This window comes from Cavia porcellus, unplaced genomic scaffold, assembly GCF_034190915.1.
Source record: "Cavia porcellus strain 051 isolate PalLab524CR breed Dunkin Hartley unplaced genomic scaffold, mCavPor4.1 scaffold_3, whole genome shotgun sequence".
In the NCBI taxonomy this organism is placed as follows: Eukaryota; Metazoa; Chordata; class Mammalia; order Rodentia; family Caviidae; genus Cavia; species Cavia porcellus.
In genome coordinates, this window is record NW_026947486.1 from 21422468 (window position 1) to 21710825 (window position 288358).

The window sequence follows — 288358 nt, forward strand, 5'->3', positions numbered from 1 at the left end:
CGAGTGGATCTCAGGAGACATTGCTAGTTCTCCCCCTGGAAGGACCTCAGTGGGTTAAATTACCGGCGCTTACCAGGGAGGGGACGTGCTGACTTGGCTTCCCAGAGTCCTAAGTTCTAACATGGCGGGGATCTCCGGAGACACTCCTGTTCTCCCCTGGAAGGGCTGCAGTCTGCCACCCGGCCTCTGCTTACAGGGAGGGGAAATGCTGGCTTTGTTTCCCAGAGTACGAAGTACCAGCATGGCATGGATCTCAGGAGACACTGCTAGATCTCTCCCTGGAAGGGGTGCAGGTGGCCACACTACAGCTGCTGACCAGGGAGGGGTGGTCCTGGCTCGGTTTCCCTGAGGCCTAAGCTCCAACATGGCATGGATCACAGGAGAAACTGCTAGTTCTCCTCCTGGAAGGGATACAGTGGTCTGAAGTACTGCCGCTTACCATGGACGGGAGGTGCTAGATTGCCTTCCCAGAGTCCTAAGTTCAAACATGGCTTTAATCTCAGGAGACACTGTTGTCTTCCCCCTGCCAGGGCTGCAGTCTGCCAACCTGCCTCCACTTACGGGGAGGAGAGCTGCTGGCTTGGCTTCCCAGAATCTGAAGTTCCAACATGGGGTGGATCTCAGGAGACATTGCTTGTTGTCCCCCTGGAAGGACTGCAGTGGGCTACATTACCTCCACTTGCTAGGTAGGGGAGGTGCTGGCTTGGTTTCCCTGAGGCCTAAGCTCCAACATGGCATGGATCTCAGGAGACACTGCTAGATCTCTCTCTGGAAGGGCTGCTTGGGCCACACTATGGCTGCTTACCAGGGAGGGGAGCTGCTGGCTTGGTTTCCCTGAGGCCTAAGCTCCAACATGGCGTGGATCCCAGGAGACACTGTTGTCCTTCCCCCGGAAGTGCTGTGTTCTGCCAACCTGCCTCTGCTTACAAGGAGAAAAGGTTTTGTCTTGGCTTCCCAGAGTCCTAAATTCCAGCATGGCGTGTATCTCAGGAGACAGTGCAAGATCTCTCCCTGAAAGGGCTGTAGTGGGCCACACTACCTCCACTTACTAGGGAGGGGAGGTGCTGGCTTGGTTTCCCTGAGGCCTATGCTCCAACATGGCATGGATCTCAGGAGACACTGGTAGATCTCTCCCTGGAAGGGCTGCAGTTGGCCACACTATGGCTGCTTACCAGGGAGGGGAGGTGCTGGCTTTGTTTCCCAGAGGCCTAAGCTCCAACATGGTATGGATCACAGGAGAGACTTCTAGTTCTGCCCCTGGAAGGGATACTACTGCCGCTTACCATGGATTGGAGGTGCTAGCTTGGCTTCTCAGAGTCCTAAGTTCAAACGTGGCTTTAATCTCAGGAGACACTGTTGTCCTCCACCTGGCAGTGCTTCAGTCTGCCAACCTGCCTCTGCTTACAGGGAGGAGAGATGCTGGGTTGGCTTCCCAGAATCTGAAGTTCCAACATGTAATGGATCTCAGGAGACATTGATAGTTGCCCCCCTGGAAGGACTGCATTGGGCTAAACTACCTGCGCTAACCAGGGAGGGGAGGTGCTGCCTTGGCTTCCCAGAGTCCTAAGTTCCAACATGGCGTGTATCTCAGGAGACAGTGCTAGATCTCTCCCTGAAAGGGCTGTAGTTGGCCACACTACGACTGCTTACCATGGAGAGGAGGTGCTGCCTTGGCTTCCCAAAGGCCTAAGCTCCAACATGGCGTGGATCATAGGAGACACTGCTAGTTCTCCCCGTGGAAGGGATACAGCGGTCTAAACTACTGCTGCTTACCATGGAGGGGAGGTGCTAGCTTGGCTTCCCAGTGTCCTAAGTTCAAACATGGCTTTAATCTCAGGAGACACTGTTGTCCTCCCCATGCCAGGGTGCAGTCTGCGAACCTGCCTCCCCTTATAGGGAGGAGAGTAGCTGGCTTGGCTTTCCAGTATCTGAAGTTCCAACATGGAGTGGATCTCAGGAGACATTGCTCGTTCTCCCCCTGGAAGGACTGAGGTGGGCTAAACTACCTGTTCTTACCAGGGATGTGAGGTGCTGGCTTGGCTTCCCAGAGACCTAACTTCCAGCATGGCGTGTATCTCAGGAGACAGTGCTAGATCTCTCTCTGAAAGGGCTGTAGTGGGCCACACTACCTCCACTTACCAGGAATGGGAGGTGCTGGCTTGGCTTCCCAGAATCCTAATCTCCAACACGACATGGATCTCAGGAGACACTGCTAGTTTTGCACCTGGAAGGGATTCAGTGGCTACACGACTGCCCTTAAAATGGAGGGTAGGTGCTGGTTTTTCTTGCCAGAGCCCTAATTTCGCACATGTCGTGGAACTCAGGAGACAGTGCTGTTCTCCCCCTGGAAGGGCTGCAGTCTGCCAACCTGCCTCCGCTTACAGGGAGGAGAGATGCTTGCTTGGCTTCCCAGAATCTGAAGTTCCAACATGGAGTGGATCTCAGGAGACATTGCTAGTTCTCCCCCTGGAAGGACCTCAGTGGGTTAAATTACCGGCGCTTACCAGGGAGGGGACGTGCTGACTTGGCTTCCCAGAGTCCTAAGTTCTAACATGGCGGGGATCTCAGGAGACACTCCTGTTCTCCCCTGGAAGGGCTGCAGTCTGCCACCCGGCCTCTGCTTACAGGGAGGGGAAATGCTGGCTTTGTTTTCCAGAGTATGAAGTACCAGCATGGCATGGATCTCAGGAGACACTGCTAGATCTCTCCCTGGAAGGGGTGCAGGTGGCCACACTACAGCTGCTTACCAGGGAGGGGTGGTGCTGGCTCGGTTTCCCTGAGGCCTAAGCTCCAACATGGCATGGATCACAGGAGAAACTGCTAGTTCTCCCCCTGGAAGGGATACAGTGGTCTGAAGTACTGCCGCTTACCATGGACGGGAGGTGCTAGATTGCCTTCCCAGAGTCCTAAGTTCAAACATGGCTTTAATCTCAGGAGACACTGTTGTCCTCCCCCTGCCAGGGCTGCAGTCTGCGAACCTGCCTCCCCTTACAGGGAGGAGAGTAGCTGGCTTGGCTTTCCAGTATCTGAAGTTCCAACATCGAGTGGATCTCAGGAGACATTGCTCGTTCTCCCCCTGGAAGGACTGAGGTGGGCTAAACTACCTGTTCTTACCAGGGATGTGAGGTCCTGGCTTGGCTTCCCAGAGACCTAACTTCCAGCATGGCGTGTATCTCAGGAGACAGTGCTAGATCTCTCTCTGAAAGGGCTGTAGTGGGCCACACTACCTCCACTTACCAGGAATGGGAGGTGCTGGCTTGGCTTCCCAGAGTCCTAATCTCCAACATGACATGGAACTCAGGAGACACTGCTAGTTTTGCACCTGCAAGGGATTCAGTGGCTACACTACTGCCCTTAAAATGGAGGGTAGGTGCTGGTTTTTCTTGCCAGAGCCCTAATTTCGCACATGTCGTGGAACTCAGGAGACAGTGCTGTTCTCCCCCTGGAAGGGCTGCAGTCTGCCAACCTGCCTCCGCTTACAGGGAGGAGAGATGCTTGCTTGGCTTTCCAGAATCTGAAGTTCCAACATCGAGTGGATCTCAGGAGACATTGCTAGTTCTCCCCCTGGAAGGACCTCAGTGGGTTAAATTACCGGCGCTTACCAGGGAGGGGACGTGCTGACTTGGCTTCCCAGAGTCCTAAGTTCAAACGTGGCTTTAATCTCAGGAGACACTGTTGTCCTCCACCTGGCAGTGCTTCAGTCTGCCAACCTGCCTCTGCTTACAGGGAGGAGAGATGCTGGGTTGGCTTCCCAGAATCTGAAGTTCCAACATGTAATGGATCTCAGGAGACATTGATAGTTGTCCCCCTGGAAGGACTGCATTGGGCTAAACTACCTGCGCTTACCAGGGAGGGGAGGTGTTGCCTTGGCTTCTCAGAGTCCTAAGTTCCAACATGGCGTGTATCTCAGGAGACAGTGCTAGATCTCTCCCTGAAAGGGCTGTAGTTGGCCACACTACGACTGCTTACCATGGAGAGGAGGTGCTGCCTTGGCTTCCCAGAGGCCTAAGCTCCAACATGGCGTGGATCACAGGAGACACTGCTAGTTCTCCCCGTGGAAGGGATACAGCGGTCTAAACTACTGCTGCTTACCATGGAGGGGAGGTGCTAGCTTGGCTTCCCAGTGTCCTAAGTTCAAACATGGCTTTAATCTCAGGAGACACTGTTGTCCTCCCCATGCCAGGGTGCAGTCTGCGAACCTGCCTCCCCTTATAGGGAGGAGAGTAGCTGGCTTGGCTTTCCAGTATCTGAAGTTCCCACATGGAGTGGATCTCAGGAGACATTGCTCGTTCTCCCCCTGGAAGGACTGAGGTGGGCTAAACTACCTGTTCTTACCAGGGATGTGAGGTGCTGGCTTGGCTTCCCAGAGACCTAACTTCCAGCATGGCGTGTATCTCAGGAGACAGTGGTAGATCTCTCTCTGAAAGGGCTGTAGTGGGCCACACTACCTCCACTTTCCAGGAATGGGAGGTGCTGGCTTGGCTTCCCAGAGTCCTAATCTCCAACACGACATGGATCTCAGGAGACACTGCTAGTTTTGCACCTGGAAGGGATTCAGTGGCTACACTACTGCCCTTAAAATGGAGGGTAGGTGCTGGTTTTTCTTGCCAGAGCCCTAATTTCGCACATGTCGTGGAACTCAGGAGACAGTGCTGTTCTCCCCCTGGAAGGGCTGCAGTCTGCCAACCTGCCTCCGCTTACAGGGAGGAGAGATGCTTGCTTGGCTTCCCAGAATCTGAAGTTCCAACATGGAGTGGATCTCAGGAGACATTGCTAGTTCTCCCCCTGCAAGGACCTCAGTGGGTTAAATTACAGGCGCTTACCAGGGAGGGGACGTGCTGACTTGGCTTCCCAGAGTCCTAAGTTCTAACATGGCGGGGATCTCAGGAGACACTCCTGTTCTCCCCTGGAAGGGCTGCAGTCTGCCACCCGGCCTCTGCTTACAGGGAGGGGAAATGCTGGCTTTGTTTCCCAGAGTACGAAGTACCAGCATGGCATGGATCTCAGGAGACACTGCTAGATCTCTCCCTGGAAGGGGTGCAGGTGGCCACACCACAGCTGCTTACCAGGGAGGGGTGGTGCTGGCTCGCTTTCCCTGAGGCCTAAGCTCCAACATGGCATGGATCACAGGAGAAACTGCTAGTTCTCCCCCTGGAAGGGATACAGTGGTCTGAAGTACTGCCGCTTACCATGGACGGGAGGTGCTAGATTGCCTTCCCAGAGTCCTAAGTTCAAACATGGCTTTAATCTCAGGAGACACTGTTGTCTTCCCCCTGCCAGGGCTGCAGTCTGCCAACCTGCCTCCACTTACGGGGAGGAGAGCTGCTGGCTTGGCTTCCCAGAATCTGAAGTTCCAACATGGAGTGGATCTCAGGAGACATTGCTTGTTGTCCCCCTGGAAGGACTGCAGTGGGCTACATTACCTCCACTTGCTAGGTAGGGGAGGTACTGGCTTGGTTTCCCTGAGGCCTAAGCTCCAAAATGGCATGGATCTCAGGAGACACTGCTAGATCTCTTTCTGGAAGGGCTGCAGTGGTCCACACTACTGCTGCTTAACATTGAGGGGAGGTGCTGCCTTGGCTTCCCAGAGTCCTAAATTCCAACATGGTGTGGATCTCAGGAGACACTGTTGTGCTCCCCCTGGAAGTGCTGAATTCTGCCAACCTGCCTCTGCTTACAGGGTGAAGAGATTTTGTCTTGGCTTCCCAGAGTCCTAACTTCCAGCATGGCGTGTATCTCAGGAGACAGTGCAAGATCTCTCCCTGAAAGGGCTGTAGTGGGCCACACTACCTCCACTTATTAGGGAGGGGAGGTGCTGGCTTGGCTTCCCTGAGGCCTAAGCTCCAACATGGCATGGATCACAGGAGACACTGCTAGTTCTCCCCCTGGAAGGGATACAGTGGTCTGAACTACTGCTGCTTACCATGGAGGGGAGGTGCTAGCTTGGCTTTCCAGAGTCCTAAGTTCAAACATGGCTTTAATCTCAGGAGATAGTGTTGTCCTCCCCCTGCCAGGGCTGCAATCTGCCAACCTGCCTCCGCTTACAGGGAGGAGAGATGCTGGCTTGGCTTCCCAGAATCTGAAGTTCCAACATGGAGTGGATCTCAGGAGACATTGCTAGTTGTCTCCCTGGAAGGACTGCAGTGGGCTAAACTACCTGCGCTTACCAGGGAGGGGAGGTGCTGCCTTGGCTTACCAGAGTCCTAAGTTCCAACATGGTGTGGATCTCTGGAGACTCTACTAGGTCTCGTGCTAGAAGGGCTGCAGTGGGCCACACTACCGCTGCTTACCAGGGAGGGGAGGTGCTGGCTTGGTTTCCCAGAGACTTAAGTTTCAACATGGCATGGATCGCAGGAGACACTGCTAGTTCTCCCCCGGGAAGGGGTACAGTGGGGTGAACTACTGCCACTTACCATGGAGGGGAGGTGCTATCTTGGCTTCCCAGAGTCCTAACTTCCAACATGGCGTGGATCTCAGAAGACACTGTTGTCCGCCCCCTGGAAGCGATGAATTCTGCCAACTTGCCTCTGCTTACAGGGAGAAGAGATTTTGTCTTGGCTTCCCAGAGTCCTAACTTCCAGCATGGCGTGTATCTCAGGATACACTGCTAGATCTCTCCCCGTAATGGGCTGTAGTTGGCCACACTCCCTCCACTTACCAGGGATGGGAGGTGCTGGCTTGGCTTCCCAGAGTCCTAATCTCCAACATGACATGGATCTCAGGAGACACTGCTAGTTTTGCACCTGGAAGGGATGCAGTGGGCTAAACTACTGCCCTTAAAAGGGAGGGGAGGTGCTGACTTGGCTTCCCAGAGTCCTAAGGTCCAACATTGTGGGGTTCTTAGGAGACACTCCTGTTCTCCCCTGGAAGAGCTGCAGTCTTCCACCCGTCCTCTGGTTACAGGGAGGGGAGATGCTGGCTTTGTTTCCCAGTATACTAAGCAACAACATGGCATGGATCTCAGGAGACACTGGTAGATCTCTCCCTGGAAGGGCTGCAGTTGGCCACACTATGGCTTCTTACCAGGGAGGGGAGGTGCTGGCTTTGTTTCCCAGAGGCCTAAGCTCCAACATGGTATGGATCACAGGAGAGACTTCTAGTTCTGCCCCTGGAAGGGATACTACTGCCGCTTACCATGGATTGGAGGTGCTAGCTTGGCTTCTCAGAGTCCTAAGTTCAAACGTGGCTTTAATCTCAGGAGACACTGTTGTCCTCCACCTGGCAGTGCTTCAGTCTGCCAACCTGCCTCTGCTTACAGGGAGGAGAGATGCTGGGTTGGCTTCCCAGAATCTGAAGTTCCAACATGTAATGGATCTCAGGAGACATTGATAGTTGTCCCCCTGGAAGGACTGCATTGGGCTAAACTACCTGCGCTTACCAGGGAGGGGAGGTGCTGCCTTGGCTTCTCAGAGTCCTAAGTTCCAACATGGCGTGTATCTCAGGAGACAGTGCTAGATCTCTCCCTGAAAGGGCTGTAGTTGGCCACACTACGACTGCTTACCATGGAGAGGAGGTGCTGCCTTGGCTTCCCAGAGGCCTAAGCTCCAACATGGCGTGGATCACAGGAGACACTGCTAGTTCTCCCCGTGGAAGGGATACAGCGGTCTAAACTACTGCTGCTTACCATGGAGGGGAGGTGCTAGCTTGGCTTCCCAGTGTCCTAAGTTCAAACATGGCTTTAATCTCAGGAGACACTGCTGTCCTCCCCATGCCAGGGTGCAGTCTGCGAACCTGCCTCCCCTTATAGGGAGGAGAGTAGCTGGCTTGGCTTTCCAGTATCTGAAGTTCCAACATGGAGTGGATCTCAGGAGACATTGCTCGTTCTCCCCCTGGAAGGACTGAGGTGGGCTAAACTACCTGTTCTTACCAGGGATGTGAGGTGCTGGCTTGGCTTCCCAGAGACCTAACTTCCAGCATGGCATGTATCTCAGGAGACAGTGCTAGATCTCTCTCTGAAAGGGCTGTAGTGGGCTACACTACCTCCACTTACCAGGAATGGGAGGTGCTGACTTGGCTTCCCAGAGTCCTAATCTCCAACACGACATGGATTTCAGGAGACACTGCTAGTTTTGCACCTGGAAGGGATTCAGTGGCTACACTACTGCCCTTAAAATGGAGGGTAGGTGCTGGTTTTTCTTGCCAGAGCCCTAATTTCGCACATGTCGTGGAACTCAGGAGACAGTGCTGTTCTCCCCCTGGAAGGGCTGCAGTCTGCCAACCTGCCTCCGCTTACAGGGAGGAGAGATGCTTGCTTGGCTTCCCAGAATCTGAAGTTCCAACATGGAGTGGATCTCAGGAGACATTGCTAGTTCTCCCCCTGGAAGGACCTCAGTGGGTTAAATTACCGGCGCTTACCAGGGAGGGGACGTGCTGACTTGGCTTCCCAGAGTCCTAAGTTCTAACATGGCGGGGATCTCAGGAGACACTCCTGTTCTCCCCTGGAAGGGCTGCAGTCTGCCACCCGGCCTCTGCTTACAGGGAGGGGAAACGCTGGCTTTGTTTCCCAGAGTACGAAGTACCAGCATGGCATGGATCTCAGGAGACACTGCTAGATCTCTCCCTGGAAGGGGTGCAGGTGGCCACACTACAGCTGCTTACCAGGGAGGGGTGGTGCTGGCTCGGTTTCCCTGAGGCCTAAGCTCCAACATGGCATGGATCACAGGAGAAACTGCTAGTTCTCCCCCTGGAAGGGATACAGTGGTCTGAAGTACTGCCGCTTACCATGGACGGGAGGTGCTAGATTGCCTTCCCAGAGTCCTAAGTTCAAACATGGCTTTAATCTCAGGAGACACTGTTGTCTTCCCCCTGCCAGGGCTGCAGTCTGCCAACCTGCCTCCACTTACGGGGAGGAGAGCTGCTGGCTTGGCTTCCCAGAATCTGAAGTTCCAACATGGAGTGGATCTCAGGAGACATTGCTTGTTGTCCCCCTGGAAGGACTGCAGTGGGCTACATTACCTCCACTTGCTAGGTAGGGGAGGTACTGGCTTGGTTTCCCTGAGGCCTAAGCTCCAAAATGGCATGGATCTCAGGAGACACTGCTAGATCTCTCTCTGGAAGGGCTGCAGTGGTCCACACTACTGCTGCTTAACATTGAGGGGAGGTGCTGCCTTGGCTTCCCAGAGTCCTAAATTCCAACATGGCGTGGATCTCAGGAGACACTGTTGTGCTCCCCCTGGAAGTGCTGAATTCTGCCAACCTGCCTCTGCTTACAGGGTGAAGAGATTTTGTCTTGGCTTCCCAGAGTCCTAACTTCCAGCATGGCGTGAATCTCAGGAGACAGTGCAAGATCTCTCCCTGAAAGGGCTGTAGTGGGCCACACTACCTCCACTTACTAGGGAGGGGAGGTGCTGGCTTGGCTTCCCTGAGGCCTAAGCTCCAACATGGCATGGATCACAGGAGACACTGCTAGTTCTCCCCCTGGAAGGGATACAGTGGTCTGAACTACTGCTGCTTACCATGGAGGGGAGGTGCTAGCTTGGCTTTCCAGAGTCCTAAGTTCAAACATGGCTTTAATCTCAGGAGATAGTGTTGTCCTCCCCCTGCCAGGGCTGCAATCTGCCAACCTGCCTCCGCTTACAGGGAGGAGAGATGCTGGCTTGGCTTCCCAGAATCTGAAGTTCCAACATGGAGTGGATCTCAGGAGACATTGCTAGTTGTCTCCCTGGAAGGACTGCAGTGGGCTAAACTACCTGCGCTTACCTGGGAGGGGAGGTGCTGCCTTGGCTTACCAGAGTCCTAAGTTCCAACATGGTGTGGATCTCTGGAGACTCTACTAGGTCTCGTGCTAGAAGGGCTGCAGTGGGCCACACTACCGCTGCTTACCAGGGAGGGGAGGTGCTGGCTTGGTTTCCCAGAGACTTAAGTTCCAACATGGCATGGATCGCAGGAGACACTGCTAGTTCTCCCCCTGGAAGGGGTACAGTGGGCTGAACTACTGCCACTTACCATGGAGGGGAGGTGCTATCTTGGCTTCCCAGAGTCCTAACTTCCAACATGGCGTGGATCTCAGAAGACACTGTTGTCCGCCCCCTGGAAGCGATGATTTCTGCCAACTTGCCTCTGCTTACAGGGAGAAGAGATTTTGTCTTGGCTTCCCAGAGTCCTAACTTCCAGCATGGCGTGTATCTCAGGATACACTGCTAGATCTCTCCCCCTAATGGGCTGTAGTTGGCCACACTCCCTCCACTTACCAGGGATGGGAGGTGCTGGCTTGGCTTCCCAGAGTCCTAATCTCCAACATGACATGGATCTCAGGAGACACTGCTAGTTTTGCACCTGGAAGGGATGCAGTGGGCTAAACTACTGCCCTTAAAAGGGAGGGGAGGTGCTGACTTGGCTTCCCAGAGTCCTAAGGTCCAACATTGTGGGGATCTTAGGAGACACTCCTGTTCTCCCCTGGAAGAGCTGCAGTCTTCCACCCGTCCTCTGGTTACAGGGAGGGGAGATGCTGGCTTTGTTTCCCAGTATACTAAGCAACAACATGGCATGGATCTCAGGAGACACTGGTAGATCTCTCCCTGGAAGGGCTGCAGTTGGCCACACTATGGCTTCTTACCAGGGAGGGGAGGTGCTGGCTTTGTTTCCCAGAGGCCTAAGCTCCAACATGGTATGGATCACAGGAGAGACTTCTAGTTCTGCCCCTGGAAGGGATACTACTGCCGCTTACCATGGAGGGGAGGTGCTAGCTTGGCTTCTCAGAGTCCTAAGTTCAAACGTGGCTTTAATCTCAGGAGACACTGTTGTCCTCCACCTGGCAGTGCTTCAGTCTGCCAACCTGCCTCTGCTTACAGGGAGGAGAGATGCTGGGTTGGCTTCCCAGAATCTGAAGTTCCAACATGTAATGGATCTCAGGAGACATTGATAGTTGTCCCCCTGGAAGGACTGCATTGGGCTAAACTACCTGCGCTTACCAGGGAGGGGAGGTGCTGCCTTGGCTTCTCAGAGTCCTAAGTTCCAACATGGCGTGTATCTCAGGAGACAGTGCTAGATCTCTCCCTGAAAGGGCTGTAGTTGGCCACACTACGACTGCTTACCATGGAGAGGAGGTGCTGCCTTGGCTTCCCAGAGGCCTAAGCTCCAACATGGCGTGGATCACAGGAGACACTGCTAGTTCTCCCCGTGGAAGGGATACAGCGGTCTAAACTACTGCTGCTTACCATGGAGGGGAGGTGCTAGCTTGGCTTCCCAGTGTCCTAAGTTCAAACATGGCTTTAATCTCAGGAGACACTGTTGTCCTCCCCATGCCAGGGTGCAGTCTGCAAACCTGCCTCCCCTTATAGGGAGGAGAGTAGCTGGCTTGGCTTTCCAGTATCTGAAGTTCCCACATGGAGTGGATCTCAGGAGACATTGCTCGTTCTCCCCCTGGAAGGACTGAGGTGGGCTAAACTACCTGTTCTTACCAGGGATGTGAGGTGCTGGCTTGGCTTCCCAGAGACCTAACTTCCAGCATGGCGTGTATCTCAGGAGACAGTGGTAGATCTCTCTCTGAAAGGGCTGTAGTGGGCCACACTACCTCCACTTTCCAGGAATGGGAGGTGCTGGCTTGGCTTCCCAGAGTCCTAATCTCCAACACGACATGGATCTCAGGAGACACTGCTAGTTTTGCACCTGGAAGGGATTCAGTGGCTACACTACTGCCCTTAAAATGGAGGGCAGGTGCTGGTTTTTCTTGCCAGAGCCCTAATTTCGCACATGTCGTGGAACTCAGGAGACAGTGCTGTTCTCCCCCTGGAAGGGCTGCAGTCTGCCAACCTGCCTCCGCTTACAGGGAGGAGAGATGCTTGCTTGGCTTCCCAGAATCTGAAGTTCCAACATGGAGTGGATCTCAGGAGACATTGCTAGTTCTCCCCCTGCAAGGACCTCAGTGGGTTAAATTACAGGCGCTTACCAGGGAGGGGACGTGCTGACTTGGCTTCCCAGAGTCCTAAGTTCTAACATGGCGGGGATCTCAGGAGACACTCCTGTTCTCCCCTGGAAGGGCTGCAGTCTGCCACCCGGCCTCTGCTTACAGGGAGGGGAAATGCTGGCTTTGTTTCCCAGAGTACGAAGTACCAGCATGGCATGGATCTCAGGAGACACTGCTAGATCTCTCCCTGGAAGGGGTGCAGGTGGCCACACCACAGCTGCTTACCAGGGAGGGGTGGTGCTGGCTCGCTTTCCCTGAGGCCTAAGCTCCAACATGGCATGGATCACAGGAGAAACTGCTAGTTCTCCCCCTGGAAGGGATACAGTGGTCTGAAGTACTGCCGCTTACCATGGACGGGAGGTGCTAGATTGCCTTCCCAGAGTCCTAAGTTCAAACATGGCTTTAATCTCAGGAGACACTGTTGTCTTCCCCCTGCCAGGGCTGCAGTCTGCCAACCTGCCTCCACTTACGGGGAGGAGAGCTGCTGGCTTGGCTTCCCAGAATCTGAAGTTCCAACATGGAGTGGATCTCAGGAGACATTGCTTGTTGTCCCCCTGGAAGGACTGCAGTGGGCTACATTACCTCCACTTGCTAGGTAGGGGAGGTACTGGCTTGGTTTCCCTGAGGCCTAAGCTCCAAAATGGCATGGATCTCAGGAGACACTGCTAGATCTCTTTCTGGAAGGGCTGCAGTGGTCCACACTACTGCTGCTTAACATTGAGGGGAGGTGCTGCCTTGGCTTCCCAGAGTCCTAAATTCCAACATGGTGTGGATCTCAGGAGACACTGTTGTGCTCCCCCTGGAAGTGCTGAATTCTGCCAACCTGCCTCTGCTTACAGGGTGAAGAGATTTTGTCTTGGCTTCCCAGAGTCCTAACTTCCAGCATGGCGTGTATCTCAGGAGACAGTGCAAGATCTCTCCCTGAAAGGGCTGTAGTGGGCCACACTACCTCCACTTATTAGGGAGGGGAGGTGCTGGCTTGGCTTCCCTGAGGCCTAAGCTCCAACATGGCATGGATCACAGGAGACACTGCTAGTTCTCCCCCTGGAAGGGATACAGTGGTCTGAACTACTGCTGCTTACCATGGAGGGGAGGTGCTAGCTTGGCTTTCCAGAGTCCTAAGTTCAAACATGGCTTTAATCTCAGGAGATAGTGTTGTCCTCCCCCTGCCAGGGCTGCAATCTGCCAACCTGCCTCCGCTTACAGGGAGGAGAGATGCTGGCTTGGCTTCCCAGAATCTGAAGTTCCAACATGGAGTGGATCTCAGGAGACATTGCTAGTTGTCTCCCTGGAAGGACTGCAGTGGGCTAAACTACCTGCGCTTACCAGGGAGGGGAGGTGCTGCCTTGGCTTACCAGAGTCCTAAGTTCCAACATGGTGTGGATCTCTGGAGACTCTACTAGGTCTCGTGCTAGAAGGGCTGCAGTGGGCCACACTACCGCTGCTTACCAGGGAGGGGAGGTGCTGGCTTGGTTTCCCAGAGTTAAGTTCCAACATGGCATGGATCGCAGGAGACACTGCTAGTTCTCCCCCTGGAAGGGGTACAGTGGGCTGAACTACTGCCACTTACCATGGAGGGGAGGTGCTATCTTGGCTTCCCAGAGTCCTAACTTCCAACATGGCGTGGATCTCAGAAGACACTGTTGTCCGCCCCCTGGAAGCGATGATTTCTGCCAACTTGCCTCTGCTTACAGGGAGAAGAGATTTTGTCTTGGCTTCCCAGAGTCCTAACTTCCAGCATGGCGTGTATCTCAGGATACACTGCTAGATCTCTCCCCCTAATGGGCTGTAGTTGGCCACACTCCCTCCACTTACCAGGGATGGGAGGTGCTGGCTTGGCTTCCCAGAGTCCTAATCTCCAACATGACATGGATCTCAGGAGACACTGCTAGTTTTGCACCTGGAAGGGATGCAGTGGGCTAAACTACTGCCCTTAAAAGGGAGGGGAGGTGCTGACTTGGCTTCCCAGAGTCCTAAGGTCCAACATTGTGGGGATCTTAGGAGACACTCCTGTTCTCCCCTGGAAGAGCTGCAGTCTTCCACCCGTCCTCTGGTTACAGGGAGGGGAGATGCTGGCTTTGTTTCCCAGTATACTAAGCAACAACATGGCATGGATCTCAGGAGACACTGGTAGATCTCTCCCTGGAAGGGCTGCAGTTGGCCACACTATGGCTTCTTACCAGGGAGGGGAGGTGCTGGCTTTGTTTCCCAGAGGCCTAAGCTCCAACATGGTATGGATCACAGGAGAGACTTCTAGTTCTGCCCCTGGAAGGGATGCTACTGCCGGTTACCATGGATTGGAGGTGCTAGCTTGGCTTCTCAGAGTCCTAAGTTCAAACGTGGCTTTAATCTCAGGAGACACTGTTGTCCTCCACCTGGCAGTGCTTCAGTCTGCCAACCTGCCTCTGCTTACAGGGAGGAGAGATGCTGGGTTGGCTTCCCAGAATCTGAAGTTCCAACATGTAATGGATCTCAGGAGACATTGATAGTTGTCCCCCTGGAAGGACTGCATTGGGCTAAACTACCTGCGCTTACCAGGGAGGGGAGGTGCTGCCTTGGCTTCTCAGAGTCCTAAGTTCCAACATGGCGTGTATCTCAGGAGACAGTGCTAGATCTCTCCCTGAAAGGGCTGTAGTTGGCCACACTACGACTGCTTACCATGGAGAGGAGGTGCTGCCTTGGCTTCCCAGAGGCCTAAGCTCCAACATGGCGTGGATCACAGGAGACACTGCTAGTTCTCCCCGTGGAAGGGATACAGCGGTCTAAACTAATGCTGCTTACCATGGAGGGGAGGTGCTAGCTTGGCTTCCCAGTGTCCTAAGTTCAAACATGGCTTTAATCTCAGGAGACACTGTTGTCCTCCCCATGCCAGGGTGCAGTCTGCGAACCTGCCTCCCCTTATAGGGAGGAGAGTAGCTGGCTTGGCTTTCCAGTATCTGAAGTTCCAACATCGAGTGGATCTCAGGAGACATTGCTCGTTCTCCTCCTGGAAGGACTGAGGTGGGCTAAACTACCTGTTCTTACCAGGGATGTGAGGTGCTGGCTTGGCTTCCCAGAGACCTAACTTCCAGCATGGCGTGTATCTCAGGAGACAGTGCTAGATCTCTCTCTGAAAGGGCTGTAGTGGGCCACACTACCTCCACTTACCAGGAATGGGAGGTGCTGGCTTGGCTTCCCAGAGTCCTAATCTCCAACACGACATGGATCTCAGGAGACACTGCTAGTTTTGCACCTGGAAGGGATTCAGTGGCTACACTACTGCCCTTAAAATGGAGGGTAGGTGCTGGTTTTTCTTGCCAGAGCCCTAATTTCGCACATGTCGTGGAACTCAGGAGACAGTGCTGTTCTCCCCCTGGAAGGGCTGCAGTCTGCCAACCTGCCTCCGCTTACAGGGAGGAGAGATGCTTGCTTGGCTTCCCAGAATCTGAAGTTCCAACATGGAGTGGATCTCAGGAGACATTGCTAGTTCTTCCCCTGGAAGGACCTCAGTGGGTTAAATTACCGGCGCTTACCAGGGAGGGGACGTGCTGACTTGGCTTCCCAGAGTCCTAAGTTCTAACATGGCGGGGATCTCAGGAGACACTCCTGTTCTCCCCTGGAAGGGCTGCAGTCTGCCACCCGGCCTCTGCTTACAGGGAGGGGAAATGCTGGCTTTGTTTCCCAGAGTACGAAGTACCAGCATGGCATGGATCTCAGGAGACACTGCTAGATCTCTCCCTGGAAGGGGTGCAGGTGGCCACACCACAGCTGCTTACCAGGGAGGGGTGGTGCTGGCTCGGTTTCCCTGAGGCCTAAGCTCCAACATGGCATGGATCACAGGAGAAACTGCTAGTTCTCCCCCTGGAAGGGATACAGTGGTCTGAAGTACTGCCGCTTACCATGGACGGGAGGTGCTAGATTGCCTTCCCAGAGTCCTAAGTTCAAACATGGCTTTAATCTCAGGAGACACTGTTGTCTTCCCCCTGCCAGGGCTGCAGTCTGCCAACCTGCCTCCACTTACGGGGAGGAGAGCTTCTGGCTTGGCTTCCCAGAATCTGAAGTTCCAACATGGAGTGGATCTCAGGAGACATTGCTTGTTGTCTCCCTGGAAAGGACTGCAGTGGGCTACATTACCTCCACTTGCTAGGTAGGGGAGGTGCTGGCTTGGTTTCCCTGAGGCCTAAGCTCCAACATGGCATGGATCTCAGGAGACACTGCTAGATCTCTCTCTGGAAGGGCTGCTTGGGCCACACTATGGCTGCTTACCAGGGAGGGGAGCTGCTGGCTTGGTTTCCCTGAGGCCTAAGCTCCAACATGGCGTGGATCCCAGGAGACACTGTTGTCCTTCCCCTGGAAGTGCTGTGTTCTGCCAACCTGCCTCTGCTTACAAGGAGAAAAGATTTTGTCTTGGCTTCCCAGAGTCCAAAATTCCAGCATGGCATGTATCTCAGGAGACAGTGCAAGATCTCTCCCTGAAAGGGCTGTAGTGGGCCACACTACCTCCACTTACTAGGGAGGGGAGGTGCTGGCTTGGCCTCCCTGAGGCCTAAGCTCCAGCATGGCATGGATCACAGGAGACACTGCTAGTTCTCCTCCTGGAAGGGATACAGTGGTCTGAACTACTGCTGCTTACCATGGAGGGGAGGTGCTAGCTTGGCTTTCCAGAGTCCTAAGTTCAAACATGGCTTTAATCTCAGGAGATTGTGTTTTCCTCCCCCTGCCAGGGCTGCAATCTGCCAACCTGCCTCCGCTTACAGGGAGGAGAGATGCTGGCTTGGCTTCCCAGAATCTGAAGTTCCAACGTGGAGTGGATCTCAGGAGACATTGCTAGTTGTCTCCCTGGAAGGACTGCAGTGGGCTAAACTACCTGCGCTTACCAGGGAGGGGAGGTGCTGCCTTGGCTTACCAGAGTCCTAAGTTCCAACATGGCATGGATCGCAGGAGACACTGCTAGTTCTCCCCCTGGAAGGGAAACAATGGGCTGAACTACTGCCACTTATCATGGAGGGGAGGTGCTATCTTGGCTTCCCAGAGTCCTAAGTTCCAACATGGCGTGGATCTCAGAAGACACTGTTGTCCTCCCCCTGGAAGTGCTGAATTCTGCCAACTTGCCTCTGCTTACAGGGAGAAGAGATTTTGTCTTGGCTTCCCAGAGTCCTAACTTCCAGCATGGCGTGTATCTCAGGATACACTGCTAGATCTCTCCCCCTAATGGGCTGTAGTTGGCCACACTCCCTCCACTTACCAGGGATGGGAGGTGCTGGCTTGGCTTCCCAGTGTCCTAATCTCCAACATGACATGGATCTCAGGAGACACTGCTAGTTTTGCACCTGGAAGGGATGCAGTGGGCTAAACTACTGCCCTTAAAAGGGAGGGGAGGTGCTGACTTGGCTTCCCAGAGTCCTAAGGTCCAACATTGTGGGGATCTTAGGAGACACTCCTGTTCTCCCCTGGAAGAGCTGCAGTCTTCCACCCGTCCTCTGGTTACAGGGAGGGGAGATGCTGGCTTTGTTTCCCAGTATACTAAGCAACAACATGGCATGGATCTCAGGAGACACTGGTAGATCTCTCCCTGGAAGGGCTGCAGTTGGCCACACTATGGCTTCTTACCAGGGAGGGGAGGTGCTGGCTTTGTTTCCCAGAGGCCTAAGCTCCAACATGGTATGGATCACAGGAGAGACTTCTAGTTCTGCCCCTGGAAGGGATGCTACTGCCGCTTACCATGGATTGGAGGTGCTAGCTTGGCTTCTCAGAGTCCTAAGTTCAAACGTGGCTTTAATCTCAGGAGACACTGTTGTCCTCCACCTGGCAGTGCTTCAGTCTGCCAACCTGCCTCTGCTTACAGGGAGGAGAGATGCTGGGTTGGCTTCCCAGAATCTGAAGTTCCAACATGTAATGGATCTCAGGAGACATTGATAGTTGTCCCCCTGGAAGGACTGCATTGGGCTAAACTACCTGCGCTTACCAGGGAGGGGAGGTGCTGCCTTGGCTTCTCAGAGTCCTAAGTTCCAACATGGCGTGTATCTCAGGAGACAGTGCTAGATCTCTCCCTGAAAGGGCTGTAGTTGGCCACACTACGACTGCTTACCATGGAGAGGAGGTGCTGCCTTGGCTTCCCAGAGGCCTAAGCTCCAACATGGCGTGGATCACAGGAGACACTGCTAGTTCTCCCCGTGGAAGGGATACAGCGGTCTAAACTACTGCTGCTTACCATGGAGGGGAGGTGCTAGCTTGGCTTCCCAGTGTCCTAAGTTCAAACATGGCTTTAATCTCAGGAGACACTGTTGTCCTCCCCATGCCAGGGTGCAGTCTGCGAACCTGCCTCCCCTTATAGGGAGGAGAGTAGCTGGCTTGGCTTTCCAGTATCTGAAGTTCCAACATCGAGTGGATCTCAGGAGACATTGCTCGTTCTCCCCCTGGAAGGACTGAGGTGGGCTAAACTACCTGTTCTTACCAGGGATGTGAGGTGCTGGCTTGGCTTCCCAGAGACCTAACTTCCAGCATGGCGTGTATCTCAGGAGACAGTGCTAGATCTCTCTCTGAAAGGGCTGTAGTGGGCCACACTACCTCCACTTACCAGGAATGGGAGGTGCTGGCTTGGCTTCCCAGAGTCCTAATCTCCAACACGACATGGATCTCAGGAGACACTGCTAGTTTTGCACCTGGAAGGGATTCAGTGGCTACACTACTGCCCTTAAAATGGAGGGTAGGTGCTGGTTTTTCTTGCCAGAGCCCTAATTTCGCACATGTCGTGGAACTCAGGAGACAGTGCTGTTCTCCCCCTGGAAGGGCTGCAGTCTGCCAACCTGCCTCCGCTTACAGGGAGGAGAGATGCTTGCTTGGCTTCCCAGAATCTGAAGTTCCAACATGGAGTGGATCTCAGGAGACATTGCTAGTTCTCCCCCTGGAAGGACCTCAGTGGGTTAAATTACCGGCGCTTACCAGGGAGGGGACGTGCTGACTTGGTTTCCCAGAGTCCTAAGTTCTAACATGGCGGGGATCTCAGGAGACACTCCTGTTCTCCCCTGGAAGGGCTGCAGTCTGCCACCCGGCCTCTGCTTACAGGGAGGGGAAATGCGGGCTTTGTTTCCCAGAGTACAAAGTACCAGCATGGCATGGATCTCAGGAGACACTGCTAGATCTCTCCCTGGAAGGGGTGCAGGTGGCCACACCACAGCTGCTTACCAGGGAGGGGTGGTGCTGGCTCGGTTTCCCTGAGGCCTAAGCTCCAACATGGCATGGATCACAGGAGAAACTGCTAGTTCTCCCCCTGGAAGGGATACAGTGGTCTGAAGTACTGCCGCTTACCATGGACGGGAGGTGCTAGATTGCCTTCCCAGAGTCCTAAGTTCAAACATGGCTTTAATCTCAGGAGACACTGTTGTCTTCCCCCTGCCAGGGCTGCAGTCTGCCAACCTGCCTCCACTTACGGGGAGGAGAGCTTCTGGCTTGGCTTCCCAGAATCTGAAGTTCCAACATGGAGTGGATCTCAGGAGACATTGCTTGTTGTCTCCCTGGAAAGGACTGCAGTGGGCTACATTACCTCCACTTGCTAGGTAGGGGAGGTGCTGGCTTGGTTTCCCTGAGGCCTAAGCTCCAACATGGCATGGATCTCAGGAGACACTGCTAGATCTCTCTCTGGAAGGGCTGCTTGGGCCACACTATGGCTGCTTACCAGGGAGGGGAGCTGCTGGCTTGGTTTCCCTGAGGCCTAAGCTCCAACATGGCGTGGATCCCAGGAGACACTGTTGTCCTTCCCCTGGAAGTGCTGTGTTCTGCCAACCTGCCTCTGCTTACAAGGAGAAAAGATTTTGTCTTGGCTTCCCAGAGTCCAAAATTCCAGCATGGCATGTATCTCAGGAGACAGTGCAAGATCTCTCCCTGAAAGGGCTGTAGTGGGCCACACTACCTCCACTTACTAGGGAGGGGAGGTGCTGGCTTGGCCTCCCTGAGGCCTAAGCTCCAGCATGGCATGGATCACAGGAGACACTGCTAGTTCTCCTCCTGGAAGGGATACAGTGGTCTGAACTACTGCTGCTTACCATGGAGGGGAGGTGCTAGCTTGGCTTTCCAGAGTCCTAAGTTCAAACATGGCTTTAATCTCAGGAGATTGTGTTTTCCTCCCCCTGCCAGGGCTGCAATCTGCCAACCTGCCTCCGCTTACAGGGAGGAGAGATGCTGGCTTGGCTTCCCAGAATCTGAAGTTCCAACGTGGAGTGGATCTCAGGAGACATTGCTAGTTGTCTCCCTGGAAGGACTGCAGTGGGCTAAACTACCTGCGCTTACCAGGGAGGGGAGGTGCTGCCTTGGCTTACCAGAGTCCTAAGTTCCAACATGGCATGGATCGCAGGAGACACTGCTAGTTCTCCCCCTGGAAGGGAAACAATGGGCTGAACTACTGCCACTTATCATGGAGGGGAGGTGCTATCTTGGCTTCCCAGAGTCCTAAGTTCCAACATGGCGTGGATCTCAGAAGACACTGTTGTCCTCCCCCTGGAAGTGCTGAATTCTGCCAACTTGCCTCTGCTTACAGGGAGAAGAGATTTTGTCTTGGCTTCCCAGAGTCCTAACTTCCAGCATGGCGTGTATCTCAGGATACACTGCTAGATCTCTCCCCCTAATGGGCTGTAGTTGGCCACACTCCCTCCACTTACCAGGGATGGGAGGTGCTGGCTTGGCTTCCCAGTGTCCTAATCTCCAACATGACATGGATCTCAGGAGACACTGCTAGTTTTGCACCTGGAAGGGATGCAGTGGGCTAAACTACTGCCCTTAAAAGGGAGGGGAGGTGCTGACTTGGCTTCCCAGAGTCCTAAGGTCCAACATTGTGGGGATCTTAGGAGACACTCCTGTTCTCCCCTGGAAGAGCTGCAGTCTTCCACCCGTCCTCTGGTTACAGGGAGGGGAGATGCTGGCTTTGTTTCCCAGTATACTAAGCAACAACATGGCATGGATCTCAGGAGACACTGGTAGATCTCTCCCTGGAAGGGCTGCAGTTGGCCACACTATGGCTTCTTACCAGGGAGGGGAGGTGCTGGCTTTGTTTCCCAGAGGCCTAAGCTCCAACATGGTATGGATCACAGGAGAGACTTCTAGTTCTGCCCCTGGAAGGGATGCTACTGCCGCTTACCATGGATTGGAGGTGCTAGCTTGGCTTCTCAGAGTCCTAAGTTCAAACGTGGCTTTAATCTCAGGAGACACTGTTGTCCTCCACCTGGCAGTGCTTCAGTCTGCCAACCTGCCTCTGCTTACAGGGAGGAGAGATGCTGGGTTGGCTTCCCAGAATCTGAAGTTCCAACATGTAATGGATCTCAGGAGACATTGATAGTTGTCCCCCTGGAAGGACTGCATTGGGCTAAACTACCTGCGCTTACCAGGGAGGGGAGGTGCTGCCTTGGCTTCTCAGAGTCCTAAGTTCCAACATGGCGTGTATCTCAGGAGACAGTGCTAGATCTCTCCCTGAAAGGGCTGTAGTTGGCCACACTACGACTGCTTACCATGGAGAGGAGGTGCTGCCTTGGCTTCCCAGAGGCCTAAGCTCCAACATGGCGTGGATCACAGGAGACACTGCTAGTTCTCCCCGTGGAAGGGATACAGCGGTCTAAACTACTGCTGCTTACCATGGAGGGGAGGTGCTAGCTTGGCTTCCCAGTGTCCTAAGTTCAAACATGGCTTTAATCTCAGGAGACACTGTTGTCCTCCCCATGCCAGGGTGCAGTCTGCGAACCTGCCTCCCCTTATAGGGAGGAGAGTAGCTGGCTTGGCTTTCCAGTATCTGAAGTTCCAACATGGAGTGGATCTCAGGAGACATTGCTCGTTCTCCCCCTGGAAGGACTGAGGTGGGCTAAACTACCTGTTCTTACCAGGGATGTGAGGTGCTGGCTTGGCTTCCCAGAGACCTAACTTCCAGCATGGCGTGTATCTCAGGAGACAGTGCTAGATCTCTCTCTGAAAGGGCTGTAGTGGGCCACACTACCTCCACTTACCAGGAATGGGAGGTGCTGGCTTGGCTTCCCAGAGTCCTAATCTCCAACACGACATGGATCTCAGGAGACACTGCTAGTTTTGCACCTGGAAGGGATTCAGTGGCTACACTACTGCCCTTAAAATGGAGGGTAGGTGCTGGTTTTTCTTGCCAGAGCCCTAATTTCGCACATGTCGTGGAACTCAGGAGACAGTGCTGTTCTCCCCCTGGAAGGGCTGCAGTCTGCCAACCTGCCTCCGCTTACAGGGAGGAGAGATGCTTGCTTGGCTTCCCAGAATCTGAAGTTCCAACATGGAGTGGATCTCAGGAGACATTGCTAGTTCTCCCCCTGGAAGGACCTCAGTGGGTTAAATTACCGGCGCTTACCAGGGAGGGGACGTGCTGACTTGGTTTCCCAGAGTCCTAAGTTCTAACATGGCGGGGATCTCCGGAGACACTCCTGTTCTCCCCTGGAAGGGCTGCAGTCTGCCACCCGGCCTCTGCTTACAGGGAGGGGAAATGCTGGCTTTGTTTCCCAGAGTACAAAGTACCAGCATGGCATGGATCTCAGGAGACACTGCTAGATCTCTCCCTGGAAGGGGTGCAGGTGGCCACACCACAGCTGCTTACCAGGGAGGGGTGGTGCTGGCTCGGTTTCCCTGAGGCCTAAGCTCCAACATGGCATGGATCACAGGAGAAACTGCTAGTTCTCCCCCTGGAAGGGATACAGTGGTCTGAAGTACTGCCGCTTACCATGGACGGGAGGTGCTAGATTGCCTTCCCAGAGTCCTAAGTTCAAACATGGCTTTAATCTCAGGAGACACTGTTGTCTTCCCCCTGCCAGGGCTGCAGTCTGCCAACCTGCCTCCACTTACGGGGAGGAGAGCTTCTGGCTTGGCTTCCCAGAATCTGAAGTTCCAACATGGAGTGGATCTCAGGAGACATTGCTTGTTGTCTCCCTGGAAAGGACTGCAGTGGGCTACATTACCTCCACTTGCTAGGTAGGGGAGGTGCTGGCTTGGTTTCCCTGAGGCCTAAGCTCCAACATGGCATGGATCTCAGGAGACACTGCTAGATCTCTCTCTGGAAGGGCTGCTTGGGCCACACTATGGCTGCTTACCAGGGAGGGGAGCTGCTGGCTTGGTTTCCCTGAGGCCTAAGCTCCAACATGGCGTGGATCCCAGGAGACACTGTTGTCCTTCCCCTGGAAGTGCTGTGTTCTGCCAACCTGCCTCTGCTTACAAGGAGAAAAGATTTTGTCTTGGCTTCCCAGAGTCCTAAATTCCAGCATGGCATGTATCTCAGGAGACAGTGCAAGATCTCTCCCTGAAAGGGCTGTAGTGGGCCACACTACCTCCACTTACTAGGGAGGGGAGGTGCTGGCTTGGCCTCCCTGAGGCCTAAGCTCCAGCATGGCATGGATCACAGGAGACACTGCTAGTTCTCCTCCTGGAAGGGATACAGTGGTCTGAACTACTGCTGCTTACCATGGAGGGGAGGTGCTAGCTTGGCTTTCCAGAGTCCTAAGTTCAAACATGGCTTTAATCTCAGGAGATTGTGTTTTCCTCCCCCTGCCAGGGCTGCAATCTGCCAACCTGCCTCCGCTTACAGGGAGGAGAGATGCTGGCTTGGCTTCCCAGAATCTGAAGTTCCAACGTGGAGTGGATCTCAGGAGACATTGCTAGTTGTCTCCCTGGAAGGACTGCAGTGGGCTAAACTACCTGCGCTTACCAGGGAGGGGAGGTGCTGCCTTGGCTTACCAGAGTCCTAAGTTCCAACATGGCATGGATCGCAGGAGACACTGCTAGTTCTCCCCCTGGAAGGGAAACAATGGGCTGAACTACTGCCACTTATCATGGAGGGGAGGTGCTATCTTGGCTTCCCAGAGTCCTAAGTTCCAACATGGCGTGGATCTCAGAAGACACTGTTGTCCTCCCCCTGGAAGTGCTGAATTCTGCCAACTTGCCTCTGCTTACAGGGAGAAGAGATTTTGTCTTGGCTTCCCAGAGTCCTAACTTCCAGCATGGCGTGTTGCGCCGCGCGGCCTCTGAACCCCCGACTGGCAGGGGAACTGACTCACATGACACACCAGAATGCAGAGACAGAGGTCGCGTTTATTGACTCTCCACACAGGTCGTCCCCGGAACGTTCCTCCCTGATCGGACTCTCCAGTGGGGCTCTCTCTGTTGAGTAACCCCGCGTAGTCCTCCACTCTCTATGGTCTGTGTGTCTTCTCTTCCTCTCTACCTCCTGCTCTGTCCTTATATCTATAGTCCTGTCCTATAGGGTAACAAGGCGTGGCAAAGTCTGATTGGGGGACATCAGCTGTAGCTAGGCAGAAGCTGAGGGTAAGAATACGGAAGTAGGAAACGGGCGCCATCTTGGCATCATTCGATGGGAGGGGTAATCTACTGAAGGCTTCGCTCTTTCCTACAGGCCTCATCTGCTTAGGCAGGTCCTCTGGCTCGGCTCCCGACATCTCCCCCTTTTTTCTTTATTAAAGGCGGTGGATCTAAGGGTCCCTCCAAGGTATGATGTTGTTAGATACCTGGGAGTGGGCCTACTTTGTAGGCCACGGCATGAGAGAATGTAGAGGTCTATACCCCGCTGTGCATCACCTCATTTCGATGCATATCCTCGCGCTAGGACCATGCTTGAGGTGAGTGGTTCATTTTTTCGCAGGGCCAGGCTTTTGTGAACCGAACCTGGATGCATATAGACATTCATTCCTGCCTTCCCCCCAGCTTTGGGGCGGGTGGCACTGCAGTACCCTTGGTCTCGCATCTCAATGCCAACAACTTAGCTCCATGAGAGGACTAATAGAGTGGGGTCTGTCTTAGGTTGGTCGGGAGAGCCCCTCCCGCCTTACCCGTCATTGACTCCATCACTCATCTCCTTGGGGAAGAAGGATGCCATCCAGAGGCACCTGTCTTTCTCGGTCCCCAACTGATGCTTTCCTCAGTAAACATGATCCAGTTGGGCAGCGAGGAAGCATTTGGGGGCTTAAAGGTGGAGAAAACCACCATATCATTAGAGAGGGGCACAGTGATATTGAACTCATGGGAAGTAATCGGGGCATCAGGAAGGCATGGCAATCTAGCTGTACAGTTGTGGGCATAGGTTCGCGGGAGGGTTGGAGATGTAACTGAAACAATGGACAGGGCTGGGGGATGTAGCCCCCCATACTATTTCAGCATAAGCACCGTTAATCAGCAGTAGTACCGCCAGGCATATTTTATGCCAGTTGACAGGGCGCGGTGCATGAGCAAACAAGAAGGCGCTCCGTCCCAGGCAGACCCCAAAGAGGAATACCAGAGTATACATTACCACACCCAGCAGTAGGTGGTTCGGTGCCTTGGCTAGGGTGTCATTGTTCTCCTTCTGCGTTGTCAAGTTGGTCCTTAGCATTATGGTCCCCTTCTCCTTTTTCTTCCTTTGTGGGGCTTGGAGTCTTTCTTATCAATCGCTCCGGTACCCACAGTGGTTCCTTTTCCTGTGGGGACACACAAACCGCGCCTCGGTTCCAGCTGACCACTGGATCCGGGCCCATCCACTGTCCCGTTAGGACATCCTTCCACTTTACCCATCCTTTGTTGGCGGGAGAAGGGCTACAATGCTCCATCGCCGGGGAGCGATCATTGCAGTTTTGATTCAAAAAATTATATGTAAACAGTGCCATGGATAGTCTTGCTTTTGGGGTCAGGCTGTGGCCTATTCCCCCTTTTTGTTTTGTTAAGATGTTTTTGAGGGTTTTATGGGCTCTCTCAATGATGCCCTGTCCTTGTGGGTTATAGGGGATTCCATGTTTTAACTGGACTTGCATGGTTTCACAAAATTTTGCAAAAGATTTCCCAGTGTATGCTGGGCCATTGTCTGTTTTGAGATGTCTGGGTTTTCCCCAGGCTGCCCATGCTGCCAGGCAGTGGTTAATCACATTAGACACCTTTTCCCCTGTTTCCGCTGACGCAAAGATTATATGAGAGCAGGTGTCTATGGAGACATGAACATACTTTAGAGAACCAAACTCTGCCACATGAGTGACATCCATCTGCCAAATGTCGCCGGGGGTCAACCCCCTAGGGTTAACTCCGACTGACACTACAGGCGAATGGGTGTCACATGAGCCACAGAGTCGCACAATGTCGCGTGCATCTGCTCTGGGGATATGGAATGTATTGGCAAGAGTCCTGGCATTAACATGAAATTTGTCATGAAATTGACGGGCTTGTTCCAGTGGGGACAGTATATTGAGAATCCATAGCGGGCGAGTAGCCGCATCCGCGGCCGCATTGCTCTGCACCATGGGCCCCGGTAGGTGCGTATGTGCTCTTATATGAGTGATAAACACTTTATGGTGTCTACTCGTGAGCAATGCCTGGATAGATAAGAACAAGTTTGTTACTTTAGAGGTTGGCTTGATTGGGCCCGCAGTTTCCAGGACCTGTAGGGCATTAACAACGTATTTCGAATCAGAAACAATATTGAGGGCCTCTGAAAATTTTTGGAGAACTGTTTGTACAATCAACAACTCTACCACCTGTGGTTGATCTGGTTCAAACTGTATGGTAACCGGAGACTTACCTGAGACTACATAGGCCCCTATCCCGGTTTTCGACCCATCAGTATAGATAGTTGTTGCATGAGCAAGAGGTGCGGAGGCGGTGATCTTTGGGAATATCACCGGATGTTGAGTAACAAACTGTAGTATGGGGTCCTTAGGAAATTGATTATCTATATCCCCGGGGAACACGCATCTCAAGATGGTCCAAGTATCCAGGCAGGCGGTCAGGGTCTTTATCTGAGAAGCAGTATAGGGCACCCGAATGGCATAAGGCGGGGAACCAAGATGTTGGATCGCTCTACTGTGCGCCTCCAATGCCAGAGAAGCAACTGATTCCGGGTAGTGTTCAATGACCTTGGCAGGTGAGACCTTAGGGTGCACCCACAGGAGTGGTCCCTTTTGCCAAATCACCGCCGTGGGCTGACATCTGGTCTGCAGCAAGCAGATTTCGAAAGGCTGTCCTGGGTCAATCCTCTGTAAAGTAGCTCTACTTATGGCCTTTTCAACCCTCTCTAAGGCAACCCTGGCCTCTGGGGTGAACTCTCTGGGGGAGGCAATGTCCGGGTCCCCCTTCAAGAGATCAAACAGAGGCTTTAAGTCAGAATTGGAGACATGTAAGTAAGGTCTGACCCAGTTTATATCTCCTAATAACTTCTGCATGTCATTTAAAGTGGTGAGATTATCCGTTCTGATGGTTACCTTCTGCGGAGAAACCAGAGTAGAGGAGAGTTTGGCACCCAAGTAGGTCACCACTTCTCCCCCTTGAATCTTGTCAGGGGCAATGTTCAAGTTAGCCTTTCTCAGGGCCTTGACCAGTTGGCCTAACATATCTTCTAACATTTTTGTTTCCTTTGCACTGATAAGCAGGTCATCCATATAATGAACGCATCTAATCTTGGGGAAGGCTTTTCGTATAGGGGTCAGCAAGGAATCCAAATAGATTTGACACATAGAGGGACTGTTGGCCATACCCTGAGGTAGGACCACCCATTAGTATCTGAGATCAGGGCTCTCCTGGTTAACCGTGGGCAGGGTGAAGGCAAATCGATGGGTGTCTTCCGGATGCAGGGGAATAGAGAAAAAACAATCCTTAAGGTCTATGACATAGACTGGCCAATGTCTTGGGATCGCTGAGAGTGCCGGAAGCCCCCTTTGAACTGCCCCTAAGGGTTGCATCTGCGCATTGATCGCTCTCAAATCATGGAGCAGCCTCCATCTGCCTGATTTCTTCCTGATGACAAAAATGGGGGTATTCCATGGGGAAGTCGACGGCTTTAAGTGTCCAGCTTGAAGCTGGGTTTTTATTATTTCCGTTAGTGCTGAGAGCTTCTCCTTGGGCAGGGGCCACTGAGGTACCCAAACTGGACTTGGGGACTTCCAAGTGATTTTAATCGGGGTGGGTAGGAGAACTTCTTCAGTGGCCCCTAGAAAAAACCCAGGCCATGTCTGCCTTCCTTCTTCTCCATAGGTACAGGGGAAGTCTGGCCCTGTAGGGCAGAGCCCAAGCCCTTGCCGGGGATATACCCTTGATTCTTAAGCATGCCCTTGGCCTGAGGAGAACAATTGGATGTAAGGGTGACGTCCATCTGGGTAAGGATGTCTCTCCCCCACAGAGACACTGGCAGTTGTAGGACAAAAGGCTGGAAATGACCCTGGTGGCCTTCCTCATCACACCAAGGCAGGGTTATGGCGCTAACCTGAGGAGCTGTCACCATCCCTAACCCTTGAAGTGTGTTGTCTGCTGTATTTGTGGGCCAACTAGAGGGCCAGTCCTTCTTAGAGATGATAGACCGATCGGCCCCAGTGTCCAAAAGCCCTGTAATTTTTCTCCCATTTATTCTCAATGATAACATGGGTCTTTTGTCAAGTGTCAAATGCAGCCCTTCGAAAATCCCCGACCCCGCGCCTGGTCCCCTACCGCCCCTGATCCTCTGCTGAGAGGGGAATTTTCCGTGAAGGCTGGGGAGCAACAAAAGCTGCGCTATCTTATCTCCCTCGTTAATGACCAGAGTTCCGTTAGGGGATCGGACCAGAATTTTTATGCGGCCTGTGTAGTCAGAATCAATGACTCCGGGGACAACAATGAGACCTTGCAGGGCAGCTGAAGCTCTACCCAACACCAGTCCAACTGTCCCCTCAGGCAGCGGTCCACAACATGGGGTTTCTACGATTTGGGTACCCAATTCAGGCGTTAGTATGAGTCTGGTGGTGGCACAGAGGTCCAGTCCTCCCGAGCCGAGCGTGGCTCTTGTGAGGTTTGGCTGTCTCGAGGGGACATTCTCAGGGTCCGGGGGCCCACTCCTTGGAGGGGCCCCCTCTGGCCGTTTTTTGTCTCTGATAGCTGTCTGCCACTCAAGCGGTTTCCGTCACTATCAAAGATGGAACGACAGTCCTCAGCACGGTGAGCTCCTTTCCGGCAGCGCCTGCAAATCTCCCCTCCCCCTTGGACGGATCCGCCGGAGCGATTCCTTTGGGGGCACTCATGCTTCAGATGCCCTAGCTTCCCGCAAGTGAAGCAGGCGCCTCCTTGGGGCCTCTCTCTGGCCTTTATTTTGTTATTGGTAGCCGCTGCGAGCAGGGCGGCCACACCTGCGTTGGAAAGGGGGCCCCCTATCTCCCTGCAAATTCTTATCCAGGTGTTTAAGTCCTTGTTCTTATGTGGTGCGATTGCTGCCCTGCATTCTTTAGTACATTGTTCGAAAATCAGTTGCTTGACCAGTGGTAGAGCTGTCTCCTTACTAGGGAAAATCTTTTCTGCTGCATCTTGCATTCTAGCCACAAAATCTACAAATGGTTCTGCGGTGCCTTGAACTACCTTAGAGAGGCATGCGGATGCGGTCCCAGAGCCGCTTACCTGTTTCCAGGCTCGCATTCCAATAGTATTGATCTGCTCGTAGACTGCACTGGGGTACTGCGTTTGATCTTCAGCATATTGCCCCTCCCCCGTTAACATGTCTCTGCTCCATCCCCTATGACCCCCGGCAGCATTCCTCTCTGCCTGTTCTGCTGCGTACTCAGCATACCAAGCCCTCCAATCCAGATAGCTGCCAGCTGGAAGGCAGGCCTTAGCCAATTGGGCCCAATCCCCAGGCGTAAGGGGAATAGAGCAGAGATTTTCTAGTATTGCCACCGTGTATGGAGCTTCAGGGCCAAAAGTCGTGACCGCGCTTTTCAACTCTTTTATCTGCTTAAGGTCAAAAGGCTCCCACACATTCCTACCCTGGCCTGGGGCAACTTGTATGGGGTACACTCCATAGGGGCCCACGTCTATCCCTGGTTCCGGCATCCTTGGTCCCGCCCACCATTTAGAACACCAGAGCGAGCCATGGAAGTATCTTGAACCCCGAGGCGGCTCAGCATAGGACGGTGGCGATGGGCGGGGACCGATAGTAGCCGCCAGTCTCCTAACCTCACTCTGCGCCCCCTGGTGGCACAGTTCCTCACGGCGCACCGCCTCCGGAAATAGGTCCCAAGGTGGGGCCGAAGGTAATTTCTCCTGTCGCCAGCAGGGGTCAGCAGAGGGTTTCTCTTTTTCTCCCTCCGCGTCCCCCATTGAGATGGCACGGAGCTCGCGTCAGAGACCCCCGTAGATGCTTTTCCTGGACTGTGCTTCTTCATAATAGGAATCAGACGAGTCCGATTCCTCCCCCCTGGGGTCTTCCTCCCGAAGGGAACCTTCCCTAGAGTTTTCAGCTTTCGCCCGTTCGAAGGCTTCTCTCACCTCTTCGATACCTGCACCATGGACAGCGGGCGGGAAACCCTCGTTTTCCTTCTCTAAGCAGGTATGTATCATCTCCCACAAGGGGCGAACGGAAGGGGATAAGTCCCCGCCGAGCTCGGCAGAGGCCAGATCCCCCCCCAACCTCTCCCATGAAGGCAAAGTCAAACGTCCCGTGGGTAGGAACCACGGGGCTATCCGGTCAATCTCGGCAATAAACAGCTCGAGAGTGGCACGACTTACCCCAAGATCTTTTGTTTTTAACAGTCTCTTAAGGGCCTTGGCTAAATCCCCAGCCTCTTTGCTCGGTAATTGGCCCATATTCTATCAAAAGATACCCTCGGGTGGCTAAGATCTGCTCACCTCGATACCTGGCGTATGTACACCAGGGGAGTTAAGAAACTTGCCCTGTAGGTGCGCGCCACCCAGGGCCCAGGCGTACTCCCAACTTACCTGGCCGACGACCTCTGCCGTGTGGTAAGCCAAAAGCGGTCTGTCTCTGCAGTACGGGGGTGATCAGCTCCCCGTACGGGCCACCAAAATGCGCCGCGCGGCCTCTGAACCCCCGACCGGCAGGGGAACTGACTCACACGACACACCAGAATGCAGAGACAGAAGTCGCGTTTATTGACTCTCCACACAGGTCGTCCCCGGAACGTTCCTCCCTGATCGGACTCTCCAGTGGGGCTCTCTCTGTTGAGTAACCCCGCGTAGTCCTCCACTCTCTATGGTCTGCGTGTCTTCTCTTCCTCTCTACCTCCTGCTCTGTCCTTATATCTATAGTCCTGTCCTATAGGGTAACAAGGCGTGGCAAAGTCTGATTGGGGGACATCAGCTGTAGCTAGGCAGAAGCTGAGGGTAAGAATACGGAAGTAGGAAACGGGCGCCATCTTGGCATCATTCGATGGGAGGGGTAATCTACTGAAGGCTTCGCTCTTTCCTACAGGCCTCATCTGCTTAGGCAGGTCCTCTGGCTCGGCTCCCGACAGCGTGTATCTCAGGATACACTGCTAGATCTCTCCCCGTAATGGGCTGTAGTTGGCCACACTCCCTCCACTTACCAGGGATGGGAGGTGCTGGCTTGGCTTCCCAGTGTCCTAATCTCCAACATGACATGGATCTCAGGAGACACTGCTAGTTTTGCACCTGGAAGGGATGCAGTGGGCTAAACTACTGCCCTTAAAAGGATGGGATGTGCTGACTTGGCTTCCCAGAGTCCTAAGTTCCAACATTGTGGGGATCTTAGGAGACACTCCTGTTCTCCCCTGGAAGAGCCGCAGTCTTCCACCGGTCCTCTGGTTACAGGGAGGGGAGATGCTGGCTTTGTTTCCCAGTGTACTAAGCAACAACATGGCATGGATCTCAGGAGACACTGGTAGATCTCTCCCTGGAAAGGCTGCAGTTGGCCACACTACGGCTGCTTACCAGGGAGGGGAGGTGCTGGCTTTGTTTCCCAGAGGCCTAAGCTCCAACATGTTATGGATCACAGGAGAGACTTCTAGTTCTGCCCCTGGAAGGGATACTACTGCCGCTTACCATGGAGGGGAGGTGCTAGCTTGGCTTCTCAGAGTCCTAAGTTCAAACGTGGCTTTAATCTCAGGAGACACTGTTGTCCTCCACCTGGCAGTGCTTCAGTCTGCCAACCTGCCTCTGCTTACAGGGAGGAGAGATGCTGTGTTGGCTTCCCAGAATCTGAAGTTCCAACATGTAATGGATCTCAGGAGACATTGATAGTTGTCCCCCTGGAAGGAATGCAGTGGGCTAAACTACCTGAGCTCACCAGGGAGGGGAGGTGCTGCCTTGGCTTCCCAGAGTCCTAAGTTCCAACATGGCGTGTATCTCAGGAGACAGTGCTAGATCTCTCCCTGAAAAGGCTGTAGTTGACCACAATACGACTGCTTACCATGGAGAGGAGGTGCTGCCTTGGCTTCCCAGAGGCCTAAGCTCCAACATGGCATGGATCACAGGAGACACTGCTAGTTCTCCCCGTGGAAGGGATACAGCGGTCTAAACTACTGCTGCTTACCATGGAGGGGAGGTGCTAGCTTGGCTTCCCAGTGTCCTAAGTTCAAACATGGCTTTAATCTCAGGAGACACTGTTGTCCTCCCCATGCCAGGGTGCAGTCTGCGAACCTGCCTCCCCTTATAGGGAGGAGAGTAGCTGGCTTGGCTTTCCAGTATCTGAAGTTCCAACATGGAGTGGATCTCAGGAGACATTGCTCGTTCTCGCCCTGGAAGGACTGAGGTGGGCTAAACTACCTGTTCTTACCAGGGATGTGAGGTGCTGGCTTGGCTTCCCAGAGACCTAACTTCCAGCATGGCGTGTATCTCAGGAGACAGTGCTAGATCTCTCTCTGAAAGGGCTGTAGTGGGCCACACTACCTCCACTTACCAGGAATGGGAGGTGCTGGCTTGGCTTCCCAGAGTCCTAATCTCCAACACGACATGGATCTCAGGAGACACTGCTAGTTTTGCACCTGGAAGGGATTCAGTGGCTACACTACTGCCCTTAAAATGGAGGGTAGGTGCTGGTTTTTCTTGCCAGAGCCCTAATTTCGCACATGTTGTGGAACTCAGGAGACAGTGCGGTTCTCCCCCTGGAAGGGCTGCAGTCTGCCAACCTGCCTCCGCTTACAGGGAGGAGAGATGCTTGCTTGGCTTCCCAGAATCTGAAGTTCCAACATGGAGTGGATCTCAGGAGACATTGCTAGTTCTCCCCCTGGAAGGACCTCAGTGGGTTAAATTACCAGCGCTTACCAGGGAGGGGACGTGCTGACTTGGCTTCCCAGAGTCCTAAGTTCTAACATGGCAGGGATCTCAGGAGACACTCCTGTTCTCCCCTGGAAGGGCTGCAGTCTGCCACCCGGCCTCTGCTTACAGGGAGGGGAAATGCTGGCTTTGTTTCCCAGAGTACGAAGTACCAGCATGTCATGGATCTCAGGAGACACTGCTAGATCTCTCCCTGGAAGGGGTGCAGGTGGCCACACTACAGCTGCTTACCAGGGAGGGGTGGTGCTGGCTCGGTTTCCCTGAGGGCTAAGCTCCAACATGGCATGGATCACAGGAGAAACTGCTAGTTCTCCCCCTGGAAGGGATACAGTGGTCTGAAGTACTGCCGCTTACCATGGACGGGAGGTGCTAGATTGCCTTCCCAGAGTCCTAAGTTCAAACATGGCTTTAATCTCAGGAGACACTGTTGTCCTCGCCCTGCCAGGGCTGCAGTCTGCGAACCTGCCTCCCCTTACAGGGAGGAGAGTAGCTGGCTTGGCTTTCCAGTATCTGATGTTCCAACATGGAGTGGATCTCAGGAGACATTGCTCGTTCTCCCCCTGGAAGGACTGAGGTGGGCTAAACTACCTGTTCTTACCAGGGATGTGAGGTGCTGGCTTGGCTTCCCAGAGACCTAACTTCCAGCATGGCGTGTATCTCAGGAGACAGTGCTAGATCTCTCTCTGAAAGGGCTGTAGTGGGCCACACTACCTCCATTTACCAGGAATGGGAGGTGCTGGCTTGGCTTCCCAGAGTCCTAATCTCCAACATGACATGGATCTCAGGAGACACTGCTAGTTTTGCACCTGGAAGGGATTCAGTGGCTACACTACTGCCCTTAAAATGGAGGGTAGGTGCTGGTTTTTCTTGCCAGAGCCCTAATTTCGCACATGTCGTGGAACTCAGGAGACAGTGCTGTTCTCCCCCTGGAAGGGCTGCAGTCTGCCAACCTGCCTCCGCTTACAGGGAGGAGAGATGCTTGCTTGGCTTTCCAGAATCTGAAGTTCCAACATCGAGTGGATCTCAGGAGACATTGCTAGTTCTCCCCCTGGAAGGACCTCAGTGGGTTAAATTACCGGCGCTTACCAGGGAGGGGACGTGCTGACTTGGCTTCCCAGAGTCCTAAGTTCTAACATGGCGGGGATCTCAGGAGACACTCCTGTTCTCCCCTGGAAGGGCTGCAGTCTGCCACCCGGCCTCTGCTTACAGGGAGGGGAAACGCTGGCTTTGTTTCCCAGAGTACGAAGTACCAGCATGGCATGGATCTCAGGAGACACTGCTAGATCTCTCCCTGGAAGGGGTGCAGGTGGCCACACTACAGCTGCTTAACAGGGAGGGGTGGTGCTGGCTCGGTTTCCCTGAGGCCTAAGCTCCAACATGGCATGGATCACAGGAGAAACTGCTAGTTCTCCCCCTGGAAGGGATACAGTGGTCTGAAGTACTGCCGCTTACCATGGACGGGAGGTGCTAGATTGCCTTCCCAGAGTCCTAAGTTCAAACATGGCTTTAATCTCAGGAGACACTGTTGTCTTCCCCCTGCCAGGGCTGCAGTCTGCCAACCTGCCTCCGCTTACGGGGAGGAGAGCTGCTGGCTTTGCTTCCCAGAATCTGAAGTTCCAACATGGAGTGGATCTCAGGAGACATTGCTTGTTGTCCCCCTGGAAGGACTGCAGTGGGCTACATTACCTCCACTTGCTAGGTAGGGGAGGTGCTGGCTTGGTTTCCCTGAGGCCTAAGCTCCAACATGGCATGGATCTCAGGAGACACTGCTAGATCTCTCTCTGGAAGGGCTGCTTGGGCCACACTATGGCTGCTTACCAGGGAGGGGAGCTGCTGGCTTGGTTTCCCTGAGGCCTAAGCTCCAACATGGCGTGGATCCCAGGAGACACTGTTGTCCTTCCCCCGGAAGTGCTGTGTTCTGCCAACCTGCCTCTGCTTACAAGGAGAAAAGATTTTGTCTTGGCTTCCCAGAGTCCTAAATTCCAGCATGGCGTGTATCTCAGGAGACAGTGCAAGATCTCTCCCTGAAAGGGCTGTAGTGGGCCACACTACCTCCACTTACTAGGGAGGGGAGGTGCTGGCTTGGTTTCCCTGAGGCCTATGCTCCAACATGGCATGGATCTCAGGAGACACTGCTAGATCTCTCTCTGGAAGGGCTGCAGTGGTCCACACTACTGCCGCTTAACATTGAGGGGAGGTGCTGCCTTGGCTTCCCAGAGTCCTAAGTTCCAACATGGCGTGGATCTCAGGAGACACTGTTGTGCTCCCCCTGGAAGTGCTGAATTCTGCCAACCTGCCTCTGCTTACAGGGTGAAGAGATTTTGTCTTGGCTTCCCAGACTAACTTCCAGCATGGCATGTATCTCAGGAGACAGTGCAAGATCTCTCCCTGAAAGGGCTGTAGTGGGCCACACTACCTCCACTTACTAGGGAGGGGAGGTGCTGCCTTGGCTTCCCATAGTCCTAAGTTCTAACATGGCGGGGATCTCAGGAGACACTCCTGTTCTCCTCTGGAAGGGCTGCAGTCTGCCACCCGGCCTCTGCTTACAGGGAGGGGAAATGCTGGCTTTGTTTCCCAGAGTACGAAGTACCAGCATGGCATGGATCTCAGGAGACACTGCTAGATCTCTCCCTGGAAGGGGTGCAGGTGGCCACACTACAGCTGCTTACCAGGGAGGGGTGATGCTGGCTCGGTTTCCCTGAGGCCTAAGCTCCAACATGGCATGGATCACAGGAGAAACTGCTAGTTCTCCCCCTGGAAGGGATACAGTGGTCTGAAGTACTGCCGCTTACCATGGACGGGAGGTGCTAGATTGCCTTCCCAGAGTCCTAAGTTCAAACATGGCTTTAATCTCAGGAGACACTGTTGTCTTCCCCCTGCCAGGGCTGCAGTCTGCCAACCTGCCTCCACTTACGGGGAGGAGAGCTGCTGGCTTGGCTTCCCAGAATCTGAAGTTCCAACATGGAGTGGATCTCAGGAGACATTGCTTGTTGTCCCCCTGGAAGGACTGCAGTGGGCTAAACTACCTGCGCTTACCAGGGAGGGTAGGTGCTGCCTTGGCTTACCAGAGTCCTAAGTTCCAACATGGTGTGGATCTCTGGAGACTCTACTAGGTCTCGTGCTAGAAGGGCTGCAGTGGGCCACACTACCGCTGCTTACAAGGGAGGGGAGGTGCTGGCTTGGTTTCCCAGAGACTTAAGTTCCAACATGGCATGGATCGCAGGAGACACTGCTAGTTCTCCCCCTGGAAGGGGTACAGTGGGCTGAACTACTGCCACTTACCATGGAGGGGAGGTGCTATCTTGGCTTCCCAGAGTCCTAACTTCCAACATGGCGTGGATCTCAGAAGACACTGTTGTCCGCCCCCTGGAAGCGATGAATTCTGCCAACTTGCCTCTGCTTACAGGGAGAAGAGATTTTGTCTTGGCTTCCCAGAGTCCTAACTTCCAGCATGGCGTGTATCTCAGGATACACTGTTAGATCTCTCCCCCTAATGGGCTGTAGTTGGCCACACTCCCTCCACTTACCAGGGATGGGAGGTGCTGGCTTGGCTTCCCGGAGTCCTAATCTCCAACATGACATGGATCTCAGGAGACACTGCTAGTTTTGCACCTGGAAGGGATGCAGTGGGCTAAACTACTGCCCTTAAAAGGGAGGGGAGGTGCTGACTTGGCTTCCCAGAGTCCTAAGGTCCAACATTGTGGGGATCTTAGGAGACACTCCTGTTCTCCCCTGGAAGAGCTGCAGTCTTCCACCCGTCCTCTGGTTACAGGGAGGGGAGATGCTGGCTTTGTTTCCCAGTATACTAAGCAACAACATGGCATGGATCTCAGGAGACACTGGTAGATCTCTCCCTGGAAGGGCTGCAGTTGGCCACACTATGGCTGCTTACCAGGGAGGGGAGGTGCTGGCTTTGTTTCCCAGAGGCCTAAGCTCCAACATGGTATGGATCACAGGAGAGACTTCTAGTTCTGCCCCTGGAAGGGATACTACTGCCGCTTACCATGGATTGGAGGTGCTAGCTTGGCTTCTCAGAGTCCTAAGTTCAAACGTGGCTTTAATCTCAGGAGACACTGTTGTCCTCCACCTGGCAGTGCTTCAGTCTGCCAACCTGCCTCTGCTTACAGGGAGGAGAGATGCTGGGTTGGCTTCCCAGAATCTGAAGTTCCAACATGTAATGGATCTCAGGAGACATTGATAGTTGTCCCCCTGGAAGGACTGCATTGGGCTAAACTACCTGCGCTTACCAGGGAGGGGAGGTGCTGCCTTGGCTTCCCAGAGTCCTAAGTTCCAACATGGCGTGTATCTCAGGAGATAGTGCTAGATCTCTCCCTGAAAGGGCTGTAGTTGGCCACACTACGACTGCTTACCATGGAGAGGAGGTGCTGCCTTGGCTTCCCAGAGGCCTAAGCTCCAACATGGCATGGATCACAGGAGACACTGCTAGTTCTCCCCGTGGAAGGGATACAGCGGTCTAAACTACTGCTGCTTACCATGGAGGGGAGGTGCTAGCTTGGCTTCCCAGTGTCCTAAGTTCAAACATGGCTTTAATCTCAGGAGACACTGTTGTCCTCCCCATGCCAGGGTGCAGTCTGCGAACCTGCCTCCCCTTATAGGGAGGAGAGTAGCTGGCTTGGCTTTCAGTATCTGAAGTTCCAACATGGAGTGGATCTCAGGAGACATTGCTCGTTCTCCCCCTGGAAGGACTGAGGTGGGCTAAACTACCTGTTCTTACCAGGGATGTGAGGTGCTGGCTTGGCTTCCCAGAGACCTAACTTCCAGCATGGCGTGTATCTCAGGAGACAGTGCTAGATCTCTCTCTGAAAGGGCTGTAGTGGGCCACACTACCTCCACTTACCAGGAATGGGAGGTGCTGGCTTGGCTTCCCAGAGTCCTAATCTCCAACACGACATGGATCTCAGGAGACACTGCTAGTTTTGCACCTGGAAGGGATTCAGTGGCTACACTACTGCCCTTAAAATGGAGGGTAGGTGCTGGTTTTTCTTGCCAGAGCCCTAATTTCGCACATGTCGTGGAACTCAGGAGACAGTGCTGTTCTCCCCCTGGAAGGGCTGCAGTCTGCCAACCTGCCTCCGCTTACAGGGAGGAGAGATGCTTGCTTGGCTTCCCAGAATCTGAAGTTCCAACATCCAGTGGATCTCAGGAGACATTGCTAGTTCTCCCCCTGGAAGGACCTCAGTGGGTTAAATTACTGGCACTTACCAGGGAGGGGACGTGCTGACTTGGCTTCCCAGAGTCCTAAGTTCTAACATGGCGGGGATCTCAGGAGACACTCCTGTTCTCCTCTGGAAGGGCTGCAGTCTGCCACCCGGCCTCTGCTTACAGGGAGGGGAAATGCTGGCTTTGTTTCCCAGAGTACGAAGTACCAGCATGGCATGGATCTCAGGAGACACTGCTAGATCTCTCCCTGGAAGGGGTGCAGGTGGCCACACTACAGCTGCTTACCAGGGAGGGGTGGTGCTGGCTCGGTTTCCCTGAGGCCTAAGCTCCAACATGGCATGGATCACAGGAGAAACTGCTAGTTCTCCCCCTGGAAGGGATACAGTGGTCTGAAGTACTGCCGCTTACCATGGACGGGAGGTGCTAGATTGCCTTCCCAGAGTCCTAAGTTCAAACATGGCTTTAATCTCAGGAGACACTGTTGTCTTCCCCCTGCCAGGGCTGCAGTCTGCCAACCTGCCTCCACTTACGGGGAGGAGAGCTGCTGGCTTGGCTTCCCAGAATCTGAAGTTCCAACATGGAGTGGATCTCAGGAGACATTGCTTGTTGTCCCCCTGGAAGGACTGCAGTGGGCTACATTACCTCCACTTGCTAGGTAGGGGAGGTGCTGGCTTGGTTTCCCTGAGGCCTAAGCTCCAACATGGCATGGATCTCAGGAGACACTGCTAGATCTCTCTCTGGAAGGGCTGCTTGGGCCACACTATGGCTGCTTACCAGGGAGGGGAGCTGCTGGCTTGGTGTCCCTGAGGCCTAAGCTCCAACATGGCGTGGATCCCAGGAGACACTGTTGTCCTTCCCCCGGAAGTGCTGTGTTCTGCCAACCTGCCTCTGCTTACAAGGAGAAAAGATTTTGTCTTGGCTTCCCAGAGTCCTAAATTCCAGCATGGCGTGTATCTCAGGAGACAGTGCAAGATCTCTCCCTGAAAGGGCTGTAGTGGGCCACACTACCTCCACTTACTAGGGAGGGGAGGTGCTGGCTTGGTTTCCCTGAGGCCTATGCTCCAACATGGCATGGATCTCAGGAGACACTGCTAGATCTCTCTCTGGAAGGGCTGCAGTGGTCCACACTACTGCTGCTTAATATTGAGGGGAGGTGCTGCCATGGCTTCCCAGAGTCCTAAGTTCCAACATGGCGTGGATCTCAGGAGACACTGTTGTGCTCCCCCTGGAAGTGCTGAATTCTGCCAACCTGCCTCTGCTTACAGGGTGAAGAGATTTTGTCTTGGCTTCCCAGAGTCCTAACTTCCAGCATGGCGTGTATCTCAGGAGACAGTGCAAGATCTCTCCCTGAAAGGGCTGTAGTGGGCCACACTACCTCCACTTACTAGGGATGGGAGGTGCTGGCTTGGCTTCCCTGAGGCCTAAGCTCCAACATGGCATGGATCACAGGAGACACTGCTAGTTCTCCCCCTGGAAGGGATACAGTGGTCTGAACTACTGCTGCTTACCATGGAGGGGAGGTGCTAGCTTGGCTTTCCAGAGTCCTAAGTTCAAACATGGCTTTAATCTCAGGAGATAGTGTTGTCCTCCCCCTGCCAGGGCTGCAATCTGCCAACCTGCCTCCGCTTACAGGGAGGAGAGATGCTGGCTTGGCTTCCCAGAATCTGAAGTTCCAACATGGAGTGGATCTCAGGAGACATTGCTAGTTGTCTCCCTGGAAGGACTGCAGTGGGCTAAACTACCTGCGCTTACCAGGGAGGGGAGGTGCTGCCTTGGCTTACCAGAGTCCTAAGTTCCAACATGGTGTGGATCTCTGGAGACTCTACTAGGTCTCGTGCTAGAAGGGCTGCAGTGGGCCACACTACCGCTGCTTACCAGGGAGGGGAGGTGCTACCTTGGTTTCCCAGAGACTTAAGTTCCAACATGGCATGGATCGCAGGAGACACTGCTAGTTCTCCCCCTGGAAGGGATACAGTGGTCTGAAGTACTGCCTCTTACCATGGACGGGAGGTGCTAGATTGCCTTCCCAGAGTCCTAAGTTCAAACATGGCTTTAATCTCAGGAGACACTGTTGTCCTCGCCCTGCCAGGGCTGCAGTCTGCGAACCTGCCTCCCCTTACAGGGAGGAGAGTAGCTGGCTTGGCTTTCCAGTATCTGAAGTTCCAACATGGAGTGGATCTCAGGAGACATTGCTCGTTCTCCCCCTGGAAGGACTGAGGTGGGCTAAACTACCTGTTCTTACCAGGGATGTGAGGTGCTGGCTTGGCTTCTCAGAGACCTAACTTCCAGCATGGCGTGATCTCAGGAGACAGTGCTAGATCTCTCTCTGAAAGGGCTGTAGTGGGCCACACTACCTCCACTTACCAGGAATGGGAGGTGCTGGCTTGGCTTCCCAGAATCCTAATCTCCAACATGATATGGATCTCCGGAGACACTGCTAGTTTTGCACCTGGAAGGGATTCAGTGGCTACACTACTGCCCTTAAAATGGAGGGTAGGTGCTGGTTTTTCTTGCCAGAGCCCTAATTTCGCACATGTCGTGGAACTCAGGAGACAGTGCTGTTCTCCCCCTGGAAGGGCTGCAGTCTGCCACCCGGCCTCTGCTTACAGGGAGGGGAAATGCTGGCTTTGTTTCCCAGAGTACGAAGTACCAGCATGGCATGGATCTCAGGAGACACTGCTAGATCTCTCCCTGGAAGGGGTGCAGGTGGCCACACCACAGCTGCTTACCAGGGAGGGGTGGTGCTGGCTCGGTTTCCCTGAGGCCTAAGCTCCAACATGGCATGGATCACAGGAGAAACTGCTAGTTCTCCCCCTGGAAGGGATACAGTGGTCTGAAGTACTGCCGCTTACCATGGACGGGAGGTGATAGATTGCCTTCCCAGAGTCCTAAGTTCAAACATGGCTTTAATCTCAGGAGACACTGTTGTCTTCCCCCTGCCAGGGCTGCAGTCTGCCAACCTGCCTCCGCTTACGGGGAGGAGAGCTTCTGGCTTGGCTTCCCAGAATCTGAAGTTCCAACATGAAGTGGATCTCAGGAGACATTGCTTGTTGTCTCCCTGCAAGGACTGCAGTGGGCTACATTACCTCCACTTACTAGGGAGGGGAGGTGCTGGCTTGGTTTCCCTGAGGCCTATGCTCCAACATGGCATGGATCTCAGGAGACACTGCTAGATCTCTCTCTGGAAGGGCTGCAGTGGTCCACACTACTGCCGCTTAACATTGAGGGGAGGTGCTGCCTTGGCTTCCCAGAGTCCTAAGTTCCAACATGGCGTGGATCTCAGGAGACACTGTTGTGCTCCCCCTGGAAGTGCTGAATTCTGCCAACCTGCCTCTGCTTACAGGGTGAAGAGATTTTGTCTTGGCTTCCCAGAGTCCTAACTTCCAGCATGGCGTGTATCTCAGGAGACAGTGCAAGATCTCTCCCTGAAAGGGCTGTAGTGGGCCACACTACCTCCACTTACTAGGGAGGGGAGGTGCTGCCTTGGCTTACCAGAGTCCTAAGTTCCAACATGGTGTGGTTCTCTGGCGACTCTACTAGGTCTCGTGCTAGAAGGGCTGCAGTGGGCCACACTACCGCTGCTTACCAGGGAGGGGAGGTGCTGGCTTGGTTTCCCAGAGACTTAAGTTCCAACATGGCATGGATCGCAGGAGACACTGCTAGTTCTCCCCCTGGAAGGGGTACAGTGGACTGAACTACTGCCACTTACCATGGAGGGGAGGTGCTATCTTGGCTTCCCAGAGTCCTAACTTCCAACATGGCGTGGATCTCAGAAGACACTGTTGTCCGCCCCCTGGAAGCGATGAATTCTGCCAACTTGCCTCTGCTTACAGGGAGAAGAGATTTTGTCTTGGCTTCCCAGAGTGCTAACTTCCAGCATGGCGTGTATCTCAGGATACACTGCTAGATCTCTCCCCCTAATGGGCTGTAGTTGGCCACACTCCCTCCACTTACCAGGGATGGGAGGTGCTGGCTTGGCTTCCCGGAGTCCTAATCTCCAACATGACATGGATCTCAGGAGACACTGCTAGTTTTGCACCTGGAAGGGATGCAGTGGGCTAAACTACTGCCCTTAAAAGGGAGGGGAGGTGCTGACTTGGCTTCCCAGAGTCCTAAGGTCCAACATTGTGGGGATCTTAGGAGACACTCCTGTTCTCCCCTGGAAGAGCTGCAGTCTTCCACCCGTCCTCTGGTTACAGGGAGGGGAGATGCTGGCTTTGTTTCCCAGTGTACTAAGCAACAACATGGCATGGATCTCAGGAGACACTGGTAGATCTCTCCCTGGAAGGGCTGCAGTTGGCCACACTATGGCTGCTTACCAGGGAGGGGAGGTGCTGGCTTTGTTTCCCAGAGGCCTAAGCTCCAACATGGTATGGATCACAGGAGACACTTCTAGTTCTGCCCCTGGAAGGGATACTACTGCCGCTTACCATGGAGGGGAGGTGCTAGCTTGGCTTCTCAGAGTCCTGAGTTCAAACCTGGCTTTAATCTCAGGAGACACTGTTGTCCTCCACCTGGCAGAGCTGCAGTCTGCCAACCTGCCTCTGCTTACAGGGAGGAGAGATGCTGGGTTGGCTTCCCAGAATCTGAAGTTCCAACATGTAATGGATCTCAGGAGACACTGATAGTTGTCCCCCTGGAAGGACTGCAGTGGGCTAAACTACCTGCGCTCACCAGGGAGGGGAGGTGCTGCCTTGGCTTCCCAGAGTCCTAAGTTCCAACATGGCGTGTATCTCAGGAGACAGTGCTAGATCTCTCCCTGAAAGGGCTGTGGTTGGCCACACTACGACTGCTTACCAGGGAGGGGAGGTGCTGCCTTGGCTTCCCAGAGTCCTAATCTCCAACATGACATGGATCTCAGGAGACACTGCTAGTTTTGCACCTGGAAGGGATGCAGTGGGCTAAACTACTGCCCTTAAAAGGGAGGGGAGGTGCTGACTTGGCTTCCCAGAGTCCTAAGGTCCAACATTGAGGGGATCTTAGGAGACACTCCTGTTCTCCCCTGGAAGAGCTGCAGTCTTCCACCCGTCCTCTGGTTACAGGGAGGGGAGATGCTGGCTTTGTTTCCCAGTATACTAAGCAACAACATGGCATGGATCTCAGGAGACACTGGTAGATCTCTCCCTGGAAGGGCTGCAGTTGGCCACACTATGGCTGCTTACCAGGGAGGGGAGGTGCTGGCTTTGTTTCCCAGAGGCCTAAGCTCCAACATGGTATGGATCACAGGAGAGACTTCTAGTTCTGCCCCTGGAAGGGATACTACTGCCGCTTACCATGGAGGGGAGGTGCTAGCTTGGCTTCTCAGAGTCCTAAGTTCAAACGTGGCTTTAATCTCAGGAGACACTGTTGTCCTCCACCTGGCAGTGCTTCAGTCTGCCAACCTGCCTCTGCTTACAGGGAGGAGAGATGCTGGGTTGGCTTCCCAGAATCTGAAGTTCCAACATGTAATGGATCTCAGGAGACATTGATAGTTGTCCCCCTGGAAGGACTGCATTGGGCTAAACTACCTGCGCTTACCAGGGAGGGGAGGTGCTGCCTTGGCTTCTCAGAGTCCTAAGTTCCAACATGGCGTGTATCTCAGGAGACAGTGCTAGATCTCTCCCTGAAAGGGCTGTAGTTGGCCACACTACGACTGCTTACCATGGAGAGGAGGTGCTGCCTTGGCTTCCCAGAGGCCTAAGCTCCAACATGGCGTGGATCACAGGAGACACTGCTAGTTCTCCCCGTGGAAGGGATACAGCGGTCTAAACTCCTGCTGCTTCCCATGGAGGGGAGGTGCTAGCTTGGCTTCCCAGTGTCCTAAGTTCAAACATGGCTTTAATCTCAGGAGACACTGTTGTCCTCCCCCTGCCAGGGCTGCAGTCTGTGAACCTGCCTCCCCTTACAGGGAGGAGAGTAGCTGGCTTGGCTTTCCAGTACCTGAAGTTCCAACATGGAGTGGACCTCAGGAGACATTGCTCGTTCTCCCCCTGGAAGGACTGAGGTGGGCTAAACTACCTGTTCTTACCAGGGATGTGAGGTGCTGGCTTGGCTTCCCAGAGACCTAACTTCCAGCATGGCGTGTATCTCAGGAGACAGTGCTAGATCTCTCTCTGAAAGGGCTGTAGTGGGCCACACTACCTCCACTTACCAGGAATTGGAGGTGCTGGCTTGGCTTCCCAGAGTCCTAATCTCCAACATGACATGGATCTCAGGAGACACTTCTAGTTTTGCACCTGGAAGGGATTCAGTGGCTACACTACTGCCCTTAAAATGGAGGGTAGGTGCTGGTTTTTCTTGCCAGAGCCCTAATTTCGCACATGTCGTGGAACTCAGGAGACAGTGCTGTTCTCCCCCTGGAAGGGCTGCAGTCTGCCAACCTGCCTCCGCTTACAGGGAGGAGAGATGCTTGCTTGGCTTCCCAGAATCTGAAGTTCAAACATGGAGTGGATCTCAGGAGACACTGCTAGTTCTCCCTCTGCAAGGACCTCAGTGGGTTAAATTACCGGCGCTTACCAGGGAGGAGACCTGCTGACTTGGCTTCCCAGAGTCCTAAGTTCTAACATGGCGGAGATCTCAGGAGACACTCCTGTTCTCCCCTGGAAGGGCTGCAGTCTGCCACCCGGCCTCTGCTTAGAGGGAGGGGAAATGCTGGCTTTGTTTCCCAGAGTACGAAGTACCAGCATGGCATGGATCTCAGGAGACACTGCTAGATCTCTCCCTGGAAGGGGTGCAGGTGGCCACACTACAGCTGCTTACCAGGGAGGGGTGGTCCTGGCTCGGTTTCCCTGAGGCCTAAGCTCCAACATGGCATGGATCACAGGAGAAACTGCTAGTTCTCCCCCTGGAAGGGATACAGTGGTCTGAAGTACTGCCGCTTACCATGGACGGGAGGTGCTAGATTGCCTTCCCAGAGTCCTAAGTTCAAACATGGCTTTAATCTCAGGAGACACTGTTGTCTTCCCCCTGCCAGGGCTTCAGTCTGCCAACCTGCCTCCGCTTACGGGGAGGAGAGCTGCTGGCTTGGCTTCCCAGAATCTGAAGTTCCAACATGGAGTGGATCTCAGGAGACATTGCTTGTTGTCCCCCTGGAAGGACTGCAGTGGGCTACATTACCTCCACTTGCTAGGTAGGGGAGGTGCTGGCTTGGTTTCCCTGAGGCCTAAGCTCCAACATGGCATGGATCTCAGGAGACACTGCTAGATCTCTCTCTGGAAGGGCTGCTTGGGCCACACTATGGCTGCTTACCAGGGAGGGGAGCTGCTGGCTTGGTTTCCCTGAGGCCTAAGCTCCAACATGGCGTGGATCCCAGGAGACACTGTTGTCCTTCCCCTGGAAGTGCTGTGTTCTGCCAACCTGCCTCTGCTTACAAGGAGAAAAGATTTTGTCTTGGCTTCCCAGAGTCCTAAATTCCAGCATGGCGTGTATCTCAGGAGACAGTGCAAGATCTCTCCCTGAAAGGGCTGTAGTGGGCCACACTACCTCCACTTACTAGGGAGGGGAGGTGCTGGCTTAGTTTCCCTGAGGCCTATGCTCCAACATGGCATGGATCTCAGGAGACACTGCTAGATCTCTCTCTGGAAGGGCTGCAGTGGTCCACACTACTGCCGCTTAACATTGAGGGGAGGTGCTGCCATGGCTTCCCAGAGTCCTAAGTTCCAACATGGCGTGGATCTCAGGAGACACTGTTGTGCTCCCCCTGGAAGTGCTGAATTCTGCCAACCTGCCTCTGCTTATAGGGTGAAGAGATTTTGTCTTGGCTTCCCAGAGTCCTAACTTCCAGCATGGCATGTATCTCAGGAGACAGTGCAAGATCTCTCCCTGAAAGGGCTGTAGTGGGCCACACTACCTCCACTTACTAGGGAGGGGAGGTGCTGCCTTGGCTTACCAGAGTCCTAAGTTCCAACATGGTGTGGTTCTCTGGCGACTCTACTAGGTCTCGTGCTAGAAGGGCTGCAGTGGGCCACACTACCGCTGCTTACCAGGGAGGGGAGGTGCTGGCTTGGTTTCCCAGAGACTTAAGTTCCAACATGGCATGGATCGCAGGAGACACTGCTAGTTCTCCCCCTGGAAGGGGTACAGTGGACTGAACTACTGCCACTTACCATGGAGGGGAGGTGCTATCTTGGCTTCCCAGAGTCCTAACTTCCAACATGGCGTGGATCTCAGAAGACACTGTTGTCCGCCCCCTGGAAGCGATGAATTCTGCCAACTTGCCTCTGCTTACAGGGAGAAGAGATTTTGTCTTGGCTTCCCAGAGTGCTAACTTCCAGCATGGCGTGTATCTCAGGATACACTGCTAGATCTCTCCCCCTAATGGGCTGTAGTTGGCCACACTCCCTCCACTTACCAGGGATGGGAGGTGCTGGCTTGGCTTCCCGGAGTCCTAATCTCCAACATGACATGGATCTCAGGAGACACTGCTAGTTTTGCACCTGGAAGGGATGCAGTGGGCTAAACTACTGCCCTTAAAAGGGAGGGGAGGTGCTGACTTGGCTTCCCAGAGTCCTAAGGTCCAACATTGTGGGGATCTTAGGAGACACTCCTGTTCTCCCCTGGAAGAGCTGCAGTCTTCCACCCGTCCTCTGGTTACAGGGAGGGGAGATGCTGGCTTTGTTTCCCAGTGTACTAAGCAACAACATGGCATGGATCTCAGGAGACACTGGTAGATCTCTCCCTGGAAGGGCTGCAGTTGGCCACACTATGGCTGCTTACCAGGGAGGGGAGGTGCTGGCTTTGTTTCCCAGAGGCCTAAGCTCCAACATGGTATGGATCACAGGAGACACTTCTAGTTCTGCCCCTGGAAGGGATACTACTGCCGCTTACCATGGAGGGGAGGTGCTAGCTTGGCTTCTCAGAGTCCTGAGTTCAAACCTGGCTTTAATCTCAGGAGACACTGTTGTCCTCCACCTGGCAGAGCTGCAGTCTGCCAACCTGCCTCTGCTTACAGGGAGGAGAGATGCTGGGTTGGCTTCCCAGAATCTGAAGTTCCAACATGTAATGGATCTCAGGAGACACTGATAGTTGTCCCCCTGGAAGGACTGCAGTGGGCTAAACTACCTGCGCTCACCAGGGAGGGGAGGTGCTGCCTTGGCTTCCCAGAGTCCTAAGTTCCAACATGGCGTGTATCTCAGGAGACAGTGCTAGATCTCTCCCTGAAAGGGCTGTGGTTGGCCACACTACGACTGCTTACCAGGGAGGGGAGGTGCTGCCTTGGCTTCCCAGAGTCCTAATCTCCAACATGACATGGATCTCAGGAGACACTGCTAGTTTTGCACCTGGAAGGGATGCAGTGGGCTAAACTACTGCCCTTAAAAGGGAGGGGAGGTGCTGACTTGGCTTCCCAGAGTCCTAAGGTCCAACATTGAGGGGATCTTAGGAGACACTCCTGTTCTCCCCTGGAAGAGCTGCAGTCTTCCACCCGTCCTCTGGTTACAGGGAGGGGAGATGCTGGCTTTGTTTCCCAGTATACTAAGCAACAACATGGCATGGATCTCAGGAGACACTGGTAGATCTCTCCCTGGAAGGGCTGCAGTTGGCCACACTATGGCTGCTTACCAGGGAGGGGAGGTGCTGGCTTTGTTTCCCAGAGGCCTAAGCTCCAACATGGTATGGATCACAGGAGAGACTTCTAGTTCTGCCCCTGGAAGGGATACTACTGCCGCTTACCATGGAGGGGAGGTGCTAGCTTGGCTTCTCAGAGTCCTAAGTTCAAACGTGGCTTTAATCTCAGGAGACACTGTTGTCCTCCACCTGGCAGTGCTTCAGTCTGCCAACCTGCCTCTGCTTACAGGGAGGAGAGATGCTGGGTTGGCTTCCCAGAATCTGAAGTTCCAACATGTAATGGATCTCAGGAGACATTGATAGTTGTCCCCCTGGAAGGACTGCATTGGGCTAAACTACCTGCGCTTACCAGGGAGGGGAGGTGCTGCCTTGGCTTCTCAGAGTCCTAAGTTCCAACATGGCGTGTATCTCAGGAGACAGTGCTAGATCTCTCCCTGAAAGGGCTGTAGTTGGCCACACTACGACTGCTTACCATGGAGAGGAGGTGCTGCCTTGGCTTCCCAGAGGCCTAAGCTCCAACATGGCGTGGATCACAGGAGACACTGCTAGTTCTCCCCGTGGAAGGGATACAGCGGTCTAAACTCCTGCTGCTTCCCATGGAGGGGAGGTGCTAGCTTGGCTTCCCAGTGTCCTAAGTTCAAACATGGCTTTAATCTCAGGAGACACTGTTGTCCTCCCCCTGCCAGGGCTGCAGTCTGTGAACCTGCCTCCCCTTACAGGGAGGAGAGTAGCTGGCTTGGCTTTCCAGTACCTGAAGTTCCAACATGGAGTGGACCTCAGGAGACATTGCTCGTTCTCCCCCTGGAAGGACTGAGGTGGGCTAAACTACCTGTTCTTACCAGGGATGTGAGGTGCTGGCTTGGCTTGCCAGAGACCTAACTTCCAGCATGGCGTGTATCTCAGGAGACAGTGCTAGATCTCTCTCTGAAAGGGCTGTAGTGGGCCACACTACCTCCACTTACCAGGAATTGGAGGTGCTGGCTTGGCTTCCCAGAGTCCTAATCTCCAACATGACATGGATCTCAGGAGACACTTCTAGTTTTGCACCTGGAAGGGATTCAGTGGCTACACTACTGCCCTTAAAATGGAGGGTAGGTGCTGGTTTTTCTTGCCAGAGCCCTAATTTCGCACATGTCGTGGAACTCAGGAGACAGTGCTGTTCTCCCCCTGGAAGGGCTGCAGTCTGCCAACCTGCCTCCGCTTACAGGGAGGAGAGATGCTTGCTTGGCTTCCCAGAATCTGAAGTTCAAACATGGAGTGGATCTCAGGAGACACTGCTAGTTCTCCCTCTGCAAGGACCTCAGTGGGTTAAATTACCGGCGCTTACCAGGGAGGAGACCTGCTGACTTGGCTTCCCAGAGTCCTAAGTTCTAACATGGCGGAGATCTCAGGAGACACTCCTGTTCTCCCCTGGAAGGGCTGCAGTCTGCCACCCGGCCTCTGCTTAGAGGGAGGGGAAATGCTGGCTTTGTTTCCCAGAGTACGAAGTACCAGCATGGCATGGATCTCAGGAGACACTGCTAGATCTCTCCCTGGAAGGGGTGCAGGTGGCCACACTACAGCTGCTTACCAGGGAGGGGTGGTCCTGGCTCGGTTTCCCTGAGGCCTAAGCTCCAACATGGCATGGATCACAGGAGAAACTGCTAGTTCTCCCCCTGGAAGGGATACAGTGGTCTGAAGTACTGCCGCTTACCATGGACGGGAGGTGCTAGATTGCCTTCCCAGAGTCCTAAGTTCAAACATGGCTTTAATCTCAGGAGACACTGTTGTCTTCCCCCTGCCAGGGCTTCAGTCTGCCAACCTGCCTCCGCTTACGGGGAGGAGAGCTGCTGGCTTGGCTTCCCAGAATCTGAAGTTCCAACATGGAGTGGATCTCAGGAGACATTGCTTGTTGTCCCCCTGGAAGGACTGCAGTGGGCTACATTACCTCCACTTGCTAGGTAGGGGAGGTGCTGGCTTGGTTTCCCTGAGGCCTAAGCTCCAACATGGCATGGATCTCAGGAGACACTGCTAGATCTCTCTCTGGAAGGGCTGCTTGGGCCACACTATGGCTGCTTACCAGGGAGGGGAGCTGCTGGCTTGGTTTCCCTGAGGCCTAAGCTCCAACATGGCGTGGATCCCAGGAGACACTGTTGTCCTTCCCCTGGAAGTGCTGTGTTCTGCCAACCTGCCTCTGCTTACAAGGAGAAAAGATTTTGTCTTGGCTTCCCAGAGTCCTAAATTCCAGCATGGCGTGTATCTCAGGAGACAGTGCAAGATCTCTCCCTGAAAGGGATGTAGTGGGCCATACTACCTCCACTTACTAGCGAGGGGAGGTGCTGGCTTGGTTTCCCTGAGGCCTATGCTCCAACATGGCATGGATCTCAGGAGACACTGCTAAAACTCTCTCTGGAAGGGCTGCAGTGGTCCACACTACTGCCGCTTAACATTGAGGGGAGGTGCTGCCTTAGCTTCCCAGAGTCCTAAGTTCCAACATGGCGTGGATCTCAGGAGACACTGATGTGCTCCCACTGGAAGTGCTGAATTCTGCCAACCTGCCTCTGCTTATAGGGTGAAGAGATTTTGTCTTGGCTTTCCAGAGTCCTAACTTCCAGCATGGCGTGTATCTCAGGAGACAGTGCAAGATCTCTCCCTGAAAGGGCTGTAGTGGGCCACACTACCTCCACTTACTAGGGAGGGGAGGTGCTGGCTTGGCCTCCCTGAGGCCTAAGCTCCAACATGGCATGGATCACAGGAGACACTGCTAGTTCTCCTCCTGGAAGGGATACAGTGGTCTGAACTACTGCTGCTTACCATGGAGGGGAGGTGCTAGCTTGGCTTTCCAGAGTCCTAAGTTCAAACATGGCTTTAATCTCAGGAGATAGTGTTGTCCTCCCACTGTCAGGGCTGCAATCTGCCAACCTGCCTCCGCTTACAGGGAGGAGAGATGCTGGCTTTGCTTCCCAGAATCTGAAGTTCCAACATGGAGTGGATCTCAGGAGACATTGCTAGTTGTCTCCCTGGAAGGACTGCAGTGGGCTAAACTACCTGCGCTTACCAGGGAGGGGAGGTGCTGCCTTGGCTTACCAGAGTCCTAAGTTCCAACATGGTGTGGATCTCTGGAGACTCTACTAGGTCTCGTGCTGGAAGGGCTGCAGTGGGCTAAACTACCGCTGCTTACCAGGGAGGGGAGGTGCTGGCTTGGTTTCCCAGAGACTTAAGTTCCAATATGGCATGGATAGCAGGAGACACTGCTAGTTCTCCCCCTGGAAGGGATACAGTGGGCTGAACTACTGCCACTTACCATGGAGGGGAGGTGCTATCTTGGCTTCCCAGAGTCCTAAGTTCCAACATGGCGTGGATCTCAGAAGACACTGTTGTCCTCCCCCTGGAAGTGCTGAATTCTGCCAACTTGCCTCTGCTTACAGGGAGAAGAGATTTTGTCCTTGCTTCCCAGAGTCCTAACTTCCAGCATGGCGTGTATCTCAGGATACACTGCTAGATCTCTCCCCCTAATGGGCTGTAGTTGGCCACACTCCCTCCACTTACCAGGGATGGGAGGTGCTGGCTTGGCTTCCCAGAGTCCTAAGTTCCAACATGAAATGGATCTCAGGAGACACTGCTAGTTTTGCACCTGGAAGGGATGCAGTGGGCTAAACTACTGCCCTTAAAAGGGAGGGGAGGTGCTGACTTGGCTTCCCAGAGTCCTAAGGTCCAACATTGTGGGGATCTTACGAGACACTCCTGTTCTCCCCTGGAAGAGCTGCAGTCTTCCACCGGTCCTCTGGTTACAGGGAGGGGAGATGCTGGATTGGCTTCCCAGAATCTGAAGTTCCAACATCGAGTGGATCTCAGGAGACATTGCTACTTCTCCCCCTGGAAGGACCTCAGTGGGTTAAATTACCGGCGCTTACCAGGGAGGGGACGTGCTGACTTGGCTTCCCAGATTCCTAAGTTGTAACATGGCGGGGATCTCAGGAGACACTCCTGTTCTCCCCTGGAAAGGCTGCAGTCTTCCATCGGTCCTCTGGTTACAGGGAGGGGAGATGCTGGCTTTGTTTCCCAGTGTACTAAGCAACAACATGGCATGGATCTCAGGAAACACTGGTAGATCTCTCCCTGGAAGGGCTGCAGTTGGCTACACTAGGGCTGCTTACCAGGGAGGGGAGGTGCTGGCTTTGTTTCCCAGAGGCCTAAGCTCCAACATGGTATGGATCACAGGAGAGACTTCTAGTTCTGCCCCTGGAAGGGATACTACTGCCACTTACCATGGAGGGGAAGTGCTATCTTGGCTTCCCAGAGTCCTAAGTTACAACATGGCGTGTATCTCAGGAGACAGTGCTAGATCTCTCCCTAAAAGGGCTGTAGTTGGCCACACTATGGCTGCTTACCAGGGAGGGGAGCTGCTGGCTTGGTTTCCCTGAGGCCTAAGCTCCAACATGGCGTGGATCCCAGGAGACACTGTTGTCCTTCCCCTGGAAGTGCTGTGTTCTGCCAACCTGCCTCTGCTTACAAGGAGAAAAGATTTTTTCTTGGCTTCCCAGAGTCCTAAATTCCAGCATGGCGTGTATCTCAGGAGACAGTGCAAGATCTCTCCCTGAAAGGGCTGTAGTGGGCCACACTCCCTCCCCTTTCTAGGGAGGGGAGGTGCTGGCTTGGTTTCCCTGAGGCCTATGCTCCAACATGGCATGGATCTCAGGAGACACTGCTAGATCTCTCTCTGGAAGGGCTGCAGTGGTCCACACTACTGCCGCTTAACATTGAGGGGAGGTGCTGCCTTGGCTTCCCAGAGTCCTAAGTTCCAACATGGCGGGGATCTCTGGAGACACTGTTGTGCTCCCCCTGGAAGTGCTGAATTCTGCCAACCTGCCTCTGCTTACAGGGTGAAGAGATTTTGTCTTGGTATCCCAGAGTCCTAACTTCCAGCATGGCGTGTATCTCAGGCGACAGTGCAAGATCTCTCCCTGAAAGGGCTGTAGTGGGCCACACTACCTCCACTTACTAGGGAGGGGAGGTGCTGGCTTGGCTTCCCTGAGGCCTAAGCTCCAACATGGCATGGATCACAGGAGACACTGCTAGTTCTCCCCGTGGAAGGGATACAGCGGTCTAAACTACTGCCACTTACCATGGAGGGGCGGTGCTAGCTTGGCTTCTCAGAGTCCTAAGTTCAAAGGTGGCTTTAATCTCAGGAGACACTGTTGTCCTCCACCTGGCAGTGCTGCAGTCTGCCAACCTGCCTCTGCTTACAGGGAGGAGAGATGCTGGGTTGGCTTCCCAGAATCTGAAGTTCCAACATGTAATGGATCTCAGGAGACATTGATAGTTGTCCCCCTGGAAGGACTGCAGTGGGCTAAACTACCTGCGCTCACCAGGGAGGGGAGGTGCTGCCTTGGCTTCCCAGAGTCCTAAGTTCCAACATGGCGTGTATCTCAGGAGACAGTGCTAGATCTCTCCCTGAAAGGGCTGTAGTTGGCCACACTACGACTGCTTACCAGGGAGAGGAGGTGCTGCCTTGGCTTCCCAGAGGCCTAAGCTCCAACATGGCGTGGATCACCGGAGACACTGCTAGTTCTCCCCGTGGAAGGGATACAGTGGTCTAAACTACTGCTGCTTACCATGGAGGGGAGGTGCTAGCTTGGCTTCCCAGTGTCCTAAGTTCAAACATGGCTTTAATCTCAGGAGACACTGTTGTCCTCCCCCTGCCAGGGCTGCAGTCTGCGAACCTGCCTCCCCTTACAGGGAGGAGAGTAGCTGGCTTGGCTTTCCAGTATCTGAAGTTCCAACATGGAGTGGATCTCAGGAGACATTGCTCGTTCTCCCCCTGGAAGGACTGAGGTGGGCTAAACTACCTGTTCTTACCAGGGATGTGAGGTGCTGGCTTGGCTTCCCAGAGACCTAACTTCCAGCATGGCGTGTATCTCAGGAGACAGTGCTAGATCTCTCTCTGAAAGGGCTGTAGTGGGCCACACTACCTCCACTTACTAGGGAGGGGAGGTGCTGGCTTGGCTTCCCTGAGGCCTAAGCTCCAACATGGCACGGATCACAGGAGACACTGCTAGTTCTCCCCCTGGAAGGGATACAGTGGTCTGAACTACTGCTGCTTACCATGGAGGGGAGGTGCTAGCTTGGCTTTCCAGAGTCCTAAGTTCAAACATGGCTTTAATCTCAGGAGATTGTGTTGTCCTCCCCCTGCCAGGGCTGCAATCTGCCAACCTGCCTCCGCTTACAGGGAGGAGAGATGCTGGCTTGGCTTCCCAGAATCTGAAGTTCCAACATGGAGTGGATCTCAGGAGACATTGCTAGTTGTTTCCCTGGAAGGACTGCAGTGGGCTAAACTACCTGAGCTTACCAGGGAGGGGAGGTGCTGCCTTGGCTTACCAGAGTCCTAAGTTCCAACATGGTGTGGATCTCTGGAGACTCTACTAGGTCTCGTGCTAGAAGGGCTGCAGTGGGCCACACTACCGCTGCTTACCAGGGAGGGGAGGTGCTGGCTTGGTTTCTCAGAGACTTAAGTTCCAACATGGCATGGATCGCAGGAGACACTGCTAGTTCTCCCCCTGGAAGGGGTACTGTGGGCTGAACTACTGCCACTTACCATGGAGGGGAGGTGCTATCTTGGCTTCCCAGAGTCCTAACTTCCAACATGGCGTGGATCTCAGAAGACACTGTTGTCCGCCCCCTGGAAGCGATGAATTCTGCCAACTTGCCTCTGCTTACAGGGAGAAGAGATTTTGTCTTGGCTTCCCAGAGTCCTAACTTCCAGCATGGCGTGTATCTCAGGATACACTGCTAGATCTCTCCCCCTAATGGGCTGTAGTTGGCCACACTCCCTCCACTTACCAGGGATGGGAGGTGCTGGCTTGGCTTCCCAGAGACCTAATCTCCAACATGACATGGATCTCAGGAGACACTGCTAGTTTTGCACCTGGAAGGGATGCAGTGGGCTAAACTACTGCCCTTAAAAGGGAGGGGATGTGCTGACTTGGCTTCCCAGAGTCCTAAGTTCCAACATTGTGGGGATCTTAGGAGACACTCCTGTTCTCCCCTGGAAGAGCTGCAATCTTCCATCGGTCCTCTGGTTACAGGGAGGGGAGATGCTGGCTTTGTTTCCCAGTATACTAAGCAACAACATGGCATGGATCTCAGGAGACACTGGTAGATCTCTCCCTGGAAGGGCTGCAGTTGGCCACACTATGGCTGCTTACCAGGGAGGGGAGGTGCTGGCTTTGTTTCCCAGAGGCCTAAGCTCCAACATGGTATGGATCACAGGAGAGACTTCTAGTTCTGCCCCTGGAAGGGATACTACTGCCGCTTACCATGGATTGGAGGTGCTAGCTTGGCTTCTCAGAGTCCTAAGTTCAAACGTGGCTTTAATCTCAGGAGACACTGTTGTCCTCCACCTGGCATTGCTTCAGTCTGCCAACCTGCCTCTGCTTACAGGGAGGAGAGATGCTGGGTTGGCTTCCAAGAATCTGAAGTTCCAACATGTAATGTATCTCAGGAGACATTGATAGTTGTCCCCCTGGAAGGACTGCATTGGGCTAAACTACCTGAGCTTACCAGGGAGGGGAGGTGCTGCCTTGGCTTCCCAGAGTCCTAAGTTCCAACATGGCGTGTATCTCAGGAGACAGTGCTAGATCTCTCCCTAAAAGGGCTGTAGTTGGCCACACTATGGCTGCTTACCAGGGAGGGGAGCTGCTGGCTTGGTTTCCCTGAGGCCTAAGCTCCAACATGGCGTGGATCCCAGGAGACACTGTTGTCCTTCCCCCGGAAGTGCTGTGTTCTGCCAACCTGCCTCTGCTTACAAGGAGAAAAGATTTTGTCTTGGCTTCCCAGAGTCCTAAATTCCAGCATGGCGTGTATCTCAGGAGACAGTGCAAGATCTCTCCCTGAAAGGGCTGTAGTGGGCCACACTCCCTCCCCTTTCTAGGGAGGGGAGGTGCTGGCTTGGTTTCCCTGAGGCCTATGCTCCAACATGGCATGGATCTCAGGAGACACTGCTAGATCTCTCTCTGGAAGGGCTGCAGTGGTCCACACTACTGCCGCTTAACATTGAGGGGAGGTGCTGCCTTGGCTTCCCAGAGTCCTAAGTTCCAACATGGCGGGGATCTCTGGAGACACTGTTGTGCTCCCCCTGGAAGTGCTGAATTCTGCCAACCTGCCTCTGCTTACAGGGTGAAGAGATTTTGTCTTGGCTTCCCAGAGTCCTAACTTCCAGCATGGCGTGTATCTCAGGAGACAGTGCAAGATCTCTCCCTGAAAGGGCTGTAGTGGGCCACACTACCTCCACTTACTAGGGAGGGGAGGTGCTGGCTTGGCTTCCCTGAGGCCTAAGCTCCAACATGGCATGGATCACAGGAGACACTGCTAGTTCTCCCCGTGGAAGGGATACAGCGGTCTAAACTACTGCTGCTTACCAGGGAGGGGAGGTGCTAGCTTGGCTTCCCAGTGTCCTAAGTTCAAACATGGCTTTTATCTCAGGAGACACTGTTGTCCTCCCCCTGACAGGGCTGCAGTCTGCGAACCTGCCTCCCCTTACAGGGAGGAGAGTAGCTGGCTTGGCTTTCCAGTATCTGAAGTTCCAACATGGAGTGGATCTCAGGAGACATTGCTCGTTCTCCCCCTGGAAGGACTGCAGTGGGCTATACTACCTGTTCTTACCAGGGATGTGAGGTGCTGGCTTGGCTTCCCAGAGACCTAACTTCCAGCATGGCGTGTATCTCAGGAGACAGTGCTAGATCTCTCTCTGAAAGGGCTGTAGTGGGCCACACTACCTCCACTTACCAGGAATGGGAGGTGCTGGCTTGGCTTCCCAGAGTCCTAATCTCCAACATGACATGGATCTCAGGAGACACTGCTAGTTTTGCACCTGGAAGGGATTCAGTGGCTACACTACTGCCCTTAAAATGGAGGGTAGGTGCTGGTTTTTCTTGCCAGGGCCATAATTTCGCACATGTCGTGGAACTCAGGAGACAGTGCTGTTCTCCCCCTGGAAGGGCTGCAGTCTGCCAACCTGCCTCCGCTTACAGGGAGGAGAGATGCTTGCTTGGCTACCCAGAATCTGAAGTTCCAACATGGAGTGGATCTCAGGAGACATTGCTAGTTGTCCCCTTGGAAGGACTGCAGTGGGCTAAACTACCAGCGCTTACCAGGGAGGGGAGGTGCTGCCTTGGTTTCCCAGTGTCCTAAGTTCCAGCATGGCGTGTATCTCAGGAGACAGTGCTAGATCTCTCCCTGAAAGGGCTGTAGTTGGCCACACTCCCTCCACTTACCAGGGATGGGAGGTGCTGGCTTGGCTTCCCAGAGTCCTAATCTCCAACATCACATGGATCTCAGGAGACACTGCTAGTTTTGTACCTGTAAGGCATGCAGTGGGCTAAACTACTGCCCATAAAATGTAGGGGATGTTCTGACTTCGCTTCCCAGAGTCCTAAGTTCCAACATCCCGGGGATCTCAGGAGACACTCCTGTTCTCCCCTGGAAGGGCTGCAGTCTGCCGCCTGGCCTCTCCTTACAGGGAGGAGAGATGCTGGCTTTGTTTCCCTGTGTACTAAGTAACAGCATGGCATGGATCTCAGGAGACACTGCTAGATCTCTCACTGGAAGGGCTGCAGTTGGCCACACTTCGGCTGCTTACCAGTGAGAGGAGGTGCTGGCTTGGTTTCCCAGAGGCCTAAGCTCCAACATGGCGTTCATCACAGGAGACACTGCTAGTTTTCCCCCTGGAAGGGATATAGTCGTCTGAACTACTGCCGCTTACCGTGGAGTGGAAGTGCTAGGTTGGCTTCCCAGAGTCCTAAGTTCCAACATGGCTTTAATCTCAGGCGATGCTGTTAACCTCCCCCTGGAAGGGCTGCAGTCTTGCAGCCTGCCTCTGCTTACATGGAGGGGAGATGCTGGCTTGGCTTCCCAGAGTCCTATGTTCCAGCTTGGCGCGGATCTCAGGAGACACTGCTAGATCTGTCCCTGGAATGGCTGCAGTGGGCCACACTACCACCGCTTACCAGTGAGGGGAGGTGCTGGCTTGGCTTCCCAGAGTCCTAAGCTCCAACATGGCATGGATCTCAGGAGACACTCCTAGTTGTTCCCCTGGAAGCGCTGTAGGCTGCCACCCTACCTTCACTTACCAGGGAGGGGTGGTGTGTGTGTGTGTGTGTGTGTGTGTGTGTGTGTGTGTGTGTTTGTGTTTGTGTAAGATTGACATGCAGGCCAGCCAACTAAGTGGTGAAGACTCATCCCACTTATGAGTGGTGCCAACCAGCAGGCTGAATGAAGCCTGAATGGGATAAAAAGTGATGAGAAGAATTGTGCCTATTTCGAAGTTTCCAGTCTTCCTATGCCTTTTGCTGTGATTGCCTTTGGAACATTGGTTTCCAGGTTTCCAATTTCTTTGCCTTCCAATTCAGACTCACAGTGGTGACCCTCCAATGAGCTTCCAGGCCTATGACCTTGGACTGGTGCTGCAACCTTGTGACCCTATCTTGTTCAGTGGCTTCCATCTTCTTTCCTGGGCAGCTGCCGGATCCTCCAGGTCTCCAATGCACAGATGGGCATTGTGGATTCTTCCATCTCTGATCCTGCAAACAACCATTATAGACCCTCTCATCTGATCCTGTATACCTTCAAATCCCTTTGCATAATTATACATATATTTTCTTTTGATCTTACTTTTCTAGAGAACCCTAATACAGAAAACAAGGTGGTGATGAAAGGCTTTTCTGAGGATGTGACTTTCATGACAAGTTGAGATAAATGCATTCTCATCTTGTATATGTAGCTGACTGAGATCTGCAGGGAGTGGGGTTGGAAGTTCTCATGAAGAAACACTCAAGGTGCTACAAAGGGATCTCCTTTCAAGTGGAAGAAGCAAGATGGAAAGATGGAAAGTGCTATGGTTTGCGTCTAGATGGCCCCACAAAGCCTCACACAGTCATAGGGGGAGGACTTTTCAGAGATGGCTGAATATAGAGTTTGTGTTTGATTCATGTCCAGTGCAGGATTAAGGGTGTGCTACACCGTATAATATAAGGGACAGAGAAAGTCTTGCCTCTTCCCCTTGCTGATTCTGCTATCTTTTACTGCCATGAACTATTGCCCCTTTGCCATGTTCTACTCTGCCTTGGAGCCAGCTGATTATGGACTAAAACTTCTACAAACTGCATATAAACTTTTTCTCCTTTTACTTTGAGTGTTGGGTATTTTGTCTTAGCAACTAAGACAGAATTCAGTACCACAGTCAGTCATTGTTGTGACTGTATTTGGCTGTGTGGTTCAGGAGCCTTTGGAAATGCCTTGTGGGAATAATTTGGAAAGATTTGGAAATGGTGATTGAAAATTAGAGCTAAAATGCCTTAAGCTGTGCTGCATGGGAAATCCTGGACAGAGCTCAGAAGATCAGAAGGCTAACAGAAGTCTTATCAGTAAAGACCAGCCTCAGGTGAATTCTGTTGGGAAAGACTGCATTAGTTATTAGACTCCAGATAATGAGTGTTATGCCTTGGCAGAAAGTTTGTCTGCATTGTGCTCATGTCAAGAGACTTTGGCTGTGATTAAGATTAAGGGCAGAAGACTAATCTTGCAGAAGAAATTTCAAGGTCCCTTGAAGTGGTGGCATAGTTACTGTTGGGGACTTTTAACCAAATCTGTGTTGAGAATCAAGAGCAAAAGGCCCAACAGAATTATTTTATTTTATTTGTGTGTGTGATTACATAATGATATTTTTATTTTAAAGAGAAAAAAGAAATAGAAGAAAAATCAAGAAACAAAAAAATCACAAAAACAACAAAACCAAAGGACAACAACAACAAAGAACAACATTAGCTATATAGGTTTTCAAAACAAGATGATAGGAATTTAACAATTGTTATTATATCACATATTGTTATCTTCAAAATAGTTAGATTATCAGATACAGGAATAAAACAAAACAGTAAAATGGAACAAAATATTGGACTTCTAAAACAAGACAGAAGAAAATCCCCCACTTGCTATAATGCATATTTTTATCCTCCATCTAGATGCTCAGACTACCAGCTTTAGGTCTACAAAGTCAATCAAACAATAGAAAGTATGAAGTTATTATTTTAACTTCAGTTACTATCATCTCAGTCTGACTTCCTCTGAGTTAGCCCATTGCTTACTGGATGGAGAAAGGAGACTCATTCTTCTTGTCTCCCAGCCTGCACACTGGTTGGCTCAAAGGAAGACATGGTTTGGCTTCTTGATTCTCTTCTAATTTCACATGGCCAACAGAATGATTTAAACGTAAGTTTGGCCAGAAAGAAAGCTCTAGTAAAGCCATGGACTGCAAAGATACTGCACAGGAGATCTTGATTGCTGAGAAGGAATAGGAGAATAGAAATTATGGTCTGAGGGCGTCACAAGAAGCTACAGGATTCTAGCCTTTTCAGCTTCAGAGTTGCAAAAGTGTAAGCCTGCTTTAAGAAGAGAGCCTCAGAGGATCATGTTCCAGAATGGTGGTAGCCTAAAGAATTTGTTCCTTGGAATTGGTGGGGATTTTTCAGAGGTGGCTGGATCTAGAGTATGTGATGCTGAGATCAAGGATGTGTGATTATTAAATTAGTTTACTGACTGCTTTGACATAGTAATGGAAGTGGATAATGGGAAGGGCCTCCCTGGGTGTCAGTGCTACCCATCTAAGGTAGTATAGTACAGTAAAAAAGTAGTGTAACTAACAATCAGCACTGACCAGAATGAAAAAAACATTAAGTGGAGCTTAAATCCTTTCATAGCTTGAGGAATTTGTAAGTAGGTGACCTAACCCAAACAAGAACAGGTTTTCTCTGGACTACCTAAGTATCATGGGTGAAAGAATTTACTAGACCATTTAGAACACCTACAATTTTAAGACTAAAGTCCTAAATTGTGCTGCCATTTTTTTTAAATTTTAAAGAGAACAAAAGAAAACAGAATGAAACAAAGCAAATCAGAACAGTAAAATGTAAGCAACACAGCAGTTCACAACAAAAGAACTAGACATCAACAGTAGCTAACATAATGTCTCTGTTCTTTGAAATAGTTGAATATACCTTCAAACACAATAATATCAAACATAACAATATAGTAAAAAAACATTAAAAGAAGGAAAGCATTACAGGACTTCAAAACCAAATAACAGGAAATGAACAATGGCTGCTATAATACCTCATTTTCCTCAAAAAATTTGTCTATAACATCACACATAATAAAATCAAATAAAACACAACAGGATGGAACCAATCAAAACAGAAGAATAAAAGCATGGTAGGACTTCAAAACAAGATGATAGTAAATCAGCAATAGCTACCATAATGTCTTGTGTTCTTCAAAATAGCGTTCATACCATCTCACATAATAAAATCAAACCAAACAAAATAAAATCAGACCAATGAATGAAAGCATTATAAGACTTCAAAACAATATAATAGGAAACCATGATTACTATGATACTTCCCATTATATTCAAAATAGCTGCCTTTACCATCTAAAAGCATAAAACCTAACAAAAGACAGAACAAAGCCAAACCTAATAAAATTGTGTAAACAATGCAAGAGTTCAAGATAAGACATTAAGAAACTGACAGTAGTTTCCACCTTTCCCTCCCTTTGCTTTTTTAAAAATTTTATTTAAAGAAAGACTAAACAAAACAGAAAATGGGTAAAAACGATACATACTTTCAAAGAAAGAATAAACAATAAGAAATCACTAGTTGATATTTACATATTGTCCTCTTACAAATGTTATTCAAGATACAAAAGTGGAACATATAAAGTGGGATTTCAAACAATGAGACTGCAACAAGTTCTGTTCAACAACAACAAAAAAAGTCACTCTGAGCAAAGAATAATAGTATTGCTAGGTTTCACATTATGATACTCCTGGATCAGCACTGGGTACTATAGTGTCTCTTTTTCTTCAAAGTATCTGTTAATTTCATCATGTGTCATAAGATCAGTTCTCATAAACTGTTTATTGGTTCTATGCATGCATGAGTCTTAACACGTATTTCTATCCTTTATGTATTAGAAGGAGGAACAAAACAAAGCAAGACAAAACAAAACATATTCCTATAAGCATATGAAATGAAAAAGACATATAAGACCACTGTAGAAGGGGTTCTACCATGGTTACTGTGTTGTCTCTTGTTATCTCCAATAGAATTGGCTATGTCATCAGACATAGTATAACTGAATATATCAGTAAATAACAGTATTAATAAAAACACAATTTTGTATGTAGTATAAAACTTCAAAAACAGGTAGTAATCAAACCAGAATGGGTATCATAGTGAGTCTTGTCATCTTCAGTGTAATTGCCTAAACTCTCAGGCCTGATACTATCCATCATACAAGTTTTGAATAAAATCTGTCAATACCAAACAGCAATCAAACAAACCAGATTTTACTAAGATCAGTCATGATAAACCAGTATAAGTCATACAGAGCTCCAAATTAAGTTAATAGGAAATTAAAGATGATTATTGTGCTATATCCTGGTATTTTTGGGATAGCTGTCTGTGCCCTCAAATCTAATGCAACTAGAAAAACTGGGACAGAACAAAATCTATCTAAGCAGAGAGGTGTGAGTAATATGGGTTTTAAATCCTGATACACTATTAACAATATCTTCTGCCATCTTTTTAAAGACTATTCCTCCCCTTTCACTTCCCCAGGGTGCACTGTGTATTTTTGGGTCTCACCTAGACCTTCAGTTTTAAATTGGGGGTGGGCAACCTGCTATTTACCTAAGTGGTTCCAAACTTTCTCCCTCCTGTACTTGATCTCTAATTATATTCTTTTACTTATTAAAGCCTGTCTTTCTAACCTATTCACAAATACTGGTCTAGTTGCCCCTATTATTCTCTGGCTCCCTGTCCCATACAGAATTATTTCCCTATATTTGACTTTCAGTCCATATACCCTTTTTCAGGTTAATTATATTTTTTATAAAGCACATCTCAGTGGACCCTAACCTCCTGATCTCAAGGCCGTCTATATTAGAGTTTATAACCAACCTTCTCTGCCTCATTTCTGTTATGCTTTGTTTTCCATTTTGTTGTCTGCTTTTTTTCTTCATTCTGTTTTCTGCTCCATTCCTTGAGGCCTCTCTGCCACTGTTCCTGGAATCCTGGCACTTTTCTCTCACTCTAGAAAGCCCTGTAGTATTCTCTGTAGATTTGGATTGGTGGATGCGAATTTCCCCAGTTCCTCTTTGTCTTGGAAGGTTCTTGTTTCTCCATTAATTTCTAGAGACAGTTTTTCAGGGTATATCAATCTGGGATGGAGGTTATTTTCTTTCAGGGCTTGGAATATTTTGCTCCAGGCTCTTCTTGACTTGATGGTTGTGTCGAGAAGTCTGCCATAATTCTGATGGGCCTTCCTTTATAGGTGGTCTGTTTCTTGTCTCTGACAGCTTTTAATATTCTGTTCTTATATTGGATCTCTGGAATATTGATTATTATATGCCTGGGTGTAGTTCTGTTTTGACTGTAGGTGGCTGGAGTATTGTAGGCCTCATACATCTGAGTATCTTTTCCTTTTCCTATGTTTGGGAGGTTTTCCTTAATTATTTCTGTGAATAACCTTTGTAGTTCCTTTGTTTGTACCCCACCTTCTTCATTCACATTCTTTATTCTCAAGTTATAGATCGTCTTGTCATCTTCTAGCCTTTGTATTATTACTGCTTATTTCTTTGTTATTTTAAAAAAGTTTTTCCTTAGTTCCACATTACAAACCTGTCCTCCAGTTTGGATAATCTATCCTTAGTTTCTTTCAAGCAGTTTTGCCAGCTTTCAATGGAATTCTTAATTTCCTGGTGATCTCTTCTGCTTTATGTATTCTATATTTTCTTTATGTTCTTCATCAAATGGTTCTCTCCTTTGTGTTCCTCCCTTCTTCCATCTGTGTCTTCTTCAGAGGTGTTCAGCATCTCTTTCATTAATCTTCTTATATCTTGCTTTACTTGGTTAAATATTTCAGTTTTGGACTCATCTATGAGGTCCTGAATATATTTCTTTATGTCCACTGATGCTGTGTCTGATATTGCATGTTTGCTGTCCTCAATCTCTTTTGTATTTACCTATCCTGGGTCAATGTTTTCAGGGTTGGGGGTTGGGGGATTTTTCTTATTGTTTCGTCTTTTCATATTTTTTGTTTCTTCCATACAGGCATATAAAGAAGGCTCCAGCCCCCTTTTTTGTTGTTGATTCTGGTTCTTCTGAAGTGCACTGCTAGGTGACCCTGCCTACTCCAGTGTGCCACTGAAGCACAAATAGGGATGGTGTATGTTGGCCCCTACCCTCCGGGTCAGCCAGCCCACCAAGGCCTTCACTGCACCTTAGTGTGTGCAGTTGGGAATTGGTCTGGGACACCCTACTGGTTCCCAGCCAGGGACGTGACCCAGGCCAAGCACATCTGACCGATCCCGTCTGGGAAGGGAACAACTGACTGAAGTCTTTGCAGTACCTTGTTTCTGCCAGTCCTGCCGGTTCCAGGATGTCATTCCCTTTGCCGTGGAAAGGTTTTATTCCCGACACTCACCACAGGTCAATGCAGGTCTCCTCCCAGCTCTGCTTTCTGTTGGTCTCGCTGATCCCTGACCTCAGTGCTCTGCACCCCAGTGCGACTGTGGCTATAGCGAGTCAAAACAGCGGGAACCCAGGCAGTTAGCTGAGTCACAGCAGTGCGAGTTTGGACACCCCAGCCAGTGCAGTTCTCTGGTTCACTGCAACCTTCTGCCCTTACATCCCCTCACCAAGGCCTTCAGGCTTGCCCGCCACCAGCTTTGCTGTGCCTGTGCATCTCTGGGTTCCAACAGTGCCTCTGGCACAGTGGGACCAGCTCTGGTGAGAGCGCCACCAGCTGCTGCCTTCTTCTGTTCAAGTTCTTCTTTTTAAAAATTCTTTCTGTGGGCTTCAATTCTCACTTTAGTTTCTTCCTTGGTCGAGGAGACCTACGTCTTTCCTGCTTTTCCTCCTCCAGAATGCTATATTCCAGCATCTGGGCTGTTTCTCTCAGAGAGGCTTTTTACTTTGCTGCTTACTGTTCCACCATCTTCCCAGATCCTGCCATTTTTGTCTATAGAAACAGCAAGACCATGAAAGTGAGTTTCTAGTACCAGCTGCCAGTTAAGGCTTTAGGAGAGTATGAAATGTTGAGGAAAGACATAACATCTTAAGGAAGACTGGGAGAGCCATTACAGTATCAACACTGACAAGAAAAAGTCACCCAAAAGACCTACGAAAGAGCTTACTGTAATTCCACAAAGGTAGAGACAACTTGTTTCTTTTTGCCTAGATAAGAAGGCATCTTAATGGCAAAGTGATAACCATAGAAGCTGTTAAGTCACCCTCCAACTTTCTATATTCATAACTTTATTTAAAAAGTCCATAAAAGTCTTTATTAACATTTCTGTTCAACGTAATCCAAAGATCTCTTGTTACATAGCTCTTGGGGCTCCAGTAGGAAACTCAAAGAAAGATAAGCTAAAATGTGAAAATAACTTTGCTCTTAAGGACTAGTAGCAATCCTATATATGAAGACTATAGTCCTTTACCAAACTGGTAACTAATATGATTAGGTTATTATGGAGATCTAGCAAGGAAAAGAAATATGGGTGATCTTGAGGGATTGTGAACTGTGTGAGATGTTATGAAATATGAACACATTATTAGACATAAAAGTTGGCCTTATAGTGAACAGCCTGATGGTCTTTTAATGTAAAATGCTTACTGAGCTTCCCAGCATGCCTTGCATTAGCTTAGGTTGCTATAACATCAGGCATTGTGACCTAACAACCCTGCTGTTACACCTGAGTCAAAGCCAGTGGAAAGCCTCCTGGTCCTTCAGTCTGGCCTAACAGCTGACAGGGGTGGCAGCCAGCTGCAGGTGCCCAAGAACTTGGCACTGCCCAGTTCCATCTGAAGGGGCACACCTCCTTTCAGGGTGACACATTTTTGGCCAAAAATCCAGAAGAACTTCATATCAAGGTAATAAGATTATAAATTTTCTCTTTTTGTTTCTTTTTTTAGATTTATCCTGAGACTGTGTCCAAATCATATGACAGAAGACTCTGCTTCCTTCCTTATCTTTCTAAGTCAGTTTTCACTAGCTCTTGATAAAAAAAGAAAGAAAAATTTCTTTTCTGAGTGCATTATAAGCCTCAGAAGACTTTTTCTGTAAATTTTCCCAAATTTTGTAGAAATTCTTGAAAGAAGAGCACTAAATGATCTTGGGGACTGGCTGGGATGGTAAGGGTAAGAATAGAGTGTTAGTATGTGAAAAAATAGCCATTAGAGGGTAACTAAGCCATTAGAGGAAAAAATAAGAGAGGGGAAGGAAGGGAGAGAAGGAAAGAAGGGAAGGAGGGAGAAGGGGAGGGATGAAAGAAGAGAAGAGGAAAGGAGGGTAATAAAGGGAGGGAGAAAGGGAGGGGACAAAAGAAAGGAGGGAGGGAGGCAGAGAGAAAGAAGAAAGCTGAAAATTTGAGACTGTTTTGAAGTGCTAGAGGAAAAAGCAGGTCCAAATTATGAAGGGAATTGTTTCCTGGATTTGACCTTAGACTTTCCATAAAAGACTTTCCTATGCTTCAACTCCAGTTCGTTCATTTTTCTTCCCCATTGTTCACCTCTACTCCAGGCAGCTCCTAGACTTAAGATATATGAAATAAAGATAGGTTTCAGGAGCCTTTCCAGAGATTTTGGTCCAAACTGATCCCATTTCTAAAAAACACTTTTAAGCATTTCACATTTCTTTTCATTATCTTTATAGATGTCTGATATCGACTGGTTAAACAGCTGCAGGGGTGTGTGCAAAGTAGATCTCTACAGCCCTGTAAGACAGCAAGATCAAGAACGAAAAGTGGTAAGACACAAAATGACTACTGACAAGTAGGATAACTGCCATATGGGTATAGCTAGAGTAGGGCCCCAAATAAGCTTTTGGAGGCTGATACTGTGACTTCTCCAACCAAAAAAACTCAGTAAGGTCTTTCAGTATACATCAGAATATACATCACACAAGGATTGAGGGTGGGGGAGCCAAGAGAAGAGAGATGTGGGAGGGGGAGGACTCTGAGGAGAGGGGAGGGGCAGGGAGTAAGGGGGAGGGTGAGGAGGGGAAGGGAGGGGGGCAGGCTGTAGAGGGAGTAAGATACCAGTATACATCACAATATATATGACACAAGGGTTGAGGGTGGGGGAGCCAAGTGAGGAGAGATGTGGGAGGGGGAGGAGTGTGAGGGGAGGGGGGAGGAGGACTCTGAGGGGAGGGGAGGGGCAGGGAGTAAGGGGGAGGGAGAGGGAGTAAGGGGGAGGGTGAGGAGGGGAAGGGAGGGGGGCAGGCTGTAGAGGGAGTAAGATACCAGTACACATCACAATATATATGACACAAGGGTTGAGGGCGGGGGAGCCAAGTGAGGAGAGATGTGGGAGGGGGAGGAGTGTGAGGGGAGGGGGGAGGAGGAGGACTCTGAGGAGAGGGGAGGGGCAGGGAGTAAGGGGGAGGGGGAGGGAGTAAGGGGGAGGGTGAAAAGGGGAGGGGAGAGGGGCAGGCTGTAGAGGGAGTAAGATACCAGTATACATCACAATATATATGACACAAGGGTTGAGGGCGGGGTAGCCAAGTGAGGAGAGATGTGGGAGGGGGAGGAGTGGGAGGGGAGGGGGGAGGAGGACTCTGAGGAGAGGGGAGGGGCAGGGAGTAAGGGGGAGGGGGAGGGGAGTAGAGGGGAGGGTGAGGAGGGGAGGGGAGGGGGGCAGGCTGTAGAGGCAGTAAGATATCAGTATACATCACAATATATATGACACAAGGGTTGAGGGTGGGGGAGCCAAGTGAGGAGAGATGTGGGAGGGGGAGGAGTGTGAGGGGAGGGGGGAGGAGGAGGACTCTGAGGGGAGGGGAGGGGCAGGGAGTAAGGGGGAAGGGAGGGGAGTAGAGGGGAGGGTGAAGAGGGGAGGGGAGGGGGGCAGGCTGTAGAGGCAGTAAGATATCAGTATACATCACAATATATATCACAGAAGGGTTGAGGGCAGGGGAGCCAAGTGAGGAGAGATGTGGGGGTGGAGGACTGTGAGGGGAGGGGGGAGGAGGAAGACTTTGAGGGGAGGGGAGATGAGGGACAGTGAAGGGAGGGGTGGAAAGAGGAGGGCCAAAGGAATGGAAGGGAGGGATGGGGAGGGGAGGGAAAAGGAGAGAAGGGGAGGGGGAGTTGGGGAGGAAGGGAACAGGAGGGGAGTCCTCCTCCTCCCCCTTCCTCTCCTCTTCCCTCCCCTCCACTCTCCCCCCCTCCTTTCCCATCTCCTCCCCTCTTCTTCTCTCCCTTCCCTGCCCCTCCTCTCCCCACCTCTCTCCTCCAGTCTCCTCCCCTCCCCAGAATAACTGCCATATGGGTATAGATGTAGTAGGGCCCCAGATAAACTCTTGGAGGCTGATACTGTGACTTCTCCAACCAAGCAAGCTTAGTATACACAGATTTTTCAGTATACATCACAATATACATCACACATCACACAAGGATTGAGGGTGGGGGAGCCAAGTGAGAGATGTGGGAGGGGGAGGAGTGTGAGGAGAGAGGAGAGCAGGAGTACTCTGAGGGGGTGGAGGATCAGGGAAGGGAGGGGCGGGTAGGGGAGGGGCAGGGAGTAAAGTTACCAGTATACATCACAATATATATTGCATAAGGTTGAGGGTGGGGGAGCCAAGTGAGGAGATATGTGGGAGGAGGAGGACTCTGAGGAGAGGGGAGGGGCAGGGAGTAAGGGGGAAGGGGAGGGGAATAGAGGGGAGGGTCGAGGAGGGGAGGGGAGGGGGGCAGGCTGTAGAGGGAGTAAGATACCAGTATACATCACAATATATATCACACAAGGGTTGAGGGCAGGGTAGCCAAGTGAGGTGATATGTGGGAGGGAGAGGACTGTGAGGGGAGGGGGGAGGAGGACTCTGTGGGGAGGGGAGGGGCAGGTATAAAGAGGCAGGGAGGGGAGGGGATGGGCAGGCAGGAGAGGGAGTAAAGATATCAGTATACATCACAATATATATCACACAAAGATGGAGGGTGGGGGAGCAATTGAGGAGAGATGTGGGAGGGGGAGGACTGAGGGCAGGGAGGAGGAGGAGGACTCTGAGGAGAGGGGAGGGGCAGGAAAAGGAGGGGCGGGAAGGGGAGGGGCAGGGGAGAGGAGAGAAGAGGAGGGAGGGAAATGGAGAGGAGGGGAGGGGTGGGTTGGGGAGAGAGAGAAGGGAACAGGAGGGGAGTCTTCGTCCTCTCCCTCCCTTTTACTTCCCTCCCCTCAGCTCTCCACCCCTCCTTTCCCATCTCCTCCCCTCCTCTTCTCTCCCCTCCCTTCCCCTCCTCTTCCCACCTGTCTCCTCCCCTCCCCTCCCCAGAATAACTGTTGTATGGGTATAGATACCCATACAACAGTTGGAGGCTGATACTGTGACTTCTCCAACCAAGCAAACACAGTAAGGTCTTTCAATACACATCAGAATATACATCACACAAGGATTGAGGATGGGGGAGCCAAGAGAAGAGAGATGTGGGAAGGGGAGGACTCTGAGGAGAGGGGAGGGGCAGGGAGGAAAGGGGAGGGGGAGGAAATGGAGGGGAGGGGGAGGGTGGAAGGGGGCAGGGTGTAGAGGGAGTAAGATACCAGTATACAACACCATATACATCACATAAGGATTGAGGGTGGGGGAGCCAAGTAAGGAGAGATGTAGCAGGGGCAGGACTGTGAGGGGAGGGAGGACGGGGAGGACTCCGAGGGGAGGGGAAGAGCAGGGAGGAAGGGGGAGGGGAAGGGAAGAGAGGGACAGGGAGAAGAGGGGAGGGGAGAGAGACAAGGAGGAGAGACAGTAAACATATCAGTATACATCAAATTCACATCACATAAGGATTGAGGGTGGGGGAGCCAAGTGAAGAGAGATGTGGGAGGAGGAGTACTGTGGGGAGGAGGAGGACTCTGAGGGGAGGGGAGGGGCAGGGATAAAGAGGCGGGGAGGGGAGTGATGGGCAGGCAAGAGAGGGAGTAAGATACCAGTATACATCACAATATATATCACACAAGGATTAAGGGTGGGGGAGCCAAGTGAGGAGAGATGTGGGAGGGGGAGGAGTGTGAGGGGAGGGGGGAGGAGGACTCTGAGGGGAGGGGAGGGGCAGGGAGTAAGGGGGAGGGGGAGGGGAGTAGAGGGGAGGGTGAGGAGGGGAAGGGAGGGGGGCAGGCTGTAGAGGGAGTAAGATACCGGTATACATCACAATATATATCACACAAGGATTGAGGGTGGGGGAGCCAAGTGAGGAGAGATGTGGGAGGGGGAGGAGTGTGAGGGGAGGGGGGAGGAGGAGGACTCTGAGGGGAGGGGAGGGGCAGGGAGTAAGGGGGAAGGGAGGGGAGTAGAGGGGAGGGTGAAGAGGGGAGGGGAGGGGGGCAGGCTGTAGAGGGAGTAAGATACCAGTATACATCACAATATATATGACACAAGGGTTGAGGGCGGGGGAGCCAAGTGAGGAGAGATGTGGGAGGGGGAGGAGTGTGAGGGGAGGGGGGAGGAGGAGGACTCTGAGGAGAGGGGAGGGGCAGGGAGTAAGGGGGAGGGGGAGGGAGTAAGGGGGAGGGTAAAAAGGGGAGGGGAGAGGGGCAGGCTGTAGAGGGAGTAAGATACCAGTATACATCACAATATATATGACACAAGGGTTGAGGGCGGGGTAGCCAAGTGAGGAGAGATGTGGGAGGGGGAGGAGTGTGAGGGGAGGGGGGAGGGGGAGGACTCTGAGGAGAGGGGAGGGGCAGGGAGTAAGGGGGAGGGGGAGGGAGTAAGGGGGAGGGTGAGGAGGGGAAGGGAGGGGATCAGGCTGTAGAGGCAGTAAGATACCAGTATACATCACAATATATATGACACAAGGGTTGAGGGCAGGGGAGCCAAGTGAGGAGAGATGTGGGAGGGGGAGGAGTGTGAGGGGAGGGGGGAGGAGGAGGACTCTGAGGAGAGGGGAGGGGCAGGGAGTAAGGGGGAGGGGGAGGGAGTAAGGGGGAGGGTGAAAAGGGGAGGGGAGAGGGGCAGGCTGTAGAGGGAGTAAGATACCAGTATACAACACAATATATATCACACAAGGGTTGAGGGCGGGGTAGCCAAGTGAGGAGAGATGTGGGAGGGGGAGGAGTGTGAGGGGAGGGGGGAGGAGGAGGACTCTGAGGAGAGGGGAGGGGCAGGGAGTAAGGGGGAGGGGGAGGGGAGTAGAGGGGAGGGTGAGGAGGGGAAGGGAGGGGGTCAGGCTGTAGAGGCAGTAAGATATCAGTATACATCACAATATATATGACACAAGGGTTGAGGGCGGGGGAGCCAAGTGAGGAGAGATGTGGGAGGGGGAGGAGTGTGAGGGGAGGGGGGAGGAGGAGGACTCTGAGGGGAGGGGAGGGGCAGGGAGTAAGGGGGAGGGGGAGGGGAGTAAGGGGGAGGGTGAGGAGGGGAGGGGAGGGGGGCAGGCTGTAGAGGGAGTAAGATACCAGTATACATCACAATATATATGACACAAGGATTGAGGGCGGGGGAGCCAAGTGAGGAGAGATGTGGGAGGGGGAGGAGTGTGAGGGGAGGGGGGAGGAGGAGGACTCTGAGGAGAGGGGAGGGGCAGGGAGTAAGGGGGAGGGGGAGGGGAGTAGAGGGGAGGGTGAAGAGGGGAAGGGAGGGGGTCAGGCTGTAGAGGCAGTAAGATATCAGTATGCATCACAATATATATGACACAAGGGTTGAGGGCGGGGGAGCCAAGTGAGGAGAGATGTGGGAGGGGGAGGAGTGTGAGGGGAGGGGGGAGGAGGAGGACTCTGAGGAGAGGGGAGGGGCAGGGAGTAAGGGGGAGGGGGAGGGGAGTAGAGGGGAGGGTGAGGAGGGGAAGGGAGGGGGTCAGGCTGTAGAGGAAGTAAGATATCAGTATACATCACAATATATATGACACAAGGGTTGAGGGTGGGGGAGCCAAGTGAGGAGAGATGTGGGAGGGGGAGGAGTGTGAGGGGAGGGGGGAGGAGGAGGACTCTGAGGGGAGGGGAGGGGCAGGGAGTAAGGGGGAGGGGGAGGGGAGTAGAGGGGAGGGTGAGGAGGGGAAGGGAGGGGGTCAGCCTGTAGAGGAAGTAAGATATCAGTATACATCACAATATATATGACACAAGGGTTGAGGGCGGGGGAGCCAAGTGAGGAGAGATGTGGGAGGGGGAGGAGTGTGAGGGGAGGGGGGAGGAGGACTCTGAGGGGAGGGGAGGGGCAGGGAGTAAGGGGGAGGGGGAGGGAGTAAGGGGGAGGGTGAAAAGGGGAGGGGAGAGGGGCAGGCTGTAGAGGGAGTAAGATACCAGTATACATCACAATATATATGACACAAGGGTTGAGGGTGGGGGAGCCAAGTGAGGAGAGATGTGGGAGGGGGAGGAGTGTGAGGGGAGGGGGGAGGAGGAGGACTCTGAGGAGAGGGGAGGGGCAGGGAGTAAGGGGGAGGGGGAGGGGAGTAGAGGGGAGGGTGAAGAGGGGAAGGGAGGGGGTCAGGCTGTAGAGGGAGTAAGATACCAGTATACATCACAATATATATGACACAAGGGTTGAGGGCGGGGGAGCCAAGTGAGGAGAGATGTGGGAGGGGGAGGAGTGTGAGGGGAGGGGGGAGGAGGACTCTGAGGGGAGGGGAGGGGCAGGGAAGGGAGGGGCGGGTAGGGGAGGGGCAGGGGAGAGGAGGGAAAAGGGTGGGAGGGATGGAGAGGGGAGGGAAATGAGAGGAGGGGAGGGGTAGTTTGGGGAGGGAGGAAAGGAACAGGAGGGGAGTCCTCCTCCTCCCGTTCCAATCCTCTTCCCTCCCCTGCTCTCACCACCCCTCCTTTCACATCTCCTCCCCTCCTCTTCTTTCCCTTCCCTGCCCCTCCTCCCTCCACCTCTGTCCTCCCCTCCCCTCCCCAGAATAATTGCCATATGGGTATAGATATAGTAGGGCCCCAGATAAGCTCTTGGAGGCTGATACTGTGACTTCTCCAACCAAGCAAGCTCAGTATACATCACAATATACATCACACAAGGATTGAGAGTGGGGGAGCCAAGTGAGGAGAGATGTGGGAGGGGGAGGAGTGTGAGGGGAGGGGGGAGGAGGAGGACTCTGAGGAGAGGGGAGGGGCAGGGAGTAAGGGGGAGGGGGAGGGGAGTAGAGGGGAGGGTGAAGAGGGGAAGGGAGGGGTTCAGGCTGTAGAGGCAGTAAGATATCAGTATGCATCACAATATATATGACACAAGGGTTGAGGGCGGGGGAGCCAAGTGAGGAGAGATGTGGGAGGGGGAGAACTGTGAGGGGAGGGGGAGGAGGAGGACTCTGAGGAGAGGGGAGGGGCAGGGAGTAAGGGGGAGGGGGAGGGAGTAAGGGGGAGGGTGAAAAGGGGAGGGGAGAGGGGCAGGCTGTAGAGGGAGTAAGATACCAGTATACATCACAATATATATGACACAAGGGTTGAGGGTAGGGGAGCCAAGTGAGGAGAGATGTGGGAGGGGGAGAACTGTGAGGGGAGGGGGGAGGAGGACTCTGAGGGGAGGGGAGGGGCAGGGAGTAAGGGGGAGGGGGAGGGAGTAAGGGGGAGGGTGAAAAGGGGAGGGGAGAGGGGCAGGCTGTAGAGGGAGTAAGATACCAGTATACATCACAATATATATGACACAAGGATTGAGGGCGGGGGAGCCAAGTGAGGAGAGATGTGGGAGGGGGAGGAGTGTGAGGGGAGGGGGGAGGAGGAGGACTCTGAGGAGAGGGGAGGGGCAGGGAGTAAGGGGGAGGGGGAGGGGAGTAGAGGGGAGGGTGAAGAGGGGAAGGGAGGGGTTCAGGCTGTAGAGGCAGTAAGATATCAGTATGCATCACAATATATATGACACAAGGGTTGAGGGCGGGGGAGCCAAGTGAGGAGAGATGTGGGAGGGGGAGAACTGTGAGGGGAGGGGGAGGAGGAGGACTCTGAGGGAAGGGGTGGGGCAAGGAGGGGAATGGTGGGGAGGAAGGCAATGAGGGGAGTGGTGGGGTGGGGAGAGGTAGGGAGTGTAGGGGAGGTTAAGGGAGGAGCAGGGACAGGAGAGGAGGAAAGAAGAGGGAGCAGAAGGGTAGGGAGGCAAGGAGCAGTGAGGAGCAAGGAGAGGAGGGGAGGAAAGAAAAGGGGAGTGTAGGGAAGGGGAGAAGAGGGGCAGGGAGGGAAGGGAAGAGGAGAGTAGGGGAGGGGAGGGAAAGAATGATGAGTGGATGGGAGGGCTAGGGAGGACAGGGAAGTGTTGGGGAGGGGAGTACGGATATCATACTGTGAGAAACACTAATGTAATACAAAGAGCCCTAAAGTAGAAACCAGGGAAATCAGATTCTAATACATACTCCACCTTTGAGTCTGTGTCAGTTGAACAAGGTCCTTCTCCGTTTTCTCAACGTATATGGACATTGTCTTTTGGGCCTCTCTATGACTGGATGATATTATTTAGATAATATAATGTTAAGCTTTTGTTTGCCTAGTAATATCACAATATTAATGTTTTTTGAGTACTATTTCACATTCTGCAGTTTTACATTATCTATCTCATTTAATTCTCACAACACTATAAGTGCTTTTCTCTCCTAGAAAAGGAAATTAGGACTTTTCTCTAGGGTTTACCTAAATTTACCCTCCTAATCTGATGCAGATATGCTTTGTTGATGTGTCCACCCTGAATGCAGAAGATAAAGATTCCAAGGTGGGTATTTCCTACTCAGAATGGGAAAGGGAGAAAAAACTGCTGAGAAATGTAATTAGTGAAGAATGAGGAAAGAGGAAGATTGTAGCAGAGGGTGGAAAGGTGGAGAGGACTCACGTTGAAGGCCATCATTCTCATGAACTCAGGATCCCTGGTTCCAGATTTATTGTCACTCTTGCTGCAAAATCTCATTTTCGAAGCCACTTAAATTGCTGGTGAGGCTAAAATAATTAAAACATGGAGGATAGCATGTTAGAGCATTTTTTTAAAAAGTAACTTGTCCAGAAGGGTGATGGCTAACAGAATATGATTCCTGAGACTGAGAATCTTTTGAGCATCTTCAGAGAGGAAAGTAGTAACTCATGAGAGGAACTTTGTCATTCTTCCAAGACTACCTAGCATTACAAGGCTACAAGAAAGAAAAGGGATAAGAGAAGGACATGGCATTTGTAATTTGAAGTTATAGCATAGGGGGAAGCTTGAAGAAGACTCAAAATGTAACTATTCATGACAATTTAATCCTTGAATTCCATAGGGTGCTGCTGGTTCCAGCTCAGAATTAGACTTTAACCTGCAGACTCTGGAAGACAAAGAGATTATTGTGATCAAGGATACTGAGAAGCAAGACCAGTCTAAGGTAGTCTTAATCACTTTAACACATAAATACACATCACTCCTAATTACTAAGGACAATATTGATTTGAGTGTAAGGACTCTAGTTCAGAAATGGTGAAGAAACTATTGTCCAATAAGTCCATCCATTTGAGTAGTATGAAATTCTAGAAAAAAAGGCTATATTTAGTGTGACATGGTAAGTTCAACACCCAAGTACTTAATAATGACATTCATTAATCACAGATCAGAATACCACCTCCTCATTTCTAGACAGCTACTCCAAACATAATCTTGCTGCAATTATCCTAACAAAATCTAGGGTTATAGGAAGCATCCTTCTTAATGTTCTTTTCTGGCTTGCAATGGACTTGTGTGTCTTATTATTTCTCAGCATCGAACAATGAAGCAAGAGGAATATGGAGCTGATCTCAGTGTCTATCTTTATTCTTTTTACATTTTTTTTTCCTGGTACCGGGGCTCAAACTCATGACTGAGCACTTCAAAGCAGGCACTTATGCCACTGAGCTAAATCCCCAGCCAAGGAAGCAACAGTACTTACATAGAAATGGAAGAGGTATTCATAGTGTATACACTGTATGTCCACATCCACGAAGCATAGATATAAACATATAAATGTATGCAAAATGAAATACACATCAGAATATACATTTATATACACTTTAAAGTAATTTATATAGTTACATACACATGCTTGTCTACATGTAACATTTACAAATTCACAAGCATTGATATAACAAACTAGGATACACTGACTATACACAAAAACTTTATACAAATATATAGTCTAATGTAGTGACATGCTCATATGTGACACAATAAAGACCCATATTTATATTCATAGACACAATGCATAAATATACATTGATACAGGCTAACACATTCAAACCTTGATTAAAACACAGTGACCGTATAGAATCAGGTATTGTCATATATGCTTATAAAGATGCATGTTTGTGTAAAATTCTGTATTATATTTAATCATGGCCATATACACACATACAAACTTACACAAAGTAATATATATTCACTCACATCTTTGTATGCATTGATACACATTGGCATAAATGCAATGATACACCAATTCATGTCAGCTGCCAGAGTATATGCAACACTGACACATTGCCAAACATTGACAAAGCATATATATAGCATAATCTGATACCCAATTTATAGACATACAGTCATTATAAAATCACCTATTTATACATATTCACATTTTAACACACACGTTATACATTAATGAGTGTATGTTATTATCTAAATTTATACAGATACATTTTCAATGTTATATAACATTAATGAATGTATGTGTTAATGTGTGAATTTACACTTTCAATGTTTTTTTTGGGGGGGGGCACCAGGGATCAAACTCACAACCTCGCACTTACCAGGCAGGCATTTATGTCACTGAGCTAAATCCCCAGCTGTGAATTTACACTTTAACACATAAATATGTTTATAGCTGCGTGATTCACAGTAGTGAATTCATATCATAAACATCTTGATTATTTAGAAATGACATTCAGAGACACTGACATATACAATAATATTTTGGCATTAATACACAAATATACACACTAACATGTACCATGTTGACCTCTGCAGTAGACACAGTAGGTGGTGTCAACACATGATTATGCAGTTACACATATGCACACAGAGAGACAGAGACATTTTTTCACTAGAAATACACAAGATTGACACATTATCACATCTATTGAGATGTTCACCCACATGAATTGCTATATTGTTCTCTACCTATACACACAACATATACACTGGTGTATTGAGTCAAACACATACTCATCTGGGATCAAAAGATACATTGATAACACTGGTGTATAGTTAAGTATACAAATATGTTATACTCTGGCCTTTTCTTTCTGTCACTTGTGACAATGTATTAATGGATGTTACTGAATTCTGAATTCCTATGCGAATTAAAAAGTATTTAAATCTCTAATCTGTGCAATTTACAAGATATATCTTCTAAATAAAAAAGTGAAAGAAGTAGCCTACCCAAACCCTTATAGAGAGATGTTTTTCTTTTTTTAGATGGAAGGATCTGTATGTCTCTTCAAACAAGCTCCCTTTGACCCTTTAATTGTCCTCAATTGGCTCCTCAATGATCTCCAGAAGTATGCCTTAGGTTTTCAACATGCACTCAGCCCCTCAACCTCTAGCTGTAAACATAAAGTAGGAGACTTAGACAACTATAACAAATCTGGGAACTGCTACAGTGTATATGCTGATAAATTGAGCATTGATCATATGGCCAAAGGACCTCAACGCCTGCGTCTAGAAATGACGGCAGCGAAAAATACTAACAATAACCAAAGTCCATCAACTCCTGTAGTCAAGTCTTCTAACACTCAGAGGGAAGTTAAGTCCCCTGATGGAGAATGTAGCATGGACGATCTTTCCTATTACGTCAACCGCCTATCATCTCTGGTAATCCAGATGGCCCGTAAAGAAATCAAGGATAAATTGGAAAATGGAAGTAAATGCCTTCATCATTCAGTATATCTACCCCCTGGAGACAAAGGGAAAAGTAGCCCTCGTAGTCCTCTCAGCAAGATTGCTTCTGAAATGGCCCATGAAGCAGTTGAATTAACTTCTTCAGAAATGCGTGGTACAGGCGAGGAAAATAAAGAGGGTGGCCAGAAAACCTTTATGTATAGTGAATTATCAAACAAGAGCAAGTGCGGAGAAAAGCAAATGTTCCAGAAAGATAGTAAAGAATTTGCAGATTCCATTAGCAAGGGGCTCATGGTGTATGCAAATCAAGTAGCATCTGACATGATGGTCTCTGTTATGAAAACTCTGAAAGTGCATAGTTCTGGGAAGCCAATTCCAGCCTGCGTGGTCCTTAAGAGGGTGTTGTTAAAGCACACCAAGGAAATTGTGTCTGATCTGATCGATTCCTGCATGAAGAACCTGCATAATATAACTGGTGTCTTAATGACTGACTCAGATTTTGTCTCTGCTGTCAAGAGAAATCTGTTCAACCATGGAAAACAAAATGCTGCAGACATCATGGAGGCCATGTTGAAGCGTCTGGTCAGTGCCCTTCTAGGTGAGAAGAAGGAGACTAAATCTCAGAGTCTGTCATATGCATCTTTGAAAGCTGGATCTCAGGATCCTAAATGCAAGAATCAGAGCCTTGAATTCTCAGCCATGAAGGCTGAGATGAAAGGAAAAGACAAAGGCAAAAAGTCAGATCAGTGCAAGTCATTGACCAGTGCTGAGAAAGTCGGTGAACACATCCTCAAGGAGAGTCTGACCATGTGGAACCAGAAGCAAGGAAATCCATGCAAGATGGCTGCCAAACTATGTGCCAGTAAAGATGAGAAAAAAGAAAATATCAGTTCTTCTACAGATTCACTGGCCAAGGACCTGATTGTTTCTGCCCTTAGGCTAATCCAATATCATCTAACTCAGCAAGCCAAAGGCAAAGATGTACTTGACGAAGATTGCTCTGGTTCCTCCTTGGGCTATATGGCTCAGAGCACCCAATATGAAAAGTGTGGAAGTGGTCAAAATGCCAGAACACTCTCAATGAAACATCTCGAATCTCGTGGAGGTCCTGGACCATCCACTTCTCTAAAGGAGAATCAACAGTTGGCTTCCCAGAAGCTAGATATGTCAAACATCGTTCTTTCACTAATCCAGAAACTGCTGAGTGAGAGTCCCTTTAGCTGTGATGAGCTTTGTGAAGGTGAGAACAAGAGTTCTGAACCCAGAACAAACAAAGCATCTTCCGTGGCCAGGAGATGTGACAGAGGGGAAGTACAATGTCAGGACAATGCAGAACTGGACTTTGTCAGTGGAATGAAGCAAATGAACCGTCAGTTTATAGATCAACTGGTAGAATCTGTGATGAAACTGTGCATGATCATGGCTAACTACAGCAACAGGGAAGCCTTTGCTGAACTGGAAGAGCAAGAAGCAGGCTTTTCAAACAATGTCAACAGATGTGGTCAGGAAGCCACAATGTCAAGGAACCGAGATTCTCCTAGGCCTGAAGTTATTGTTAACAATCAGTGCTCTACAAGTAACTTGCAGAAGCAGCTCCAGGCTGTCCTGCAATGGATTGCAGCCTCTGAGTTTAATGTGCCCATGCTCTACTTCATGGGAGATGATGATGGACAATTGGAAAAGGTAAGCAGTCCACCAAAGAACAAGAAGAAAGAATGAGTGGAAGTGGGGTGGTCATTCATACATATGCAAATTCTCTTGCTGTCTTTCAGTTCACCCATACAGATATCACAGCTGCATTTTCCACATTAGGTAGATATCAGAGAAGTCCAACAGTTAGTCAAACCATTTTCAGTCCAGACCCCAAACCTAGGCAACTCTTCCTATTCCCAACTTCATGGTTTTTTAGGGAAGTAGAGGAATGGTAACTCTAAACTTTCACGAACATTAGCACATACTAACTTAAGGGCCCAACACCTAGTGGGAAATATTTAGTTAACACAGTTGATTTCAGTCTGTTTTTGAAGCACCAAACAAAGTACCTTTAGGTTTTTGATCTCTGCTGTCATTAGAGAAGTTTCTAGAGAAACAAAAAAGATCAGCTGCTGCCTCTAGTCCAGTATTGACACATGTTAGTCATAGAATCATGTTTTGGAAGGTTAAGAGGACTCAGGGTGTTAGTTCATTTTGTCCAGTGAGTCCTTCCTCCAGACAGCATCAGATGATTCAATCTGCTCTCTTTACAGCTTCCTGAAGTGTCAGCCAAGGCAGCAGAGAAAGGCTACAGTGTAGGAGATTTGCTTCAAGAAGTCATGAAGTTTGCGAAAGAACGACAACTGGATGAAGCCGTGGGGAACATGGCTAAGAAGCAACTGCTAGACTGGCTCCTCACTAATCTGTAAAACTAAAACTTCTTCAACTCTCCATCCTACTCCCCCCCCCCCACAGCAGCATTCCATCTCAGCTGGAGCCACCCCTACCATCACGCTGGTGAACTGCGCAATACATGACTGTGCTTCCTGATACACCTGAGCAGTTGCATTGTGCAAATACAAAATGCCCTGGCTGGGAAAAAAAAAATGTTGTCATTTTCTTGATCAAACCTCTGGGGGAAGGGAGGAAAATGGGTTCTTTCTAGAACTGGTTATGCAGTGTTGGATTTATGTCTAGATGTCACTTAGGTTATTTCTATGCTAGGCACTTAAAATGGGAATATAACTCAGGTATGAATCTCCCATTAGGAATAACACTAAGTTCCTAGATTTGCTTTATGCTTACCAGGATTCAGCTGCAATGATAGAATTCACTGCAAGTCAGATTAAGACAGTAGTTTGAATCTTACATCTCTGTTAGCTAGGTCACTATATGCCTTTATGGCTTGGCTTGACACCTGCAAGGTGCTGAGGCTTAATAGAACAAACACAGAAGTTGGTGTCCCTCTGGACTCAAAAGCCAAAACTTGGCCTCATTCTAGTCATATTTCTTCAGGTTGTCCTTCAGATTTGGAGCCTGTTTACTTTTTCTTAATTTTCTTTTCTTTTTTTTTAATTTAAAGGGAATAGAACAGAACCAAATAAAAGTGAGAAAAATATTGGATTTCAAAAGCAAGACATGAGGAAATCCTCCATATTTGCTATATTCCATACTGATATCCTCTAAACAGATGCTCAGATTACTGGCTTTAGATCTGCAAAGTCAAACAATACCAGCTTTAAGTTGTCTTTATTTTTTCTTTACTTCGGTAGCTATCAACTCAGCCTGTGTGCCTCTGAATCGGCTGGTTGCTCACCAGGGTGAGAGTGGGGCTCTTCTTGTCCCACAGCCCCATGTGCCACTGGCTCACAGGAGGAGGTTGGCTTATTGGTTCTCCTCCCAGCCTTCATGCCTGTCTCTGGCTCACAGGAGGGGTTGGTTACTCCCAAGACTGCAGCCCAAGACTGCAGGTGGTGGAGCCTGTTGCTTTAATTGTAAAACGTAGATAAAGTTTATTCTCAGAGTTTAGAAGTTAAATTGGAGAATGAATGTGAAGACGTTTTGTAACAAATATGTGAAGGAAGTTGTGTTTACACAGTAGAGAGTGATCTCTTAATTTAAGAACTGAAAACATGAGTGTTGGAGTAGAAAATCCAGAGAGGTACTTTTTGGAGAAGGTAAGAGGTGTATGGAGCAAAGTTTATCAACTTCCTCATAATGCCAGGACCAGTGAGAAGGAAAGCCAGGGCCATTTGAAATAGGACCTTTTGAACTCATCAGCCTGGATGAAAGCTAATCTAACCTTTTCTATTCTCACTTTACCCTATGTAAAGCTTTGTAATTGAGCCAATACAGATCTTTTTTTTCTGCCCTTGAAGAAAATCCTTGATATTTCAAATCTCAAAGCCAGGGCTGCAATGCTAATGACATACATCTCCCTGAGCATAGCTGGGTCCTATGGTAGTTTACTTCCTTGATTAATTTGGCTCTTACCTTGCCCTGAGTTTTATTATGAGGCAGCCTTGGAAATTCCTTGGAGGCTAAAAATAGAGCAAAGGAAGTTATATGTTAAAGGAGGGGGGTTGGGGCGATGCTCTCTAAGGGCCCTTTAGTTCTGACATTTGAGGATTAGAAGAACATATTTCTTTTTCATAATTTCTTCAGGAAACTTAGGCAGATGTGTTAAGTTCAGGGTGAGGAAACTTGATTTTTGCCAGAGCTGACAGACTCCAGCAAAGAAAGGAATACTTGAGGTCACAAAGATCCTGATAAGGATATGGAAGGACTTAATGGTCCTTGATATTCATGGTAAGTACAGCCTAGGACATTCCAGGGATGCTTCTTCAGCTGTGATTTCCATACCTTTCCAAACTCTTCCTACAAGTCAGTTTGAAAGGTTTTTGAACCACAAGATCAGATTCAGTCACAGCAATGATGCCACTCTCTGGTACCAAATTCTTACTTTTTTTCATTGCTGAGACAAAATACTTGATACCCAAAGTTAAAGATGGGAAGGTTTATTGTAGCTTACAATTTATAGAGGTATCAGTTCACAATTGGCTGGTTTAAGGTAAGGTGACTTTACAGATGTCCCTGATGAGAAACTGTTTATGGGAGTCAGAAGGCAGAAAAAACAGCATACAACAAGTAATGACAACCAACCATAGCGGCCCTCTTTCTTTTATATTCTGTCTAGCTACTCACCTTTAGGGCAAATACTACTCACACCTTTCCATTACTCATACTCCAAATGATGCCAAACCAATCACTGGACTCATTTAATAATCAAGCATACTTAATCCCAGCATCACACACTCTAGACCCAACCTTGTCTGAAAAGCTCCACCTATGAGTCCAAGAGAGTTCGGGAGGATATCTAGACACAAGATATAACAGTAGTATACTGAAAAAACATATCAATACATTTGTCAAAATTAGTATTATGGTTTAGATACAAAATGTTCCTCCAACATCTTACAATTGGATGTGGTGCCTGGCCAAAAATACAGGTCACTGAGGGCTGACTTGGATGGGTGTGTTCTTGTCCTTGAACCCTCCTTTCTTATGCTTATTGGCTGCTATGATGTTAGCAGTTTTTCTGCACCAGGCCCTTTCACCATCCCAGTTTTGCCTTACAGTTCCCCAAACATGAACTGAACCCTCTGAAATGGTGAATCAAAATAAACTTTAAGTTTGGTTTGTTGGGTATTTTGTTCTAACAATGGGAAAACTGACTAATACAGGTGGAAAGACAAATTTTATTCATGCCATCATAGTCAGGGGGACAGACAAAGTGAACAGAGCCCAACATCACTGAAATAAGAGGCAGAGAGTGCTAAAAGGACAGTGAATTGTGTGCAAGTAATATGGTGAGGACATCTGTGTTCATTACCTAGCACTAAGGAACAGAATTCTACCTTCATACAGGGTCTAGGAGACATTGACCATATCTTTCTTTATGATTACCTTTCAAAGGGATGGCTATAAGGTCTCTTAGGTTTTAGAAGATAACATTTCAAATAGAGAAAAAATTTACAATGTGTTCAAGATACTTTATTTCTTTTTTATATGCAGTCTATCTATCTATCTATCTATCTATCTATCTATCTATCTATCTATCTATCTACCCGACTCCTCTCTCCAGTAGTGGAGTTGCTAGATGATATAGTGGCTCTTCTCATTTTTTTTTTGTCTTTTTCATTTTTATCGGTACCAGGTATCAAACTCATGACCACCTGCTTGCAAGGCAGGTGCTTATGCCGCTGAGCTAAATTCCCAGCCCATTCTTCTCATTTTTTTGAAGTACCTCCATATTCTTTTCTATAATGGTTGTACTAATTTACATTTCCACCAACAATATGAGAGTATTCCCCTTTTTTCTGCCTCCTCACCAGCACTTATAATTTTGTCTTTTTAATAGTAGCCATTCTTACTAGAACAGGACGATATTTCATTGTGGTTGGAATTTGCATTTTGCATTTATCTTATGACTACTGATGTTGAGTCTTTTCCAGGTACCATTTGTATATGTTCTTTGAGAAATGTCCATTTTAATAAACAGTACTGAGAGAATTAGATATCTGCATATAGACGGATGAAAAAAACCCTTTTATATTTTAACAGTTAAAAAAAATCAACTTGGGATGATTTAAAGATTTAAATGTATAACCTGAAACTATGAAACTATTAGAATAAAACATAGGACAATTGTTTCAGTACATTGGAATGGGCAAAGAGGTTTTAGATGAGACCCCAAAACCAGAAATAGACAAATGAGACTTGATCAAACTTAAAATGTTCTTTATGAAGGATAGCCTCTTTAATAAATGGTGCTGGAATAATTGGCTCTCCACATGCTGAAGACTGAAAATAGACCCATGACTATCACCATGCACAAAACTAAAGTCTAAATGGATCAAAGACTTAAATGTTAAAAGAGAAACAATAAATCTAATGGGAGACAAGGTAGGCAGAAATCTTGGAGACATAGGGGTAGGCCGAGAATTCATAAAACGCAAACTGTCCAGGAAACACTTCAAAGAATCAACAACTGGGATCTCATATTATTGAAAAATTTCTGCACTTTAAAAGAAATCACCAAAAAAGTGAAAAGAAAACTCGCAGAATGGGAAAGAATTTTAGCCAGCAACCCCTCAGACAAAGAACTTATATCCAGAACATACAGAATTGAAAAACATGAAGCCCCCTAATTCAGAGTCCTCTCCAAAAATGAGCATCTGAGATGAACACACAGTTCTCTGATGAAGATATACAAATGTCAAATAAATACATGAAGAAATGTTCACCATCACTGGTTATTTGAGAAATGCAAATTAAAACAGCATTGAGATTTCATGTCACTCTGGAAAGAATAGCTGCCGTCAAGAAATCAACTGATAACAAATGTTGGCAAGGCAGCTGGGGAAAAAGGAACACTGCTCCACTGTTGGTGGGAGTGTAGACTGGTGCAACCACTGTGGAAATCATTATGGAGATTTCTCAGAAGACTAGGATTGTAAGTTCCATTCAATCCAGCTATTCCCTTCCTGGGTATTTTCCCAGAAAAACTGTAAAGGTGATATCACAGTGATATATGTGCACCCATGTTCACTGCGGTACAATTTGTAATAGCTAAATCTTGGAAACAACCAAGATGCCCATCAACTGCACAGTGGATGAAAAAGATGGGGTATTTTTATACAATAGAATATCACTCGGCTATAAAAAAAATGACTAAAATCCCTTACTAAATCTCTCAATGGAGACAACTTGAGACTATCCTCATTAGTGAAATAAATAATAATCATATTTATAAATATCACATTGTGTCTCTAGTGTAAAAAGTAATAAGAAATGTAGGAGTACCATAACTCTAAATGCGTAATTGCTATTATAAAAAAGAGAGGAAAAGAAAGTGCTCTAAAGGATATAACTGCATGTATGTTTAATAAGTGGGTAGGACTGATAACCATATTATTAAGTTTTTGTTGAATCATTGAACAGAACTGTTTGCAGTCTCACTGTTTGAATGTCCACCTTGTATAATTTACTTTGTAACTTAAGCAACTATTTCTAAGATGATAATGTGTAATTTATCAACTAGTGATTTCTGTTTATTTTTTTGAAATTATGTATTATTTCTACCCTTTTTCTGTTTTGTTTCTTTTTTTATCTTTAAATAAAAAATCTAAAAAAAAGGTTCTTCATAGCAAAAGAAGCAATCAAAGAAGTGAAGAGACAATCTACAAAATGGCAAGTAGTATTTTCAAACCATAAATTTGACAAGGGGTTAACATTGAAGTATTTAAGGGGCTCCAAATGGGTAACTTTTGAACATTAAAGACAGAATTGTAACTCCTATATCTGGCTCTTCTCTGTGGAATAAGAAGCAAAGGAAAAAATGTTTACATATTTTGCATAAACAGAACACATACGTCTGAGGAATTTTTAAAATGCCAACTCTATGGTTCCCAGTACAGAAGGGAATACTCATAAGCTGTCTGGAAAATGCCTTACTAAATCCCTAAATGACAAAGGGAGAACTATGAATGATTAGAGTGCTGTCCCATGGCACTCTTGTCTTCTTCGAGGCTAAACGTGAGCAGACAAGACCAACATCTGGATGTGAGATGGATAATTAAAGTGTGTGGAAAGAATCAAGGCAGATGTGGTTCAGTCACATTATGTTCACTCCTTTGCCATAAGCTGCCAACGTTCTCAAATTGCCCTGTATTGAGTAAGGGGGATAAAACGGATGTTCAAAGAGTCAAAAATAAGGAATATACTATATTAGAAAATTAATATGTGGGAATAGTTTGCTCTTAGGTTAACCTTTACTAGTAGAATACATAGATGTAAAACATAAAAGCATCGGTCATCATTTTTCCTAACCATCACCATTATCATCTATTTTTCAACTTTATTCTACCCAGTCATGTTTTCTTTCACAGAAACGTGGATAATTGTACAAATTTAAAATTTAAATGCGTGTTCAGTTTGCATTTTTGTTTGAAAAAGATATTAAAATAATAAAAGTGAGATTCGTGTCTATAATGCAATAATTCTGAATAATGCCCAAATTAAATGAAATGAACTATCAGCCTTCAGGAAGTCAATGTCTGCTTGTTAGTCCTGTTGATTATTTTTCAGCCTTAGATTTAGCCTATCTCATTTAGTTTATGTAACAATACTGTGACTATTCCGAAAATAAACAGTGATCCAAGTGATTATCAGACACCATTCATGGTGGACCTTTACCTTCTTTTCCTAAATTGTTTAACAGTCATAAAAATGCACAGTGTAATTTAGAATAGTTTCTTATAAAGCGAAAAATTGGACAGTTATTCTGAACATCTCAGCAGTGCTACATAATTACATCTATATAAATAGTGTCAAATATTTATGTTACATCAGTATTTTGTTTATCTGTCTTTTCATATGAATGACTGAAAGTGTGAGAAATAAAATAAAGGAGTTTAAAAACTATAAAGATTAGGGCTGGGAATTTAGCTCAACGGCATAAAATCCTGCCTGGCAAGCATGAGGTTGTGAGTTTGATCCCCAGTACCACCAAAAAAACCAAAACAAAAGAAAACTATAAAAATTCTAAGTTTAAAAAAATTCAGGAGGCAGTTGTTAAAGGTACATAAACTCAAATATATTGCGAGGTCCTTTATAGGCAGGGAATTTAGTAGGCAGCTAAGGGCTGTTCTATCACTGTGTTGTAGTAAATGACTTAAAGTTATTTTTGAGAAGCAGCTTTGGTTTGGTCATGGCCATTTATGGTCACACTCTTCCCCATATAATTTTGAAATTTTTCTCCTCTGATTTTCTTGACCATTTGGTTACTATCAGTATAATTCATCTGACATTTACTAGAACTGGGCTTATAGATTTAATTAACTTTTCCTATTCCCAGATCACCTACATTGCAACCCTATAGGGCAAATTCTCTGCCTCTTTTTCACTGGGTTCATCAGTAATACTAGGCACACAGCTGAACTCAAGAATAGCATGATTGTTTTGAAATTTCAAGTAGGAAACAATTCAAAAGCCATGGAATCCTGAGATCTTTATTAATGACAATAGACAACTTGGTTATCTATCTGAGAGGGCAGGCTTCTTCTGAGAGCATTAAATATCACACTGAACACTGCTTCAGAACCACCAGGAAAGGCTTGTTAAAACATTTGGAGCCTTACCCAGAATTTTTGTTGGTGGTTAGGAGTAGGGCCTGAGAATATACCTGGTACTGTATTTTGTAAGCATTCTCTTATTTCTTATACAGACTCATGAAATGGGTATTATATTTTATTGTCATTTTAAACTGATGTTTAATAACTTTTAAAGAACACAATGTGACGTTTCAATGAGTACGCATCCTGGAGTGGTCAAATCAGGGTAATTAGGGTATCCATTTCTGAAACATTTCTTTGTGGTGGGAACATCAAAAATTCTTTCTTCAAATAGCATATGGTGGTGCACGCTTGTAATCTCAGCACTTGAGAGGCTGAAGCAAGACGATCACTGCTAGTTCAATGCCAGCGTGGACTACATAGTGAGTTCAGGGACAGCCCGATCTATGTAGCCAGACAGAATCTCATAGAACTGCCCCCAGTCTTACTTTGAAACAAAAAATTCATCTCTTCTAGTTTTGTGGATTATACAATACATTATTGGTTACTGTAGGAACCCTATTGTGCAATAGAACATTAGAATTCATCCTTTCTCTCCAATTGTAACTTAGTTATAACAGAATTATTTAAATTCCAATTTCATAAATGCGCAGTCTTTTGGGTGTTGATCTGCATAGATCAGCAGCAGGGGCCACTTCCATTGTCTTGGAGGTGAGGGGAGTACGAGTGTGCGTAAGAAGATTAACGTGGCTTTTCCAGGGTATAGAGAGCCAAAATATAAATTTGAGAAAAAGAAAAAACATAACGGGTACCTACTGTGATCTTGTGACCCATCTAGTGGTTTCTATTCTGACTGCGTAAAAGCATTGTTTCGTTGTCTTCCCCTGTTGGTGGACATCGCAAGGTCGGCCCGGTAGGCTCTGCGCTCAGTTTTTGCGTGGCCTGTTTTCCTTTCAGACAGTTGGAGGTGGTTCTCTGAGGCAGTCGTTCAATGAGGCGGCTAGTCAGGTAAGTCCCTTTTCCCTTTGTCCCTCATTCTTGTTTTGTTTGATTTAGTTTCATTTCCAATTTGTGGAGAACGCTTTTTACCATGTGTAGTTTCTGTTCTAATCCAACTATGGCTTGGTAAGTGAACACCTTGTTTTTATGAACTATTACAAGAGCTTTATGCCTTTATGTATTTATAAATGTACAAAAATATTCTGAGGGTGCGGTGGAGATGTGAGAGCAAAATTGGCTGAGGGAAGCAGACTGTTAATTGGACTATTTTTCCTGTCAAACCAATAAACTTGTCTGGAATATCTGACAAAATAACCCTTTAAAAAGTCTTTAAATGTACTCTTAGTTGTTGACAGTCTTTATCTTTCCCTTTAGATATATTATCTTTGTCAGTTAATGAATGTGTTAAGCTTTCCAACAATTGTAAAAGAGATATTAAGCATGAAGTATTTCCTGTTTTGCCTGCTCATGGAGTTCGCCTAGTTTTAGGGACATTAAAATAGAGTGGAGATTAGTTTGTTCTTGGATTTCCACAGCTAGTTGCCTTGTGAGGAGGTCAGTCAGGTTTAGACTGCCTGTACTCCTTGATCTCAGATAAAGACGATGACTCAGAGTTTATGTGGTCACTAGGGCATGGAGGTTTTTAGAATACATGGCCTCACACACAACAGCCACCGGGCCCCTCATACAAAAGCCGACATGGAATAGACAAAGGTGGGCCATAGACCTCTAATCTCAGCACTCTGGGAGGGTGAGGCAGGAAAATCACAGGTTTGAAGTCAGCCAGGGCAATTTAGTAACTTAGTGAAACCTTGTCACAAAAATTTTTTTTTTTAAACTGGAGGGGGTGGGGATGTAGCTCAGCATGAAGGTGATGAGTTCACTCCTCGGCACCATCACAACCACCACCACCACCACCAACAAAAACAAAAGCACCCAAACTTTTTTTCTTTTGTTTTTTTCAGACAGGGCCTTGCTGTATAGTTCAGGCTGTCTTTGAATTCACTGTGTAGCCCTACACGAAACCTCTTATTCACCATAAACTATAAGACAAATTGAACTAGTCTTAACAGGGTGGTGGGAAACCATCCTTAATCCAAATTTTAAGATGCTCACCATGGACCAGATTTGCATGCAGGGTTTCAAATGATAGGATACTTGTGCCTGATACATTAACTGTCCTACGCAGATTTTGGTAGGGATTATGTTGATTCTCTGGATCAGTGTGAGGGGAATTTGTATTTTAACAATGTGATTAGTGGATGAGGGTTGTCTTTCTATTTATTTAGGTCTTTAGTTTTTCTCGGGTGTTTTATAGTTTTATATGTAAAAATCTTATGTTCCTTTTGTAAAATTTGCTTCTAAGTATTTTATTCCAGTCGATGACTTTGTAAATTGAAATGTTAATTTGATTTTCAGATTGATTCTTGTAAGAGCATAGAAATTAAGTTGATTTTTGTCATTGATCCTGTATCTTGCAACCTGAACTTGTTTATTAACTGACAGTTTTTGGGGTGTGTGTGTGTGTGTGTGTGTGTGTGTGTGTATGTGTGTGTATTCTTAGCTTAAACAGATGGTGAACTACATGTGTTGATGTTTTGGAACCAGCTGTGCATACCTGTAATAAAACTCACTTGCCCATAGTATATAATAGATTTATATATGGCTAAAAATTTGTCAATATCTTGCTAGGGATGTTTCCTCCATCATGAATGATAGTGACCTGTAAATTTCTTTTTTTAAAAGTGCCTTTGGGTGATACTGGTATCACAGTGAAAGTGTTTTTGTGTAGCCAGTTTGTGTGTTCCTGCCTCTTCTAATTTTGGGGAAGAGGTAGGTATAAAATTGATGTGCATTGTTCTTTAAACATTTGGTTTAAGGTGGGCATGGTGACTCATGCCTGTAATATCAAAAGTTTGAAACATTGATACAGGACCATCAGAAGTTCACTGTATCATAATAAGAACCTTTAAAAAGGGCCATGGATATAGCTCAGTGTGAAGTCTCTAGGTTCAGCCTCTAGTACCAAATACAAAAAATGTTTAGTTCTCTAGTGAAATCATTTGAGTTTTTAGAATTATCTATTTCATATTGGGTATGTTATAGTATTTTGTACTTTCCAAAACATTGATATATTCATTTAGGTTTTCAAATTTTTTTGTATGTGTGATCACTTATGAGCCTTTTGATTTTGATAGGATCTACAGTGGTTCTCTCTCTCTCTCCCTCCCTCCCTCTCTCCTCCCCACCCCCCCCCCCAAGGTAATGGAGATTGAACCCATGGCCTTTGCACTGAGCTACATCCCCATCCCTTTTTGTTTTGTTTTGGTACTGGGGAATTGAACCCAGAGAGTTCACAGCTTGTGTCTAGAGGCTCCTTCAAAGCCTCATGCAGTCATAGATGGGGCTTTTTCAGAAGTGCTTGGCTCTGGAGTGTGTAACCTATTCATGATGCAATGCTAGGATTAAGGGTGTTAGGATTAAAGATGTGAGTGCTATCCACACTAAGGGCAGAGAGCCTAGATACAATATAAGGTACAGAAAGGCTTGCTGCTAGTTAATTGTAGCTTGTTTCTTGCTTTTGCTGTCTTCTGCTTGTCATAACTGTCTCTCCTTGTGATAGATACTCTTCTGCCATGTCACCCTGCCTTGGAGCCAGCCAAATATGAACTAAAATCTCTACAAACTGTGAGCTACATTGAGCCTTCTCTCCTTTAACTTGGGTATTGGTTATTGTGTCTTAGCAACAAGAAAAATAACTAAGACGCTGCCCCTATTCATTGATTCATTAATTCATTGACTCACTCATTCATTTTTAATTTATTTAGGATACATAGCTTCAGTAAATCACTAATTTGTCCAGGTGGAGCTTGAATTGGCAATCCTACTACCACAACCTCCCAAGATTCTGGGATTATAGGTATGTATTATGATTGGCTATAATGAAATATTTTAAATATTATAATTAAATAAGCTTACTGAAATATCCTCTCTACATACACTGAGAACCACATAAGACAATATTATAATTTTTGCTGTATTAATTTAGTATACTTAAGATCAGAAGTAAAGTCTATTGTGTTTATCCATACTTTTCTTTTTTGGTTATTTATTTTTAAAAATGTTTTAAATTTTTTAAACATTTTAAAAAATTTTATTTAAAGAGAAAAAAAGGAAAACAAAAGAAGGTAGAAATAATACACAGTTTCAAAAAATTAAACACTGAGATCACTAGTTGATAAGTTATATATTATCATCTTAGAAATGGTTGAGTTACAAAATTAAAACAAAAATGGACATTTAAACAGTGAGAGTGCAACCAGTTTTGTTCCATGATCCAACAAAAACTTAGTAATATGGTTATCAATCCTACACACTTAAACATACATGCAGTTATATCCTTTAGAGCACTTTCTTTCCCTCTGATTTTTACAATAGCAGCTACACATTTTGGGTCTTATTACTCCTACAGTTATTATTACTTTTTACACTAGAGGCACAATGTGATATTTATAAATATGAATCTTATTTATTTCACTTATGAGGATACTCTCAAGTTGCCTCCATTTACCTATAAAGGCCTCAAGATCATCCTTTTTATAACTGAGTAATATTCCATTGTATAAAAATGCCACATCTTTTTCATCTGCTCTACAGTTGATGGGCATCTTGATTGTTTCCAAGGTTTAGTTATTACAAATTGTACTGTAATGAACATGGGTGCACATATATCACTGTGAAATGATCTTTTCAGGTTTTCTGGGAAAATACCCGGGAGGGGAATAGCTGGGTTGAAAGGAACTTCAATCCTAGTCTTCTGAGAAATCTCCATAATGATTTCCACAGTGGCCGCACTACTCTGTATTCCCACCAACAGTGGAGCAATGTTCCTTTTTCCCCAGCTGCCTTGCCAACATTTGTTATCAGTTGATTTCTGGATGGCAGCTATTCTTTCCAGAGTGACATGAAATCTCAATGCTGTTTTAATTTTCATTTCTCAAATGACCAGTGATGGTGAACATTTCTTCATGTATTTATTTGCCACTTGTGTATCTTCATCTGAGAACTGCGTGTTCATCTCAGATGCTCATTTTTGGAGAGGACTCTGAATTAGGGGCCTTCGTGTTTTTCAATTCTATATATGTTCTGGATATAAGTCCTTTGTCTGAGGGATTGCTGGCTAAAATTCTTTCCCATTCTGTGAGTTTTCTTTTCACTCTTTGGGTGATTTCTTTTGAAGTGCAGAAACTTTTCAATAATATGAGATTCTTTGAAGTGTTTCCTGGTCAGTTTGTGTTTTGTTCATGAATTCTCGGCCTACCCCTATGTCTCCAAGATTTCTACCTACCTTTTCTTCCAGTAGATTTATTGTTTCTCTTTTAATATTTAGATTTTTGATCCATTTTGACTTTAGTTTTGTGCAAGGTGATAAGTCTGGTTTCAGTCTTTGACATGTGGAGAGCCAATTTTTCCAACATAATTTATTAAAGATGCTATCCTTCTTCCAGTGAACATATTCAGCTCCTTTGTCAAATATCACGTGGCTGAGTGTCTTTATAGTTGTGTTTGCATCTTCTAATCTGTTCCATTGATCCTCAACTCTATTTCTTTGCCAGTACCATACTGATTTTTTCACTGTAGCTTTGTAGCATACTTTTCACTATTCTTTTCCTGGTGTTCTATTTATTCTTTCTTTTATTAGTTTATTTTCCTAGTTTGTGAGCTTTTCCTTTGAGGGTAGGTTTGCTGGTGAGTTATTCTCTTAGTTTCCTTCATCTGAGAATGTCTTGGTTTCCCCTTCATCCTGAAGGGCATTATCTGGTAGATTTTTAGTTGACAGCTCTTTTCTTTAGTTCTTAGAAGATACTGTGTTACATTTTTCTGGCTTTAAGGTTTCTGACGAGAAATTATTGTCATTCAGTAATTTTTGTTCTTGCTAGGAAGATTTCATCCTTCTCTTATTGTCTTCAAGGTTTTTCCTTTTGTAATTTTCAGATATTTTATTTCAATGTGTTTTTATGTGAGTTTCTTTGTTCTGTTTAGTGTTCATTTAACTTCTTAAATTTTAGATTTATCTCTTCCACATTTAGGAAATTTTATTTCGTTATTTAATTAAATCTCAATTTTCTTTCCTTATTTATTGGAATAGGTATTTTTTTTTTTTTTTGGTACTGGGAACTGAACTCAGGACCTTGTGCTTACCAGGCAGGTGCTTATGCTGCTGAACTATATCCTTGGCCCCTGGAATAGGTATTTTTAAAGAAAACTTGCAGGAGTCTGAATCTATAAGTAAAAGGTTTCAAAATTTAAAATTCAGTGAGTATTTTCAGATAACGCTCCCGAAGTTTATGGCAGTTTTTATTACCTTCAACAGGGAATTCACGTGTTTGTTTACTCCCTCACCAAGACAAGTTATTAACTGATGAAACCTTTATCAGTGTCTGAAACAAAAATATTGGTGTTTTAATATTCATTTATTTTTAGTGAAACTGAGCATATTTTTCTGTTATTTGTATAGTATATTTGTTGACCACTTATATTTCTTCCCTCATTGGCTTTTTTTTCCATTTTTTTGGTTCTGAGAATCAAACTCATAACCTCTTGCTTGCCAGGCAGGCATTGTGCTGCTGAGCTGTGTCCCTGGCCCTAATTGGCTATTTTCTTGATAACTTAAATGTGCAGTTTACTTCCATTTTTTCCCCTCATTTCCTCCTTTCCTTTTCTTCTCCCTCTTCCTCTTCCCTTTTTACTCTCTTTCTCTCTCTGTCTCCTGTCCTGGAGATTGAATCCAGGTGGGGCTTGAATTTGTAGTCCTGCCCCAGGTTCGCAGAGTGCTGGGATCACAGGTATGTGTTGCCATCTTGTTCTTAAAGTTCTTATTGTACATTTTGGAAGTTATTCTTTTGTAATTTTTTTTACCAGTTTGGTGTTAGATTTTTATCAACCTTGTTTTGTTTTTCATTTAGGCAAAGAAAAAAATTAAAAATTTTAGCCACTAAATTTTGGTCCTGTTTAAAGTTTAGTTCCCTGAGATTAGAGAAATATTCTTTCATATTTTGTCTAGTATTTCCATGGTTTTATTTTCCAAATTAAACCTTGTATTCATTTGGAATATATTTTCACATAAAAGTGAGACAATAATAGGCACTTTTTAAAACCAGGTTTTTCATGAGAAATTATCGTTTATGAGCATTGTCTTAGGTAATTTTTACTCGTCACTGAGTCAAAATACCTGAAGCCCAAAGCTGGGAAAGGAAAGGTTTATTTCTTACAGTTTTTGGAGGTTTCAGTCCACACTTAGTTGGCTCCAAGGCAGGCGGGCATGGCTGGGCCACAGTTCATGGCAGCTGCAAACAGCAAAACAGGAACCAGCAAAGAGCAAGACACACCTTCTTCCTGCCATTACATCATATCCTGGCTCCACTCCTTTGTGGGTGTAGCACTGACACCATCAATTCAAGCACTAGACAGTGAACCATCACAAATGCAAAATGCAAATGCATGAGTCCAGGGGGCCACTGAAATAAACCAAGACATTCCACCCCTGGCCCCCAGGACTCATGTACATCCTTTATACAAAAGACATTTAGTCTACCTCCAAGAGTTGCCAAAGTCCTAACAGTTTCAGCATTGCTGAATAGTCCAAGTCCCAAGTCTCCTCCAAGATCTATGGTAAACTCTTAACTGTAACGCCCTGTACAAATGAAACAAGGTTAAACATTTCTGAAATGCAAAGGCATAAGATAAACATTACCATTCCAAAAGTTACAAACAGGGAAATAGAAAGCATTGGAAACAAAGCAAGTCCAACATCCAGCAGGACAAACATTAAGTCCTAGAGTTCCATGCCCAGCATCTGAAGCAATCTGGTTGCAAGCTCCAGAAGGCTTGGGTGATTCCACCCCCATGGCACTTAGAGGGATATCAGCTCCCGCAGCTTCTCTCTTAAATCTTCTCTGCTCTCTTTTTGCAGCTTCCCTTGGATCCTCCACATTCCTGGCTTTTCCAAACTTCTGGGGTCTCCACTGCACCTTCGGCTGCACCCTTACATCTTCACAAATTGCCCTCTCAGGGGCACACTGCTTGGCCTCCCAGGCCCTTTGCAATCGAGGTGGAAGCCGTCTTACCCTCAGAATTCGTGCATTTTCCTTGCACCTAAGATCAGCACCATATGGATATCGCCAAGGTTTGCTGCTAGCTGGAGCAGTAGCCAGGCTTTTTTCTCTCTTGGCTGTAGGGGTAGGGGATCGCAGGGCCCTGTTTACCTGATTGTGAGGAAAAGCTTCTGTACGTTGCCGCCATTCTGGAACCTCATGTGGCCTCTGTTGCCATTCTGGAACCTGGTGCTCCGCAGCTTTCTCCTTTGAGCGAATTTTTTTACCTTTGCAGTAAGACTGCACAGGGTGGAGACCGGCTTCTTGGGATGCCCCGGGCCATCTTTCTTATCTCTCTGTTTCTCCTCAGGAATCAAAATCTCAACTCTGTCTTTATAATCCACAGCCTTCTTGGAATTTTTCTTCTGGCCAAACTCACAGCATTATACATTATCCTGCTGGGCTCTTTGATCTTGATTTGAAACATAAAGCTGGCTGAAAGTCCCCGACAATAGCCATGTCACAGCCTCAGTGTTCCATTGCTTTTTAATTTCTTTTTCAAGATTAATCAGTCCATTGCCCTTTGTCTCAGTCTCAGGCAAAGTCTCTGGGCAGGAGCAAAATGCAGACAAACTTTCTGCCAAGCCATAACACACATCATGTGGAGTCCAACAAACAATGCAGTCCTTCTTCCCAGCAGAAACCTCCCAAGCCTGGTCTTTACCATGAGGCTTTCTATCAGCCTTCTGGTCTCTGGAGCTCTCACCAGAATCTCCTCTACAGAACAGCCTAAACTGCTCCAGCTCTATGCATCCAGGTGACATGTCCGAACCTTTCCAAACTCTGCCCACAAGCCATTTCCAAAGCCTTTCGAGAAACATGGTCAGGTATAGTCACAGCAAATGGCCCCACTCCTCGGTATCAAATCCTGTCTTAGTTACTTCATGCTCGTCACTGAGACAAAATACCTGAAGCCCAAGTTGGGAAAGGAAAGGTTTATTTCTTACAGTTTTTGGAGGTTTCAGTCCACACTCAGTTGGCTCCCAGGCAGGCGGGCATGGCTGGGCCACTGTTCATGGCGGCTGCAAACAGCAAGTTTAAACCAGCAAAGAACAAGACACACCTTCTTCCTGCCATTACATCACATCCGGGCTCCACCCCTTTGTGAGTGTAGCACTGACACCATCAATTCAAGCACTAGACAGTGAACCATCACGAATGCACAATGCAAATGCATGAGTCCTGGGGGCCACTGACATAAACCAAGACAAGCATATTGTATACTTAAGAAAAAGGAAATATTAGAAAATGGTAGAGTTAAGGGGCTATTTTCCCTTTTCTCCTTATTCTTTTGGGGTGCTACTCTAGTGAAAGGTTAAGTCAGTTGAATGTGTGAAGGCTGAGGGAAAATAAATTTAAATATTTTAAAAAGTCACAAGTTTTATTCATTATTTTTGTTGTCTTAGAAGCTGAGAAGAAATAGGAAAAATAAAATTGCTACTTTAATGAGTTTTGTGTTGCTGTTGATTGATGGATGTGCTCTTCTACCCTTGACAAAAGAAAACTTGTGGTGACTCATATTAACATTGCATTGCCTTTTTAGTGGATCCTGGTGGGACACTTGTCTACATTAATGACTTACAGGATGATATACACTTAACATTTTGCTGATTACATATCAAGGGGGCAATTATTGGGGTTATGCTTGTGTCTTTGATCTCTGGAATCATTCTGCTTGTGTTTTAATCCCAAACTGATCACTTACTGGCTCTGCAATCTTGGAGAAGTTACTAAACTTTTCTGTGTTTTACATTCTTTATCTGAAAAATGAAGATACCTATACCTTATGGAATTGTTGCAAGTTCCAGAACTGTATAAAACTTATGTTAATCAGCTGATAAATGTGAACTACCATTAGTGCTAATCCTTGGAGAGAAAGCACAATATATATGATACCAGCCACTATGGACCTCAAATTCCTGAGTGAGTAGTTAAATTTACAACTTTATAGTTATAATTACTCTAAAAAAGCAGTAAAAAATTGAGATAGAGTATCACAGTGGAGTGGAAGGAGAATTTTCCTTTAAATAGCATGATTAAGAAATGTCTCTCAAGGTGAGACTTAAACTTTGAGAAAAATCTAGCAACTTAAAAAAATGGAGAGAGTCAGGTGCAATGGCACATGCATGTAATCATAGTAGTTCAGGAGGCTGACACAGGAAGATTGCAATTTTTGAGCCCACGCTGGGCAACTTAAGAGAGGTCCTATCTCAAAAAAAAAATAACTGACTAGGGATGTAGCTAATTGTGAAGACGCTGAATTCAATAGCCAGTACCATAAAAAAAGGAGAGAATGTTCTAGGTATCAGGAATATCATATTCAAAGTGCCTATGGAGATATAAGTTAGTATATTGTTTAGATCTTTAAGCAGGATCATTATGACTGAAGTGGAGTCAATGAGAAAGAGAATGGCTGATGTGGTAGAAGAGACCTAATGGATTAGAGTGAAGACTATAGATTTTAGGGGCCAGGAGTTTAGCTCAGTGGCACAAGTGCCTGCCTGGCAAGCACGAGGTTATGAGTTTGATATCTGGTACTAAAAATAAAAAGAGTATGGATTTTACTTTAAGTGCTGTGGGAAACCACTGAAGCCAAAGAGGGATACAATCCTATTTTTCTTTTTCACAAAGGTTGTTGTGCTGTATTTGTGTTAGAGATGGATAAGACTGGAAAGGGAGTAAACAGTTTGGAGGTTCTTAATAGTGAGCCTACTGAGAGACTAGGTGGCAGCAGGGATGGAATTGGTGATTATAAGATATATTTTGAGGTAAAATCAACAAGACTTAATGAAGGATTAGATATAGAAGGGTAAGGTGATGGAAAGGACCTTGAATCAAAGATGATACCCAGTTTTCTGTGTTGACTAATATTCAATATCATATCAGTTTCTGAAATGGGGGACATGGAGAGAAGATCAGATTTGGGGAAAGGGTTGATTATTAAGATTTCTGTTGTGAACATGTGAGTTTGAGGTGTCTCTTAGATGTACAAATGGAAAAGTGGAGTTGTCATTTGGATTTATGAAGCTGGAGTTTAGGGATAGCTTTTAGATACTATACTTGGCCTTAGATGAAAGGCTGAAAAGTGATAGGGACAGTTTTTAGATGATACTTAAAAAGTATTGGATCTAGATGAGATAACCTGGGGAGATTTTAAAAAAAGAAGAGAACCAAGGATCATATAAATATATTTTTATTAGTCCATATTAATTATACAGTCTAATGTGTTCCATTTTGGCTCATTTATACTTGCATACACCATACTTTGATCATTTACTCCCTTTTCTTTCTCCCTCCCTCATCCCCTTTGTCTTCTCAAATAGTCTTCCTCACATGAATATCTTTAATGTAGAGGCTGTAAGAGACTAAAAGAATGGACTAAAAGTAAAGGTAAGAATGTAGTCAGTGGTAGAGTGCCTTCTGTGTATGTAGGAACTTCTAGAGTACACCCTGGGATCTCCATTTACTCTTTGTCACTTCGGAGAGCAGGATGGGGTTATACATTCTACAAACCTTTTGTGAGCTCCATGTATGTATACATATGGGTGTATATAGATGAGATATATAGATACAGATATGTTGTAGTTCTTGGCACAAAGCAGGTGCTCATTAAGTATTTGTTAAACTGAATTAATGCATAAATGAAATGAATGAGAATATCTGGGTTATAATAGACTCTCTGCCACAGTATAACTTTGTGATATTTGAGATTTATGAGGCTATAATTTTGTAATCTGCAAAATGGCAATAAAGGTACTTATCTTTTGGGTAGGATTTAAAACAATACAAATTTTATTGCAATCAGCACAGAGCTAGTGCTGAATTAATTTTGACTTTTATTACCTCCCTACAATTTGAGTGCTCATTCACGAAAAAAGAGCAATCACTAATGTCTTGCTTTCCTCCAAATAGCATTTGTGAAGCCCTTGGGAGTTAATATTTGACACTAAAAGGGGTTATTAATATTAATATTTTAATTGTCCGCAACCACATTATTCAGCTGCTCTTCTCTCCTCGTCCGTCAGTAGGATTATTTAAATGAAAATGTGTCTTTTAGGAAGCCCTAGTTCAGCCAATTGTACTCGAAACCACGCCCCAATACAAAGTCCATTAGCTGCGGAGTTCAGTTTAAAAAAACCCAGCTTTCAAACCCTCCTTAAGGGAACAGAGTAATTGTGTACACCGATTGGTTCCCTGCTGGCCAATCACCACTGCGCTTCCTGGGACTGTAATTTTCAAATTTTGGGCTGATTGAAGAAAGCCTAGACCAGGTTGAGACGGAGTCTGGTCCTTGCCACACGGATCTCCGTTCATTTCCCTTGTCTGTCCTGGTCTAGGGTTGCATCTTGGTGTTTCCTGTTCTGTCCTCAGTCTCGGTTTGAGGTAGGCGCCTTTGGGTTGTACCAGCTCGAGAGTCTGGCTCTGTTGACTGGAGATCTGTCCGCGGGCGTCCCTCCACCCCCTTGTTATAAGTTGTATTTTCTTACTGGGATGCACAGCAACTCTGCAAGGAAACCTTGCTCTTCCTTTCTGATTAGTCAGGAGTCTATGGAGTGAACCCTGTACGCGGTTGGCCTGGGAGTGTGACGGAATGAGATAGCAAAACAAATGAGACTAGGTCCCAGTGTTTGAGATAGAATGGCTAGTCCACGTGCCTAAATCAGAATGATTTAAAAAAAGTCTTTCACAAGTGAAAATGTTGCAGGATCGATTTCATTTACAAGTGTAGTGCGGGCAGATGTATTTTAAGTCAGAGAATATTCCTTGAAGGATATTTTGAACCATAGGTTGAAGGACATGAAGGAAGGGTGGAATCTATCCTCTCCCTTGTTATCCCTTTTATTTCTACTGGCTTTCTTTTATCCAGCTCTGGCTTTCCCACCACCTTCTGCTTCTGAAGTGCACCTAGAATCCGAGAAGTTCAGAGGTTAAAGGAACTCTAGAGTGGTGTCTCTTAAAGTGAATATAAATTTGCAGATTAGGATTTGATAGGCCTAGGCTGGCACCTGAGATTTTAGAGTGCTAGGAGGCTCCCAGGTGATGCTAATGTTTCATTTTCATTGACCGCTTTTTCTTTTTTTTAATGTGGCGGAAGCTCAAGTCCTATTGCCTTTTTATTAGGCGGGGAAGCCAAGATCCAGATTGCCCAGTTTTGCTCAGCTAGCTGGGGGACAGGGCTAGAACTAGACCCTAAGTCCCCTTTGTCAGCCTGGTATAATTTTCAGTAACAATGCTGCATTCTTTCCCTAGTGCTTTGCCATAGGTAACCTGCCTTTATATATAAAATGAAGTTGCTATTCCACCCTGTATATTATTTTGATCATCTTAGATCTGCTGCCCTGTGTGGGTTACAGTACCAGCCTTAGAATGCCCAGTAAACTCTCCAATAATTATCAGTGTGTGCACAGCGGGGATAGAAAGTCTGAAAAGGGAAAGAATTCTAATTTTCTTTGTCCAAGTAAGACTCAGGGTCGAAGTCTGAATGTCCTGGATGCTTATGATGATGTCAGTTACCTCCTCTCTTCCTCTATACCCAGTAGCAGAGAAATTACTTTACCTAAGTCACTGTGTGTGTCCCCTAAAGCAAGTGTTTAATGTTCAGAATAGTGAATATGTTGTATGACTATCATCAGAATACCTTTATTTTCTTTGAGATATAATTGGTCTGTAATGTCATCAGCTGCGAGTTTTCTAACAAGTTGATTCCAGATTTCTACTTCTCTTTGAAAGGTAAAGGTTTCAGAGCATGTCTTTGGTCATCCTTAGAAAATTGTATGAGACATAAACAATAAGGGTGTAAGTAGTTTTCAAACAGAATGTAGTTAAGGGTAGATAATACCCAATTTAGCTTTATTGCTGCTTTTCTGAGTTTTGAGGGATAAGATGGAAAATAAGTTTTCATCTGAGGGTAGGGAAAGAATAAACATGCCATTGATTACCTACTGTGTGTGCTTTGTATGCACATTTCTGTATGTGAATCACATGACTACTCTTTCTGTGTGGTGTACTTGTTTTGCAAAATGGGAAAACCAAGTCTGAGAAATACTAAGTTAACTGCTTTAGAAGCTGGCTCTACAGACTCTAAAACCTATGCCCATTCTGCTTCCCCACCCTAGAGCCTTTTAATTTTTGGAATGTTTTTGAGTGTGATCTGAGAAAGTGGTATTTTGGAATTAGCTGGGTAATCTGTGTTGCATAGTAGTTTGTCTTGGATAGTAAGACACTTAACTCCTCTGGGACCATAAGACAGCACTGTATCTGCCCTGCTTACCTTCATGGTTTTGTTATAGTATTTAACTGAAGTAATGCATGCAAAGGCATGTACTTGTATTACCTTTGTAGGGTAAACAGTAAGAAGTCACTAGTTGATAAATTACATATTGACATCTTAGAAATAGTTGTTCAAGTTACAAAATTGAAGCATAAAAAGTGGACATTTAAACAGTGAGAGGGCAAACTGTTCTGTTCAATGATTCAACAAAACTTAGTAATATGGTTATATATCTTACACACTTAAACATACATGGTTATATCCTTTAGAGCACTTTGTTTCCCTCTCTTTTTTATAATAGCAATTACACATTTTGGGTTTTATTACTCCTGCAGTTCTTATTATTTTTACACTAGAGACACAATGTGATCTTTATAAATATATTTCTTACTTATTTTATTTATGAGGATAGTCTCAAGTTGCCTCCATTTACCTAGGAAGGCCTCAAGATCATCCTTTTTATAGCTGAGTAATATTCCATTGCATAAAAATACCACATTTTTCATCCACTCTGCGACTGACCTGTCTTCCCCTACAAAATGTTTAATACTTCTTCATCTAAAAAACCCCACAAATTGACTTTTCTTCTTTCTGAAGCCTTCCCCTCAAGCCACAATCTTCTTTGCTTCCCTTTCTAGCTATCCTGGCCCCAGCCTAGCACTTCATCTCCATTCTAGAGTTCATCAACATATTTTTTTCCTCAACATATTTTTTGTGCTTCATACCCAACATAGCTGGATTGTCCCTGAATTGTGCATGTTCATACCTCCATCTGTGATTGGGCTTTTGCCTGGAAGCTTCCCAGTCTACTTGGGACCTTCTTTATCATTTAAGTCCAGAGCAAATGTAGTATGCCTATATCTATCTCTGACTTTCTATTTTATCTATCTATAGTAATGTTTTATCTTGGGTTACTATAACTAACTGCTACAGACTGAATGGCTTAAGCAGTAAATATTTCTCACAGTTATTATGTCTGGAAAATCTTAAGAACAAGGTGCTGGCAGATTTGCTTTTTGGTGAGGATCTACTTTCTGATTTTCAGATGACCCTCTTGTATTATCATATGCCAGAAAGGTGTAAGAAAGTTCTCTGGGATCTATTATAAAGCACCAATCCATTCATGAGGGCTCTGTTCTTAACATCTCCCAAATCCCCCATCTGTTAATGCTGTCATGTTGGGGGTTAGAATGTTGTAATGTCAACATTAACTCTGCAAGGGGCACAAATATCTGTGACAAGTATTTCCCTCATTACTGTTTGTATGTGTATGGGGAATAAGGATTAAATCTAGGACCTTTGCACTGAGCTAAATCCCCAGTCCCCCACCCACCTTTTAATTTTTGAGACAGGGTCTCCTTAAGTTGTCCTGGCTGGGCATGGGTTTGTGATCCTCTTGCCTTAGTTATTGCTGCCTTAGACACTCAGTGTGCTAGTATTATAGGCATGCACCACCATGCCTGTTTCATTTGTCATGTTATTATGTTGATGTTAGAATTTTGCTTAGGAATATTTCTAGAATGAGATCTGTGTTTTATGTATGTGTCTCTTGCCTAAAGCATCTCTTACATAGAGGTAAGTTTGTTGCATTGCCTTTAGAATTTTTGTTAGGGAAGCCTGTTTTTTGTCAAATGAACTTGGAAATTGAATGCATTTGGGTTTACAAGGGCCCCTTGTATCTGGGAGTAAAGTCTCTCATATTTATCCAAACAATGATTACTTCTAATATAAAATATTTGCTTGTAAAATACATATGCATATTCTGACTATTGAGGACTCACTAAAAGAATCTTCAGGAATATAAGATAGGGTCCCATATTGAGATAGGCAAAGGAGTTTTCTAAGGAATATAATTAACATTAAATTCTTATGACAAATACTTTTCAATAATTTAGTTCCTCATACTATTACCTTGTCTTTTGAATTAGATCACAACTTCTTCTGACTGAACACAGCCTTTGAATAATGTCTGGCTTACCATGCATACATGTATGTGCAGTCATTCTCTTGTCTTCTCTGTAGCATCATTAGAATTGCTGTAGTCAGAGCCCTATGCCTTTTAAAGTATATTAACTCTACCTCTGTACTAGAGGATTACTTGTATATTTGATTGTTTTCAATGCAAAACTGTTATGTTAACATGTGCTATTTACCTATCTAGATTAGGTGCTAAGCCATGTCACCAGTGCTTGTACAGATGGTAGGCACATGTAGAGTTTTTTACATAGAGTATCTCATTTAATTTGAACAATATCCTGTAGAACTGGATATACTTACTTCAGTTTAACAGATGAAATAGCTGAAGCCAAAGGAGTTTAAGATATTGTCCCAAGATTAATTGTGACCTAACAAAGATTTGACCCAGATCCACCCAACTTCAATGTATGTTTTCTCAAGGGATTCTATAGAAAAAGTGTTTTTTTCAAAAATTTCTAGTGAATTCTGTGATGTTTCTGGTGAACGGTGTTTTTAAAAGTCCTTTCTGATTGTAGCCCTGACTTGGACAAGATACTGCTGCATCTGTAAGAGATGTCACTGCCACATCAAAGCTTCAAACCTGAGACTAAGAAATTTCAGTCTACAAAAATTGTACTCAGTGATCACGGCCAATTCAAGGTTAGAGCAAGCTGTTTTTCCCCATAGTGTCTCATGGTGTTTCTGTGCCTTGGCTCATGACTTTCACCCTTGCATATTTTATTTTTAATTAATTTTATTGGTACACTTTTTATATACATAATGATTACATTCATTTTAGGACCCTTGCATATTTTTAATTATCAGTATGTCTGGATTATCTCAGAAATTGTGAAGAGGTGACATCCTTTGTAGGTGGATATTATAAGTAAGCTAGAATTTGGGAACAAAGTGTGAACTATTGTGTAAATACATGACTCAAATGGAGGCCACTCTGCACAGCTTTAAAAACCAAACAGTATTTAGTCCTCATTAATGATTGTGCCTGTACTCTTGCTTTCTTTGAGAAGTGCCAAACATTTTACCAGGAAGCTGTGCATCTTGGGGTGAGTATAAAGATTACATTGGCAAACATATTATCATAGTTTTTACAGATGCATATTGAGTGTGTCTAGTTTAAAATTCTCAAATCTGAAACTGTGTGTGTCATTATGACTCTGGAAATGGAAAGTTCCATGCCTGACCTCCTATGACAGAGTCGCAGTCAAAATATAGATGTACTAAAATTATCCCCAGGCCAATTGTATAAAGTGTATATGAAATATAAATGAATTTATCATTTAAAGTTGGGTTTTATTTCCCAAGATATCTTTTATGTATATTCAAATACCCCAAAATCTGAAAAAATCTGAAATCCAAAACATTTCTTGTTCCAACCATTTTTTTTTTTTTTTTTGGTACTGGGGATCGAACTCACAGCCTTGCACTTGCCAGGTAGGCACTTATGCCACTGAGCTAAATCCCTGGCTGTTTCCAAGAATTTTAAATAAATAGAAACTCAACTAGTACTAAATTTGAAGAATGTAGATACATTTTAACCATGTTGTTTTATCGCATGAATATTTCAACATTGTCATTTTGATTTGACATATTCCATGTTCATTATTGTACTTTATTTTTGAAACAGCCTCATTTCGTAGTCTGGCCTTAAATTCACAGTGATCCTCTGCCTCAGCCTCTTAGGTGTTGGGATTCCAGGTGTGCACCACCATGCCAGCTGCCATACATATTTTAATTTGAATTATATTAGCACTGATAAATTATCAAGAGACTGTGTCCCACATCAAATGTCATTAGGCCAATTTAATTTTGTTGATTTTTTTTTCTTAGTGCAGAGAAAGATGTTCTAATCATTTTCACTAAAATTTTTTGGAAGTGTCAGATATTTTTCACATATAATTTTTTTTTGTACTGGGGATGGAACTCATGACCTTGCTGTTGCCAGGCAGGCACTTATACTGCTGAGCTAAATCCCTAGCCCTCTCACATATAAATTATAAGGCAAGATTTGATGCTTTGATCAAGATTTTATCTATGTAACATTTTCTAATTGAGTTCTACCATTAAGTTTTCTTTTTTGGCATTTATTTTTATCAACCCAATTTTTTGGAGCATATTTTGCAAATCTCAGTTTTATACATTCAGTTTCTGTCATTAATTTTATACTGGACCGATTATTTCTGATAGTAATATTAAGTGGAATTTAACAACAGATAATTTATTTTTAACTAGATAATGAGAAAATACTATTTTTGCTAAATATTTCTGTTAAGATTATGTATTATGAACAAGATAAAATACTAATATTTACTTATTTCTTATATTAGCCAATTAGAGCACAGAAGTAATTCTTCTCACATCTTGAGGATTTTTGGAATGGTCTGTTGTGTTGTGAATCCAATTTTCTAAATTTCTGATAACTTATTATACTATATACTATTAATAATGTACCTGGAGAACAGAGCAGATGGTCAGGTCCCAGTGGCCTGCTACACATGTTAAGAATGCTCTGATATATGTAAGGCAGTTTACCAGACCTGTTATGTTACTTGGAGATTCTGGAGTTTTCCAAAGTCCTGAAGATGACCCAAAGTTCCCGAAAGGGGAGTGTTCACTATTGGTTATACTCATTTACTTCTTTTACTTTTTCAGATGGGAAAGAATTGCCAAGTGAAAATGTCTCCATCCTCACCTCAGGGGACATTCAAAAAGAGATCAGCTTTTGAAGATCTCACAAATGTGAGTATGCTAGTTCAATTCTTTGGTTTTATATAAGCCTTACATAGCCTCTTCATTGAGAAGTTTCTCCAGTTTGCCAGATCCTGACCCTCCCTAGAATGTTAAGAGCAGATTTTATTTGGAATCAATGACCCAGTTTTAGAAACTGCAGGGTTTCTTCCACCTGTGGCACATACCTTTTGTGTTAATTGGTAGAGTTCTCAGGAACAGCAGATAGAGTGATTAACAGGTATGAAGTTGTAGATAACCGAGAACAATGGTATATTATACTATGCTCAGGGAAATTCCAGCAGTGGACCAGCTGGCTGCCTAGGATTTGGAGGTAACTACTATTGTGGAATCATTTTAGTCTAGGGCATTACTTACTGATGCAAGCACTATGAACATTTTGGGCAGCCCAATTTTTCTCTTGTGTAGGAGTGACCTCAGCTAGCATCTCTGTCACCCAGGCATTAAATTACAGCATTAGCCCTGTTATAATGACAATCAAAAAGATCTCCTGGATATACTGAACCATTGAGAGCCACAGTTCAAAGATCTGGTTCTCAGCTGTGAAAATCTAGAATCTCAGTTTAACTGGGATTCTTGAATTCACATCCAAGTCATCTGCTTTCTGATTTTATGGAGGTATGATCAAAAATCATAATATAATGTTGCTAATTGAGTATAGAATTAGGCCAAAAGTAGTCTTAACAGAATAGTAACAATTGTGTGCATACTATATGCCAGGCACTAGTCTAAGCCTTTTTTTCCCTGTATCAACTTAATTCTCATCTGAGTCTATAGTAGATGCTGTGCTCATCTACTTTACAGATGAGGACTTCTCCAATGTTGGTTTTGAAGTTTTATTTCACTTAGGCTACAAAGAAGCCTGATGAAGTATGCTTGCCATCTAAAATATTTATTTGTCTTCCAGAATACTTGTATCTATTAGATAATGTTTTACCCTGTTATGCAGGATTGGATAAGCATTAGTAAAGGTATCTTATTTGAATCCTTGATCTTTAGATACTATGTGATTACCTTTCTAAAATGTAGTCTGTCCTTCATACCAATTATAACACATATGCTGGCTTTTAGCATCATTTCAGGTTTACTATTAATTTGTAAGAAGTGCTTTCATACCATCACAGACAATAAAACCAAACAACCCAGAATAAAACCATTCCAATTAATGAATGAAAACATTATAAGGCTTCAAAGCATATAATGGGGAATCATGATTACCACATACTTTTATGTATTCTTATCATTTCTTACACTAGGGAAACTATTGGGTATTCATACATGTGAGTTTGATTTATTTCACTTACGAGTATGGCCTCAAGCTGAGCCCATTTATTTATATATATCTCAATGTGATCATTCTTTATAGCTGAGTAGTACTCCATTGTATAAAAATACCACAACTTTTTTATCCATTCCTCAGTTGATGGACACTTAGGTTATTTCCAAGATCTGGCAATTACAAATTGTGCTGCTATAAACCTTTGATTCATTTAGATTTTATTTTAGTACATGGTGATAGGCATCCATCTAGTTTTAGTTTTCAGCATATGGAGAGCCAGTTTTTCCAACACCATTTATTAAAGAGACTGTTGTCCTGTTTGGCCCCTTTATCAAAGATACGGTGGTTGAATGGGTTTGTATTTGTGGTTGTATCTTCTAATGTATTCCATTGATCTTGGGCTCTGTTTTGATTCCAGTACCATGTTGATTTTACTACAGTTGCTTTGTAGTACAACTGCAAGTCAGGGAGTGCGATGCCTCCTACATTGCCTTTGCTGCTTAGAACTGTCTTTGCTATTCTAGGTCTCTTCTCGCTCCATATGAATTTTAGGAGTGATTTCTCTAGATGTATGAGGTATGTTGATGGTATTTTTAATGGGATTGCATTGAATCTGTATAACAGTTTTGGGAGAATGGCCATTTTCACAATATTTATTCTTCCTATCCATGAGCAAGCGATGTCTTTCCATTTTCTGAGATCATCTTTAATTTCTTTTTTCATTGTATTATAATTTTCTCTGTGTAGGTCTTTCACTTCTTTTGTGAGAGTAATTCCTAAATATTTCATTTTTTGATTGCTAATGTGGAGGGTGTGGCTTCTCTTATTTCTCTCTCTGTGATTTTGTTGTTAGTGTATAGGAGTGCTATTGATTTTTGAGTATTGATTTTGTTTTTTTAAATCACAATGTACACATGTATTTTTCTTAAATTAATACTCTCAGATTGTTTCAAGATTTTGGCTATTTTCAGATTCTTGAAAACATCATTTCCCATCACTTTTGCTAGTTTTCTTAATGCTTTTACAGAGGAAAATGTTGGAAGTCTTTCCTTGCTGTGTTGATTCTTTTATTTTTTTTTAGTTTTATTTCAGGAGAAAAAAGAAAAAAAAACAAAAAGGGTACAAGTTATACAGAATTTCAGAAAAAATAAACAGTAGGAAATCACTAGTTAATTACATATTGTCATCTTAGAAATAGTTGTTGAAGTTACAAAATTAAAGCATATAGAGGGGACTTTCAAACAGTGAGACTGCAAACAGTTTTGTTCAATAATCAAACAAAACTCGGTAATATGGTTATCTACCTTATACAGTTAAATATATATGCAGTTATATCTTTTAGAGAACTTTCTTTTCCTCTCTTTTGTACAATGACATTTACACATTTTGGGTTTTATTACTCCCACAGTTCTTATTACTTTTTTTTGAAGAAAGTAAAACCAAATGTGACATACCAGGACAGAGTCAGTCAAATCAAAAGGATGGGCATAATGCATAATGTAAAACAAAATACAAGGTGATCAACAATGGTTACCATAATGCCTCTTGTTATCTTAAAAAGAATTGCCTATATCATCAGTTATAATAAAATTGAACAAAACAGAAAAGAATAAGACCAATAAAACCAAAACATTGGAGACATTAGAGGACTTCAAAAGAAGATAATAATCAACCAGAATGGGCGTCACAATGGATCTTATTGTCTTCATAGTTATTGCCTAGACTTTCAAACTTGGTACTATGTAGCATAACAGAATAGAGGAAAATCAGTCAAAACAAGATGGTGAGAGCAATACAGAGTTTCAAATCAAGTTAACAGGAAATCAAAGTGGGTTACTATAATATATCCTGCTATTTTTTATTTATTTTTTCCCTTAATTAAAAGGATAAAAATGAAAAAGTAGATAATAAAAAGGAGATTGAGATAAAAAAGAGGGCATAACAACAAAACAGTGCAGGTCAAAACATAGCCATTTAAGCAAAATAGTGTTTCACCACAAGATAATCTCGACATAATAGTAGTTACCATAGTGTCTCTTCCCTTAAAATCTTTGGGTATAACTTTGTATACTGTAGCATCAAACATATCAAGACAATGTAAAACCATTCAAGAGAATGACAGTATTACAGGGTATTTAGAATCAACTAACAGAAAATGAACAATGGTTTCTGTATAATCTCCTTGTCTATAAGTTTTTGTTTATATTATCACATATAATAAAATCCAATAAGATATAACACGTTAAAACCGATGGAGACAAAAGAACAAAAACTTGATGGGACTTCAAAACAAGATGATACTAAATCAGCACTAGCTATTATGATGTCTTGTTTTCTCCAAAATGGCTGTTCCTACCATCCAACCTTCTCTGCCACATTTCTGTTGAGCTCTTTTTCTGTAACTAGTTGTCGGTTTGTCCTCTTCATTCCGCTTTCTTTTCCATTCATTGTGGCCATTCTGCCACTGTTTCTGGAATCTTGGTATTTTTCATTTTTAGAGTATCCTGCAGTAATCTCTGTAGAATTGAATTGGTGGTTGCAAATTCCCCTAGTTCCTCTTTATCCTGGAAGCACCTTGTTTTTCCATCAATTTCTAGGGACAGTTGTGCAGGATATATCAATCTTGGCTGGAGGTTATTATCTTTCAAAGCTTGAATTATTCCCCCCATGCTCTTCGTGATTTGATGGTTTGTGCCGAGAAGTCTGCTGTAATTCTGATGGGTGTTGCCTTGTAAGTGATCTGTTTCTTGTCTCTGATGGCTTTTAATATTCTGTTCTTATATTGGATTTCTGGAATTTTGATTATTATATGCCTGAGTGTAGCTCTGTTTGGGTTGTAGGTGGCTGGGGTCCTGTATGCCTCATGCATCTGAGTGTCTTTACCTTTTGCTAAATTAGGGAAATTCTCCTGGATTATTTCTGTGAATAGTTTTTGTAGTTCATTTGTTTGAGTCCCTACTTCTTCTTTTATGTTCTTAATTCTTAAGTTATAGATCCTCTTGTCATCTTCTAGTCTTTGTATTATTGCTGTTTTTTTCTTGTTATTTTTAAGAAGTTTTTCATTTCATGCTCCCACCTTACAAATCTGTCCTCGAGTTCTGATAATCTATCCTTAGTTTCTTTCAAGCTGTTATGCCAGCTTTCAATAGAGTTTTTAGTTTCCTGGTAATCTCTGTGAACCTGCTTTACGTATTCTATGTTTTCTCTATTTTCTCCATCACAAAATTCTCCCCTTTTTTTCTGTTCTTCCATTCCACCATCTGTTTTTTATTGGGCGGTGCTTAGCATTTCTCTAACTAATCTACTTATTTCTTGCTTTATTTCATTAAATACTTCATTTTTGAACTCGTCTTCGAGGCTCCGGAGATACCGTTTTATGTTTATAGGTGCCGTGTCTGATAGTGCTTGTTTTCTGTCTTCATTTTCTTTTGCATTTACCTTCCCTGTATCAGTGTTCTCAGGATTGGGAACTGAGGACCCTTTCTTGTTGCTCCCTTTTCCCATACTTTTTGTTCCTTCCATACAAGCGTATGTAGGAGGCTTTTTTTTTTTCTCTTTGTCTGTTGCAGTTTGTTTGAATCCACTGGCTAGGTGTTCCCGCCCACTGCAGTGTACTAGGGAGACACAGACCTGGGCAGCCTCTGCTGGGTGCGCCCCTCCAGGTCAACCTCCAGGTCTGAATGTTTCACTGCTAGGGTGTACCGCCAGGTGCAGGGACCTGCTTTGGGCTAGCCTACGGGATCTTAGTCCACGTTGTCACCAGGTCAAGCGCTCCCCACTACTCCCACTTGAAAGGGGAATATGTGACTAAAGTCACTGCAGGGCTGTGTTCTGGCTAGTCTGCCCATTCCCAGAATGTCTTCTGTTGGAGCCTCCTAGTCTATGAAAGGGATCCCATTTCTCTCACTCACTGCAGGTCGAGCTAGTCCCGCTCTCAACGCTGTTTGGGCCGATTCCCGCTCTCAGAGCTTTTGTGCGCCTCTCTCCCTGCTGTGTGGATTGGGACACAGTATCACCAGCAGGAAATTCAAATCGGGGCTTCCAATGGTGCGGGATCCAGCTTCCGCACTGAGATTTTATCTGTTCCTGTTATAGCATCAGGATTGCATTTCCAGTTGGTTTCTCTCAGCTGACTTTGTTCCTGGGTCGGCACGGTACGTCTCCCCTCGCGTAGGACTCCTCACATGGCACTGCTCCTGGATTCTAAGCTGGTAATCTCAGAGAGCCTCCGTGGCTGCTGTTATTTGTCTGCCATGTTCTCCTGGAAGTGCTCGAGTATTGATTTTTGTATCTAGCTACATTGCTAAATTTATTTATTATATCTAAGAGTCTTTCAGTGGAGTTTTGGGGGTCTTTTATGTAGAATATTATGTCATCCAAATAATGATAATTTAACTTCTTCTGTTCCTATCTTTACCCCTTTTATTTCTCTTTTGTCTTACGAATAGTTGTTCAAGTTACAGAATTAAAGCATACAAAGTGGACATTCACACAGTGAGACTGCAAACAGTTGTGTTCAATGGTCCAATAAGAACTTAGTAATATGGTTATGTATCTTACACGCTTAAACATATATACAATTGTATCCTTTAGAGCACTTACATTTCCTCTCTTTTGTACGATAACAATTACACATTTTGTGTTTTATTACTCCCACAGTTCTTTGTTTTTTTTTTGTCTTTTTCCTTTTTATTGGTACTGGGGATTGAACTCACAACTGCCTGCATGCACAGAAGGTGCTTATGCCACTGAGCTAAATCCCCATCCCCAACTCCCACAGTTCTTAATACTTTTTTTTGAAAGAGAATAAAACCAAACGTGATGAAACAAAACACAGTCAGTCAAAACAAAGGATGGACATAGTACATGATGTAAAAACAGAATACAAGGTGATCAACAATGTTTACCATAATACCTCTCGCTACCTTAAAAAGAATTATCTATTTCATTGGTATAATAAAATTGAACAAAGCAGTACAGAACAAACCAATAAAACCTAAACATTGGAGACATTACAGGACTTCAAAAGAAGATAATAGTCAAACCAAAATGGGCATCATAGTGAATCTTATTGCCTTCAAAGTAGCTGCTTATACCTCAAACTTGATAAAATCAAACAAAAAAGAATAGAATAAAATTAGTCAAAACACAGTGGTGAGAGCAATACAGGGGTTCAAATCAAGTTAATAGGAAAACAAAATGGTTACTATAATGTATTCTGCTATTTTTTCAATTTATTTTTTCCCTTAATTAAAAAATAAATAAATTTTAAAAAAGGAGATTGAGAGGACATAACAACATAACAACACAGGTCAGAACAGAACAATATAAGCAACATAGTATTTCACCACAAGATAACCCGACATAATAGTAGTTACCATAGTGTCTCTTTCCTTGAAATATTTGAGCATAACTTTGTATACTATAGCATCAAACATATTAAGATAGTATAAAACCGTTCAAGAGAATGAAAGTATTACAAGGTACATCTAACAGAAAACGAATTATCTATATTATCTATATTATGTTATCTATATATATTATCTATTATATTAACTATATTATAATTATATTATCTTCTTGCCTATAAAGTTTTGTTTATACTATCACATATAATAAAATCCAATAAGATACAACATGATAAAACCAATGGAGACAGAAGAACAACAGCTTGAAGGGACTTCAAAACGATATTAAATCAGCACTAGCTATTATGATGTCTGCATGCCTGGGATGAATCCCACTTGGTCATGGTGTATGATCTTCTTGATGATTTGCTGCATCCTATTTGCCAGTATTTTATTGAGGATTTTTGCATCTGTGTTCATTAGGGAAATTGGCCTGTAGGTTCTCTTTTTTACTTGGGTCTTTCTCAGGTTTTGGTAGTAGAGTAATACTTGCTTCCAGGAATGACTTAGGAAGGATTGCTTCCCTTTTAATTTCATTGAAGAGTTTGAAAAGTGTCAGCATTAAGTCTACTTTGTATTTCTTGTAGAATTCTGCAGCGAATCCGTCTGGGCTTGAGTTCTTCTTTCTAGGGAAGGGCTTAATTACATTTTCAATTTCTTTAATAGAAATTGGGTTATTCAGCAGTTTTACATCTTCTTGACCTAGCTTTGATACTTCATGTGTTTCTAGGAATCAGAGGTTTTCGAAATAGGTATTGATGATCTTCTGTATTTCTACGGCGTCTGTAGTGATTTTGCCTTTTTCATTCCTTATTGCATGAAATTGAGCTTTTTCTTCCCTTTTTGCAATAAGGTTTGCTAGGGGTTTATAAATTTTATTTATTCTTTCAAAGAACCAACTCTTTGAGTCATTGATTTCTTGTATTCTTTTGATTTCTTGTATTGTTTTCCTAATCTGTGTTGCATTGATTTATGCTCTGATTTTTATAATTTCCTCTCTTCTTTTGGCTTTGGGAAGACTTGCTCTTCTTTTTATAGATGTTTGAGGTGTAACATCAGGTTTTTTATTTGTATTCTTTCTTTTTTCCTGATGTGGGGACTCAGTGCAATAAATTTCCTCTGAGGACTGCTTTCATTGCATCCCACAGATTCCGGTAAGTTGTATTTGTATTTTCGTTTGCTTATAGGTAGTGTTTATTTCCTTCTTTTATTTCCCCTATGACCCACTGATTACTCAAGAGTGTGTTACTCAGTTTCCATTTTTTGTGGGATTTTTGCCATATCTTTTACCATTAATTTCTAATTCCATGGCGCTACAATCTGATAACATGCAAGGGATAATTTCAACTCTTTTTCATTTATTTAAATATATTCTATGAGCTAATATATGATCTGTTTTAGAGAATGATTCGTGTACTGCTGAGAAGACTGTGTATTCTGATGTTGTTGGATGGAACACTCCGTATATGTCTATCAAGTCCATTTGTTTAAAGGTGTGATTCTGTTTGGTTATTTCTTTGCTGATTTTATGTCTAGTTGATCTGTCCCTTGGTGTCAATGGTGTGTTAAGGTTTCCTGTTATAATTGTGTTGCTGCTAATTTGGTTTTTCATTTCTGTTAATGCTTGTTTTGTATAACTGTGTGCTTTGGAATTTGGTGCATATATATTTAAGGTAGTTATCTTTTCGTCTTGAAGTTTTCCCCTATCCAGTATGTATGACCTTCTTTATCTCTTCTGATCATTATTGGTTTGAAGTTCACATTGTCTGCAAACAGAATAGCTACCCTTGCTTTTTTATGGATTCCTTTTGCATGGAGTATTGTTTTCCATCCTTTGACTTTCAGTCTGTGAGTATCCTTTTGGGTTAGATGGGTTTCTTGTAGACAGCATATGGTTGGATTTTGCTTCTTGATCCATTCTGTCATTCTGTTTCTTTTAATTGGTGCATTGAGACTATTTACATTAATAGTTACAACTCTTATATGTTGGTTTATTGTTGACATGTTATCTTTCTGCTGTTGCATCTTTATCTTTCTGTTCTGTTTAATTGTCTGCTTTGCTTAGTGATTTTTTCCTAAGTGTATCTAAACTGTCTTTCAGTATTCCTTGCAGGGTTGGCTTGGTGATCATGAACTTCTTCAGCTGTTCTTTGTCATGGAAATATCTTATTTCTACATCCATTTTTCAAAAATTTTATTTAAGGAGAAAAAGAAAAAAAAACAGAAAAGGGTACAAGTTACACAGAATCTCAGAAAAAACAAACAGTAGGAAATCACTAGCTAACAGATTACGTATTGTCATCTTAGAAATAGCTGTTCAAGTTACAAAATCAAAGCATACAAAGTGGACATGCAAACAGTGAGACTGCAAACAGTTCTGTTCAGTGATTCAACAAAACTCATTAATATCGTTATCTATCTTATATCCTTACATATACATGCAGTTATATCCTTTAGAACACTGTTCCTGTCTTTTGTATGACAATTACACATTTTGGGTTTTATTACTCCCACAGTTCTTATTACTTTTTTTTGAAGAGAATAAAGCCAACTGTGACGTTACAAAACAGAGTCAGTGAAATCAGAAGGATGGACATAATACATACTGTAAAAACAAAATACAAAGTGATCTACATTGGTTACCACAATGCTTCTTGCTATCTTAAGAATAATTGCCTATATCATCAGTTATAATAAAATTGAACAAAACAGCAAAGAAGAACACCAATAAAACCAAAATATTTGAGACATTACAGGACTTCAAATGAAGATAATAGTCAAACCAGAATGGGCATCATAATGAATCTCACTGTCTTCACAGATGTTGCTTGTCGATGTCCGCTCCCGGCCGGCAGGAAAGACACACGACAAGGTCTGGCGGTGGTCAGGCTTTTCTTTATTCTCTCCTTATACAGTCTGCCCCGAAGCCTCTACCGGTCCGCTCTCCGCGGCTCCTTCCGTGCTTCAGTCTGCCCCGAAGCCTCTACCGGTCCGCTCCCCGCGGCTCCTTTTGTGCTTCAGTCTCTCTCTCTCTCGGGGGTGGAGGCACTGGCTATATATAGGATTAATAGCTAGGCAGACTACCCTGTGAGGCGGGAACTTAGTGGGGTGATAAGAAACAGGTGCCACACAGGCGGGCTCGATGAGAGGGGCAATCCAGCCCAGGCTTTTGTACTTTCCCACAGGCCTCGCAATCACCGCGTCTGATGACTTGACAGTGCCACGGCTCCCAACATCTCCCCCTATTTTATTTTAAATGATGGCTACGCGCATCGCAGCCCGTCCTGGATAGAGTGCAGAGGCCTATGCCCCGAACTGAGGCCCACCGTAGGCCCTTAGCGTAGACCCTGGTCGGCCGTCCCAGGGTCCACCAAGGCCCTGAGGCCCTCGTCCTTTTTTCTAGGGCCAGGAATGAACCGGACGGAACCTGGTTGCACATAGGCATGCACTCATTTCTCTCCACGAATCCCCTCGGAGAGAAATTTATCTAACAATCCAGCGGCTTTCGAGCGGAACGGGGTAGGGCCTGGCTTAGGTTGAGTCGTGCTGGGGAGGCACGCTCTTACCCGTCATTGACTCACCCACCCTGCTACATGTTGTTGTCTAGGGAGGAGAATGTGGGAAGCCTGTCACTTTTAAACGCGGTCGTAGGCCATGCGAGCGAGCCATGCGTATACAAGGGTAGCACATAGGGGAGCAAGCCGTTCCAGGCCCCCAAAAAGGGATTGTCCTGCAGTTCTTTTAGGGCTCATCTTGTTGTTGGGTCTGCGGTTGGCCTCTGGTGGAACAGGCCTGATCTTCAGTCGAGGGACTTGTCGCGTCAACCTCTCTGGGACCCACATTGGCTCTCGTCCCGATTCCTGCGGAAAGACACAAACCGCGCCTCGGCTTCCTCTTTTGTATCTCTGCCCTCCTTGACGGACCCTTCTCGGGAGCTTCCTCACTGCGCCTGTTCAAACACCTCGCGTACTTCTACAAGTTCTTGAGAGCTCCCCCCGTAACTACCCTCACTCTTTAGGCACGTGTGTATCATTTCCCACAATGGACGAGCAGAGACTGAAGCTCTACCCTCCCGCTCTGCTAGGGAAAGGTCTCTGCCCAACTTTTCCCAGGAGGGCAGGTTTACATGCCCTGTAGGCAGAAACCAGGGAGCAAAGCTGTCAATCTCTGCAAGGAAATTTTCTAAAGTCTTACGCCCCACCTTGAGGTCCTTGGACTTTAGGAGTCTCCGAAGGACCAACACCAAGGCTGTGTATCTTTACTTGGCATGTTTCCCATTTTTAATATATCTTCTGTTATTTTTACTTCTATGTTTATGTTTTACACTCTTTTATTACCTTAAGTTCTGGTGTTATGTTTCATACTCACCGCGTGAGGCCCAAGAAACCCGCCACTTACGCGTGAGGTTGAGAGGAGTCTACAAACCCTGTAGGTGCGCGCCACCCAGGGCCCAGGCTTATCCTCTACTCACCTGTCCTGCAGCTGCAGCACTGTGTAGGAGAATGCAGTCCACCGCCGCGTCTCGGGGTTGATCAATCCCCGTGCGGGCCTCCAAATGTCGATGTCCGCTCCCGGCCGGCAGGAAAGACACACGACAAGGTCTGGCGGTGGTCAGGCTTTTCTTTATTCTCTCCTTATACAGTCTGCCCCGAAGCCTCTACCGGTCCGCTCTCCGCGGCTCCTTCCGTGCTTCAGTCTGCCCCGAAGCCTCTACCGGTCCGCTCCCCGCGGCTCCTTTTGTGCTTCAGTCTCTCTCTCTCTTGGGGGTGGAGGCACTGGCTATATATAGGATTAATAGCTAGGCAGACTACCCTGTGAGGCGGGAACTTAGTGGGGTGATAAGAAACAGGTGCCACACAGGCGGGCTCGATGAGAGGGGCAATCCAGCCCAGGCTTTTGTACTTTCCCACAGGCCTCGCAATCACCGCGTCTGATGACTTGACAGTGCCACGGCTCCCAACAGTTGCTTATACTGTCGAACTTGGTAGTATCAAGCAAGACAGAATAGAGGAAAATCAGTCCAAACAAGATGGTGCGAGCAATACAGGGTTTCAAATCAAGTTCATAGGAAATTAAAGTGGGTTACTATAATATATCCTGCTATTTTTTATTTTTCCCGTAATTACAAAGATAAAAATAAAAAAGTAATAAAAAAGAGATTGAGATAAAAGAGGATATAACAAAACAGCACAGGTCAAAACATAACCATTTAGGCAAAATAGTGTTTCACCACCAGATATCGTGACCTAAAAGTAGTTACCATAGTGTCTCTTTCGTTGAAATCTTTATTAACTTCATATACTGTAGCATCAAACATATCAAGACAATGTAAAACCATTCAAGAGAATGACAGTATTACAGGGTATTTAGAACCAACCTACTGAAATGAACAATTGTTTTTGTATAGCATTTTTGTCTCTATAAGTTTTTGTTTATATTATCACATATAATAAAATCCAGTAAGATACAACATGTTAAAACCCATGGAGACAGAAGAACAAAAGCTTGATTGGACTTCAAAACAAGAGGATATTAAATCAGCACTACCTATTATGATGTCTTGTTTTCTGCAAAGTAGCTGTTCCTACCATCCAACCTTCTCTGCCTCATTTCTATTGAGCTCTTTTTCTGTCATTAGTTGTCAGTTTGTCTTCCTCATTTCGCTTTCTGCTCCATTCATTGTGGCCTCTCTGTCACTGTTTCTGGAATCTTGGTATTTTTCTTTTTTTAGAATATCCTGCAGTATTTTCTGTAGAGTTTAATTGGTGGTTGCAAATTCCCCTAGTTCCTCTTTATCCTGGAAGCACCTTGTTTTTCCATCAATTTCTAGGGATAGTTGTGCAGGATATATCAATCTTGGCTGAAGGTTATTATCTTTTAAAGCTTGAATTATTCCCCCCCCCCCACCATGCTCTTTATGCTTTGCTGGTTTGTGCTGAGAAGTCTGCTGTAATTCTGATGGGTGTTGCCTTGTAAGTGATCTGTTTCTTGTCTCTTATGGCTTTTAATATTCTGTTATTATGTTGTATTTCTGGAATTTTCATTATATATGCCTGGGTGTTGTTCTGTTTGGGTTGTAGGTGGCTGGGGTCCTGTATGCCTCATACATCAGAGTATCTTTACCTTTTGCTAAATTAGGGAAATTCTCCTGGATTATTTCTGTGAATAGCCTTTGTAGTTCATTTGTTTGTGTACCTACTTCTCCTTTTACGTTCTTAATTCTTAAGTTATACATCCTCTTATCATCTTCTAGCCTCTATATTATTGCTGTTTTTTTTCTTGTTATTTTTAAGAAGTTTTTCATTTCATGCTCCCACATTACAAATCTGTCCTCGAGTTCTGATAATCTATCCTTAGTTTCTTTCAAGCTGTTATGCCAGCTTTCAATAGAGTTTTTAGTTTCCTGGTAATCTCTTTGAACCTGCTTCATGTATTCTATGTTTTCTCTATTTTCTCCATCACACAATTATCCCCTTTTTTTCTGTTCTTCCATTCCACCATCTGTTTTTTCTTGGGTGGTGCTTAGCATTTCTTTAACTATTGTACTTATATCTTGCTTTATTTCATTGAATACTTCACTTTTGAATTCGTCTATGAGGCTCCGGAGATACCGCTTTATGTCTATTGGTGCTGTGTTTGATATTACTTGTTTTCTGTCTTCATTCTCCTTTGCATTAACCTTTCCTGGATCAGTGTTCTCAGGATTCGGGGCTGAGGACCCTTTCTTGTTGCTCCCTCTTCCCATATTTTTTGTTATATGAGGCACAGCTTCTTACTTTGTTGGTTATAGTTTGTTTGTATTGTGCTGGCTAGGTGTTCCCACCCACTGCAGTGTACTAGGGAGACACAGACCTGGGCAGCCTCTGCTGGGACTGCCCCTCCAGGTTAGTCAACCTACTGAAGGTTTCACTGCTACGGTGCATCTCCAGGCACTGGGACCTGGTTTGGGCTAGGCTACTGGGTCTTAGTCTGCATTGTCACCCTGGCCAGGGCTCCCTACGAATCCCGCTCGGGAAGGCAATATGTGACTAAAGTCACTGTAGTATCCTGTTCCAGCTAGTCTGCCCGGTCCCAGAATGTCCTCTGTTGGAGCCTCCTAATGTATGTAAGGGTCCCCGTTTCTCTCACTCACCGCAGGTTGATGCAGGGGTCCCTGCCAGTCCCACTCTCAACTCCGTTCGCCAATTCCCACGCTCAGAGGTTTCACCTCTCTGTCCCTGCTGTGCCGATTCAGACACTGCAGTGGTGTCAGGAAATTCAAATCATGGTTTGCAGAGGTGCTGGTTCCACCTTCAGCGCTGATATTTTATCTGTTCCTGTTATAGCACCAGGATTGCATTTCCAGTTGGTTTCTCTCAGCTTACTTCATTCCTGGGTTGGCAGGATATGTCTCCCCTTTCTTAGGACTCCTCACACCGCACCATTCCTGGATTGTAATCTGGCTTTCTCAGAGAGCCTCCCTAGGTGCTGCTGTCTGTCCGCCATGTTCTCTCGGAAGTGATCTACTTCCATTTTGAAGGGCAGTTTTTCAGTCTACATCAGCCTAGGTTGGAAATCATTTTCCTTTAGGATCTGAAATACTTCACTTCATGCTCTCGTTGACTTCATTGTTTGTGCTGAGAAGTGTGCTGTGATTGTGATAGGTTTTCCTTTATAAGTGATCTGTCTTTTCTCTCTGACAGCTTTTAATATTCTATTCTCATGTTTTATTCCTGGGAGGGTGATTATTATATGTCTGGGTGTAGTTTTATTTAGGCTGTGACTATTTGGAGTTCTATATGCTTCATTGATCCTGGTGTTGGTTTGTAATCTCATGTTTGGGAAATTTTCAGCTATTACTTCTCTAAATATCCTCTTGATATCCTTTAAGTTGTCCCCTTCTTTTTCATTTATTCCTATCAATCTTACATAGTTTCTCTTTGTGTCATCTTGCAGTTGTTGAATTGTTATTATCTGATTCCTTGTTATTTTTAAAAGATCTTTCCTTTCCTTTTCCCTAGCTGCAATCTTGTCTTCGAGGAGTGAAATTCTATCTTCACTTTCATTGTGGCGTTTTTTACAACTTTCCAGGGAATTTTTGGTTTCCTGTATATCTCTTTGTATCTACTTTATGTATTCTGTTTGTTTCTTATATTGTTCATCTAGGGATTCTATCTTTTTGTATAGTTCTTCCAATTATTTACCTGTGTCTTTTTTTAGATATGTTCAGCATCTCCTTCATTTCATTTATCATTTCTTCTTTTTCTTGGGAAATTATTTATAGTTTGAATTCCTTTAAAGCTTTCCAGAGTTGCTTCTTTCTTTCAGTTGCTATTATGTCCAATATTTCAGGTATATGGCATGTATTTTCTTCTGTGTACATAGCTCCTAAGGTTTCTTGTGATGGGCTGTAATTTGGTCTTTCGTTTTGTCATTTTCCTGTATTTCTGTATTTCAAGTATCATTCCACGGCTTTCCCATGGTCTGTTGGAAATCCTTTTCTATGCCCTCAGCTCCCGGGACTGTGGCCACCCAGTTCCCCAGATTGAGAGAGGGTCACTGGGGATGGGTCAGGCTTGCTCAAGTCCTGCTGAGCTGGTCCACTGCTACAGGAAGCCGCGAAGTTCCTTATTCATGGCTGAGCCAGGATCCCCAACTTGCTGGGCTCAGGGGATCGTGTGAGGATACTCACCCCAGGCCACCCAGCGTCTGGAACTGATGGCACTGGCAGGCCCAGAACTCTAGAGTCTGCCAAGCCTGGCAGGGAGTGGTGAGACCTGTGCAGGCCTGTTGAAGACCCACCATGCTGGTCCAGTGTAACTGGAAGCCTCGAAGTTCCCTATCCGGGGCTGAGCGAGGGTCCCAAGCTAGCTTGGCTTGGGGGATGGTGCAGGGAACACTCACCCCAGGCCACCCAGCCTCTGGAACCCATGGCGCCTGCTTCCTTAAAACTCCAGAGTCCGCCAAGCATGGCCAGGAGTAGGGAGGCCATTGTAGGCCCGCTGAGAACCCACCATGCTGGTCCAGTGCAACCATTGTGATAACTTGGACCCTGGAATAAAATCCAAGGGAGCAAGAAATTAAGAAATTTGGAGCAAAGGCTTTATTTTAGGCCAGGCCTGGTCACGCAGTCTCTGTTAGCCAGTATGGAAGAATATGAGCTTGACAGCTAAAGGGCAGGGTTTTTATCTTGTAAAACTGCAAACAACTGCTGGTCTCACAATGCAAGGAGGAGGGTGGGTTTGTGGCACACTACAGAACAGGAACACGGCAATTACATTTCTTTGGAAGAGCAAGGTTCAGGTAAGGGTTGGGCTAACAAACAAGTTTAGATTAGGCAAACATCCTTTGGGGGAAGGCACATCCTGCAAACAAGCAAGTTACCCTGCAAACAAGCAAGTTTCCCTGCAAATAAGACATCCTGTAATTTCCTTGAAGTTAAATGTTTCTTAAGGAACAGCACATTTTATTACAGATAGGTGGAAGGTGTGGGGGGATTACAAGAAACTGAAACTTAAGGCTTTTACGTGAAATGGAGACTTAACCTAAAAAGAATGGGGAGGGGAGGGGGTTGTGCGGTGTATACAGAAGAAGATGGAGCCTCATTGGTTAGAGCTAGGCTACAACATTCCCCTCTGATGTTGTGACTGAGGCCAAATCTTTGGCCAATTACTTAGGGATTTTTGGGGAATGAGCTCACAGGTGTGCTGGCATAACATCATGAGCTTTATGCCTTGCATTTGTTGTCTGACATATGCAGTTATTCTGTTGAATATATAAGGACCTACTGTGACCAAGAGCAGTACTCCTAACAATGGTCCAAGCAAGGGCAGGAGATAGGGCAGGATTCCATTGCAGACACTCCATAAAGGGTTTTCAAATAGCTCACTCCTCCTTTTAACTAGGTCTTCCTGTAGTCTCTTGATTTTATCTCAGATAATGCCGGACTTATTTACATAAAAGCAGCATCATTCCTGCAGTACCACACAGAACCTTCCTTGTTCTGCCATTAGGAGGTCTAGTCCCCTTATGTTTTGGAGAACTACTTCAGCCAACGAGTCTATTTGGTCTTGAATGACCTGAATGGTATAGATAATGCCTGCATCTCACTAGCGATCTTGTTGGAAAGTTGGACAGAAACCCCTACTCCTGCTGCCCCCATACCTAAGGCTCCTGGTGTTCCTGGGCCTACCAGTAAAGGAATAAATTGAACTGCCCTCTTTGAGTGGTCTGTAATGTATTCTAAACTAGGAATGGGGACAGGCTCATGACCGTGTAGGATCTCTATATCAGGCCATAGGACAGCTGTTACACATATCCCTGTCCAGTTAGTTGGGAGGAAAATATAGGCCATATTTCCTCCACAAATAAATATTTGTCCTTCAGTGGGATAAAGGGAGGTAGTCCAGTTAACTGTGTAACTACAATTAGTAAATGCAATGAACCCCACTTCAATGTCAGAGGTATTGTTATGAAAACCTCCTTGGAGATAGAGTCCTTGAAGCCTACTGGTTGTACTCTAAAGGGGGGGGGGGCAGCACTACAATTTAAGTAATCTTGTTCCTCCACCGTGGTCATGTTCTCTTTCCAGAGAAACATTGGTGGGGATCGCAAGGGGCATGGGGGAGCCCTGTGCCATGCATAACCAGCAATCTTCAGCCAAATTTGGGTTGGAAGCATTTAAGGTTTTTATGAGTGGCTTCTAGAATATCAGAAGTTTGAGCATCCAGATCAACTCCCGCGATTTAGGCAGCATCAAAGGGTGGTAGTATATCTGGGGAAACATTATTTTTATTAGCTGCTTGACTCGTTCCTCAACCATGAGTTCTCTGATCTTATCTTGCGGGCCACCCCCATCAGACACATGTATTGGGGCCACCCTGCTCCAGCACACTGATTCATCAACCATGCCATGACATGAGGCTTGGGCATACTTTGAATTTCCTATTACTGTAGGATAGGTGGACCAATTGCCTCTAGCACTTCCAGCCTGTGTCCTCATAAGCTCAGCAGTGAAGTAAGTTTTGCTATCTGTGCCTATATATTCTTGTACAGAGTCATAGCTGGAGGAATGCATTTCTGAATACTAAGAACAATTCTGAGGGCATGGCCCTGGCTGGCTGCCTTTGTTAAGCATCACATGGGGCTTTAACTTACACATCCACATTTGAGTCAAGCCCCCTGTAACTGAGGGTATAGCAACAAGGAATGCTAACTTGTCCCCACAATCTGTCCGAAGACTCTATGTATATAATTTATCATTTATGTGGGAAGGATCATGATCCTTTTTTCCTATTGTATGTATAATTCCCCCTGAGCTGGTGTCTTTACCTTTAGTATAGCCCCCTCTGTAATCACAGGGGCTCCCATACAAAGATCTTAACAATTGTTCTTTGCTTACAGGGGGACCAAAGTCACTGTGCAAGGTCGGCATCAGTGTTATTAAAATCCCTAGCAGTGGGATAGAAGGTGCAAAAGCAAGCAAGCTAAAGCAGTTCATGACTGGTATAATCTAGCTATGTTTAGTCAATTTTAACTTCAAGGGGTTACCATTCTGTTTTATAGTCTACTGAGTATGTTCCTCGTTCGCTCTTTCCAGTGGCTTAGGTGAGTATGATGAATCCACGCAGTTTTTCCTGCTACCTTGATGGCAGTAGGGGTACTGAGCACCACGGTGAAGGGTCATTCCCAGCAGGGTTCGAGGGAGTCTCGATGGTGACGTTGCACCAGGACAGAAGTTCCCGCCTCGATGGGTGCTTTGAGTGGCGTCTCTTGAAAGGCGGGTCCAGGTGTTTTTGTCTAAACAGCTCGTGGATTGAGGGCAACATAGGCTGGAGTGTCTTCAGGGACTTAATGAGATCTTGGTTAGTTATTTCAACTAATTTGTTGACGGTCTCGGGACCAGTGGAGGGGGCCTTCTGAACATACCCTCAAAGGGGGAAATTCCAGAAACATATGGGGTACATCTAGCTCGCAGCAAAGCAAAGGGAAGAAGGCTCACCCAATTATTGCCAGTTTCTAAAGACAGCTTAGCTAAAGTGTCCTTGAGAGTTTGGTTCATATGTTCTACTTGCCCTGAGCTTTGTGGCCGATAGGCACAGTGGAGTTTCCAATTAATCTTTAATGCCTGGGCTAACTTTGGGTGACCTGGGATATGAAAGCTGGGCTATTATCGGACCCCATTGATAGTGGGAGGCCAAATTGAGGTATGATCTCATGTAACAGCTTTCTGGCTACCACTAAGGCTGACTCAGACTTACTAGGGAAAGCCTTTACCCAGCCAGTGAAGGTGTCTACTAATACCAAGAGATAGCAATGTCCCTGTTAACCAGGCTTTACCATGTCCGTAAAGTCTACTTCCCAGTGTTCTCCAGGGGTAGTTCCTCAGTGCTGGGTGGTCTCCAGTGGAGAGCTTTTGGTCAGGTTGACTAACAAGCGCTGTGGGCATCTGGAGCTCAAAGAGGCGGTCAGTTTGGCGAGTCTTGGAATGAAAAACCAAGTTTTGAACAATTCAGCAAGTTTAGTTCCTCCTAAATGGGTGGTTTGGTGAGCCTGGTGTAGCAGCTCATATCCTAATGCCTCAGGTAACAGCACTCGCTTGTCTGGTAATCGGTACCAACCTCCTGGGGTGAGGGACTTAGCTCTAAGTTGAGATGCTAACTGCAGGTCTTTCTTTGTGTAAACTGGTTCTGATAAGGTGAGAGGAACCAACATCAGAACAGTTACCTCCTCTGATGTAGTGGCTATTTTTCGAGTGGCCTGATCTGCCAAATTGTTTCCTAGGGTGATGGGGTCATCTCCTGTCTGATGAGCCTTGCAATCAATAACAGCAACCTGCTGAGGCAGCCAGACTGCTGCCAGCAAGTCTAGGATCTATGGAGCATTTTTTATCTTAGTCCTGGCTGAGTTTAAGTGAACTCGTTCTTGATAGATGGCTCCATGTACATGTACAGTAGCAAAAGCATATCTACTGTCAGTATAGATATTTACCCTCATTCCTGTAGCTAACTTTAGCACCTCAGTCAGGGCAATGAGCTCCACCCTTTGGGCAGAAGTGCCTGGCTCTAACTGCTTAACCCAGAATACCTCTTTTATGGTGGTCAGTGCTGCTCCAGCCACTCATTTGCCATCCTGGATGAAACTGCTCCATCGGTGAAATAGTTCTCAGCATTTCCTAAAGTCTGGTTAGTGAGATCAGCCCGTACATTCTGCTGCAGTTCGAGGATGTCAGCACGTTCATGGAGAGGTGCACTCTGAACCTCCGGGTCGTCATCAGGCATAAGGGTTGCTGGGTTTAAGGCTGAGGAGGTCTTGAACACCACTGACTCTGGGTCTAGGAGCAGAGCCTGATAGTGTAGAATTCTAGCGTTCGAGAGCCACTTTTCAGGAGGGGTTTTGATAAGAGTCTCTAAATTGTGGGAGGTCACCACAGAAATCTTTTATCCAAAAGTGAGTTTCTTAGCCTCTTTAAGTAACATTGCCACAGCAGCTAGCATTCTCAGGTAGGGGGGCCATCCTCCTATCACTGGTTCAAGTCTTTTGGAAAGGTAGGCTATAGACCTCTTCCAAGGGCCAATGTCCTGGGTTAGGACTCCTTTGGCAATGCCCTTGAGTTCATCTATGAACAAGGTGAATGGCTTGGTAACATCAGGGAGTCCCAGGGCTGGGGCCTCTGTCAAGGCCCGCTTGAGCTGCTGGGAGGCCTGTTCACATTTATCAGTCTAGTTCAGTGAATTTTGAGTTTCTCCCTTAAGGGAGTCATATACGGGGCGAGCTCTTTCAGTAAAATTTAGAATCCATAGCCTACACTATCCAACCACTCCCAGTAACCCCTGTACTTGTTTTTTTTTTTTTTTTTTTTTAGTTTCTCTCTCATAGAGCAATTCTAACACCTTGGTTATCTTCTTGTTGGTAGCTTCTTGTAAATATTCTCTGTTCTCAAAGACCTTTTGTGCTATCTCTATTAACTGGCTGAGGTGCATTTTCTCAAATCTCTCAAACCTTTGCAATTTTTGTCTAACATGTGGGGCCGACTGTGTTGCAAATAGAATAACTGGTGATACTGGGGGAACCACCTTACCTCTGGTTGTCCAATCAGGGTGGGACAAAAGGAAAACATGGTTTTGGCATTCCGAATCAGAGAGCAGGTTTCATCTGGAGGCACACGGCTTTTTGTCCCAGGGTGCCATCTGGCAGGCCATCGTTTTACTGAAATTACATACTTAACAAAAGGGCTTCACTCAGCCCTCCCCCTTTTGGAGTGTAATCTCATTTTAGTGGAAACATTTTGTAGTAAAGGTTCACCAATCTTATGAATAAATCTACCAAAACTGATCTAATACTGTCAAATTCTGAACACATTTACTTCTTTTCAAAACTGTTATTTGCAGGTACTATAAACCAAGACAAATAAAATTTACATCCCCTCAACTTACTATACACACTCAAGTTGAGCTTTTCCTATCTTCTTTCACTGTCTGGCACAGCCAGACATTTTTACTTGAAGACAAAAACACTTTCTTTGTCCCTCTTTTTTTTTTTTATTTATTACCAGTCAGTTACCTTCCCTCTTGCTTTTCAGACATTAAAACTTTTAATAAAACCCTTGAAGTGATTTTCTTTCAGTAGTCTAAAATATATTGAATCATTTCATGTGTTTTCACCACCTTAAAATGCTACACCTTAAAAACTGTAATTTTCTTAACTGGCTCAAAAACCAGCATGGCTTGGTTTCACTTGGTAAAATTAATATGATTTTTAAAATCCACAAATACACACACACACACACACACACTTTAATCAGAAATAAAAATACTTTTTTAAAAAAGGCATGCAGAGGTTGCAAGTAATTAATTGAGGACTAAAACATTAAACAAGGCACCACAAGACAAGACCAACGTTAAAGACACAAAGGTTGGTTTATGCACAGTTTGGTGAGCTAAAGGAAATACTTTTTTATTATGAACCCTGAGTCTAATAAGCCATATGGATCCTGCAGCAGAAATGGGCAACAAGCCCCTAAGTTAGCAACAAATTTAACAAGTTCAAATGGGCCAAAAAAACTCCCAAAGTTAGTAAAGGTTCAAACAGGCAGACAATTCTAAAGTACAAAAACACTGAACATAAATATATACGGGCTGAAGCCTCAAATGGGCCAGAGCCACACAAATGGGCCAAAGCCCAAACAAAGTTATGAATGGGCCTCAAAAGCCCTAAAATACAAAAAGGGGAAAAAGGCTCCCAGAAGCTGTCTCATTTTATCTGCAGTTACAAATGTGTGCACTCAGATTATAAACAGGCAAAAAACCCCCAAATACTTACAGATGTTAGACAAAAATCAAGTCCCCTGATTCCTGGGGATTGGTAACCTCCCGAAGGGCGCAGAGTGCTGACGCTGCTGTGGTGGAGTCAGGTGAATTTGGCAGTGGTCTGCTTTGGTCCAGGTCGGACTGGGAGGGCGGGAGAGGTGTCGGGTGAGGGGTCTCTAAGAGGGGACTATGGAGAGGTAAGAGGACATCTTCCAGGGGGTCCTCTGCTGATGATAAAACTGGCGTGGAAGGTTGGGAGTTGGGTTCAGGTGATTTTGGTTTTGTTTTTAATGTTGCTATCACCTCCACCTGTGGGGAACAATGAATCCATGGTGGAGAATCATAGGTGAGATCTATCCAAATCTGAATGTAAACAATTTGGTCTGGGTGAGAAGGGGGCCCAAATACATACCAACAGACAGCCTGGGCAGGGCCCATGTCAAAGGATCCAGTTGGGGGGCCAGACACCGTTTGTCCCTATTGGCTACTCCTGAGAAGCAAAAATCATTAGTCTTCCTTTGAAAACAGGCTCCCCATAACCCTCAGCCCACCTCTGAGATTCTTTGAAGTGATCAAGTACAAGGCTAACGGGTGTGCTGGGTTTAGATTCAGTTTGCCCCATGGCCGGCAGAGATGTCAGTTTTTCTCTCCTGTGGGAGAATCTAAGAGACAGAGATAAGGTGAGGAGGAAGAAACAGAATAACAATGAGACAAAAATAATGGTCTAAATCCCTTCGTCCGTTTAGGGATCATAGAAGGGGTTCCTAGGAGAGAATGTTCTGTTAGATTTGGGGTAACCAAAAGGAGAACAGTTAGATGAAATGGACACACAGGCAGACATACAAGACAAGACAAGCTGCAGCAAAAATTGCCTTTGCTTAAAAATTGGTCAAATTTTGGGATCTGGAGGAATTAACAAATTAACCAATGGAGTGGTTCCCTCCAGGGCAGAGTCACAAACGGACGAGATTCATCCCCAAAAAAACAATTGACTGTGTCCTTGGGAGGTCCTCGCTCCCAATTTGAGGGCATCCCCTCCCAATGGAGTGGTTCCCTACCCGGGGTAGAGTCACACATGGATGAAATTCGTCCAAAAAAAACCCCAATTGACTCTGTCCGCGGGAGGTCCCGCTCCCCAAATTGAGGGCGTCCCCTCCTGAAGTATGAACTGACCACATTCCAAACAAACCCTCCAGAGTATTTAATTTAGGTGTTCAGAATTGAGTCAGGGGTCTTGCCTCCATCCTGGATGAGCCCCCAAATGTGATAGCTCGGCCCCGGAATAAAATCCAAGGAAGCAAGAAATTAAGAAATTTGGAGCAAAGGCTTTATTTTAGGCCAGGCCTGGTGATGCAGCCTCTGGTTGCCAATATGGAAGACTGCGAGCCTGACAGCTAAAGGGCAGGGTTTTTATCCTGTAAAACCACAAACAGCTGCTGGTTTCACAATGCAAGGAGGAAGGTGGGTTTGTGGCACACTACAGAACAGGAACATGGTGATTACATTTCTTGGGAAGAGCAAGGTTCAGTTAAGGGTTGGTCTAACAAGCAAGTTTAGATTAGGCAAACATCCTCTGGGGGAAGGCACATACTGCAAACAAGCAAGTTTCCCTGCAAAGAAGCAAGTTTAGATTAGGAAGACATCCTGTAATTTCCTTGTAGTTAAATGTTTCTTAAGGAATAGCACATTTTATTACAGATAGGTGGAAGGGAGTGGGGGGATTACAAGAAACTGAAACTTAAGGCTTTTACGTGAAATGGAGACTTAATCTAAAAAGAATGGGGAGGGGAGGGGCTTGTGCAGCGCATACAGAACAAGGTGGAGGCGCATTGGTTAGAGCTATGCTGCAACACCAGAAACCCCCTTTTCAATTTCTTTAAAGAGCTTGACAAGTATTGGTGATATAACATCCCTAGTTTTTGTAGAATTCAGCCATAAATTCATTAGGGACTGGGCTTTTTTAGTTGTTATATTCTTTATTATTGCTCCATTTTTACAGTTATAAGGTTATTTGATAGTTAAACATATTTATGTCTTCTTGAGTTAGCTTTGTTAATTTGTATGAGTCTAGGAATCTGTCCATCTCTTTAACATTTGCTATTTTGTTGGAATACAACTTTCATAGTAGTTACTATTTTGTGGATTTCAACATCTCTTCTGATTTCACTGTTTTCATTTCTGATTGTATTGATGTCTTTTCTTACTCTGTATGAGTCTGGCTAAGTGCTTATATATTTTATTAATATTTCAAAGAACTAGCTTTTCAGTTTGTTGATATTTTTGTACTGTTTTTTAAATTCTCAGTTTCATTGAATTCTGCTCTTTATAACTTCTCTTTCTAATTTTGGTGTGGGCCTGGATTATTGTTCTTTTTCAAGTATTTTAAGATTTCTCGTAAGATTATTAATTTGAGCTTGCTCCATTTTCCTAATATGAGCATTAACTGCCATGAACTTTCCTTAGAATTGCTTTCATAGTGTCTCAGAGTTTTTAGTGAGTTGTACAGTTCCTGTCATTAACTTCTAGAAAGTTTTTAGTTTCTTTTATTTTTTTCTGTGACCCATTGCTTGTTTTGGAGTATATTTTTCCTTTTACAGGAGCTTCTTACTTTTCTGTGATTTTTTTTCCTTAGTTGTTTTCTATTTTCATTGTGTAGTGGTCTGATAGTATATATCAGATCATTTCAATTCTTTGATATTTATGTGGCAGGCTTTGTGGACTAGTATGTGATCTGTTTTGAAAAAAGTTCTGTGTCCTACAGAAAGAAATGTATACTCTTTTTATAGAGGGTTGGAATGCTTTGTAAATATCTATTACACCCATATGTTCAAGAGTGTGGTTTAGCTCTGAATTTTACTTATTTATCTTTTTCATTGTACTGGGGATTAAACTCATGACCGCATGCTTGTCAGGCAGGCACTTATGCCACTAAGCTAAATCCCTGGCCCATTTGATCTATATCTTTGCAAAGTGTGTGTCAAAGCTATTGATTGTGTTAGAGTTTATTTGATCTTTTATATTCATTAGTTTTTGTTTTATAGAGATATAGTATTTGGTACATAAATATCGGTGTTATCTCTTATTGTTGGATTGTTATATCTAATGAACTTCTTTGTCTATTATAGTCAGTTTTAGTATTAAGTTTACATGCCTGAGTTCAAAATTATTACCCCTGTTTTTTTCAGGTTTTTGGAGCATGAGATATTGTTTTCTATCCCTTAATTTTTAGTCTCTGAATATATTTTTGGATTATATGAGTTTCTTGAATGTAAAGGATTGCTGAATTCTGCTTTTTGAACTGATCTGCCAATCTGTGTCTTTCAGTTTGAGAGTTGAGGCTGTTGAGAGAGATTACTGAGATAGGCTGATTATTTGCTATTATTGTCTTCTTTTTCTATTGGTGACTTATATTTTTCTTTTTCTGACATTTTTTGTTTGTTGTTTATCCATTAACCTTACTTTGATTTTTGGACTCCTCTGGGAGCTATTGATTTTGTTGTTTCTGTAAAGAATATTCTTAAGTATTTTTTGGGACATATACCACTCACACGTTTTTTGAGTTGGTCTTTTTCATGAAATATCTTATTTTTCTATCTGTTTTGAAGGATAGTTTTGTTGGATAAATTAATCTTAGTTGGAAATGATTTGCTCTTGGGTCTTAAAATACTTCACTTCAAGCTTTTCTAGCCTTTTAGGTTTGTGTTGAAAAGTCTCCTGTGGTTCTAAATGGTTCTAATTACTTATATGTGATTTTTATGTTTTTCTCTGCTTTTAAAATTCTGGGTCTTTTGCTTGATATCTGGTATTTTAATAAGGATATGCCTTGGTGATCTTTTTCATCATTTTTTGTTTGGTGTTCACTGTCACTTACTTATATTTTAAATCTTTTTCTCATATTTGGAAGGTTTTCTTTTATGATTTCTCTAAACATGTTAACAAATCCACCTGTGTTATCTTCTGGTTTTTCCCTAAAACCAGTTAACCTTAGATTGGTCTTCTGATTGTCACCTAGCAGCTACTAGATAATCTTCTCTTGTTTTCTTATTTTCTTTGTGGCTTATTTGAGTGTTTCTGCATAATTCACTATTTTGTCCTTAATTTCAGGTGCTGTGTCTTTACATAGGTCATTTCTGAAATATATGAATTCTGTAAGTTTCTTTTTATTTCAGCTCTTTGTGTCTGACATCTTTTTGAGTATTCTGTATCCTTGTTGAGTCTATCATTCAAGATTTGAACTGTTTTGGTTGGCTCATCCAGTTTTTTACTTACTTTCCCTGAATTTACCATGGGTCTACTGAGTGACACTGTTATAACTTTTGGTTCATTTTCTCCTTAAAGTCATCTAGATTCTTCATCCCTTCTATAAACTTTTCATAGAGTTCTGCTACCTGGTATTTACTTTCCTCTCTGTTTCCCCTTGCCCTTGCCCCCTTAGTATAGTTGGGAGACCTCAGGAATCTTCTGTTTCTTTGCTTCTCATGTTTTCTCCTTTTTGAGGAGTGTACTGCAAGATGAAGTCTAATAGAGTGAGGAGGTGAGGAGAGTGTGTGGTTTATATGAAGATTTTTAGTAGGATGTTGCCTTTTAAAGGCATCTTTTCAGTTCTGTATTTCTAGTGATTCTATTTATCCCTTCTATTATTTACCTTAAGTGATTTGGTGTCTGTCTCTGTGTTTTGCAGAGACTTACTTATAACAGCATCAGCTTTTCAGAGGTGTTCTCTAGCCATAGCTAGTGATTGGCTTTTGGGTCTCTCCCATGATCCTGCCCCCTTCATTTGCTAGGGAAGATAGGTTGCAAACTGTTTGACCTAATACCTAGTTCTTTTGTAGTAGATTATAGTATTATTTATGACCCCTAGGCCGTGTGATTATTGGCATACACGGAATACCAATTGATTGCAATAACTGTCCCCTTGGCAAAAATGTTACAACAAATAATCATGAGTGTCAAGCACAAACTAGATAATGACATACTCTAGTAATTTACACTGTACCACCTTTAATCATCAGAAAGAGATCTATTGTTACAGAACAAACTAAGACAACCCAGGTATTTATATACAGTAAATAGAGCAATATTACCTCCTTCTAGAGTGCTGTGAAAGCTTAGTAAGGCATAATTAACTACCTACAGATTTTTAAGGATAAATGGTGTGGATATTGAAGCATTAAGAGAAGACAAAAAGAAATAGGTTATGAAAAATTAAACAATGGAACATGGGAGGAAGGTGGTAAGGTTGATGTGAAAGGTCCTATTAAGGAATTAAGAAAAATTAGTAATGTTAGATAACAGTAACTGAAAACAACCAATCAGGATTAAACAGTAGCAAATGAAGATTAGACTAGGGGAAAAGAAAATAAGAAGTATTTAGAAAACATTAAAAAAGACATGGTAAGAAAAAAGAGAAATAAAAATAAGGGAAGACTTGTTCAAAACAATAAAGTTATATTTAAAAAAGGAAAATAAGAAAATGGGGGATCACTGGCCATGGTGGCACGCACCTGTAATCCCAGCACTTGATCGGCTGACTGAGGCAAGAGGATCATTGTGAGTTCGAGTCCAGCCTGGGCTACAAAATGAATTTAAGGTCAGCCTGAATGACATAGTGAATCCCTGTATCAAAAAGATAAAAAACAATGGATGATACAACTCCACACTCTACTAATAGTACAATGATAATAATAACAATTATAAACCCCTCAGAGAAATTACCAATAAAGGAGAAAAAAGAAAAAAGGAGAAAAAAGGGAAAGAGACAAAGAAAAAGAAAGAAAAAATATCAGAAGAGTGTTTTCTTCCAGAGCTTGAAGTCTTTTTAATCCTACAAGTCACAGTCCTCTTTGCCCTTCATTATGGTCTGGGTTTGTGTGGAGATTTGTCACTGCCGTGGGTTTCCTGTCTTTCAACCCATTTGTCCAAGCTAGGGCATCAGTCCAGGAACTGTTTGGAGCATTGGGTTCTGAGGCTCCTGGTACAGATTCCTGCTGGTCGGGGGGCCAACAGTGGGCACCTGATGTATATTCTGATGTCTGTGTGACCAGCTCTAGACACTAGGTGGAGGCTGATGTTACCTTGGGGCTCCAGCAGAGACCCAAGTGCTCCTGGGACTGATGGGGAGAGAGTCTAGCAGGCCCAGTGAGGGAACAGGGGACTGAGTGATGTCTCATGGGTGTGCAGAGCACCAGAAAAAAACAAATCTTAACACTTGCTGCTAACCAGGCAGAAGACCAGCCTGCTGTGCCAGGGAGGGACTGTGTCTAGGACTCTAGCAAAATGCAGGGTGGAAACTTTGAGGTGCACAGAGTGAAGCAGTGCAACTGGTGCTGAGGACTTTTTCTTTAATTTTTTTTTATTTTAAAGATAAACCCAACAACAACAGCAAAACCAGAATAAAGCAAATCAATGCAAAGCACTGAAATTGGTACAGAACTTTGAAGCAGGACAATAGGAAAACAACAATGGCTACCATAGTATATCCCGTTATATTCACAATAGTTGCCCATCCCATCAGATATAGCAAAATCAAACAAACAAACAAACAAACAAACAAAACCCAGAATGAAACCAATCAAAACAGAACATTGAATAGAGAAAAACAGTTAATCAGAACAAAACAGTGGGAACAATATTGAATTTCAAAAATACAGAAAGAAATCCCCCAATTTTGCTATACTGCATACTGTTATCCTCCCATTAGATGCTCAAACTGCTGGCCCCAGGCCTGCAAAGTCAACCAAACAATTCAAACATTCAATTGCTTTTTGTACCTTAGTTGATAGCAACTCAGCCTATCCTCCAAACCAGCTAGTTGCTTATGTTGTCAGGGGAAAGTTCTTGATTCTCAGCCTACATGCTAGTAGGCTCATGGGAGGTGGTATCTGACTTCTCTCTTCCTGGGTCCCGCGTGGTCTACGTGGCTTACCAGAAAGCCCAACTAGTTGGCTTTTTGGTGGGCTCCTTGCTGGGCCAGCATGGCTGATTCTTAGGAGTTGCTATCTGACTCCTTTATTCCTGGGCCCTGCATGACTTGCCTGAGGACTTTCATATGAGTACAACTTACTGGATAATTTGTGATTCTCTTCAATTTCCTCCATCCTTGTCATCTTTTTTTTGTTTGTAGGCTTTTCAAAGTCAACCTGCTCAATCTAAGAAGGAAGCCAATAAAGAGTTTGTAAAAGATGTTCCCAAGATGATTAATAGAAGCCAACATCTTGAGTTGGCCAGATATACTGAAATGAACAATAAAAGGTAAGAGGGGACTTAGATTGGATTGTGTTACATGGGAACAGAGAGCATGTGACATCTTTTTGTCCCCATTAAGAGCATGTTTAGTGAGCCACAGTGGTGACTGACATGTTAACTTAGCGCACAGAGTTGAGCCTAGCTATGGTTACTAAAGAGTTACAGTTTTCTCTCTTTTTCCATGGTGATGGTGGTGGTGGTGGTGTGTGTGTGCGCGTGTGTGCATGTGCATGCACATGAACACATGTCATTGAAGAATTTGCCAAAGACCCTATTTTCATCTTTTCTCTGTTTTAGTAATTTAGTAGTCTATGAACTACTCTGTGTATGGAAGTGTGGAGGCAGTTTAACTCTTTAGGGACTCTCGTCAGCTGGCTATTTACCAGTTTGTTTATCCCATTAGAATCTTTGGGAGATGAACATTCTTATCTAGAAGTGGAAAAACAATTTACTTCTAGAAAATTTTTCCTGGAAGAAGATTTAAAAAGTAGATTAAGTCCTTTGTATATTTTCTTCTCGTTCTTGTAGAAATAATTTTTTCAGGTACTGACCAACCTGTGCTTGAATAGATTAAATAGATAGCTATAACAGGACCAAACTTGGGTTCCAGTAAATAAGAAGATTGGGAAGTCTGGAAAATTAACCTGAAAGGTCCGCTGGACACTTCGCTAATTACTAAGCAGAAAGTCATCAAGCCAAATGGTCAACATTTATTCCTATGTGGTTTCTTGTTGAAATGGGATTTCTGAAGTTTACATACATATTAGACATTAGTTTCTTGCATTATTTTGTTTTGAATTACTTTCATTGTTCTAACTTTAGCAATGAAACCCTCACTAATGCCGGGAACATTCTTCTTTTGTTTAAGATTCAGTGAAATAAACCCTAATAATAGTACTAGAACTACTAATACTGTCGTTTATTGAGTATTCATTATAATCATGCACCTTGTAAATTTTTTATTGATAGCTTCATTGAGATATAATTTGCATACGACACAACTCAGGTGAAGTATATAACTCAGTGACTTTCAGTATGTTCACTGTTATGCAGCCAACACAATTTTATAACATTTTCTCCAATCCCAAACAAACCCTTTAGCTATCACCTCTCAGTATCCCCATCCTTCCCAGTTCTAGGCAACTGCTAATCTACTTTATGTTTCTATATAGATGTTCTTATTTTGGATGTTTCATATAAATGAAATTACATAATGTGTGGCTTTTTATGTTACCTTTCACTTATAGTTTTTGGGTTTCCTACATGTTTTGTAAGTGTCAGTATTTATTTCTTAAGATTGTCAAATAATATTCTATTGTATGGATATATCATATATTTATCCATCCATCAGTTGATAAGAGATTTGAGTTTCTTCTACCTTTTGGTTATTGTTAGTAGTGCTGCTATGAATATCTTGTATGTGAGCTTTTGATTGAACATCTATTTTTAATTTTTTCCACTTATGCCAAGAAGTGTGATTACTGGGTCATATGGTAATTCTGAGTTGAACACATTGAGTAATTGCCATGCTGTGTTCCACAGTGGCTGCATTGTATCTTCCTTGGTAGAATACATAACTATTCAGATCCTTTGTGAATTAAAATATTTAGTTCTTAGTGTTTGTATTTTTCGTTTCTAAGTGGTCTTTATATATTCTAGATAAAAGCCATTTATTAGATATGAGATGCAAGTATTTTCTTTGATTCTGTGCATTGTATTTTTACTTTGTTCGTGATGCATTTTGAACCACAAGGTTTTTAAATTTGATGAAGTATAATTTTTTGTTACCTTTAGGCTTGTGATGTCATATTTAAAGAAACCAAATCTAGGTTAAAAAGAATTTATACCTGTTTTCTTCTAAAAATTTTAAAGTGTCAGCTCTTAACTAGGTTTTTTAAAATCTATTTTGAGTTAATTTTCTTGCTTATTGTTGGTTAGGGGAGTCTAATTTCATTGTCTTTCATGTGATTATCCAATTTCCCCAGGATTTTTGTTGAGAATACTAATCTTTTTCCCTTTGTTTTGGCATTCTTATAAAAATTAATTGACTGTAAATGTAAGAATTTATATCTGGATTCTCAGTTTTATTCCACTGATCTATCAGTGTGTTTACCATTACCTATCTTGTGCCAGTACCACACTATCATGATTACAGCAACTTTGGGGTATATTTTGAAATTGGAAAAATATGGTCCTCAAAATCTTATTTTCTTTTTTTTTCCTGGGTTTTTTGATACAAGGTCTTGCTACATATTTCACTCTGGCCTTGGACACACTATGTAGCCTAGGCTATACTTGAACTTACGGTGATCCTCCTGCCTCAGCCTCCCAAGTGCTGGGATTACAAATGTGCACCACCATGCCCAGCTTGTTTTCTCTTTTAAAGACTATTTTGCTATTCTAGGTTCTTTGTAATTACATATAAATTACAGAATCGGCTGGTCAGTGTCTATAAATAAGCCAGCTGGAATTCTTCAGGAAATTGCTTTGAATCTCAAAATCAACTTGGAAAATATTGCCACCTTAACAAATACCGAGTCTTCTAATTCATGAACATGCAGTTTCTTTGTATTTATTTAGATCTTTAATTTATCTCGATATTTTGCAAACTTTTCAGGGTATAATTTTTATACTTGTTAAAATTTGTCTAAACATTGTATTTTTGGTACTATTTCTTTTTTTGTTTAAAAAAAATTTCTTTTGGTACCAGGAATCAAACTCAGGACCTTACACTTGCCAGGTAGCCATTGTGCCACTGAGCTATATCCCCAGCTCTTTTTATTGTGTTTTAAATTTTCCTCCTTTTTTCTTTACTTTTATTATATAATTGGGATAAGAAAAATTAATATAAGATCTACCCAAGTCAATGTTTAAGTATACAGTATAGTAAATGTTTTTTTTAATTTTAAAGGGAATAAAACTAAACAATAATGTAGAACCAAACAAAACAGTGAGAACAATATTCAATTTCAAAAACAAGACAGAAGGAAATTTCCCATAGTTGGCTATATTGCATATTGTTATCCTCTAAATAGATGCTTAGACTACCAGCCTCAGGCCTGCTGAGTCAATCAAACAATACAACCGTTAAGTTTTTTACTTCAGTAGCTATCATCTCAGCCTGTATTCTTCTAAATCAGCCAGTTACTTACCTGTGAGGGCAAGGGGTACTTGTCTCCCAGCCCACATGTAGGCTGACACATGGGAGGGAGGTGGCTCTTTGGTTCTCCTTCTGGTCCACAACTGTTTCTGGCTCATGAGAGGAGGTTGACTTCTTGGTTCACCTCCTGGACCATGGCTGCTGCTAGCTCCTGGGAGGTGGCTGGCTTCTTGGTTCTCCTCCTAGCCCTGCATGGCTGCTCCTGCCTCACAGGAGGGGTTGGCTTCTTGGTTCTCTTCCTGGCTCATGACTGCCACTGGCTCACAGGAGAGAGTTGGCTTCGTATTTCTCCTCCTGGCCTATAACTAACCTATAGTAAATGTTTATATATGCAGTAAAGCATTGTTAAGTACATATGTCAAGATGTACAATAGATTCCTAGAACTTATTTCACCTTGCATAGATGAAACTTTGTACCCTTTGACCTACATCTTTCCATTTCCCCAGCCTTTAGCCCCTGACAACTCCCGTGTACGCTGCTTGTATGAGTTTGACTATTTTAGATTCCTCATATTGATAGGATTATTAGTATTGGCCCATTTACATGACATTTTCATTTAATATAATATTCTGTATATTTTTGTAATGTGTTTGTTGCTCCAAATGAAAGGATTTTTTTCCTGTATTGGAGATTGAACCCAGGACCTTGCACAATAGACATCTACTCTGTCATTGAGCTATTTTCTTAGTCTTTTTTATTTTTTGAATAAGTTGCCCTAATTGGCCTTGAACCTGTAACCCACCTCCTCAGCCTCTTGAATAGGTAGGATTACAAACATTTCCTACTGTGGCCATTAGACTGTATTATTTTTGAAGCTGAATAATATTTCCTCCATATATCTACTATGCTTTTTAAATCAAATTTCACAGCCACTTAATAATTTCCTTTTTAAACTGTTAATTACAAAAGATAGAAACACATTTTATTATTGTGTATTGATCTTATATTCTTGGGTCTGTAGTTTTTGTGTGAATTTGTTAGGGTTTCCTCTATATAAGAGCATGTCATCTGTGACAGATACTTTTAATTTATTTATTCCAATCAAGATGCCTTTTATTTAATATCCTTGCCTAGTTGCCCTAGCTAGAACCTTCAGTACAACGGTGAGTATAAGAAGTGAGTGAATATAAGTCTCCTCCTTACAGGAGGAAACTGATAATAATGAGTTTGTTATAGAGCCAGGAGTTTGGCACCTTGTCTTCCCTTGATTTTAGAGGGAAGGCATAATCCTGTCACTATTATGGTGTTACTGTGGGTTTTTCATAGAAGCCCTTTATCAAGTTGAGGAATCTTCTTTCTATTCCTAGTTTGCTGAGTGTTTATATCATGAAAAAATGTTGGATTTGGTCAAATGATTTTTCTGGATCTATTGATAATGATTATTTGGCTTTTTTTCTGTATTCCATCAGTATAAGTATAGCACATGAATTGAGTTTAGGGTGTTAAGTTAACCTTGCATAAATGGAATAAATGCTACTTATTTATGCTACATATTCCTTTTATATATTGCTGTATTTCATTTCTTAGTATTTTGTTGAATTTTTATATGAATATTCATAAGAAATATTAGTCTGTAGTTTTTTAACGATTTCTTTGGGTATCAAAATAATACTTACCTTAAAGAGTGAGCGGAAAACTGTCTCTACTTTTTCTGTTTCCCAAGAACATGAGAAATGATATTAATTAACTACTTGGTAGAATTCACTAGTAAAGCCTTATGAACCTGGATTTTTGTTTGTTATCAGTTTTTTGGTTGTTAATTCAATGTCTTTTTTTATAGGTCTATTCAGATTTTTAATTTTCCCCTTAAATGAATTTTGGTAGTTTGTTTCTTCCTAAGAGTTTTCCAATTTCATCAAAATGATCTAATTTATTGGTACATAATTAACAACTTTGATTTATTTTAAGCATACGAATTTGTCAGATTTTTACAACAAGCCTATGAAGGAGATATGATTGTGCTCCCCATTTATGGGTATAGAATAGAAAGTTAACTTGCCAAGGGTCACCTACCTGGTAAGTGGAAGAGCCAGGCAGTCTAATGACAGACAGTGTGTGTGTTCTTATGATAACTACACCATCTAAAGACTACCTCATCAGGAAGGACTTGGGACCTGTGTTGTCATGCAGAACTTTGGAAACACTTTATTTTAATTCATTTTTACAATGCAATGTTTTTGGTTATATTCTCTAGAGTTGTATAGGTATCACCACTGTCTAATTGTACTACTTTTCAACACTCTCAAAAGAAACCCCTATCTGCAGTTTAGGAATCTTTTTCCTTTCCCAGTTGCCCTTTCTTCCCCTAACCTACCCCTGCCTCAGGCAACCACAAATCTACTTTTGTTATTGATGTATCTCTAGAAATATGTCTATTCTGGATGTTTTATGTAAATGAGAATATACATATCTGGTCTTTGGGGATACTTACTCCTTGAACCTTTTGTTCAAGTTCGTTTTTTAATTTGCCTTCTATTTTCTTTTATTCTGATTACTTCTTCCAGCGATTTGGTCACACTTGGTTAAAATCCTGCTTAATACCAAGGTTTCTATCTGAGAAATGACAAATTTCTGTTTTGGTCTTTTTATTACTTTCGTCGTGAAAGTATATCCTGTGTAGCCCAAATTGAAGGAAATATGGTTAGGTAACAGCAGTGTTAGTTACTGACTGGCCTCTCTCATTGGCCTTCAAGCAGTATTAATTTTAACTTACTTTATCAGATGCCTAATTTCAACCATTTTACCAGATGCCCAGTGCTTAGAAAGACAAATATATGCAGGTAGTGAGGGAAACTAATACATAAAGTGATAATATATACATTGTGGTAAGTATTATAATAAAAGTATTCATATATATAAATAAAGGTAGTTAATCATATGTAAACAGTATAACATAGATTTCAGGAGAAAATTCTAGAAAAGTATAGAGACCTAGGTGTAGAAACTGTCCAATGTGTTACTACTTAATTTGCCATTAATTTTGCTGTTTTTGTACCTTCTATACTGGCTCTTGTGTTGAACCTCTTTTCCCTATGTAAATATAGTCACAAAATTAGATGGTAGGTGAAACACATTTTTCTTATCCAAACCTTGTTTCCTTTACAGATACAAGTTGGAACTCTCACCAGTAGTAGCCTCTACTCCCTCGGTGCCAAATATTTTAGAGAAACCACTCCTTCTGGATGTATCTACCAACTCCCAAACACCCACTGTTGGGGAGGTATCTTTTGTCAAAAGATCATTACTTTTAGAAGAGGAAACTAGCATGAAAGAGACAACATTCATAACGCAGTCATTAAAGAAGTGCACAAACCCTGGGGAATCTTCCCTTTTGGAAAAGTCACTGTCCTTACTGGAGGAGACTGACGATAATGAATTTGTTATAGAGCCAGTAACTTTTGGGAAGAAGCATATACCCAAGGAGGCAGCTATCACCAAGAAGAAATCATCCTTAAAGAAAATGTGTACATATCAGGGGAAGCAGTCTTGCTTGGAAGAGTTGGTGACCCTGCAGGGCAGCTGTGTGGAAGAGGGTTCTTTCTCTATGGAGCTGATGAATTTAAGAAAGAAGCCTAAAACCGAGGAGTCATCCACCACTAAGATGCCATTACACTTAAGTGGTAAGCATACTACTATGGAGAAGATCTCCAACATGATAAAGCCAGCACTATTGCAGAAGAACACCTCTGAAGAAGAGTTAGTCACTAAAGAGCCATCAACCATTATGAGAGAGCCTACTGCTAACAAGCAGTCCTTTTCCTGGGAGCCATCTGCAGTGAAAGAGAAACACACTACTCAGCAAGAGATCCCCATCTTGAAGAAATCATTGCCCTTGCAGGAGAAGACTGACTTTGAAGAGGATTCTCTTTTTAAGGACTTACCAACTTTTACCCCTGAGGAGGCAACATTCCCCACAAGCCCAGTGTTTGGAAAGGAGAAATGCATGATTCAAGGGAAGCTATGCACTACTCATGGAAAGAAGTGCATTACTTATGGAATGACATCTCATTTAAAAAAGCCATTAGAAGTGAAGGAGGTCATCTCTGGGGAGAAGTCACTCAATACAAAGCCATTGTCCTTTAAAAGAAATACTATCACTGAATTCTACCAAGAGCCATCTGCATTACAAGAGAAGCATACTACTCAAGCAGATGTAGAGCTCTTGAAGAAGCCTTTGGGTTTACAGGAAAATATGAACAATGAAGCTAGCTTTGTTATGGAGGCAGTCTCCTTTAAGAAACATTGTATTACCATAGAGGCTAGCCACTCCAAGAAGCTATTACCTTTAAAAAAGAAGCAGAAAATTCAGAAGAAATTTTGCCACTATAAGCCGCTAACACTTCAGAAAGTCACTCGTGGAGAGAATTCACCCACTGAGGAGCCATTGTCCTTTGAGAAATCTATCAGTGAAAAAGATTTCTTTTCTCAGGAGTTGTTTTCATCGCAAGAGGAGGATAGGACACAAAAGGAAGTGTCCACTTTGAAGAAGCCTGTGACCCTGCAAAAATCGCCCACTAAGATGGAGTCTTTGGATTTTCAAAAGCAGTATAGCATTAAGAATGTAACCCCCAGTAAGAAACATTTACCTTTAAAGAATAAACAGCATACTACTCAACAGACAGTGTCTCATTTGAAGGAGCCATTAGTATTGCAGACAGTCACCTCTGAAGAGAAGTCAACCATTGAGGATCCATTGTCCTTTAAAGAAAATATATTTTTAAAGAAGATAAAGTGTACAACTCAAGCAATGTGTCGCTGGATAGATCTTTCAGACTGGCAGGATATAATTGCTAAAGATAGGAATTCCGTTTTAGTGAAGCCAGTATCATCTACAAAAAAATGTACAGCTAAAAAGGCAGTCTTCACCAATGCACCATCATCTATGAAGAAGAAGCAAACAACTCAGGGGAAGACTACTTTGGAAGACGAATCACTCTGTAAGAAGCTGCTACCTTTTAAAAAGAAGCCAACAACTAAAGAGGAATTCCTGTTTCGGGAACAATCTGCATTAAAAGAGAAGCACACTACTTTTCAGGAGGTGACACTTTCAAGAAAGCCAATAGCCTTGCAGGAGAAGACCAACACTGAGGAAGAATCTTGTAGTGAGGAACCAGTGACTTTGAAGGAGAAGCCTATCACTGAGGAGAAGTTCCTCTCTCAGGAGCTATTTTCTTTGCATGTTAATCCTACTAACAAAGATGAGTCCCTTTTCCAAAAGGCTGTGGTCTTGCAAGAGGAAACGGGTATTAAAAAGTTGTCTTTGAAGAAGCCGTTGGCTTTTCATGAAAAGAGCACCATGGCAGAAGAGTCCCTTTGCAATAAGCTCTCAGTTTTGAAGAAAGAGCCATCTGCTAAGGAAGCAACAAGTACAGAGAGGCAGTTACCTATAAATAACAAGCCCACTGCTCAGGGGCAGGCACATCTTTTAAAGGAGCAATTGTCTTTGCATGAGAACATCACTGATAATGAAGGGTTCCTTATTAAGGAAGCATTGGCATTGCAGGAATATGTGGGCAATGAAAAAGCCCTCTTCAGGGAGACCTTGACCATGCAGGAGAAACTCAGCACTCAGAAGGAGGCTGTTCTTGAGCATACCACTGACATAGAGGTGAATTTCAACCAACTTTCAGCCATGCAAGAAAAGCCCAGCCCTGAGAAAGAGCCCATCTTCCAGGAACCCTTGGATTTGCAGGAGAAACCTACAATTGAGGAGGGAACCATCTTCACAGAGCCTTTGGCCTTACAGGAGAAAGCTGGCCTTGAGTCGGAGGCTATGCTGAAAGAGCCGTTGGCCTTGCAGGAGAAGCCCAGCCCTGAGATGGAGTCTGCTCTAAAGGAGCCTTTGTCCTTGCAGGAGAAGCCTAGCACTGAGAAGGAAGCTTTCCTCAAAGAGCCATTAACCTTTCAGTTGAAGTCTAACATTGAGGATGAAGTACCCTCCAAGGAGCCATTAGCCTTGCTGGAGAAATCTACCATAAATGCAGCATTCCCTTTCAAGGAGACATTAGCCTTGAATGAGAAATCCACCACTGAGAATGAATTGTCCTTTCAAGAGCCATTATTTTTAGAAGAGAATCCTACTGAGAAGGAAGATACTTTGCCAGAAACACTCTTGTTCCTTGGGACTAGCCCACATATGCCTAGCGATACTGTTGAATCCAGAACAGGCGAGTTCAGTGCTGCCAATATGTCCAGTGTGGGAGAGTCCATTGCAAGTGAATCTGGTTCCAAAATGCCTTCTTTATCTCAAAGCAGAACACATATGGAGGTATTCATCTTTCTTTTTTCTTAGATTAGATGAAGGGTTTTTTTGTTGTCCTAGAGGTAACTACTAGCAAAGAGGTCTTTTTGGTGCCTCAGATTGAACCCCAGGGCTTGCATATGCAAAGCAATCTACCAGTGAGCTATATCCCTGTTCCCAAGGAGATTTTTCATTTGCCTTCATAAGCAATTCAACTGTATACAGTAAGTTATGGATGTCCCATTACTTAGTAAGAAGGGGATAGTCTTTGGGTTTACCTCTGGTTTTATTTAATGGCAGGTAATGCAGAATAATCTCTTCTGATTTTTGTAGTTTGAGGTTATCTGTAGTAAGAGATAAATCTACTAGGCTCTTTGGCATTTTTCTCTTACATTAAACTGGCCTCATAGAATTTTTTGACTTCCTAATTGGTGCAGTGATATACCTACCTAATCAGAAAGTATTTATATTCACAAGGGCCTACTGTATACTTGGGGTTTGCAATAGAGGTTAGATAATTTCATTCAGGAAATTATCTCTCTCAGTAATTTCAGCATCATATAAATTTCAGTCAAAGATGGGCAGAGTTCATATGGGCATTTCCCAAGGAATGTGTTCATTGAGTTTCAAATTAGAAGGAATGAAATTTAGCAAGTAGGCAGAGAAATATCCCTTTTATAGTTGAAACAACCAGAATAATAGTGCAGAAGAGAGGAAAACGCTACCAAGATGAACTGGGCCAGATCAAAGCATTGCGACATAACAGGGAACCTAAGAAGTCAGTGATCTAACTAATAATAAAACATGAATGTTTTTCTTAGAGAGTTGAGCTTACCCCTAAAAGGATGACTTTTTCCTAGGACAAAGCAGGCATATACTATGCAATTCTGGATCATTACATAGTATGGGGAATTCCAAGGACAAGAGGTACTCGATAGTTCAGGGTTTTAAAGAACTTCAGAATAAGGAAACGGTAGGGGAGAAAAGCATCATTCCTAATGTATATTGAGCTTTCTTTGGAGTCTCTTCTAATATGTCTTTTTGATTGTTTCCAAGCAGATGACCACACTGGAAGACACTGACAAGGACCACTGTGATTCGTCTTTCAGCTCAGTATATGCCAACGAAATCTTTAGTTACTTAAAAGACAGAGAGGTGTGTAGGTAACTGGGAATAGGCAGTTATTCATATAATTCTCATTTCTTCATCATTCCATTTTTTAGCATGCAACTAGGAAAGGAAGATAATTATGGTGAAAGAAAAAATAACAGCAGCAGCTAAAATCTGTTAGCTTGCTATCAGTTGGACATTGTATTGAGATTTATAGACAATATCTTGTTTAATTATCCCAATAATTTCATGATGGTAGGCATTGTTATCTCCCTTTTATATACAGGAGCAACTTTCTAGAGTCATACAACTAATATATGGTACAACTGACATAGGGGCTAAAATCTGATTATTTTGAATCATATTCCTGCACTTCTAGGTACTGAGGAGACAATCTCAGATATAGAGATGGTCAAGTAGTTTGTTTCTGAGTGGTTGCTCTTAGAGATTTACTTTTGTATGATTGTTTCTCGCACTGTATATAAAATCACATCTCTTATTTCAGCTCTCTAACTTGGTGCTTTTGTCTCTTTCCTTTGAAATCTTTCTGTTCTCTTTACTACCAATATTCACTCGTCCAAATTTTCTCCCGTCTCTCTCAATGGAATGGACAATACCAAGATTATCTACCAAGTAGACTTTTTATCTGGGGCTGGGAATTTAGCTCAGTGACATAAGAACCTGCCTGGAAAGAGCAAGGTTGTGAGTTCAATCCCTGGTACCAAAAAAATTGGGTTTTGGTACATTTTTTATTGAATATATGTTGCTTTCACACTATTGCAAAGCTGGAAAACTGTTAAATCAACCACTGTAAGTTGGGGACTATCTATACCTTAGAGAAAGTGAGATAACTTTGTTTTTCTAAGTCTTGGCTTAGCAATATTGGTTTCTTTTGGTATATGTGCTGCCAAAGCAAGTGTGTATCAGTTTTACTTGGAATCTTGTAAGAAATGCAGAAAAATAATCCTATTACAGATCTTTTAAATCAGAGTCTGATATATTTTAAGATCCCCAAGGTTGCCATGTAAATGGAAGCCTGGAAAGAACTGCTTTTCATAGCAGGGTATTACTTTTTAGGCTGAATTGCAAAGTAGAGGCAGAAAAATTCATCTATAACTGTAGGTGTTCTCCTACCCTTAGTGCCCTGTATTCCTTCCTATTAGTTCTGACACTTCAATACTGCGTGTATCCACTTTCCAAAAGATAACTTGAACTTGTGTAGAAAACGATACTTTGAACATTCCCTTTCTTATACCAGTTGAAAATAATGAATTAGAATTGTGGGGGAGTATTGTTAAGAATTTATTGACCTTTCTTTCTCACTGATGCCAGGAAAAGTTCATACTTGAAAAATACATGAAAAGGCAGACTGAGATCACCAGTGACATGAGGGCCATTCTTGTGGATTGGTTGGTGGAAGTACAGGTAAGATTGACAATTGTTGCCTAAACAGCTGCTACTTTTTTGGTTATTCAGAATCACCAGCAAAAGCATGATAAAAAATTTACTGGATCTACAGAGCTGAAAAAAAGTATAGTTCCTTCTCTCAAGGAGCTTATAATTTAGGGGGTAAACTAAGACATATAGACAAATATGATATACTGTAAAATGTGCTAAGTACTCTGAATGTTGTAAATAAAATACTATGAGAACCTAGTTGAAGGAGAGACCGTTTCTAAAAAAGGCAGTGATAGTCTGATAGTTATGCTTTTTAAAAACTATTTTTTATTTTTATTTTTTAAAATTTTTATGAAAAAATAGAGAAGCAAAACAAAAAGCAAAAGAGACAAACAACAGTGAACCCAATACAATAACAGTAAAGGTTTACAAAGCAAGATGATAGGAATTTGATGATGGTTGTAATATTGCATATGGTTACCTACAAAAGGGTTGCTTAGAATAATGGATATAGATGTAAAATTGATCTAATCATATGAATATTAGCTATTTTTTCCAGTAGCTAATGCAATTAGTAGTATAGTCATTTTAGTATCTTATGTGTATATATACAAATTTGTGTTTTTCCCTTCCTTTTTTCTTCCTTTCCCCCATCCCAATTACTTTTCCTCTTTGAGCAGTTTCTTACCCTTACACAGTATTTATTGTAGATTTTGGATTACATATATTTTTTCAGTTTCTTACACTAGAGTGACTATTTGTTATTTACACATGTGAGTTTTATTTATTTCACTTAATGAATATGGTCTCAAGTTGTGTCCATTTACTTATAAAAGACTTGATGCAATCTTTCTTTATAGCTGAGTAGCACTGCACTGTGTAAAAATATCACATCATACTGCATGGATATATGTGAACCCATGTTTATAGCAATACAATTTGTAATAGCTAAATCTTGGAAACCACCCAAGTGCCCCTCAATCAAGGAATGGGCAAAACATATGTGGTATTTTTGAAGTTCTACTTTCAAAGACTTGTAAGTCACTAGTCCAATCTAAGAATTTGGAATGGGGTCAATGATAAGATCTTTCAAGGTTGGGTGGAATAGGTTAATAGGAAGAGCAGTGTGGCAGGCATGACAGAAAACTGTTTGTTCGGGGATAGAAACCAAGGGAATACTGCTATGAATAATTATTTTATGCTAGGGGAAGAGAGCTCAGAATAGTACCTGGTACATAGTAGGGAATCAATAAATCTTTGCTGAATGAGAATTGAACGAATTGCTTTGGAATTTTCAAGGAGACAGAAAACATAGCTAGTATATACCAGTCAGTCTTATTACATAATTGAGAAGAAAAGGTACTACTGGTATAGTTATATGCTTTATTAAGTGCCAGATGAATGCTTTGGGCTCACTTGGGGGCGACAGACAAGGGAAATAAGGTAGACATAGTATAGTTGCTCATCAGTAAAATATGAGCATGTCTCTCATATAAAAATCATAGAGTATAGAAATTAGTTAAGAGTAAAAAGTTGGTAAATATTAAATAGGTGAAGTGGAACCCAAAGATTTCTAATCATAGTCATATGTGATGGGGTACACTTGTAATTTTGCATATGAGGCTGAGGCAGGAAGACCACAAGTTTGAACTAATTTTGGCCAACTTAATGATACATCAAGACCTTATCTTCAAAAAAGGCTCAGGCTACAGCTTAGTGTGAAGGCCTTGTAGTCAATCCCCAGTACTGTATGGGGTAGGGAGTATATTGCTGATCCTTATATAGTCCTTACTGAGTTGGAGGTTTCTAGTTGACTGCCATTAGAATTTGTTTGGATTTTTAAAAATCCTTTTATTTTTGTTGCTCAAAAGCTTGGTATTATAGCAAAATAAGAAATTCGAATTACCTGTGATCATATAATTCCAAACACTATTAATATTTGCATTATATTATCCCCTCATTTTTAATATTTATTTACTAGAGGTGCATCTCAAAGTCATAGATAGCCAAGGCTCAGTCCAGATTTAATTAGAATTGTGGGGATGTGGCCCAAGTGTACATATTTTATAAAGTTGCACAAGCAATACTAATATACATTAATATATATTTTACTCTATTACATATGTAACCGTTGTAATCATCACCATAGTTAAGATGCAGAACTGTTCCATCATCACAAGAATACCTAAATACTACATTTTTGTAGCCACAACTCTCTTTCCCCTTATCTTTCTGTCCTTGACAATTAATTGTCCTCTATTTCTATACTTTTATCAATTCACAGATACTGTAAATGAAGTAACACAGAGAACAATTTTTTTTGAAGCAGAGTCTCAGTTTGTACTGCGAGTTGGCTGTGAATTCACTATGTACTTGAGGCTGGCCTCAAGTTTGTGTCAGTCCTTGGTATCTTAGCCACCTGAGTGATGGGATTACAGGCATGTACCACCATGCCTGGCTAGAACATAGTATTTTAAAATTGATTTTTACCACTTACTGTGATTCCCTTGGGATCCTTCTAAGTTGTTGGAGTTATCAATGGTTTATTTCTTTTAAATTTTATTTATTTATTTATCTAGTCTTTTGAGACAGGGTCTTGCTATGCTGTTCAGGCTGCCCTTGAGCTCACTTTGTAGCCCAGGCTGGTCCTGAACTTGCAACAATGCTCTTGTCTCAGCCTCCTGAGTGCTGGGATTATAGGCATGTACCACCACACCTGGCTTAAACATTATTTTTAACTGATAAATTAAAAACACAGAATTATATGTTAATACATATAGTCCTTTATTCGGACTTTAATAGTCCTTTAATAAGGACTACCATGTTATTTATCAATGTGTGTATTTGATCTATAGTTTGCAAATGTATTTTTCAATGTATATAATTGTGTTAGGTATATCTCCTCCATTATTTATTTCTTTATAGCAGAAAATTTCAAAACTCTTTTAGTTTTTTGCAATGTAAATACATTATCATTACCTATAGTCATCCTGTTGTTCACAGCACTCCAGAACTTCTTCGTCCTATCCAACTGTAACTTGGTATATATTGATCAACAGTTCCTTGTCTTCCTCCACCCTTACTCTACCCAGTCTCTGATAACTGCTATTTGACTCTAAGTTTCTTTTTTTGGATTTTTCCTTTTTATCGGTACCGGGGATCGAACTCACGACTGCCTGCTTGCAAGGAAGGTGCTTATGCTGCTGAGCTAAAACCCCAGCCCCCATTGACTCTAAATTTCTATGAGACCAACTTTTATTAGATTTTTCTTTAGAGTGAGATTATTCAGTACTTGTCTTTCTGTGCCTTATTTCATTTACCATAATGATCTCTAGCTCTGTCCTTGTTGCTGAAAATGACAGGATTTCATTCTTTTTAAAACCAAATAGTTTTCCATGGTATATATATATATATATATATATATATATATATATATATATATATAACACATTTTCTTTATCTGTTCTTTGGTTGGTAAATACTTAGAATGTTTTCCTTTCTTGGCTATTGTGAGTACTGCTACAGTCAACATGGGAGTGTAGATGTCTCTTTAACTTACTAACTTCATTTCTTTTGTATATATACACAGTGGAATTGTTGGATCATAGGGTAGTTCTATTTCTAACTTTCTGAGGAACTTCCATATTGTATTCCATAATAGCCTTACTAATTTACATCTCAACAATAGTGTACAAGTGTTTCCTTTTTCCACATTCTCACCAGCACTTGTTATCTTTAGTTATTTTCATAATACACATTCTTACTGCGACGAGGTGATGTCTCATTGTGGTTTTAATTTACCCTTTTGTGATGCGTGGTGATATGGGGCACTTTCATGTACCAGTCAGCCATTCCTGGGTCTTCATTTGAGAAATGCCTATTTATTTATTTTGAATTTTGAAGGGAATAAAACAAAACAACAAGAACAGTATTGGGTTTCAAAATAAAGACAGAAGGAAATCCCCCATAGTTGTTATATTGCATATTATCACCTAAACAGATGCTCAGACTATTGGCCCCAGGCCTGCAGTCAATCAATCAATATAAGCTTTAAGTTGTTTTTGTATCTCAGTTGCTATCATCCCAGCCTGTGTTCTCTGAATCAGCCAGTCACCTAAATGGGTGGGGTAGGGGGGTGTAGCCCTCTTCTTATTTTAGCCTGTGCACTGGCTGGCTCATGAGGCGGTTGGGCTGACTTCTTTGTTGTCTTCCCAGCCCACGGCTTGAGAAATGCTTGTTTAAATCTGCTACACATTTTTTTTTTTTTGTCTTTTTCCTTTTTATCGGTACCAGGGATCGAACTCACGACTGCCTGCTTGCAAGGCAGGCACTTTTGCCACTGAGCTAAATCCCCAGCCCCTAAATCTGCTACATATTTTATAAAATTGTTTTGTTTTTTGTTTTGCTATGGAGTTTATGGAGTTTCTTATGTATTTTGGATCCTAACCCCTTTGTTAGATGTATAGTTTGCAGGCATTTTCTTTAATTCTGTAGCTTCCGTTCTGTTTCTTCACTCCATTCATTGTTTACTTTGCAGCACAGAAAATATTTAGTTTGATGTAATCTCATTTGTCTATTTTTCTTTTTATTTCCTGTGCTTTTTGGGTCTTGTTCAAAAAAACCTTTGCCCATTTCAGTGTCTTGAACCACTGTTTTCTTCCAGTAGTTTCATAATTTTAGGTCTTATATTTACTAGTCCATTTTGAGTTGTTTTTTTATTATAGGAGAGAGATAAGTGTTTAGGCCCAATCTGCATGTGGATGTCCAGTTTTCTCAGCACCATTTAGTTTTGGTTTAGTTCCTTTATTTTTGTTTATTTCTCCCTCTTTCATAATCTTTTTTGTGGTTGAACCAATTACTCTAAGAGTGTGCTTTTATTTCTTGCTTATTATTTTCAGTTTATATATTACAAATTTTTGCTATGTGGACCATGAGACTTTTACAAAATACATCTTTAATAATAACAAGCTATTTTGAAATTGCAGCTGCATAATATAACCATGAAGATAAAAACAAAATCAGAGAAGAACAAGAAAATATATACTAATTGCATTGGATTCCTTTTCTACATTTTGAATTTTTGATGTACGAAATTACATCTTCCATAATTGTCTCTCTTAATATATTAATGTAGTTATGTTTTTGTACTGGGAATCAAACTCAGGGCTTCATTCTTGCCAGGAAGGTGCTGTGCCACTGAGCTACATCCTCAACCTTTAATGTAGTTACTTTTAACTGTTTTGTTTTTTTAATTTTCACACTAAAAGTATGATTTAAGACCTATGCTTATAATATTGGACATTTTTTTAAGTACTGTAACCTGTTTTATCTCACTCATTACATTAAAATCTTTTTTTATTTTTTCTTTTATTAAGTCTATTGCTACAATTTAGATATACAAAATGATCATATTTCTCATAGGAAATTTATTTGTACATATGATATATCTTGATTCCTCCCATTTTTCTAGTCCTTTCTCCTCTCTTCAATCCCTCTTCCCCTCTGTTGTGGTCAGGGGTTGCAGGGAGAACAATTAATACAGGACATAGAATTTATATTGTTTTATGATGGTCACCCAGAGTTAAAAACAAGAAAGTACAGGAAATCTATCCACAACACTAAAGACCCAGAATATTCACCGAAGGCCTCTATTCCACAGCAGTGTCCTGCATGAGTCCAGCTGAAGACCTAGAGCCCATGACAATGCCTCCCTCTAGTCTATCTGTAGGTTTAGAGCCCACAAGAAGGACTTACACCAGTGTGTTTTATAGATCCATGTTGGAAAGGCTCAAAAGTCAGTGGTAGAAGCTAGAAAGTCTTCGCCAATGGGGTGAAGGAGCTGTGCTGGTAGGTGTGAGGGTTCTACGCTGGAGCCGAGAAGTCATACTCAAAATAAGGACCAGAGCTGCCCTGAAAATACCACAGTTGTCCTCAGCGACAGTGAAATCCCAAACTCCTCCAATGATGAGAACAGTCGAATACATGCCAGAAAACCAGCATAACAAGCTTCTCCTGAAGATTAAACAACACACATCTTCCCCTCTGGAGCCAGGAAGCTGTTGCTCAATGTAAGGAGCAAAGCTAGAAGCAATGACTTGAAACAGTGACACTCAGGCAAACCCGCAATGCCTTGCTCTTCTCCACATCTATTTATGCTGGCAACTTACCTCAGGTGGACCATCTATGCTCAGCACCATGCTGATTTAATTTAGGTGGTGTTAAGTAGACCACCGATTTTTAATCCATAATACCCTCCTATTTATAAAGCTTTGTTTCCATTTTATCCTTTTATTTTTATCCTTCTCCCTTCCTTCATTTTTCCCTTCCACCTTGGTAGTTCCCCTTTCCTTTTGAATAATTTCTTCGTATTTTACAATGTATGTTGAATATTTTGGTCCTTATTTACACTAAGTTTCTCACATGAGGGAAACAATGCAATATTGACATGCATGTCAAATTTATTTCACTTAAGAGTATGGTTTCAAAGTGCATCCATTTACCTATAAACGTCTCAAGTTTATCCTTCTTTATGGCTGAGTAGTGTTCCATTGTATAAAAAGACCATACTTTTTTACCCATTCCTTGGTTGATGGACATTTGGATTGCTTATAAGATTTAGCTATTATAAACTGTGCTTAGACATTGGTGTGCATATATCATTGTGGTATGATGTTTTTAATTTTTTCTGGAAAGGTACCAAGAAGGCAAATAGCTGGGTGAAAAGGAACATCTAGTCTTAGCTTTTTTTTTTTTTTTTTTTTTTTTTTTTTTTTTTTGTCTTTTTCCTTTTTATTGGTACCGGGGATTGAACTCATGACTGCCTGCTTGCAAGGCAGGCATAGTCCTAGGTTTTGAGGAGTCTCCACACTGATTTCCACACTGGTTGCACCAGTCTGCACTCCCACCAACAGTGGAGAAGCATTCTTTTTTGCCTACAAGATTTCTAGCATTTGTTCTTGGTTGATTTATTGATGATTGCCATTCTTTCTGGGGTGAGATGGAATCTTAGCGTTATTTTAATATGCATTTCAGCTGAGGAGGATGTAAAGTCTGATGTGGGAAGGAACACTCTGTAGACATCTACTACATCGTTTGCTCATAGATTTGGATTAGTTATGATATTTCTTTGTTATTTTTTTTGTCTAGTTAATCTATTTGTGACAGTGGGATATTGAGGTCATCCATTACAAATGTATGAGTGCTTATTAGACTTTTTATGTCCCTTAATATTTGTATTATGTAGTTGGGTGCACTGGTATTTGGTGCATATATATATTTATGATTGTTTCCTCTTCTTGGAGTTTTCCCTTAACAAGTATGTAGTGACCTTCTTTGTCTCTTTTTGACTTGTCTTGGCTTGAAGTTCACATTGTCTGGAAGTAGAATACCTACCCCTGCTTTTTTCTGTATTCTTGACACATGAAGTATTGTTTTCCATCCTTTGAGTTTCAGTCTGTGAATTTCTTTTTGAGTTAAATGTATTTCTTTTATGCAGAATATTGTTAGATATTGCTTCTTAATCCATTCTGCTGGTCTTTCTTTTGATTGGTGGTTATGACTCATATACATACTGACTCATCCTTCTAATTATAGTTTGCTGTTGTTAGTTCCCTATGTTTCCTCTTTATTTAATTGCTTTTTCTGCCTGGCTTCTTTTTATTGATGTTCTTGGAATTGTGGTCTTTATTTTCTCCTTCTAAAATATCCTTCAGAGAATTTTGGAGAGCTGGTGTTTTGGTCATGAATTTCTTTGGTTGTTCTTTGTCATGGAAGTATTTCATTTCTGTATTGATTTTGGAAGATAGTTTTGTGGGGTACATTGATCTGGATTGGAGATTGTTTTCTTTTAGGACTTGAAATACCTCCAGTCTTTCCTTGACATAAGGGTTTGTGTTGAGAAGTCTGCTGTGATTCTGATAGGCGTTCCTTTATAGGTGATTTTTTTCTAACTGATTTTATTATTCTGTGTGTATGTTGAATTTCTGGGATATTGATTACTATATACTGTGGGGTATATTTATTTTGGTCATGGCTATTTCACATTCTATATGCTTCACTTATTTATATGTCAAATTCTTTATCTATATTTTTTCAGTTTTCTGCCATTACTTCTGTGAAGATATTTAAAAAATGGCATTTGAGGTATCTCCAGCTTTCTCATTGACTCTAGTTAATCTTAGGTTGTTCTTCTTTGCTTCACTTTACAGCTCTTTGATTTTTCCTAGTCCCTTGCTATTTTAGATATCTTTCTTTTTGTGGTCACTAGCCACAATCTTCTCTTCTAGATCTGATATTCTATACTTGCCTTCATTCACTTTATTTTGTATAGTTTCAATGGAGTTTTTAATCTGGATTTCTGTTTGGATATGTTTCATGGATTCCATTTCTTTGCTATGTTGGGCATTCATGGTTTTCATCATTTTCCTAAGTGCCTCTATTTTTTATGTTTCTGTTATAATGTCTTTCATTTTGATCTTCATTTCTTTTTTTCCCTGGGAGATTTTTTTTCTATAACCGTGTCCATTTATTCTGCTCTTGTGCTGCTATCATTTCATAAATTCCCAGTCAGTGCTTCTGATTTCCTCTATCTCATTGTGTTTTTGGACTTGTCTTGGATGAGTTGGGGGTCTGAGGTTGCATTTTGTGTCTGTGTTATATTTTCTATTTTTTTGTGTGTTGATGCTTGTAGACTTCTTGTGGTACATAACAGTATCCCTAGTCTGATCCTTATAATTTCCTTCCTTGTATGAGCTCTTGGTTTAGCCTGCTGTTTTTCTAGAAGTTTAGGGTCCAACATTAAGTTGTCTATTTGTGTTTGCTCTGTTTCTTGATAAGGGTGTTTACTGCTATAACTTTTCCTCTTAAAATTGCTTTCATTGTGTCCCATAAGTTCCAGTATGCTGTATTGTTACTCTCACTAACCTGTAAAAAACTGTCTAATTTCTTCTTTAATTTCATCAGTGACCCATTAATTATTCAGTAGGGTGCTATTTAATTTCTATGTGTTGATGAAGTTCTTATGGTTTCCTTTGGCATGGATTTCCCATTTCATTGCACTGTCGTCTGATAGTATGCATGAGATAACTTCAATTCCTTTACATTCACTTAAGCATGTTCTATGGACCACTATATGGTCTATTTTGGAGAATGTCCCATGTGCAGATGAAAAGAATGTGTATTCTCATGTTGTAGGGTGGAACACTATAGATATCTACTAACTCCATTTGCTCAAAGTTTGATTTAGTTCTAATATTTCATTATTGATTTTTTTTTGTCTAGTTGATCTGTCTTTTTGTGACAGTGGGGTATTGAGAATTCCCAACAAAATTGTATTAAGGCTTATTTGATTTTTCATGTATGTTAATATTTGTTTTATATAACTTGGTGCACTAATATCTGTTGCATATATATTTATGATTGTTATCTGTTCTTCTTGGCTCGTTCCCTTTACCAGGATGTAGTGATCTTCTTTATCTCTCATTAAGATGGCTTGAGATTCACTTTTTAAAAAAAATTGTATTTAAAGAAAGACTAAACAAAACAGAAAATAGGTAGAAATAATACATACTTTCAGAGAGAAAACATAAACAGTAAGAAATCACTAGTTGTGTTTACATATTGTTGTTTTACAAATAGTTGTTCAAGATACAGAAATGGAACATGTAAAGTGGGAATTCAAACAGCGAGACTGCAAAAAGTTCTGTTCAACTGTCCAACAGAAACTTAGTAACGTGGTTGTCAATCCTATACACTTAAACATACATTCAGTTATCCATATCTTCATTTATGTTTAGATTAAACAAACTAAAGAAGGTTAAAATCATTCTGAACAAAGAGTAATAGTATTGCTAGATTTCACATCATGACACTGTGATCAGCACTGGGTACTGTAGTGTCTTAAAAAAATTTAACATAAAGAAAGACTAAACAAAACAGAAAACAGGTAGAAATAATACATACTTTCAAAGAAAAAACTAAACAGTAAGAAATAACTAGTTGATGATTACAGATTGTCCTCTTACACATAGTTATTCAAGACACTAAAGTGGAGTATATAAAGTGGGAATTCAAACAGTGAGGCTGCAACCAGTCCTGTTCAACTATCCAACAAAAATTTAGGAATATGGTTATCAATCCTATACACTTAAACATATATGCAGTTATCCATATCTTCAATTATGTTGAGATTGAGTGAACCCAAGCAGGCTAATATCATTCTGAACAAAGAATAATACTATTTCTGGGTTTCACTTTATGATACTCCAGGATCAGCACTGGGTACTTTAGTGTCTCATTTTCTTCAAAGTATGTGTTCATTTCATCATGTGTCATAAGATCAGTTCTCATAAACTGTTTATTGATTCTACACATGCATGAGTCTTAATATGTATTTCTATCTTTTCTATATTAGAAGGAGAAATAAAGCAACACAGAACAAAACATATTCCTATAAACACATGAAACGAAAAAAACATCTAAGACCATTGTACAAAGAGTTCTATCATGGTTTCTGTGTTGTCTCTTGTTATCTTCAATAGAATTGGCTATATCATCAGTCACAGTATAATTGAATATATCAGTGCATAACATCATTAATAAAAGCACACCTTTGTATATAGTGTAGAACTTCAAAAGCAGGCAGTTACCAAAACAGAATGTGTATCGTAGAGTCTTGTTCAGTGTAGTTGCTTATACTCTCAGACTTGATACTATCAATCATATCAGTTTTGAATAAAATCTGTCAATACCAAACAGCAATCAAACAAACCAGATTTAACTAAGATCAGTCATGATAAAACAGTATAAGTCATACAGGGCTCCGGATTAAGATAATAGGAAATTAAAGATGATTACTGTGCTATATCCTGATATATTGGGGATAGCTATCTGTGCCTTCAAATCTAATGCAAGTAGACAAACTAGGACAGAATAAAAATCTATCAGTAAAAAAGAAAAACATAGAATAAAATCTATCTAAATAGAGTGGTGGCAGTAATGTGGGTTTTAAATCCTGATACACTATTAACTATCTTCGTCCATCTTTTTTAAGACTACCCTCCCCTTTCACTTCCCCGGGGTACATTGTGCATTTTTGGGTCTGACCAACACCCTTGGTTTTAAATTGAGGAGGGGTGGAACCTTCTGTTTACCTAAGTGTTTCCAAACTTCTCTTCCTGGCCTTGATCTCTTAATTGTATTCCTTTTCCTATTAAAGCCTGTCTTTCTAACCTATCCACAAATACTAGTCTAGTTGCCCCTATTACTCTCTGGTTCTCTGTCACATAGAGCATTGTTTTCTCTCATTTGATTTTCAGACCATGTACTCTTTTTCATGTTAATTATATTTCCTATAAATAACATCTTGGTGGACCCTGCCTCTTGATGTACTCTACATGTGGTTCTTTTTTTTTTAATTGAGTGTATCAAGGCCATCTATATTAGAGGTTATAGCCAACCTTCTGTCTCATTTCTGTTATACTCTTTTTTTGGCTTCAGTTGTCTGCTTATCTTCTTCATTCTGTTTTCTACTCCATTCATTGAGGCCTGTCTGCCACTGTTCCTGGAATTCTAGTACATTTCTCTCTTTCTAGAATGCCCTGCATTATTCTCTGTGGGGCTGGATTGGTGTTTGCGAATTTCCCCAGTTCCTCTTTGTCTTGGAAGCGTCTTGTTTTTCCATTAATTTCTGGAGACAGTTTAGCAGGGTATATCAATTTGGGATGGAGGTTATTTTCTTTCAGGGCTTGTAATATTTTGCTGCAGGCTTTTCTTGACTTGATGGTTTATGTCGAAAAGTCTGCCATTTTTCTGATGGGCCTCCCTTTATAGGTTATCTGTTTCTTATCTCTAACAGCTTTTAATATTCTGTTCTTATGTTGAATTTCTGGGATCTTGATTATTATATGCCTGGGTATAGCTCTGTTTTGGTTGTAGGTGGCTGGAATTCTGTATGCCTCATAGATGTGAATATCATTTCCTTTTCCTATGTTTGGGAAGTTTTCCTTAATTATTACTGCAAATAGCCTTTGTTTGTACCTCTGCTTCTTCATTCACATTTGTTATTCTCAAGTTATAGATCTTCTTGTCATCTTCTAGCCTTTGTATTGTTACTACTTGTTTCCTTATTTTTAAAAACTCCCCTTTTATAACCCACATTGCACAATTGTCCTCCAGTTTAGATAATCTATCCTTAGTTTCTTTCAGGCAGATTTACCATCTTTCCATAGAGTTTTTAATTTCCTGGTAATCTCTTTGAATTTGCTTCATGTATTCTATATTTTCTTTATATTCTTCACCAAATTGTTCTCTCCTTTGTTTGAGCTCCTCCCTTCTTTCATCTGTGTCTGCTTAAGGGGTGCTTAGTATCTCTTTTATTAATCTCTTTATATCCTGGCTAAATATTTTACTTTTGAACTCGTCCATGAGGTCCCGAAGGTATCTCTTTATGTCCACTGGTGCTGTCTGATATTGCATGTTTGCTGTTCTCATTCTCCTTTGTGTTTATGTGTCCTGGGTCAGTGTTCTCAGGGTTGGGACCTGGGAACTTTTTGTTGTTGCTTCCTCTTCCCATCTTTTTTGCTTCTTCCCAGAGGACCCAGTTTGTTTCTTTGTTGGTCACAATTCTTCTGAAGTGCACTGGCTAGATGACCCTTCCCACTGCAGTGTGCTAGTGAGTTGCAGACAGGGACAGCATATACTGGCCCCTCCCCTCCAGATTAGTCAAGCTGCTTAGTCCTGCACTGTATAACTGTGCGCTGCCTCCCCCCTGGGTCAGTCAAGGTGCTGTAGCCTGCACTATGTTACTTTGTGCCAGCTCCCCTGGGGTCAGTCTAGCTGCTGTGGCCTATACTGTATTACTTTGTGCTGCCTCCCCTCCGGGTCAGTCAAACTTCTGATGCTCCACTGGGTTAGTTTGCGCTACTGCCTAGGGACTTGATTTCAGATATCTTTTTGGGTCTCAGCCAGGTTGTGTGACCCAGTCCTAGCTTACTCCACCAATCCTGTTCAGGAAGGGAACAACTGACTGAAGTCACTGCTGCTCCTTGTACTTGCCAGTCCTGCCCAGTCCCAGAATGTTGTTTTCCGTATCCCTGCTTTCTTTGGAATATCTCCACTCCTGTCACTCACCACATGTTGATGTAGGCACCCTGCAACTCAGCTCTCTGTTTGGCTCGCCAACCCCCAATCTCGGTGTAACTATGCTTCCAGTAAGTTGAAGCAGTGGGACCTCTGATAGCTCGGCAAGTCGTGGTGGGGTATTTGGTGCCCCAACAGGTTGTAGCGGGGCCTCAGGTGGCCCGGCAGGTCATGGCAGGGCTTCTGGCAGCCCGGCAGGTCGCGGCAGGGATTCGGAAGACCCAGCAAATCGTCAGCTGTGGCGGGAGCATTGAACCTTTAGCTGTTCCAATAATACCACCGGGACTGTATTTTTGGTGGTTTTTCTCACCTCAATTTCTTCTTGGGATAAGAGAATTCATCTCCCTCCGTTAGGGGCTCCCCATGCTGTATTATGTTGAATTCTAAGTTGACTATCTGAGGGAGCCTCTGTACCCAGTTGTTATCTATCTACCATCTTTTTTGATCTCTCTGAAATTCACTTTTGTCTGCAAATAGAAGAGCAGCCCCTGCTTTTTTCTGAATTCTTATTGCATGGAATATTGTTTTCCATCCTTTAACTTTCAGCCTATGAATTTCTTTTTGGATGAAATGTGTTTCTTGTTTACAGCGTATTGTTGGATCTTGCTTCTTGATCCATTCTACCAGTCTGTGTCTTTTGACTGATGAAGTGAGACCATTAACATTAATAGTTAAAACTGATATGTATTGATTTATTCTTGTCATGTTATTTTCCTATTATTTGCTCCCCTCATTTTTTCTTTTTCCTTTCTCTCTAATTGTTTGCCTTTCCTAGTGGGTTTCTTTTGTTGAGGTTCATGGAGCTGTAATCCCTATGATCTCTTTCTAGAATGTCCTTCAGAACATTTTGGATTGCTGATTTTGTGATCATAAATTTTCTCAGATGTTCTTTGTTGTGGAAGTATCTTATTTCTCTCTCAATTTTGAAAGATAGTTCTGAAAGATACATCAATCTTGGTTGAAAGTTGTTTTCTTTTATAACTTGGAGTACTTCACTCTATGTTCTCCTTAACTTGAGAGTTTGTGCTGAGAAGTCAGCTATCATTCTGATAGGCTTTCCTGTTTAAACAATTTATTCCTTTTCCCCAACAGCTTTTAAAATTCTTATGTTGAATTTCTGGAATCTTGACTATGATATCCCTGGATGTAAAAATGTTTTTGGTCTTTGCTAATTGGAGTTCGATATGACTCACTTATTTGTATATCAAATTATTTTTCTCTGCCAGGAAAGTTTTTTGTCACAATGTCTGTGAACATATTTTTAATGTCATTTGTGGTATCTCCTGCTTGTTCATTGACTCTAATCTTAAGTTACTCTTTTTTGTGTCATCTAGCAGCTTCTGGATTGATTTCTCCTGTTTCCTTGCTATTTTTGAGAAATCTTTCTTTCCTGGTCACTAACTGCAATCCTATCTTCAATAACTGAGATCCTTCCCAGGTACTGATAAAAAAGAAAAAGACCAAAAAAAAAAAAAAAACCCAAAAAAACAAAAAAAAACCCTGAGGTCCTGTCCTCATGTTGGCCTAATCTGCTTCAAATAATTTCAATGAAATTTTTATTCTCCTTTGAGTCTGCTTTATGGATTCCATTTGTTTCATATGTTGTGCTTCTATGATTTGCTTAAGCTCAAGCAAGGAGCTTTTTTGGTCTGTGTCTGCTCTAACATCACTAAGCATGGTATGTATTTTGGTAATCTCTGTAGTTATTTGAGAGATTATTTTTTGTTTTATTTTTTTCCAGAGCCTCATTCAATTGCTTTGTTACCACTTTGGAGAGCCCTGGTAGGGGTCTTTCGAATTTTCCAGTCTTTTTGCTCCCTGGATTTCCTTTTGGTGAACTGGGTGTCTGAGGTTCTGTCTTGTTTAAGTGTCTTCTTGTATTTTTTCAATGGAATGCAAAACAGTTATATACAGTATATAAGTCTGTAATATATCAATTCTGTCCTCAATGGTTAATATTCAAAATGGATTAAGAGAAAACACCAAAGTGGGAAAAGAGAAAGAGATTACAAGTAGGTTGGAGGACCAAGATGGATCCCACCAACTTGTGGAAAATGATGCAGAAAACTGAGGCGAAAGAGAGGTGGTAGAGATAAAAGGTAAAACAACAAAACCACACCCACAAGGAGGTTAGGAACCACACTCACGCTCAAAAAAAAAAAAGAGAGAGAAAATCTATAAGAGAAATAAAAAACAAATTGAATAAAACAGACAAGGAAAGAAGAAAAGATAAACAACAACAAAACAAAAGAAAAAGTGGTTCACTTCCAGGACTGTCTCTGGATTCAGTAGTAGACAACCTGTGGAGACAGTGTCCCAAATCATGCCATTGTATCCCTACAAGCCAGGAGTTGCTTTATGATGGAGTAGCAGATAACCTTAGCAGGCCTGTCACTAGACAAGACTCACTGTACTCGCTACAGTCCAAGCAATTTCCATGGGTCTGTGCCCAGCTAGGATCTGCTGGAGGAAGCTAGCAACAGTTCTGGTTCTGGGCTTATCTAGCCCAACTTCAAAATGGCATCTGAGCAATCTCTTTTCTCCTGTGGGTGGATCTAATCCTCTGCACTCACCACCAGCCAGAATAGTCTTCCACATCTGCTGCTCCTCTCCACCATGGAGCCTTTCTGCAGAGACCTCCAGGGTTGTCAATAGCCACTATCACCATAAGCATGAGCCCCAGGTTCCAGCTCATACAATGAGTCTGGCTCCAGGTGAAGGCATCACTACCTACCGCCTCCTTCTTCATTGAAGTTTTTCTTTTTACTCTCTCTGTGGGCTTTTCTTCAGACTTCAGACTCTTCCTGGGTCCAAGGGATCCACTTCCTTCCTTCTTGTCTTTCTCACGATGGTGTATTCCCACGTGTAGATGTTGGCTCTCAGAGAGGCTGTTTTCTCTGCTACTTAGTACTATGCCATCTTCCTAGGAGTCCTAATCAGCTAAATTTAAGACAGAGAAGCTATCCTAGACTACAATGAGCCCAGTGTAGTTACCAAAGTCCTTTTATGTGTAAGGGGAATATAGAGTGATGTAATAATAAAGACTAGGCTAATTATTACTAGATTTGAAGATGAAAGAAGGTACAAATCAAGGAGTGTGGGATTCTTCTAGAAGCTAGAAAAAGCAAGAAAATAGATTCTCTACTAGAACCTCCAGAAAGCTACACAACTCTGGTGACTCTTGGTCACCTAGGAAGGCACATCTTGAATTCTTGACATCCAGATCTATAATATAATGAATTTGTGTTACTTTAAGCCATTGAGTTTATGGTAATTGTATCAGTAATAGGAAACTAACCAGATTTCTGAGATCAAGGCCATATTTCATGAACAGCTAGAACTTCTTGGTAGTTTTGTGATCAAAAACATAACATGTGTTGTTGAATTGTTTTATTCAGCCATCTTCTGATAACCATTTGCTTATGCAAATAGACACCTATTTCTCCAGCGCATCTCAGTGTCACATAAGACCCAATCAATAAAAATAGCCTCTGTAAAAGAAGGCCCAATGAAGTGAATTTTACAGGGAGGTTGATTTCATCCAAGATGAAAAATTTTCTGTTAAAACCATTGAAAGAGGGATTGAACTATATTTGGTTGTTTGTTAAGCAGGGGTTAAATATGTTATGGAAATGATAAAGAATATTCATATATTAGTTGAGGCATTGAAATAGGATAACTTTTATTATTGTTGAGTCCTACTAAGGAGCTGGGAGGAAGAAGTATCACTGAAGATTGATGGACTTTCTATGTATAAGTATGGAGTGTAACTCGGACTTTGTTTGCCAAAGTCTGCGTTCTTACTATAGGGTGCTGTATTTTGATGTGGCAGTATGTTTTGCTAATTCATATAAAGTTCTTATCTACTTGGTTGTATGTGTCTTTGGAGGATTGCACTCACCCAAAGATACTCTTTTTTTTTTAAATGTCTACAAAGATGCTATATTACTAGATTACTAGATTTATGGGCCAGCATACATCATGGGATGAGGGCTGTAGCAGGAAGCTTCATGGAGTCACAGAAGCCAAGTCACTGATAAATCAGAAATTAGAAAAAGAAAAGAGGGTTATATTACTAATTATTTAATCCTATGCTTGTTTCTTCTATCCTGAAATTCTCTTCTAAGTTGTGCTGTTGGTACTGGTTCCCTCTCTTAGTTACTTTCTCCATGCTGGGACATAATATCCAACATCCACAAGTTAAAGAAGGAAAGGTTTGTTTTAGCTTACAGTTTGTAGAGTTTTCACTCAATTATTGACTGGCTGCAACACAGAGCAGCATGGGAGAGAGGCGTGGTAGAGGAGAAAGTCCCTGGGTGGTCAGACAGGAAACAAGCAACAGCAGCATTGGTCTTCTTTTTTCCTTTTATTCTGTTTAGGCTACAAGCTTATTGGTTGGTGCTACACAGGATGTGCTTTCCTATTATCCACACCCAGAACTATACTAATCCAATCAGTAGACTTAGTTGTTACCCTTAATCCATATTCATATACCCTAGATCCAGCCACCTCTGAAAAGCATCACCTATTAGTGCATGAAGCTTGGGGGGGCACCTAGAGAAAAGCCGTAACACTGCCTATTAGTATATTCTAATAGCATGTCTAACTGGGAAAAGGAACTAATAAGTCAATATAGTAGTAAATAAATATTTATAGAGTTAAATTGACATTATCTCTTTTAAGAGTTTACTGTAAAAGTTAGTTGTAAAAGGAGGGAAGCAAGAATCTATGTATTAGAAATTAAGGGAAGAGAATGTGTCTACTCAAGGTACTCAAAAAGAAGGCAGGGTATCTCTTTCTGGCTTGTAAGACTTGTCATCTGTCCAAATCTATAAAGATAAATAATGCTGTGGTACTTAAAGGCATGGGAGTTGTACATAGGCACCTTAACAACTTGGCTTCTGCATTCCTAGCACAGTCTCATTTGGCCAGGACCATCCTTGTTGCCACAGATAGACCAGGGAGTAAGATCTAGTTGGATATGGTTTCCATATACTATCCACATTTTTGTCCTGTTTTCGTATTCTTTCAGATGAGCTTTGATATGAGTCACGAGACCCTCTACTTGGCAGTGAAACTGGTGGATCACTACCTAATGAAAGCACTGTGCACGAAAGACAAGCTACAACTCCTTGGTTCTACTGCCTTTCTGATTGCAGCAAAATTTGAGGTGAGTCTTGAGTCCTAAGGTGTGGAGTGAACCAACGTTATCAGGATTCTATTCAAAACATATAATTAATATCTATATGTATTTGTGTACACACACATATACACATGTGTACACAATGTGTATATGTATCCATCTGTAGCTATCCAATTATACACAAACAATATTTTCCTACCAAATGTTTTTTTCTCTCAAAGCTGGTGCTAGTTGGCAGCGGTGGTGTATGCTTCCTGGCATCAGCAAGATTTCTTCCATTTCTTCTTTGAAGAGGTATTATATGTACATGTCTCTAATTAACTGGGTAGTTCTTTTAAAAACCTCCTACCACATGACTTTCTGTACCGACCCCTTTTCTTGCTGTACCAACTCTATCCACATTTAATGGTTTCTTTATCTGCATATATAACAAAGCATTTCCAAACTAGGGTGCTAGATACATTTAAGAGAAAATAAAAGTCAGTAAGTTAAAATGGTTCAGGTGAAGTAGTTATTTTTGAAATAATGGTATAAATGCCAGTATCGGTCTTTTTTTCATGACCTCAATCCATCTAGCTAACTTTTCTGGTTCTGTTCCTTTTCCTAGGTATTAACTGATCTTGTTCAACTCTCCTTTTTTTTTCCATTATGCTAGTTGTAAGAAAAGTTAAAGAGCAGAGAGAAAACAAATCTTGTGAAGGAAATCAAAGAATTGTAGAACTATGTTTTTGTTTAATTGTGTGCTGGTGTTATAACTTAGATCCAAAATAGTCTCCAAATATCTCACATTTTGGATGTGGGCACTGTATGGATGGGTCACTAGGAACATAACTGGAACAGTTATATTATCATTCCTGGCTCCTACCTTTTTTGTCTCCTTTCTAGATGCCATACAGTGATGGCATGTATTTTTCTGCTGCAATGTATTGTCATACCATTTCTGCTTTGGAACCAGCTGACCATGTATTGAATCCAACAAAACTTTGAGTCAAAACAAACCTCTCCTTTAAGTTGTGGGCATTTGGTATTTTGTTGCAGCAATAGGAAAGTGATTAATAGAGAAAACTGACTATAAGTGAGGCCATTGCTTTGACTAGACCTGCCCATGTGGGTTAGAAGTCTTTGGAAATGGTTTCTGAGAGGGATTGGGAAAGATTTTGAGACACAGGCTAGAGAAGTCATGAAATGCTGTAAGCAGAGATTGATAGGAGATTCTGCTTGGAGCTAGGGAGAGGAGAATATTAGCAGGAGTGTGCAAAGTAAAGGTCAAGCTCAGGTTTCAGTTTGAACAAGAACTCCATTGGTAGACCAGAGGACCTGTGCATTATACTCTGGCAAAAATTTTGTCTGCATTTACTCATGTCTTGAGAGCTTGTGGGAGATGGAGATTAAGGGGGTACCAGACTAATTTGGCAAGGCACTTCTAAGGCAGCTCAAAGTTTAGGCTGTAGCATAGACACTGCTAGGTAGTTTTAGCTAGATCTATAATGAGAATCAGGAGCAAACTGCAGAGTTATGATTTTTTAAAATTTCATTGGTAAATTTTAGATGCATGTGATGACAATATCAATTATAGGGAATTTGTACTTGCACATGGTATGATTTGTAAGGTTTAGAGTTTTGCCAGAAAGGAAGTGCTTGCAAATTTGGGGCAAATAAGAATATGATTGCTGAAAAGATTAATATTAAAAAGAAGCCAAGTATTTTGTACAGGGATAAGAAGACAGATATTTTAAGGACAACTTGGAAATCAGGAAGATCCTAACTTTCCTAAGCTCAACAGTGCAAAACTATAAGCTTTTCATTTGAGAAGAGTGTCCTTGGGATGCCTACTTATTCAGGGATACCTGCTTATTAAGGGCTGCCTAGGGAAGTATATCCCTGAGTTTAGGCGTCTAGGTACTCAGACACTACCACAACCGGTGATCTTAGGGAGGGCAGCTACTGATCAAGCTGGTGGCTGACCTTGGCATCATCTATATAGTACTGTGTTTTCAGGCATCCAGAAGGTAAAAGTTATGGGATCACAGAGGCTATTACCCAGATTTCAAAAGAAGGTCTGGGAGGCTGGGCAAAAATTTGTGGCAGGGTCCCAGTCTCTGGTAGGATCCCATGACAGGGCAGAGGATCAAGCTGTGAGAGTGAAGATAAAGGTGCAGTGGAGACCCTAGGAAGTTGGAGATGCCAGGGATATCGAATATTGTGGAGGAATGCTGCTGGCAGTGAGTGAACCCAGGTTAGGAGAGAAGCCATGTAGACTGTAACCAGTGAAGTCAGGGGGGTGCACTGTATAAACTCTTTGGAGTCCATATCTCACCAAAACTTTCCACTGGTGTTGGACAAGCAGCTATAGAATTTAATGTTTCACTTGCTTATTTTTAGCCTTACATTAGTCTGATTTGTCTGTTTCTGTATTTCTCTCTTTTGGAATAGGGTTGTTTACCCTGTGCCACTGTATGTTGAGAAGTACTTAACTTTTTAATTTTTCTAGGGACTCACAACTAAGAGTTCACTTTGAGGCTCAGAGGAGATTTGGGACTTGGACTTTTCAACAGTGCTGGAACTGCTAAGACTTTGACAACTTTTAGAGATGGACTAAATGAATTTTGCATACTAAGATGAATGTGAGACTTTTGGGGGCCAGAGGCAGAATGTTACAGATCTAAAATGTTCCCACAATGTCTCATTTCTAGAGGTGTGGCCTGGTTGAAAACAGTATATCACTGGCTATATAACTTAGAAGGATTTATTCTTGTCCCTGTCTCCACTCTTCTCTCTCTGTTTTCTGGCTGCCATGTGTTAAACAGCTTTGCTCTACCATGCTGTTCCATTGTGCCCTATTTCTGCCTTGAGGCTAGCTGAACATGGATTGAATCCATTGAAACTGTGAGCCAAAATAAACCTCTGTTCCTTTAACTTGTGGATGTTAGGTCTTTTGTACCAGCAGTGGACCATGTTGGTCACAATGGCAAAATCATACACTGGCCCCCTCCCTCCCTTCACAACTTTCTCCCTCACTCCCTCCTCTTCCAGAACCCTTGTTACCTCCCACTATACTTGTTCCCTTTCCTCTCCACCTCATCACCTCATCACCCCCATTCCTTTTCATGCTCCCCTCATGCTCGTGGCTTATCCTTGGAGACACCCCATGCCTCAGGATTGTATCCTAGTCAATAGAAAGAGGAAGAGAAAATAGGGGACAAAGAGAAGAAAAATGGGGGACACTTTGTAACAAATCTTAGAACCAAGAATATCTGTCCTCTGGTGGCCAGAATAAAGGGTCCCTTCTAAATCCTATGGAGAAGGGGTATCTTCCTCTCATAGAATTGAAAAATACCAAATATTTTGTGAGGTAAATTTTGGAGATGGAATGAGCAGAGAAGAAAGAAAGGAATAGCATATGAGCCTGACCAATTCCCTAACCTCACTGGACCTCAGTTTCCTTTTCTATAATACCAGGTTGGTCCAGTCTATGATCTGAAACTATATAAGGGGAGAGATGGAGAGATGAGAATCAAGAGTTTTCTTGCCTCCAATGGACTCCTTGAATTCAAGCTTCAACCTGTAGAGGACAGCAGATGGGGACACACTCCCAAAACACTGGTACCTTTAGCTCTCAGCACCTCTCTATCTTGCCCCATGCACATTCTCCTCATCTCTGGATTCCTCTGATGAGAAAGTCAACATAAAGGAGGAGAAGTTTATCTGGACTCATAAATTTGAAGGTTTCATACATGGTCACCTGGTTCCATTGCTGTGGCCCTAAGAATAGACAGAAACATCACAGCACCAAGGGCGTGGCAGAGGAGAGCTGCTCACTTCATAGCATCCAGAAGAAGAGAGAAATAAGAGCCAGAGACTAAGGTGGTCAGGGTATATATAATATATATTCTTCAGAAACATGCCCTGTCTCTTAATAACAAATTAATTCACTGATGGTGTACTGCCTTTATGATCCAGTCACCTTCCCAAATCCCTACCTCTGAATGCTTGAGACTTTTGGGGGACATTTCAATGTAATTTGTAACATTTTGCTTTATGCAGCCCCTTTCTCTTCTTCCTTCTGAACAGACCATTGATCTCTAATTCCTAGTTCTCACTCAGTAGGAGGGAAGATTTTTGCTCTCAAGCCCTATGTCGTCTTATACTGTTTCTGGTACTCTAAGAATCCATACACTTAGGTTATTTCTGCTCTTGATGGTGATGCAGTTTTATAGCAGGCCTTCCTCTCATTTCTCTGGTTTTGTTTTTCTGTGGAGCCACTCAGATCAACCCAAAGCTGACATTCAGAGCTTCCTTGAAAATGTGTGGCAGGCAATATGGTTTTCTCCTATCCTTCACCGTTATTCCCTTGTCTTTCGTCTGTAAGCAGAGAAGAGAGAGCACTCTTCCTGGTTGTGACTGCTTCTCCTCTTACCCATAGGAGCTCATTTCACCCTGTGTGGATGACTTTCTATATATCTGTGAGGATATGTATCAGCGACATGAGATGCTTGCCATGGAAATGAGGATCCTACAAACTCTCAAATTTGACATCAACATTCCAGTTGCCTATCGTTTTCTGCGCAGATATGCTGTGGTAAGAGACAGGTGGCACTTCTTTGTTTTTCTATTTCTATATTGGTCTTCTTTATCCAGAAAGGCTGCTAATTTCCTAACTTTAAAGTTGGCAATCTAAGCTCAGTGTGATGACAGAGCCCCATAATCCCAGCACTCTGGGAGGGTGAGGTATCACGTATTTGAGTTCAGCTTAGAGGAAATTACTGACTTAATGAGACCCTATCTCAAAATTCAAGGGGGGATGCTGGGAATGTAGCTCATTACAAAAGTCTTGGGTTTAGTCCGCCTTACTGAGGAAAAAGATGATTATCTTTATGATGCTACAGAAGAGAGAAGGGCAAACTGCAGGTTTCTACAATGTAGATTTGGGGATGAAGACAGAGTTGTGTGGGTAGGGATATGTGAGAAGTTTATATTGGTTATGGTGGAGTCCACATTAAATTATTATATCTTAGAAGTGGGTACTGTGCATTTTTTTCATGATGTATGTTAAAATTTTTTTCAAACAAGAAAAGGAAAAGAGTTGTTTTGGAGTATGGAATACTTTCTAGGGTAGAAGTAGGTGCAAAGTCACAGTTTGAAGAATTGGACTTTTCCAAGGATGGCTGCTACAAAAAGGGGAAGTGGAAGGGTACAAATTTGATAATTTCTTTTAAGTTCTAATAATTGCAAATTCCACTGCTAGCTTTAAAATCTCTCTATAAGGAGTTTATTTTTGCAGGTGAGGACTATAGGGTGAGTACAGTGTCTGAAGAGGTGTATTATATTGTTACAGCAGAGAGCTGTTTACATTAGTGGTGAGATAATTGGAGATAGAATCTTCTGCCTGGTACTATTTTCTAAATTTATTTTTGAACAAGTCTTTTTGCTGTCTTTAGTGCCTCAATACCAGCATGAAGACATTGACCTTGGCTCGATTTATCTGTGAGATGACCCTGCAGAAATATGACTATGTCCATGTTAGGGCTTCTAAGCTAGCTGCTGCCTCCTTTCTCTTGGCCCTCTACATGAAGAAGCTCAAAAATTATGTAAGTATTTGTGACAGGATTAGGGGGTTATATAAACTGGCTGTGGGTTGAGTAGCTCTTGGTGACTGTTTTAATCACTTTTCTCATTGCTGGTATAAAATACCTGGCACCTACGATTTAAGAGAGGAAAGGTTTATTTTGGCTCATATTTCAGTCTGTAGTCAGCTGGTTCCAGGGCAGGCCAGCATAGTACAAGGAATTGGAAGAAGTTTACATCATGGTGTTTGGAAAGCAGAGAGTCAAGGGAAGAGCCAAGAAGAAAGACAAGCCCTTCAAGGTAGTACATTCAATGTCTTGCCCCACCTGACCAGATCTTGCCTCATAACATTAAGTGACATATAAGCCCCATAATCCAATGAACTTCTAAATATCCTGCAACATGAGGCTTTTAATTTTTTTTATTTTTCAATTTATTTTAAAGAGATTAAGACAAAAGAGGACAGAACAAAACATCAGAATAAAACAATGTAAGCAACCCAACACTGCACCAAAAGACAATCGGATATTAGCAGTAGCTACCATAATGTCTCTCTCTTTGAAATAGTTGAGCATACCTTCACATACAGCAATGCCAAACATAACAAAATAGTATAAAACCATTCAAGAGAATGAAAGTATTACAGGGCATTCAGAACCAAATAACAGAAAATAAACAATGGATACTATCTTATCTCATTTTCCATGTAAAATTTATTTATACTATCACACATAATAAAATCCAGTAAGGCACAACATGATAGAACCAATGGAAATAGAAGAACAAAAACACTGTAGGACTTCAAAGCAAGATGATATTAAATCAGCAATGGCTAGCATAATGTCTTGTTATCTTTAAAAGAGCTGTTCATATGGTCATACATAATAAAATCAAACAAAATAGAATAAAACCATTGCAACTAATGAATGAAAACATTATAAGGCTTCAAAGCAATGTAATGGGGCACATGATTACCATAAAATCTTATGTACTCTTACCATTACCTACACTAGGGAGACTATATGGTATTTATACATGTGAGTTTGATTTATTTGACTTACGAGTATTGTCAAGTTGCATCCATTTACTTATAAATATCTAATGTGATCATTCTTTACAGCTGAGTAGTATTCCGTTATGTAAAAATACCATAGCTTTTATGTCCATTCCTCAGTTGATGGACACTTAGGTTGTTTCCAAGATCTGGCTATTACAAATTGTGCTGCTATAAACATGGGTGAACATATATCACTGTGGCGTGATGTTTTCAGTTCTGGAAATATGCCTAGAAGTAGAAGAGCTGGGTCAAATGGGACTTCCAATCCCAGCTTTTTGAGAAATCTCCAGACTGACCTCCACAGTGGTTGCCCTGGTCTATACTCCTACCAACAGTGCAAAAGAGTTCCCTTTTCTCCACAGCCTTTCCAGCATTTGTTGTTGGTAGTTTTCTTGATACTGGCCATTCTTTCAGGAGTGAGATGGAATCTCAGTGTTTTAATTTGCATTTCTCTAATGACTAATGATGATGAACATATTTTCATATATGTATTTGCCATTTGTAATTCTTCTGAGAGCTGTGTATTCATCTTGGTCTGGCCATTTTTGGATTGGGACTTTGAATTTCAGGGGGCTGATTTTTTTAGTTCTTTATATTGTCTAGACAGAAGTCCTTTGTCTGAGAAACAGTTCACTAAGATTTTTTCCCAATTTATGGATTTTCTTTTTACTATGCTGGAGATTTCTTTTGACATGCATAAACTCTTCAATAAGACGTGAGCTCAGGTATTGATTCTGGGAAGTATTTCCCATGTGGTTTGATTCCTGCTCATGAATTCTCTACCTATCCATATGTCTTTGATTTTTATCTACTTTGTCTTCCAACAGATTTAATGTTTGTTTTAATATTCAGATCTTTGATCCATTTAGATTTTAGTTTAATACATGGTGATAGGCATGGGTCTAGTTTTAGTTTTTAGCATATGGAGAACCAGTTTTTCCAGCACCATTTAGAGACTATCTTTCCTCCAGTGAACATGTTTGACCCTTTTTTCAAAGATATGATGGTTGAGTGTGTTTGTAGTTGTGGTTGTATCTTCTAAGCTATTCCATTGATCTTCAGATCTGTTTTTATTCCAGTACCATGTTGATTTTATTACAGTTGCTTTGCAGTATAACTTCAAATCAGGAATTTCGATACCTCCTGCTTTGTCTTTGCTACTTAGAATTACATTTGCTTTTCTAGGTCTCTTCTGCTTCTGAATGAATTTTAGGAGTGATTTCTCTAATCTATGAGGTATGTTAGTGGTATTTTCATTGAATCTCTATTACAGTTTTGGAAGAATGACCATTTTCACAATATTTATTCTTCCTATCCATGAACAAGGGATGTCTTTCCATTTTCTGGGATCTTCTTTGATGATTTCTTTTTTCAGGATATTATAATTTTCCCTGTATAGATCTTTTACTTCTTTTGTTAAATTAATTCCTAAATATTTCATTTTTTGGATGCTAGTGTGAGGTGTGTGGCTTCTTTTACTTTTCTCTCAGTGATTTTGTTGTTAGTGTATAGGAATGCTATTGTTTTTTGAGTATTGACTTTGTATCTAGCTACATTGCTGAATTTATTTATTATACCTAGTATTATTTCAATGGAGTTTTGGGTGTCTTCTGTGTAGAGTATAATGTTGTATGCAAATTATGATAATTTAAGTTCCTCTTTTCCTATTTTTGCTCCTTTTATTTCTCTCTGTTGTCTAATTGCTCTGGCTAGTATTTCCAGTGCTATGTTGAGCAGGAGTGATGATAAGGGACATCCTTGTCTTGTGCCTGATTTTAAGGTTAAGGCTTTCAGTTTTTGGCTATTTAATATGATGCTAGGTGTTGGTTTGTCATAGATGGCCTTTATCATATTGAAGTAAAGACCATCTGTTCCAGTTTTCTGTAAAGTTCTTTACATGAATGAGTGTTGAACCTTATCAAAAGCATTTTCTGCACCTATACAAATGATCGTGTTATTCCCTTGGCTCTATTGATACTCTGGATTACATTTGTTGACTTACGTATGTTGAACCATCCCTGCATGCCTGGGATGAATCCCGCTTGGTCGTGGTGTATAATCTTTTGATGATTTGCTGCATTCTGTTTGCCAATATTTTATTGAGGATTTTTACATCTATGGTTCATTAGGCAGTTTGACTTGTAGTTTTCTTTTTTAGTTGTGTTTTTCTCAGGTTTTGGTACTAGAGTCATATTTGCTTTCAGGAATGATTTAGAAGAATTGCTTCCCTTTCAATTTCATTGAAGAGTTTGAGGAGTGTTGGCATTAAGTCTTTTTTGTATTTCTTGTAGTATTCTGTAGTGAATCCATCTGGGCCTGGGCTCTTCTTTGTAGGGAAGGACTTAATTACATTTTCAATTTCATTAATAGAAACTGGGTTATTCAGCATCTTCTTGACCCAGCTTTGGTACTTCATGTGTTTGTTGGAATGTGTCCATTCTGTGTTATTGATCCTATGAGAGTAAAGGTTTTTGAAATAGGTGTTGATTTACTGTATTTCCAGAAAGTCTGTAGTAATTTCAACTTTTTCACTCCTTATTGCATCAATTTGAGTTTAGTGTTTCCTTTTAAAAATAAGGTTGGCTAAGGGCTTATAAATTTCATTTATTCTTTGAAAGAACCAACTCTTTGATTCATTGGATTGTTTTCTTACTCTCTATTGCAATTAATTTCTTGATTCATTGGATTGTTTTCTTACTCTCTATTGCAATTAATTTCTACTGAGATTTTTATAATTTTCTCCCTTTTGGCTTTGGGCTTGACTTACTCTTCTTTTTCTAGATGTCTGAGGTATAGCGTTAAGTTGTTTATTTGTGTTCCTTCTGTTTTCCTGATGTGGGAACTCAGTGCAATAAATTTCCTCTGAGGACCGCTTTCATTGCATCCCACAGATTCTGGTAAGTTGTATTTGTATTTTCGTTTGCTTGTAGATATTGTTTAATCTCTTCTTTAATTTTCTCTGTGACCCACTGATTAATCAAGAGTGTGTTATTCAGTTTCCATGTGTTTCTGGAATTTTTGCAATATCTTTTATCATTAATTTCTAATTTAATGGTGGTATGATCTGACAACAAGCGTGGGATACTTTCAGTTCTTTTGCATTTCTTTAAATATGTTCTGTGGCTACTATATGGTCTGTTTTAGAGAATGTCCCATGTACTGCTGAGAAGAATGTATATTCTGGGGCAGAGAAAAAATGGCGGCTTGCTAGGGGATCGGGCGGAGAGTCTCTCCGGAGAAATCATATTAGAAGCTAGAATATGACAACATGGAGAGGGCCAGACAAATGGATAATTATTCTTATTAACCAAGACAGCACAGCTGGAGGATTTAAACTCGTGCTGCGACTGTGAAGCCTGATAACGGGAGGCTGCAAATCCTGCGCCTTTAAATCAGCAAACTGACCCATGGACCCAACAGGAAAAGCTGTGCTGGCTTTTGGTGACTGCTGGAAACTGAGACCTGGGACCCCAAGAAGCAGCCAGGACTGCCCCGCTGCACCAGAGGAGATTGTGAAAGGCTCTGGAGCTCTGAAGCTGAATGCTGTGCAGTTTTCTGACCATTCCACGCTGTGCCAAAAGTGCAGGGAGGGCAAGCGGCGTGGTGTGCAGTAGACCCAAGAGGAGGACCTGCACTGAACCCTGGTGAGTACTGGGGACCCCGCGGCTGCTGAGGTTGGCCAGAGAACATCTTCAAACTGGGCAGTGCCTACCACCACGGGGACATCAATAACACAGAGAGTCTGGCGGCAGACATCTTAGAGTTGGGCAGAACCTACAGCTCGGTGACATCATCGAGTCCCCCTGTAGGGAGGTCTGGTGGAGGACATCTTGAAATTGGGCAGAGCCTGACGCTGTGCTGGCTTCAGCGTCATACAGAGAACTAGTGGAAGACATCTTGGATTTGGGCAGATCTGCTGTCCTGGTGCTCCTGGCACAGAGAGGTCTGGAAGAGAACAGCTGGGATTTGGGCAGAACCCTGTGCCATAGTGACATTAGTCTGCTGCTTCTGGTACAGAGAGAACTGGCAGGCGCTATTGGGGCTAAACCGAGCCTCTGCTTGGGGCCCAATAAGCAGATACAAAATAGTCACAACTTGGTGACATCCAGAAAGTACAGCCTAATTTACGATTGACTGGCACAGAGGCTGGAGGCTAGCCTGTACTGCCCCTGCATCCCAGCATACCCCAGATAACAGCAAATTGGGCAGGACAGCAAAAACTCAAGTCAGCACACTTATGAAAGCCCTTAAGCAATTCGGAGAGGGCCAGAGACCCCCAGGACACTCCAGTCTGAAAGAAACCAGAAACATGACAAGAGATAAAAATAAAAATAAATCTCCAGCTGCCCAACATGAGAAAATAAGCCCAGGAGAAGTAAACACTGAAGAGAACAAAGCACAGTAACCATCCAATACTGGACACAGCATCAGCCGAAATTAAAAAATACCTCCATGACCTCATAGATGAATTTAAAGCTGTACTCCTGATCCAAGTGAGGCAAGATGTAAAGAGATTAATTAAAGAAATGACAAGCCCCACCCAAGAGAACACAGATGGAAGAACTGAGGAAATCAGAAAAGAAAGAGAAACTTCTGAAGAAGAATTTAAACATAACTTAGAATACATGAAACAGATCCAAAAAGATTACCAGGAAACTAAAAACTCCACTGAACACTGGCAAAATGCCTTGACAGAAACTAAAGCCAGCCTTCTGAAACTTGAAGAGAGATTTATGGCATAAGATTGTGAAAGAAAAAGCCTCTTAAAAATAACAAGGAACCAGAAAGAAACAATTCAAAAACTAGATGATGACAAAAAGATAATAACTTAAGAGTAAAGAATGTGAGTGAGGAAGCAGGAGCCACCAAAAATGAAATACAACGAATATTCACAGATATATTAAAGCAAAATTTCCCATGTATAGCAAAAAGAAATGATATCCAGATAAAAGAGGCATACAGAACACCAGCTACCTACAACCAAAACAGATCTACGCCTAGACATATAATAATCAAGATTCCAGAAATCCACCAAAAGAACAGAATATTTAAAGCAGCCAGAGAAAAGATGCAGATTACCTACAACAGGAAAGTTATCAAAATAACAGCAGACTTTTCAACACAAACTCTTAAGTCAAGAAGGGAGTGGGGAGAAATATTCCAAGTCCTGAAAGAAAATAATATGCAACCAAAGCTCATACATCCGTCAAAACTCTCTTTCAAAATTAATGGAGAGATAAGATGCTTCCAAGACAAGGAGGAACTGTGGGAGTTCGTGGCCACCAATCCAACCCTACAGAGAGTGCTGAAGGACATTACAGAGAAAGAGAGGAAGTGATACCAGAATTCCAGCAACAGTGGCAGAGAGGCCTCAATGAATGGGGCAGACAGTGGAATGAGGGAATAAGGTGGACAAATTATAGCAGAAAAGTGGAGCAGCAGACATGAGGCAGAGACGGTAAGCTATAGTCTTTAGTATAGACAGCTCTGAAACACTATAAAAAAGGCAGAGGTCATTGTTAATGGTGTATAAGGATTTAAAAGACACAGTAGTCTTATCGCCATATTTAGTTTGAATTTAATTTGTTCTGGTCTGTCCACTCATGTCAGATTTGAGGGCACAGACATCTTGACCCAAAAATAGCAGGTTATACCATGGTAACTATCCTTACTTTCCTATTAACTTAAACTGAAATCCTGTATTACTTACATTGTCTTACTATGACTGATCTTAATTGAATCTGAATCATAAGACTATGGGTTGGCCTTGGCTGATTTTATTTGAATTTGGTATGCTTGTTAGTATCAACCATAAAAGTAGAGGCAACTACTCTGAAGATGGCAAGATGTAAAGGATATCCATACTGGCATTAACTATTAATAGCTCTTAAATCCTACAATGCTGTCAAAGTTAAGTTTTTATAAAAATAGGTTATACTATGTTTAACTATAATAAGCCAGTGTTGTGGACAAATCTATTGAAAATAACAAGAGAAAACATAGTAACTATGGAAGATCATCTATATTGTGGTCTTATATGTCTTATCCATTGCATGTTTTTCTAGGAAATTGTTTTGGTGTCTTGCTACGACTTGGTTTTCCCTATAATACAGAGAGGATAGATATATATGTAGAAATTCACACATGAATTTTTTAAAATTATTTATGAGAACAGATTATATAATGCAAGATGTAATGAACAGATACTCTGAGGAAGAGACGCTAAGAAACATGAAGCTAGTTTTGTAGCATTATGATATAAATTCTAGCAATACTATTGTTCACTGATTAGAATGACATTGGACTGGTTTCTTGAGTTCAATTTCAGAATATGTAGAGATGGGGACAGCTATGACTAAGAGAATGAGAGATGTGATGGTAGTTATTATTGTCTTCCCTAATGTTAGATCTTGAAGACCTAAAAAGCCTTCATCATCCTGTAATATTTGATTAGTTCTATAATATGCAATATGTATATAAAGTGGGTGAAGATGGGGACAACTATTTGTAAGAAACTAGAGACAGTTAGATAGACAGTGAAGATCTCCAGTGGACTTGCTTTGAAATCTGTATTTCTTTAAATTGTTTTTTTAAGTGTTTTGTTCTGTTTTGATATGTTTAATCTTACCCTCTTTGAGATGTAAAACAAATGTGTAGGACTGATAACCATATTACTGAGCTTTTGTTCGATCATTGAACAGAACTGTTTGTAGTGTCACTTTTTGAATGTCATTCTAAATACTTTAATTGTATAACCTGAACAGCTATTTCTAAGATGACAATATGTAACTTATAAAAAAAAAAGAATGTATATTCTGATGTTGGATGGAACACTCTGTATACATCTATCACGTCCATTTGTGCACAAGTGTGATTCAGTTCTGTTATTTCTTTGCTGATTTTTTGTCTGGTTGATCTGTCCCTTGGTGTCCATGGTGTGTTAAGGTCTCCTGTTAAAACTGTGTTATTGTTTATTTGACTTTTCATTTCTTTTAATACTTGCTTTGTATAGCTGGGTGCTCTGGAATTTGGTGCATATATGTTTAAGATAGTTATCTCTTCCTCTTGAAGTTTTCCCCTAACCAGTATGTAGTGACTTTATCTCTTCATCTCAATCTTGGTTTAAAGTTCACATTGTCCTTAAACAGAATACCACCCCCGCTTTTTTGGGTTCCTGTTGCACGAAGTATTGTTTTCCATCCTTTGACTTTCAGACTGTGAGTTCCTTTTGAGTTAGATGGGTTTCTTGTAGACAGCATATTGTTGGATGTTGTTTCTTGATCCATTGTGCTGGTCTTTTTGTTTTAATTGGTTAATTGAGATCGTTTACATTAATGGTTATAACTGTTATATATTGGTTTATTGTTGACATGTTATCTTTCTGCTGTTGTATTTTTATCTTTCCATTCTGTTTGTCTACCTTGCTTAGTGATTTTTTCCTATGTGTATCTAGAATGTCTTTCAGTATTCTTTGCAGGGTTGGTTTGGTGATCATGAAGTTCTTCAGCTGTTCTTTGTCATGGAAGTATCTTATTTCTCCATCCATTTTGAAGGACAGTTTTGCAGGGTTCATCATTCTGGATTGGAAGTTGTTTTCCTTTAGGATCTGAAATACTTCACCCTATGTTCTTGTTGACCTCATTGTTTGTGTTGAGAAGTCTACTGTGATTCTGATAGGTTTTCGTTTGTAGTTGGTCTGTCTTTTCTGCAACACTTTTTAATACTCTGTTCTTATGTTGGATTTCTGGGATGGTGATTATTATATGTCTGGGTGCAGTTTTACTTGGTTATGGATATTTGGAGTTCTGTATGCTTCACTAATCCTTATGTCAGTTTCCATTCTCATGTTTCGGAAATTTTCAGCTATTAGTTGTGTAAATAACCTCTTAAAATCATTTGTGTTATCCTCTTCTTTTTCATTTATCCCTATCCATCTTACGTTGTTTTTTCCTTTGCATCATCTTGCAGCTGTTGAATTATTTCCTTATTCCTTGTTGTTTTTTAAAAGATCTTTCTTTCCTGTTTACTACCTGCAATCTTGTCTTTGAGATCTGAAATTCTATCTTCACTTTCTTTGAGGCAGTTTTGAGAACTTTCAATGGAGTTTTTGATTTCCTGTATATCTCTTTGCCTCTGGTTCATGTATTGTGTTTGTTTCTTATATTGTTCATCCAGATCTTTTTGCATTGTTCCTCTAATTTTTTTTACCTGTGTCTTCTTTATATGTGTTCAGCATTTTTCATCACTTTTATGATTTCTTCTTTTACTTGGGAGATTATTTCTAATTTGAGTTCCTTTATAGCTTCCTGGAGTTGCCACTTTATTTCAGTTGCTATTATTTCAGACATATGGCTTTTATTTTCTTCTATGTACATGGCTCCTAGGCTTTCTTGGGATGGGGTGGAGGTTTGAGATTGCATTTTGATCTTTGTTCTTGTCATTTTCCTGTATTTACATGTTTCAAGTGATGTTCCAAATTCCCCCTGGGTGTGTTGAAATTGTCTCCTGTACTCTCAACTCTTGGGACTGAATGGAGGTTGATGAGTGTGGCCTATTCAGGCCCGCAGCACCTCCCACACCATCTCCAGTGTTCCACATAGCTGGGTGCACTGCTCACAACTTGGGTGATTCTCCAATGCTCTTCCTGGGCTAGCACTGATGCACTGGAACTGACCTTGCGTTCCCTCAGCTCCCTGGATTGAAGGAAGGTCGCTAGGCATGGTCGAGTTCAGCCTGTGAAACCTCCAGAGCCTATTCCAGTGTTTCAGGAAGCTGGGCAGACATTTAAACACTGGGAGCGATGGTCTTAATATCTCCCTGGGCCCGCGCTGCACTCTGGAGCTTACCTCTCATGGCCTCAGCTACACGGGTTGAAAGAAGGTTCCTGGATGTTGTCCATTTAGGCCTGCGAATCCTCCGGAGCCTAGTCCAGTGTGTCTGGAAGATGGAAGGGCACTTAACTGCTGGGAGCAATGGTCTTAAACTCTCCTGGTCCTGTGCTGCACACTGGAACTCACTTTGCACTGCCTCAGCTCCCCCAAGGCATTTTTTTTTATTAATACATGTTTGTAGTTCATGCAGTTCACGAATATCTTGGGTAGTGGTTACATATACATAACTTATTTATTTTTTAATTTTAAAATTTATTTTATTTTCTTTTTTATATCTTAGCTAATCTTTTTAAAAATTTTATTTAAAGAGAAAAAAAGCAAAACAAAAAAGGGGAGAATAAACAAATCTTTAAAAAAAATAAGCAGTAACAAATCACTAGTTGATAAATTACATATTGTCATTTTAGAAATAGTTGTTCAAGGTACAAAATCAAAGCATACAAAGTAGATATTGAAACAGTGGGACTCCAAACAGTTCTGTTCAATGATTCAACAAAGCTTAGTAATATGGTTATCTATCTTATATACTTAAATATACACGAGCATTTTCTTTACCTCTGTTTTTTTACAATAGCAATTACAAATTTTGGGTTTTATTACTCCTATAGTTCTTATTATTTTTTACATTAGAGACACAATGTGAATTTATAAATATGATTCTTATTTATTTCCCTTATGAGGATAGTCTTAAGTTGCCTCCATTTACCTATACAGGCCTCAAGGTCATCCTTTTTTGTAGCTGCGTAATATTCCATTGTATAAAAATGCCACAGCTTTTTCATCCACTCTGTGGTTGATGGGCACTTAGGTTGTTTCCAAGATTCAGCTATTGCAAATTGTGCTTTTATGGACATGGGTGCACGTATATCACTGTGAGATGACCTTTTCAGTTTTTTTGGAAAAATGCTTAGGAGGGGAATAGCTGAGTTGAATAGAACTTCCAATCCTAGTCTTCTGAGAAATTTCCATAGTGGCTGCACCAGTCTACATTCCCACTAACAGTTAGCCAATCTTTTTTTATTGAAATCTTTTTTTAAACAAAATTTTAGAATTTTAAAATTAACTTTCTTAGTACAATATAGGTATACATCATGATCACATTCATCATAGGGAATTTGTACCTGAATGTCATATTTCCTGGTTTCTTGTGTGTGTGTGTCTTTCAGTCCTGTTCTCTCCCTTCAACCCCACTTGTCCTCCTTATTTACAGAGCTTTGTTTCCATTTTCACCTTATTTCATCATTTTTTCCTTTTGTTTCTACTTTTACGCCTGTCCCTTCCCTAGTTCTCCTTTCTTTGAACAATTATTTCTTTTTCACAATATCTATTATATTCTTTGTGGTCCTTATTTTCACTTTTGATTTCTCAAACCAAAGAGACAATATATTTCCACATATGTGTCTGCTTTATTTCATTTAAGAATATGGTCTCGAGTGCATCTATTTAACTAAGAATGTCTCAAGTTTATCCTTCTTCATGGCTGAATAGTATTCCATCATATTAAAAACTGCAGCTTTTTATCCATTTACTATTTGATGGGCAGTTAGGTTGTTTCCAAGATTTAGCTCTTATAAACTGTTCTGCTGTAAACATAGGTGTGCATATATCACTGTGCTATAATGTTTTTAATTCTAGGAAGATACCCAGTAAAGGGCTTGCTGGGTCAAATATGACCTCTAATCCTAGTTTTTGAGGAATCTCCACAGATTTGAACAGTGGTTACACCAGTCTGCATTCCCACCAGCAGTGGAATAGAACTGCTTTTTCCCCATAGTCCCCCAGAATTTGTCATTGGTTGAGTTCTCAATAATTGTCATTCTTTCTGGGGTGATACGAAATCTCAACATTGTTTTAATTTGCAACTCTTGAATCATCAATGATGAACATGTTTTCATATATTTCATATATATTTGTACTTCTTCATTTCAGGTGCCCATTTTTGGTTGGGTCTTTAAATTTGGGGGAGTATTTTTTTCAACTTATATGTATTTTGTCTGAGAGACAACTGAATAAAAATTTTTCCCATTTTGTTCGTTGTGTTTGTATTCTGTTGGTGATTTCTTTTGGTGTGCAGAAGATTTTTAATAGGACAAGATTCCAGTTGTTGGTTCTTTGTAGTTTTTCCTGTGTAATCAATGTTCTGGTCATAAAATCTTGGCTACACCTATGTCTTCAGGTGTTCCACCTATTTTCTCTCCCATTTCAGATTTAACTTAGTGCATGGTGAGAGATATGGATCTATTTTTAGTCGTTGGCATGGGGAAAGCCATTTTTCCAGCACCATTTTTTAAAGAGACTATTTTCTTCCAGTGAAGATGTTTGACTCCTTTTCCAAAAATCAGATGGCTGAGTATCTTTGCAGTTGTTTTTGCTTCTTCTCATCTGTTCCACTGATCCTGAGGGGATTTTTCTTCTAGTATCTTGCTGTTTTTATCACTATGGCTTTGTAGAATAATTTCAAGTTAGAGATTGTGATGCTCCCTGCCTTAACATTGTTGCCTGGAATTGTTTTTGCTACTTTGGGTTTCTTCTGGTTCCAAATAAATTTTGGTAATGTTTTGTGTAGTTCTGTGAGGTATGCTAATGGTATTTTGATTGAGATTGCATTAAATATTTATAGCAATTTTGGACATATGGCCATTTTCACTATGTTGGTTCTTTACTCCCCATGAGCAAGTGATATCTTTCCTTTTCGGATATCCTCTTTGTTCTCTTTTATTAGTAGTATTGTAATTTACAGTTTGGAGGTTTTTTACCTCCTTTGTTAGATATATTCCTAAGCATTTCAGCTTTTTGGATGCTATTGTGAAAGCTGTTTTTTTTTTTTGTGTGTGTGTGGCTAATTTCTGTCTCTTTGAGTTTATTTCTTGTACAGGGATGCTACTGAATTTTGAGTGCTGACAATGTATCCAGCTACACACTCAATTTGCTTATTCAATCTACAAGTTCTTTAGTGGAGTTTTTGAGGTCTCCTATGAAGAGTATCATGTCATCTGCAAGTAATGATAATTTAACTTCTTCCTTCCTTCCTTATTCCTTTGATTTCTTTTTCTTTTCTAATTGCTCTGGCTAGTGTTTCCAGAACTATATCAAATAGGAATTTTGACAATGGACATCCTTGTCTTGTTTCTGCTTTTAGTTTGGACACTTTCAGTTTATTCATTTAGTATGATGATGGCTGTTGGTTTGTCATAGAGGGCTTTTATCAGATTGTGATAAAGACCATCTTCATATTTTCTGTAGGCTGTTTATCATGAATGAATGTTGGACTTTGTCAAATGATTTTTCTGTGTCTGTTGAGAAGATCATGCGATTTTTGTTTTTGGCTGTATTGATATGCTTGTGTTACATTTATTGATTTGCAAATGTTGAACTGTCCTTGCATCCCTGGGATGACTTCTGCTTGGTTGTGGTGAATAATCTTCTTGACGATTTGCTACATTCTGTTTGTCAGTATATTATTGAGAATTTTTGCCTCTAGGTTCATTAGTATCTTAACCTATATTTCTTTTTTTTTTTTCACTTGGTTCTTCTCTGGTTTTGGTATCAGGGTAATACTTGTCTCCAGTAATGACTTTGGGAGTACTGCTTCCCTTTCAATTTCATTAAAGAATTTGAAGTGTAATGGCAATAGATCTCTAACTTTCTTGTAGAATTCTACAGTGAATACATTTGGTCCTGGGCCTTTCTTTGTTGCTAAAGTTTGTAATTATATTTTCAACTTCATTATCTGATATTGGATTATTTATAATTTTTACATCTTCTTGATTCAACTTTGGTAATTCATATGTTATCAAGGAATCTGTCCAGTTCTTCTTTTTTTCCATCTTATGAAAGATTCTTGAAGTAGGTATTGATAATCTTCTGAATTTCCATAGATTCTGTAATGATTTCACCCTTTTCATTTCTATTTGCTTGAATTTGAATCTTTTCATTCCTTTTTTTTGGGTAAAGTTGGCTATGGGTTTATCAATTGTTTTTAATCTTTCAGAGAACCAACTTTTTGATTTATTGATTTTTTTGTATTGTCTTCTTAGTCTCTGTAGCATTGATTTCTACTCTGATCTGTATAATTTCCTCCCTTCTTTTCGCTTTGGGCTTGACTTCTTTTTCTAGAATCTTGAAGTGAAACATTAGATTTTTTATTTGAACTCCTATTTTCCTGATATGAGAATTCACCACTATAAAGTTTTCTCTTAGGCCTTGTGTCCCGTGTGTTGTATTGTCATCATTTAGTTGTAGATAATGTTTAATTTCTTCTTTAATTTCATCTATGACCCATTGGTTGTTTAGTAAGGTGTTACTTAATTTCCATGTGTTTATGAAATTTTTGTGGTTTCTTTTGCTATTGATTTTCAAGTTCATTGCCTTGCAGCCAGATAATATGCATGAGATAATTTCAATTCCTTTACATTTACTTAAGCATGTTCTATTGACTGGTATGTCGTCTATTTTAGAGAACATTTATGTGTAGCTAAGCAGAATGTGTATTTTGATGTTGGATGGAACACTCTAGGCATTTATGAAGTCCATCTGTTTACAGGTTTGATTCATTTCTGATATTTATTTGCTGACTTTTTTCTGGTTGATCTATTTTGACAGTGGGATATTAATAACTCCTATTACAGTTATGTTAGTGCTTATTTGATTTTTCATGTCCATTAATATTTGCTTTATATAGTTTGATTCTCTTATATTTGGTGCATATATATTTGTTATTTTTTTCATGTTTTACATTAACAGGTATGCGGTGACTTTCTTCATTGTTTTTGATCATTATTGGTTTGAAGTTTACATTGTCTGTAAATAGAATAGCTACCTCTGCTTTTTCCTGGAGTTATTTGGGTCTCTATGTAGAGTACCATGTCATTTGCACGTAATGATAATTTGAATTCTTTCTTTTCTATATGTATTCCCTTTATTTCTTTCTTTTGCCTAATTTCCCTGGCTAGTGTTTCAAGTAATATGGTTAATAGAAGAGGTCGTATTTGTCTTATTCCTGATTTTAGGTGAAATGCTTTTAGTTTTTCCCTTTAGTTTGTCATATGTTACGGCTTTTATCATATTCGAGTATGGTCCTTCTATATGTATTTTCTTCAGAGTTTTTATCATGAAGGGATGTTGGGTTTTATCAAAAGCATTTTCTTCATGTATTGATATGGTGATTTGGTTGTTGACTTTGTTTTTCTTTATGTGATGTATTAAATTTATGGACTTTTGAATTTATGTCTCTGGGATGAAGCCTAACTTGACTATAATGTATGATATTTTTGATAATGTGCTGCACTCTATTTGATAATATCTTGAAGATTTTTGCATCTCTTTATTCTGGAGATATAGGCCTATAGTCTCCTTTTTTATTTGAGTCTTTATCTAGTTTTGGCATCAGAGTGATGCAAGCTTCCATATGAGTTTGGGAGCACTCCTTCCCTTTGAATTTCTTTGAGGAGCCTGAGGAGTATTGGTGATATAACATACTTAAAATGTTTTAGAATTCAGCCCTGAATCTGTCAGGTCCTGGGCTTTTTTTTTAGTTGTTAGATTATTATTGTGTTAGTTTTATTGCTTGTTATGGGCTTGTTAAGCATATTTATGTCTTCTTAAGTTACCTTTGTTAGTTTGTATGAGTCTAGGATTCTGTCTATTTATTCAAATTTTTCTAATTTGCTGAAATGTCATTTTTTGAAATAGTTAATACTGTCTTGATCTCAACATTGTCTGTTGTGATTTCACCTTTTTTACTTATAGTTGCATTTTGATTTCTTTTCTCACTTTTTCTTGGCAAATCTGGCTAGAGCCTTATGTATTTTATGTATTTTCTCTTAAGGACCAACTCTTTGATTTCGTTGATTTTTTGTACTGTTATTTTTTAGTCTCAATTTCATTGATTTCGAATCTCATTTTTATAATTTCCATGTTAAATTTCAGTTTAGGCCTCAATTATTGTTTCTGAGGTATCTTAAGATTTTTCATAAAGCTATTTGAGCTTCCTGTATTTTCCTAATGTGAGCTTTGATTGTGATGAACTTTCCTCTTCGAATCGCTTTAAATGTTTCAGAAGTTTTGATAAGTCATGCAGTCATTGTGATTAACCTCTAGAAATGTTTTTAGTTTCTTTGATTTATTTTGTGACCCATTTGTTGTTTAGGAGTATATTGTTAGTTTTCCAGGAGATTTTGGTTTTTAAAAAAGTTTCTTCTGTCATTAATTTCTATTTTCATCACACAGTAGTCTGATAGTATGCATGGGTAGGTTCTGTTCTTTTATATTAAGCTGGCTTTGTGGACTAGTTTGCAATCTGTTTTATTAAACATACCATGTACTGCTGAGAAGAATGCATACTGTGTTTCAGGTAGATGGAATACTCTGTATATATCCATTAAATCAATATATTTAAGGGTGTGGTTCAGTTCTGAAATTTATTTATTGGTTTTTGGTTTTAGTTCATCTATCTATTTATGAAAGTGGGGTGTTAAAATCACCTACTGTGACAGTGTTAATGTTTATTTGATCTTTTAAGTTAAGTCATTTTTTATGAAGCTTCGTGCTCTAGTATCTAGTGCATATATGGTTATCAATGTTGTCTCCTCTTATTTTATTGTTCCCTTAAATAGTATGTATTGACTTTCTTTGTTCTAACCAGCCTCAGCTCATAGTTTATCATATCTGATATTAGAATTGCTACCCTTGACAGTTTTCAGGTGCATGAAATGTTTTCCATTCTTTGAGATTTAGTCTATGAATATCTTTTTGAATTAGGTGACTTGATTAAATGCAGCAGATTATTTGATTCTGTTTTGTGATCCAGTCTGCCAGTCTGTATCTTCTAACTGGAGAGTTGAGGCTGCTAACACTGAGAGAGATGACTGAGATGTGTTGGTTATTTACTGTCATCCTTCATTATCTGTTGTAGTATCCTTTGTTTTTCTTTTCCTGATACTTTTTGTTACTGTTTATCTATTGACCTCATTAGTTTCCTGTATGTGTGTAATTGTGTAAAATTTGTTGTTTCTGTTGAGAATATATATAAGTATTTTCTCTAGAGCTAGATTAGCACACATATATCTTCTGAGCTGGTCTTTTTCATGGAAATACCTTATTTCTCGATCTATTTTGATGGGTAGGTTTGCTGTGTAAGTCACTGTGGTTGGAAGTTATTTGCTCTCAGGACTTGAAATACTTCACTCCAAGATCTTCTGGGCTTCAGGGTTTATGTTGAGAAGGCAGCTGTGATTCTAATTAGATTACCTTTATATGTAATTCTTTTGGTTTTCCTAACTGCTTTAAAAATGCTCTTTGCTATATATCTAGTAATTTAATAATGATATGCCATGGTGAACTTCTTTTTTTCACCATAATTGTTTGGTGTTCTATGTGTTACTTCTATTTTAACCACTGGACAATTCATCCCGAACATCACTCAACCAGCACGGTTGTTTACATATTATCCTGAGTGTTGTTCAGGCAAATGTTACTTCAACCAGTTGAGTTTTGCATTAAAGACATTTGATAAAATTATCATTTTATATTTTCTTTTATTTTACCTTATAAAATTAGGAAAAAATATGCAACTTTTTGTTGTCTTGTATTTAAATATTTAGAAAGTTTTCTTCTATGATTTTTGTAAACATATTGCTAAATCCATCTGTACAATATTCTAGATTTTTCTCTAACTCTGATTAGCCTTAAATTGTTCTTCTTATTGTCATCTAATAGCTTCTGGATAGTGTTTTCTTGTTCTCTTATTTTGTTTTTAGATTCTTTTTATTTTAAAGAAAATAAAACAAAACAGAATAAAGCAGATCAAAACAAAATAATGCAAATAAGAAAGCATTTCAGAGCAAGACAACTGGAAATCAACAGTGGCTACTATAGTGTGTCTGGTTTTCTTTAGTTTTTCATACATTCACACACAATAAATTAACACAAAACAAAATAGTATAAAAGCAATCAAAACAAAAAAATGAGAGCCTTAAAGGCCTTCAAAACCAGACAATAGGAAATCAATAATGGCTACCGGAATGTCTCTTTTTTTCTTCAAAATAGCTATCCATACTTTCATATATAGTGAAATCAAATAACTGAAAAGACACTAAAACCAATCAAAGCCAAGAATGAAAGCATTACTTGATTTCAAAGCAAAATGATAGGAAACCATCAATATCTACCATGATGTCTCATTTTCTACAGTGTAGCTGTTCATACAATCACACATAATAAGATCAGTTCTTGTAAACTCTTTAGGTGAAGTTCAACGCATATATAAACTTAAAGATGTACATCTATCTTTTCTGTATTAGAGATGAAAACAAAGTGTAAGAAAAGCAAGAAGCAAGAGTCAAAAATATAACTATAGCAAAGAGCCCAGAACAGTAAAAATGTAGGCTTTCAAAAAAAGGCGGTAGGAACATAACAAGAGTTTTTCTTTTGCATAGTTTATCTTTAAAACTCTTACTCAAATTACCAGATATAGTCATGCAAAATTGATCTAATCCTGTGGATGTTAACTGTCTTGTTCCAAGAACTAATAGAATTAGTAATACAATCATATTAGTAATCTTAAGCTTATATGTACAAATTTATATCTTTTTCTATTTTCTTTCTTCTTTTCTCCTTTTCCCTGAGTTATTTTTTCCTCTTTGAACAGTTTCTTTTTCACAATATTTATTGAAGATTTTATCTTATTTACTCTTACAGCGTCTTACATTAGGGGAAAATATGGTATTTACACAATTGAGTTTGATATATTTCATCTATGAGTATGGTCTCAAGTCACATTCACATACCTATGAAAGCCTCAATGTGGTCCTTCTTTATAGCTGAGTAGTACTCCATTGTATAAAAATAACCACATTTTTTTTAATCCATTTCTCAGTTGATGGGCATTTTAGTTCTTTCCAAGATTTAGCTAATACAAATTGTACTGTTATAAACATGGATGCACATGTATCATTGGTGGTATGATGTTTTCAGTTTTTCGGGGAATATGTCCAGAAATTGAATAGCTGGGTCAAATGAGACCTGCAATCTCAGCTTTCTGAGGAGTCTCCAGACTGACCTCCACAGTGATTGGACCAGAATATACACCCACCAACAGTGCAGAAGACTTACCTTTTCCCCTACAGCCTCTCCAGTATTTGTTGTTGGTGGTTTTCTTGATCCTGACTATTCTTTCTGGTGTGAGATGGGATCTCAGTGTGGTTTTAATTTGCGTTTCACCAATGAACAATGATACTGAACTTTTTTCATATTTATTTGCCATTTGTATTTCTTCATCTGAGAAGTGTATATTCGTCTCAGATGCCCATTTTTGGATTGGGTCTTTGAATATTGGGGGCTTGATTTTTCTCATTCTTTATATGTTCTACATAGAAGTCTTGTCTGAATGACAGTTGACTAAGATTTTTTTCCCATTTGGTGGTTTTTTTTCACTCTGTTGAAGATTTCTTTTGAAATTCAAAAACTTTTTAATAAGACAAAATCCCAGTTATTGATTCTGGGAAGTATTTCCAATGCAGTTTGATTTTGGCTCATGAATTCTCTGCCTCCCCCTGTGTCTTGAACATTTCTACCTACATTATCTTCCAGCAGATTTTGTGTTTCCGTTTTAATATTTAGATCTTTGATCCATTTTGACTTCAGTGTACTGTGATAGCCATTTGTATAGTTTTAGTTTTTGGCTTGTAGAAAGCTAGCTTGTCCAGCACCACTTATTAAAGAGGCTAAGTTTCTTCCAGTGAACATGTTTGACTCCTTTGTCAAAGATAAGGTGGCTGAGTGTGTTTGTAGTTGTAGTTGTATCTTCTAATCTATTACATTGATCTTCAGGTCCGTTTTTACTCCATTACTATGCTGATTTTACCACAGTGGCTTTATAGTATAATTTCAAGTCAGAAATTGTGATGCTTTCCTTGCCTTTGTTGCCCAGAATTGCCTTTGATCTTCTAGGTCTCTTCTGGTTTTAGATGAATTTTAGGAATGATTTCTTTAGATCTGTGGAGTATGCTAATGGCAAGTTGATTGGAATTGCACTAAATCTGTATAACAATTTTGGGAGAATTGCCATTTTCATAATGTTTGTTCTTTCTATCCATAAACAAGGAATGTCTTTCAATTTTATGAGATCTTCATCAATTTCTGTTTTCAGAGTATTTTAATTTTCACTGAATAGATCTTTTCGTTCGTTGGATTGATTCCTAAGTATTTCAGTTTTTTGGATGCTATTGTGAGTGGTGTGGTTTCTCTTATTTCTCTCTCAGTGAGTTTGTTGTTTGTGTACAGGAATGCTATTGATTTTTGAGTGTTGACTTTGTATCCAGCTACATTATTGAATTTGGCTACTACATCTAGAAGTCTTTCAATGGAGTTTTGGGGATCTTCTATGTAATGTATCATGTCATCTGAAAATAATGATAATTTAAGTTCTTCCTTTTTTATTTAGAGAAAAAAGCAAAACAGAAAACTGGGTAGAAATAATACGGAATTTTAAAAAATAACATTAAAAATCACTAGTTGATAAATTCAATACTACTGTCTTAGAAGTACAACTATTCCTAAGTTCTTCCTTTCTTATACTTATTTCTTTTGTTTCTCTCTCTTGTCTAATTGTTTGGCTAGTATTTCCAACAGTATATTGAATAGGAGTGGTGACAGTGGATATCCTTGTCTTCTTCCTGATTTAGAGCAAAGCTTTCAATTTTTGACCATTAAATATGATACTGGCTGTTGGTTTGTCATAGGTGGCTTTTTATCAGAATGAGATAAAGACCATCTATTCTGATGTTCCATAGAGTTCTTATCAAGAATGAGTGCTGGACATTATCAAAAACTTTTTTCTGCATCTACTGAAATCATCATGTGATTCTTATTTTTGGTTCTATTGATACAATGTATTATGCTTATTGATTTGCGTATGTTAAATCATCCCTGCATTCCTGGGATGAATTCCACTTGGTTGTATAAGCTTCTTGATGATTCATTGCATTTTGTTTGCCAGTATTTTATTGAGGATTTTTGTATCTATGTTCATTAGGGAGATTGGCATATAGTTCTCTTTTTTGGTTGGGTCTGTCTCTGTTTTGGGGTGTAAGGATAATACTTGCTTCCAGGAATGAGTTAGGGAGAATTGCTTCCCTTTCAATTTCATTGAAGGGTTTGAGGAGTGTTGCCACTAAGTCTTCCTTAAATTTCTTGTAGAATTCAGCAGTGAATCCATCAGGACCTGGGCTTTTCTTTGTTGGTAAGGTTCTAATTATATTTTCAGTTTCATTAGCTGAAATTGGTTTATGCAGCAATTTTACATCTTCTTGATCTAAGTTTGGTAATTTGTACGTTTCTAGGAATTTGTCCATTTCTTCTGTGCCATGAAACCTATGAGAGCACAGGTTTTTGAAGTAAGTTTTGATTACCTTCTGTATTTCCAGATTCTGTAGTGATTTTGCCCTATTCTTTCCTTATTTCCTGAATTTGAATTTTTCATTCCTTTTTAAAATAAGATTGGCTATTGGCTTATCAATTTTATTTATATTTTCAAAGAACCAACTCTTCATTGTGTCAATTCTTTGTTTTGTTTTCTTAGTTTCTATTGTGTTAATTTCTGCTCTGATTATTATAATTTCCTCCCTTTTTTCTTTGGACTTGACTTGCTCTTGTTTTTCTATACATTTGAGATATAGCATCAGGTTGTTTACTTGTGTTCATTCTGATTTCCTGATGTGGGAATTCATTGCAATAAATTACCTCTGAGGACTGCTTTCATTGCATCCCATAGATTCCAGTAAGTTGTGTTTGTATTTTCATTTATTGTAGATATTGTTTAATTTCTTATTTAGTTGCTTCTGTGAGCCATTTATTATTGTTCAGGAGTGTTTTTTAGAGAGAAAAAGCATTGCAGGAAAAGGGTAGAAATAATATAGAATTAAAAAAATAATAACATTAAGAAATTATTAGTTGAGAAATTACATACTGTCACCTTAGAAATAGTTGTTCAAGTTACAAAATCAAAGCATAAAAATTGGACAATCAAACAATGATAGTGCAAACCATTCTGTTTGATATCCAGCAAAATCTTTGTAGTATGGTTATCTATCTTATACACTTAAACATACATACAGTATATCATTTAGAGCACTTTCTTTCCCTCTGTTTTTTAAAATAGCAATTACACATTTTGGGTTTTACTACTCCTACAGTTATTATTACTTTTTACACTAGAGACACAATGTGATATTTATAAATATGATTCTTACTTATTTCACTTATGAGGATAGTCTCAAGTTGCCTCCATTTACCTATAAAGGCCTCAAGATCATCCTTTTTATAAATGAGAAATATTCCATTGTATTAAAATGCCATATCTTTTTCATCTACTCTGCAGTTGATGGGCATCTTGGTTGTTTCCAAGATTTAGCTCTTACAAACTGTGCTGCTATGAACATGGGTGCACATATATCACTGTGACATGACCTTTTCAGTTTTGTAGGAAAATACCCAGCAGGGGAATAGCTGGGTTGAATGGAACTTCCAATCCTAATTTTCTGAGAAATCTCCATAATGACTGTTGCCGCACCAGTCTATATTCCCACCAACAGTGGAGCAGTGTTCCTTTTCCCCCAGCCGCATTGCCAACATTTGTTATCAGTTGATTTCTTGATGGCAGCTATTCTTTCCGGAGTGAGATGAAATCTCAATGCTGTTTTAATTTTCATTTCTCAAATGTCCAGTGATGGTGAACATTTCTTCATGTATTTATTTGCCATTTGTATATCGTCTTCTAAGAAATGTATGTTCATCTCAGATGCCCATTTTTGCAGAGGGTCTTTGAATTGGGGGCTTGATGTTTTTCAGTTCTTTATATATTGTGGATATAAGTACTTTGTCTGAGAGATTGCTGGTTAAAATTCTTTTTCATTCTGTGGGTTTTCTTTTCATTTTGTTGGTGATTTCTTTTGAAGTAGAAAAGTTTTTAATAATATGAGATTCCAGTTGTTGATTTTTTGAAGTATTTCCTGTGTGGTTTGCATTATGTTCATGAATTGTCTGCCTTCCTGTATATTGAGGAGTGTATTATTTCATTTCCATATGTTTATGGAGTTTTTGCAGTTTCTTTTGTCATTAATTTCCAGTTTTAGAGCACTATGTTCGCATAATATGCATGGTGTAATATCAGCTCTTTTGCATTTACTTAAGCATGTTCTATGGGCTCATATATGGTCTATTTTAGAGAATGTCCCATGTGTAGCTGAGATGAATGTATATTCTGTTGGTGTTGGGTGGAACACTCTGTACATGTCTATTAAGTCCATTGTTCACAAGTGTGATTCAGGTCTTTTATTTCTTTGCTGATTTTCTACCTGATTGTTCTGTCTCTTTGTGCCAATGGCATGTTAAGGTCTCCAGTTATAATTGTCTTATTGCTTATTTTATATTTCATTTCTGTTAATAATTGTTTTATATACCTGGTTGCTCTCATATTTGGTGCATATACGTTTAAGATAGTTATCTCTTCCTCTTGAAGTTTACCCGTAACTAGTAAGTATATAGTGACATTCTTTATCTCTTCTGATCATTCTTGGTTTGAAGTTTAAATTGTTTGTCAACCAAATAGCTACTCTTGCTTTTTTGGGGGTTCCTGTTGCTTGAAGTATTGTTTTCCATCCTTTGACTTCTGATCTATGATTTTCTTTTTGGGTTAGATGGGTTTCTTGTATACAGCATATGTTGGATATTGTTCTTTGATGCATTCTGCCAGTCCATTTCTTTTAATTGGTGAATTGAGGCCATTTACATTAATGGTTATAACTGACATATATTCGTTTATTTTTGTCATTGTCTTTCTGCTGTTCGTTGTTTGCCTTTTTCCTCTCTTTAATTGGTTGCTTTGCTTAGTGGTTTTTTCCTGTTGGTGTTCTAGAAGTCATAGTTATTTTTATTTATATCTAAAATATCTTTCTCTATTCTTTGCAGGATTGATTTGGTGGTCATGAGGTTCTTCATTGTTATTTTTCTTGAAAGTATCTTATTTCTCCATCAGTTTTGAAGGACGGTTTTGCAGGGTATATCAGTCTTTGTTAGAAGTCATTTTCCTTTAGGATCTGAAATACTTCACTCCATGCTCTTCTTGACTTCATTGTTTGTGTTGAGAAGTCTGCTGTGATTCTGATGGGCTTTCTTTTATAGATGATATGTCTCTTCTCTCTAATAGTTTTTGTTACTATTTCTTATGTTGAATTTCTGGGATGTTGATTACTATATGTCTTGGTGTAGTTTTATTTTGATTATTGCTACTTGGACTTCTATATGCTTCATTGATGTTTATGTCAGTTTCCTTTCCCATATTTGGAATTTTTCACTATTACTTCTGTAAATAGTATTTTGACATGTGTGTTGTTACCTTGTTTTTCGTTTACATCTATGAATCTTATGTTATTTTTCTTTGCATCGTTTTACAGATGTTGAATTTTTTTTATTTTAAAGAGATTAAGACAAAACAGGACATAACAAAGCAGATCAGAACAAAATAACATAAGCAACACAGAATTTCACTGGAAGGCAACTCGTAATTAACAGTAATTACCACAGTGTCTCTTTCTTTGAATTACTTGAGTATAACTTCATATACAATATTATCAAACATAGCAAAATAGTATAAAACATTCAAGAGAATGAGAGTATTGCAGGGTATTCAGAACCAAATAACAGAAAACAAACAATGGCTACTATATTATCTCATTTTCCATAGAAAATTTGTTTATATTTTCATACATAATACAATCCAGTAAGGTACAACATGATAGAGCCAATGGAAACAGAAAAGCAAAAGAATGGTAGGACTTCAGAGTAAGAGGATATTATACCAGTACTGGCTATTATAATGACTTGTTTCCCTCAAATTAGCTGTTCATACCATCACAGTTAACAAAATCAAATGAACAAAGACAAACCTATTGCAACTAACCAATGCGATCATTATAAGGTTTCGAAACAATGTAATAGGGAATCACGATTACCATAAACTCTTATGTACACTTATTATTTCTTACACTAGGGAGACTATATGGTATTTATACATGTGAGTTTGTTTCACCTATGAGTAAGGTCTCAAGTTGTGCCCATTTATTAGTAAATATCTCAATGTGATTATTCTTTATAGCTGAGTAGTACTCCATTGTATAAAAATACCACAACTTTTTTATCCTTTCCTCAGTTGATGGACACATAGCTTGTTTCCAAGATCTAGCTATTACAAATTGTGCTGCTATAAACATGGGTGCACATATATCACTGTGGTAAATATTTTCAGTTCTTCTGGGAATATGCCCAGAAGTGGAATAGCTGGCTTGAATGAAACCTCCAATCCCAGCTTTTTGAGGAATCTCCAGACTGACCTCCACAGTGGTTGCACCAGTCTACACTCCCACCAACAGTGCAGGAGAGTTCCTTTTTCCTCACAGCCTCTCCAGCATTTGTTGTTGGTAGTTTTCTTGAGCTTGGCCATTCTTTCTGGAGCGAGATGGAATCTCAGTGTTGTTTTAATTTGCATTTCTCTAATGACTAACAATGAACATTTTTTCATGTATTTATTTGCCATTTGTATTTTTTCATCTGAGAATTGTGTATTCATCTCAGATGCCCATTTTTGGATTCAGTCTTTAAATTTAAGGGATCTGACTTTTTAAAAAAATTCTTTATATGTTTTAGATAGAAGACTTGTCTGAGGGACAGTTCACTAAGATGTTTTCCCAGTTTGTGGTTTTTCTTTTCACTATGCTGGAGATTTCTTTTGCCATGCAGAAACTTTTTAATAAGACGTGATCTCAGTTATTGATTTTAGGAAGTAGTTCTGTTTCGGTTGATTCCTCTTCATGAATTCTTTACCTACTCCTATGTCTTCAAGATTTTTACACAATTTGTTTTCCAATAAATTTAGTGTTTCTGTTTTAATATTCAGATCTTTGATCCATTTAGACATATGGAGAGCCAGTTTTTCCAGCACTATTTATTAAAGAGACTGTTGTTTTTCCAGTGAACATGTTTGGCCCCTTTATCAAAGACAAGGTGGCTGAGTGTGTTGGTAGTTGTGATTGTATTTTCTAGTCTATTCCATTGGTCTTCAGATCTGTTTTTATTCCAGTACCATGTTGATTTTATTACAGTAGCTTTGTAGTATAATTTCAAATCAGGGATTGTGATGCCTCCTTCCTTGCCTTTGCTGTCTAGAATTGCCTTTGCTATTCTGGATCTTGTCTGGTTCCAGATGAATATTAGGAGTGATTTCTCTAGGTCTGTTAGGTGTTTTGATGGTATTTTCATTAGGATTGCATTGAATCTCTATAAAAGTTTTGGAGAGAATGGCCATTTTCACAGTGTTTATTCTCCCTACCCATGAGCAAGGGATGTCTTTCCATTTTCTGAGATATCTTTGATTTCTTTGTTCAGGGTATTATAGTTATCCCTGTATAGATCTTTTACTTCTTTCTTGAGATTAATTCCAAGGTATTTCATATTTTTTAGATGCTGGTGTGAAGGATTTGGCTTCTCTTATTTCTCTCTCTGTAATTTTGTTGTTTGTGTATAGAAATGGTATTGATTTTTGAGCATTGATTTTGTATCCAGCTACATTGCTGAATTTATTTATTATATCTAAGAGTCTTTCAATGGAGTTTTGTGGGTCTTCTTTGTAGAGTAACATGTCACCTGCAAATAATGATAATTTATCTTCCTCTTTTCCTATCTTTACCCCTTTTATTTCTTTCTCTTGTCTAATAGCTCTGGCCAGTTTTTCCAGTACTATGTTGAATAACAGTGGTGATAAGGAAAATCCTTGTCTTGTGCCTGATTTTAAGGTAAAGGCCTTCAGTTTTTGGCTATTTAATATGATGCTGTCTGTTGGTTTGTCATAGATGACCTTTATCATATTGAGGATAAGACCATCTATTCCAGTTTTCTGTAAGGTTCTTATCATAAATGAGTGTTGGACCTTATCAAAAGCTTTTTCTGCATCCATAGAAATGATCATGTGATTCTTACTTTTGACTATTGGTATGGTGGTTTACATTTATTGATTTATGTATGTTGAACCATCCTTGCATGCCTCAGATATTGAATTTTTATTTCCTCATTCCTTGTTATTTTTAAAAGATCTTTCCTTTCCTGTTCATTAGCTGCAGTCTTCTCTTTGAAGTCTGAAAGTCTATCTTCATTTTCATTGAGGTAGTTTTGCCAACTCTTGATGGAATTTTTGATTTCCTGGATATTTCTTTGAATCTGTTTCATATATTATGTTGCTTTCTTATATTGTTCATTCACGGTTTCCATCTTTTTGCAATGTTCCTCAATTTTTTTAACTCTCTTTCTTATATGTGTTCAGCATTTCTTTTATTATGTTTATCATTTCATCTTTTACTTCGGAGATTATTTCTTATCTCAGTTCTTTTACCGCTTCATGGAATTGTTTATGTACTTCAGTTACTATCATTTCAGGTATATGGCTTACATTTTGTTTTATGTCCATGTCTCCTAGGCTTGTTTGGGATGGGCTGGAGGTTTGAAATTGCATTTTGCTCTTTTGTTTTGTCATTTTCCTGTGTTTCCCTGGGGAAGCTGAATGCAGGGTCTCAGTTTTTCCTGGGTTGAGAATTTCTGTTCATAGTGCTGGGAGTTTCCCCAGTTGAGTGAAGGTTTTTAGCCAGGCCTTACCAGGTCCCTAGAGGCACTCTTAGTTTCCTCAAATATGCGGCATACACTGCACATGCTTTGAGCACACCCTTTGTGGTATTCTCAAGCTTCCTGGCTGCTTGAAGTTGTTGGGTTGGACTCCACTAGGTTCTGAGTGGCGTACCAAGGCTGCGTACCTAGATAGAGTATGCTGTGCAGGCCTTTAGCTCATGCCACATGGAACACCAAAGCTCCACTGCTGCTTGGGGTCACTGGGTGGAGTCCTATCAGGCTCTGAGTGATGTGCCGAGGTTGCACACCTGAATGAGTTTTGCTGTGCAGGCTTTTGACTTGTGATATGAAGTGAAGGCTTCTTCCGGCCACTCAGGGTCACTTGGTGGGGACAAACCAGGCCTTGAAGGACCTATCTGAAGGTCCTCTGGTGATTGAAGATGCTGGGCAGGGTCCTACCTGGTTTTGAGTAATGTGCTGAGTTTACACAGTTGGATTGAGATCACTGAGCAGCCTTTTGGTTTGTAGCATGGAGTTGCAGGAGTCTTCCCGACGAGTTGGGGTCACTGGGCTGGGCCAAACTAGGCCCCAAGAGACCTACCCAAAGGTCCTCCAGTGGTTGAAGACACTGGGTGGGGTCCTTCCATGTTCTGAGCCATGTGGGGTGGTTGCACAGCTGGATGGAGGTCACTGTCCAGACTTTCAGCTCACAACATGGAGTACAGGTGGCTCCATAGCCACTCAGGGTTGCTCCTAACAATCAGTATTATCATTCGTATTTATAGGCAAGAAGTGACATTCCATGTGTGCACAACCAGTAAGAGGTACAGCTAGAACTGATGTTCAGAAATCTAAATGTGCTATATAATCAGATATTGCTTGGCCATAGCTTCAGAGTATGGTGCTGGAGGCCCTATGCTCAACCAGGTTTTGACCCTTAGGTTCTATGGAAACTTAGTGGGTCCTAAAAGGAAAGCTGAGCAGCTTATTGCAGCAACCTTTATGCTAACTAGGATAGAAGTATTCTTGTGTTAAAATATTTGCTGGTGAAATCAATGAATATCAATTAAATGTTGGCTCTAAACTGATTTCAGGTAGTTTAGCTCTACTCTCTTTTGTGCACACTGCCTTGTCTATCGATAAGGTAGGTTTCATAGAAAAGATGACTTTTAGCTATATTTTGGAAGGTGTAGGAACTTATGAGAGTAGATGTTTAAGGTACAAGGAACAATAATCGAAAAGCTTAAGGAAGGAGAATGATACGTATTTGATGCAGAGTAAGGCATTTTCTATGGATAAGCAGAGGCTATTTTAACAGAATGCTGAGAGTTAAGATCAGAATGGAAGATTGTGTTCAGATTGTGAGGGATCTTGAGCTCCGTTTACTTCTTCAAGTGTAGAAGGTTGGATGGGGTACTGGGGTTTGAGTCTAAACCTTTATGTATGATAAACAGAAGAGACCAACTTTTTACTAAGGCAGTGAGGTCTTTTTGAACAGGAAAGTGACATGCTCCTTTTTGTCAGTTTTGGAAATAGTACTGATATAGCTGTATAGAATAAATGGTAGATGAAGGAGTCTTAATATGTATGTGAACAGTGAGCAGGCCACTGTTAACAGTCAAGGTGAAGTACTATACTACCACAGTGGCATTGTCTAATGTTACTTAACATGCCCACTCATGTTAGTCCCTGTTCAGGATGCCAGTGACTGACCTTTGTGGCAGTGATTTCCAAACAGTGTTGTGGGGGACTGGCTTTCCTGCAGAAGTGTCTTGGGAGCCATATAAAAATTGATAGGCTTTTTGATTTTATCCCTACCTCCAGGTAAATGTTCGGGGTTTCAGGTAAGATACTTAAAAGAGCTCAGGAAAAATAAGGCAGTTTTAGGAAACTACTAACGTATCAAGAACTCCTTTTCCTTTTTTTACCTATTGAACTTTTACTTGACTTTCAGTACCCATAGCAGATGCGCTCACCTCTATAAAACTTTGTGACTTCAAACCAGTATTCATGTATCTTGCTGCTGTCTTCAGGTAGCCCATGTTCATTTCCATCATGTCACTGACCATAAATTTTATAGTTTCTGTTTGAATGTCTTTCTCCTTCTCTAGATTGGACTCTTGAAGGGCATCTTTGTGTTCCAAGCATTTTACACAGAGCTTAGTAATAATTTTTTTTTCATTTTTATCGGTACCAGGGATCAAACTCACGACTGCCTGCTTGTAAGGCAGGCGCTTATGCCGCTGAGCTAAATCCCCAGTCCTGAGTTTAGTAATAATTAATCCTAGCTAGCATTTTTGGAGGCATGTAGTATGTGCTAGACTTTGTATATATGATTAATATATATTTTTTCAATTGACCTATGATGTAATTATTGTAATGATCCCCATTTGGAAGATTGGGAAACTGAGGCACCATGAAGTTAAATTACTGGCTCCTGGTCACACTCTTAGAATAACTAGAATTTATTTATTTATTTATTGTGTTTTTGAGACAGGATCTTGCTTATGTAGTTCAGACTGGCCATGAACTTGTGATACTCTTGTCGCAGCCACCTGAGTGAGGGGATGATAGGCGTGCATCACCATACCTGGGTTAGAACTAGAATTTGAAACTGAAGCAGTCTGCTTCCAAAAGCTTTGCTCTTAAACATTACTGTGCTGCTTCAGCTACATAATGGACAGTCTTACAGTTCAGTGAGAAAAATGTATGTATTAAATGATAGTCTTTATAGCTACAGATGAGGAATAGCTTTTATTTCCTGTCAGATGCTGAATTGAGATCCAAAGTTTCTTCTGGGATTCCTTTGGCCATTGGCTATGTGCCTAAGAGTGAGTAAATTATAAAATCAATTCTGTTCTTCTAGGACTTTAATGGATTTCAGCTTACATGAACATCTGTGATCAAGGCTAATGTCTCACTGGTACATATAGTTATAGCCATTAGAAAAGATTCTGCTGGGAATCTACTCCAGATATGAGTCTTTAAGATGTCTTGAGTATCTTCCCTTCCTAAACCATAGATGGGAAATTTGGGCTTGGTACAGCAGAGATGGTGGGAGGTGTATGCCTTCTGTGATAGATGTTATAGTTCATGCTTCTTCTTCCAGGCTCCTCTCTTGGAGTATTATAGTGGCTACATGACTTTTGAGCTTCACCCTCTGGTTAGACAGCTGAACATCTTGCTGACTTTCAATTGTTGTGACAGGCTCAAGACTGTGTATACCAAGTATTCTCAAAAGTAAGTACCAAGCCACAGCTGAGTTTGGATCTGTGCTCCTTCTTGGGAATACTTTGAAATGTTATGCTCAGACCACTGTCACTTAAGAGAAATGGTCTTAGATACTTTTTTTCCTTTCTACTTTTGTTGTTAAACCAAGCTAGGAAAACAAGGGCTCTGTGTCACACTTGTTCCACTAGAAGTCTGTTTGGCTTTGGCCTATTTTATACTGAGCTGACCCCTCTTTTTTTGCAGGATATTCTTTGAAGTCACAAAAATTCCCCCCTTGGACATGATGATACTGGATGAGATTTTGACCTGATAATTATGAGGCTGAGGATGTGGCACTTGGACAGCAGTATTAGGACCAGTCAGGCATACCAATAGTCTATATTTATTCTGTGCTTAAAGTTGTCTTTTAGTCACTTTCTTCATTTTTCCCTGTCTGTGTTTTTCCAAAGTTACAATGTTGTATATATTTAAGTATTTAAGTTGTTTTATAAAAGAAAAGTTACTTTATTATATTTGACTAACAATAAAAAATTAATAGTTGTTGTTACAGTGGCTCATCTCCCTTTTTATTGCTGCAGAACCCTATGCATATAACATAAGAAAGAGTAAAGGAGTTAATTCCTATGAAAATGCTGGCCACAGGTGAGTGTTTGACAGAAGGAATCTTAATCTTGGTCAGTTGAATATGATCCATTTTAGCTCCCTCGGCTGAATATTTAGAAGTTGGGTCCAATTCTGATCTGTCTTCATGTCCATCACTCTACATCTGCAGATCTGAGTGCTGTAATGTCATCACAGTGCAAGTGTCAGTGCATTACCCCAGGGAGGGATGAATGAGGGAGTGAGTGAATGAATGGCCTCTGCATGTGCCTCCTAACTCTGCTTGAGGTTGGTGTCCTGTCCGGTGGCTCCTTGGCAGCTTCCATGTCCTCCTCTGCATAACTTGTATTGCAATTGGTAAGTGACCCCTGTAACTGCAGGATTAGGGGACCCAGCTCACACTTCTTCCAGAAATACAGCTGGACAGCGATTGAAGGGAGCATACGTGACTGCAGGACATCACCAGCATCCACTCTCAATATCAGTGCTCCTTAAACTGAAGCAAATCCTAGACTGGATGCTTGAATGTAGCTCTCAGTATTAAAGTGCACATAGATTAGACAGCTGTGTGTTACCTCCATGCAGTCTTATTCACTCCATTTCTAGGGTATCCCATTGTTAATATGAGATTCACCATAGCTTATATGTGGAAGATTCTTTTGTTCTTATCTGGTTTTTAACTGCCCATGTTAAAAGTATGCATAAGAGACTTTTGACAAGATGGACAACTAGGAGCTAGATTCACCCTCTAAATTTAGCGGCTAAAAAAGAAGGGGGAAATTGACACAGGAAATACCTGAGGTTGTCAAACCAAATGGTGGGAGCTCTACCATTGTCCTGGCTTCCTGCCTGGAGAGAGACCCTGGGCCACTGCGCAGAGAGGAATGAAGAAGCCAGAGCCCTGTGACTGCCTGGGAGACAGGGATGGACATGGCGAGCATGGACCAGAAAGTGCAGAGCCTGGTGCTACAAAGAGAGCAGGTCCCTGGCGTGGAAGCTTCAGAGTGTGCAGATCCTTCAGGTCCTGTAGCAGTCTGGTGCCCACATGTGTGTGAGGAGAGTGTGGGCAGCCAGGAAGAGAACCACCCAGAAGACGCAGGAGAAAGAATCTCCAGAGTTAACATGAGGTCAGAAAAAGCTGCTGTTTCTACCAAATAAAGTGTGAAAAATCATAATACTAGAGTGCGGTAACCTAAGGATTTGGCTTCAGAAGTGAGAGGGAAATAAGTCCGATGTTAAAGGCTGACTCAGTTCAGCCTAAACAACTTTAAATCAACCTCAAAATAGTAAACTGTTTTAAAGTGATTCATTTTAGTGAGCATGAATAATTGTTTCAAAATAAAAGGAGAAACTCCACCCATTAAGTGAAGAAATCACCATGAGGGATGCCTTATCAAAATTTCCCAGACATGAAAGCAGAAGCATAAGGAGCAAACTCAGCTAATCAAAATTGACAAAGAAAGTGATACCAAAGATTTGGTACATGAAGTCATTTATATATGTCTCTCTTTATTCTATATATTTAAGATAGTAGAAAGCCGTGCTCTCATAGAAGAAGACAGAACACATAAAAATAAATCAAATTTCTGGAAATGAGTCTAGAAAGAGAGAAAACAATTGGATAAGAACAATAACAGAGGAATCGATTCTTAACCTGAAAACACGGCTCTTAAAATATTGAAAATGAAACTCAGATGGGGAAGAGGCACAAGTGAGCCAACTGTAATTGTAATTGATCTATTTGTAGTTATAGTCAATAAAAAAACAGGCTAGAGGGAGAATATATGAAGGAATAATAGCTAATTTCTTAAATTATAAACTTAATTTTCTAAAATATCTGATATTTATCAAACACTCCACCAAACAGCAAAAGACCATCCATTTCTTTCAATTGTATGTGAACAGTTTCCAAAGTGGACTATTTGGGATTACCAAAAAATTCTGGGTAAATTCAGAAGGACTCTAATCATATCAGGCATTCTCACCAGCCAAAAAGAATCAAATTGAAAGTCAATAGGAGAAAAAGCTCAGTGAGTTTGATTTATTTCACTTAGAAGTATGGTCTCAAGCTGTGCCCATTCATTTATAAATATCTCAATGTGGGGGCAGTCGTGAGTTCAATCCCTGGGACCGATAAAAAGGAAAAAGACAGCAAAATAAAACAAAAATATCTCAATGTGATCCTTCTTTATAGCTGAGTAGTACTCCATTATATAAAAATACCACAGCTTTTTTATCCATTCCTCAGTTGATGGACGCTTGGGTTGTTTCCAAGATCTGGCGGAAGAAGATATTGTTAATAATGTGTCAGGATTTAAAATCCACATTACTCACACCACTCTGCTTAGATACATTTTATTCATTGTTTTGATAGATTTTATTCTGTCCCCATTTGTCTACTTGCATTAGATTTGAGGGCACAGACAGCTATCCCCAAAACATCAGGATATAGCACAGTAATCATCTTTAATTTCCTATTATCTTAATCTGGATCCCAGTATGGTTTATACTGTTTTATCAAGACTGATCTTAGTTAAATCTGGTTTGTTTGATTGCTGTTTGGTATCGACAGATTTTATTCAAAACTGATATGATTGATAATATCAAGTCTGAGGGTATAGGCAACTACAGTGAAGATGACAACTCTACAATACACATTCTGGTTTGATAACTGCCTGCTTTTTAAGTTTTATACTGTATACAAAGTTCTGTTTTAGTTAATACTGTTATGTACTGGTATATTCACTTATACTATGTCTGATGATATAGCCAATTCTATTGAAGATAACAAGAGACAACACAGGAACTATGGTAGAACTCCTTGTACAATGGTCTTATATATCTTTTTTGTTTCAAGTGTTTATAGGAATATGTTTTGTTTTGTCTTGCTTTGTTTTGTTTCTCTAATATATGAAGGATAGAAATACATGTTAAGACTCATGCATGCGTAGAATCTATAAACAGTTTATGAGAATGATCTTATTTATGACACATGATGAAATGAACAGATACTTTGAAGAAAAAGAGACACTAAAGTACCCAGTGCTAATCCTAGAGTGTCATAATGTGAAACCCAGAAATAGTATTATTCTTTGTTCAGAGTGATACTAGCCTGCTTGGAAGTTTGTTCAATCTCAACATAATTGAAGATACAGATAACTGCATGTATGCTTAAGTGTATAGGATTGATAACCATATTACTAAGTTTTTTTGGATAGTTGAACAGAACTGTTTGCAGTCTCACTGTTTGAATCCCCACTTTATATGCTCTACTTTGGTATCTTGAATAACTATTTTAAGGGAACAGTCTGTAATCATCAACTAGTGATTTCTTACTGTTTATTTTTTCTTTGAAAGTATGTATTATTTCTACCTGTTTTCTGTTTTGTTTAATCTTTCATAAAATAAAAAAATAAATTTGTAGGTCAATTTGAGGAGTAGTATTATTTTAGCCATCTTCTCATGTATGGATTTGGGATGTCTTTCCTCTTACAGTTTTCAGAATATGTGCTTTATACTTCTTTGGTTATAGTTATTCCCAATTATTTTTTATAAAGTCATCACTTCTGGTTTCCTATTAATTTCTTTATTCCTACATCTTCATTCTCTTCCCTTTATAGTTTAAAAACATGTTCAAGAATTTCATCTCACAAGCACAGTAATATGGTTTAGGTATAAAATGTCCTCCCAAATCTCATGTGTTTGGAATATTATTGGATCATAAGGGTGCTATATCCATCAGTGGATTCATCCGTTGATGAGTTCAGTAGCTGAATGTGTTTTTAGGAGGTGGGGCCTGGTTAGAAGAGGTGAGTCACTGGGGGTGTGATCTGAAAAGGTGCATTCTTGTTCCAAGCTCTTGCCTTTTTCTATTGCTTTCTGGATTCCATGATGTGGGCACCTATCTTCCATGAGGGTCTTCTACCATATTTGTACTTTGGAATCAGAAAGCTATGTACTTAATCCTCTGAAAACCATGGGCCACAATAAACCTCTGCTTTAAGTTATGGATGTGAGATATTTTATTCTAGCAATAGCAAGAGGGCTAAGTTACTTTCCACTGGACCACAATACTAGACACTTGCAATTTAAAGGAGCAGAGGATTATTTTGGCTCAAAATTAAGTTTCAGTCCTTGCATGATCAGCCTTCTTCAAGGCACAAATGGCAAACTGGAAGGGCATAGTGCAAGGATGCTTATGTCATGGTGATCAGGAAGCAGAGAGTCAGGAAGGAGACAGGGAGGGAGGGAGACAGACCTTTCAAGGCATACTTCCAGTGACCAGGCCCCATCTCTTAATACCAAGTTAGTCTTACAGCCCCCGTGGGGCCAATCACTGTCCAAAAGCTCTCATATGAATATATGAGGCTCTTAGGAGACAAACCGTAGATCCAAACCATAACATTCCACTCCTGGCCCCCAAAAGACTCATGCACATCTCTGTAACAATATACATATAGTTCTTCTCTATAAGTTACCAAAGTTTTACATTTTATTGATGCTGAAAAGTCAAAGTCTAAAGTCTCCCCTCAACTCAAGGCAAACTGAGCTGTGAGCCCCTGTAAATATCAATAAAATTTTTAAGCACTTCTGACATAAAATAGCACAGCATAAACATTCTCATTCCAAAAGGGAGGAATAGGGAGATAGAAACCAATGTCACCAAAGCAAGACTGAAACTCATGAGGCAGACATTAATTCCTATAACATGTCTAGCACCTAGTGCAAAGATGTGAACCCCAAAGAGCTTGGGTGTCCCTGCTCCTATGGCTTTGAAGGTTATATCCCTCCTGGCTCCCATCTTGGATTGACTTTGCTCCCTCTGCAAATTTCCTCAGACGTTCCATATATGGGGGCTTCTCTAACTTTCTGCACTGTGGCCTCACATTGATGTCTACATGGAAGTCTCCCTGACACTGCAACTCTTACATTCTACATTCCTATAAAGCCAGCACTTCATGGATAGTGTCAAGGTGTACCACCATGTTGAACAGTAGCCAGGCCACTTTAAGTCATGGCTGCAGTAGTCTCTGAGTGCCTGGATGGCTGGGCACTGTGAATTTCCATGAAATCGGTTTCCTAGCTGGGCCTTTTTAAGCAGGAGATCCTGAACCTACCTTCTCAAAGCGAAGTCTACTTTTACATAGTGAAAGATGAGGTCTTGCTTTATTGTCCTGATGTAAATTACTGACCTTTAAAAAAAATTGTTCAGCAATCTTACTTTGGAAAGAATAAAAATTTCAGATGTTTCCTTTGTGGGGATCAAAATATTTTAAATGGACTTCATGCTATTGTTTTTCAGTGTTAATTTCACGAAAAGCAGCAAGCAGTACCCCATATACAGGCAGAAAATTGGGCTGCCTTGAAATTTCCTCTGTCAGATTAGTCCATAACTCTTAAATTTGGCATCCTGCAAAGGCTCAAAACACGAGCAAAATGTAGATAAATTTTGTGCCAGACTGCTACATACATGACCTTGAGTCCAAATGCCAAGATGGGGACTGATCAGTAATGCAGAGTATAACCTGGAAGGATATATTCCTGTCCCCAACTCCTCCTCTTTTGCTTCCTGTCTGCCATGTAGAAGTCCTTGTTCACAACTCAAACCTTCTGAGCCTGATAATTACAGCCTGCATTTATATCAGTATTCTGGTCTTCTGAGTTCTAACCAGAATTCCCATTAAGCTTATTTTACAATATTTTAGGGCTTCTCAAACCAGCATTTCCAATAATTTACAAACTTCTACAAGCCAGTTCTAAAGGCTTCTGCATTACACTGTCAGTAATCACAGAAATTAACCCACTTCTTTGATATCAGAATCTGTCTTAGTCACTTTTCTCACTGGGACAAAGTACCCAACACCTGTAACCTAAAGGAGGAGACATATATTTGGGGGTAACATTTTCAGCTGGCTGCAGCACTGAAAGTGTATGGTAGAGGGGCATAACAGGAAAGCAAAAACCTTATGTCATGGTGGCCAGCAAGTAGAGAAGGAAGGAGCTACAGAAGAAGATATACCCTTCTAATCCATGTCCCCAGTAGTCTAATTCTTTCAACTAGACCCCTGTTTGATCAGGTATTGGGATGCTGAAGTCATTTATGGAGATGGTTTCTAGGTTTTTTCTGTCCTGAGCAAAGAATTGTTCAAGACAAGCAACAATAGTAGTAAAGTTTTATTTAAGATACAAAAAGAGAAACAAGTTCTATGGAGTGAGTTTGGTCCAAGTAAAAGGAGAAGTACTGTCTTAGTTACTTTATGCTCACTGCTGAGACAAAATACCTGATGCCCAAGCTGGGAAAGGAAAGGTTTATTTCTTACAGTTTTTGGAGGTTTCAGTCCATACTCAGTTGGCTCCCAGGCAGGTGGGAATGGCTGGGCTGCCGTTCATGGCAGCTGCAAACAGCAAGCTTGAACCAGCAAAGAGCAAGACACACCTTCTCCCTGCCATTACATGACATCCTGGCTCCACCCCTATGTGGGTGGAGCACTGACACCATCAATCCAAGCACTAGACAATGAACCAATCACAAATACACAATGCAAACTCATGAGGCCTGGAGGACACAGACATAAACCATGACATTCCACCCCTTCCCCCAGGACTCATGTATAACCTTTATACAAAAACATTTAGTCCACCTCCAAGAGTTGCCAAAGTCCTAACAGCTTCAGGATTGCTGGAAAGTCCAAGTCTCAAGTCTCCTCCAAGATCTATGGCAAACTCTTTAACTGTAAGCCCCTGTACAAACGAAACAAGGTTAAACATTTCTGAAATGTAAAGGCACAAGATAAACATTACCATTCCAAAAGTTACAAACAGGGGAATAGAAAGCATTGGAAACAAAGCAAGTCCAACATCTAGTAGGACAAACATTAAGTCATAGTGTTCCACACTCAGCATCTGAAGCAATCTGGTTGCAAAGCTCCAAAAGGCTTGGGTGATTCCACCCCCATGGCACTTCCAGCAATTTCAACTCCTGCAGCCTTTCTCTTAAATCTTCTCTGCTCTCTTTTTGCAGTTTCCCTTGAATGATCCACATTCCTGGCTTTTCCAAACTTCTGGGGTCTCCACTGAACCTTCGGCTTCACCCTTACATCTTCACAAATTGCCCTCTCAGGGACACTCTGCTTGGCCAGACAAGCCCTTTGCAATCGAGGTGGAAGCCATCTTACCCTCAGAATTTGTGCATTTTCCTTGCATCTAAAATCAGCACCTTGTGGATGCCACCAAGGTTTGCTGCTAGCAGAAGCAGTAGCCAGGCTATTTTCCTTCTTGGCTGTAGGGGTCAGTTGCCTGGATTGCAGGGCTCTGTTTTCCTGATTGTGACGAAAAGTTTCTCTGTGTTGTTGCCATTTGTGTGGCTGCTGCCGCCATTCTGGAACATGGTGCTCTGTAACTTTTCCCTCTGAGCAAATTTTTTCACCTTTGTAGTGAGACTGCACAGGGTGGGGACCCACTTCCTGGGATGCCCCGAGACCATCTTTCTTATCTCTCTGTTTCTCTTCAGGAATGAAAATCTCAACTCTGTCTTTACAATCCGCAGCCTCCCTGGAATTTTCCTTCTGGCCAAATTCACAGCATTTTAAATTATCCTGCTGGGCTCTTTGCTCTTGATTTGAAACATACAGCTGGCTAAAAGCCCCCAACAATAGCCATGCCACGGCCTCAAAGTTCAATTGCTTTTTAATTTCTTTTTCAAGATTAATCAATCCATTGCCCTTTGTCTCAGTCTCAGGCAAAGTCTCTGCGCAGGAGCAAAATTTAGACAAACTTTCTGCCAAGCCATAATACACATCATGTGGAGTCCAATGACCAATGCAGTCCCTCATCCCAGCAGAACCCTCCCAAGCCTGGTCTTTACCATGAGGCTTTCTATAATCAGCCTTCTGGTCTCCTGAGCTCTGACCAGTATCTCCTCTACAGAACAGCCTAAGCTGTTCCCGCTCTGTGCATCCAGGCAACATGTCCGAACCTTTCCAAACTCTGCCCACAAGCCATTTCCAAAGCCTCTTGAAAAACATGGCCAGGTATAGTCACAGCAAATGACCCCACTCCTTGTACCAAATTAGTTACCTGGTACTGTCTTAGTTACTTCATGCTCATTGCTGAGACAAAATACCTGATGCCCAAGCTGGGAAAGGAAAGGTTTATTTCTTACAGTTTTTGGAGGTTTCAGTCCACACTCAGTTGGCTCCCAGGCAGGCAGGCATGGCTGGGCCACTGTTCATGGTGGCTGCAAACAGCAAGCTCGAACCAGCAAAGAGCAAGACACACCTTCTTCCTGCCATTACATCACATCCTGGCTCCACCCCTATGTGGGTGGCATACTGACACCATCAATCCAAGCACTAGACAATGAACCATCACAAATGCACAATGCAAACTCATGAGGCCTGGGGGACACAGACATAAACCATCACAAGTACATACTACAGCATGAGGGAGGATCACCATGCAAGAAAGAACAGTGGCAAAAATTCAATGAGGGCTGTCTTTTTCTATCACTCACTCCTCAGGATTGGTCTGGGTCTGGGCCATTGTGTTAAAAAGCTACCTGAGTTCCTGCAAGAAATCTGTGTACAGGGCTTTGGGATCTGTTCTGTGCATGCATGCTGTGATTATGTAATCAAGAGGTCAAATCTACTTCCTCAACCAAATTTGCTGTATCCTAACCTCCTCATTTCCTTCTGTGACACATATATCACCATAATTCTTTATAGCATGTTGAGGGCATAAATAGCTCCATCTTTTTTTTTTGTCTTTGTGAGGCAGGGTCTCACTACACAGTTCAAACTGGCCTTGAGCTTGCTTTGTAGCCCAGGCTGGTCTTGAACTCACAACAATTCTCCTGCTTCAGCCTCCCGAGTGCTGGGGTTACAGATGTGCACCACCATGCCTGGCTCAAGATGTCTCCATCTTAACACAGCTACATCCTGCTGAAAGGAGCAGTAGGCCCTACTGACTGGGGCATATCTCTCCAACTGCCTTGGAATGTTATGGCTCACTTTCTGGGTGAAGAAGAACAAGCTCCCAGAAGACAACTACAAAAGAGTGACTATTGAGCTGTTGGTTCAATGGGAGAAAGAAAGTAACTTTACTATTATGTTGGGGTAATACCCACATATGAAGAGCAGGTCAGATTTCCATGGTTTTTGTAGAGAATAAAGTATAGCAAAGAGGGAGGGTGAGATAAACTCTCAAGAGCCTGAGAGCCACAGTCTTTCCAATATTACCCACATAAGGGATCTAGTTAAAAACAAGACCTTCAATACAGGTGCCTGTGTAGGCTATAGTGAATTAGGGTCATTAGTGACCCCACCTACCTGCACCCAAAGCAATACTGAAGTCTTGCTTTCTGAAGAAGAATCTCAGGTTTTCTAGAGATCCTCAGAATTAGTTTTCTTCTTAATCCTGTGAAACTTCTAGTGACCATTTCCCATGAAGTATTTTTATAAGTTGTCACTACATTATTTAAGAAAGGGCAAGAATGTTTCTCAGGAACTGGGAATAAAGGTAGGGTTTTAAAGGGCTGAGGGCTCCCCTTGTTTTCTCCATATCAGCCTTTTGATTTCCCAGAGAGACATGAGACATGTTAGTTTGGGATCCCTTGCAGTGAATGACAGCAGGCTGCTTGGGAAGATAGACTGCCTCCAAGAATTATAGAAATTCGTGTTTGTGTTTTTAGTCAGGGAGCTCCTTCTTTCCAGATTGCTGCATGGGCATGTAGCATGAGAAGAGAATATATGGAGTCTGTATAGATATATGACTTCTTACCTTTTCCTAATATTGATGTCTGAGTAAGACCTATAATTTCTGCTTTTTGAACAGAGGTCCCTGGAGGCAGTTGGCCTCAATAACCTATTGTGAAATGACAATTGCTTTTTGATGTCCTTCTTGTACAAAATTACTTCCATCATTTAACCACATGAGGTCATGAAGCAGCAGGCCGCTGATGTACTGGAGTGCTAGGACAGGTTTGGGATATCGTTTGTTCACAAGAGTTGCTAATTTCTGTGTCTGTAGGCATCAGAGAGGCAGAATTAAGGCTAGTTCAAGTTTTTATAACATCAGGAGTGTCTAAGAGCATGGCCTGATATTTGGAAAATTATTTCCTTGTTAACTGCAAGTAACCTTTTGTCTCCAGAATAGCCCTAACTTGATAAGGAGTCAGAACTTCTAGTCTCTGTCCTTCTCTTTGGGTCAACACACCACCCAAAGAATTTTTCTCATTTCTAGTATGTAGAGGAAGGAGGATTTTCTTAAATTAACTATTCCTTTATACTATGCAGCAAGATTCACTTGTTGGTTAATTAGGACAGGGTTCAGTCTCACTAGGTAAAATTTGTTTTGGACTTTGCCAGAATTTGAAAATTCTCCTCACTTTTGCTAGAAAATATCTTTATATGGGAGTAGGACACTGTGGGACAATTGGAAACTCATTGTTAAATTATTGCCCTTCAAAGTGACACACTTTGTCAGAGCAGAGCAGGAGTAAAGAATCTCTCATTAAGGGCTGCTTTGACTCCAACTTTGGCTGTAGATGTAGAGGAAGGTTTCCCAGAGAAGTAAGCTAAAACAGTTCACTCATGACATCCAGTATTACCAAGATGTCTTAGTTATTTTTCTCTTATTGCTGAGACAAAATAGTCAACATCCAAAATTAAGGGGGGGGAGTTTATTTAGCTCACAATTTATAGAGATTTGAGTCCATAATCATCTGGCTCCAAGGAAGAGTAGTATGGCAGAAGGGCAACCATTATTGGCTGCAGAAGACAGCAAAAGCCACAAAGGCAAAAAACAAACAAGTTTGTTTTCCATCCCTTATATTGTACAAAGGCTACCCACCCTTGGGTGGGTGTAGCACTCACAGCCCCAATGCCAGCACTAGACAAGGAGTCAATCACAACCTAGATTAATCCTCCTTCAAAAAGTCTGTTCCCCCATTCCACAAGGCTTTGTGAGGACATCCAGACACAAACCATGACATTCTGCCTCTGGTCCCCCAAAGACTCATGCACATCCCTTTATGCAAAAGGTATTTATTTAGTCCATCTCTGTGAGTTGCCAAAGTAAACACTCTCAGTATTGCTGAAGGTCCCAAGTCTTCTCCAAGATGTAAGGCAAACTCTTTTCTGTGAGAGCCCCTGTAAAAATGAAAAGAAAGTTAAACACTTCCAACATTCAATGGCATAGAATAAACATTTCTATTCTAAAAGTTACAAACAGGGAGATACAAAGGTTTGGAAATAAAGCAAGTCCAAAATCCAGCAGGGGAAACTTTAAGTCATGCAGCTCCATGTAAAGCATCTGAGGCAATGTGTGGCAAATTGTGAGCACCAAAAGGCTTGGGTGCCTCCACCTCTATAGCACTGCTGGCGTTGAAAGATCCACATTCCTCTCTTGGATCTACTCTTCTCCCCACATGCAGATTTTCTCTAATAATCCATGCTTTTGGCTTCTCCAAACTTTTGGAGTCTCCACTGCATCTTTGGCTTTCCTCTCACTGTTCTCTCAGGGGCACACTTCCTGGCCTCCCAGAACTTCTGAAATATGAGTAGAAACCTTCTTAACCCCATAACTCTTACATCTTGAATGCACCTAAAACCAGCACCATGTGAATTCTGCCAAGATCTGCTGCCAGCTGTAGCGGTACTCAGGCTTCCCTCTCACTTGGTTGTAGGAGTCTAATATCTGGATCATTGAGCACTCCAAATCCAATTATGAAGAACAAATTGTCTAGGTTGCCACTATTCTGGATCATGGTGCTGTGGGGCTTTCCTTTCAAAGCAAAGTCTTTTACTTTTGCAATTTTGAGGCTGCAAAGGGTGTTCTATTGCTTCTTGTAATGCCTTTAGGCCATATTTTCTATTCTGTTTCTTCTCAGAAAACAAGATATCCTCTGCCCTATTTTTTTCAGTCCACAGCTTTAGCAGAGCTTCCATTCTGGCCAAACTCACAACATTTTAAAACATTCTTCTGGGCCCTTTGCTGATGAGTCTCAACATTGGTCTGGCTAAAGCTCCCAACAATAGCCATGCCACTGCCTCAACATTTGATAGCCTTGAAATTGCTTCTACAAATTAGTTAGGCTACCGCCCTTAATCTCAGTCTCAGGCAGTCTCTGGATATGTAAAAACTGTGGACAAACGTTCTTGCATGGTATAATATACAGCATCTGAAGTCCAAAAGCCAATGCATACCTTCTTCCCAGCAGAAACCCCCAAGCCTGATTTTCACTGGCAGGATTTCTATCAGCTTTCTGATCTTCTGAGCTCTGACTGGAATATCACATACAGAACAGCCTAAGGTATTCCACCTTTAAATTTTCAGGAAACATTTCTGAATGTTTCCACACTTTTCCCACAGTCCACTCCCAAAGTCTCTTAAACCATGTGATCAGATATAGTCACAGCAATGATTTCACTTCTGATGTCAAATTCTGTCTTAGTTAATTTTCTCTTGTGGCTAAGACAAAAGACCCAACACCCAAAATTTTTATAGCCTATTTTTTTATTTTAAAAACAAAACAAAAAGAATAAAAAGTATACAGAATTTCAAAAAAGTGGGAAATTAACACTAGTTAATATATTGCATATTGTTATTTTAAAAGTAATTGTTCAGATTACAAGATTGAAGATAGAAAAAATGATCAAACAATGAAAACATAAACTGTTCTTTTTGATGAAATTATGGAAATTAGTAGTGTAGTTATCTATCTTGTATATATGCATATATACATACACACATTTATATAGTATACTTCTATACAGATAATCTTTTCCCTTCTTTCTTTTCTCCTTTTCCCTATCCCAGTTGTTCTTTCCTTTTGAACACTTTCTTTTCCTTTCATTTTCACAGTATCTATTGTACATTTCAGATCTTATTACTCTTTCCATTTTTACACTACAGAGAAAATATGATATTTACACATGCAAGTTTGATTTATTTCACTTACGAATGTGATCTAAAGTTGCATTCAGTTACTTATAAAATCTTCAAGTTTATCTTTCTTTATAGCTGAATCCGTTGTATAAAAATACCGCCTCTTTTTTTATCCATTCCTCAGTTGATGAGCATTTGAATTGTTTTCAAGATTTAGCTATTACAAATTGTGCTGCTATAAACATGGGTGCACATTTATTGCTGTGGCATAATATCTATCACTGTGCACTAAAGTCAAAATGGATCAAAGATCTAAATATAAAAACAAACGGTAAATCTACTGGAAGACAAGATAGTTAGAAATCTTGAAGACATAGGGGTAGGCAAAGAGTTCATGAATAAAACACAGAGTACATGGGAAGTACTTCAAAGAATCAAATAGGATCTCATCTTACTAAAAAGCTTTTGCACATCAAAGAAAATCAATAGAGTGAAAAGAAACTCACAGAATGGGAAAAGGTTTTAGTTAACTGCCTCTCCGACAAATGACTTCTATCTAGAACATATAAAGAATTGAAAAACATCAGGCCTCAGATTAAAAAACCCAATCCACAAATGGGCATCTGAGATAAACTCACACTTCTCAGGTGAAGAAATATAAATGATAAACAAATACATGAAGAAATGTTCAACATCACTTGTCATTCAAGGAATGCAAATTAAAACATTGAGATCACATCTCACTCCAGAAAGAATGGCCAAGACCAAGAAATCAACCAATAACAAATGTTAGAGGGGCTGTTGGGAAAACTCTTTTTCCACTGTTGGTGAGAGTGTAAACTGATACAGCCACTATAAAAATTCGTGTGGAGATTGCTCGAAAAATGAAGGTTGGAGGTGCCATTCGATCCAGATACCCCTTCTGAGTATTTTCCCAGAAAAATTGAAAACCAACACCCAAAATTAAGGGAAGAAAGTTTTTTTAGTTCACAGTTTGTGGATGTTTTAGTTCATAATCACCTGGTTTCAAGGAATGGTGGCATGGCAGAGGGACAACCATTCATGGTGGCAGAAGACAGCCAAAGCCACATGGGCAAAAGTGAGAAACAAGTCTCTTTTCCATCCCTTATACTGTGTGTAGGCTACACACCCTAAGGCAAGTATAGCACTCATATCCATAATCTAAGCACTAGACAATAAACAAATCATAAACTAGATTTAGCCACCTCCAAAAGGCCTACTTCCTCATGGCCACATGAGGATTTGGAAGGACATTCAGACACAAACTATAGCACCAGGGTTTCTCATAGATGGTAATATTCATGGACTGGGTATTGTAGCTCTCTTTGGGGCTCTTCAGGGCAGGAAATAAGAGTTTCAGTTGGCATAGACCTTCTCTGAAACTGGGGATAGCCAACCCTCCATGTGCTTACCATGAGAGGCACATTGCATTCCTGACACTTGGATCAAGGCTTGAGTGGTGACTTGATATAGTCATGTGGCCACTGTCCGGTGTTTGACCTGATCTACTGATTTTTCCTTAGATGATTTGGTGACTCTACATCATTGTCAATTTCAACAGGTAGAGTTCTAGCTTTTCTCCTTTGATCTTTTTCCAGAACCCCATTGTTGAACACAGAAAAGGTCATGCACAACAATTGGGTCTTAGGTGTCTGAGATCATGTCTGAAGTTTCTCTATTTAATGTCAACTACCAAGGGCCAACTGACAGGATGTCCCACTAGTGCCTCTCCCTCCCTGGAAGGGAGTCTTTATGAAAGACTTGTACTGATCAGCTGTGAAAGACAGCTAGATTTTCCTTTATGCCTTGTAGGACACTGCCCACTTTATCATAATGAATAGATTTCTTAGTACACTTTTTCTTAATCCCCATGATATATCAGACATCATTTTTAGTCCTTTACTAGTATTATACAGTTCCAGTTTTGTTTTGTTGAAGAGAGAATATCCTCCCTGGGCAGTTTATTTCCCTCCTTAAAGTATCTTCCTAATTTGCACAGTTCTTACACCTTGGCAGGATTCTTTGCCTTTTCAAAACTGAGACTCATAATAGTTTGAAACCCATCCATAAACTTAGTAGGAGCCTCTGAAAACCAGCTTAACCATTCTATTTTTTTAAGAGAAAAAAACACAGAAAAGAAAAACAAAAAGCAAAAGAGACAAACAAACAACAAGAACAACAAAAAATCCCCAAACAATAACTATATAGGCTTTCAACATAAGATGATAGGAATTTAACAATAGCTCTTATATTGCATATTATTATCTTTAAAAGAGTTGCTTAGATTAGCAGATATAGACATGCAAAAATGATCAAATGCTATGAGTACTAACTGTTTAATTCCAAGAACTAATAGAATTAGTAGCATAATCATCAGCTATTTTATGTGTATAAATTTATGTCTTTTCCTTACTTTATTTTTTCCTTTCTGATATCCAAGTTATTTTTTCCCTTTGGGCAATTTCTTACCCTTTCACAATATCTATTGGAGATTTTAGATCTTATTTACTATTTATTTCTTGCACCAGGGAGATGGTATGGTATTTGCATTTGTGAGTGTGATTAATTTCAATTATGAGTACGATCTCAAGTCAAATCCATTTGCCTATAAAAGCCTCAGTGCCACTCTTCATTTTAGCTGAGTAGTACTCCATTGTAGAAAAATATCACATCTTTTTATCCATTTCTCAGTTGATGGGCATTTAGGTTGTTTCCAAGACGTGGCTATTACAAACTGTGCAACTGTAAACATGGGCATGCATATAGAACTGTGGTATGATGTTTTCAATTCTAGAAAAATATCTACAAGTGAGATAGTTGGGTTGAATGGGATCTCTAATCTTAGCTTTTTGAGGAACCTCCCCATCAATTTCCATCAGTCTACACTCCCATCAACAGTGGAGGAGGGTACCTTTTTCTGCACAGCCCCTTCAGCATTTGTAATTGGTTGATTTCTTAATCTTGGCCATTCTTTCTTGAGTGGCATGAAAATGCAGAATTGTTTTAATTTGAATTTCTCTAATGACCAATGCTGTTGAACATTTTTTCATATATTTATTTGCAATTTGTATTTCTTCACCTGAGAAGTGTGTATTCACCACAGATGCCCATTTTTGGAATGGGTTTTTGAATTTTGGAAGCCTGGTGTTTCTTAATTCTTTTTATGTTCTAAATAGCAGTCCTTTCGCCAAGGGACAGTTGGCTAAGATTTTTTCCCAATTCATGGGTTTTATTTTCAGTCTATTGGAGATTTCTTTTGACATGCAAACACTTTTTAATAAGATGAGATCCCAGTTCTTGATTCTTGGAAGTATTTCTCATGAAGTTTGGTTTTTGTTCCTGAGCTCTCTTCCTACTTTTATATCTTCAAGATATGTGCCTATTTGTCTTCCAGAAAATTTAGTGTTTCTGTTTTAATGTTTAGGTCTTTGATCCGTTTTGACTTTAGTTTAGTGTATGTTGATAGACATGGATCTAGTTTTAGTTTTTGGCATATGGAAAGCCAGTTTTTCCAGCACCATGTAGTAAATAGGCTCTCTTTCTTCCAGTGAGCACATTTGGCCACTTTGTCAAACATAAGGTGACTGAGTGTGTTTTTCTTCTAATCTATTCCATTGATTTTCAGATCTGTTTTTATGTCAGTGCCATGTTAATTTTATCACAGTAGTTTTGTGATGCCTCTTGCCTTGCGTTTGTTGCCCAGAATTTCCTTTACTATTCTAGTTCGCTACTGGTTCCAGATGAATTGTAGGAATAACTTCTCTAGATCTGTGAAGTATACTAATATAATTTTAATTGGAATTGCATTAAATTGGTATAATAATTTTGGGAGAATGACAATTTTCACAATGTTTGTTCTTTCTATCCATGAACATGGAATGTCTTTCTATTTTCTGAAATTCTCTTCAATTTCTTTTTTCAGAGTACTGTAATTTTTAATGTATAGAAAGATCTTTTACTTGTTTTATTAGATTGATTCCTAAATATTTCATTGTTTTAGGTGCTATTGTGAAAGGTGTGGTTTCACTTATTTCTTTCTCAGTGAGCTTGTTGTTTGTGTACAGGAATGCTATGGACTTTTGAGTGTTGACTTTATATCCAGCTACATTACTAAACTTGGCTATTACATCTAGAAGTCTTTCAATGGAGTTTTGGGGATCTACTATGTAATGTATCATGTCATCTGCAAATAATGATAATTTAAGTTCTTTTTAAATTTAGAGCAAAAAAGCAAAACAAAACTAGATAGAAATAATATAGAATTTTTAAAAATAACATTAAAAATCACTAGTTAATAAATTAGATACTATCTTAGAAGTACAACCATTTCTATGTTCTTCCTTTCTTATACTTATTTCTTTTGTTTCTCTCTCTTGTCTAATTGTTTGGCTAGTATTTCCAACACTATATTGAGTAGGAGTGGTGACAGTGGATATCCTTGTCTTCTTCCTGATTTAGAGCAAAGCTTTCAGTTTTGACCATTTAATATGATACTGGCTGTTGGTTTGTCATAGATGGCTTTTTAACAGAATGAGGTAAAGACCATCTATTCTGATTTTCCATAGAGTTCTTATCATGAATGAGTGTTGGACATTATCAAAAGCTTTTTCTGCATCTATTGAAACGATCATGTGATTATCTTTGGCTCTATTGATATGATGAATTATGCTTATTGATTTGCATATGTTGAATCATCCCTGCATTCCTGGGATGAATCCCACTTGGTTGTGGTGTATAAGCTTCTTGATGATTCACTGCATTTTGTTTGCCAGTATTTTATTGAGGATTTTTTTTTATCTATGTTCATTAGGGAGATTGGCATATAGTTCTCTATTTTGATTGGGTCTGTCTCTGGTTTTGGGTATTAGGATAATACTTGCTTCCAGGAATGAGTTAGGGAGAATTGCTTCCCTTTCAATTTCATTGAAGGGTTTGAGGAGTGTTGCCACTAAGTCTTCCTTAAATTTCTTGTAGAATTCAGCAGTGAATCCATCAGGACCTGGGCTTTTCTTTGTTGGTAAGGTTCTAATTATATTTTCAGCTTCATTAACTGAAATTGGTTTATGCAGCAATTTTACATCTTCTTGATCCAGGTTTGGTAATTCATATGTTTCCAGGAATCTATCCACTTGTTCTGTGTTATCGAAACAATGAAAGTTAAAGTTTTCAAAGTAGGTATTGATGATCATCTGTATTTCCACAGGGTCTGTAGTGATTTCACCCTTTTTCTTCCTTATTGCATGAATTTGAGTTTTTCTTTTCTCTTTTTGATAAACTGGGTTAGGGATTTATCAGTTTTTTTCTTTCAAAGAAACAACTCGACAATTTGTTAATTCTTTGTATTGTTTTCTCAGTCTCAACTGAATTAATGTCTGCTCTGATCTTTAAATTTCCTTCCTTCTTTGGGCTTTGGGCTTGACTTGCTCTTCTTTTTCTAGATATTTCAGGTATAGCATCAAGTTGTTTATTTGTGTTTGTTTTATTTTCCTCATGCTAGAGTTTTCTGCTATAAATTTCCCTCTGAAGATGCTTTCACTGCATCCCACAAGTTCCTGTAAGTTGCATTTGCATTTTTGTTTGCTTGTAGATATTGCTTAATTTGTTCTTTAATGTTATGTGCCACCTACTGATTATTTAAGAGGGTGCTATTTAATTTTCATGTGGCTATGAAGTTTTTGGTGGTTACTTTTATCATTAATTTTTGACTTCATGGCACTCTGATCTGCCAATATGCATGGGACAATTTTGATTCTTTTGCATTTTTTACTTAAGCATGTTCTATGGGGTTGTATATGGTCTATTTGCAGAATGTGCCATGTGTAGCTGAGAAGCATGCATATTATGATATTGACTGGAATACTCTGTATACATCTAAGTCCATTTGTGCACAAGTTTGATTAAGTTCTTCGTTGATTTTTGTCTAGTTGATATTTCTCTCTGTACCAATGAGGTTTAAATTTCTCCCACTATAATTGATTTATTGCCCACTTGAGTTTTCATGTCTATATTAGTTGTCTCATATAGCTGGATGCTTTAATATTTGCTGCATATATAAGATTCCTATCTCTTCCTCTTGAAGTTTTCCCCTAACTAGTATGTAGTGATCTTCTTTATCTCTTTTGATGATTCTTGGCTTGAAGTTCACACCCTCTACAAATAAAGTAGCTGCCCATGCCATTTTTGGGGGGTTACTGTTGCATGAAGTATTGTTTTTCAGCCCTTGACTTTCAGTCTAAGAATTTCCTTTTGATTTTGATGGATTTCTTGTATAAATCAGATGGTTGAATTTTGTTTCTTGATCCATTCTGCCAGTCTATTTCTTTTAATTGCTGAATTGAGATCATTAACATTAATGGTTATAACTAATACATAGTGGCTTATTTCTGTTATGTTTCTCCTGTTGGTTTATATATTTCCACTTTTTTGTTTTCTAAGCTTGGTGGTTTTTTCTGTTGTTCTTGAAATCATAAGCATTTTTATCTCTTTCTAAAATATCTTTCAGTATTCTTCATAGGGTTGGTTTGGTGGTCATGAATTTCTTCAGTTGTTTTTTTTTTTTGTCCTATGAGTCTTACTTCTTCATCAAATTTGAAGAATAATTTTTCAGGTAGCATCAATCTGGGTTGGAAGTTGTTTTCTTTTAGGATTTGGAATACTTCATGTTCTTCTTGACTTGATTGTTTAGGTTGAGAAGTCTGCTGTGATTATGATGAACTTTCTTTTATAGATGTCCTGTTTCTTTTCTGCACAAACATTTAATATTTTGTTCTTGGGTTGAATTTCTGGAATCTTGACTATTATATGTCTGAATGTAGATTTATTTTGGTTATACCTAACTGGAATCTATATGCTTTACTTACCTGCATATCAGTTTCTTTTCCCATAATTGGGAAATTTTCTGTTATTTCTTCTGTAAATAGTCTTTTTATATCATTTGTGTTGATATGTTTTTCATTGACACAATCAATTTTATATTGTTTTTCTTTGCATCATCTTTCAACTGTTGAATTGTTATTTCCTAGTTTCTTGTTATTTTTTAAAGATATTTCCTTTCTTGGTAACTAACTAAAATCTTTTCTTCAAGGTCTGAAAGTCTATCTTTGCATTCATTCAAGTGGCTTTTCCAACTTTTGATAGAATTTTTTATTTCCTGTATATCTCTTTGAGTCTGTTTCATGTATTCTACATGTTGTTCATTTGGTTTCCATCATTTCCCAAGCTTTATATTTTTTTGAATGATGTCTTATTTATACATGATCAGCATTTCTTTCACTGCATTTAAAGTGTATCATTCATGCAATATCCCATGGCTCCTCTTGGTAGAGAGAGAGAGAGAGAGAGAGAGAGAGAGAGAGAGAGACAGAGAGACAGAGAGAGACAGAGAGACAGAGAGAGACTAGTAAGCTTTTGGGTCCTTAAGATGGTATTACATGTGAGAGAACATTCATTTTGAGCCCATAAAGCATTCCTTGCGAGAATCAGCTATTCACTAGACAGACATCGCTATCTGAAGCTAAGATAATTCTGGCATTCTTCATAGATGCTTAGGAAAAAACCTTACTAAGGGTTTTTTCTTTTCATACTGGGTCCCACCAACTCTTTAGGGAGAGGCGTGTTGAGCCACTTGATAGCTCTATTTAGCCCTTCAAAACTTCGTGAGATCAGGATGGAGTCCCTTCTCACCAGGATTCCCTTAGCCACTTTGATTCAATTTATGGATGTATTTAAGTAGGGTGAATCCACTTGGGAAACAATACCCCTCACATTTACCCTGATAGTAAATCTCTGGTGTTTTGTTTAAGCAGTATGAATAGAAACATTTTTCTTTAAAAAAATCTTGAGTTTGAAAATAGTAGAGAGGTCAAGAATGTGGGTGTGTTCAAGCAGGTTGGCTTCTCCAGGACAAGGCGTGTGAAGTCTGGATGACAGTAACTTGGAGACGAAACCAAGTGAGAGTAGGTTACATGGTAACAATGAGGGAACTGACAGAAGAGAAGAAAATAGGGTTAAGTGATACAGAAGAGGTGGCTCACACTGCAGAGAAGAAACCTCAGTGTTGCAGATGGTGGCTTGTGGGCTGCTAGCTGAGAGGGCCAGCTAAATAACAATAACTCATAGAGAACTGCACTCCAATCTTACGCAGTTGAAGACAGTGGGAAGAATGTGAGTTTCTGATTCTTGAGAAACCTTCCAGAGGTAACAGTTGGTGAGTTTTACAAGCTTCCCAAGACATAACCAGGCAGTGCAGGTGTAGGCTGGGAAGACATTGTGGGAAAGGGCTGAGAGATTGGACTTTAATCTGAGTAGCTCCCTGGAGGCTTCATACTACCACAGTCCTAGAGTTGATGAAGGAAAGTTAGTTTCTGCAGATGAAGAGCAGTTTTGTGAGTACTGTTAAAAGGAAATGACTGTTGATCACAGACCTGGGACTGGTGATCTATCACTAGATTCAGGTTGAGTTACTCAAGATTGAAGGGTCACACCGGCATCATATATCCACATATCGCTGAAAAAGGGAGACTCACAACAAGGCCTCATTGTATGTTATTTCTCAACTATCCCTGATAGACAGCAATAAAATGGATTAACTTGTTGCTACTTTAGTTAAATTGATTGCAGAAAAGTAATCCTGACTCACTGGAAAACTTAATGCAGTGAACTTATCTACCAAATCCACCATCATACCCAGGGAGAGGGACAGTAAGTGTTCCTAACTCAAGAACTCAAATCAGATCAAACTGAAAAAATTCCTGCAACCTGATAGTAAGAGGTCCTGCGTCTAAGTTAACTCCAGTTTTGTGGGGGGTGGAGAGGGGCTCATAGGAGTAAATGCAATGTGAACATTCATACTATCTGGCAAAGAAGCTAGTTGGAAATTGTGTATGAATTACATGAAATATCTAATCTGTGTTCCTACCAGGTCTTAGTGGTTTTTTGGTGCATTTCTTGAGTTATTTAGTAACACCAGCTTATTTTATTTGATGTTTGTATTAAATTAGGTGGTTACTCTTGTATATTTGTGCTTTTATTTAATAGGTGCCTAAGTTCTCTCTTATTCAGAGAATAGACAAAGGAGGGAAGAGTAATGGCAAGGGCTATGATACAGAAATGTTGTAAGATTGAATTGTGGATGTTTCTATAAATTGAAGCTTTTTTGGCAAAGCATAGAGGCAGAGTCAAAATTATTTAAAGTAAATGACAGAAGGAGTATATAGTACAACTGGATATACAATGTTGAAAATAATTCATAGGAAAGCAACCTCCTACTAAAAACTCCATTTTTCATATAACCTCCTCATTTCTGTAGTCCCCAATCTGCAGGATCTGGCCAAAATAAGTGGAAGAGAAAAATATAGGGAAACATATAATTTTAAAAAGATATTGACAGATAGACATAGAAACAAATAAATACAGATAGAAGTAGAAGAATAGGGAAATGAAGAAATATAAGATCTCCTAAGCCTCCAACTTCCCCAAGACAGATTAAGAGGTTACAAGTGAAGAAGAAAACAAACACTAGATAGCAAAAATCTATGAAAAGTTCTAAAAAGGCATAAAGAAAATAGATGACTTCAAAAGAAAAATGAATAAAAAATTACAGCAATAATACACAACACTTCTATGGTGTGTCTCAGGGAAATCAGTAAAAAACTGGAGAAGCTAAGAAAAATAGTTCAAAATTTGAATGACTGATTCAACAAGGATATAAGAGAATATCCAGCAGCTACTAGATGACAATAAGAAGGCCAATCTAAGGTTAATCCCAGTTAGAGAAAATCTAGGTGGTTTCATAGATGGATTTACCAACAAGCTTATAGAACTTATGAAAGAAAACTTCTCAAAAATAGGAAAAAATTTTAAAATACAATCAAAATATAAACCTTCAGAAATTGTAATGAAAGAAGTTCCACAAGACATAGCCTCATTAAAGCTGCAGATATACAACAAAAACAAAACAAAGCAATAACCCAAATTTTAATGGCAGCCAGAGAAAAACAAATATTCATTTATAAAAGTAAACAAATTAGAATCACAGCAGCTTTTCCTGTGCAAAACATGAAGGGCAGAAGAAGAACTTGGAGTGAAGTATTTCAAGCCATAAAAGTAAAGAACTTCCAATCCAGTTTAATTTATACAGAAAAGTTATCCTTCAAAAAGAGATGCAGAATAAGGTATTTCTATTAAAAAGACCAGCTCAGAAGATGTATGAGTGCTAAATCAACTCAAAAGAAAATATTCAAGAATATTCTCGACAAAGACAATGGATTGGACAGGCCTAAAACAGAAGAAATGACTGAGGTCAATGGATATAAATGACTGAGGTCAACAACAACTAAAACATCACAAAAGTAAAACAAATGATATTCTAATAGATAAGACAATTACTAAATTACCAACAATTGTTGGTAACATCTCTTGATGTTAATGGTCTGAACTTTCCAATGAAAAGATACAGGCTGGCAGACTGGGTCAAAAAACAGAATCCAACAATCTGCTACATACAAACTCATAAAACCCCCCAAAATATTGATAGACTAAATTTTTTATTTAAAAAAAAGATTAAGAAAAAAGAGGACATATCAAAGCAGGTCATAACAGAACAGTTTAAGCAACATAGTGTTTCACCACAAGACAATCCGACATAAAAGTAGCTACCATGTGTCTCTTTCCTTGAAGTAATTGAGTATACTTTCATATACTATATAGTATCAAACATAACAAGACAGTGTAAAACCATTCAAGAGAATGAAAGTATTACAGGGTATTCAGAATCAACTAACAGAAAAAGAACAAAGGTTACTATATTATCTCCTTGTCTATAAAATATTTTGTTTATACTATCACATATAATAAAATCCAGTAAGAGACAACATGATAAAACCAATGGAGACAGAAGAACAAAACCTTGGTGGGACTTCAAAATAAGATGATATTAAATCTTCATTAGCTATTATAATGCCTTGTTTTTTCAAAATAGCTGTTCATACCAATACAGACAATAAAATCAAACAACCCAGAATAAAACCATTCCAATTAATGAATGAAAACAGTATAAAGCTTCAAAGCAATATAATGGGGAATTATGATTACTACATACTTTTATGTATTCTTACCATTTATTATACTAGGGAAACTATTCGGTGTTTATACATGTGAGTTTGTTTATTTAGCTTATGAGTATGGTCTCAAACTGTGTGCATTTATTTATAAATATCTCAATGTGATCATTCTTTATAGCTGAGTAGTACTCCATTGTATAAAAATACCACAACATTTTTATCCATTCCTCAGTTGATGGACACTTAGGTTATTTCCAAGATCTGGCAGTTACAAATTGTGCTGCTATAAACATGGGTGCACATATATCACTGTGGTATGATGGTTTCAGTTCTTCTGGGCATATGCCTAGAAGTGGAATAGCTGGACGAAATGGGACCTCCAATCCCAGCTTTCTGAGAAATCTCCTGACTGACCTCCACAATGGTTGCACCAGTCTACACTCCCACCAACAGTGCAGGAGAGTTCCTTTTTCCCCACAGCCTCTCCAGCATTTGTTATTGATAGTTTTCTTGATCCTGGCCATTCTTTCAGGAGTGAGATGAAATCTCAGTGTGGTTTTAATTTGCATTTCTCTAATGAGTAATGATGATGAACATTTTTTCATGTATTTATTTGCAATTTGTATTTCTTCCTCTGAGAATTGTGTACTCATCTCAGATGCCCATTTTGGATTGGATCCTTAAATTTGGGGGGTCTGATTTTTTTTTAAAAATTCCTTATATGTTTTAAACAGAAGACCTTTGTCTGAGGGACAGTTCACTAAGATTGTTTCCCAGTTTGTAGGTTTTCTTTTCACTATGCTAGAGATTTCTTTTGACATGCAGAAACTTTTTTCAATACGTGGTGATCCCAGTTGTTGATTCTGGGAAGTATTTCTCATGTGGTTTGATTCCTGTTCATGAACTCTCCACCTACCCCTATGTCCCCAAGGATTTTACCCAACCTGTCTTCCAATAGATTTAGTGTTTCCATTTTAACATGCAAATCTTTAATCCATTTAGATTTTAATTTAGTACATGGTGATAGGCATGGGTCTAGTCTTAATTTTTGGCATATTGAGAGCCAGTTTTTCCAACACCATTTATTAAAGAGACTGTCGTTCTTCCAGTGAACATGTTTGGCCCCTTTATCAAAAATAAGGTGGTTAAGTGTGTTTGTAGTTGTGGTTTTATCTTCTAATCTATTCCATTGATCTTCAGCTCTGTTTTTATTCCAGTGCCATGTTGATTTTATTACAGTTGCTTTGTAGTATAACATCAAGTCATGGATAGTGATGCCTCCTGTCTTGCCTTTGCTGCTTAGAATTGTCTTTGCTATTTTAGGTCTCTTCTGGTTCCAGATGAGTTTTAGGAGTGATTTCTCTAGATCTTTGAGGTATGTTGATGGTATTTTGATTGGTATTGCATTGAATCTGTATAACAATTTTGGAAGAATGGCCATTTTCACAATATTTATTCTTCCTATACATGAGCAAGGGATGTCTTTCCACCTTCTGAGATCCTCTTGAATTTCTTTTTTCTATGCATCATAGTTTTCCCTATATAGATCTTTCACTTCTTTCGTGAGGATAGTTCCTAAATGTTTTATTTTTTTGGTTGCTAGTGTGAAGGGTGTGGCTTCTTTTATTTCTTTCTCTGTGATCCTGTTGTTAGTGTATAGAAATGCTATTGATTTTTGAGTATTGGTTTTGTATCCTGCTACACTGCTGACTTTCAATGGAGTTTTGGGCGTCTTCTATGTGGAGTATCATGTCATCTGCAAATAATGATAATTTAACTTCTTCTTTTCCTATCTTTACCTCTTTTATTTCTCTCTCTTGTCTAATTGCTCTGGCTAGTATTTCCAGTACTGTATTAAATAGGAGCAGTGATAAGGGACATCCTTGTCTTGTGCCTCATTTCAAGGTAAAGGCCTTCAGTTTGTGGCCATTTAGCATGATACTGGCTGTTGGTTTGTCATAGATGGCCTTTATCATAGTTGTGGCCACATAGTTGTGGTTTTATCTTCTAAGCTATTCCATTGATTTTCAGCTCTGACCTTCTATTCTAATTTTCTGTAAGCTTTTTTTTTTATCATAGATGAATGTTGGACCTTATCAAAAGCTTTTTCTGCATCTATAGAAATGATCTTGTAATTGTTACTTTTGGCTTTATTGATATGGTGGATTACATTTATTGATTTACGTGTGTTGAACCATCTCTGCATGCCTGGGATGAATGCCACTTGGTCATGTTGTATAATCTTGTTGTTGATTTGCTGCATCCTATTTGCCAATATTTTATTGAGGATTTTTGCATATGTGTTCATTAGGGAGATCGTTCTGTAGTTCACTTTTTTAATTGGGCCTTTCTCAGGTTTTGGTAGTAGAGTAATATTTGCTTCCAGGAATGACTTAGGAAGGATTGCTTCCCTTTCAATTTCATTGAAGAGTTTGAGGAGTGTCAGCATTAAGTCTTCTTTGTATTTCTTGTAGAATTCCTCAGTGAATCCGTCTGGGCCTGAGCTCTTCTTCGTAGGTAAAGATTTAATTACATTATCAATTTCATTAATAGATATTGGGTTATTCAGCAGTTTTACATCTTTATGATCTAGCTTTGGTACTTCATATGTTTCTAGGAATCTATCTGTTTCTTCTGTGTTATCAAACCTATGAGAGTAGAGGTTTTCAAAATAGATGTTGATGATCTGTGTTTCTACAGAGTCTGTAGTGATTTCACCTTTTTCACTCCTTATTGCATGAAATGGAGCCTTCTCTTTTTAAAATAGGGTTGGCTGGAGGCTTATCAATTTTGTTTATTCTTCCAAAGAATCAACTCTTTGATTCAATGATTCTTTGGATTATTTTCTTAGTCTCTATTGCATGAATTTCTCTTCTGATTTTTATAATTTCCTCCCTTCTTCTGGCTTTGGGCTTGACTTACTCTTCTTTTCTAGATGTTTGAGGTAAAATATCCGGTTATTTGTATTCATTCTGTTTTCCTGATGTGGGAACTCTGTGCAGTAAATTTCCGCTGAGTACTGCTTTCATTGCATCCCACAGATTCCTGTAAGTTGTATTTGTATTTTTGTTTGATTTTAGGCATTGTTTAATTTCTTCCTTGATTTCCCCTGTGACTCACTGATTATTCACGAGTATGTTATTCAATTTCCATGTTTTTGTGGGAATCTTGCACTATCTTTTATCATTAATTTCTAGTTTCATAGCGCTATGATACATTAACATGCATGGAATAATTTCAATTCTTTTACATTTATTTAAATATTTTTTGTGGGCTAGAATATGGTCTATTTTAGAGAATATCCCATGTACTGCTGAGAAGAATGTATATTCTGATGTTGTTGGATGAAACACTCTGTATATATCTATCAAGTCTATTTGTTCACAGGTGTGATTCAGTTCTATTGTTTCTTTGCTGATTTTCTGTCTGGTTGATCTGTCCCTTTGTGTCAATAGTGTGTTCAGGTCTTCTGTTATAATTGTGTTATTGCTAATTTGGTTTTTCATTTGTATTAATACTTGCTTTGTATAACTGGGTGCTCTGCAATTTGGTGTATATATATTTAAGATTGTTATTTTTTCCTCTTGAAGTTTTCCCCTAACCAGTATGTAATGAGCTTCTTTATCTCTTCTGACTATTCTTGCTTTGAAGTTCACATTGTCTGCAATCAAAATAGCTACCCCTGCATTTTTGGGTTCCTGTTTCATGAAGTATTGTTTTCCATCCTTTGACTTTCAGTCTGTGAGTATCCTTTTGGGTTAGATGGGCTTCTTGTAAACAGCATATGGTTGGATGTTGTTTCTTGATGCATTCTGCCACTGTTTCTTTTAATTAGTGAATTGAGACCATTTACATTAATGTTTATAACTGCTATATATTGGTTTATTGTTGACATGTTAACTTTCTGCTGTTGCATCTTTGTCTTTCTGTTCTGTTTAATTGTCTGCTTTGCTTAGTGTTTTTTCCCTAAGTGTATCTAAACTGTCTTTCAGTATTCTTTGCAGGGATGGCATGGTGATCATGAAGTTCTTCAGCTGTTCTTTGTCATAGAAGTGTCTTATTTCTCCATTGATTTTGAAGGGCAGTTTGCAGGGTACATCAGTCTAGGCTGGAAATCAATTTCATTTAGGATCTGAAATATGTCACTCCATGCTCTTCTTGCCTTGCCTTTATTGTTTGTGCTGAGAAGTCTGCTGTGATTCTGATAGGTTTTCCTTAATAAGTGATCTGTCTTTTCTCTGTGACAGCTTTTAATATTTTATTCTTATGTTGGATTTCTGGGATGGTGATTGTTATATGTCTTGGTGTGGTTTTATATTGATTATGGCTATTTGGAGTTCTATATGCTGCACTGATCCTGATGTCAGTTTCCGTTCTCATGTTTGGGAAATTTTCAGCTATTACTTCTCTAAATATCCTCTTGACATCCTTTAAGTTGTCCCCTTCTTTTTCATTTATCCCTATCAATCTTATGTTGTTTTTCTTTGCATCATCTTGCAGCTGTTGAATTGTTATTTCCTGATTCCTTATTATTATAAAAAGATCTTTCCTTTCCTGTTCATTAGTTGCAATGTTGTCTTCGGGATCTGATATTCTATCTCCACTTTCACTGAGGTGGTTTTTACAACTTTCAATGAAATTTTTATTTCCTGTATATCTCTTTGTGTCTGCTTCATGTATTCTGTTTGTTTCTTATATTATTCATCCCAGGATTCTATCTTTTTGTTTAGTTCCTCCAGTTTTTTTTAACTATCTCTTCTTTAGATATGTTCAGCATCTTTTATTTCTTTTATCATTTCTTCTTTTACCTGGGAGATTATTTCTAGTTTGAATTCCTTTAAAGCTTCCCATAGTTGCTTCTTTATTTCACTTGCTGTTATTTCAGTTATTTCAGGATATGGCATATGTTTTCTTCTATGTACATAGCTCCTAAGGTTTATTGTGGTGGACTGGATGTTTGAGATTGCATTTTGCTCTTTCATTTTGTCATTTTCCTATATTTCCAAGTTTCAAGTGTTATTCCTAGGTTTCCCCTGGGCCTGTTGGAAATCCTCTTCTATGCTTTCAGCTTCTGGGACTCTGGCCACCCAGTTCCCAGATGGAGAGAAGGTCACTGGGGGTGGGGCAGGCAGGGCCAAGCCCTGCTCTGCTGGTCTAGTGTGGCAGGAAGCAGCAAAGTTTCCTGGCTTGGGGGAGCAAGGATCTTACACTCCTTCCCAGGGGTTCAGGATGATGCGGGGACACTCACCTCAGGCCTCTCAGTCTCCAGATTTCAGGGCATGGACAGGCAGGCCCAATTCGCTGGAGCTGGCTGAGCACAGCAGGAAACCAGAAAGTTGGTACAAGCTGTTCCAAGCCCTGCTGAGCTGGTACAGTGTGACAGGAAGCTGTAAAGTTCCTTTGCTGGTGTGAGCTAAGATCTTAACTCCCTCCCAGGGTGTTGGGATTTGCGGGGACACTCACCCCAGGCTGCCCAGTCCAGAGTTCAGGGCACAGGCAGGCAAGCCCAATTCGCCAGAGCTGGCTGAGCACGACAGGAAACCGGAAAGTTGGTGCAGGCTGGTCCAAGCCCTGCTGAGCTGGTCCAGTGTGTCAGGAAGCCGTAAAGTTCCCTTGCTGGCATGAGCTAAGATCTTAAACTCCCTTCCAGAGGCTTGGGATGGTACAGGGACACTCACCTCAGGCCACCCAGTCCAAAGTTCAGGGCACAGGCCATAGACTAAAATTTAGAGGATAAAAAACAACATTTCATGCACCAGAACCCCATAAACATGCAGAGATAGCAATCCCAATATCAGACATGATAAACTTCAATTACAATATATTAGAAGAAACAAAGAATGTCACTACATGTTAGTTAAAGGGAAAATCTAAGAAGAAGAGATAACATTGGTAAACATGTATGCACCAAATACTGGAGCACCAATCTTCATGAAAAAAAAAAAAAACTACTGAAATGAAAAGATCAAATAAAGATGAACACAATTATAAGGGATTTTCACACTTCATTTGACAAAGAGACAGATCAACTAAGCAGAAAACAATAAATAAATTCCAGAGCTGAAACATAACTTTGAACATATGAGCTTAATAGTTATATACAATTACAATGAATGAAACAGACTCAAAGAGACAGTCAGGAAATTAAAAATTCCATTGAAAGATGGAAAAACTGCTTGCATGAAACTAAAGATAAACTCTAAGACCATGAAGACAATATGGAAACTAGTGTTCATGGAAGAAAAGATTTCTTAAAATAGCAAGGAACTTGGAAACAACAATTCAACAGCTGAAAGATGATGTAAAGAAAACCAGTTTAAAACTGATAGATGTCAAAGAAAAAGCAGGAGTCAACACAAGTGACATAAAAGTACCATTTGCAGAAATAATAGCAGAAGATTTTCCAAGCACAGGAAAAGAATCTCACATGCAGATAAATGAGGCATATAGGACTCCAATTAGCCATAACCAAAATAAATCTACACCCAGACTTATAAAAGTTAAGATCCCAAAAATTCAGTACAACAACAGAATATTAACAACTGCAAAGAAAAGAAACAAATCACCTATGAAAGAAAGCCCATCAGAATCACAGCAGACTTCTTAACACAAACCCTCATGTCCAGAAGATCTTGGAGTAGAGTATTTCAAGTCCTGAAAGAAAACTTCCAACTAAGACTGATGTAGCCTGCAAAACTATCTTTCAAAAATCAATGGAGAAATAAGACACTTCCATGACAAAGAAGAATGGAAGAAAATAATTACCTCCAAACTAAACCTTCAGAGTACTAAAAGATAATCTAGAAAGACATAAAGATAAATATAATTCCAAGAACAGCAGAAGGAAGCACATAAACAAGCAGGGAAAGCACATAACAGAGAGAAAAAGTAGAGAAATAATAGTAAAGTAGAGAAAAAGCACATAACAGAGAGAAAAAGTAGAGAAATAAATGACTTATCTTTGTCATGTTATCTTTCTGAGAAAGATAACATGACAAAGACAAGTCATTACATATCAGTTATAAACATCAACGTAAATGGCCTCAGCTTACCAATCAAAAGGAAAAGGCTGGCAGAGTGAATCAAGAAGCAAAATCCAACAATATGCTGCATAGAACAAACACATTTAACTCAAAAGAAAGTTTATAGACTGAAAGTCAAAGGATGGAAAACAATACACAATGTGACAGGAATAAAAAAAAAAACAAGGGGTAGCTATCCTATTTGCAGATAATATGAACTTCAAACCAAGAATTATCAAAAGAGATAACAAAGGAGGCACTATATATTTGCTATGGAAAAACCTCAAGAGAAGGAGATAACAATCGTAATATGTATGCATCAAATATAGTAAAATTCAGCTACATAAGATATATTAATAGACATGAAAAATCAAATAAGCAATAATACAATTATGATAGGGTACCCAAACACTCTAATGTCACAAAGATATAGATCAACCATACAAAAATAAATAAAGAAATCATACAATTAAACTAAACTTGTGAACAAATGTATTAGTACACATGTACAGAGTGTTCCACCAAAATTCATTAGAACACATATTCTTTACAGTTGCACATGAGTTCTTTAAAATAGACCATTTACTAGCCTAAAGAATATGCTTAAGTAAATGCAAAGAAATTGAAATTATCCCATGCATATTATCCAACCATAGTGCAATAAAATTGGAAATTAATGACAAAAGAAACCACAAAAACTCCATAAATACATGAAAAATTAAATAAAACTCTCTAAAACAACCACAAAGCCACAGAATAAATTAAAGAAGAAATTGCACAATATCTACAATGAAATGAAAATGCAAATACAACGCATTATAACCTGTAGAATGCAATGAAAGCAGTCCCTCAGAGGGAGATTTATAGCAGTTAATTTGCATATCAGGAAAATGGAATGAACACAAATGAAAAACCTAATGCATCAATGCCAGCTTCTAGAAAAAGAAGAGCAAATCAAGACTAAAGGGAGGAAATTGTAAAGAGTGATGCACAAATTAACACAACTGAGAATACAAAACAATACAAGGAATTATTTAGTAAAAATTGGTTCTTTGAAAGAATAAATAAAATTGATAAACTCCTAGACAATCTTATCAAATAAAGAAAAGAGAAAACTTGAATTCATGCAACAAGGCAAGAAAAGGGTAAAATCACTACATATCTTTGGAAATTCAGAAGATCATCAATACTTCGAAAGTCTATACTATCACAGATAATAAAATCAAACAAACTAGGATAAAACCATTGCAACTAATAAATGCAGACATTATAAGGCTTCAGAGAAATGTAATGGGGAATCATGATTACTATAAACTCTTATAGCATAAACAGTTATTTTAAAGAAAAGGAGACATGAGAATAGTCAGAGCTGATTTAGTATCATCTTACTCTGAAGTCCTACCATGCTTTTGTTTTTCTGTTGCCTTTGGTTCTATCCTGTTATATCTTGTTGGATATTATTATGTGTGATAATATAAGCAGATTTTCTATGGAAAATGAGATAATTAGTAACCATTGTTCATTCTCTGCTGTTTGGTTCTGAAAGGCCTGTAATGCTTTCATCCTCTTGAATGGTTTTATAATGTTTTGTTATGCTTGATACTACTGTATATGAAGCTGTGCTCAACTATTTCAAAGAAAGAGACACTATGGTAGTTACTGTTAATTATGGGTTGTCTTGTGGTAAAATGCTGTGTTACTTGCATTGCTCTGATCTGATCTGCTTTGTTATGTCTTCTTTTGTCTTAATCTCTTTAAAATAAAAAAAATTAAAAAAATACTTTGAAAGTCTATACTATCACAGTATGGAAAACAAAGAAGAAATGGACAGATTCATGAAAACATATGAACTACCAAAACTGGATCAATGATATTAAAATCCTGAATAACCCAATATCAGTTAATGAAATTGAAAATATGTTAAAAACTTGCTGACAAATATAAACCCAGGTCCTGATGGATTCACTGCAGAATTCTACAAGAAAATTAGAGATGATTTAGCACCAATACTCCTCAAACTCTTTAATGAAATTAAAAGGGAATCAATTCTCCCTAACTCATTCCTGGGGATATTACCCTGGTACCAAACCAGAGAAAGATACAATCAAAAAAAGAGAACTAGTTGCCAATCTCCCACTTGAACATAGATGCAAAACTCCTCAATAAAATGCTACCAAACATAATTGAATCAAATCAACAAGAAGCTTGTACAAGAAGACCATATAGGATTCATTCCTGGAATGCAGGGATGGTTCAACATACACAAATCAATAAATAAAATACACTATATCAACAGAACCGAAGACGAAAATCACATGACTATCTCAATATATGCAGAAAATATTTTGATGAATTACAACACTCATTCATAGTAAAAACCCTACAGAAAATTGGAGTAGATGGTCTTTAACTCAATCTGATAAAAGCCATCTATGACAAAATATCAGCCATCATCATACTAAATGAACAAAAGCTGAAAGCTTTCACTCTCTACAATCAGGAGAAAGACAAGATTGTCCACTATCACCACTCCTATTAAATATAGTTCTGGATACATTAACCAGAGCAATCAGATATGAGAGAGAAATAAAAGGAATATGGATAGGAAAGAAAGAAGTTAAAATATTATTACACAGATTACATGATATTCTTTACTGAAGACCCCAAAACTACACCAACAGGCTTCTAAACTTAATAAGGAAATTCAGTAGTGTAGCTGGGTACAAAGTCAACACTCAAATGTCAATAGCATTCTTCTACACAAGCAGCAAACTTACTGAGAGGGAAACTAGTGAAACTATACCCTTTACAATAGCATCCATAAAGAAATACTTAGTAATCTATATAATAAAGGAAGTAAACAATTTATACATTGAAAGTTACAATATTCTGAAAAAAAGAAATCACAGCAGAATTAAGAAAATGGAAAGATATTCCTTGCTCATGGATAGATGAAAGCAACATTTTAAAAATGCCATACTCACAAAACTCTTATACAGATTTAATGCAATATCAATCAGAAGACAATTGGCATACCTCACAGGTCTAGAAAAAACTTTCATAAGATTTGTCTCCAATCAGAAGAGACCTAGAGTAGCAAAGGTAATCATGAGCAGCAAAGGCAAGGCAGGAGGTATCACAATCCCAGACTTAAAATTATACTACAAAGCTGCTATTGTAAAATCAGCCTGGCATTGGCAAAATAATATATCTAAGGGTCAATGAAACAAAAGTTTTGGTCACAACCACAAACACACTTAGCCACCTTATCTTTGACAAAGGGGCCAAATATGTTCACTGGAAGAAAGACAGCCTCTTTAACCAGTGATGTTGGAAAAACTGGCTTTCTATATGCTGAAGACTTAAACTAGACCCATGCCTAGCACCATGCACTAAACTAAAGTCAAAATGGATCAAAGATATAAATATTAAGACAGAAACACTAAACCTGCTGGAAGAGGAAGTACATAGAAATCTTGAGGACATGGGGGTAGGCTGATAGTTCATGAACAAAAACCAAACAGCATGGGAAGTACTTCAAAGAATCAACAACTGTGATTATTATTAAAAAGTTTTTGCACATTCAAAGAAATCACCAACAGAGTGAAAAGAAAACCCACAGATTGGGAAATGATTTTTGTCAACTGTCTCTTAGACAAAGGAGTTTTATCTAGAACATATAAGAAGTGAAAATAAGCAGGCTCCCCAAAGTTAAAGACCCATTCCAAAAACAGGAATTTGAGATGAATACACAACTCTCAGATGAAAAAAGAGAAACTGCAAATAAATATATGATATAATTTTCAAAATCATTTGTCATTAGAGAAATGCCCATGAAAACAGCACTGAGATATTATCTCACTCCAGAAAGAATGAACAAGATCAAGAAATCAACTAATAACAATGTTGGATGCACTGTACAGAACAAGGATCACTTCTTTAGTGTTGATAGGAGTGTGGTACAACCACTTTGGAAATCAGTGTGAGGATTCCTCAGAAAACTAGGATTAGAGATTTCATTTAACCCAGCTATACCTCTTCTGTGTATTTTCTCAGAAGAATTGAAAACATCATACCACAGTTATATACGCATGTCCATGTTTAGGGCTGCACAATTTATAATACCCAAATCTTGGACACAACACAAATGCCCATCAACTGAGGAATTGATAAAAGGTGTGTTTTTTTATTCAGTATAGTACTATTCAGCTATATAGAAGGATAAACTCGAGGTTTTTATAGGTAAATGGATGCAACCAGAAACTATGCTCATAAGTGAAATAAATCAGACTTCCATATGTAAACACCATATTGTATTGCTAGTGTAAGGAACTGAAAGAGTAAATAAGATCAAATTTTACAATAGATATAATGAAAGGGATAGAAAGTACTCAAAGGGAAAGCATATTCTTTGATCAATTTTGCATGCCTGTACCTGCTAACCTGAGTGACTACTTTGAAGCTAACAATATGGAATACAACAACCATTGTTAAATTCCTATCGTCTAGTTTTAAAATCCCACATTGCTATTTTTGCTGTTGTTGTCATCATTTTGTTTTATTTTTGCTTTTTCTGTTTTTTCTCTTTAAAATAAATAAAATGGTCTAGCGAATCAAACTTATACTATACAGAGGAAAAAATACAAATGCTTAATAAATACCTATAAAACTGTTCAACATCTCTGGCCATTACAGAAATGAAAACGAAAGCAACACTAAGATTTAATCTTATTCCAGGAAAAATGGTAATCATTAGAAAATCAAATAATGATATTTATTGAGGTGACAGTGGTGTAAAAGGAATAATTCTTCATTTTTGGTAAGGATGAAAACTGTATTGTATTGCTAGTGTAAGAAACTGAAAGAGTAAATAAGATCCAAATGTTAGTAGAAATGTTATGAACCTAACTATGGAGAGTTCTCAAATAGACAATAGAAATCCCATATGACCTACCTATTCCTATGTGTCATCCTCTAAGTGCTTAAGTCATTATACCACAACAACGCAGGTATACCAAAGTTTGTAGCAGCACAACTGTTAACAGCTAAATCCTAGAAGCATACTGTTTATACATCAACAACTGATTGAATAAACAAAATATGGGACCTCTATATAGTGGAATAGTATTCTGCTATAAAAGTGACAAATTTGATTTATTTGTAGGTAAATGAATGCTCCTAGAAAATATAATATTGTATGAAATAAATAAGACACACAAGTTTAAATACTGTGTTATCTTTCATTTGAGTGAGGCAAAGTACAAATGAAGAAAATGATAAATGATGGACAGAAAGGAAAATAGTACATGTCTAGTCCAATAGGAAAGTGGTCCATGGGAACAAGGGTGGGGAGAGGAGGAAGGGAAGGGGAATTGAGTAGAATAAAGAGTTTCCATGAAAAGGAGCCTAATAACTCCTATCAATGTAAACATTGTAAGTGTTAACATGAACTAAGACAAATAATACCAACAAGTATGAAAAGGGTGATAGGAAATGAGGGAATTAGAAAAATAAAGTCAATGTGTAATATGTGCATGTAACCACTTCCCAAGATGATTGTAAACTGTGTAAACATGTATTAGTAAAATAAAAAATAATTTAAAAAAACAAAAAATTAAGTGTAATCACTTGACTTAAGTTTTACTGGCTGTGAAAAAATATGAAAGTGATCTAGCCCAATTCAAAGAAAAGAGGGAGGAAGCCCATTAATTGCAGGCTTAGCTCCTGTGCAGAAGAGTGAGATCTCCTGATGACTGTGAGGCCAGTTAAAACAAATATGTTGAATAGACCAACTGTAGCTGATTTGAAACAGATGGCCACTAACATGAAAGGACAAGACAGTGGCCAGTGATGAGACAAGATGGTGACCTGACTATTATAGCACCCTGAGAAAGAAATTGTCATCTTCTGGGAAAGTGTGGCTGGAATTATGAGCTCAAGAGGAAAAAACTGTGGTAGGCAGACACCCAGCTAATTTCCTCAATGTGCAGCAAAGTATCATGGAAATCAAATGCAAGTACAAAAGGCCATAACAACAGGTTCTCTGCTTGCTTAACTTGTATCGGCAGAGTGATCTCAAATGCACAAAAGGAATAAAAGGGTAGATAAAACTTAAATGAGCCTGTTGGCCCCTATAGCTAGAAGAAAAACACAGAGACCATGTTTCACTCTCACATGGTGGAAAAATCAGGAAACTGTTCCTGATTTCATAAGAAAAGTCTCCTCAGTTCCCCAGCTTAGGAGTGACAATCAGGAAATGAAAATAAAAAATGTTTGTGGAATTTTAGAGAAACAAACAAACAAAAATTATGTTCAATGAGGCTCGTCTGCTGTTTATGCCTGGCTTACCAAATATGGTATTGGGCTTGGGGTGATGGAGTCTTCTTAATGTGGTTTCTAGGTTCTTTCTCTTCTGAGCAAAGATTTGGTCAAGACAAGCATAAAAGGCAGCAAATTTCAATTAAAGCTAGGAAAAGAAATAAACTCCTCAGAATAACTTTTTTCCCAGTAAAATTAGGAAAATAAATGCATCCTACAGTATGAGGGTAGGTCACCATGCAAGAGAGAGCACAGTGGCAAAAACTCAATATAGACTGTCCTTTTTGTATCATCCACTCCTCAGGCTGACATCAAATCTAGACCATCATTTCAGAAAATCTGCTCAAGTTCTTGTGAGAGTTCCACATGCAGGGTTTTGGGAACTTTTTAATTCATATGTTCTGGTATTTTGTAACTAACAGATTCACACCTACTTCCCCAGCCAGTCATGTCATGCTCTAATGTCCTAACCACCTCTTAACAGGAAGTCAGCTATGGAACCTCAATGGTCCATTCATCTTCCCAAACTTACACCTCTGATTGCAGGAAGCTTCTGGGAGGACAGTTAGATCCAAATTAAAATTATATCAAACAGGCGGGGTCAGTGCTGTGACTGTACCTCACCAAGTGGGTCAGAGGCCTTTGGAACTGTTTTACAGGCAGAGTTTGAAAAGGGTTGAAGATGGGATGAGACCTCAACCTGTGTTCAGAAAATGGTGGAAAAAATGGCAACAGAAATGTTTAATCAGATAGAGTGAAGTTTTAACTGCAGAAACATCCGAGTCCAGGAGGAGACACAAAGACATGTGGAACTGGCAAGAAGAGCTGAACAATCAGCTTCTACATGACAGACATCAGAACTTGTGCAATGCCAACCAGGACAGCATTGTCTAAGAGTTCAATGTCAATGAGAACCAGCTTCAGTTGTACCAGGAGAAATACAACTGAAGGGGATTATAATTTTCCCTGACTAAAGCTGGGAAGATGGCAGATCAATAAGCAGCAAAGTAAAATCCTCTCTGAGAGAAACAGCTCAGATGCTGGAATATAGCATCCTGGAAAAGGCCAGACAGGAGATAGATTCTCTCAACCCAGGAAGAAACTAAAGTAAAAATGAAAAATAGAAAAAAAAACTTGGACAGAAGGCTGTAGCCAGATGCAGTCTCACCAGAGCTGGTCCTGCTGTGTGTAAAATGCCACCAGAATCTGCAGACACACGGCCATGGTGAAGTTGGGGGTTGGCAAGCCCAAGGGCCTTGGTGAGAGGACATGGTCTTGGGGGGGAGTGGCAGACCAGAGATTTAAACTGGCTCACGGTGAGTGTGGGGAACTGAGTCCTCCTGTGCAAGTGGGCAATTGTCCAGGTGACAGTTTGGTGTCTAGCAGGATAAGCCTGGAACCAGAATTGCAGTCAGCTTCATTAAGCCATTCCTAGTGCAGAGCAGATTGGTGAGAATTGCTTAGACTGAGTTCTGACCCTGAGCATGATCTAGTAGTCAAGGACAAGGTTTCCCTAAAGCTATCTCTAACCAGCCCCATCCATGTGGCACACACTAACATGGTGAAGACTCCCAGAGGTTGACCAGCTCAGAAGGGAAGGGCCAGCATGCCCCACCCTGTTTGTACTCCAGTGGTGACCAGCGGACTGGGGAGGGCAGCAATCCCTAGCCAGGACACTTCAGAGTAATTGTAGCTAATATAGGAAGTGCCAGGGGATCCCACTATCCACTTGTCTGGGAGAAACCAGAAACATGACAAGAAGAAGAAACAAAAGGAAGCCTCCAGCCTGCAACTCAAACTGTACTGGCCAAGAAGAGGTACACACAAAAGAGATCGGGGGTTGCACACCTGCACTTTCTGAAGAAGCAGCCTCTAACATAAAGAAATATCTTTGTGACATTACAAAAGAACTTAAAACAGAAATACTAACACAACTAAAGGAACATATAAGAAAAACAACATAAATGCTAAGCACCTCTCAGGAAGACAAAGATGGAAGAATGGAGGAACATGGAAAAAGGAGGGAAACATTCAATGAAGAATATTAAAAAAAACCTAGAATACATGAAACAGATTCAAAGAGATACCCAGGAAATTAAAAACTTCATTGAAAGCTGGAAAAACTGTTTGAAAGAAACTAAAGATTGACTATCAAACCTTGAAGACAGGTTTTCAGCCTGTGATCATGAAAGGAAAGATCTCTTAAAAACAACAAGGAACTAGAAAGTAACAATGCAAAGGCTAGAAGATGACAAGAGGATCTATAACTTAAAAATAAAAAAAATGTATGTGAAGAAGCAGGGGTAAACACAAATGAAATACAAAGTCTATTTACTGAAATAATGAAAGAAAACTTCCCAAGCATAGAAAAAAGAGATGATATTCTCTTTTGAGGCATATGGAATCCCAGCCATCTATAACCAAAATAGATCTATAGCCAGACATATAATAATCAAAATTCCAGAAATTCAGCACAAGAGCAGAATATTAAAAGTGGTTGGAGAAAAGAAACAGATCACCTGTAAAGGAAAACCCATTAGAATCATGACAGACTTCTCAACAATAACCATCAAATCAAGAAGAGATTGGAGCAAAGTATTCCAAGTCTGAATGAAAACAGCCTTCAACCCAGATTTATGTACTCTGAAAAATTGTCTCTCAAAATTAATGGAGAAACAAGATGCTTCCATGACAAAGAGGAACTGGGGGAGTTCATGACCACCAATTCAACCCTACTAAAAATACTGAAAGACATTCTAGAGAGAGAGAGAGAGAGAAAAAATCCTGGCTTCAGGAACAGCAGCAGAGGGGGCTCCTTGAATAGGGCAGACGCTGGAATGAAGGCAAGAAGTAGGCAAACAATGATAGAAAAATAACATGGCAGAGATGAGGCGAAGAAAGTGGGCCAAAATCACTAAAATGGATGGCCTTGATACACCAATAAAAAGGAACACAGAGTGGATAAGGAGATTGGGTCCAACAATATGCTCTATATAAGAAATATAATCTACCTGAAAGAGGGTTTATGGACTGAAAGTCAAAGATGGGAAAATGCTCTATGTGACAGGGAACCAGAAAAAAGTGCCGGTATCTCACCCTTCATCTGCAGATTGGTAGGAAAGACATAACACTTTTATAAAATGGAGAACTACTCAACTATAAGGAAGGAAAACCTTGAGGCTCTTGTAGCTAAATGGCTACAACTTGAGATCAAGCTCAGGGATAAGAAGTTTCAGAACCACATAGGTAAATAGCAGGTTGCCTCCCTAATCTAAAAACTAGTTAGTGGAACCCAAAATGTACAATGCACCCTGTGAAAGTGAAAGGGGAGGAGCTGTCTAAAAAGGGAAGGCAGAGGACATTGTTAATCTTGTATCATGACTTGAAAGCCATATTGTTTTAATCGCTCTATTTACTTTGATTTTATTCTGTTCCAGTTTGTCTACCTGTACTAGATTTGATGGCATGGACAGCTATTCCAAATTGATTTCCTATTAACTTAATGTGAAGCTTTTTTATTTCTTTCACTGTCTTGTTTTGATTGATTTTATTTGAATCTGTTTTGTTTGATTGCACATTTGTCTTAACTGATTTTATTTGAATCTGTTATGTTTGATAGTATCAAGTCTGAGAGTACAGGCAACTACTCTGAAGACAATAAGATTCTCTAGGATAACCATTATGGTTTGACTGTTACCTTATTTTGAAGTCCTATAATGTGTCCAATATTTTGTTTTTATTGATTTTGTTCTGTACTGCTATGTTCAATTTTATTGTGCCTGATGATGTGGGCAATTCTATTGAAGATAACAAGAAACATCCTGATAACCATTGTAGATCACCTTGTATTTTGGCTTTACGTCATGTGCTGTGTCCATCCTTTTGTTTTGACTGACCCCATTTTTTATTTAGTTTTATTTTCTTCACAATAAAATTTTAAAAAAAGAAATTGGTTGAAGATTCTAAATACAGAAGTCTTAGAGCAATTAAGCAAAGTAAGCCAACTGATAGGAGATTCTGGTCATAATAAGGAGATTAGAATGTTGATAATAATGTGCACAATAAAGGGCAAGCTCAAGAAGTTTCTGTTGGAAACAAGGACTTCACTGTCAATTAGATTGTATGTTATATGTGTTACATCCTGGCAGAATATTTGTGTTTATTTGTTTCATGTCTTAAGACATTGCAGGGTAGTGGATAGAAGAAATTTTAAAAGCAACCCAATGTTTAGGCTGTGGTATGGATATTCCTGACAGTTTTAAACCAGATCTCCAGAAAAATAAGAGCAAATAGTAGATGTGAAAAGTTTTTCAGTTTCATCAGAAGGGAAGGGCTTGCAAAGGTAAGCCCATGAACAGCATGTTTGCTGAAAAGACTAGCATTAAAATGAAAAAAGTATGTTACATCATAACAATAGGGAAGATGGCAGGAAGACATCCTAGGAGTCAACAAGATCACACATGCAGACTCACAGACTCTAGAGTGCAAAATTTTAAAGCTTTCATTTGAGAAGAGTCCCTGGGATACCCATTTAAGAAGGGACTACTAAGGAATTTGTTCCCCAGAATTCATTTCACAATATTCAGCCATTTTGACACCCAACAGCCACTTCAGCCATATTACTAGGGGTCCTGGCTACTGTTCAAGCTATTGGGTGGCCTTGGTGTCATCTATATGGTGCTGATTTTTCAGATATGCAAAATGCAAGAGTTGTGGGATGAGGGAGTCTTTTACCCAGATTTCAAAGGAATACCCACGAAGTTAGACAAGGAGGCCCTGCCAGTATAATGTATGAAGCTGTAAGAGTGAAGGTGAAGATGTGATGGAGACCTCATCAAATTGCATATTTTTTGCTGAAGCTATAGATGATTTTCTGGTTGCTAAAACCAGTAGACAGCTTTCTGCTCTTGTCTTCCTTGGATATCTTTTCCTACCTTTCACAATGACAACTTTTCATTTCTTTTTAGCATTCTCTAGTCTTGGTTTCTGGGCCACTGAATTTTTTTGTCCTCTTATCTTTCTTCCCATCCTTTCCTAACATCATTGTAGTCTGTATTTCAATACAACCTACTCCTCAGAAGTGGGTATTTTCTTGGTGTCCTGTTTTAGCCCTATGGGTTTTAATTTCTCTGTGTATTCTTAGCCATTCATATAATTTTAATCACCACCAAGCCACTGGCTTTTAAGACCTAATTATTAGCCCAAATCTGTGACCCTATGTCCAGGCTTGTATTTACCTTCTTTTAGGCATATCCACTTGAGTGTCACAAAGTTACCCTAAATTGAACATATTCAAAGCTGATTTTTTCTTTTTACTCTCATGGTTCTATAATCTTATAATGTTCCTCGATTACTGTCAACTCAGTTCTTAAAACTAGACAACAGTCAGTTCATAAACTCAGTTTTCTCTGACAACCAACCAATACATCAACCATACTGACTATTGTTATCTCCTGTCCCTAACTATAAGCCTGGCTGTTTGTCTTAGACTTAACATGTTTCAATTATGGGCTTATTAGAGGCTGACCTCATTAAATCTTGCTGATTTCACCTCCCAAATATTTTTGGAATTGGCATTTTCATCATGCTTCTTTCCTAATACTCCCCAGATTTGGTATCTTTTCTATTGCCTCTATTACTATAGTAATTTCCCAATGGATCTGCCTATTTTTAGTCTTTTTCCTTTCAAATTCACTCCTCACACAAACTCCGAAGTGATTTATTCAAAATTTAATTTCAGAATTGTAGCTCTGACATGGTTAAGCATCTGCCATTCTTTGAAAAATTTGAAAATTAAATAGCAACAGGTCTATTTAGAAGAACCAGAATTGAAAGATATAACAAACCTGTGGCAATGTTCCCATAGTGTTTCCCTCTGAGTTGCCCTGTGTTGACATTAACCCAGCTGGAAAGTGGGAAGTGATTACTGGTACAGAGAGCTTCAGTAGAATCTAATTCTGGCTTGAGCTGTGAAAGAGGAAGAATTTCTAAAGCAGAAGGAGAGACAGAGAGAAAGACAGAGAGAGAGAGAGAGAGAGAGAGAGAGAGAGAGAGAGAGAGAGAGAGCGCCAGAGCCAGACAAGAGAGAGACAGAGACAGACAGAGAGAGAGAGACAGAGACAGACAGAGAGACAGAGACAGGGAGAGATAAAGAGAGAGAGAGAGAGAGAGAGAGAGAGAGAGAGAGAGTCATGCAGTGGTCCCAAATTGAGTTAGTTAGGAGCCTTCAGGAGCCAGAACTCTCAGGGAGTGGAGTCCATGACCTCTAGAGTGACTGCCACATGCTATTGCTTGTTAGTATCTCTGTCCTCCCACCACTGGTCTCTAGATGCAGCACAACTGCAGAAGTGATCAATATCTAAAGGACTGAAAAGGAAGAACCAGGAACTAGGTAATACTAAGGAGAATGTGGAAAGGTAAATAAGAGCTCATAAAAAAAATTTGAAGGGTTCCAAGTGTGCACTGCTAACATGTACATGTGTTAATTAGATCCTAACGAGCATGCGAAAAAATTCAAGAAATGAACTAATAGACATGCACCTAAGTTGCAGAATCACACACACACACACACACACACACACACACACACACACACACACACACACCTGAGCAGCGTTGCAGAAACTTTGAAAACAGAATTTATAATGGACTCTAGCCCACAGAAGGCAGGTGGGAACTTGTGCCGCAGTAACTTGTGGGACAGTAATGAAAGCCTTATCACATGGGCTATTAGCATCCTAGAAGGAAATGATAAAGAGTGCATACTGAAAAAAAATTTTTGAAGAAAGTGTGAGTGAAAAGTTTCCAATTTTAGTGAAAAATTCCCACTTATACATTCAAGAAAGTGAATCTCAAGCAGGTCAAGTGAAAAGAAACATGCAGATATATAAGTCACAGTAAGACTGCTGAAAAATAAGGACAAAATTTTCTTCAAAGCATTCAGAGAGAAATGTTGCATTAGGTATAAGGAATGATTCAAACGACTGCAGATTTCTTATCAGAAATTCTGTGATCCAGGAGGAAGCAATACAGCATTTTTCAAGTGTTAAAGAAAAGAATTATCAGCCTTGAATTCAATATCTGGCAAAATATATCTTTCAGGAATGAAAGTAAATTTAAAACACAATTTTAGATGCAAGAGAATAAGAAAAAAATTCTTAGCACGAAGACTTGCTCTAAAAGACTTACCAAAAGAATTCTTTGTATAGAAATGAAATGATACTGGAAGGAATTTGGAATATAATGAATGAAGATATTGCAACAGAATGGTAAATACTTGGACAAACATAATATTCTCTTGAATTTTGTGAGCATGTTTGATTATTGAAAGCAAAAATTATATTTTCAAGTGGAATTTTCAATGTATACAGATGTAATACATAAGATAATGATAGCATAAAGTGGGGGAGAGCAACAGGCTTTATATACTGATATCTTTGCATTACAATTAAAATGGTAAAGTATTGATTCTAGGAAGACTGGGAACAGTATACATTTTGTATTTCCTAGAGCAATTGCTGTAAAAAATACATAAAATAGATGTCACAGCCACAATAGATATATTAAAATGAGATAGCAAAAATGTTCAGATAGTTGGAAGAAGGTAGGAAAAGGGAAACAGGAATTAAAAGAAAAGGGCACAACAGGAAATGAATAAATAAAGTGGAAATTAAGACTTAACTAATTAAAAAGAATTGAAATCATACATAGTGTGTTCTCTTGTCTCAAAAATTTAAACAAGATAACAGAAAAAAGGTAAAAATCTCAAAATACTTGGGAAACAAAATATTTTTATTCTTTTTTTCTCTTTCTTTGTGATGCTGGGATTTGAATCCAGGGAATAACACAATTCTTAATAACCACTTAGCAAAATAAACTGGAAATAACTCAAAATACTTCAATGAGAAAGTGGATAAATTGTTGAATCTGTACAGCAGAATTCTAACAGGCCATAAAACAGACCACAGCACAACAATTTGAAGGAATCTGAAGGGCATTATGTTGAGATAAAGGAGTCCATCTCCAAATGTTACCTATTCCATTACATGCCTGAAAGAACAAAACCACAGTGATGGAAGATAGAACAGTGGTTAGACATAGTGTTATAAAAGAATAATGTGAAGGAGATTTATGGGGTAGTAGAAACTGTCCTATACCCTGATAGTATTGGTGGTGATATAAATCTCTATACATGTTAATTGAATGACTTCCTCTATCCAAAAGGTGGTAATGTTATTATATAGTCACTTACAAATAGGCTTAAATTTCATTTCTGATAGTGCTTCAATAGTATAAAGGGTACAGTAAAACATTCTTAATCTGTATCACAGGGCCCACCTGATGATAGTTCCTCAACAATAGGATTGCTTCCTCCATAAAGCTTAACAACTCAGCTTTTAGGGGGGATAGACTGAAACGTGGTCCTGAATGTCACAAATGGCTCATCTCTAATTAAGAAACTATTTTTGGTATTTGGAAAATCATGAATTTAGAAGGCTTGAGTTCTCACACTAGTGTAGCATGTTATAGAATCTTGTCCATTACAGCGTTAGTTATCTACCTATTAAATGTGACTAATATCTGGCTTTTCTGGTGCTACTGTTAGTAGCACAGAAATTAACCCATTTCAATGATATGCCTAACAAATTCTGGATCTGAACATAATACTCCTTCCTTCTTCAACCTCTTCTGGAGAAATTAAGAGCTGTGTAATATTTGTGTTGGACGGACAGATTGTAATATGAAACTTTTCAAGGTGTTTTATGCTTCTTTGTAGACTACTGGGTGCTACTCCTTCATCCCACTTAACTTCTTCAGTAACTAATTCATTTCTTTGAGATCTGTATCCTGTAAGAGAATTGGCTTCTAGAACAATTATAGTGGCAGGTATTTTCCCACAAGATTGTGTTGAGTTGCAGCTAGGTTTTAGAATTCACTGTGGTAGCTCTTTTAACATTATGATCAATCCCAAGGGCCAGACCTTGGGTTGCTGTTGCCAGCCCTTGATTGTCTACGCTAAATGCATGTGGCTTGTGTAGAATTTGAAGGCCACTCAAGTTAACTACCCATTTCTACCACCACTTAACTTCTTCCATGACAAAGTAAATGATGAGGCACTAGTGTTGATTATATTTATTCATTTATTAAAATAGTTTAGAAAGCAATACTTTATCAGTTTTGAGGACTGGTGTTACATTTGGAGGGAGGAGGAATAGCACACTTTGTAGATCTTTTCATTCTATTTTTTCCTATTGATTCCATGACTACTCCAGCCTCCTCCCCCAACCAGCCCTTGACCCTGCTATTTATTTGCAGGGACCTCTGATATAGCAAAATTCACAGAACAGAAAAACAGCAATGAGTTACAGACTAGCAGACAAATATACAAATTCAATTCCACAAACTATATAGTCAAAGTCCTTATAGAATGGAATGATGTATGTGAGTTTGGTTGCTTTGATATTAGTTTCTATATCTCTTTTATAATTTTTTTATTTAAAGAGAAAACAAAACAGAATAAAACAGTAAAAGGGTACAAGAAATACAGAATTTCAAAGAAAATAAACAGTAAGAAATCACTAGTTAACAGATTACATATTGTCACCTTAGAAATAGTTGTTCATGTTACAGAATTAAAGCATACAAAGTGGACATTCAAACAGCGAGACTGCAAACAGTTGTGTTCAATCATTCAACAATTGTTTCTATATTTTGTGAAAGTAAAATTGCCACTTGTTTCCTGAGGTAAGATGATGTTAATCCAACTGTTTTTTTTTCTGGTCAAATTTTAACTTTTCAGTTAAAGGGCTTTTTTCAGATAGCTGCTGATCTCCTATAGTATTTGGAACCAGAAGCATTTGGTGGCCACTCGAATATCAGCATATTTCTTCCCCACTGTTCTGGCCAGACATTATCCACCCAATCTCTTCTTCAAAAAGTGCTATCAAAGATGTAACTAAACCCCAGAGCTTGGCTGTTAGTGGATTCTGAACATATTTGAGATGGTAGTTAACAATGATGTCCTGAGGGAAGCTTATGTTCCCAGGTACTAAGGCACCTCCCTTGAGATAAGGATCACTTCTTGCTTTGTTTCTAAGTGAGCACATGCAAGAACAGGTGATTAGCAAGTAGTCTTTCTTTTCTGGAAGAAATGGGTAACTAAGATATTAAGAAGGTAGTGGAGTAATTTCGGAAGCCACACATGCTCTTGGGCTATATCATCTATCACTTCTATTCCATATTCAGTTCTGGCCCCAAATCCTAGTGGTTTCATTCAGTATTATTCTGACTTAGGGTGGGAGACTGGGTAGATGAAAGGGAATTCAGATAGTACAACAGAGCAACAGCAGCAGTATAGTGCATATAGTATTTCAGCAAAGTAAGCATGAGAGATGGAGTCCTATTATAATTATCAGTGATTAAAAAAGTATAAGATATAGTGATGCTTAGTCATTATCAAGATAAGGCTACCCTTTGCTAGGGCTTCTTTCTGTTTCTTTAAATTTTCTCATTGGAAAATGTTTTTCTGAAAAAGTTGTAGAATGGTCCCCAACTTTGTGAGTGTGTATGCAGGTGTTAATTTGTGCAGCCAAGGAGGAACCAAGTTGCACTGCAAGGTAGCTTTGCTAATTTGATCTAATATCTCTTCCTAGGAAGAAAGACTTGTGCACAAAAAGCCAAAACCAAGGCAACAGCATGTTCTCCACTTAAATACATATAGTAAATTAACATTCTGATACTTAAATAAGTTTAGAATGTTTTCTGTCATATTTTTCCATTGACTTTCTTCTTTAGTTGTAGAGCTAGGACATTTTTGTTTATTTGGCACAGCAATCAAACAGTTAGTGCTATCCCCTTGTTAGTAATTTTCTCATCACCCCTGCAGAGGTGGAACATGGGTGGCTGGTTTAAGTAGATTAAGCTGGTAGAATTCTAGAGTTGAGTACCAGTGCTTGAAGTTTGTATTGTGCATCTTGCTTAACTAGCCATTGGACTAAATCAAATAACTGAGCACACTATGTTTTCTAAAAAATGTGGAGAGTTCAGTTCTCTGGCTTGCTTTTCACAAGTGGATACAGACATCCAAAGGTATGAGTTGAAGGTTGGATAGAGATGAGAGTAAAGCGGAAAAAACCTCTCTGGACACTGGGGTTTGGTTAGATTTGGTTTACTGGGATTAGACATCTAAAAGATTTGAATAAAAATTTGGAACAGTCTAGACCTAATTTCTCATTAGAAATTTGGAAGAAGAATCATGGGGAAGTAAAAGTTTTTAGCCTTTATTTCTCCATGTTCATTCTGATTACTCTTGTACTCAAGGGAAGGAGGGCAAGACGAGAGATTTGCAAGTGATGTGGGGATTCACGAAACAAATTGTCCAGAAAATGCAGGCCAAGATAAAGCTTATGGAGAAGGGCCTAGTTGTGACTCAGTTGTCAAGCACTCTCCAGTTCTGATATTTATGTCACAGAGCTAAAGATCTCGTTTTTCTACATAGTCTTTTCATTGAGGAAGGAGCAACACAATTTGAGGCAGTTGCTGATATAAAGATTAGGACAAATAGAGCAAAAACCACAACATGCCAACTTAGCTGCTTCTCTGGAGAATTGGTATTTTTGTTTCCATCTCAGTGGCTTGGCTCAAAATTTTAAATAGGCCTCAGAATCAGCTGGCTGTAGGTAGATCCCAGCTACTTCTAATTCGCTAAAAATGCACCGAAAGATTATAAGCTCTACCAAGAATTAGGGCAGTTGGTAGAGGCATACTTGTGTGTGGAGGGTATTAGGGGGTAGAGGACGATTCCTGGGTTAGCACAATAAATTAGAGGGTAACCTAGAGATGAAATTGTGTTTTCAGTTCTTAAAAGTATCTATCTATCTATCTATATATATATTTAGGTCATTATACACAATCTACACTGCAGCACAGCAGTAAAACATTTAGTTAAAAAATCCAGCAATAATGCAGGCAAACAATCCATGGAGTCATGCAGACTAGTATCAAGGCAGCAGGAGGGGGAGCCCCCATATTGCTGCCACAAAGGGTGAGTTCCTCCAGTGGGCCCACCTAGCTACCAAAGTACCACCTGGACATGTGCAAAGAAGACATATATGAATACATGTAAAAACCCAAAGGATTGAGAAGGAGAGGGAGAAAAGAAAGAGAAGAAAGGAACAGGAAAGGAGAGGAGAGGGGAGAGGAGAAGAGAGAGGGGGAAGGAGGGAGGAAGGGAGGACAGAGAGAGACAGAGGGATGGAGAGAGAGTGAGAGACAGACAGACAGAGAGACAGAGAGAGACAGAGATACAAATGTTTACAGATTTTATATGGTAATTTAACAGGACAAGTCCCCAGGACCTAATTCTTTTCTTACTGCCAACTAGAAGAGATATCTTGAAGTTTGAAGTTGGAAGGGATTGAAGGAGAAACACAATCTAGCCTGGCTGTCTTGTCTCCTCTCTTCATCTCCCCAAGGGTCTGCCATTCTTTCGTTCTTCAGTGTCAATAGTTTCTCTGCCAGCCAGTTAAAACCACTCACAAACTCCATGAAGATGTGAGCTCCCTTGAATCCTTTATAGATACATAAAGAACTTATCCCAGTAGATACTGTAGGTGCTCAAAGATGCACAGAAAAGGAGAACTGAACAGGAAAACTCAGAACAACAATCTTTGGCCAGTGAGAACATGTAAATCTCCAAGGAGACCTGGTTAAATTCAGGAAAAATGTATTAGTATAAAAAATTGGAAGGTCTTTCTTGGTGGTGCTCATGTTCGTTCTGAAATAGTACACTCTAGCCTGTATTAGAGTTTTGAGAGTTTACAGTAGAATTCTAAAATGTGAGTTGTTCCAGCTTTCAAGGGCTACAGTTGAGATATTGATTGTGTTGGAGAATCATCATCTTTTGCTTCAGCTTCATGAGTCCTTTGATGCCACAAATTACCTTCAGAGAAAAACCATATACAGAAATGAGGTTAGTACTTTTCTAGCTACTCACACCCCAAAGAGAATAAAGTGTTAGATAGGAGACAGACTGGTTTCTTCATATTGTACCAGGAATCTCTGAACCATCAGAGAAACCAGCTGATATCAGGAGAACCAAACACAAATGAGAATTCTTAGAGCCTGATAATATGAAACTGCTATTGACTCCATCAGAGTTTCAAAAATTCTTTAAAGCTACAAACTCTGATAGATTCTTAGGGAATCAAAACAGTTGAACTTTACCTGAGAAAACATAGCTTGGTCCAAGGGATTCACTCTTGACATATGTGCAAACACTTGGCTCCTTAGAAATCAAACAAACTACTATCCTCTAACCCTGTTTTCCTATGACCATTACTGCAACATCTTGTATGCTTGCAGATTGTCTAGCCCCAAATGTATGAAAGATCACAAACATCAGATTTGGCATAACTTTCAACTCTTAAGAGACCTTTCTTTTGGACCCTACTGACATATCAGCAATTCTTAGAACCAATTTTGAAGGACACTTGGATGGAACCAAAACTTAAGCAATGAAATATATCAAAATTCCATGTTTCTATAGACTTACTATAACAGATAGGTGAAAAGTGTCTATTAATTAACAGAAACTGTTCTTGACCCTTAGAAATACATCAGGCAGTAAAATAACTCCCTGATTGCATTTTTCTTTTCAGCTGTCCATATCACAGAGGCTGCATAGTAATGTTTTTTCTCATGTTCTCTCCCTACCAGTGTCCACATCACTTTCTAATTCACATTTTGTTGTAGACACTGTTTGGAATTATCCAGACTTTGCTCTCTTCCAGCTTTTCCACTATTATCATGCCTGTGAATGTTTCTTATATTGTTCTAATGGAGACTTTGGATTCCTGAGAGGTAGTCTTTTGGGAAAATCATCGTGAGCCCCATGCTTATGGAAGAGACTCACCAATGAAATGGTGAAATTTGTGGCCTGATTTAGGCTTTCCTTCCTCTTGTAATTTCTTTTTTCCCAGTTTGCGAAATTTAAATTTCAATCCGAGGCTTCTAGTGTCAGCATTTGAAGATTTTTCCTGAGAAACCATAGCAAGAAGAAGGTCAAAATATTAGTTACTTGACATTCATAAGTAATTCCTAGAGGCCTGGCAAGGTGATGCACAAGAATGACTACAGAAAGCAGGCAGGTATATTCTCTAGCCAGTATGAGATACTCACTGGTCACACATCCTAGGAAAGGAATTTAGCTTTACCAAGAGCCTATTCTATGCCAGCTGCCTTACTAGATACTTCAATAAATGTGCATATAAGCCTGAAAACAAGCTGGAAAAAATATTATCATCACTACATTAGAAAAGAAAAATCAGAGGCTCAGAGAGGTTAAATATTTCACCTGAGGTCATGTGGCTAGGAATTGGAAATGTAGGCTTGCTGGGTTTACTTCTGCATCATATGGCACCTCTGCATGAATTAGAAAAAAGCACCCTTTTCTTCAGATATACAATTGATGACCTCCGGCTAATATCCTTAGCCAAGTACTTTCTTATAGGATAGACCCTGCCTCCCAGGCCATCTGCTTCTCTATCAGGAATGCAAAGATGGATTTCTAAATGAAGCTTTTATTTATGAATAAATGGATTCTCTGTTGACCAGATTATGGAGGCTCTGTAAGTGTGGCCCAGCCTCCCAGTCTCTTGCTCTTGCTACAGCATTCTGACTTTGGTACTAGCTTTTGTAAGACATACTTCTGAGGTTAACTTGGTTGTTATAAAATCCAGTCAAATACATTCCAAACAGCTTTCAGATTATCATGTTTTGGGGATTATCCATACCTACAATTTATACCCTGTTAGGTGAAGGATATAAATCTGTCCTTTTCCTCTTTTTAGTTCTACTTTGTCTCCTCTAGTAATCCTACTAGCTATATACATCAACTTTCAGAATTACTTTTCAGAAGTAACTGTAAGAAAGGGCACAGGACATTGGCCTCAGAAAAACCCTTGGAAAGTCTAATGAATTCTTGAGTCTCATCCTATCCCCCCCCTGCAAATTGGATCATAATCTTCTGTGAGCAATACTGGTATCAAGTATCAACATCTTCATGGCTTTCTTTTGATCTACTCTCTCCTTTATAATCTCACTTCTATGGAAATACTGGAACTCAGAAAAAGATTATGTCATAGGCCAAACCGATTAATATATAAAGTGGGATCTCAGGGTATGGACATTTTTGATCTCATGTTGCTCAATATCCAGTCCATTTGCCTATTTCAGGAGTTTGGTGAGAGTCAGCTGAATTGGGTAATGGTGGAACAGGGTACAATCATATTTTACACCCTTTGCTGTCTAACATGTTTCCTTTACTCAGAGGCAGCGTCAGGATCTTCAAGCAGAAAAGGCTTTGGAGAGTACTTGACACATCATAAATAGCATAATTTACCTAGTGATAAGTAGGCATCGTTGTGTCATTTGATTTATGAAAAGGGACTATTTTTCAGTCTTTGGGAAGCAATTAGATTTGTTTTAAAAAATTACAGTTTCCTATATCTGAGAGATAGTCACTGCTGCTATGCTCAATTTTCTTTTAAGCCATATACCTGCTAAGGGGTGACGCTGGAAGAGCCTACTAACTTCCCAGAGGTGAAAAGACAGAAAACAGTGGGAGGAGGTGATATTTGGAAGATTCATCTATCAGTGTGGCCTGGGAATGAAACATTTAGAACACATTTTGCCTGTAAACAATTTTCATGGTAAGTACTGGAGAAGTTTCATGCTGGTAAGTACTGGAGAAGTTCAGCAGCTACTGTGCAAGGAGGGGGCAATTTGAAGTCAGGAAACACAGATAAATCCCAGTCTCTCCTTTTCTTTTCTGATGATCTCTTGCTACAAAGTGGGTCTTCATTTATCTTCCTATGGTAACCCCATTTTTCATGATCTCTGCCTTGTTCTAGTCTCTTAAGATGAGATGAGGAAGAAAACACTCCATTAAAGTTAAAGTTTAAAGCTACCACAAACTGCTTCAGTTACCACGCTATCATACTGGAAGATAAGGTACTGAGGAAGAATTCTCTTTTCCCCTTTATTTCGATCTCTAAGTTATGTACCTCTGGAAAAATGATTGAATTCATCCAGTTGATCTCTGATAGCTTTTCAAACTCCTTATTCATAGCATCCAGAGCAGTTTGTAGTGTGGCTTCATCCTCAGCATCTTTCAACTGCCACAGACAGGAAAAAGAATGAGTGCCCAAATGCCAAGAACTCTGCATTCATAGACTCTTGCCCTCCCCCTTACTCCTAGTTCCTTCTAGGGGCCAAGGCACCACAGAGTGACAACTGGTATTTCCTTTGGCCTATCATCTGCTTTTTGGTTTCTTGAAAGTAAGATCTAGCTACAGAAAGTTCTCTTCTTTCTTAACAGGAAGAGCCAAGAATTTGACAGATGGTGGGCACACTTTGGGCCTGGGCATACTCATTGTTTGGTAAACAAAGAAATTTTGTCCACTATCATTTAACACTTAGTTTTTTTTCCCTACAGTTTAGGGTCTAGGACAAAGTTTCTGGAACCATCACAGTGTCCCCCTATATAACAGCTACCAAGTTTTTAGCACGTATTGTATTCCAGAAATTATGCAACATAATTTGATTCTTCATTCCCAATAACTTTATAATACTTTAAAAGTATTGTCCTCATTTCATATGTAAGAAAACAGACTCATAAATTTGGTGCTCAACAATACATGGATAAACAGAAGCCAGATCTGTTTAACTCAATAACCTACCTTTTATACAACATTATCACAGAAAAGGACATGTGGGGTGGCCACAAGAAGGGAGGCCAGATGCCAGGAGAAATTTTTATTGCACACTTACTGTAATTTAAAAGCTATTTCGTAAAGCAAGGAGAAATGGTTAGAGAAAGACTGGTTCAAATTTTCCATTCCTGGTAGAGGGTCTGCTTCCCTAGGTTGTGCTGTAGCCCCTGGCTATTCACTCTTAGTAATTAAATAACGAACCTAGCTTGTCCCTCAGGTTCAGGAAACCAAATCTAAGTGCTCCCTAGTAAACCCTATACCCACAGGATGCACTCTGTACAGTGTATGGGAGACTAGATCCTTTTGAGATCATCTCCAATGCACACAAACCAAATTCTAGATCAGCAATACAGATGAGATCATTTATGTTCCATTAGTTAATAAGCTGGGGACACAGAAACACACTGACAGAAACACACTTATATATTCAGCCCGGAAAGCCTTGCAGCTCAGCTAAACTGGCCTCATCTTTTCTCTCAGTCATGTACTCTGCTTTTGATCTGGCACATTTGTGGCTTTTTGCTGTGTCTGGCCTGTTTTCTGCTCCAGCCATAGATAGTGCTTTATTACCTATCACAATTGGATGTAAGTGAATGTTCAGGGGGTGGGATGGGAGGTTATGGCTAGTCAGATGGAATATGAAGGAGAAACAAGTCAGGGCTGACAAATAAGTTCTTTTACTTTACAAATAATGACAGAACAATACAAAGTAGTCCGGATACACAGAGTAAATGTATACCAAATAAAGAAAGTAGGAATTATCGGTGGGATTCAATTTGTTGAAAAACTAAATTCCCACTATATTGGCCCCCTAGAGGTCCATGTGTTAAAGGCACTACTGGAAGTTGGTGAAGCCTTTAGGAGACAAGGCTTAGTAGGAGGTGTTCTGGTCATTTGGGTATGCCATTAAAGAGGATAGTGAGACCTCTGCCTGTCTTCTTTCACTCTTTTTCATTATTGATCATGAGGTAAACAATTTTGCCCCACCATGTTCTCTTCAACAGGATGTGCTACCTCACCACAAGCAAAAGCTACAGAGCCAACAAATCATGGATTGGAATCTCTAATAAACAAACAAATAACTGTTTTTTTCTTTGTCTTTTTGAGGCAGGGTTTCACTATTGCAGTTCAGGCTGATCTTAAATTCTTTATAACCCAGGCTGGCCTAGCACTTGCAGCTATCCTCCTGCCTCAGCCTCCTGGGTCCTGGGAATACAGGCATGTGCTAATATGCATGGGCTTTTCCTCTCTCCTGATTATTTCAGGAACTTGTTGCAGTTACAGAAAGCTGACTGACAAAGGCCAACACTGAGCTTGTTATTGCCCTCTTTCTTCAAGGGGAAGAATGTTAGCCCTTGATATAGTGAGATAAAGCCTTACCTTCCTCCTACCTCTATGATAGCCTGTTTGGAAATAGATGGTCATTCTTAGTTACTGTTGCCTGCCTTCTGGCTTCATTTGGATATGTATATATCTGTATGGGAGTGGGTGGGTGGCAAGGTTTCACCAGGTTCTTTGAGATAGGAGCCTTCTAGACGCTCCTGCCCTATGGTAAAGTATGCTTAAATTAAATTGTTGACTGTGATGGACGAGTTTCCAGGACATAAGCTTCAAGAAAGCCTAAGTAGCAGTGAGAGGTTAAACTCTCATATTTTCTGCTGCCCAACCTGGCAAGGACACTGAATACTGCTTATATATAGAAAGTACTCCTGCTGTTGTTGCATAAAGCTAAGGGCCACTAGCTTGGGGCTCAGATGCCAAGATCGCCTGGCCTGAGTGTTTCAGATACTCTGTCCCTGAGCAGTAAGCCAATTAGATATGCAAATGAAAAGTAGAAGTGGATATTTCTTGTAGCTTCATCTCAGAAGCCCTTCTTCAAACAAACTTTAATTAGATGATAGGTAGCACCTGCCTCTCAGACTTAGCAGCCAGCCTCAAAGTGGGGGTGATCATGATCAGGTACCTCGTCAAAGCACATTTATCAAGTATGCCCATTCTGAGAAAAGTATTTCCATTCTGAGAAAAATGAAACTAGTCTTGTGGCCTAAAAACAAAGTCTTAGTCCATTTTTTCTAGTACTAATGTTGGGCCACTGCCGTGTTACTAGGCACTTATGATACAATAGTTTGCTAAATTCTCAAGGATAACCAGGCAGATTGAGATCACAACTTCTATTTTGTAGATGGAAACTAAGACTCAGAGAAGTTATTTCACACTGCTAGTGTTATGGATTGAATTGTGCCCTATTCTCAAAACATGTTGAAGTTCCCAATACCTTGGAATATAACCTTATTTGAAATTTGAGACTTTGTAGAAGTAATTAATTATTAAGTTGAAGTCATACTGGATGAGGCTGACCCCAATCCAATATGACTCATGTTCTTAAGATGACCATATGAAGGCAAAGATACTCAGGGAGAATGCTGTTTGATGATAGAGACAGAGGTCAGAGTGATGCATCTACAAGCCAAGGAACACCAAAGATTTACACAAACCACTAGAAGCTATGAAGAAGTAAGCAAGGATCTCTTATAGGTTTCAGAGGGGATGAAGCCTTACTAACATCTTAATTTTGGATTTCTAAATTTCAGAATTGTGAGGCAATAAGTTTCTTTTGTTTTAAGTCACATAGTTCCTGGTACTTTGTTAAAGCAGCCTTCTGGAATTGAAACAACTAGTAAATAGCAGATCTGGAATTTGAATCAAAAGTTCCCTAAGCTTTCCCACTAGTTCATATTGTCTTTCAACATGTAGAAAAAACATCTAGAAACTTGAGAGCTCAAAATACCTTACTCTTCTATGCACCATATCAGGTATGATGAGAAGATCTGACCTTTAATTGGCCTGGTTGGGACCCAGGAGACATTTGAAAAAAGAAAGAAGGGATTTCTTTCAAGAAATTAACATAACATGAATTAGCATAACCTATGAAATAATGCAATCAATGACAACACTGGATGACAAAGCAGAGACTGCCATGCGAAGACCTGCTCAAACTGACCCCATGTTTGCAGTACCCGGGAACCAAGCACAGATTTCACATGGTATTCTTTGACATGCCATGCTCCATCCCCCTCCACTCACCAACTTTTCATCCAGGAAAGCTTTTGTGTCACTGTAGAGACCTTTAAGGCTAAATGTAACATCTACTGCATCAGTTCTGCTTAGAGTCTGAGAAAAGAAAAGACAGGAAGGGAAAGGACAAAGACAGAGGACTTGGTTAGTAGGCATGCAGCTGGCTTTTTCATCTGAAGTAAGAGCAGGCTAGTAGAATGCAGCTGTAGATGAAAATTAATATTCAAAATATAGCACATCTAATACAACATAGGCACCAATCAATCAGAACTGATGCCAGCTGTCAACTGGTACAGCTGTATTGGTGTGCACTACAAAGTAGCACAGAAAAACTTAGCTTTTGGTGTCATTCATTGGATAAAGAGGGTATATGAAAATAGGAAAACCAGTGGATAAATTTGAGGCTAGTCACTGTCCCTACACTAAAATCAACTTTTCTATGGCAAGTAGAGTTTGACTCAACTATCCCTTTTTTCAAAACTCTATATCTGGGGTCCCAGGCCTCTTAGGACTATCTAGGCTACTGAAGATCAAACTCATGACCTCGTGCTTACCAGTAAGGTGCTTATGCTGCTGAGCTAAATCCCTGGCCCAAATTCTAGTATTTTTGCCTAGCACTAAAGTGTGTTTTTTGTTTTTTGGTGGTGGAGATGGATGTAATCCCACGCTTCATGTATGCTAGGTAAGGGCTCTGAAGTTACTTTGTAAAAAAGCATTGTTTAAATCTTTTGGCAGTAGGGAAAATCATGAAATGGTACATTTAACAGTATCTGATTTGAACCTTTTCCTCAAAAGGGAAACTAGAGAACCTTAGAGCTCTGATTTCAATGCCAGCTATCACTTTCTCAAGTTATAGAAGGAAACACCTGGGACTGGAAAGGTCCAAGGCCAATTTGCTCTCCATCCACTGCCATTTCTTCTCTGAACCTGGTATGGTGGGTAGGTATGAGGAAAAAGTGTTGGTTGTCAGGCTGATGAAATCTACTGTAGGATTTCCCCAGTAGCCACCTTGGTCCTATAGAAAGTCAGAAAATTCCTGGCTTTCCATCCACTCCTTAAATTTCCTGCCATAACCCTTTTCCAGTTTCTTCATCCAACCTATTCTTCCCCATTCCTTCTCTTTCATTTCTTCTTTTCTAATTTTGATCCTGTCCTTCATCTATCCCTTTTTCCTTACCTCAGTGATAATACAAAAAGATGCACCTGCCCTATTTCCACTGTCTTGGCCATAAAATATATTGTTCAAGATGTTAACACTAGCATTCACAGAATCCATGAGGACAGACATGTGCTGGTGGATCTTGCTGAGGTCATTAAGTCTGTAATAAAACAAGAACAGTAGATGAGCTGGGAGCTCAGAACTTTTGGTTTGATGTACTCGTGAGTGTAGAAATGAAAGCCCTAGGCATTGGATTTGAACTCTTTTTCTCTCTCATTAGTTTTTCTCTTCTCTTCGTATCCCTGATGTCAGTAAACATTTCTGTTCCTCTCTAAGTATTCATTTTTGTGCATCTTTGTTTCACCTGAATTGAGATACTGGGAACTTTGTTAGGGTAGGAAGCTAAAATAGAGTAGTATAGATAACTCTAGAAATTACAAAGCCTTTTTGATATTTAAGGGCAAGGATAACATTCTTAGTACCATTGAATCTGAAATAGCATCAGGGAATCAGAACTTATCTTTGGGCCTCATGGGAAATGTCCATGCTGCCTTATTTCCAACCACAAGGAATATTATCTGGGGGTTGTCAGAGCCCTTAATCAATTTTTAGAGCCCTAGGTGACATTCCTTTCTGAGGTCAGATTCTCTGGCAGTCAATGGATATAAATTGGCTGCTTCTCTCTATCCCTTCTCATGTTTCCCAGTCCTTTACTGTGACCAGTTTACTTACTTGCTAATGAGGTTTTCTGCAAGTCGAGCTAAGTGCTTCATCTGGGCATACTCCTCATCAGAGAGACTATCTTGAAAGTCCTGGGAATCCAACTGGGGTTGAGGCACAGCTTGAATTTCATTATGTTTGCACTTCCACATTTTCATTGAGTTCTCAAAGTCCTAGAGATGAACACAGTGGCAGATCCTAATGAGTGCAATCCCTAAGAAGACACCTGACAGATCTATTTGAGTCTGACATTTGTGGGTAATGAGTGGGTATGGTACATAAAGGAGAATGTCAATCCCTCTTCATTCTTCCATAAATTCTTCCATCTCTACATCTATCTATCTTTCTAGTCAATGTTTAAGTTTTTGCTGTCATTAATATGCTTGGTTGTAGGAATCTTTAATTGGAAAGATATTTTAGTGTCCAGACACTCCTAGATTAGATCATCATGATCAATAAGAAAGTAGAGCACTTTCCATGTTCTCTTGTTTGCCCAATCTAGGCAATATGCTGTGATGGAACTTATAGCTAGATATACGAAATTTAATTGTAAATCATGTTTGTGTCATTTGCTAGTTATGCAACTGTTAGCAAGTTATTAAGATGGGCAAATTGTTTATTTACTTCACAGGATTGTTGGAAGGACATATGTGAGGCAATGCATATAAAGTATCCAGCATAAATTAGGTATTTTATAATTGGACATCCCCTTTCCTCTCTATTGCTGTTTCTATGGACTGTTCACAGGTTATAGTAGAAGACAGTACCCAAATACCAAAGAGCTGATAAATAATGGCTTCTTTGTAGCTTTAAAGGTTTAGCTAAATTGGTTGATGTTTGTGAGTTCAGAATTTTGAGGCACCTTAAAGGAACTTAGCGGCAATATTTAATATAGAATATGTTGCTGAAAGAACATTTCTCTATTATCATATGAATCCTTTAACTCTATGTGCAGTGAAATGCAGGATAGCCTTGTCCAAAACCATGGGAGACAGGGCCTTGTTTTGCTCTCTTGGAAAGTGGTTTGCAAATGTCCGTATGTATTTCAATGTCTTAAGGAATATGTTTACAAATATAGGCTCCTGGGGACCACCTCTCCTCATTCTGATCATAGTTCTGGTACATTTATAAGCAACATCACAGGTGACTCTGATAGCAAGGGCATGCAGGTTTTCCTTTGAAGAATTCTATTTGACTGGAAATATTCAGTTCTCATGTGATAGCTATAAATGAGGTAGTGTAGAAGCTCAAAATGGGCCTTTCTCCTCTTACCCGATCTCTCATCAGAACCTGGGCAGCATTTTTGTATCTAATCTTGATAAGACCTGGCCTCTGAACCCAGGCCTCCCCATCCACCTGCACAGGGATACCTTCTTCACCATCAATGGTTATCATCAATTCACGGCACTGTCAGAGAAAAGGAGAGCATATAGGGAAGAAAAATGAGGCAACCAACATAGATTAGTCTAATAATCTCATAGTTATGAACTGACTGTGTGTTGAAGCAGTACGGGCAAAGATGTGAATCAAATCATTCCAGGCAGAAACATGTATTTCTATGAACTTTTTGCTCATTGGTCTCTGCAACCTCTGTCTCCAAGCGTAGCCAACTCACCAAATTACCTGCTTCCTCAACTCTGGAACTCTTACACCCAGTTAATTCTTGGGGTTAACTATGTGCTTGTTTGCAGCCACAGAACTCAGCCTTTTATTGGTACCCACCCAACCCCTGCCTACCTGGGCAATACGATGGTGATGTAAATTGATGATACGGGACATAGCCATCTGCACAGTGCCAAAGATTGCCACCACTTCCAATTTCCTGTCATCTATTGCAGGAGCCTCATATTCCTAAGGAAGAAGAACCATGTCATATTTCCCACTATCATGAAATCACATTTTGTTTATGACAAACAAGTGTGCTTTAAAGATTCCTGGTGATAGTTTTCTAGTTTGTGAGTAGGAAAACTGCATTATTAAAAGAGGAATATACGAGGTAAAGAAGTGAGTCTGGGAAAAGGATGCAGAAATTGCAACTTTTAGCTCCTTTTCATATCATAGTTCACAGCCAGTTTATTCTCCGTTTAATCTAACATCATAAACTCCCACAGTCAGTCTTATTGGCCTAATGACTTTCCTAGGTGAGCTCAGAAGAAAGGGTTTTTGGTTAGTTTCCCAGGAGATTTTATTGACAGGCCACCTTAGAATAAAGAACATGGCCTTGATAATCTTTCTAGGGTCTTTCAGGCCTGAGAAATGGAGAATTCCAAGTCATGTGATACTTCAGAGTTGATCTAGACCTAAGGTTTTTGATCCATTCTTGGTTTCTTGAATGGTAATTGACTCTCCAATTGTATGTGTATAGATTCCAGTGGTGCTTTGCACACAGGGGGATCAGCTCCAGTGCCAGTGTGTCTGGCTACCACTTCCTGTTTAAGTTTTTCTTTTCTTTTCTTTCTTTTTTTCACTCTACTTTCTTCCTGGGTCAAGGGGATCCATTTCTTTCTTTGTGATATTCTCCAGAATGCTGTATTCCAGTATATGGGCTGTTTCTCTCAGAGAGAGAGTGACTCCTGGAGTATAAGCAGGGGCAGGGCAGGCTGGTCCCTCCCTTCTGAGATGGTTAACCACAGGGAGTCTTCAGTACACTAGTGTGTGCCATGTAGTCAGGGTTGGTTAGGGATAGCTTTAGGGAAACCTCGGCCGTGGCTATTGGATTGCACACAGGGGTGGGACTCAGTCTAAGCAATTTTCACCAATCTGCTCTGTGCTAGGAAATCACAGTGAAGTTGGGTGGTTGGCAAGCTTGAAGACCTTGGTGGGAAGATGTGGTCATGGAGGGAGCAGCAGACTCGATGAAGAATATAAAAAAATTTAGAATACATGAAACAGATTCAAGGAGATTATCAGGAAATTGAAAACGGCATTGAAAGCTGGCAAAACGACTTGAAAGAAATTAAAGATAGACTATCAAACCTTAAAGACAGGTGTGCAGCTTATGATCATGAAAGGAAAGAGCTCTTAAATGTAACAAGGAACCAGGAAGTAACAATACAAAGGCTGGAAGATGACAAGAGGATCTATAGCTTAGGAATAAAAAATATGAGTGAAGAAGCAGGGGTAAACAAAAATGAAATACAAAGAAATTTATAGAAATAATGAAGGAAAACTTCTCAAGCATAGAAAAAAAGAAATGATATTCATATATATGATGGATACAGAATTCCAGCTGTTATAACTTGGGCCCCAGTATAAAATCCAAGGAGGCAAGAGACTGAAAATTTAGGTGGCAAAGGCTTTATTTCCAGGCCTGGTGACCAGTCTCTGGGAGCCAATTTGCAGACTGTCCCCCAGAGACTGAAGGGAGGACTTTAAAAAGAGGCTGGAGGAAAAGGGGGGGGGGGAGAAACAAAGAAACCTGCAGAGCCATCAAACTTGTTGACCCGAGTATGGAAACTGTATTGCTGTCCACTTAGCTCTGACAATCTCAGTAGTTCCTGGTGTTTCTCAAATTACTCCCATCCTACAGACTGACATTATCTCAGAGTGGCACATCTGCAGCAATATTTGGGGAAGAAAGTGGACAGTTAATTATCCCAGGACAGCTCGTTTTCACTAGTGGGTGCGAAGGGGTCAAGAGTTACAAGAAGCTGAAACTTAACTTTTACAAAGATCTGATATCTAACTTATTTGATGCATACAGAACAAAAGGAAAGCACCGATTGGGGTTTGGGCCATAGTATTTGCTGGTAATTTCTTTGAAGCTAAACAGTTCTTAAAATTTGGGGCAGGCTCATTTTATGACAGATCATCACCGGGTTGGGAGGAGGTCACCAGAAACCCAAATTCTTTATGGCCTAGATAGATAGGTGAGGGGAGAGGGAGGCAATAAGGCACCATACAGAACAGAAAACGGCGGTTATGTGTCAAGGTCAGGGTAAAGGGTTAAACTCATACACAAATCTCTCTGCACACAAGCAGGTTACTTTAAACAAGTATAAATTAATGAGCCATTCCAGTTTTCTTTAGCTCTTTAGTGGAGAATAGAGGTGCCTAACAGTGATTAACAACCCTTGTTAGCTTGTTTTAGCACAACTTCTGTAGTTTGGAGAGGGCAACAATGGTGAACATGTCAATTAGGTGAGATTCTTGCAATTCTTTACAGAGGAGAGTATTGCTCAACATATCAATTAGGTCCCTTAACATATCAGTTAGGGAAAAAGGATAAAAAAAAAACACATTTAGTAAGCCACTTTACAGGTTTGCTATAATACACATATAACGAAGCTATTTTCTTAGAGTACAACACAGCCAGCTATAATCAAAGTAGATCTACAGCCAGACATACAATAATCAAGATCCCAGAAATTCAACACAAGAAGAGAATATTAAAAGCTATCAGAGAAAACAAACAGATCACCTATAAAGGCAAACTCGTCAGAATCATGACAGAATTCTCAACACAAACCATCAAGTCAAGAAGAGCTTGGAGTGAGGTAGTCCAAACCCTGAAATAAAATGGACTCCAACCCTGATTGATGTATGCTGAAAAACTATCTCTCAAAATTAACGAAGAAACAAGATGCTTACATGACAAAGAGGAATTGGGAGAGTTCATGACCACCAATTCAACCCTACAAAAAACACTAAAGGACATTCTAGGGAGAGAAAAAAGGTCCTGGCTTCAGGAACAGCAGCAGAGGGGGCTCACTGAACAGGGCAAACACTGTAATGAAGGGGAAAAGTAGACAACCAAAAGCAGAAAAATAACATGGCAGAGATGAGGCAGAGAAGATTGGCCATAATCTCTAACATAGATGGCCTCTTACACTAATAAAAAGAAACACAGACAGAGTGGATCAGGAGATAAGGTCCATCAACATCCTCTATATAAGAAATATAATTAACCTGAAATAGAGCTTATGGATTGAAAATCGAAGATGAGAAATGTGATAGGTTACCAGAAAAAAGTGGGGGTAGCTTGTCCTTCAGCTGCAGATTGGTATGAAAAACATAACATTGTTATACAATGGAGAACTACTCAGCTATAAGGAAGGAAAACCTTGAGGTTCTTGTAGGTAAATGGAATACAACTTGAGATTATGCTCCGGGGTAAAAAGGTTTAGAATCACTTAAGTTAATAACTGGTTGCCTCCCTAATCTAAAAACTAAAGGAGTTAGTAGGATACAAAACATACAATGCACCCTGTGAAAGTGAAATGGGAGTAATTGTCTAAAAAGGGAAGGCAGTGGCCATTGTTAATTTTGTATCATGATTTGAAACCTTTATTGTTTTCATTCCTCTGTTTAGTTTGTTTATATTCTGTTACAGTTTTTCTACTTGTACTAGATTTGATGGCATGGACAGCTATTCCAAAGATAGTAGGATATACTATAGTAACCATTTTTGATTTGCTATTAACTTGATTAGAAGCCCTTATTGCTTTTACTGTCTTGTCTTGACTGATTTTATTTATATCTGTTTTGTTTGATCACTGTCTTATTTTGAATGATTTTATTTGAATCTGTTTTTTTGATAGTATCAAGTCTGAGAGTATAGGCAACTACTTTGAAGGCATTAAGATTCACTATGATACTCACTCTGGTTTGACTATTATCTTCTTTTGAAGTCCTATAATGTCCCCAATGTGTTTTTTAATTGATTTTGTTCTGTACTGTTTTGTTCAATTTTATTATGCCTGATGATATTGGCAATTCTATTGAAGATAACAAGAGACATCCTGGTAACCACTGTTGATCACCTTGTGTTTTGGCTTTAAGACATGTACTATGTGCATCCCTTTGTTCTGACTGACTCCATTTTTTGCTCTCATTTGGTTTTATTCTCTTCAAAATAAAAAAAAATTCACATTAATTTCCACAGTGGTTGTACCAGTCTATAATCCTACCACCAATGAAGAAATATCACTTTCTCCCCACAGCCCCTCCAGCATTTGTTATTTGTTACTTTCTTGATGTTAGCCATCCTTTCTGGAGTGAGATAATATCTCAGTGTTTTTCCAGTTTGCATTTCTTGAATGACCAATGATGTTGAACATTTTTTCTTTTCTTTTCATTTTAAAGAGAGTAATAAAAAGCAAAGCAAAGCAAAACAAAACAGAACAAAGCAAATCAGAACAGAACAATGCAAGCCAAAGAAGACTTCAAAATGAGAAAACAGGAAATAAACACTGGCTACCATAATGTCTCTTGTTTTTTTTTTACATAGTTGTCCATAGCTTCACAGAAAATAAAATCAAAATATAATAGTATAAACCAATTTTTAAAAGAATGAAGGCATTATAGGAGTTCAAAACAAGATAATAGGAAATCAATATGGCTGCCATAATGTCTCTTGTTTTCTTTAAAATAGGTGTCCACACCTTTACACATACTGAAATAAAATAATAAAAACCCAGAATAAAACCAATAAAAAAGAATGACAGTATTACAGGACTTCAAAACAAGGTAACAGTGAAATGAACAATGGTTACTATAATGTCTCATTTTGTTCAAAATAGCTCTCAATGCTGTCACACATAATAAAATCAAGTAAAATAAAACAAAATGAAATAAATCCAAAGAAAAGCATAAAGTCATTATAGCATTTCAAAACAAGATGACACCAAATTAAAAGTGGCTACTAAAAATTTAAAATAAAAAAATGGCTACCATACTGTTTCATTTTCTTCAAAATAGCTGTTCATATACACATAGTAAAGTCAAATAAAACAAAAAAGTATAAAGCCAGTTAAACAAGAGTGTGAAAGCATTATAGGACTTCAAAAACAAGATAATAGGAAGCCAACAATGATTATTAAAATACATCCTGTTATCAAAATAGCTGCCCATAACATCAGACACAGTAAAATCTAACAAAGGAAGGCAGAATAAAACTAAACCTAATAAAATTAGGAAAATGATACAAGAGTTTAAGACAAGGATTTGAGCAAAGATGGAGGATAGATAACAGCTGGCTACAGAGGGTCCCTGAGATAGTCAACTTAGAATTCAACATAATACAGCAAGGGAAGCCCTGAGCAGAGGGAGATGAATTCTCTTGTCCCAAGAAGAAACTAAAGTGAGAAGAACCAATCAAACATACACTCCTGGTGCTATTATTGGAAAGCTAATTGTTCAGTGCTCCCGCAGTCACACTGAGGTCAGGGGTTGGCCAGCCAAACAGAGAGCTGAGCTGGTGGGAGCCTACATCAACCTGTGGTGAATGACAGAAAGGGAGGCTCCGGCAGATGATATTCTGGGACTGGGCAGGACTGGCAAGTACAAGGGGCAGCAGTGACTTCACTCAGTTGCTCCCTTCCTGAACAGGATTGGTGGAGTGAGGTAGGCCTGGGTCATGTGACCTGGCTGAGACCTAATAGTTTATCCAAAATCAATTTCCTATGGCAGCGACACACACTAACTCAGTGAAAGCCTCAGAAGTTTGACTGATCCGGAGGGGAGGGGCCAGCATATACTGTCCCTGTCTGCAACTCACTAGCACACTGCAGTGGGAAGGGGCACCTAGCCAGCATGCTTCAGAAGAATTGTAACCAACAAAAAAAGGAAACTAGGCCTCCTGGAAGAAACAAAAAAGATGGGAAGAGGAAGCAACAACAAAAAGTCCCCAGGTCCCAATCCTGAAAACATTGACCCAGGACACGTAAATATAAAGGAGAATGAGAACAGCAAACATGCAACATCAGATATGGCACCAGTGGACATAAAGAGATATATTCAAGACCTCATAGAGGAGTTCAAAAGTGAAATATTTAGCCAAGTAAAGCAAGATATAAGAACATTAATAAAAGAGATGCTAATCATCCTTCAAGAAGACACAGATGGAAGAAGGGAGCAACTCAAACATAGGAAAGAACCATTTGATGAAGAATATAAAGAAAATATAGAATACATGAAGCATATTCAAAGAGATTAACAGGAAATTAAAAACTCTATGGAAAGATGGCAAATCTGCTTGAAAGAAACTAAGGATAGATTATACAAACTGGAGGACAGTTTTGCAATGTGGGATTATGGAAGGAAAAACTTTAAAAAAAAACAAAAAAACCAAGAAGTAACAATACAAAGGCTAGAAGATGACAAGAGCATCTATAACTTGAGAATAAAGAATGTGAATGAAGAAACAGGGGTACAAACAAAGGAACTACAAAGGCTATTCACAGAAATAATTAAGGAAAACTTTCTAAACATAGGAAAAGGAAATGACATTCAGATGTATGAGGCATACAGAGCTCCAGCCACCTACAACCAAAACAGAGCTACATCCAGTCATATAATAATCAAGATCCCAGAAATTCAATATAAGAACAGAATATTAAAAGCTGTTAGAGACAAGAAACACATAACCTATAAAGAAAGGCCCATCAGAATAATGGCTGACTTCTCGACACAAACCATCAAGTCAGGAAGAGCCTGGAGTGAAATATTTAAAGTCCTGAAAGATAATAACCTCCAACCCAGATTGACATACCCTGCTAAACTGTCCCTAGAAATTAATGGAGAAACAAGATGCTTCCAAGACAAAGAGGCATTTGGGAAATTCATAGCCACCAATCCAACTCTACAGAGAATACTACAGGGCATTCTAGAGAGAGAGAAAAGTACTAGGATTCCAGGAACAGTGGCAGAGAGGCCACAATGAATGGAGCAGAAAACAGAATGAAGAAGATAAGCAGAACTGATGGCAAAAAAAAAAAGATCATAACAGAAATGAGGCAGAGAAGGTTGGTTATAATCTGTGATATAAATGGCCTTGATACACTGAATTGAAAAAACAAAAGAACCACATGTGGAGCACATTAGGAGGTAGGGTCCACTGATATGCTATTTATAGGAAATATAATTAATATGAAAAAGAGTACATGGACTGAAAATCAAGTATGAGAAAACAATGCTCTATGTGACAGAGAACCAGAGAGTAATAAGGGCAACTAGACCAGTATTTGTGGATAAGTTGGAAAGACAGGCTTTAATAGGCAAAGGAATGCAATTAGAAATCAAGGCCAGGAGAGAGAAGGTTCAGAACCACTTAGGTAAATAGCAGGTTGCCCCCCAATTTAAAACCAAGGGTCTTGGTCAGACCCCAAAATGCACAGTGTACCCCGGGGAAGTGAAAGGGGAGGGAAAGTCTTAAAAAAGATGGTAGATGATATTGTTAATAGTGTATCAGGATTTAAAACCCACATTACTCACACCACTCTGCTTAGATAGATTTTATTCTGTCCCACTTTGTCTACTTGCATTAGATCTGAGGGCACAGACATCTTTCCCAAACACATCAGGATACAGTAAAATAATCACCTTTAATTTCCTATTATCTTAATCTGGAGCCTTGTATGACTTATACTGTTTTATCATGACTGATCTTAGTTAAATCTGATTTGTTTGATTGTGGTTTGGTATAGACAGACTTTATTCAAAACTGATATGATTGATAGTATCAAGTCTGAGAGTATAGGCAACTACACTGAAGATGACAAGACTCTACGATACACATTCTGTTTTGGTAACTGCCTGTTTTTGAAGTTTTATACTATATACAAAGTTGTGTTTTTATTAATACTCTTTTGTACTGGTATATTCAATTATATTATGTCTGATGTTATAGCCAATTCTATTGAAGATAACAAGAGACAACATAGTAACAATGGCAGAACTCTTTGTACAATGGTCTTATATGTCTTTTTCACTTCATGTGTTTATAGGAATATGTATTGTTTTGTCTAGCTTTGTTTTGTTTCTTCCTCTAATATAGAAATGATAGAAATACATGTTAAGACTCACGCATGTGTAGAATATATAAACAGTTTATGAGAACTGATCTTATGATACATGATGAAATGAACAAATACTTTGAAGAAAAAGAGACACTAAAGTACCTAGTGCTGATCCTGGAGTGTCATAATGTGAAACTCAGCAATAGTATTATTCTTTGTTTAGAATGATTTTAGCCTGCCTTAGTTTGTTTAATCTCAACATAAATGAAGATATGGATAACTGCATGTATGTTTAAGTGTATAGGATTAACAACCATATTACTAAGTTTTTGTTGGATAGTTGAACAGAACTGTTTACAGTCTTGCTGTTTGAATTCCCATTTATATGTTCGCATTTATATGTTCCTCTTTTGTATCTTGAACAACTGAATAGTTGAGGACAGTATGTAAACATCAACTAGTGATTTCTTTATGTTTATTTTTCTTTGAATATATGTATTATTTCTACCCATTTTCTCTTTAGTCTTTCTTTAAATAAAATTTAAAATTAATAAATAAAAAAAGTTCAAGACAAGACAATGATAAATTAATACCTTTCTCTCTTATGTGTTTTTACCCCTATCACTTTCATAATATCTATTGTACTCTTTGGGTCCCACTAACTCCTTTTTTTATACTATGGTATACTTGTATGAGTTCAAACCATTTTGATGATGAACATGATCTCCAGTTGCATACACTTACATACAAGAGCTTCAAGAGCATTCTATTTTATAGCTGGGTAGCTTTCCATTGTACAAAATCACTGTATCTTTCTTGTACATTGTGTGGTATCCTGGCTTTTTCTGGTCTCCTGTCATGTGGAACAATTATTTTCCCTCCTTTGATTTTATATCTATGAATTTCCTTTTTGGTTAAATGTGTTTGCTGTATACAGTATATTGATGAATTTTTTTTCTTGATCCACTCTCCCTGTGTTTCTTTTTATCACTGAATTGGGGCTTTCTACATTAATGGTTACAACCCAGCATGCATTGATCCATCTCAGCCCTGCTATTCTCCTGCTGTTAGCCCTCCACTTTTCCTCTTCATTCAATTGCCTCTTCTGTTTGTTGATCCTCTTCTGCTGCTGTTCCTGGAGCCATGGTCATCTTTATCTCTCTCTAGAATTCCTTCAATACTCTCTGTAGTGTTGGTTTGGTGTTCATGAATCCCTTCAGTTGTTCTTTATCATGGAACAGTCTCTTCTCATCAATTCTGAAAGATAGTTTTTCAGGGTTTATCAACCTGACTTGGAAATTGTTTTCTTTCAGGACTTGAAACACTTCACTCCAAACTCTTCTTGACTTGATGATTTGTGTTGACAAGTCTGCCGTGATTCTAATGTGTTTTCCTTTATAGATGATCTACTTCTTTTTTCCTAACAGCTTTTAGTATTTTGTTCTTGTGCTGAATTTCTGGGATCTTGATGAGTATATGTCTGGGTATAGATTTAATTTGGTTATAGCTAGTTGGAATTCTATGTGCTTCACTTATCTGTGCCAGAGCCTTTCCCCATGTTTGGAAAGTTTTATGCTATTGCTTCTGTATAGAGTTTTTTCATTTCATTTGTGTTGACCATGCTTCTTCACTGATAGCTGTCACTCTTAAATTATTTTTATTTGCATCATCTTGCAGCTGTTGAATTGTTATATCCTGGTTCCTTGTTATTTTAAAGAGATTTTTCCTTTCACAATACCTAGCTGTGATCCTGTCTTCAAGCTCTGAAAGTCTACCTTCAGTCACTTCCAAGAGGTTTAGCCAGCTTTCAATTGACTTTTTAATTTCATGGATATCTCTTTAAATCTGTTTTGTGCTTTGCAATTCCTTTTTATATTGTTCAATAAAGATTTCCATCATTTTCCTATGCTCCTGTTTTTTTAAAACCTATGTCTTCTTTAGATAAGCTAAGCAACTCTTTCATTGTGTTTGTAATTTCTTCTTTTACCTGAGCAATTATTTTTGATGTGATTACTTTTACAGTCTCATAAAGTCTTTTCTTTACTTCAGTCACTATTCTATCAGAGACTTCAGGTCTGTTACTTACATTTTCTACCATGAGTATATTTCCCAGACTTGGTCTGTGTGGGCTAGATGTCTGAGATTGCCTTTTGCTCCTTTGTCTTGATGTTCTACTTGGTTCCTCCCAACAAAGCAGTGTGGGTACCCAGGTACTTTCCACACTGGCTGCCTCTCTGTGGTGTAGGGGAATGGGACAGGCATCTGGGTTTCTTGGACCCCATGTTAATAGGCAGGTAGCAGCATGTGGAGCAGGCTTTTCCAGATCCATGAAGCTACACTGGATCTTCCCCAATGGCCAGGGGTGCATGGGGGGTGGGGTCGCTTCTCTTAGCCTGTGTATCTACACCAGGACTCCTGCTTTGTTTGCAGGCACACAGGGCTGCATTTGTCTGATTCTCCCAGTTGGCAATGGCTGCCCAAAGGAACCAAGGATGTCTAATGGTGGCCTGTGGGTGCACAGGGCTTACCTGGCTGCATGTTCCTGCTTATGCTGGCTGCCCACAGGGATCATGCCTTCTGATGGCAGTGGTCAGCATGCAGAGGAAGATCTGGCTGGCAGATCTCCCCTTGCCCATGCTGGCTGCCCACGAGAATCAAGCCTTATGATGGCAGCAACTGGTAGGCAGAAGCAGATTGGCTGGGTTTCCCAGCTCACACTTGTTTTCTGTTTGTGCCATAGAAAAGTCAAACATGTTTTTTCATATATTTGACATTTGTATATATTCGTCTGAGAATTGTGTATTCATCTCAGATGCCCATTAGTGGAATGGGCCTTTAACTTTGGGGAGCCTGCTTATTTTCACTTCTTTTTATGTTGTAGATAAAACTCCTTTGTCTGAGGGACAGTTGACAAAAATCATTTCTTAATATGAAAGTTTTCTTTTCACTCTGTTGGTGATTTCTTTGAATGTGCAAAAACTTTTTAATGAATTCACAGTTGTTAATTCTTTGAAGAACTTTCTGTGCAGTTTAGTTTTTTTTCATGAAATATCAGCCTATCCCTATGTCCTTGAGATTTCTACCTACTTCCACTTCCAGCAGGGTTAGTGTTTCTTCCTTAATATTTAGATCTTTGATCTTTTTGACTTTAGTTTAGTGCATGGTGCTAGGCATGGATCTAGTTTAAGCCTCAGCATGTGGAAAGCCAATTTTCCCAACAGCACTTATTACAGAGGTTGTCTTTCTTCCAGTGAACATGCTTGGTCCTTTTGTTAAAGATAAGGTGGCTGAGTGTGTTTGTGATTCTGTCTATATCTTCTTCTTGTGCCTGTGTTTGGTTTCATTGACCCTCAGGTCTGTTATTTTGCCAGTGCCATGCTGATTTTATTATAGCAGCTTTGTAGTATAATTTTAAGTCTGGGATTGTGATGCCTCTTGCCTTGCCTTTGTTGCCCAGGATTACCTTTGCCATTCTAGGTCTCTGATGTTTCAATAAGAATTTTAGGAATGTTTTCTCTAGGTTGGATGTTATTGTGAAGGGTGTAGTTCTTGTAATTTCTTTTTTTTATTTTTTAAAAATTTATTTTAAAGAGATTAAGACAAAAGAGGACAGAACAAAGCAGATCAGAGCAGAATAATGTAAACAACACCGCACTTCATAACAAGAAAACTGGATATTAACAGTAGCTACCATGATGTCTCTTTCTTTGAAATAGTTGAGCATACCTTCACATATAATAATATCAAACATAGCAAAATTGTATAAAACCATTCAAGAGAATGAAAGTATTACAGGGCATTCAGAACCAAATAACAGAAAATGAACAATGGGTACTATATTGTATCATTTGCCATAGATAATTTGTGTATACTATCACACATATTAAAATCTAATAAGACACAATGTGATAGAACCAATGGAATAGAAGAACAAAAGCATGGTAGGACTTAAAGCAAGAGGATATTAAATCAGCAATGGTGTGCCATAATGTCTTGTTTTCTTCAAAATAGCTGTTCATAACATCACACATAATAAAATCAAACAAAACAGAATAGAATCATTCCAACTAATGAATGAAAACATTATAAGGCTTCAAACCAATGTAATGTGAAATAATGATTACCATAAAATCTTATGTACACTTACCATTATTTATACCAGGGAGACTATATGGTATTTGTACATGTGAGTTTGATTTATTTCACTTATGAGTATGGTCTAAAGTTGCATTCATTTAGTTATAAATATCTCAGTGTGATCATTCTTTATAGCTGAGTAGTACTCCATTGTATAAAAATACCACAACTTTTTTTTAATCCATTCCTCAGTTGATGGACATGTAGGTTGTTTCCAAGATCTGGCTATTACAAATTGTGCTGCTATAAACATGGGTGCACATATATCAATGTGGTGTGATGCTTTCAGTTCTTCTGGGAATATGCCTAGAAGTAGAATAGCTGGGTCAAATGGGACTTCCAATCCCAGCTTTCTGAGAAATCTCCAGACTGACCTTCACAATGGTTGCACCAGTCTACACTCCCACCAACAGTGCTGGAGAGTTCCTTTTTTCTCACCAGCTCTCCAGCATTTGTTGTTGATAGTTTACTTGATCCTGGCCATTCTTTTTGGAGTGAGATGGAATCTCAGTGTGGTTTTGATTTACATTTCTCTAAAGACTAATGATGATGAACATTTTTTCATATATTTATTTGTCATTTGTATTTCTTCATCTGAGAACTGTGTATTCATCTTCAATGCCCATTTTTGGATTGGATCTTTGGATTTCAGGGGTCTGATTTTTTAAAAAATTCTTTATATGTTCTAGACAGTTGTCTTTTGGTGAGGGACAGTTCATTAAGATTTTTTTCCCAGTTTGTGGGTTTTCTTTTCACTATGCCAGAGATTTCTTTCAAAATGCAGAAACTCTTCATAAGATGTGATCCCAGTTATTGATTCTGGGAAGTAATTCCCATGCAGTTTGATATCGGTTTATGTATTCTCTACCTATCCTTCTGTCTTCAAGATTTTTACCTACTTTGTGTTCCAACAGATTTAGTGTTTTTATTTTAATATTTAGATCTTTGATCCATGTAGATTTTAGTTTAGAACATGGTGATAGGCATAGGTCTAGTTTTAGTTTTGGCATATGGAGAGCCATTTTTTCTAGCCCCATTTATTAAAGAGACAATCATTCCTCCAGTGAACATGTTTGGCTCCTTTATCAAAGATAAGGTGGTTGAGTGTGTTTGTAGGTGTCTAATCTGTTCCACTGACCTTCAGATCTGTTTTTATTCCAGTACAATGTTGATTTTATTACAGTAGCTTTGTAGTATAGTTTCAAGTCAGGGATTGTGATGCCTCCTGCCTTGCCTTTGCTGCTTAGAATTGCCTTTGTTATTTAGATCTCTTCTGGTTCCAAATGAATTTTAGGAGTGATTTCTCTAGGTCTATGAGGTTTCTTAGTCATATTTTCATTGGGATTGATTTGAATCTGTATAACGGTATTGAGAGAATGACCATTTTCACAATATTTATTCTTTCTATCCCTTAACAAGGGATGTCTTCCTATTTTTTGAGATCCTCTTCGATTACTTTTTCAGGGTATTATAATTTTCCTTGTATAGATCTTTTATTTCTTTCATTAGATTAATTTCTAAGCATTTCATTTTTTTGGATGCTAGCATGAAGGTTGTGGCTTCTCTTATTTTTCTCTCAGTGATTTCGTTGTTAATGTATAAATTAGAATGGTATTCATTTTTGAGTACTGACTTTTTATCTAGCTACATTGCTGAATTTATTTATTATATCTAAGAGTCTTTCAATGGAGTTTTGGGGTTCTTCTATGTAGAGTATCATATCATCTGCAAATAATGATAATTTAACTTTTTCTTTTCTTATCTTTACACCTTTTATTTCTCTCTTGCCTAATTGCTCTGGCTAGTATTTCCAGTACTATGTTGAACAGGAGCAATGACAATAGACATCCTTGTCTTGTGCTTGATTTTAAGGTAAAGGCTTTCAGATTTTGGCCATTTAATTTGATGCTAGCTGTTGGTTTGTTGTAGATGGCCTTTATCATATTGAGGTAAAGACCATCTATTCGGATTTCCTGTAAGGTACTTATTATGAATGTGTGTTGGAACTTATCAAAAGCTTTTTCTGCATCTATAGAAATGAACATGTTATTCTTAATTTTAGCTCTGTTGATATGGTGAATTACACTTATTGATTTACATACGGTGAACCATCCTGCATGCCTGGGATGAATCCCATTTGGTTGTGGTGTATAATTTTCTTCTTCTTCTTCTTCTTCTTCTTCTTCTTCTTCTTCTTCTTCTTCTTTTTTTTTTTTTTTTTGTCTTTTTCATTTCTATCGGTACCAGGGATCGAACTCACGGCTGCCTGCTTGCAAGGCAGGTGCTTATGCTGCTGAGCTAAATCCCCAGCCCCAGTGTATAATCTTCTTGATGCATCCTGTTTATCAATATTTTGTTGAGAATTTTTGCATTTATGTTCATTAGGGAGATTGACCTGTAGTTCTCTTTTTTAGTTGGATCTTTCTCAGGTTTTGGTACTAAAGTAATATTTGCTTCCAGGAATGACTTAAGAAGAATTGCTTCCTTTTTATTTCAATCAAGAGTTTGAGGAGTGTTGGCATTACATCTTTTTTGTATTTCTTGTAAAATTCTGCAGTGATAATGTCTGGGCCTGAGCTCTTCTTTCTTGTTAAGGACTCAATTGCATTTTCAATTTCATGAATAGAAATTGGGTTATTCAATACTTTTACATCTTCTTGACCCAGCTTTGGTACTTCATGTGTTTTTAGGAATGTGTCCATTTCTTCTGTGTTATCGAACCTATGAGAGTAAAGTTTTTTGAAATAGATGTTGATGATCTTCTGTATTTCCACAGAGTCTGTAGTGATTTCACCTTTTATATTACTATTGCATGACTTTGAGTTTTTTCCTTATCACTTTTACTTTTTCTTTCAAAGAACCAACTCTTTGATTCATTGATTCTTTGTTTTGTTTTCTTAGTCTCTATTGCAATTAATTTCTACTGAGATTTTTATAATTTCCTCCTTCTTTTTGCTTTGGGCTTGACTTGCTCTTCCTTTTCTAGATGTTTGAGGTGTAGCATCAGGTTGTTTATTTATGTTTGTTCTGTTTTCCTTATGTGGGAACTCAGTGCAATAAATTTTCCTCTGAGGACAGCTTTCATTGCATTCCACAGATTATGGTAACTTGTATTTGTATTTTTGTTTGCTTGCAGACATTGTTTAATTTCTTCTTTAATGTCCTCTGTGACTGACTGATTGCTTGAGTGTGTTATTCAATTTCCATATGTTTGTGGGTTTTTCTGCAGTTTCTTTTATCATTAATTTCTAGTTTCATAGTGCTATGATATGATAACAAGCATCGAATAAATTCAATTCTTTTGCATTTACTTAAATATATTCTGTGGGCTAGTATATGGTCTGTTTTAGAGAATGTACGATGTACTGTTGAGAAGAATGTATATTTCGATGTTGTTGGATGGAACACTCTGTATATGTCTATCAAGTCCATTTGTTCACAGGTGTGATACAGTTCTGTTATTTGTTTGCTGGTTTTCTGTTTGCCTGATCTGTCCCTTAGTGTCAATGGTGGGTTAAGGTTTCCTGTTATAACTGTGTTATTGCTTATTTGATTTTTCATTTCTGTTAATACTTGCTTTGTATAACTGGATGCTCTGGAATTTGTTGCATATATATTGAAGATTGTTATCTGTTCCTCTTGTAGTTTTCCCCTAAGTAGTATGGAGTGACTTTCTTTATCTCTTCAGATCATTCTTGGTTTGAAGTTCACATTGTCTTCAAACAAAATAGCTACCCCTGCTTTTTTGGGGGAGGGGTTCCTGCTGCATGATGTATTGTTTTCTATCCTTTGACTTTCAGTCTATGAGTTTCCTTTTGGGTTAGATGGGTTTCTTGTAGACAGCATATGGTTGGATTTTGTTTCTTCATCCATTCTGCCAGTCTGTTTCTTTTAATTGGTGAATGGAGATCATTTAAATTAATGGTAATAACTGTTATGTATTGCTTTATTGTTTACATGTTGTCTTTCTGCTGTTGTATCTTTACCTTTCTATTCTGTTTAATTGTCTCCCTTGCTTAGTGGTTGTTTCCTATGTGGATTTAGAATGTTTCTCAGTATTCTTTGCAGGGTTGATTGGTGATCATGAAGTTCTTCAGCTGTTCTTTGTCATGGAAGTGTCTTATTTCTGCATCCATTTTGAAGGACAATTTTGCAGGGTACATAATTCTGGGTTGGAAATAGTTTTCCTTTAGGACCTGAAATACTTCATTCCATGCTCTTCTTGATTACATTGTTTGTGTGGAGAAGTCTGTTGTGATTCTTATAGGTTTTCCTTTATAGGTGATCTGTCTTTTCTCTCTAACAGCTTTTAATATTCTGTTCTTATGTTGGATTTCTGGGATGGTAATTATTATATGTCTGGGTGTAGTTTTATTTTGGTTATGGCTATTTGGAGTTCTATATCCTTACCTAATCTGTATGTCGGTTTTCATTCTCAAATTTGGGAAATTTTCAGCTATTACTTCTGTAAATAGCCTCTTGATAACATTTTTGTTGTCCTCTTCTGTTTCATTTATCCCTATGAAACTTATGTTGTTTTTCTTTGCATCCTCTATGGCTGTTGAATTGTTATTTCCTGTTTCCTTGTTATTTTTGAAAGATCTTTCCTTTCTTGTTCAGTAGCTACAATTTTGTCTTTGACATCTGAAATTCTATCTTTACTTTCATTGAGGTGGTTTTGACAACTTTCAATGGAATTTTTGACTTCCTGTATATCTCTTTGAATCTGCTTCATGCGTTCTGTTTGTTTCTTGTATTGTTCATCCAGCGATTCTCTTTTTGTTTTTTTCCTCTAATATTTTAACTGTGTCTTCTTTAGATGTGTTTAGCCTTCCTTTCATTGATTTTATCATTTTTTCTTTTACTGCAGAGGTTATTTCTAATTTGTGTTCCTTTATACCTTCCCAGAGTTGCTTATTTATTTCAGTTGCTGTCACTTCAGCCATATGATGTATATTTACTTCTATGTACATGGTTCCTAGGCTTTCTTGGGATGGGCTGGAGGTTTGAAGTTGCATTTTGGTCTTTCTTCTTATCATTTTCCTGTATTTCCAAGTTTCAAGTGATGTTTCAAAGCTTCCCCTGAGTGTGATGGAAATCGCCTCTTAAGCCCTTTGCCCTAGGGACTGTATGGATGTTGCTGAATGTGGCCCAGTCAGGCCCGCAGGACTTCCCATGCCACCTATGGTGTTCCAGGAAGCTGGGCAGGTTCCTAATCACTGGTGGTGGTGGTCCAAAGCTCTCCCAGGGCTAACACCACTGTGTTGGAACTCACCTCACATGCCCTCAGCTCCCCGGATTGAACAGAAGATGCTGGGCATCGTCTAGTCAGGCCTATGAAACCTTCCAATGGTATTCCAGTGTTTCAGGAAGCTGGGCAGGCACTTAACCACTGGGAGTGATGGGTCTTAAAGTCTCCGTGGGCCAGTGCTGCATGCTGGAACTCGTCTCATGTGGCTCTAATTTCTTTTTAAGTCAGTGTGTTGTTTGTGTACAGGAAGGCTATTGATTTTTGAGTATTGATTTTGTACCCAGATATGCTGCTGAATTTACTTATTAAGTCTAGAAATTTTGGTGTATTGTTTGGGAGTCTTCTATGTAGAGGATCATGTCATCTGTGAATAATGATAATTTAACTCCTTCCTTTCCAATCTTTATTCTATTTATTTTTGTCTTTCTTCTAGTTGCTTTGGCTAATGTTTCCAGAACTATGTTGAATAGGAGTGGTGATAGTGGTCAGCCTTTTCTTGTTCCTGATTTTAGAGTGAAAGCTTCAGTTTTTGACCATTAATGTGATGATGGACATTGATTCATCAAAGATAGCTTTCATCAAATTGAGATAGAGACCATTTATTCTATTTTCTGTGAGTTTTTTTCCATGAATGAGTATGTGACTATCAAAAGCTTTTTCTGCATCTGTTGAAATGATTATGTGGTTTTTGTTTTTCTCTCTGTTAATATGGTGTATTGTATTTATTTATGTGCATATGTTGAACAATCCCTGCATTTCAGGAATGAATCCTATTTGTTCATGGTATATAATCCTCTTGATGATTTGTTGTATTGTTTGCTAGGATTTTATTGGGGATTTTGCAACTATGTTCAATAGGGAGATTGGCATGTAGTTCTCTTTTTTTGGTTGGTTCTATCTCTTGTTTTGGCATCATGGTAATACCTCCAGGAATGACTTAGGGTGAACTGATTCCCTTTTAATTTCATTAAAGAGTTTGAGGAGTATTAGTTTTAAATCTTCTCTAAATTTTCTGTAGAGTTCAGGTGTCAATCCATCAGGACCTGGGCTTTTTTTGTTGCTAAATTTTTAATAATGTTTTTAATTTTATTAACTAGTATTGAGATGTTTAACACTTTACATCTTCTTGAGCCAGCTTTGTTACTTCATGTTCCTAGAAATCTGTCCATTTCTTCTGTGTTATCGAACCTATGAGAGTAAAGGTTTTCAAAGTAGGTACTAATGACCTGTATTTACCTAGGATCTGTAGTAATTTCATCCTTTTTCTTCATTACTGCATGAATTTGATGTTTTTCTTTCCTTTTTTGATAAGATTATCTAGGGGTTTATTAATTTTATTTATTCTTTCAAAGAATGAACTTTTTGATTCATTGATTCTTTGTATTGTTTCTTAGTCTTAATTGCATTAATTTCTGCTTTGATCTTTGTAAGTTTCTCTTTGGACCTTGATTTTGACTTGCTCTTTTTCTGTAAGTTTGAGGTGCAGCATTAGGTTGTTTATTTGTATTCATTCTGTTTTCCTGATATAAGCATTTACTACTATACATTTCCTTCTGAGAACTACTTTTCTTGTATCTCACAGGTCTGGTAAGTTGCATTTGCATTTTTGTTTGATTTTTATATATTGTTTAATTTTGTTTTAATTTTTTGTATGAACCATTGTTTGTTGAGCAGGGTGGTATTTAATTTCTATGTGTTTATGGAGGCTTGCAGATTCTTTTGTCATTAATTTCCAATTTCATTGCATTGTGGTAAGATAATATACATGGAATAATTTCAATTCCTTTGCATTTACTTAATCATGTTCTATTGGTTAATATTATCATCAATTTTGCAGAATTTGTCATGTGCAACTGTGAAGAATGTGCATTCTGATGTCATTGGATGGACCACTCTGTGCATGTCTACTAAGTCCATTTGTTCACAATTTTGATTCAGTTCTGTTACTTCTTTGCTGAGTTTTTGTCTAATTGATCTATCTCTTTGTGAAAATGAAGTGTTAAGGTCCCTCATTATAATTGTATTATTGCTTATTTGATTTTTCATTTCTATTCATATTTGTCTCACATAGTTGGGTGCTCCCATATTTGGTGCATGTATATTTATGATTGTTATCTCTTCCTTTTGAAGTTTCCCATAACAAGTATATAGTGACCTTCTTTATCTCTTTTGATCACTCTTGATTTGAAGTTTATATTGTCTGCAAGTAGAATAGCTATCTTTGCTATTTTCTGGGTTCCTGTTGCATGAAGTATTGTTTTCCATCCTTTGACTTTCAGCCTACGAATTTCCTTTTGCATGAAATCTGTTTTTTGTACACAGCATATTTTTGGATTTTGTTTCATGTTCTACTACGCCAGTCTGTTTTGTTTGATTGGTGAATTGTGTCCATTTATGATAATGGATATAACTGATATATATTTGTTTAGCTTTGTCATGATAACATTCTGCTGCTGGTTACCTACATTTTTCCTGTTTAACTACTTGTCCTGCTTGTTGGTTTTTCTCTGTTGTTTTTCTTGGAATTGTGGTAATATTTATGTCTTTTTAGAATGTCTTTCAGTACTTTTGGTAGGATTGGTTGGTTGATCATGAAGTTCTTCAGTTGTTCTTTGTTGTGGAAGTATCTTATTCCTCCACTGATTTTGAAAAATAGTTTTGTAGGGATTTTGTTGGAAGTTATTTTATTTCTGTACTTGAAATTCTCTACGTTCTTCTTGACTTTATGTTTTGTGTTGAGAAGTCTGCCATGATTCTGATAAGGTTTCCTCTATAGATGATCTGTTTTCTCTAGTGGCTTTTAATATTCTGTTCTTAGGCTGAATTTCTGGGATCTTTATTATATGTCAAGGTGTTGATTTATTTTGGTTATGGCTATTTGGGGTTCCATATTCCTTAAATATCTGTATATTTGTTTTTTCCCCTTGTTTGGGACATTTTGTGCTATTATTTCCTCAAATAGTCTTTTCATGTCATTTGTGTTGTCTCCTTTTTCCCCACCTATCAGCCTTTTATTGTTTCTCTTTGTCATATTTCAGATGTTAGGTTGTTATTTTCTGATTCCTTGTTAATTTTAAGAGCTCTTACTTTTCATGAATACTATCCACAATCTTGTCTTCAAGGTCCAAGAGTTTGTTCATTTATGTTGTTATCCTAGCTTTCAATGGAATTTTTAATTTTGTATGTATGTCCTTAAATTTGTTTCATGTATTCTAATTGTTTCCTGTATTGCTCATTCAAGATTTCTATAATTTTCCTATGCTCCTCTATTTTTTTAATCTGTGCCTTCTTTGGATATACTCACCAATTCTTTCTTTATATTTATCATTTCTGTTTTTACCTGAGAGATTATTTTTGATCTGATTTTCTTTACAGCCTCCTAGAGGTTTTCCATTGCTATCATATCAGAAATTTCAGATGTATAATTTCCAATTTCACCTATGTTTTATCTCCTTTACTTGAACTGGATGGGCTGGAAGTTTGAGATTGCATTTTGTTCTTTAATTTTGGCATTTTCCTGTGTTTCTATGAGTCAGTCAGATGTAAAGTCCTAGTTGCTTCCTGCACTGGAATCTTGTCTGGCAGTGGATCTCATTAAAGGTTGTCATTGGTTTCAGGTCTGTGTGTCCAGAATTCTTTTCCCTGTGGGCTTCAGACATGGTTCTCAGATGGAGGTGGGTCACTCAGCACAGCTTTCCAGTCCCTAAGAACATCACTATTGCACCCCAGATGACTGAGGGTCACTGGGTGCAGGATTCCAGTTTCTGGTGGCCTCAGAGATGGTTCATGGGTGTCAGTGGGTTGCAGGGGCAGACTTCCAGTCCCTGCAGCCCTCAACAAGTGTTTCTGGATGACTTCAGGATTCTGAGAGCAGACTCCCAGTCCCTATAGGCCCCACTGAGGATTCCCAGATGACTTCTGGTCACTGGGCATGGGCTTCCAATGTTAGAGACAGTTTCTGGGTGTAAGTAGGTCATTGGGCATAGACTCCCATGCCATATGTGTTTCAGCAATGGTTCCCAGATGACTGAGAGTAATAAAAAATTTCACATACCAAAAGAAATCATCAACAGTATGAAAACACACAGAATGGGAAAACATTTTTACCAGCTGTTCTTCAGACAAAGGACTAATATCTAGAACATATAAAGAACTAATACAAATCAGACTCTCCAAATTTAAAGACCCAATCAAAAAATGGGCATTTAAGATGAATAGATACTTTTTAAAAGAAGAAGTACAACCATCAAATAAATATATAAAATGATTCAACACCACTGGTCATTTGAGGAATGCAAATTAAAACAACCCTGATTCAATCTCACCACAGAAAGAATGGGTATCACCAAGAAATCAACCAATAACAAATGCTCATGTGTCTGTGTGAAGAAAGGAACCCTTTTTTACTGTTCAGGGAAATGTAGGCTTGTGCAACCACTATGCAAATCAGTGTGGGGATTCCACTAAAAACTAGGGTTAGAGGTCCCATTTGACCCAGCTAGTCTCCTCGTATCTTTCTGGAAGAACTAAAAGCATTGTGCCACAGCAATACATGTGCACTCATGTTTATAGTGGCACAGTTTGTAATAGGTAAATCTTGGAAACAACTCAAACTCCCATCTATTGAGGAATGGATAAAGAAGATGTGATATTTTTTATATAATGGAGTATTACTCAGTCACAATGAAGAATAAAATTTAGACATTTATAGCTAAATGGATGGACCTTGAGACCATAATCTAAGGGAAATACAACAGATACACATGTGTAGATATCCTATTATTTCTGTGGTGTGAGAAACTGAATGAGTAAATATATCCAAAATGTACAATTGAGATAGTGAAATATGAAGAAACTGTCCAAAAGGAAAAGGAAACTAGATTGGGGAAGGGAGAAAAGAAAGAAGGAAAGAAAAAATTAGAAAAGAAGGATAAAAGGAAAACAGCTTTGTGAATGGAGGAGGGAAAGTGGGAATGAAGGGAGGGTAGAGGAATGGGAAAAATGAATCAAGTTATATAATGTACAAGTACAAATTTTCTATAATGGGTGTGATTATCATGTGTACCTAAATTGTACCAACAAACTTAATTATTTTTTCAAAAATGAGCCTTCATCTAATAAAGGATCCAAGTGCATTTTCTTTTCCACCATTGTTCACTTCGCACCAAGACTCTTTCTGCAAGACCTAGTAGATTTATGCCTTTCTCTACCCTGTTGCTTGTTCCATACTCACTGTGGTAGCTGTGTTGCTTCCCCAGAAGTTGACACCACCAGCATAGCTGTTAATGTTGAGCACGACAATGCCTTGCAGGTTTGGTAAGGAGATGGCTTCTCCATCGCACTGAAAGAAAAGAGTCTTGTTGGATGGCTTTTCAGTTACCAATGTGAAGGGACACTTACAGGGGTGGGGGTGCTCTATCTTCCCCTCATAGTATCATTTTCTTATTTATAAGTGGAAACTCCTATCATTGCCTTCCTGCCATGAGCTGTGAGCAAGGATCACAAAATTAAAGCTCTGCAAGAACTTGGGATTTTGGGGAAAAGTCTTGATTGCCAAGACCAAGACATTTCCTGTGTCCATATCTAGGAAGAAATACTCCTTTTTCTACTGACCTCTAGGTGCACTCGTTCTTCCAGTTTGTTGTAAGAGTGCTGCAAAAGTTCCTTGCTTCCCAGAAGACCATACCATATCTTGTTCTTTAAGCGGCTACTACAGAAAGATAAAGGTAGAGAGTCAAAGTTAGAAGGTGAATAATATCATGGTAAATGGATTGGGAAAGACAGGGAAGGAGACTAGATTATTTTTCAGGTGCCTTAAATGCTTTCTTATAGTGAAGAGTCATGCTAGATAGTAAATGGACACAAGAGGGGCTGCTGGAGTTGTGTAATCAGTGTAATGCCAACACTTGTAGAAATGTGCTCATGGGACCCTTTGCAGCTTCAGTATCCTGTTATTGGTAAAATTCCTACTTCTTCTTGCTGCTAATATTGGTCCTAACTTGGACTAAGCAGGCTATATTTAAAAATGCTCATAAAAATCTGTGAGCACAGCTAGCAGATATATGCCAGCTATTTTGGCAGTGTCATTCCAGGAGCACATGATTTCATCTGCTTAGAATCAATTTTATATAAAACGTTTGCCCTAGACTGCAACTTTTTGATGACGTGAATATTCTGACTTAGTGGAGGCCTTTTTCAAACACCATAACCTAATATTAAATACTTAATTCAGTGTCATAGAACAGAGGTTACTTTAGTAAGGAGATGCAGAAGAGAAGTCTCTGAAGAAAATATGAGACAGGCAAGGGCATCAGGAGACTTGGGCATGGAGAAGGAAGAACCAGGTCCTGCTGTCTGTAGGATTTCTGATTTAAAAAAAAACAGGCAAGGAGATTAAAACCATTAGAAACACCAGCTATATTTTACAATGAGCTTTTAAAACAGAGCCATAGAAATGAGCCATCGTAGGGAATGAGTTGAAATAGAAGGCTAGTAAAGAATTATTTAGACTCTGTTAAAAGCTATAGGTATTTTGGGTACTTTAGTTTCCTCATTTATCAAAACAGAGATTTAATTATGTTCAAGTGTAAAATGCCTAGAATAGCAAAAAAATTTCTGGAAAGAAAAGAGAAAAACCTGGAGAACTTTTATTTCTCAGTTTCAAAAATTACTAGAAAACTACAGTTATCAAAATAGTGTGTTACTTGCATGGGATGGATCAATGAAATATAAAATTCCAGAAATAAACTATTACATTTATGGTCAACTGAATTTCAATAAAGGTGCTAGCAAATTCATAATTGCTTTTTTAAAATATGGTGGTGGGATAGATATCTTCATGCAAAAAGATTCATTTAGACTATTAGCTCATACCATACATAAAACAATACAAATTTTAAAAGAAAACTTAGGAGCAAATTTTTAAGACCTCAAATTGGACAAATATTTCTTAGACATAGCATCAAAATCATGATCCATAAAGAAAATTAACTATTTGAGTCTTATTAAAATTCAAAATATTTTTACTTCAAAAGATAACCACCATAAAATGTAAAAAAAGCAACAGACTGAGAGAAACTATTTGTAAAATCTTATTTGAAAAGTACTTTTATATCAGGTTTATTCCAAGTAAATGATTCTAGTGGCAGTGGCAGTGAAGAGGTCAGAGTGCTTCTTTTTACTTACAGTTTCAAATTACAAGAACTTTGAGGTTGCTTTGGGAGAATGTCTGTAGCACAAAAGTTCCAGAAAATGGTGAGTAGGCCAATACTAGGTGGGGTAAAATCCATAGGTCCAGAGAAATCAGGTAAGGAACACCAAGAACCAATAGGACAGTCTTTGATATTTCACAGTCTTGATGAGCAAAAACAGACCTGTAACCATTACTAGCACTTAATTAAGCCCTTGTCGACAGAATGAAAATAGGTATTTTGTTGAATTGGATCAAAGTATTCTATTTTTAATGATAGTAACACAGGGAGCTATGTTTGCCCAGAAATCTTCAGGTAAGACTATGAAAGGAGTTTCAGCTTCAGAATGACAGTGTAATGGTCATAGACCGTTCCAACATTTGGAGCAAGCTGTCCC

General features: G+C 41.2%; 3 protein-coding genes and 1 long non-coding RNA gene across 7 annotated transcripts in view; 2 read left to right on the forward strand and 2 right to left on the reverse strand.

Moving 5' to 3' along the window:
• Window positions 1–65412: 65412 nt before the first annotated feature.
• Window positions 65413–80003, forward strand: Akap4 (A-kinase anchoring protein 4). Its single transcript, XM_063245850.1, has 6 exons — window positions 65413–65586; window positions 66368–66460; window positions 74276–74326; window positions 74862–74963; window positions 77018–79123; window positions 79687–80003. The coding sequence occupies exons 2-6, from the start codon at window positions 66368–66370 to the stop codon at window positions 79840–79842; spliced, it is 2508 nt and encodes an 835-aa protein (XP_063101920.1). The 5' UTR covers window positions 65413–65586; the 3' UTR covers window positions 79843–80003.
• A 10863-nt stretch (window positions 80004–90866) lies between these two features.
• Window positions 90867–202561, forward strand: Ccnb3 (cyclin B3). Of its 4 annotated transcripts, none has more exons than XM_063245852.1 (12): window positions 90867–90967; window positions 103965–104088; window positions 106099–106185; window positions 135292–135419; window positions 141680–144842; window positions 145872–145970; window positions 147258–147350; window positions 165493–165630; window positions 170027–170182; window positions 171042–171191; window positions 201893–202023; window positions 202258–202561. In XM_063245852.1, the coding sequence occupies exons 2-12, from the start codon at window positions 104002–104004 to the stop codon at window positions 202322–202324; spliced, it is 4299 nt and encodes a 1432-aa protein (XP_063101922.1). In that variant the 5' UTR covers window positions 90867–90967; window positions 103965–104001; the 3' UTR covers window positions 202325–202561. The 4 variants fall into 4 exon arrangements, with proteins under 4 accessions (XP_063101922.1, XP_063101921.1, XP_013014505.1 ...); XM_063245851.1 differs by lacking the exon at window positions 90867–90967 and adding an exon at window positions 99441–99584; XM_013159051.3 differs by lacking the exon at window positions 90867–90967 and adding an exon at window positions 99441–99584 and having other exon boundaries at window positions 145875–145970.
• Window positions 115757–117837, reverse strand: LOC134475428 (uncharacterized). The gene is made up of 2 exons (XR_010046539.1): window positions 117353–117837; window positions 115757–116741 (listed from the first exon to the last, which is right to left on the reverse strand). It is a non-coding gene; the product is annotated as an uncharacterized LOC134475428 (long non-coding RNA).
• Window positions 202562–252780: 50219 nt separating the features above from the next.
• Window positions 252781–288358, reverse strand: part of Dgkk (diacylglycerol kinase kappa) — a 183178-nt gene continuing 147600 nt past the window's right edge. The window contains exons 19-28 of the mRNA XM_003461978.1: window positions 286385–286481; window positions 286005–286112; window positions 263384–263497; window positions 262919–263053; window positions 261659–261819; window positions 260945–261086; window positions 259777–259863; window positions 255985–256095; window positions 253833–253956; window positions 252781–252860 (exon numbers count right to left, since the gene is read on the reverse strand). Coding sequence (XP_003462026.1) covers window positions 252781–252860; window positions 253833–253956; window positions 255985–256095; window positions 259777–259863; window positions 260945–261086; window positions 261659–261819; window positions 262919–263053; window positions 263384–263497; window positions 286005–286112; window positions 286385–286481 — 1159 coding nt within the window. The remainder of the gene's footprint in view (window positions 252861–253832; window positions 253957–255984; window positions 256096–259776; window positions 259864–260944; window positions 261087–261658; window positions 261820–262918; window positions 263054–263383; window positions 263498–286004; window positions 286113–286384; window positions 286482–288358) is intronic.

Bases quoted from the DNA above. Each gene is read 5' to 3' on its own strand.
- Akap4 (XM_063245850.1), top strand. From the start codon at position 66,368: ATGTCTGATATCGACTGGTTAAACAGCTGCAGGGGTGTGTGCAAAGTA. The intron at 74,327-74,861 runs GTGGGTATTTCC...TGAATTCCATAG, and splicing joins CAGAAGATAAAGATTCCAAG to GGTGCTGCTGGTTCCAGCTC. The intron at 79,124-79,686 runs GTAAGCAGTCCA...CTCTCTTTACAG, and splicing joins ATGATGGACAATTGGAAAAG to CTTCCTGAAGTGTCAGCCAA.
- Ccnb3 (XM_063245852.1), top strand. From the start codon at position 104,002: ATGTCACTGCCACATCAAAGCTTCAAACCTGAGACTAAGAAATTTCAG. The intron at 165,631-170,026 runs GTGAGTCTTGAG...TCTTACCCATAG, and splicing joins TGATTGCAGCAAAATTTGAG to GAGCTCATTTCACCCTGTGT. The intron at 202,024-202,257 runs GTAAGTACCAAG...CTTTTTTTGCAG, and splicing joins TATACCAAGTATTCTCAAAA to GATATTCTTTGAAGTCACAA.